The sequence below is a fragment of the Ranitomeya variabilis genome, chromosome 2 (assembly GCF_051348905.1).
Source record: "Ranitomeya variabilis isolate aRanVar5 chromosome 2, aRanVar5.hap1, whole genome shotgun sequence".
In the NCBI taxonomy this organism is placed as follows: domain Eukaryota; kingdom Metazoa; phylum Chordata; class Amphibia; order Anura; family Dendrobatidae; genus Ranitomeya; species Ranitomeya variabilis.
The window spans coordinates 769,939,288-770,227,645 of NC_135233.1; the positions used below are offsets into that span (position 1 = coordinate 769,939,288).

Below are 288,358 nucleotides of genomic sequence, written 5' to 3' on the forward strand. Positions count from 1 at the left end.
CCAATATCTAACATTATAAACCTGTAGTTACTGTCAACTACAGCTAACAGAACTACAGAGAAAAACTGCTTATAATTGTAGAATTGGGAGCCCGAGTTCGGCAGCTTACGCACCCTGATGTTTCCCATCCAGGGTTCCAATACAGTGAGGAAAATCACAAGAGTCTTTAAATCAATGGGCTATTTTCAGCCAATCCTCCCTTTTGGGCTCCGGCATCACAAGTTTGTGAAGTTTTTCCCATATTTGAATACATGTATCACGCACTATGCCGGAAATAGTGGACCTCCCTATTAGAAATTCCAGATGTATTCCGGCATAAGACAATCCAGTTGACAGGAAGCTGAAAGGACACACACACAAAAAAATATATTAGTAATGTAACAATGCTTGAAAAAAAGCATAGTAAAGACAAGTAATATGAGGATATAAAAAGGCAGGATACCAGTGAATCTACCAATATGTACACTGGCTACTTACATTTTACATTAACTACATATTTGTATCTGATTTGGTTAAAATGTATTAATATAATTTAAATCAGATGCTAGGAAAGTCAAAATAGGACAAAAAACATCATCAACATACTGTATGTGAGTATGGTTAATACATACTGTAAGGTAATTAGAAGATGCTCCTCTGCGGATATGCATTTCCGCATCCTGGTATCCTGATACGTTATTACTGGACGTACTGTCTCCAACAAGATACCAAAGGTGGGTATTGTCATGCGACAGTACTGGAAGAATTTGCCCGGATGTACTTGCAGAGCTGAATACAGCCTGTTAAAATGCCCTTTAGTGAGGCGTTGCCGCAAAAGTAGATGCACCCACATTCTTCTTCTCCTCCTTCGCGGATCCACTATCAGGGGGTATGGCTGCCCAAAGCGGCGTGACAAGACCCAATTAAATAACACCCGCTGAGTTGGTGTGAAATGCAGGAGGTCACATGTTGCCCAAGTACCACCAAAACACCTAAACAAGCACAGCAACAAAATGGCCAGATGGGAGGGTGCCACCTGTTGAAGAGGCCTTAACCCCTTTCTGACCTCGGATGGGATAGTACGTCCGAGGTCAGAACCCCCGCTTTGATGCGGGCTCTGGCGGTGCCCGCAATAGCGGCGGGTGAATCGCGATTTCGCTGCTGAAAGACTGTGGGAAGCGTCACCATCTTTGCTGCAGCACCATCGCCCCCAGAGGACCCCTTTAAGCAGCGTCGGTCACCTCTGACCGAGAACCACAGGTGGCGTCACGAACTTTCCTTATTTCCACAACCCCTTTAAAAACCATCCCTTTTACTTGGGCGCCCAGGGCCATGGACCGGGTCGCTGCCGCGTGACCACCCCTTTAATTGAGACCGGACCCGGTACCGAGTACCCCACAGCCCTGATGGGCGACTCACTTCCATAACACCTCAGCAGTGCCACAGACTGATCGCCAACATGCCACGCCGCATTGATGCAGTAATTGATGCAAAAGGAGCCCCGACCAAGTATTGAGTGCATTTACTGAACATACATTTCAGTAGGCCAACATTTCGGATTTCAAAATCATTTTTCAAGCTGGTGTTATAAAGTATTCTAATTCACTGAGATAATGACTTTTGGGTTTTCATTGGCTGTAAGCCATAATCATCAACATTAACAGAAATAAACACTTGAAATAGATCACTGTTATGACTCTGTATAATATGAGTTTGACTTTTTGTATTGAAGAACTTAAATAAATTAACTTTTTGATGAAATTCTAATTTTGTGAGAAGCACCTGTATATTATATTATATATATATATATATATATATATATATATACATACATATACATATATATATATATATATATATATATATATATATATATATATATATATATATACACATACATATACATACATACAGTATATATATGTGGCACCCCAGGAGTTCGGGTACCTCAGTGGTGCTGCCTTCCTCTCGGGGTGGGTAGTGCCATGCCTGGAGACAGGAGGGATCCCTTTGGCAGGTAATCTTACATTCAACGCCTTCTGACTCCAGGCCAGAAGGGTGAGCTCAAAACATTGTTTTGGGGAGCTTCCCTCAATTGACATGCTGGGCTGGAGGAGGAGTTAGGCAGTCTGGTGCAGGAAAGAGACAGGGAAAGAGCAGAGGAGTGATCAGGAGCTACAGGAGGGCTGTGACTGGGCCCCTCAAAGCAGAGCGAAGAGGGTGGGCACCAGGAGCCCGAGGTTGTGGGCAACTGCAAGTCCCACAGCAGACTTGGAGGGCAGAGAGCTGAAAGTAATATGCCTCATTAAACCTGAGGTACAGCAGCATTCCAGAGCCTGGCGTCACCGTATGCAGAGATGCCAGAGAAACGGCTCAAGTTGCCTACCATACAGGTACTGTCCCAGGACAGGAGAGAACTAGGACCTTGTTAGGACACTTCAGGCAGCAAGGGACTAATAGTCAGTGCAAAGTGGAAGGCTCCCAACCTGACCTGCAAAGGACTCCATCTACACCTGTTGCTGGTATCCTGGACTGTGGCCTGCTACCATCAGTAAACCCTGCAACCCTGTGTTCTCCGTTTATTTACCAGCAACCCACCATCCTTGCCCACTCACTGGGAGCCCTGGGGACCCCGCTTCACCTGTGGGAAGCGTCAACATCTATGCTGCAGTAACATCACCCCAGAGGACCCCTTTAAGCAGTGTCGGTCCCCTCTGACCGAGAACCACAGGTGGCGTCACGAATACAAACTTTATTACAAAGCCCCTTAAAAGACTGTTCCCTGTTAATTGAGTGTCCAGGGCCACGGACCAGGTCGCAGCCACCCTGACATCCCATTTAACCCCTTCATGACCCAGCCTATTTTGGCCTTAATGACCTTGCCGTTTTTTGAAATTCTGACCAGTGTCCCTTTATGAGGTAATAACTCAGGAACGCTTCAACGGATCCTAGCGATTCTGAGATTGTTTTTTCGTGACATATTGGGCTTCATGTTAGTGGTAAATTTAGGTCGATAATTTCTGAGTTTATTTGTGAAAAAAACGGAAATTTGGCAAAAAATTTGAAAATTTCTCAATTTTCACATTTTGAATTTTTATTCTGTTAAACCAGAGAGTTATGTGACACAAAATAGTTAATAAATAACGTTTCCCACATGTCTACTTTACATCAGCACAATTTTGGAAACAACTTTTTTTTTTGCTAGGAAGTTATAAGGGTTAAAATTTGACCAGTGATTTCTCATTTTTACAACAAAATTTACAAAACCATTTTTTTTAGGGACCACCTCACATTTGAAGTCATTTTGAGGGTTCTATATGGCTGAAAATACCCAAAAGTGACACCATTCTAAAAACTGCACCCCTCAAGGTGCTCAAAACCACATTCAATAAGTTTATTAACCCTTCAGGTGTTTCACAGCAGCAGAAGCAACATGGAAGTAAAAAATGAACATTTAACTTTTTAGTCACAAAAATGATCTTTTAGCAACAATTTTTTTATTTTCCCAGCGGTAAAAGGAGAAACTGGACCACGGACGTTGTTGTCCAATTTGTCCTGAGTACGCTGATACCTCATATGTGGGGGTAAACCACTGTTTGGGCGCACGGCAGGGCTCGGAAGGGAAGGAGCGCCATTTGACTTTTTGAATGAAAAATTGGCTCCAATCTTTAGCGGACACCATGTCACGTTTGGAGAGCCCCCGTGTGCCTAAACATTGGAGCTCCCCCACAAGTGACCCCATTTTGGAAACTAGACCCCCCAAGGAACTTATCTAGAAGCATAGTGAGCACTTTAAACCCCCAGGTGCTTCACAAATTGATCCGTAAAAATGAAAAAGTACTTTTTTTTCACAAAAAAATTATTTTAGCCTCAATTTTTTCGTTTTCACATGGGCAACAGGATAAAATGGATCCTAAATTTTGTTGGGCAATTTCTCCTGAGTACACCAATACCTCACATGTGGGGGTAAACCACTGTTTGGGCACATGGTAAGGCTCGGAAGGGAAGGAGCGCCATTTGACTTTTTGAATGAAAAATTATCTCCATCGTTAGCGGACACCATGTCTCGTTTGGAAAGCCCCTGTGTGCCTAAACATTGGAGCTCCTCCACAAGTGACCCCATTTTGGAAACTAGACCCCCCAAGGAACTCATCTAGAGGCATAGTGAGCACTTTAAACCCCCAGGTGCTTCACAAATTGATCCGCAAAAATGAAAAAGTACTTTTTTTTCACACAAAATTTCTTTTAGCCTCAATTCTTTCATTTTCACATGGGCAACAGGATAAAATGGATCCTAAAATTTGTTGGGCAATTTCTCCTGAGTATGCCGATACCTCATATGTGGGGGTAAACCACTGTTTGGGTGCACGGCAAGGCTCGGAAGGGGAGGCGTGCCATTTGACTTTTTGAATGGAAAATTAGCTCCAATCGTTAGCGGATACCATGTCGCGTTTGGAGAGCCCCTGTGTGCCTAAACATTGGAGCTCCCCTACAAGTGACCCCATTTTGGAAACTAGACCCCCCAAGGAACTTATCTAGATGCATAGTGAGCACTTATAACCCCCAGGTGCTTCACAGAAGTTTATAACGCAGAGCCGTGAAAATAAAAAAATAATTTTTCTTTCCTCAAAAATGATTTTTAGCCCAGAATTTTTTATTTTCCCAAGGGTAATAGGAGAAATTGGACCCCAAATTTTGTTGTCCAGTTTGTCCTGAGTACGGTGATACCCCATATGTGGGGGTAAACCACTGTTTGGGCGCACGGCAGGGCTCGGAAGGGAAGGCACGCCATTTGGCTTTTTGAATGGAAAATTAGCTCCAATCATTAGCGGACACCATGTCGCGTTTGGAGAGCCCCTGTGTGCCTAAACATTGGAGCTCCCGCACAAGTGACCCCATTTTGGAAACTAGACCTCCCAAGGAACTAATCTAGATGTGTGGTGAGCACTTTGAACCCCCAAGTGCTTCACAGAAGTTTATAACGCAGAGCCGTGAAAATAAAAAATGTTTCCTTTCCTCAAAAATATTTTTTAGCCCAGAATTTTTTTATTTTTGCAAGAGTAACAGGAGAAATTGGACCCCAAAAGTTGTTGTCCAGTTTCTCCTGAGTACGCTGATACCCCATATGTGGGGGTAAACCACTGTTTTGGCACACGTCGGGGTTCGGAAGGGAAGTAGTGACGTTTTGAAATGCAGACTTTGATGGAATGCTCTGCGGGCATCAGGTTGCGTTTGCAGAGCCCCTGATGTGCCTAAACAGTAGGAACTCCCCACAAGTGACTCCATTTTGGAAACTAGACCCCCAAGGGAACTTATCTAGATGTGTGGTGAGCACTTTGAACCCCCAAATGCTTCACAGAAGTTTATAACGCAGAGCCGTGAAAATAATAAATGTGTTTCCTTTCCTCAAAAATATTTTTTTAGCCCAGAATTTTTTATTTTTGCAAGAGTAACAGGAGAAATTGGACCCCAAAAGTTGTTGTCCAGTTTCTCCTGAGTACGCTGATACCCCATATGTGGGGGTAAACCACTGTTTGGGCACATGCCGGGGCTCGGAAGGGAAGTAGTGACGTTTTGGAATGCAGACTTTGATGGAATGGTCTGCGGGCATCATGTTACGTTTGCAGAGCCCCTGATATGCCTAAACAGTAGAAACCCCCCACAAGTGACCCCATTTTGGAAACTAGACCCCCCAAGGAACTTATCTAGATGTGTGGTGAGCACGTTCAACCCCCAAGTGCTTCACAGAAGTTTACAACGCAGAGCCGTGAAAATAAAAAATCATTTTTCTTTCCTCAAAAAAGATGTTTTAGCAAGCAATTTTTTATTTTCACAAGGGTAACAGGAGAATTTGGACCCCAATATTTGTTGCCCAGTTTGTTGTGAGTATGCTGATACCCAATATGTGGGGGTAAACCACTGTTTGGGCGCACGTCAGGGCTCGGAAGGGAAGTAGTGACATTTGAAATGCAGACTTTGATGGAATGGTCTGCGGGCGTCACATTGCATTTGCAGAGCCCCTGATGTGCCTAAACAGTAGAAACACCCCACAAGTGACCCCATTTTGGAAACTAGACCCCCGAAGGAACTTATCTAGATGTGTGGTGAGCACTTTCAACCCCCAAGTGCTTCACAGAAGTTTATAACGCAGAGCCGTGAAAATAAAAAATAATTGTTCTTTCCTCAAAAATTATGTTTTAGCAAGTAATTTTTTATTTTTGCAAGGGTAACAGGAGAAATTGGACCCCAACAGTTGTTGCCCAGTTTGTCCTGAGTACGCTGGTACCCCAAATGTGGGGGTAAACCACTGTTTGGGCGCACGTCGAGGCTTGGAAGGGAGGGAGCACCATTTGACTTTTTGAATGCAAGATTGGCTGGAATCAATGGTGGCGCCATGTTGCGTTTGGAGACCCCTGATGTGCCTAAACAGTGGAAACCCCTCAATTCTAACTTCAACACTAACCCCAACACACCCCTAATCCTAATCCCAACTGTAGCCATAACCCTAATCACAACCCTAACCCCAACACACCCCTAACCACAACCCTAACCGCAACACACCCGTAACCTTAATTCCAACCCTAATCCTAACCCTAATCCCAACCGTAGCCCTAATCCCAACCCTAACCACAACTGTAACCCCAACACACCCCTAACCCTATCCGTAACCCTAACCACAAGCCTAATTTTAACCCTATTTCAAACCCTAGCCCTAATTCCAACCCTAACTCTAATTCCAACCCTAACCCTAAGGCTATGTGCCCACGTTGCGGATTCGTGTGAGATTTTTCCGCACGATTTTTGAAAAATCTGCAGGTAAAAGGCACTGCGTTTTACCTGCGGATTTACAGCAGATTTCCAGTGTTTTTTTGTGCGGATTTCACCTGCGGATTCCTATTGAGGAACAGGTGTAAAACGCTGCGGAATCCGCACAAAGAATTGACATGCTGCGGAAAATACAACGCAGCGTTTCTGCACGGAATTTTCCGCACCATGGGCACAGCGGATTTGGTTTTCCTTAGGTGTACATGGTACTGTAAACCTGATGGAAAACTGCTTCGAATTCGCAGCGGCCAATCCGCTGCGGATCCGCGGCCAATCCGCTGCGGATCCGCGGCCAATCCGCTGCGGATCCGCGGCCAATCCGCCGCCAATCCGCTGCGGATCCGCGGCCAATCCGCTGCGGATCCGCGGCCAATCCGCTGCCCATCCGCTGCGGATCCGCGGCCAATCCGCTGCGGATCCGCTGTCAATCCGCTGCGGATCCGCGGCCAATCCGCTGCGGATCCGCTGCCAATCCGCTGCGGATCCGCTGCGGATCCGCGGCCGATCCGCTGCGGATCCGCTGTGGATCCGCTGCCGATCCGCGGCCGATCCGCTGCGGATCCGCGGCCGATCCGCTGCGGATCCGCGGCCGATCCGCGGCCGATCCGCTGCCGATCCGCTGCGGATCCGCGGCCGATCCGCTGCGGATCCGCGGCCGATCCGCTCTGTGTGCACATGCCATAACCCTACCCCTAACCCTACCCGTAACCCTAACCCTACCCCTAACCCTACCCCTAGTTCTAACCCTAGTTCTAACCCTAACCCTAGTGGAAAAAAAAAAAAAAATTTCTTTATTTTATTATTGTCCCTATGGGGGTGATAAAGGGGGGGGGGTTATTTATTATTTTTTTTATTTTGATCGCTGTGATAGAACCTACCACAGCGATCAAAATGTACCTGTAAGGAATCTGCCGACTGGCAGATTCGGCGGGCGCACTGAGCATGCGCCCGCCATTTTCCAAGATGGCGGCGCCCAGCGAGGAGACGGCCGGACACCGGGAGGATCGGTAAGTATGAAGGGGTGGTGGGGGGGTGGATCGGAGCACGGGGGGGGGGGAACGGAGCACAGGGGGGGTGGGTCTGAGCAAGGAGGGAGCGGACAGGAGGACGGGGGAGCCGGCAGGCAGACGGAGGGGACCGGACCCCATAACGGAGGACGGGGGGGGCGATCGGTGGGCGTGGGGGGGGGCACTTCAGTATTTCCAGCCATGGCCGATGATATTGCAGCATCGGCCATGGCTGGATTGTAATATTTCACCAGTTTTTTAGGTGAAATATTACAAATCGCTCTGATTGGCAGTTTCACTTTCAACAGCCAATCAGAGCGATCGTAGCCACGGGGGGGTGAAGCCACCCCCCCTGGGCTGAAGTACCACTCCCCCTCTCCCTGCAGATCGGGTAAAATAGGAGTTAACCCCTTCACCCGATCTGCAGGGACGCGATCATTCCATGACTCCACATAGGCGTCATGGGTCGGATTGGCACGGGTTTTCATGACGCCTACGTGGCGTCATGGGTCGGGAAGGGGTTAAGTGCGTCCGGACCTGATACCGAGTATCCCCATTGCCCTGGTGGACATCTATATCTATCTATCTATATATATAGAGATCTGCAATGTCAAGTGCTCTCCTAGTTACTCTGAAAAGTGTACATCACCTGTACGCAATCCACAATAGAAGGAAAATTTGGGGGTATGTATCCAGAATCTCTTCAACTTTTCAAAATACTTTACCTATATTAGCATTCACCATGACAAATTTTCTAAAAAAATCTTCATATATCAGTTAAGATTCTATAAATACACCATGTTCCAAATTATTATGCAAATTACATTTTTCTTGGATTTTCCTAAATGGTCGGTGCAAATGACAGTCAGTCTAATAAAAGTCATCACCCGTTAGAGTATACATCGAATTTTATTGAAGAAACCTCCCAATGATAACAGTATCATCTCCAAAATGAATAAAAACTTAAAATACACTGTTCCAAATTATTAGGCACAGTAGAATTTCTAAACATTTGATATGTTTTAAAGAACTGAAAATGCTCATTTGTGGAATTAGCAGCATTAGGAGGTCACATCACATTCACTGAACAAAAAGCTATTTAACTCCAAAACATCCTAACAGGCCAAGTTACATGTTAACATAGGACCCTTCTTTGACATCACCTTCACAATTCTTGCATCCATTGAACTTATGAGTTTTTGGAGAGTTTCTGCTTGTATTTCTTTGCATGAAGTCAGAATAGCCTCCCAGAGCTGCTGTTTTGATGTGAACTGCCCCCCACCCTCATAGATCTTTTGCTTTATGATGCTCCAAAGGTTATCTATAGGGTTGAACACAGGGGAAGATGGTGGCCACACCATGAGTTTATCTCCTTTTATGCCCATAGCAGCCAATGACTCAGAGGTATTCTTTGCAGCATGAGATGGTGCATTGTCATGCATGAAGATGATTTTGCTCCTGAAGGCACGTTTCTGCTTTTTATACCATGGAAGAAAGTTGTTAGTCAGAAACTCTATATACTTTGCAGAGGTCATTTTCACACTTTCAGGAACCTTAAAGGGCCCTACCAGCTGTTTCTCCATGATTTCGGCCCAAAACATGACTCCTCCACATCCTTGCTGACGTCGCATGTTGTGAATTTGCTTTTTGCTCCCTCTAGTGGTTACTAGTTTTTTGACTCTGGTTTTTCTGTCTTTCCTTTTATCCGCACCTGGGTCGTTAGTTAGGGGTGTTGCTATATAAGCTCCCTGGACCTTCAGTTCAATGCCTGGCAACGTAGTTATCAGAGCTAGTCTGCTGTGCTCTTGTCTACTGATCCTGGTTCCAGTTATATCAGCTAAGTCTGCCTTTTGCTTTTTGCTATTTGTTTTGGTTTTGTATTTTTGTCCAGCTTGTTCCAAATCTATATCCTGACCTTTGCTGGAAGCTCTAGGGGGCTGGTGTTCTCCCCCCGGACCGTTAGACGGTTCGGGGGTTCTTGAATTTCCAGTGTGGATTTTGATAGGGTTTTTGTTGACCATATAAGTTACCTTTCTTTATTCTGCTATCAGTAAGCGGGCCTCTCTGTGCTAAACCTGGTTCATTTCTGTGTTTGTCATTTCCTCTTACCTCACCGTCATTATTTGTGGGGGGCTTCTATCCAGCTTTGGGGTCCCCTTCTCTGGAGGCAAGAAAGGTCTTTGTTTTCCTCTACTAGGGGTAGCTAGATTCTCCGGCTGGCGCGTGTCATCTAGAATCAACGTAGGAATGATCCCCGGCTACTTCTAGTGTTGGCGTTAGGAGTAGATTTATGGTCAACCCAGTTACCACTGCCCTATGAGCTGGATTTTTGTATTCTGCAGACTTCCACGTTCCTCTGAGACCCTCGCCATTGGGGTCATAACAGTTTGCCAGGCCAGTATTAAATGTTTAATGCATTGCAGAAGAGGGATTATAAGAAAGAAGATTCTGAGTTTTTTTTTTTCTCCTTCCCCTTTACCTCAGAGTGGCTATGCTTGCTGCAGACATGAATGTCCAGACCTTGATTACAAGTGTGGACCAGCTGGCTACTCGTGTGCAGGGCATACAAGACTATGTTATCAGAAATCCTAGGTCAGAACCTAAAATACCGATTCCTGAACTGTTTTCCGGAGACAGGTTTAAGTTTAGGAATTTCGTGAATAATTGTAAATTGTTTTTGTCCCTGAGACCCTGTTCATCAGGAGATTCTGCTCAGCAAGTAAAGATTGTTATTTCGTTCTTACGGGGCGACCCTCAGGATTGGGCTTTTTCGCTGGCGCCAGGAGATCCGGCATTGGCTGATCTTGATGCGTTTTTTCTGGCGCTCGGTTTACTTTATGAGGAACCCAATCTTGAGATTCAGGCAGAAAAGGCCTTGCTGTCTATGTCTCAGGGGCAGGACGAGGCTGAAGTGTATTGCCAAAAATTTCGGAAATGGTCCGTGCTGACACATTGGAACGAGTGTGCACTGGCCGCTAATTTTAGAAATGGCCTTTCTGAAGCCATTAAGAATGTTATGGTGGGTTTTCCCATTCCCACAGGTCTGAATGATACTATGGCACTGGCTATTCAAATTGACCGGCGGTTGCGGGAGCGCAAAACCGCAAATTCCCTCATGGTGTTGTCTGAACAGACACCTAATTCGGTGCAATGTGATAGAAAAACCGCAAATTCCCTCATGGTGTTGTCTGAACAGACACCTGATTTAATGCAATGTGATAGAATCCTGACTAGAAATGAGCGGAAAATTCATAGACGCCGGAATGGCTTGTGCTACTACTGTGGTGATTCTACACATGTTATCTCAGCATGCTCTAAACGTATAGCTAAGGTTGTTAGTCCTGTCACCGTTGGTAATTTGCAACCTAAATTTATTCTGTCTGTAACTTTGATTTGCTCACTGTCATCTTATCCTGTCATGGCGTTTGTAGATTCAGGTGCTGCCCTGAGTCTCATGGATCTCTCATTTGCTAAGCGCTGTGGATTTACTCTTGAACCATTAGAAAATCCTATTCCTCTTAGGGGTATTGATGCTACACCATTGGCAGCAAATAAACCGCAGTATTGGACTCAGGTTACCATGTGCATGACTCCTGAACACCGCGAGGTGATACGTTTCCTGGTTTTACATAAAATGCATGATTTGGTCGTTTTAGGGCTGCCATGGTTACAGAGCCATGGTTACAGACCCATAATCCAGTCCTGGACTGGAAGGTTATGTCAGTCTCAAGTTGGGGCTGTCGTGGTATTCATGAGGATTCCCTGCCTGTGTCTATTGCTTCTTCTACGCCTTCGGAAGTTCCGGAGTATTTGTCTGATTATCAGGATGTCTTCAGTGAGTCTGAGTCCAGTGCACTGCCTCCTCATAGGGACTGTGACTGTACTATAGATTTGATCCCAGGCAGTAAATTTCCTAAGGGAAGACTGTTTAATCTGTCGGTACCTGAACATACCGCTATGCGTTCATATATCAAGGAGTCTCTGGAAAAAGGACATATTCGTCCGTCTTCTTCCCCTCTTGGTGCGGGATTCTTTTTTGTGGCAAAAAAGGACGGATCTTTGAGACCTTGTATTGATTATCGGCTTTTAAATAAGATCACTGTCAAATTTCAGTATCCTTTACCGCTGTTGTCTGACTTGTTTGCCCGGATTAAGGGTGCCAAGTGGTTCACCAAGATAGACCTTCGTGGTGCGTACAACCTTGTGCGCATTAAGCAAGGTGATGAATGGAAAACCGCATTCAATACGCCCGAAGGTCATTTTGAGTACTTGGTGATGCCTTTTGGGCTCTCCAATGCGCCTTCAGTTTTTCAGTCCTTTATGCATGACATTTTCCGGAAGTATCTGGATAAATTTTTGATTGTTTATCTGGATGATATTTTGGTTTTTTCTGATAATTGGGATTCGCATGTGGAGCAGGTCAGGTTGGTCTTTAAAATTTTGCGTGAAAATTCTTTGTTTGTCAAGGGCTCAAAGTGTCTCTTTGGTGTACAGAAGGTTCCCTTTTTGGGGTTCATTTTTTCCCCTTCTGCTGTGGAGATGGACCCAGTCAAGGTCCGAGCTATTCTTGATTGGACTCAGCCCTCGTCAGTTAAGAGTCTTCAGAAGTTCTTGGGCTTCGCTAACTTCTACCGTCGTTTTATCGCTAATTTTTCTAGCATTGTGAAACCTTTGACGGATATGACCAAGAAGGGCTCCGATGTAGCTAACTGGGCTCCTGCTGCCGTGGAGGCTTTCCAGGAGTTGAAACGCCGGTTTACTTCGGCGCCTGTTTTGTGCCAGCCTGACGTCTCACTTCCCTTTCAGGTTGAGGTGGATGCTTCGGAGATTGGGGCAGGGGCCATTTTGTCGCAGAGAGGCCCTGGTTGCTCTGTTATGAAACCTTGTGCCTTTTTCTCTAGGAAGTTTTCGCCTGCCGAGCGAAATTATGATGTGGGCAATCGGGAGTTGTTGGCCATGAAATGGGCATTTGAGGAGTGGCGTCATTGGCTCGAGGGTGCTAAGCATCGTGTGGTGGTCTTGACTGATCACAAAAATCTGATGTATCTCGAGTCTGCTAAACGCCTTAATCCGAGACAGGCCCGCTGGTCATTGTTTTTCTCCCGCTTTGATTTTGTTGTCTCGTATTTACCAGGTTCAAAGAATGTGAAGGCCGATGCTCTTTCTAGGAGCTTTGTGCCTGATGCTCCTGGAGTCGCTGATCCTGTTGGTATTCTTAAAGATGGAGTTATCTTGTCAGCTATTTCTCCGGATCTGCGACGTGTGTTGCAGAGATTTCAGGCTGATAGGCCTGAGTCTTGTCCACCTGACAGACTGTTTGTTCCGGATAAGTGGACCAGCAGAGTCATTTCCGAGGTTCATTCCTCGGTGTTGGCAGGTCACCCGGGAATTTTTGGCACCAGAGATCTGGTGGCCAGGTCCTTTTGGTGGCCTTCCTTGTCAAGAGATGTGCGGTCATTTGTGCAGTCCTGTGGGACTTGTGCTCGAGCTAAGCCTTGCTGTTCTCGTGCCAGCGGTTTGCTCTTGCCCTTGCCTGTCCCGAAGAGACCTTGGACACATATCTCCATGGATTTCATTTCTGATCTTCCGCTATCTCAGGGCATGTCCGTTATCTGGGTGATATGTGATCGCTTCTCCAAGATGGTCCATTTGGTTCCTTTGCCTAAGCTGCCTTCCTCTTCCGATCTGGTTCCTGTGTTTTTCCAGAACGTGGTTCGTTTGCACGGCATCCCTGAGAATATTGTGTCAGACAGAGGATCCCAGTTCGTTTCCAGGTTCTGGCGATCCTTTTGTAGTAGGATGGGCATTGATTTGTCGTTTTCGTCTGCTTTCCATCCTCAGACTAATGGACAGACGGAGCGAACCAATCAGACTTTGGAGGCTTATTTGAGGTGTTTTGTCTCTGCTGATCAGGACGATTGGGTGACATTCTTGCCGTTGGCTGAGTTTGCCCTTAATAATCGGGCTAGTTCCGCCACCTTGGTTTCGCCTTTTTTCTGCAACTCTGGTTTCCATCCTCGCTTTTCTTCGGGTCATGTGGAGCCTTCTGACTGTCCTGGGGTGGATTCTGTGGTGGATAGGTTGCAGCAGATCTGGAATCATGTGGTGGACAACTTGAAGTTGTCACAGGAGAAGGCTCAGCGCTTTGCCAACCGCCGCCGCGGTGTGGGTCCCCGACTACGCGTTGGGGATTTGGTGTGGCTTTCTTCCCGCTTTGTTCCTATGAAGGTCTCCTCTCCCAAATTTAAACCTCGTTTTATTGGGCCTTACAAGATATTGGAAATCCTTAATCCTGTATCTTTTCGTCTGGATCTTCCTGTGTCGTTTGCTATTCACAATGTATTTCATAGGTCCTTGTTGCGGCGGTACATTGTGCCTGTAGTTCCTTCTGCTGAGCCTCCTGCTCCGGTGTTGGTTGAGGGCGAGTTGGAGTACGTGGTGGAGAAGATCTTGGATTCTCGCCTCTCCAGGCGGAGGCTTCAGTACCTGGTCAAGTGGAAGGGCTATGGTCAGGAGGATAATTCCTGGGTGGTCGCCTCTGATGTTCATGCGGCCGATTTAGTTCGTGCCTTTCATGCCGCTCATCCTGATCGCCCTGGTGGTCGTGGTGAGGGTTCGGTGACCCCTCACTAAGGGGGGGGTACTGTTGTGAATTTGCTTTTTGCTCCCTCTAGTGGTTACTAGTTTTTTGACTCTGGTTTTTCTGTCTTTCCTTTTATCCGCACCTGGGTCGTTAGTTAGGGGTGTTGCTATATAAGCTCCCTGGACCTTCAGTTCAATGCCTGGCAACGTAGTTATCAGAGCTAGTCTGCTGTGCTCTTGTCTACTGATCCTGGTTCCAGTTATATCAGCTAAGTCTGCCTTTTGCTTTTTGCTATTTGTTTTGGTTTTGTATTTTTGTCCAGCTTGTTCCAAATCTATATCCTGACCTTTGCTGGAAGCTCTAGGGGGCTGGTGTTCTCCCCCCGGACCGTTAGACGGTTCGGGGGTTCTTGAATTTCCAGTGTGGATTTTGATAGGGTTTTTGTTGACCATATAAGTTACCTTTCTTTATTCTGCTATCAGTAAGCGGGCCTCTCTGTGCTAAACCTGGTTCATTTCTGTGTTTGTCATTTCCTCTTACCTCACCGTCATTATTTGTGGGGGGCTTCTATCCAGCTTTGGGGTCCCCTTCTCTGGAGGCAAGAAAGGTCTTTGTTTTCCTCTACTAGGGGTAGCTAGATTCTCCGGCTGGCGCGTGTCATCTAGAATCAACGTAGGAATGATCCCCGGCTACTTCTAGTGTTGGCGTTAGGAGTAGATTTATGGTCAACCCAGTTACCACTGCCCTATGAGCTGGATTTTTGTATTCTGCAGACTTCCACGTTCCTCTGAGACCCTCGCCATTGGGGTCATAACAGTCGCAGCCTTGTTGGGACATGGTGGCCATCCACCAACCATCCACTACTCCATCCATCTGGACAATCCAGGGTTGCTCGACACTCATCGGTAAACAAGACTGTTTGAAAATTAGTCTTCATGTATGTCTGGGCCCACTGCAACCGTTTCTGCTTGTGAACACTGTTTAGGGGTGGCCGAATAGTAGGTTAATGCACCACAGCAAGCCTTTGAAGGATCCTACACCTTGAGGTTCGAGGGACTCCAGAGGCAACAGCAGCTTCAAATAACCGTTTGCTGCTTTGTAATGGTATTTTGGCGTCTGCTCTCTTAATCCAATGAATTTGTCTGGCAGAAACCTTCCTCATTATGCCTTTATCTGCATGAACTCTGTCTGTGCTCTGTTTCAGTCACAATTTCTTCACAGTATGATGATTACTCCTAAGTTTTCGTGAAATATCTAATGTTTTCATTCCTTGTCCAAGGCATAGCACTATTTAACGCTTTTCAGCAGCAGAGATATCCTTTTTATTTCCCATATTGCTTGAAATCTGTGGCCTGTTTAATGATGTGGAACATCATTTTTAAGTGGTATTCCTTTAATTAGAATCACCTGGAAAACTAATTATCACATACTGTATGTTTAAGATTGATTTCAGTGATCCATTGAGCCCTGAGACACAATACCATCCACGAGTTTATTTGAAAAACAAAATTAAATCTTTATGACACTTAAATCCAATTTGCATAATAATTTGGAATATGGTGTAGTATGTGATTATCAAATTTTCATATTTTGAGCCAGGAGTGCGTTTAAAATTATTACTTTCACAAGATGTTTGGTGAAATTATATTGTGACTCACTGCTTTTAGGCTAGCTTCGCACTAGCGTTCGGCAGGCTGTGGATGGCAGCTTTCGTCTTCCATGAAGCCCCGCCCACTGCCATGCCTCTTCCTTCAGCTCCGCCTTCGTCTGCATGTGTTCTGCGTACCCTATCTTTAACATTGGGTACGCAGGCCATGTGGATGCATGCGTGGATGCCTCTGCATGCCTCATTTTGAAGCTGCGCTGACCGCAGCAAAATCCTAACATTTTAATGATATTCTGACTGAGTCATGTGAGTGACTCCAATCACGAATTAGGCTTGATAAAGAGTGTTATTGTCTGAAATGCGTCATCCATGGGACACAAAGTTGCATTTTTGATGATTTTTTTTTTAATTCTGTCGTAGTAAATACTAATAAAGGTAACGTTTTAAAGACTTCAGATAGATGTGCAGGATTTTCCAATTGTGTGTATATACGGTACATATATATATATATACACACACATGGAATGCAAACTAGTGTCTTTCCTGTTTCTGTCCAAATTTATGTGATTAAAAGATGTTTCTGGAAACCAGGCAGTGAACTTGGCAGGGGCAGGCTATTACAAATTTGTACTGCCAACACTTCTGTCTTACGGCTGTGCCCTTTCAGCGCCATTGCCAATAGGCATCCCTTGCTTATAGGTCAATATTTCCCTGTTTACAATTGCCTCCTGTGCTCTACTTAACCCCTTAAAGGGATATTCCCATCTCCAAGATCCTATCCCAATATGTAGTAGGTGTAATAATAAAAATATTACCAAATACCTCCAATTAGAAATGTAGTAAATTTCTTTCTTTCACTATGTCTATTTCCTCATGTGCAGGCATTGCAGGACCTTAGGTATGCATGGTTATGACCACTGATATAGTGAAAGTTAGCTAGTTGCTAGTGGTTGTAACCATGGATATCTAGGGTCCTGAAATGCCTGCACATGAGGAAAGAGACATAGCGAATAAAAAAAAGCTATATTACATTTTTAATTGGAGGTATTTACTATTATTCGTACACCTACTACATATTGGGATAGGATCTTGAAGATGGGACTATTCCTTTAAGGACCGAGCAATTTTGTAGGTTAACGACCAGGCCTCATTTTGTAAATCTGACCAGTGTCACTTTATGAGGTAATAACTCTAAAAAACTTCAACTGATCCCAGTGATTCTGAAAATGTTTTTTCACGACATATTGTACTTCATGACAGTGGTAAAATTTCTTCGGTATACAATAACTCTTGTCAATGGCTGGACACAAAGGTTCTTGGTTCATTAGAACATCTCTGAAATCAGCACAGTAAAGCGTAAGGCCAGACATGCTGGATATTTTGAGACACAACTATAAAACTACCTGCCAAATAATTTCTAGGTTTCTCTTATGCTGCCAAAAACATGGTCTCCACAAGACCTCTGTGTTGTCTGGCACTAAGATGTTAGCAGATACTTTAACCCTTTAGCGCCCGAGTCTATTTTTGCCTTCATGACCGGGCTAATTTTTACAATACTGACCACTGTCACCAGGGCCGGACTGGGACTAAAATTCAGCCCTGGCATTTGAAGTTACACAGGCCCACTTGTCACACGGTGACTGTATAATATCTTTGTACACTTTTAGGCAGGACCGGTTTTAGGCAAAGTGGGGCCCTAGGCAAAGTTTAAAGGGAACCTGTCACCCCGTTTTTTTCGTATGAGATAAAAATACTGTTAAATAGGGCCTGAGCTGTGCATTGCAATAGTGTAGTTTGTGTACCCCGATTTCCCACCTATGCTGCCGAAATACGTTACCAAAGTAGTCGTTTTCGCCTGTCAATCAGGCTGGTCTGGTCAAAAGGGCGTGGTGTCTTCCCCCAGATCTTGCTTAGTTTTCCGTTGGTGGCGTAGTGGTGTGCGCATGTCCAAGGTCCCGAATCCACTGCACAGGGGAGTGGAAAGAGCGCGATGTGCACGATTTCATTGGTGATGGGTGGGCGTGGCCATCTTCCTTTGGCCGCGCGTGCGCAGAAGCGGCGCTCTGCTGGCCGCGGCTTCAGGAAAATGGCCGCGGGATGCCGCGCGTGCGCAGATGGAGATCGCGGCGGCCATTTTCCTGAAGCAGAGTTCGCATCTCTGCTTCAGGAAAATGGCCGCCGCCCACACAGGGGTATATACAGCAGAGCCCACACGGGTATATACAGCAGAGCCCACACAGGGGTATATACAGCAGAGCCCACAGGGGTATATACAGCAGAGCCCACAGGGGTATATACAGCAGAGCCCACACAGTATACAGCAGAGCCCACACAGGGGTGTATACAGCAGAGCCCACACAGGGGTGTATACAGCAGAGCCCACACAGGGGTAACACTCTCCTCACCTTTCCTTTTGCCCGCGCTGCTCCTGGCTCCTGTCTCCTGTCTCCTGTCTCGGCGGCTGCAGTCTGCCCGGGACACAGCAGGTGCGCGATGATATGACGTCATCGCGCACCCCGCAGTGTCAGAGGCATAGCGGGGAATGATGGGAGAGGGGGCGTCAGCGCGGACGCTCTCTCCTCCATCATTGCATTCAACTATACCGGCATCATAGACACCGGTATAGTTAAATGCGGCGGCGGCGGCACTGGCGGGGGAGGGAGGGGGAGGAACAGTGCAGCGGCCCACTACTGGCACCGGCCCTTCTGGCATTTGCCAGAAGTGCCCGATGGCCAGTCCGGCCCTGACTGTCACTTTATGAGGTAATAACTCTAAAAAAGCTTCAACGAATCCCAGTGATTCTGAAAATGTTTTTTCATGACATATTGTACTTCATGACAGTGGTAAAATTTCTTTGGTATAACTTGTGTTTATTTGTGAAAATCGCAGAAATTTGCTGAAAATTTGGAAAATTTCACAATTTTCAAACTTTTAATTCTTATGCCCTTAAACCAGAGAGTTGTGTCACACAAAATAGTTAACAATTAACATTTACCACATGTCTACTTTACATCAGCACAATTTTTGAAACATGATTTTTTTTTTGTTAGGAAGTTAGAAGGATTAAAAGTTTTCTAACAAAATTTACAAAACAATATTTTTAGGGACAACATCACATTTGAAGTGACTTTTGGGGGACTATATGACAAAAAAAATACCCAATAATGACACCATTCTAAAAATTGAACCCCTCAAGGTGCTTAAAACCACATTCAAGAAGCTTATTAACCTTTCAAGTACTTCACAGGAATTAATGCAATGTGGAAGGAAATAATGAACATTTTACTTTTTTTCATAAAATTTTAAATCAGCCCCAATTTTTTTATTTTCACATGAGTAACAGAAAAAAATGGACACCAAGATTTGTTGTACAATTTCTGCTGAATATATCGCTACCCCATATCTGGGGCAAAACTACTGTTTCAGCACATGAGTTAGAGCCACAGGACCACTCAAATTATCTAATAAATCAGATGTACAGCAAAATTCTATAAATTAAAGTATATAGATAAGAGAAGAGTGCTCTGTGAAAAGCGGGCGAGTACTCCCCAGACCAAGAGAACAGCCCAACAACTAGACAATGGATCCCCAGAGAGACACCATACAGGGGATAGATTTTAAAAAAATTCCTTTATTAAGTTTATATGACAATATGAGTATATAAAAACAAACAATGGTGCGCATAATAGGACTTGGGATCAACCCATATAATTGCTCAAATGCCTCATAGTGGCAGACCCTTCCATATATATATATATCAGGTTTGCTCAGGATATATAAAAAACATGTGCAGTAAAAAGAAAGTGCAACAGTGCAGAAAAATATATTATTTTAAAACACACCTGAAATGCACATACCATGTGCTATGCATATATATCTATATAGATGGCAAAAAAAGTGCCAAGTGCTTTATATCAAAATAATCCGATGTATCAACACCCTTTATGTAACAACACAGCAGATCAAAATTAAGGTGCACAGTGCAAAGGGAAAAATAACAATGAACAATGATAATAATCCTGAGTATTACCTTAAAAAAGGGGAAGGGTCGCCACGTCCTATATTCTGCACCCCTACGCACGTTTCGGACTTATGTCCTTCATCAGGGGGGTGCAGGACATACGTTTTTCTGCACTGTTGCACTTTCTTTTTACTGCACATGTTTTTTATATATCCTGAGCAAACCTGATATATATATGGAAGGGTCTGCCACTATGAGGCATTTGAGCAATTACACTATGTTCCAAATTATTATGCAACTGACATTTTTATCGGATTTTCCTAAATGGTTGGTGCAAATGACAGTCAGTCTAATAAAAGTCATCACCTGTTAGAGTATACATCGAATTTTATTGAAGAAACCTCCCAATGATAACACTATAATCTCCAAAATGAATAAAAACTTAAAATGCACTGTTCCAAATTATTATGCACAGTAGAATTTCTAAACATTTGATATGTTTTAAAGAACTGAAAATGCTCATTTGTGGAATTTGCATCATTATGAGGTCACATTCACTGAACAAAAAAGCTATTTAACTCCAAAACATCCTAGCGGGCCAAGTTTCATGTTAACATAGGAGCCCTTCTTTGATATCACCTTCAGAATTCTTGCATCCATTGAACTTGTGAGTTTTTGGAGAGTTTCTGCTTGTATTTCTTCCCTCCCTGAGCTGCTGTTTTGATGTGAACTGCCTCCCACCCTCATAGATCTTTTGCTTGATGATACTCCAAAGGTTCTCTATAGGGTTGAGGTCAGGGGAAGATGGTGGCCACACCATGAGTTTATCTCCTTTTATGCCCATAGCAGCCAATGAGGTATTCTTTGCAGCATGAGATGGTGCATTGTCATGCATGAAGATGATTTTGCTCCTGAAGGCACATTTCTGCTTTTTATACCATGGAGGAAAGTTGTCAGTCAGAAACTCTATACAGTATACTTTGCAGAGGTCATTTTCACACCTTCAGGAACCTTAAAGGGCCCTACCAGTTGTTTCTCCATGATTCCGGCCCAAAACATGACTCCTCCACCTCCTTGCTGATGTTGCAGCCTTGTTGGGACATGGTGGCCATCCACCAACCATCCACTACTCCATCCATTTGGACCATCCAGGGTTGCTCAACGCTTATCAGTAAACAAGACTGTTTGGAAATTAGTCTTCATGTATGTGTGGGCCCAATGCAACCATTTCTGCCTGTGAACACTGTTTAAGGGTGGCCAAATAGTAGGTTTACGTACCACAGCAAACCTTTGAAGGAGCCTACACCTTGAGGTTCGAGGGACTCCAGAGGCACCAGCAGCTTCAAATATCTGTTTGCTGCTTTGTAATGGCTTTTTAGCAGCTGCTCTCTTAATCCGATGAACTTGCCTGGCAGAAATTTTCCTCATTATGCCTTTATCAGCATAAACACATCTGTGCTCTGATACAGCCATAAATCTCTTAACACTATGATGATCACTCTTAAGTTTTCGGGAAATTTTTAATGTTTTCATCCCTTCACCAAGGCATTGCACTATTTGATGCTTTTCGGCAGCAGAGAGATCCTTTTTCTTTCCCATGTTACTTGAAAACTGTGACCTGCTTAATAATGTGGAACATCATTTTTAAGTAGTTTTCCTTTAATTAGAATTACCTGGAAAACTAATTATCACATGTGTTTAAGATTGATTTCAGTGATCCATTGAGCCCTGAGACACAATACCAACCACGAGTTTATTTGAAAAACAAAACAATTAAATCTTTATGACACTTAAATCCAATTTGCATAATAATTTGGAACACAGTGTATATGGGTTGATCCCAAGTCCTATTATGTGCACCATTGTTTGTTTTTATATACTCATATTGTCATATAAACTTAATAAAGGAATTTTTTTTTAATCTATCCCCTGTATGGTGTCTCTCTGGGGATCCATTGTCTAGTTGTTGGGCTGTTCTCTCTTTTTCAGCACATGCAGGGCTCGGAAGGAAAGGAGCACCGTTTTACTTTTGAACTCAAAAATAGGTGGACAGCGGATGCCATGTCACATTTGGATAATAGAGTTGAGCGAATTTGATCAGGTCCCTGCTTATTTGGCAAGCTATAGCGCTTGCCGAATAAGCTGCAGAGGGAACCCAGACACCTGGAAAGCGCCAGCTGATCAGCTGTCCGACGCCACAGCTGCATGTGTCCCGGCTGTGTCACAGTCATGACTGTTGTGTATCCGTTTTTTGGGCTCCCCTGGTGGTTGCTGGTGGTATTGGTGACTTGTTTGCACTTTGCTGCTTCTGTTCACCTGCTTCCATCAGCGTTTGGGAGTTTCCTATTTAGCCTTGCTCTCCAGTCATTTCCTTGCCGGTCATCATTGTAACCAGAGCCTTCGGTTGCATGTTCCTGCTACTAGTCTGCTGATCAGCTAAGTGGACTTTGTCCTTTTGTTTTGTATCTTTTGTCCAGTTTGCAGTTTTGTAATTCTCTGTAGCTGGAAGCTCTTGCGGGCTGAAATTGCCACTCCTGTGTCATGAGTTGACACAGGAGTCTTAAAGTAATTTCAGGATGGTTTTTGAAAGGGTTTTCAGTTGACCGTGAAGTCCTCTTTTGTATCCTTCTGCTATCTAGTAAGTGGACCTCTCTTTGCTAAATCTACTTTCATACTGTGTATGTCTTTTCCTCTTAACTCACCGTTATTACATGTGGGGGGCTGCTATCATCTTTTGGGGTATTTCCCTAGAGGTAAGCCAGGTCTGTTTCTTCCTCTACCAGGCGTAGTTAGTCCTCCGGCTGGCGCGTGGCATTTAGGAAGCCGTAGGTATGCTCCCTGGCTACTATTAGTTGTGTGGTAGATTTAGCTCACGGTCAACTCGAGTTTCCATCACCCGAGAGCTCGTTCGTTATTTATATGTTTCTTACGTTCCCTTGCCATTGGGAACCATGACAGTATGACCGGCCAGTGTTAAACTTATTGGCAGAAGAAAGGAGAGAAAAAAGAAGTCTGTAAATTTTTTTTTTTCTTTTTCCCTATGCTTGCTCCATAGTTGGATCAGTTGTATTTCAGCTCTAATTACTGCCTTTGCCTTTCTCTCCTTATAATCCTTGAATGGCTCTGAGCTCACCTGTTTAATGATGGATCCTCAGAGTTTGGCTGCAGGTTTAAATAATCTTGCTACGAAGGTTCAAAATTTACAAGATTTTGTTATGCATACTCCTATTTCTGAACCTAAAATCCCTACACCAGAGGTGTTTTCCGGAGATAGATCTCGGTTTCTGAATTTCAAATATAATTGTAAATTGTTCCTTTCTCTCAGACCTCACTCCTCAGGAGATCCTGTCCAGCAGGTTAAGATTGTAATTTCTTTGCTGCGAGGTGACCCTCAAAATTGGGCATTTTCATTGGCACCAGGGGATCCTGCGTTGCTCAATGTGGATGCGTTTTTCCTGGCTTTAGGGTTGCTTTATGAGGAACCTAATTTGGAGATTCAAGCTGAAAAAGCTTTGATAGCCCTATCTCAAGGGCAAGATGAAGCTGAGATATACTGCCAAAAATTTCGTAAATGGTCTGTGCTTACTCAGTGGAATGAGTGCGCCTTAGCGGCAAAATTCAGAGAGGGCCTTTCTGATGCCGTTAAAGATGTTATGGTCGGGTTCCCTGCGCCTACAGGTCTGAATGAGTCCATGACAATGGCAATTCAGATTGATCGGCGTTTGTGGGAGCGCAAACCCGTGCACCATTTGGCGGTATCTTCTGAAGAGACGCCAGAGAAAATGCAATGTGACAGAATTATGTCCAGAAGCGAGCGGCAGAATTATAGGCGTAAAAATGGGTTATGCTTCTATTGTGGTGATTCTGCTCATGTTATATCGGCATGCTCTAAACGTACTAGGAAGGTTGACAAGTCTATTTCAATTGGCACTTTACAGTCCAAATTTATTTTGTCTGTAACCTTGATTTGTTCATTATCAGTTATTACCGTGGATGCCTATGTGGACTCTGGCGCCGCTCTGAGTCTTATGGACTGGTCCTTTGCCAGGCGCTGTGGGTTTGATTTAGAGCCTCTGGAAGTCCCTATACCTCTGAAGGGTATTGATTCTACACCTTTGGCTTGTAATAAACCACAGTTCTGGACGCAAGTGACTATGCGTATGACTCCAGACCATCAGGAGGTGATTCGCTTCCTTGTGTTGTACAATTTACATGATGTTTTGGTGCTTGGATTACCATGGTTACAGTCTCATAACCCAGTCCATGACTGGAAAGCTATGTCTGTGTTAAGCTGGGGATGTCGGGGGGCTCATGGGGACACTCCTTTGGTGTCCATTTCGTCATCTATTCCATCTGAGATTCCGGCATTTTTGTCTGATTATCGTGATATTTTTGAAGAGCCTAAAATTGGTTTACTCCCTCCTCACAGGGATTGTGATTGCGCCATAGATCTGATTCCTGGCAGTAAATTTCCAAAGGGTCGTTTGTTTAACCTATCTGTACCTGAACATGCTGCTATGCGCGAGTATATTAAGGAGTCCCTGGAAAAGGGACATATTCGTCCTTCTTCATCACCTTTAGGAGCCGGTTTTTTCTTTGTCTCTAAAAAGGATGGCTCTCTGAGGCCTTGTATTGATTATCGACTCCTGAATAAAATTACAGTCAAATATCAGTATCCGTTGCCTTTGCTGACTGATTTGTTTGCTCGCATAAGGGGGGCTAAGTGGTTCTCTAAGATTGATCTTCGTGGGGCGTATAATTTGGTGCGAATTAAGCAGGGGGATGAGTGGAAAACCGCATTTAATACGCCTGAGGGCCATTTTGAGTATTTGGTAATGCCTTTCGGCCTTTCTAATGCACCTTCTGTCTTTCAGTCCTTAATGCATGATATTTTCCGTGAATATTTGGATAAATTTATGATAGTGTACTTGGATGATATTTTGATTTTTTCTGATGACTCGGAGTCTCATGTTCAGCAGGTCAGGAGGGTTTTTCAGGTTTTGCGGGAGAATTCTTTGTGTGTAAAGGGTTCAAAGTGTGTTTTTGGGGTTCAAAAAATTTCCTTTTTGGGGTACATTTTTTCCCCTTCTTCTATTGAGATGGACCCTGTCAAGGTTCGGGCTATTTACGACTGGACGCAGCCTACTTCTCTGAAGAGTCTCCAGAAATTCTTGGGCTTTGCTAATTTTTATCGTCGATTTATAGCTGGTTTTTCTGGCGTTGCTAAACCTCTGACGGATTTGACTAAAAAGGGTGCTTATGTTGCCAATTGGTCCCCTGCTGCCGTGGAGGCCTTTCGGGAGCTTAAGCGCCGCTTTTTGTCTGCCCCTGTGTTGCGCCAGCCTGATGTTTCTCTTCCCTTTCAGGTTGAGGTCGATGCTTCCGAGATCGGAGCGGGGGCGGTTTTGTCGCAGAAAAGTTCCGACTGCTCAGTGATGAGACCTTGTGCGTTCTTTTCGCGAAAATTTTCGGCCGCCGAGCGAAACTATGATGTTGGTAATCGGGAGCTTTTGGCCATGAAGTGGGCATTTGAGGAGTGGCGTCATTGGCTTGAGGGTGCCAAACATCAGGTGGTAGTTTTGACTGATCACAAGAATTTAATTTATTTGGAGTCTGCCAGGCGCCTGAATCCTAGACAGGCACGTTGGTCGTTGTTCTTTTCCCGGTTTAATTTTGTGGTCTCGTACTTACCGGGTTCTAGGAATGTGAAGGCAGATGCTCTTTCTAGGAGTTTTGAGCCTGACTCTCCTGGGAATTCTGAACCTGCTGGTGTACTTAAGGATGGAGTGGTTTTGTCTGCTGTCTCTCCAGATTTGCGACGTGCTTTGCAAGAATTTCAGATAGACCTGATCGTTGTCCGTCTGGTAGACTGTTTGTTCCTGACGAGTGGACCACTAGAGTCATCTCGGAAGTTCATTCTTCTACTCTGGCAGGTCATCCGGGAATTTTTGGCACCAGAGATTTGGTGGCTAGATCCTTCTGGTGGCCTTCCCTGTCTCGAGATGTGCGTGTTTTTGTGCAGTCTTGTGATGTGTGTGCTCAGGCCAAGCCTTGTTGTTCTAGGGCTAGTGGGTTGTTGTTGCCCTTGCCTATTCCGAAGAGGCCTTGGACGCACATCTCTATGGACTTTATCTCGGACCTCCCTGTTTCTCAGAAGATGTCTGTCATCTGGGTGGTGTGTGACCGTTTTTCTAAAATGGTTCATTTGGTGCCATTGCCTAAGTTGCCTTCCTCATCTGAGTTGGTCCCTCTGTTTTTTCAAAATGTGGTTCGCTTGCATGGTATTCCGGAAAACATCGTTTCTGACAGGGGTACCCAGTTCGTGTCTAGATTTTGGCGGGCAGTCTGTGCCAGGTTGGGCATTGATTTGTCTTTTTCGTCTGCATTCCATCCTCAGACCAATGGCCAGACGGAACAAACTAATCAAACTTTGGAGACTTATTTGAGGTGTTTTGTGTCTGCGGATCAGGATGATTGGGTTGCCTTTCTGCCGTTGGCGGAGTTTGCTCTTAATAATCGGGCTAGTTCTGCCACTTTGGTTTCTCCTTTCTTTTGCAATTCAGGGTTTCATCCGCGTTTTTCATCTGGTCAGGTTGAATCTTCGGATTGTCCTGGAGTGGATGCGGTAGTGGATCGGTTGCATCAGATTTGGGGACAAGTGGTGGATAATTTGGAATTGTCCCAGGAGAGGACTCAGCAGTTTGCTAACCGCCGTCGTCGTGTTGGCCCCCACCTTCGTGTTGGGGACTTGGTGTGGTTGTCTTCCCGTTTTGTCCCTATGAGGGTTTCTTCTCCTAAATTTAAGCCTCGGTTCATCGGTCCTTATAGGATTTTGGAGATTCTTAACCCTGTCTCCTTTCGTTTGGACCTCCCGGCATCTTTCGCTATCCATAATGTGTTCCATCGGTCGCTGTTGCGGAGATATGAGGTACCGGTGGTTCCTTCTACTGAACCTCCTGCTCCTGTGCTGGTGGAGGGTGAATTGGAATACGTGGTAGAAAAGATCTTGGACTCCCGTATTTCCAGACGGAGACTTCAATATTTGGTTAAATGGAAGGGCTATGGTCAGGAAGATAATTCTTGGGTAACTGCCTCTGATGTTCATGCCTCGGATTTGGTTCGTGCCTTTCATAGGGCTCATCCAGATCGCCCTGGCGGTTCTTGTGAGGGTTCGGTGCCCCCTCCTTAAGGGGAGGGTACTGTTGTGTATCCGTTTTTTGGGCTCCCCTGGTGGTTGCTGGTGGTATTGGTGACTTGTTTGCACTTTGCTGCTTCTGTTCACCTGCTTCCATCAGCGTTTGGGAGTTTCCTATTTAGCCTTGCTCTCCAGTCATTTCCTTGCCGGTCATCATTGTAACCAGAGCCTTCGGTTGCATGTTCCTGCTACTAGTCTGCTGATCAGCTAAGTGGACTTTGTCCTTTTGTTTTGTATCTTTTGTCCAGTTTGCAGTTTTGTAATTCTCTGTAGCTGGAAGCTCTTGCAGGCTGAAATTGCCACTCCTGTGTCATGAGTTGACACAGGAGTCTTAAAGTAATTTCAGGATGGTTTTTGAAAGGGTTTTCAGTTGACCGTGAAGTCCTCTTTTGTATCCTTCTGCTATCTAGTAAGTGGACCTCTCTTTGCTAAATCTACTTTCATACTGTGTATGTATTTTCCTCTTAACTCACCGTTATTACATGTGGGGGGCTGCTATCATCTTTTGGGGTATTTCCCTAGAGGTAAGCCAGGTCTGTTTCTTCCTCTACCAGGCGTAGTTAGTCCTCCGGCTGGCGCGTGGCATTTAGGAAGCCGTAGGTATGCTCCCTGGCTACTATTAGTTGTGTGGTAGATTTAGCTCACGGTCAACTCGAGTTTCCATCACCCGAGAGCTCGTTCGTTATTTATATGTTTCTTACGTTCCCTTGCCATTGGGAACCATGACAGTATGACCGGCCAGTGTTAAACTTATTGGCAGAAGAAAGGAGAGAAAAAAGAAGTCTGTAAATTTTTTTTTTTTCTTTTTCCCTATGCTTGCTCCATAGTTGGATCAGTTGTATTTCAGCTCTAATTACTGCCTTTGCCTTTCTCTCCTTATAATCCTTGAATGGCTCTGAGCTCACCTGTTTAATGATGGATCCTCAGAGTTTGGCTGCAGGTTTAAATAATCTTGCTACGAAGGTTCAAAATTTACAAGATTTTGTTATGCATACTCCTATTTCTGAACCTAAAATCCCTACACCAGAGGTGTTTTCCGGAGATAGATCTCGGTTTCTGAATTTCAAATATAATTGTAAATTGTTCCTTTCTCTCAGACCTCACTCCTCAGGAGATCCTGTCCAGCAGGTTAAGATTGTAATTTCTTTGCTGCGAGGTGACCCTCAAAATTGGGCATTTTCATTGGCACCAGGGGATCCTGCGTTGCTCAATGTGGATGCGTTTTTCCTGGCTTTAGGGTTGCTTTATGAGGAACCTAATTTGGAGATTCAAGCTGAAAAAGCTTTGATAGCCCTATCTCAAGGGCAAGATGAAGCTGAGATATACTGCCAAAAATTTCGTAAATGGTCTGTGCTTACTCAGTGGAATGAGTGCGCCTTAGCGGCAAAATTCAGAGAGGGCCTTTCTGATGCCGTTAAAGATGTTATGGTCGGGTTCCCTGCGCCTACAGGTCTGAATGAGTCCATGACAATGGCAATTCAGATTGATCGGCGTTTGTGGGAGCGCAAACCCGTGCACCATTTGGCGGTATCTTCTGAAGAGACGCCAGAGAAAATGCAATGTGACAGAATTATGTCCAGAAGCGAGCGGCAGAATTATAGGCGTAAAAATGGGTTATGCTTCTATTGTGGTGATTCTGCTCATGTTATATCGGCATGCTCTAAACGTACTAGGAAGGTTGACAAGTCTATTTCAATTGGCACTTTACAGTCCAAATTTATTTTGTCTGTAACCTTGATTTGTTCATTATCAGTTATTACCGTGGATGCCTATGTGGACTCTGGCGCCGCTCTGAGTCTTATGGACTGGTCCTTTGCCAGGCGCTGTGGGTTTGATTTAGAGCCTCTGGAAGTCCCTATACCTCTGAAGGGTATTGATTCTACACCTTTGGCTTGTAATAAACCACAGTTCTGGACGCAAGTGACTATGCGTATGACTCCAGACCATCAGGAGGTGATTCGCTTCCTTGTGTTGTACAATTTACATGATGTTTTGGTGCTTGGATTACCATGGTTACAGTCTCATAACCCAGTCCATGACTGGAAAGCTATGTCTGTGTTAAGCTGGGGATGTCGGGGGGCTCATGGGGACACTCCTTTGGTGTCCATTTCGTCATCTATTCCATCTGAGATTCCGGCATTTTTGTCTGATTATCGTGATATTTTTGAAGAGCCTAAAATTGGTTTACTCCCTCCTCACAGGGATTGTGATTGCGCCATAGATCTGATTCCTGGCAGTAAATTTCCAAAGGGTCGTTTGTTTAACCTATCTGTACCTGAACATGCTGCTATGCGCGAGTATATTAAGGAGTCCCTGGAAAAGGGACATATTCGTCCTTCTTCATCACCTTTAGGAGCCGGTTTTTTCTTTGTCTCTAAAAAGGATGGCTCTCTGAGGCCTTGTATTGATTATCGACTCCTGAATAAAATTACAGTCAAATATCAGTATCCGTTGCCTTTGCTGACTGATTTGTTTGCTCGCATAAGGGGGGCTAAGTGGTTCTCTAAGATTGATCTTCGTGGGGCGTATAATTTGGTGCGAATTAAGCAGGGGGATGAGTGGAAAACCGCATTTAATACGCCTGAGGGCCATTTTGAGTATTTGGTAATGCCTTTCGGCCTTTCTAATGCACCTTCTGTCTTTCAGTCCTTAATGCATGATATTTTCCGTGAATATTTGGATAAATTTATGATAGTGTACTTGGATGATATTTTGATTTTTTCTGATGACTCGGAGTCTCATGTTCAGCAGGTCAGGAGGGTTTTTCAGGTTTTGCGGGAGAATTCTTTGTGTGTAAAGGGTTCAAAGTGTGTTTTTGGGGTTCAAAAAATTTCCTTTTTGGGGTACATTTTTTCCCCTTCTTCTATTGAGATGGACCCTGTCAAGGTTCGGGCTATTTACGACTGGACGCAGCCTACTTCTCTGAAGAGTCTCCAGAAATTCTTGGGCTTTGCTAATTTTTATCGTCGATTTATAGCTGGTTTTTCTGGTGTTGCTAAACCTCTGACGGATTTGACTAAAAAGGGTGCTGATGTTGCCAATTGGTCCCCTGCTGCCGTGGAGGCCTTTCGGGAGCTTAAGCGCCGCTTTTTGTCTGCCCCTGTGTTGCGCCAGCCTGATGTTTCTCTTCCCTTTCAGGTTGAGGTCGATGCTTCCGAGATCGGAGCGGGGGCGGTTTTGTCGCAGAAAAGTTCCGACTGCTCAGTGATGAGACCTTGTGCGTTCTTTTCGCGAAAATTTTCGGCCGCCGAGCGAAACTATGATGTTGGTAATCGGGAGCTTTTGGCCATGAAGTGGGCATTTGAGGAGTGGCGTCATTGGCTTGAGGGTGCCAAACATCAGGTGGTAGTTTTGACTGATCACAAGAATTTAATTTATTTGGAGTCTGCCAGGCGCCTGAATCCTAGACAGGCACGTTGGTCGTTGTTCTTTTCCCGGTTTAATTTTGTGGTCTCGTACTTACCGGGTTCTAGGAATGTGAAGGCAGATGCTCTTTCTAGGAGTTTTGAGCCTGACTCTCCTGGGAATTCTGAACCTGCTGGTGTACTTAAGGATGGAGTGGTTTTGTCTGCTGTCTCTCCAGATTTGCGACGTGCTTTGCAAGAATTTCAGGCGGATAGACCTGATCGTTGTCCGTCTGGTAGACTGTTTGTTCCTGACGAGTGGACCACTAGAGTCATCTCGGAAGTTCATTCTTCTACTCTGGCAGGTCATCCGGGAATTTTTGGCACCAGAGATTTGGTGGCTAGATCCTTCTGGTGGCCTTCCCTGTCTCGAGATGTGCGTGTTTTTGTGCAGTCTTGTGATGTGTGTGCTCAGGCCAAGCCTTGTTGTTCTAGGGCTAGTGGGTTGTTGTTGCCCTTGCCTATTCCGAAGAGGCCTTGGACGCACATCTCTATGGACTTTATCTCGGACCTCCCTGTTTCTCAGAAGATGTCTGTCATCTGGGTGGTGTGTGACCGTTTTTCTAAAATGGTTCATTTGGTGCCATTGCCTAAGTTGCCTTCCTCATCTGAGTTGGTCCCTCTGTTTTTTCAAAATGTGGTTCGCTTGCATGGTATTCCGGAAAACATCGTTTCTGACAGGGGTACCCAGTTCGTGTCTAGATTTTGGCGGGCAGTCTGTGCCAGGTTGGGCATTGATTTGTCTTTTTCGTCTGCATTCCATCCTCAGACCAATGGCCAGACGGAACGAACTAATCAAACTTTGGAGACTTATTTGAGGTGTTTTGTGTCTGCGGATCAGGATGATTGGGTTGCCTTTCTGCCGTTGGCGGAGTTTGCTCTTAATAATCGGGCTAGTTCTGCCACTTTGGTTTCTCCTTTCTTTTGCAATTCAGGGTTTCATCCGCGTTTTTCATCTGGTCAGGTTGAATCTTCGGATTGTCCTGGAGTGGATGCGGTAGTGGATCGGTTGCATCAGATTTGGGGACAAGTGGTGGATAATTTGGAATTGTCCCAGGAGAGGACTCAGCAGTTTGCTAACCGCCGTCGTCGTGTTGGCCCCCACCTTCGTGTTGGGGACTTGGTGTGGTTGTCTTCCCGTTTTGTCCCTATGAGGGTTTCTTCTCCTAAATTTAAGCCTCGGTTCATCGGTCCTTATAGGATTTTGGAGATTCTTAACCCTGTCTCCTTTCGTTTGGACCTCCCGGCATCTTTCGCTATCCATAATGTGTTCCATCGGTCGCTGTTGCGGAGATATGAGGTACCGGTGGTTCCTTCTACTGAACCTCCTGCTCCTGTGCTGGTGGAGGGTGAATTGGAATACGTGGTAGAAAAGATCTTGGACTCCCGTATTTCCAGACGGAGACTTCAATATTTGGTTAAATGGAAGGGCTATGGTCAGGAAGATAATTCTTGGGTAACTGCCTCTGATGTTCATGCCTCGGATTTGGTTCGTGCCTTTCATAGGGCTCATCCAGATCGCCCTGGCGGTTCTTGTGAGGGTTCGGTGCCCCCTCCTTAAGGGGAGGGTACTGTTGTGTATCCGTTTTTTGGGCTCCCCTGGTGGTTGCTGGTGGTATTGGTGACTTGTTTGCACTTTGCTGCTTCTGTTCACCTGCTTCCATCAGCGTTTGGGAGTTTCCTATTTAGCCTTGCTCTCCAGTCATTTCCTTGCCGGTCATCATTGTAACCAGAGCCTTCGGTTGCATGTTCCTGCTACTAGTCTGCTGATCAGCTAAGTGGACTTTGTCCTTTTGTTTTGTATCTTTTGTCCAGTTTGCAGTTTTGTAATTCTCTGTAGCTGGAAGCTCTTGCAGGCTGAAATTGCCACTCCTGTGTCATGAGTTGACACAGGAGTCTTAAAGTAATTTCAGGATGGTTTTTGAAAGGGTTTTCAGTTGACCGTGAAGTCCTCTTTTGTATCCTTCTGCTATCTAGTAAGTGGACCTCTCTTTGCTAAATCTACTTTCATACTGTGTATGTCTTTTCCTCTTAACTCACCGTTATTACATGTGGGGGGCTGCTATCATCTTTTGGGGTATTTCCCTAGAGGTAAGCCAGGTCTGTTTCTTCCTCTACCAGGCGTAGTTAGTCCTCCGGCTGGCGCGTGGCATTTAGGAAGCCGTAGGTATGCTCCCTGGCTACTATTAGTTGTGTGGTAGATTTAGCTCACGGTCAACTCGAGTTTCCATCACCCGAGAGCTCGTTCGTTATTTATATGTTTCTTACGTTCCCTTGCCATTGGGAACCATGACACATGACATGCATGGAGAGACCAACACAAAGGCTCTCCATACATGTGCTGTGACAGTGACACAGACACGACAGATGCAGCTTCGGTACCAGACAGCTGATCAACTGGCGCTCTCCAGGTGTCCGGGTTCCCTCTGCAGCTTATTCGGCAAGTGCTATAGCTTGCCGAATAAGCAGGGACCCGATCAAATTCGCTGAACTCTATTGGAGACCATCTGATGTGTCTAGACAGTAGAAACCCCCAACAAATGACCCCATTTTGGAAACTAGACCCCACCAAAAATGTATCTAGATGTTTGGTGAGCACCTTGAATCCCCGGGTTCTTCAGCTTATAATGTAGAGCGGTGAAAATAAAAAAAATATTTTTTTCCCACAAAAAATTTAGTGCAGGTGCTCGGCCACTAGCAGCACTGTGCTCCTGCTTTGATCTGGTGGGAGATGATATTTCAGCACCTCCTGCGTGATCATGCTGTGATCGGGTGTGATGCAGCTGCTGTGCAGTTAAGCGCATCCTCCACCAGGGGGTGCTGGTGAGGGAAGAGAGGTTGCCCACTCACAGCGTAGCAACACTGGGCAGCCGCACAGGTGTCACAGGTAACAAAAGAGTGGTCAGACGAGCAGAGTCAGAAACTGTCAGGAAAAGAAGTACCAGAGGTACTGTCAGAGACAAGCCAGAAGTCAGAGCCAAACGGGAGCGCGATATTCAAAACGTGAGATGTAAGACGAAGTCGGGGTACAAGCCAGAAGTAAAAGCCGGTCAGGGAAGGAGGTATCCGAGACGGAAAGCAAGAGGCGGGTTTAGAGATCAGGCCGAGTCATACACTCTAAGGAAAACCACCAGACGAACACTAAGTAAGGCTAGGGAACGGGTCTCACACAAATACGGGAAGTCAGAGGCAGAAGGATCACCAGGTTATACGGGTCAGCTGCTCTAGCATGGAAGCATGAACTATCACTGATGCTGGCCAGCAGACTGCAGACGTCTGAAAAAGCCCAGCCAGCTCCAAAATGAGGCAGAGGGGGTTAACCCCTGCATGACCAGTTCAGAGAGAAGATAGCAGAAAATAAACTCCAGACTGGATTATGACATCGGGCAGTCAGATTGACTGACCAATCACAGCCCTCTGAGTGCGGAGACCGATTACATGGATTCTCACACCTCTTCTTGTGCTGCTCAGCTATCACTGACCAACGTCTGCTCAGAACTGTCACTACGTGTTTACATGCTGTGACAGTTTAGAGTAATGATGGACACAGCACATCATGATACGGGAACTGAAACCAACTCATGACGTTCTATGATCGCCATTCATCGTTAAGGGGTTAAACTCAGACAGTTATTGTTTAACACCTCAACATAAAATGACTTTCAACAGCTATGTCGGCTTGCTCATCAGTTTTCTGTTTTCCTAACTGTTTAACCTCTTCAACCCCTTTCTGTCTTCGGAAGGAATAGTACATCCGATGGCAGTACACCCGCTTTGATGTGGGCTCCGGCGGTGAGCCCGCATCAAAGCCGGGACATACCAGCTGTTTTGAACAGCTGACATGTGCTTGCAATAGGTACGGGTGGAATCACGATTCACCTACACCTATTAGCTAGTTAAATGTCGCTGTCAAACTCTGACAGCGGCACTTAGCAATCGGTTCCAGCCATCCGGCGGGAAATGAGCGCATCGCTGACCCCCATCATGTGATCGGGGGTCATCAGCGCATCAGCATGACAACCAGAGGTCTCCTTGAGACCTCTATGGTTGTTGAAGTCAGATTGCTGTGAGCGTCACCCTGTGGTCGTCGCTCATAGCAATGCTGTAATTCTACTACATAGAGGCGATCTGAGCATCGCCTCTATGTAGCAGAGCCAATCAAGTTGTGCCAGCTTCTAGCCTCTGTAGCATTTCACCCGCTACGGGTCTTGGGGATACTCGCTTGGCAGCAGGATAAACACTTCAGGCACATATCAGTCCATATGGTTTATTCAAACTCCGCATAAACCAGACAGGGTACAGTCCGTTTCTTTACAGCCACGAAACATTACAGGACACCAGACAGTTCATGTAGCAGATTGGCTTCTCTGCTGTATACTATGATACCGTTGTCCGGGGTTACCTCTCAGTTTCCACTCCTCACACTGACTTCAGGTCAGTCCCAGGTCCTCAACACAGACCGTCCAGGTCTACGGTCTCCAGGTGCTTCCAGGACGACTCCACTCCCAGGAGTCTCCAACACCAACCGTCCGTGCTATGTCCAGCATGCAGGCTCTCCAGCCTGGAATGGTCTCTGTGTGCTTCCAGGACGTCCCCACTTGGAACCGTCCAACACACAGGCCATTCTGCAGTGTCCTGCCAGGACACACGGAAGTGTGTCCACCCTGACAGACACTCACACACTCAATCTCTCTCTATGTGCTACACACACCTCCTTTACATAGGTGTAACCACACCCAGGTACCTGTCACATGGCTAGTCAGGTGAGCATGACATCACCACAGGTCCTTACACACAAAACCATCTTACATGTTCAGACACGCCTCTTTGGCTGGGTTTGTAGGTGACTGAACCCACCCATCTCTCCAATCACCTGGAAGCCTTCCCAATGTAAACAAACCCCTCAGCAGTAGATCTGCTTGAGCAAAACATACCCAGGCTTCCATCACAGGGCCACCCACCTCTGCGATACATACCATCCATCATTCACATGACCAGTCGCTATGCTACACCTCCCATGGAGGCTATTGAAGCATGGCAAAAGTAAAAAAAAAAAGTTTTTAAAAATATGAGAAAAAAAAATATAAAAGTTCAAATCACCCCCTTTTCGCCCCATTCAAAATAAAACAATAAAAAAATCAAACCTACACATATTTTGTATCACCGAGTTCAGAATTACCCGATCTAGCAATAAAAAAAGGATTAACCTGATCGCTAAACGGCATAGTGATTAAAATATTCAAAACGCCAAAATTACGTTTTTTTTGGTTGCCGCGACATTGCATTAAAATACAGTAACGGGCTATCAAAATAACGTATCGGCACCAAAATGATATACGGTAATTAAAAACATCAGCTCAGCACGCAAAAAATAAGCTCTCACCCAACCCAAGATCACAAAAAATGGGGACGCTACGGGTATCGGAAAATTGCACTATTTATTTTTTAGCAAAGTTTGGAATTTTTTTCCACTACTTAGATAAAAAAGAACCTAGACATGTTTGATGTCTATGAACTCGTAATGACCTGGAGAATCGCAGTGGCGAGTCAGTTTTAGCATTTAGTGAACCTAGCAAAAAAGCCAAACAAAAAACAAGTGTGGGGTTGCACTTTTTATGCAATTTCACCGCAGTTGGAATTTTTTCTTGTTTTCTAGTACACAACATGGTAAAACCAACGGTGTTGTTAAAAAGCACAATTCATCCTGCAAAAAATAAGCCCTCACATGGCCATATTGACGGAAAAATAAAAAAGTTATGGCTCTGGGAAGGAGGGGAGCGAAAAACGAAAAAGCAAAACCGAAAAAAGCTCCGGGGGTTAAGGCGTTAGGCACGAAAGCATAGGTACACAAATATTATATTTTATTGTTTAAAATGTTTTTAAAACAAAAATTTTAGTTATTGAACTTAAAAATTATGTATTAAAAATAAAAATGAATTACAGCACAAAGGAAAGCATGAAATAAATACATTTTTTTTCTCAAATATAAGACATAGGGTAAAAAATGCGCATATTTGGTATGTCCATATGACATGACGTATCTTCCCTCATTGGCAGGTAAGCTGTATATCAAGGCAACTGTCCTTCCCCTGAGACGACCCTGGAAGAAGCAAGGTGAAACACGCGTCGGGTGAGGGGAAACGGTGCTTGGTACTCATTGAGCAGCAGTAATTTCAGTCTACACTAGCATTTGTATTGACTGCAATTGGCATGTGGGGATTTTTAGGTCTTAGCAAGCATATACTCAGGATGAAGGTAAGTGATTTTTTTCACATTTACACATTTGTGTTTCTTACTTGTCACCCCTTTTTGCTATGTTGGTTGTCTATATATCACATTTGTCTATTCAGGCATTTATAGTAACCCTTACAATGAGGCACTCCTGGAATATTTTAATGTTTTGTTTTTTTTCTCCAATAATATTATATCTTTTAATACTACTTCATTGTTCTCTTCTTTTCTTGGGAATGCATATATATCCTGACATTGTGGCTTATCCTTAGTCTACTTGTCTGGCTTTTCTGTGCACCGTTACTATGCACTGGAAATTCAAACCCTGGCATTGGGAGGAACCTTAGGAAAGTGCTTACCCCCCTGCAAGGTGTTCAGTGCAGGTATCCTCCTCTCAGCACCCAGGAGGATCGTGCGTTGGGTCTCTAGCCAGCACAGTACCACTGTCTAATCTCACGAGCCCTGGGAACACCCGTGCTGGAGAAGTTACTGATAGTGACACTTTGCAGGAGACGCATATATAGTAGTGGTTATGCAGGACACAGAGCAATAAGTGATGAGAGGAGGAACGCTTGACCTAATACCTTTGGAGGGCAGCATGGACACTCCTAAGGTGCATCTGCGTCCACTACCTTAGTTTGTACTCCCAGTGCATGACATTGGAGTGCAGAAAAGCCAGACAAGTACACAAAGGAGTAAGCAGGGGTTTGCAGGCCACTCAGATGTAAAGTTTTTACAGGACTGAAATATAATTCCTTAATAAAGTGATTTAAAAGTTAAATAACTTTCAATGCTGTGTTGTTAAGTGATTATGTAAATTAGTAATTTAGCAGCACACGTCATTATTCTGAAAAAAAACTAAGAAAAATAAATTTTAGTTTTAACACTTTTTGGAATATGCTGCCGTTATTAAAATATAAAAATGATTTGACCGGTACCGTCCGGCTCCTATCTCTATAACGGCGGTACTGTTTCTCTTTAGATACGTCTTCGTAAAGCTTTAGATGATACGATACTTAAATCTGCATTATTAGCTAAAATGACCAAATCTAAACCTTAAAACTGCATTTTAAAATGTTTGGAAAGATTCTGCGGTTTATGAAAATCTAACCCAGATTAGTGCTCTGATGAATCATCCAGTGTGCCCATAATTGCATTGTGAACCACATGCCTATTATGTAAGGGGTTTAGTGAAATCTCTGTTCTAGGACCCCAGGGGATATGGAGTAAAGCACAGCCAAGTTGTGCTAACCCTCAGAAATGGCCAGTGCCGATCATTCATGTATGGAGAGCCTGTGATCTCAGGAGCACTTTATAGGAACCTGGAGCGCAGTGAGCACACTGATCTGTCCTGCCAGTATGTTTGCTGGGACCAACAGCTGACTCAATGTGTGCACCAGTAGGCACTGCCACTGCTGGGAGAAACTACAGTGCAGATCCTTTTCTGGTCACTATTCTGAAGATGCCTCATTCATTTAAACTCCTTCTGCTCATCTTCTGCCTCATCCTCCTCACAGAAAGCAGAAAGCATAGGAGGAGAAGATGGACAAATCAGATGGATGTGCAAAAACAAATAGGGTAAGCATCCGGAGAACTGGACATAATGTCATCTGTGAGATTGTTCCACATCTGTGCCTTCACATCCATAATCTTTGCTTACAGTAATTTTACTGATATGGTTTACCATGGGAAGCCTATTGTATGATGTAATTTAGGGATACAGAATGCAGATTGATTTATGTGTTTCTTACTTTAACAGAACCTTGGAAAGAGGATTTGTACACATTGTGCATGGTGAATTATAGATATACTGTATAAATAAATATATATATATATATATATATATATATATACACATATATAGGATTATGCATTTAACAACACAAATATAGGGTTTTTAATATTCTGATTGTAGTGTGATTTTTTTAAGCTCCTTAGTTAATGTCATACAAGAACTTTTATGTATATACATTATTCTTTTTTGGGTTTACACAAGGGCAGCATTATCGCAGGTAAAAAGAAATTCGGTACTACGTCATCATCTAGAAACAGAATGCCGGACAATGGGCAAAGTGTTCTTATAAGAATATTATATGATCTTATTAATTTAAGAACTGTAAGGGTAATGATGATGCCATGTCATAACTCATTCATGTTGCCTAGAATAAACTGATTTGGACGTACAACCTTACAGTGCTGTGGAAGGATAACAGTGTATATGTTTAGAATACAAAATGTTAATGGACATATCTTGGGTATGTTAGGAGAGCACGAAGACGGGTTGTGATTTATAGGTTTAATAATTCTATAGGACGTCTATGGAAATTTTGAGAAATGTGAAAAGCGTAGACCACAGCTTGATAGCGTGTCAGGCAGACATTGGTATAATGATGTCATAATACGATAAATCTGGATTATTGCATGAAGTTCGTAATTGAATTTATCTTGTATGTAACTGGCAAATAATAAGATGAACATTGTAGCTATATATATATATATATATATATATATATATATATATGCTTTCAATAACTTCATTATCACATAGTATATATTTTCCTTTATTGATGGTAGGATGGTATAATCTTAAAATATTATCCGGCTCGGTGTACTCAGGGTTACATCAGAAACTAAAACTTGTAAACCATTCCTCCAATCTGTTAGGGGTCTCCATGTGCCCTGTGGTTATGTCATGATATAAAAAGTGTCCCTGATCTACACAAGCACAAATGGATTATGCAATATATTAGCCTCGAAAAGAAACATTTGCATTTTCTTCCCTAAGGATGCTCTTGTGCGCGTCTCCGGCCGTCATGTTATACTTAGCCTGATGTCTGACATAGGGATTTGGTAGAGTTTGAAAGTTCATTAATAGCAGCATCTAGGAATAATTTAAAGCTTCCCTAATGCTTTGTAGCAAGCCAAGTTTATAATTCTCTGCCGATTAAATAACGCGGTGTAAGCACAAAGACTCTAAAATATGGGCTTTATGTACTGCGCAAGCAAGAGTTAAGTGGAAAGTCCTGCATGACATTTATTGACATTTATAGCCGAAACAGGAAATTATTAGTGAAAAAAAAACAAACTATGCACACTGTTTAGAAATGACGGTAAAACCCCAAATGGAGTGGGCACCCCCTGTATATTGATGAAGTACTGAGCAAAATACATGTAAAACATAAGCAATTCAAGAGAGAGGAAAGACACTTAAACAAGATTAGTTCTACTTCCTATATTTTACCCATTTAAATCTTTATTACCGTACATAGCAAACACATAACAAAAACAATTAAAAATGCACATATTGTGCCAGAACCTGTTTCCTAGGCAAATATCTGGGACTGTGATATAACTCGTATGATAGAAATATAATGAATATCTCAAATAGATATAAATAGACATTACCCCTAAAATGACGTCAGGCACTTTTTTAATAATGAAGAGACTTGCGACACACATAATACCAGAGGAATGCTCCTGAGGAAGCGTTCTCCTGTGGCGGTACACGTGGAGTCCTCTTCCCACATGAAGCTTTTCCTATAAGTCTATTCACCAGGATGACTGCACGTGGCATTTTATTGCACCCCGTCACTGCTTACCTCTTTACTGCATTATTTATGTATTATTATTTGTACCTGTGTGTTGCACCTTCATTATTTAATACTAGTTGACATCATTTCAGAGTGTAGTGTCTTTTTATACATTTTCCATTATATTTCTCCATTATGTATCATGCAGACCATGTGTTTTGCATCCCAGTGCCAGATTTTAGCCAAGAAATTAGGTTCTGACACAATTTATGTATTTTTAAATTTTTTTTTTTTTTTCCTGGCTTTTTTTTCCTGTATAATAGAGATTTACATTGTTAAAATGTAGAAAGTTCAACTAATCTTTTGTATGTGTCTTTCCTCTTTTTTCAAATGGATATTAGTAGGCTACGTGCCCACGTATCAGGAATAGTAGCGTTTTTGATGCAGAGCATTTTCGCTGCTTCCAAAATGCCACATATTACATTACGCACTTGTTTTTTGGAACTATGCGGATTTACAGCATCTAATGACAGTCTATTGGGGAGAATCCGCAGAGAAAGCTAAGTGTTTCCGAAACATAAATTTACATGATGCGGCTCGGAAACCTCCACAACAGGTGAGTTTACGCAGCGTTAAAAAGAAGGGCAGTAGGAATGGGATTTCTATAAATCTCACCCACTGTGCTTGTGATGAAGAACATTAGATACAACACTTTCCCATGCAGAGTCCTATTATTAGTATGGTCAGAAACTCGAATACATAGCCAACACTAAATCACAGGCAAAATTAAGCCATAGATAATAAAGAGTATATTAAACCATATTTATTCTTTATTAAATAGTGTAAAAAAACACACAAAACATCAGGGTGCTACTTAAAAGTGTAGGAGACTATAACCTAATACCAATCCAAAAAAATCAAATGTATATAATTATTATAGAAAATTATAACATTCTATTTCTGCAGTTGTATTTACATACCCCCGCAGAATTTATGCTTTCTTGGCCTTTTTTCAGAGAATATGAATGATAACACCAAAACTTTTTCTCCAGTCATGGTTAGTGGTTGGGTGAAGCCATTTATTGACAAACTACTGTGTTTTCTCCTTTTAAATCATAATGACAAGCCAAAACATCCAAATGACCTTGATCAAAAGTTCACGTACTCTGGGGATTTTGGCCTGATAACATGCATAGAAGTTGACACAAATGGATTTGAATGGCTACTAAAGGTAACACCCTCACCTGTCACCTGTTTGCTTGTAATCAGTGTGTGTGCATAAAAGCTGAGTGAGTTTCTGGGATCCAGACAGACTCATGCTTCTTTCATACAGCCACTGATGTTTCTGGATTGAGAGTCATGGGAAAAGCAAAAAAATTGTCAACGGATCTATGGGAAAAGGTAGTTGAACTGTATAAAACAGGAAAAGGATACAAAAAGATATCCAAGGAACTGATAATGACAGTCAGCAGCGATTAAACTATGATTAACAAATGGAAAATCAGGGGCTCTGTAAAAATCTGAATACTAGCGGTGTGGCTGTTTCAAGATACACAATAAGGAGGAACTTGAAGAAAAATGGGCTGCATGGTTGAGTCGCCAGAAGAAAGCCATTACTGCACCAATGCCACAAAGTATCTTGCCTACAATACGCAAAACAGCACAGAGACAAGCCTCAAAAATTCTGGAACAAGGTAATTTGGAGTGATGAGACCAAAATTGAACTTTTTGGCCACGGCCATAAACGTTACATTCAACAAGGTTTATGATGAAAGGAACACCATTCCTACTGTAAAGCACGGAGGAGGATTGCTGATGTTTTAGGGATGTGTGAGCTCCAAAGGCACATCAAACTTGGTCAAAGTTGAAGGAAAAATGAATGTAGCATGTTATCAGCAAATACTGGAGGCAAATTTGCACTCATCAGCCCGGAAGCTGCGCATGGGACGTACTTAGGCGTTCCAACATGACAACGATCCAAAACACAAGGCCAAGTCAACCTGTCATTGGCTACAGCAGAACAAAGTGAAGGTTCTGGAGTGGCCATCTCAGTCTCCTGACCTCAATATGATTGAGCCACTCTGGGGAAATCTCAAGCACGCAGTTCATGGTAGACAGCCCAGGAATTTACAGGAACTGGAGGTTTTCTGCCAAGAAGAGAGGACAGCTTTACCATCTGAGAAAATAAAGAACCTCATCCACAAGTACCACAAAAGTCTTCAAGCTGTCATTGATGTTAGAGGGGGCAATGCACGGTATTAAGAAATGGGGTATGTAAACTTTTGATCTCGGCCATTTGGATGTTTTGAGTTGTCATTATGATTTAGAAAGAGAAAACACAATAGTTTGACAATAAATGGCTTCACCCAGCCACTAACCATGAGTGGAGAAAAAGTTTTGGTTTTATTATTCATATTCTCTGAAAAAGGCCAAGAAAGCAAAAATTCTGCTGGGGTATGTAAACTTTTGAGCTCAACTGTTTATATAAAGACCATAATATAGTGATTAATATAGATAGTTGTACTCTAAACCCTTGACAGTAAAAAGCCTAAGATGTATTAATGCTGCACAGCACCAACAGTCTACACTATTTCTATGTAGATTGTTGTCATGCTATGTGCATTGTTTAGTCTGACAGCCTGACAGTGCATAGGAGCTGCATATATAGTGCACGACACTGTGTACATGCAGTGTCAAATAATGGTTGGTGCTACAAATAGAGATGACCCAGGTGTAAGTCATATACAAAACAATCAACTGACAGCACTCAGGCTTTAACCTGATAAAGGCTATGTTTTGCCGAAACGTTGTATGATGTGATGGCAGAATAAAGATCTTCCTACGTTTTTCACCTGGAATGGATGCTGCTCTTTCTTCTATTTTTCAGGTGTAAGTCATGTCAGGAAAAAGAATGTATAGGCATGAGAGTAAAATAATTATATACATTTGATTTTTTGGAGTGGTATTATGCTATATACTCCTGCATTTTTAGTAGCTTTCTGATCTACTTGTATGTGTGTTTTATACACTATTTAATAAAGAACATGGTTTAATATACTCTTTATTATCTGTGGCTTAACTGTGCCTGTGATTTAGTGTTAGTTGTAATGTAGAACGCTGCATTTTGGATGCAGCGAAAATACGCTGCGTTCAAAACGCTACTGTTCCGGATCGTGGGCACATAGCCTAAGGATTCATTCAGAGGCGACCATTGCTATTTACAACATTGTAACCTGACACCATAATTCTATGAAAAAAATCGAGTAATTGGTCCTAAATCTCCAAAATGTCATCCAAAAATGAGAAAAAAATAAAACAAGTAAGTAAGTCTTTACAGATAAAAGATAAAAAGAGCTGTTCTAAATAACAACATAGGAGAAGGACCGGAATATCTGTGTCCACTACACACAATATACCAGAAAAATAAAATTGAGCTGCCCTCACCTTAGGAGCAGCTCCTCATGGCACAGGCAGAGAGCAGTACACTGTACTGTTGAGAGATTCCACCAGCCAATCAGTGCATGCAGGTGTTTTACCAGTGAAACGACAATTTTGATTGGTTGGACATTCTGGCTAAGAGTCATTGCAATTTGAGAGACCACTGTAGTCAATATATATGTTGATGACCACCAAGCCACCAAGAGGATACGACTTATTACACAAGTAAGGATATCTTTGCCAGCTGATGAATTTAGCATTTTTATTTTTCAGCCATGTATATAAAAAGAATCAAGATCTCACCAAACTTCGAAAACAGAAAAATGATCAACTGATCAGAGTTGATGAGCATGATTTTACTATGAGGCCAGCATTTGGAGGTAGGTTCTCATAGATTTCTAATACTATTAAAAAGATAATTAGAAAAGAATTATGACAATGTGTCGTATGTATGATTAATGTATAAATTGCTTTGGTACGTTATCATTATTTTATGTGCCAGTATCATCTGTATCTTTCTAAAATTGTTAAAAAAAACCAATGGTCACTGAAATAAAGGTAATTACAAAGTTCTCTCCGGTGGCTATAGAGTACAGTGCCAATTCTCCGTTTATACCCACTAAGTGAAAAGGTCCGATAATAATTGCAAGCCATGGTTCAGTGCTGCAAACTGATGTTTACCTTCTTCTTCTGTGGGCTAGATAGAGAGGTGCTAGTGGCACAGCATTAATATACAGTACCAAGGACAGTGATAGACTCGTCTCCAGGGAGTGTTAATGCCACTTAAGAAGTTTGGCATCTGATCATACATCAGGCATGCTAACTGGCAAAGAACAAACACAAACTTTTCTAAGATGTAGTAAATGAGCTGTTAATTCCCTAATAATATACTCTTACACCACAACCGCCAACACCCCACTGTATTGGTTGGCATTTGAGATAACTTAAACCCTTCGGTATGGTTGTCAATGCCAGCTGCGACATCTATGTAGCTAGATCACCATCTATGACCCCATAGATGCCCGTGTTATGCCAATTGGTTGTCAGGAAAGAAAGGAGAGGTTTTTGGATAATTTCAGTGCTTGCTGATCAATGATGAGACGTATACCCCAGATTCACAAATGGATAGTGGTTTATTCTTCGCGTTTCAAAGTACAAAAGACTTCTTCATCCGGAAAGACCACACTTGTGGGTCAGACCAGCAGTCTAATATATATGGGGGCATTCCAACTGTCCCCCAATAGATGATGTTAGGGGAGATAAGGATCAGGCATATCCAGTTTCATATTACGAATCCTATTGTGCTTTAAAAGATGTCACCGCCAGAGAAGTCTGGCAGCAGCTCTCTACTTGAGAACACAGGAGAACTTGGCCAGTTGAGCGTTCCTGTGATTGAGTGGAGTCTGGGGAGATAGCTGTTGGTGGCAATGATGAGCCAAACAATATAACACATATCTAATGTTTATGGGAGGCTCTAAGGGGATAATAAAGTACCCTAAATATGATATTATTGAATTTGTATTGGGGGCTAATAAAACACCTGTCATTTTTATATTGACGGGCAAAATATGCTACAATACTGTGGTACGAAAGTGTATTATATCAAAGATAGCATGGTCCTTTAGTCAGACTACCACAAAATGTAAATAAAAAATTAAAAATGCATTCCACCTCCCCCAAAATTGTTTTATTATGTAAAAAAAAAAGAAAAATACAAATATTTTAGTATTGCTGCTCTTTTAAAGGGAACCTTTCATGTGAAAAAAAGGGCTATTAACCTGCAGATATGGAGTTAATCTACAGGTTAATAGTGCTTGAAAGCCATGCGGACATCGCACTTTAAGATTGGTTGCTGGCAAGAAATGAGCTGCATTCCTCCCAGCAGCCTTAGGCTTTCAGTCATCGAGGCATGGCTTCCGGATGTAATCACACTACGGAACTGACTGACAGCTGGCTCAGCAATGATGCTCTGTAAAGCCTGGAAGACACGTTTGAGTTTGATTTTTACTTTCCTACGCAGTAATAGCAAGATGACGCTAAAGCTTCCCAGATGGTCTCTTTAAGATGGCACAGTCAAGTCCCAGAGTAGGACATTTCTTTTTGTTTTTTTTGTTTTTTTATAATATTAAAGTTTATTAAAAAAAGAAATAAAAAATATTTAAAGGAAAAAAATAAAATTCATACAATATATGAATGATAATGATATGTAACTTCTTCCCCTGACTATATTCAATGAATGGGACACCTAGACCAAAACTGCCCTCTCGGCCAACAGAGGGCATACCTCTAAGCCAAAACATATAAACCTATATATAACCTATATAAGCAGGCTCCCTCCTGCTCACACCACGCTGGTGCCCGGTTTCCACCATGTCCCAAGGTAATGTTTTTGTAACATCTATAGCATGCACACATTCCCCCTAGGACTTGGAGGCGCCGGTGTTAGGTACATCTTCATGCCCTGCTCTGATTGAGCGCAGTGATATGGATATTTGACATTTTATATGTGGTTTCACGTTATTTCCGATGTATCCACTCCATGGATTTATTAGTTATTCTAACTTTTTCTATCATCTCATCTTTTTGGAGTTTTTATTGACTGTGTAATACCACTGTCCGTTACCATTCTTATTTATGGGCATTTCCCAGCGTGGTTGTGTAACCAGGAAGCCTTTATTTGCTGTGTCTTTTTCCAGCTATTAATTAACATCTTTTTTTGCTGGCGTTGTTGTTGGCACGCCTTCCCTTTCACCGTTTTTGTCCATATGTAATTATTGCATTGCTGTGTATTTGATACTTTAATAAAATTATCTGTTTTTTGATACCTCTTCTGCTTGGTTGCGAATATTTGCATATATCTGCTTTCTCACTCTGCAACCCAGTGGGTCTTTTTTAGGTTTATATATTCAATGAATTATGGGTAATTGACCAATGGCTAAAAACTCTCTTAAAGGGAGTCTGTAAACCCAAACTGACAGTATAAACTAAGCGCATAACCTTGTAGGAGATATAGAAACAATAAAAATCTCACTTTTACTGTTAGCTGGCGCCATTCTGCAGAAACTGAAGTTTAATCAGATGCGCTAATTAGGGTGCTTGGTTCAACTGTGACTGCACTGTGACTTCACAACCACTAGTTTCACATGTCCTCGCCTCCTTCTCTGGTGATTGACAGCTCTGGTTTGCCTGAGCTTCCTTTGCAGACATTGCTCAGTCCAGGCAATCACTTCTGAGTGAGGCCAAGATATATAAAATTAGTGGATGGATTAGTGCTCTGAGCCTCTTAATCATTCCCTGGGTGCCCCTAAGTTCTCTAATTATCATTAGACTTTAGTTATGGCCTATAAGTCTCCTATAGTGACTTATGCTCTTCTAAAGGAGAAACTTTACCTTTGAAACCCCTGTCAGAGGCTTCTCACCCAATCAAATCAGTTCTCCTGCTTTGCACTGATGAGGAGCAAACAACCCAAAAGACGAGTCTGCAAATAGAGTTTTTAGTTAGGCTTCCCATTGCAAGTCATGTGTCTAGTCCATATAACCCAATAATCACGAGTGCTATATAGGTAAAGGGGGGTTGGCCGGGAATGGGTGTATCGAGCTGGCTCATGAGATGCGTCTGCTCCCATTCCCGCCATATGATGACTATGTTATTCAGCCATCATCTGCCTTTAAACAAGCAAGTAGAACCAAGCATTGCTCACTGCTGTTTACCTGTTAAATGCCGTCGTCAATCTGTGACAATGTCATTTATGTATACAAGCATAGGACATGCCATTCTAAGTTCCCATTCACCCCCCCATCATGCAATTACAGGGTGCTGATGGTTTGCCATGGTAGCCATAAGGCTACTGAATTCCCCCATGCTTGCATGATGGTGCTTCTATGAAGACCAGTGTGTATCTGGGCTTTATAGAAGACAGAGATTTGTGCTATTTACTGTATTAAAATAAAAAGTACTGTATCACAAAAAAGTCAAAAGTAAAAAAAGTTTTAATATTTAATCAATTTAAAAATCATAAAAATTTTAATAATTTCCTTTTCCCCTATTAAAAATAAAGATGTAAAAAATACCACATTTGGTACCGTAAAGTTCGATCTAGCAAGATATAAAATGAAGTACAGTAACCTGACCAGTATAAAGAGAAAAGGGAAAAAAATGGAAAAAGCAAAATTGCAGTTTTGTCAGTCATCGCAACTCCACATAAAAATGCAATACAAAACAGCTTTTATTGATATAATTTGGGGGTTGTATCTACCCCAAAATAATATCAATAAAAAAATCAGCTTGCCACACAAAAAAGCTCTCATAAAGCTCCATGGACAAAACACACAAAAGTTAGGAGTCTTGGAAAATCGTGGCCAAGCAAAAGATTTTTGTTTTTAATACAGATTTCAGATTGCATGCTTGATATTGCCGTAATTTTACTGACCCAGAGAAAAAAGCTGCCAGGTCATTTCGCTGCACAATGAACACTATAAATACAAAACTTCAAAAAAAACATTGCGGAATTGTATTTTTTCACAATTTCATCACACTTGCAATTATTTTCATGTTTTCTATTACATTGCGCGTTAGAATAGATGTGTCATTCAACAGTACAACTCATTCATAAAAAAGCAAGACTTTATACAGCTATGGGGATGGGAAATTAAAAAAGATATGGCTCTTAGAAGGAAAGGAAAAAAAACAAAAGCGCAAAAATGTAAATTGCTTTGTCCTTAAGAGGTTGAAGGATCAATACTCACTTTTGCTACCTCCAATAGGTAGATTACACTGTCCTCTTCCTCTCTGAAGAGGCTATTTGCATATTTAAATTCATAGAGGAGCATTGAATGGCTTATAAGCCTCCCTATACTAACTTGGTGTTCTCCACAACAAAAAACTTTACTCTTAGACCAGCAGTTAGAGGCCTCTCACCTAGATAAAATCAGTTCTCTTGATTTGCACTGATGAAGAGCAAAGACCCAAAAACATGTTTCTGAAAATTGCCTTTTCGGTTTGGCTTCTTATATTAAATCACATGGTAAGGCCCTATTAAGGATTTACATTGACATTTTAGATTGATATTTCCAGTAAGTGGAACTAGAGTTCTAGTTCTCTTCCTCTTTGAAGAGACTATTTTCAATTTTCATAGTGGCTATATCCTAACAAGGTCATGTGCTTAGTTTATACTGGTAGACTCCCTTTAAAGTGAAAATTAACTCAATTCTAGGCTAAGTGACTTCATATTCCTGGCTCAATTTTTTAGTTACCAATAAACTCTGTGTATAGTGTACATGCCTTCTTTGCAAATACATTTTGACTGGAATGCTTTCCATATGATGCTACAGTAGTAGTTACAAGCAGTAGCACCTTCAGATGTGACACATCAAACCAAAGTCCTAACCAGGCAATGTGTACGACTCACCGCCCATTAACCCCTTCATGACCTTGGGATTTTCCGTTTTCTTTTTTCGCTTCCCTCCTTCCTAGAGCCATAACTTTTTTATTTTTCCATCAATATGGCCATGTGAGGGCTTAGTTTTTGCGAAACAAGTTGTACTTTTGAATGACATCATTGATTTTAGCATGTCGTGTACTAGAAAATGGGAAAAAAATTCCAAGTGCGGTGAATTTGCAAAGAAAGTGCAATCCCACACTTATTTTTTGTTTGGCTTTTTTACTAGGTTCACTAAATGCTAACACTGACCTGCCATTATGATTATCCAGGTCATTACGAGACACCTAACATGTCTAGGTTCTGTTTTATCTAAGTGGTAAAAGAAAAAAAAAATTGCGCCATTTTCCGATACCCGTAGCATCTCCATTTTTCATGATCTGGGGTCAGGTGACGGCTTATTTTTTGCATGCCGAGCTGGCGTTTTTAATGATACCATTTTGGTGCAGATACGTTCTTTTGATCGCCCGTTATTACATTTTAATGCAATGTCTAAACGTCCAAAAAAACGTAGTTCTGGCGTTTCTAATTTTTTTCTCGCTACGCCATTTAACGATCAGGTTAATCCTTTTTTTATTGATAGATCGGGTGATTCTGAATGCGGTGATACCAAATATGTGTAGGTTTGATTTTTTTTATTGATTTATTTTGAATGGGGCGAAAGGGGGGTGACTTAAACTTTTATATTTTTTTTATTTCTTTCACATTTTTTTTAACTTTTGCCATGCTTCAATAGCCTCCATTGGAGGCTAGAAGCCGGCACAACTCGATCGGCTCTGCTACATAGCAGCGATCATCAGATCGCTGCTATGTAGCTAAATAACAGGCTTGCTATGAGCGCCGACCACAGGGGGGCGCTCACAGCTAGCCTGGATCAGTAACCATAGAGGTCTCAAGGACCTCTATGGTTACCATTCTGATGCATCGCTGACCCCCGATCATGTGACGGGGGTTGGCAATGCGATAATTTCCAGCCGGATGGCTGGAAGCGCCGGTTAAATGCCGCTGTCAGCATTTGACAGCGGCATTTAACTAGTTAATAGTAGCTGACATGTCCCGGCTTTGATGCGGGCTCACCACCGGAGCCCTGCATCAAAGCGGGGGATCTGACCTCGGACGTACTATCCCGTCCGAGGTCAGAAAGGGGTTAAACCTGAGTGGAGTTATTTTACCATTCTCGACTCTTGTCACTTCTTAAAGCACCACTCCAGCTTTTTTTTTATTTTACCTCTGAAGTAGTGCTTCAAATTTAAGTCCCTTACCCCATTTTTCATACTCGCCTTCCGAGTCTTCAACTGTTATCCCTGCTGCTTCCGTCTCCAGCAGGGATAACAGTTTGTGACCTGCGGGAGGCTCTAGTGTTTCATGGAGCGAGATGGAGGTCATAGCTCAATATAAGTCTATGAGAGTCTTGTTCTGGCTCTCATTGATTTGTATTAAGAGCTTAGATCGCAATACCTGGCCTGGCCAGCAGGTCTCATGACTTGAGCCAACTACTTATTATGCACATGTAAGGCTATAGCCTAGGTCACAAGATGCGTCAGTTATGCCAGGTATTGCAAACCAACCACGGTCTGAATATGACCTGTAATTTTTGTAACTTTTTAAGCTCTTGTCCCCTTTTAGCAAACTTGTGCCCATAGGCTCAGTTATGTTTAAAAAAAATCAGACTGAGCTTTACTTACCCTCCCTGGATCCATCAATGTGTCTTCTCCACTACTCCAATCTTTGTTGCTTGGCTGCAGCGGTGATGTCAAGTTAACAGTGCTGCAGCCAAATACATAATTGGATGGGTTAAAACATTGCTCCTGTGCTGAGATAATCTTATAAAAGTGCACCTGCTTTGTACTGTGTAATGGCAGTGTGTAAACATGCAGTGCTCACTGGAACCTTCTGTAGTTTAGAAATTCTTCTTTAACCAATGCCATCTGTATATTTTGTAACAATAATGTTGCGAAGGTCTTGAGAGAGCTCACTAGTTTTACCCATCATTAGATGTTTATCATGTGGCATCTTGATAATGAGACACCTTTTTAAAGTTCTCCAGTTGAACCAGCTGATATTATTTGTCACTAATTGGCTGGATTGCTTTCTAATTACTAATAGATTTCAGCTGTCATGACTTTCCATGGCTTTTTGCAACTGTCTTTTTTCACGTGATCAATACTTTTTGCCTGTGTCATTTCTTATTATTACACATAATTTATGGACATCTATGGATTTATTTTTTTTGCCTGTGTTGATTGGATGGGTCGTTACTAGGGATGAGTGAATAGCTTTGGATAACTCCTTATCCGAATAGCTAGAGCGCTTACCGAATAGCTGTCACTGAATACAGATTTTACCAACGACTTGTGAGTGACAGATCCATACAGTATATGAAAAAAATATTCCTGCGGTTTACAGTCAGTCAATCACCCAAAACCACAAATGAGTTGAAACAGTTGCTGTTTTTTTGAGTGTTCAGCTAATAAATTCAGTAATATTTTTGGGGATTTGCAACAACTTGTAATGTGCAACTCAATTAAATCCTCACCATAATATTTTTAACTAGTTTAGGACTATGAAAATCAAAGGCATTAGCGTTTTAGAGGGCTCTGTGCTCTGAACCCCTTAGGAAGTTGTGCATTTATTTTTCACGTAACTTGTGCATTTATTTTTCACGTAACTTGTTTTTTTTCCTGAATATCTATTCCTTGTAGCATAAGAGCCTTATAATTAATATCTAGAATTTGTGCCATAGTTTAGGTATACGCAGCAGCATATGGAACGATGTAAATGTCATCTGTTTCTGTATATAGGTTTCTGTATAGTCATATATGAATCTGTCGGTTTGGGTCAGGAGCTCGGTGGACAGTCTCGGCATTGAGATCTATACTTGACCCGTGAAGCAACAATGTGTAAAATCAGTTTTATCCGTTCAGTCTTGAGTGGTCAGTACAGTGGGCACTTTCAGAGCCCCCCTAGGTTAACCCTGCTTAAAGCACATCTGTCATATGACAAATGTATTTTATATTTAGAAGGCTAGGTCTGTGGCTACGCCTGAGTGAAATTAACCAGTTCAGAACCAGGCCATTTCCCCCCATTGCTGACCAGGCACATTTTGGGATTTTACCATATATGCGCTTTTTTTTTGTTCTGATATTCAAATATTTTTGCTCCTTTTTTTGCTAATTTGCTTTTTTTTCTTTTGATAATACTGGAAAATGTAAAGAAAAATTGGAAATGCTTGTCTATTTTTCCATGTTTTTACTTTTTTAAGTTTTTCAAAGACCACAAAGAATCACAAAAAAAATATTTTAAATTGAAATTCACTATTTCTTAGAAAATAATTTTATATATACAACACATTTTTCTAAACGGGATTGGGGCTATAAAACAACTATTCAGAATTGTGGTGTCTCTTTTTTTATTTTCTTACTTTTTTTTATATTTATTTCCCACACCGTATCCCACCTTAAACCTTGGGGGCCATTTTTACATATTAATACATAATTTTTATTGCTGGCTTCTATGTAACTATTAGCCCCAGTTACACTGGAAGTTTGTCCTCCTGCATGCATAGCAGAGCTGACTGAGTCTCTTAGAACCCAGCAATCACATAATCACTGTATCCGTATACACAAGCAAGGATCCAGTATTTTCATGATCACTGGGTTCATAGGAGGGAGCACTATCATGTTTAGGTCTGACAGCTGGCTTCCTGCCCCACAGCTGTACAATCTTGTGCAAGCTGGTTACTCTGCATTGACGTTTTAGAATGTCAGTGCAGAATAAAGAGTGGACTTCTCAAAAGTTTATAGCCTACGGGTGGTCCAGAAGTAGTTAAAGAGTTATTCTAAACTTGTTCTGCAGGAGACTGCAATTTGGCAATGAGCAGTAAGCAATAAAATGAGAAATCACTCAGTTCTTCAGAATGGAGGGGATTCTGAATAACAATTAAATGAAAAGTTGCTTATTTTTGCAAGCATTTTCAATTCTAATCATTAAAGAAATGAGACAACCCCTTTAACAAACATTCAATTTTTTTTCATATGGTTTTATTGTATGTGAATGTTTAAGTAAATTAGGCTGTATAGTTCTCATACCATTGTTGCCTCCTCTGGATTAACGCATCAACAGTGCTGTTACTTTTGTGTAATTCTGCCCTTCACCTCATTAAAAGGGGCATCAAATGCTTAAACCCTTATTCCTACATCCAGTGCTATGAAACGTAAGCTGCAGAGGATACAGATAAAATACCTATGGTAGTTTATTGACTGGCAGTCTTTTTGTGCACCTTATGGCAATATGATTTGTACACAGTAAAATTGCTTTATTTGTATGGTATGTTGTTCTAAGGGTTGTCTAATGAAGAATACCCTATTTATGTTTACCTATTATGACAAATGGACTTCAAAGATGGGGGTCGATGACAGAGAAAGAACTGAAAAATGCTTTCTACGAAAGGAAATAGATGTTATGTAATACTACAATTACTACATTTTCCCGGCAGAGAAATGCTCGACTGGTTGTGACTTCCTTGGGCTAAATCAGCTGAGGCACCATGAGTGGTACTTGTGGTGATCAGCTTGTCTACTGGATTTTGCCACAACTTCTCCACAGGGATTTTCTATCCAAGTTACATACTTTCAGCAAGAAGTGCAGTTTGACGATCACTAAGTGTGTATATGGCTTGTTGAAAGTTTACCCTATGGTGGAAAACTCCTTTAATCTACAAAAAGTACAATTTATTTAGTAATAATCAGCGATATTGCATAGATAATACTATTATTTGGAAACAATTACATCATTTTACCAGATTACCTTATTTTCGACATTTACATTTAGTGGCTCAAACTATTATCTGTGGGTTCTGCAATAAATCTACATAATAAAAATCGTAGCCAAAATGTCACAGTATTGTTTAGACTAGAAGAAATTTCCCAGAGGTCAGTATCTCTATCTTTTCAGATGACTTTGATGCTTCACGTGGGCAATAAACATCTGGAGGCGTACAGCATGTGTGGGTGTCTTTGCAGGGCATCGGGATTAACTAGAGAAGCTTCCTAATGATCAGGAGGATTATTGAGCCAAACACAGCAGGGCAGCTCTGTGCGAGTGATCAACAGCTGCTTAACCCCTTTCTGCCCTGCCCCCTCATGCATTATTTTATGGAATTCCCCATTTAAAATCTTACTACTACATTATTTGACTTTCTACAAAGCAGTGGATAATGCTACTGTGGCGGTCACTGTCCGTCCTGCCAATAATGTATATTTCATATTCTGTGCATAGGACGCGCTGTAGGGTGATAAATACCTATTATTATGTTTGATGACATAAATAAGAAAAGTAATTAACAATCTAAAATCAGCAGTCAGGAAAAAGATGATACATATTAGGATGTAAAGAGAGGTGGATTATATAGATGTTTCCCAGCAGGGTAAGTCGATTTAGCATGAGAATCAAAGGCGATTGGCCAAAGGCGATTCTCAAAGTCTGCTTAGTAACCCGCCGTCATTTCGTGTTAACTGTTGGATATCCATGTGCTTTGCCTTACAGAACCTCTAGGTTCGTTACTGCGTGCAGATACTGTATATGTTATGTTTGCATTTATAACAGAAGGAGCAAAAGGGTAGTTCTGCGCAGCTGTGAATGAATGGAGGATGCCAATCCAATAGTAAATGGTTTATTTGTCAACACGTTTCGAATCATACAGATTCTTCATTAGGACAACCACGATCTGATGAAGAAGCTGTATGCTTTGAAATGCGTTGATTAATAAACCACTAACTGTTGGATTGGCATCCTCCATTCTTTCACGGCAGCGCAGAACTACCCATTTGATCCTACTTTTATGCTTTCATCTTCTCGTGGGTCTGTAGCAGCCTTAAGCACTATAAGTGGTTGTGTGCATGTAGAACTCGCAGGAACGCGGGATGTCGCCACGGACAGGAGGCAGATCAAGAGCTAAAGTATTTAACAATAAATGTACTCCACGCAGGAAGTAGTGGGTTGCAGGGTGGTGGCAGGAAATAGGGCAGAACTGGGAGAGTGGCAGGGTAGGACAGGGACGAATGTTCGTTCAGAATTAAAGGGGTGAAAACTTATTGGACTGTAGTCTTCGTACACTGGTCCTGGGTGACAGGGCTCAGGCCTAGTCACCTGCCTTTCTCAGCGTCGCACACCTGATACAGTCCCCAAGTCAAGTCTGCGTCTTCTCCAGTGGCGGAGGATAGCAGGGGTCTGTCGCCTAGTAGTACATCAGCGGTGGTCCTATGTGAGGGAGTACTGTCGGGTGGGCTATATGCACGGCACGCTCTGCCCTTTCAGCAGACACTGCACCCGACTCACCACTCGTCTTTCCTGTACCGGCTCTGCTCTGTGCACATATCTCTGCACGGCTCCACTGGTACAGTAATCCCCCAGCACTACAGCTCCTTTCCTCCTGGATGGTAGCAGCATGGCCTGTCCCAGGCCTGGTACTCTCAGGTGGAGGAAGGGACAGCCCAGCATGCCGCTGACCGCTCTCCTCCGCGCTGCTCTGACTGACTCGCTTTGCGCGCTTTTTTCTTTTTGTCTCCGATGCTGCGTGCTCTTCAATGGCTCTCCCCGCCCCCCTTCTGTCAGCAGGAAGCTCCGTCTTGCAAGTCCTTCCCCTCGGCTGCAGAGGAAGGTCTGCCTCCTTAAAGCTTCCCCCCGGGAACAGAGGATGCAGCCCTTTCAGTTCCGGACCCGGCATGCAGGTACCCACGGTCCGGTTTATCTCCTTACATGCACACAACTAAAGCAGATGAGCACATTTTGTGCATTTCTGTTCAATTTATTTTACCCAGATAAGACCTTATTTGAGCTTTGTCTTTTTCCAGTGTTTTTCCTTTTCTCGTGTTTGCATTTAGGCATTACTCTAGAATTTGGTTGACTGCTCTAGTGACGAAGGTTGCAACTAATCTCCTATTGCTTGTTTAAATTAAATACTGGGTTCTTGTACTCATATACATGGATGTGTATATCTGACGAAGGTCGGTGAGACCGAAATGTCACAATTTGCTTATGAACAATCCTTGGAGTTAATAAAATGCAATTAACAGCGTGCCGGATTCTATTCTTTTTCCATATTGAATTTGGTTGGTTCGCTGGTACATTGACCAATATGCTATATGGACAAAAGCATTTGGACATGTCCAAGTTACACCTAAAGGAGCTTTTAAAACATCCCATTCTAAGTCTATAGGTATTAATATGGAGTTGGTTCTCTTTATGGACCTTGCTTTGGGCACTGTGACACAGCCATGCTAGAACAGAAAAAGACTTTCCCCAAATTATTCACACAAAGTTAGAAATGTACAATTGTCCCAACTGTCTTGTGATACTGAAGTATTTTAAGACTTCCTAGATTATCCGGATGGGTGGTCCTTAACATTATTTACCTGAAGAGCCACATTTAGCTCTAGCAGAGGGTCGCGAGCCACATACAGAATCCCCCGTAGGAGTAGCGTTCTGCTCTTACCCCCCCTCAAAGCAGCTTCAAGCACCTCTTCTGACTGGCAATATACTGTGGCTAGATTACTAACATAATTTATCTTTAAACACCCAAGGTCAGTATATGCTTTTTCATAGCTGCTCTTCTGTATGGTGCTGCTCAAAGAATCACCATCTGTACATCCACTTTTCATAGCTGATTGCTAGACCTCTAGCTAATGAACCACAAGGAATAAACCCATGTGACTCTCAAACCACAAGTCAAGAACCCCTGCACAAGATGAACCGCTGAAAAAAAAACAGCCAGCGACAAGGGGTGCCTTACAGGCAGCTTACAGGCTGCTTGTTATCAATATCTTGGGTTGGCCAGGAACAGATGCTGAACAGTTTAGTGAGGGAAACCACCAGTCAAAAATAAACTTTTGACTGAATTATAACTTGGTGTGGATTATATACAGTAGGTAGCGGGTACACAACTTTGTGAATGGAGCATTTTCCACACACAATTCCAATTCCTTTCTCGTTTGCTTGTCCATTCTCTATCTCCACTGTTTCACATTCTTTCGCCACAGCCCAGCTCAGTACTACAGTCTAGTTAGCAAGAGTCCTAGTCTCAACCCGTGGTCCTGTGTCTTCCTTCCCCTCCAAAGGAACTATGTTGCCATTATGGCCTATACTTTACTTCTCTGTCACTGATGCTCCGGAACTCCCGCCCAGGGCACTCTCTTCATCTCAAGTACTCTGTCCCATCGTGGCCCGTCACCTCTTGTACTGCTAGACGTCCTCTCCTGGGACCCATCTCCAATTAACCACTCTGTCGATCTGTTGGTTCTCCTATTTGCTTCAGTTCACACTAACCACCATGTTGGTTTCCCCTCACTTCAGGACACCCACGTCATATGTTACTGCTACTGTCTAGACCAGTGTTTCCCAAACTCCAGTCCTCATGGACCCCAACAGATCATGTTTTCAGGATTTCCTTAGTATTGCACAGGTGATGGAAGTATCAGGAGTTCTCTCACTTGTGCAGCACTATGAAAATCCTGAAAACATGACCTGTTGGGGTCCGTGAGGACTGGAGTTTGGGAAATATTGGTCTAGACCTTAAGTCTACTTCAAACACACAATGGGCTCTATCTGACATTGCGCCCAGAAACTGTCTCTGTCTCTTCAGGTTATCCCCTCCCACTCTGGGCTAGTCCCAATAATTTAATCTAACTCTCCTACGGTTGAGCATAACACAATGACAACACCATTAACGCATGCCTCAGTTCACATTACACAGCACATCAATAAACTTGTTCTTTAAGGGGGAACGTGGCCAGTATGTCCATCTCCTTACACTTCAAAAAACAAGCCCTTCATACGGCTACGTCGATGGAAAAATAAATATTATGGTACTTGAATAAGGGGAGAAATTAAGAAAGTATAAAAATGAAAATTGCCTGCACAGGCAAGGGATTAAAGATTATGGTCACAAAGTAAAAATATTTTAGGACCTCTATGAATAAAGGATGAGCCACCATGTAACATTCCCCTCACTATAAACGCTGTGGCGATTTATCAGTACAATGATACAATATTATATAAAGGAGTTAACTTCTATTTGTTTTTCTTTTGCAAATGTTGTATAAAAGTGACAATAGCAGCCCCGTGTTATGCTCTCACCATTACACTTATGCCAGTAGTACTCCATATACCGTAATTGCTGAGGCCAATTATTGGCTGCAGTGGGCATGTGCCAAACCCTGTGAAAATAAATAATTGGAGGGCAGCAAGAGTGTAAGTCCTGGATCTGCAGGAAAAAGAGGAGGCAAATATAGTTTAATTTTTTTGTTTTGCAACATTTTCAACTGTTTATTTTTTAACTAAAAGTTGCATAATCTCTAATAGAATCTCCAAAATGCCATACACTGAGATATACTGCACTTGCATAGAAAACCCTTATTCCCTGTCCTCAGTTCTAGTTCCCCTGTTTCCCCAAGATCTGGTGCGTCCATAGCGATTCAAATGGTGGCGTGCTGGTGTTAATGGTGGTTTTTTACCTACTTGACTTCTACCTTGACGGTGTCTTTTTTTTTGCAAAACTCTCAGTACATGCACAGATATGAGAAGTGAGAATCTCCTATATCTGAATATGTGCTAAATGAATTCAGCATCGGTACAGTAAAACACACAAGTGATCATGTGAGCAGTCCAAATGACCACCATTATCCTGAGTGCCACAGACGTGTCGGCTGTGCTAGCCACTATTTTCAAACAAGATTGTTGGCTGCAGGAGGCGTAGAACTAGGGCACAGATGTAAATATTTAGAGGATTAGCCCTTTTTATTCACATGCCAGTTTATGGGGTTTCAGAGACACATTAATGCCAAATTTGTCTCTGTCATTTTGAGGATAATGACAAGAGTTTGGCACAGTACACACTAACAACCAAAGAATTTCATATCCAGGGCCATATTTGGCCTTCATGCTGCCCTAGGCACTTTTCGTGGTCGCGCCCCTTACTGATGTCACACACTGAGTCTGAGCACACGACATCTATTTAGGGCTAGTTTCACATTTGTGGGTAAGTCCGTAGCGTATCGTCCGCAACCACAAACGCATGCAAAAGTCTGATAACGCAGCGTTTTTTGTAAGCATCAACTTACACATGATGGTAAAAAAAGCAGTGTTTGCATGCGTTTTTACATGCGTTTGATATTTCCAGGATGGTGTGTCTTTAATGGGCATGTCTAACCAGTTCCTGGACATGCACAGTCCGAAGTACGCAAGCGCATCAAACGCATGCGTACGCAAAGACATGTGTACGCATGCGTTCCCATAGACAGTAAGGCGTTTTTTTGCCGCATTCCTTGCGCTAACCACCGCATACGTTTCTAGGCAGCAAATTGACGCCTCTAAAAATACTACATGTTGCGTTTACCGCGCCAAACCGCAGACAACGAAACGACGCATGCGTCGTCAAACTCGGCAAAACGCAACCGATCGCAGACACATGTGTCCCTAATGTTAAATATAGGAAAACACAACACATGCGGATAATTGCGGAAGAAACGCTGCGGACACTACCGCAAATGTGAAACCGGCCTAAGGCAGATCTACTCTGTAAAACTCTTTAAAAAGCGCTAATTAAACACTAAAAGAATGATCGTCTGCACTAGCTGTGCACAGGTTCAGTCTTTTGAGCATTTTTTTTAAGACCTTCAGCTTTTCAAAGTCATCAAGAGATTAAAATAGGTGACCTAACTATTGCTTCAGTGAGGAGAGGCCTAGTGATATAGAGACATGCTGTCTGCTCATTCACCCCTCCTCTTTACTGAAGGTGTTCAAAGGGAAGCCAAGAGCAGACAGGTAGCAGGCGTCAGAGCAAGCCTGCAGCCACATTCTGTGCACCCACACTGACACGTGGAGCGCGCTGCTGCACCCATCCAGTGTCGCTGGTTTCACACGTGCGTTTTTTGTTTCAAATCAGGCAAAAATCAGTTTTTTCAGCCAAATCCTGATCTTTTCAGGATCCAGTTTTTGCTGATTCACTTTAATGGTGTCAGGTAGAATCCAGTTACTTCAGGTTGCTCCCTGACACCATTAAAGTGAATGGACAAAAAAATGGATCCTGAAAGGATCAGGATTTGGCTGAAAAACCTGATTTTGCCTGACTTGAAAAAAACACAAGTGTGAAACCAGCCTCAGTGAGTAAGTGCAGACCTGCAAGCTGATTTTAGACAGCACTCACTTTTACTAACGGAGCGCTGACAATAAAGACAAGTTTAGTATACAAATATGGATTTTTTAAATGTTTTTAATATTTTTGTGTGGTTTACATATAGTCTTATAAAATATGATTTTTTTTTTATGGTGATCCCTCCCTGAATGCATGACGGTCTATTCTCTCCCTTTCTCACGGTCAGTATCAGGTAGCGCTTTGGACGCAGCACATGTCTGCTCTGTCCAAAGTGCTGCCGGCTTTTGAACGTAGGTGATTACTCATGTGTTCATTGAACCGTGCGGAATCACCGCGCCCAAAATATTGTACGGGTGACATTTATCTTGCAGAGACGGAGCGTCTACGCAAAATAAATAGACATGCTGCGGTCTGGAAAGACGCGTCGCATGTGTGCATGTGTCACATTCTATGCAGCTGAACGCTTCGATCCGAGTGGCGGTGGCAGTGCCGGGTATTGATGTGTGAGGCTTGTCCGAGTTTCTCGCATGTGAGTGAGTCGCCCATCAGGGCCATGGGGTACTCGGTACCGGGTCCGGTCGCAATCAAAGGGGTGGTCACGGTGGCAGTGACCTGGTCCGTGGCCCTGGGCGCCCAAGTAAAAGGGACGGTCTTTAAAGGGGTTGTGGAAATAAGGAAAGTTTGTGATGCCACCTGTGGTTCTCGGTCAGAGGTGACCGACGCTGCTTAAAGGGGTCCTCTGGGGGCGATGGTGCTGCAGCAAAGATGGTGTCGCTTCCCACAGGTGAAGCGGTGTCCTCAGGGCTCCCGGTGTATTTGGCAGGGATGGTGAATGCCGCAAATAATTGGAGGACACGGGGTTGCAGTCTTTATCTGGTTTACTGAGATGGTATTCAGCCTCAGTCCAGGGTACCGGTAACAGGTGTAGCTGGAGTCCAGGCAGCCTGAAGACAGGTGGAAATCCCCTTGACAGGTCAGTTTGGGAGCCTTCCACTGTGCACTGGTCTGTGGTCCTTTGCTGCCTGTAGCTCTCTAACAAGGCCCTCTTTCTTCCCTGTCCAGGGACAGTACCTGCACGGTAGGCAACTTGAGCCGTCTCTTTTGGGTCTCTGTTCACGGTGACTCTGGACTCTGATTGCTGCTGTACCTCAGGTATAATGTGGGCAAGTACCTTTTAGTTTCCTGCCCTCCGGTTCTGCCGTGGGGCTTGCAGTCCCCCTCAGCCTCAGGCTCTCGGTACCTGGTTTCTGCGCTCAGCTTAGAGAGGCCCAGTAGCCATCTTTCTCTAGTTCCTAAGTCCCTCTGTGCGCCTTCACTGTCTGCTACCAACTGTCAACTGTCTGCTTGTCTGCCTAGCAACTGACTCATCCTCCCAACCAGAGAGAGCAGCTCCCCGCAAGTCGGGTGTAGAGCTCCCCCTTCTGGCCTGGAGTCAGAATGTGTTGCATGTAAGGTTACCTGCCAAAGAGATTCCTCCTGTCTCCAGGCATGGCATTACCCTCCCGAGAGGAAGACAATATCACTGTGGTACCTAAACTCCTGGGGTCCCACATGAGTATGAGCCCTTACACACTCATACACACACACACACACTCATACACACACACGCGCTCATACACACACACATGATGCCATGCGGCTGCCCTCGTGGACTACTAGCACCATGGCCCATTCCCTATACACAGCAAATGACAGATCTCTAATCTTCAGCAGCTCAGCTTCTGCTCCTCATCGGAGCGCTGCTCACCATTCTTCACGCCGGCCACTGTGCCCCCGCCTCTTCTGCCCCACTCTGCGCTGCTAGCAGCAGCAGTATGACGAGGTCGCAGCATGATGACTTCACCACTCTGCTGCATGCTAGGCCACGGTGCGGGAAAAAATGTAATGCTCTGCTCTGTGCTGGATATCATGCATTCAAATGTATTGGCATCTCAAAGAGGCGAATACATGTGGATGCATCATGCAAGATCAGTAAGGAGTCTGCCAGCCAGGCTGCAAATTAAGTTTTGGCAGTCACAATCAAAAGTACAGTGCCAATCCTCCGGCGGGCCTGAACAGCTGCCTGGGGACCGGCCCAGGGGGAAAATGTATCCTCTGCCACCTGGCCCAGCCCGCCACTGCCAGCCTCCCCTGTTCCCCAGTATATAGAAGCTCCAGCCTCCCCTGTTCCCCAGTATACAATAGCGTCAGCCTCCTCTGTTCCCCAGTATACAATAGCTCCAGCCTCCCCTGTTCACCAGTATATAGCATCTCCAGCCTCCCCTGTCACCAGTATATAGCAGCTCCAGCCTCCCCTGTCACCAGTATATAGCAGCTCCAGCCTCCCCTGTCACCAGTATATTGCAGCTCCAGCCTCCCCTGTCACCAGTATATAGCAGCTCCATCCTCCCCTGTTCACCAGTATACAGCAACTCCAGCCTCCCATCACCAGTATACAGCAGCTCCAGCCTCCCCTGTCACCAGCCTCCCCCCATCTTCAGCTCTATGAGCGCTCACCTGCTCCTGTGTCCTCCCATGTCGTCTTCCTCGGACCTCCTCTGCTGTGAGTGTACAGTGAGAGAGATGATCTCATCCTCTTCTCATGCACACACAGACTTTGCAGCACCTCAGATGCAGGGACCTCTCTGACCCCAGAAGTTGTGGCGCCACTACTTCCTGGGTCAGTCAGCTCCCTGCATAGAAGTGAACATGGAGGAGCGCTCTTGACCTCGACCCTCCCCCTCCGAAAAGACAACAGATTTCATGGGTTTTCTAATGGAGGGGAGGGGAGGTTTAAAAAAAACAAAAAAAAACAACTTCTCTGTCTTGGTGCCGCCCCCTGCAGCCCGGCGCCCTTAGGCACGTGCCCTCCAGTGCCTAGTGGCAAATACGACCCTGTTCATATCTACATATCTCTATATATATACACATACAAGAGGCATCGTGATTACTCGCTAATCCCGCCCTCTTCACAGTAGCTCTGCCCCCCACACATCACCACACACAATCCCGCCCCCCCACCACATTACCACACAATCCCACCCCCCACCACATTACCACACATAATCCCCCCACCACATTACCACACATAATCCTGCCCCCACCACATTACCACACATAATCCCGCCCCCCCACCACATTACCACACATAATCCCACCCCCCACCACATTACCACACATAATCCTGTCCCCTCACCACATTACCACCCAAAATCCCGCCCCCACCACATTACCACACATAATCCCGTCCCCCACCACATTACCACACAATCCCACCCCCCACCACATTACCACAGATAATCCCGCCCCCTGCACAGTAGCTCCGCCCCACCCCATCAGCACACATAATCCCGCCCCCCACCACATTACCACACATAATCCCGCCCCCATCACATTACCACACATAATCCCGCCCCCCACCACATTACCACACAAAATCATGCCCCCACCACATTACCACACAAAATCACACCCCCACCACATTACCACACATAATCCCGCCCCCACCACATTATCACACAAAATCACGCCCCCACTACTTTATCACACATAATCCCGCCCCCCACCACATTACCACACATAATCCCGCCCCCACCACATTACCACACATAATCCTGCCCCCCACCACATTACCACACATAATCCCGCCCCCCCACCACATTAGCACACATAATCCCGCCCCCCACCACATTACCACACGAGGCTCCGTCCCCACACATTACCACATGAGGCTCCATCCTCACACATTACCACACGAGGCTCCGTCCCCACACATTACCATACGAGGCTCCATCCCCACACATTACCATACAAGGCTCCGTCCCTCCACATTACCACACGAGGCTCTGTCCCCACACATTACCACACGAGGCTCTGTCCTCACACATTACCACACGAGGCTCTGTCCCCACACATTACCACACGAGGCTCCGTCCTCACACATTACCACACGAGGCTCCGTCCTCACACATTACCACACGAGGCTCCATCCTCACACATTACCACACGAGGCTCCGTCCTCACACATTACCACACGAGGCTCCGTCCTCACACATTACCACACGAGGCTCCGTCCTCACACATTACCACACGAGGCTCCATCCTCACACATTACCACACGAGGCTCCGTCCTCACACATTACCACACAAATCCAGGTTGCTTTTGATTTTACACTGTGAATAAAATGTATTAGTATTATTCTGATTTTTAATTATTATTATTGTTATTAACTTCATTTTAAGTTAATTTACCACCTGCGTAAGCGCTATTGAATGTTGTCATTATTTACTTTAGTTTAATCACTAGCAGCGTTAATTAGATAGCAATGAGCATGCCGAGCGTTAGCTGGCTGGAAACAGCTAGTTTAATTATAAGATTAATGTACTATGTTGGGCTACATTCACATTTTCAATTCTGTTTGTTCCTTTCTAAGGAACAGAATAATAAAACAGTATAAAAAACAAATCTGTTGCATAATTTATGGTAACATAACCACGGGGGTCCATTGATCATTATGGGGTCTGTCAGAGTTTCATTATGTGTCAGTATTAGGAATGAGAAATGCATCATGTAGGACTGTTCTTTCCATTCTACAAACTGACACATAAAAGAACCCAGTCACCCACCGAAACAATCAGTGGGCCCCCTCTGCGTCCGTTTGCATCAATTATTCAGTGAAACCATTTTTTACATTATTCTGTGTCTTTTCTAAAAACGTAACAAACGTAACATCAAAAGTGTGAACATAGCCTGAGCTGTTAGTCGTTATTTGTAGATCGAGAAAAAGTAATGATATCACCCATTTTTTAGCATGCAGAGTTTTGAGACAGCATTGGCTTTACCCATGTATGATTAGCTAGAAATGACAGTACATTTTATAACCTTTCTTATATCTTTCATACAACAGCTCTAATGGAGCGGTTGCTTGGGCATTTAAAGACTCACCTCAGCATGGAAGACTAATTACTAATCCAAATAGTAGAAAGCGAGTTATTTTGTTACCTAGCTAATTACTTAGCGAGCATCCCATGCTTTATTTCTGCACCATTTGTCTGGGCTCTAAATTACAGTTCCAATGATGAGCGGAGACCAATCTGCACTGCTCTTTACTACCCTCCTGGTACATCCCTCATTGCTTTCCCACTAAGCCTTGCCATCCACTTCACGCTCGGTAGCTTTTTGCCATGGTACAAATATAATACAAAAGCAAGCCAAACTATACGGTGTATCCGGTACAGATACCCCAAACCAAATCCTCTGATATAAATATCAAAAATAGCCAAGAGAATATCTTACATACAATTTAAAACATAACTTTTACTAATATTAATATAAAATAGTTTTATGGATAATAGACGACATAAAGTGCAAGCAGTGCTCCAATTACCAGTGCTCAATAAAAAAATGGTTTTATCTCACCAAATCAGTCGTTTTTTTTCTCTCTTTCAAGGAGCTCTATTACAAAAAAGGGGATTTAGTTACTGTACTACCCCGGTCGTGCCCCTGTATTGCTCCTGCCCTGACAAGGGCAGTCCCCAAGTCAGGCTAAATAATTGTCCCCACTCTGAAATGGATGAATATCCCTACGCGTTTCCTCTCCCATAGGGGAGATTCATCAGGGGAATATATGAATATAAATTGTGGGATATGCAATTCTTTAGAAAAAGAGCCCCTCCATCGGGAGGTGGCTCCTATGTGTCCAGTGCACCTGTTTTTGGGTATGGACTAATGGTAAGGTGAGATCAGGAACGGAAATAATCCCCCTTAAGTAGTTTTCCACATTTTCTGTCTAATTACATGGCGTCCTACCTCATTTCCTGCCGGGCGCATGTTCCATGTGCGCACTGATGTTTTCATTTGGTGATACAAACCCCATGCCGCCATTATACTTCCACATATGTGTACTTCCGGTATCGGAAAACACTGGGCTACTGCGCTTGCGCTATGTAGCGCAGCACACGAGGTTGCCGGACAAAACATCCGGTTCACATTACCTGGCTTGCCTGCTACTGCGCATGCGATACTCCGGGAAGTGAAAAGAAACGTCCCACCAGTAGCGTACCTGTTTCCCTGGTAACCGCCCGGCTCTCAGGATTATATGTTGCTGCGCAGGCGTGATTAAATAAGGCAGCCAGCTAATCTATTGACCCCATAATGTGTAGCTTGTACCTGTGGCGTACCTGTAGCGTACCTGTTTCCCTGGTAACCGCCCGGCTCCCAGGATTATATGTTGCTGCGCAGGCGTGATTAAATAAGGCAGCCAGCTAGTCTATTGACCCCATAATGTGTAGCTTGTATCAAACAAATAAATATTTACAGTTTAGATATTAATTATTACTGCCCAAAGATAAATTATAGATACATCATTTATTTTGTCCAATGTATTGATATTTTTATTTTTTATATATAAGAAAAGGCCCATTCCTGCAGATATTTCACAGCATGGCCAGATATTTCACAGCATGGCCAGATTTTAGCAGCTAGTAAAACAGCTACTCTCCCAGTAATAGAATCCATGAATCTATATGTAAATATACCTGTAGAGGCATATGTGCTGATATCACAGATCCATGAAGATCTTATATCCCAAAGGATTAATGAACCCATAGGGTACCAATATTATTACTGTAAATTTATATTGGACTTACACCCATATCATGATAATGTAAAACATGAGCTTACTGGCCGGTAGTTACCCGACACTATATAAAGAGGCGATGTCCTACCTATTCAAAATGTATCTGTAGCGCCCCCACTGCCGCAGGGCCGAGGGGTACCCGGTACCGGGCCTCTGAGTCTCTGCTTCTGGGGTTGTCACGGCGGCTAGGCCCCGGCCCGTGACCCTGCCGTGGGGCGCACAGTGAATGATAGGTGTGGATGTTGGTGGTGCAGTTGTGGGGTGCAGGTCGCGGTAAATAACGAGGACACCAGGTTGCAGTCTCTTTACCTCTTTACTGGAGATCTCTGAGTCCTCAGTCCAGAATACGGTTCACCAGGCTGCGCAGGTCCGGCCGGTCCAATGGCACCTCCAGAGTTCACTTCACAGGTGGAAATCGGTGCCTTCCTTCTTAGCGCTATGTGTTGTAGTCCTTCCCTGCTATGCTTACGGAAAGTACCCCACAACCGTTGTGTCTGTTTCTCGTGTTCCCTCACAACTCGATTAACTGATCTTCTGCTAATCTTCCGTCCCTTCCTGATGTTACAGTTAGAACGGCACCCGTTTGTCGGGTAGGCCTGGAGTTCTTCCGGGACCCTAGAGACGCCCCTCTCCCGCAATTGCCTCCCAAGACTTCATAGGTGATTTAGGTGAGACAGCCCGCCTGAGACTGACTGTCCTGCCGCTGTTTAGAGTATTGCTTGAAGCTGGTTATTGTAATACTCCCTCGGCGTTCCGGCCACCGGTAGTGCGCCTCAGTAGGATGTTGCTCCGGTCTTACAGCACGACCCCTACTGGTATTCTCCTATCGCTTGATCTCGTTTCTCACTCAGCACAATCTATCTCGCTTCTAATCCTTTCCTGGGTCCCGCCGCTTCCCGGAGCTGGCGCGGACCCGTTACGTTCTTTTCAATGCCAAGCCTCTGTCAGGATCCCACCCCTGACAGAGACCCTACTGTCTCTTCCTCCACAACACCCTCTGCCACTAGGTGTTGCTTCGTCCAATCCAGTCAGCTTTCTCCTCTAACTTCCTGCCTGACCCCCAGTTTACCCACTAAGGTGGGGAGTGGCCTAATGAATAGAACCCTTAGCTCCCCCCGGAGGCCCAGCTGTGAAATGTCTTGGTGTCTGTGATACCTGATCAGATGAACTCCTTCAGTGCCATCGGACGCACCATGGCTCCCCATAGTGGCGGAGCCACAGTACTGCAACGACCAGGACTCTGGGGCGCTGCACTCCCCCCTGGTTAAACACAGTACTCCAGGACTGGGAAGAAAACAACAATACAAGTTAGCAAAAAGACATACAGTTTCATTGAGTGTAATAACAATAAGTATACTTGAACAGGCTTCCCTTTATGGGAGGTGAGGACACTTGAACGTTACAAACATGGTTAACATTATAAATTACAGGATATAAATAACTCCTGTTACCCAACCGGGCATTCTACTTAAGTGCAAAATTGTTGAACAATAATTTAACATTGCCTTTAAGGACTCACACTCTAAATCCACTAAAGACCTTCCTATAATCACATTATAAGGCACTTTAACTTTTTCATTCTCCTTCTTTAAATCTGCAGGACCGCCTGTCCTATCGGCACCAGACCTACTGCCTCTCCTTTCTGTTACAGGACCGCCCCGTTCAGCCAGGGCCTACTGCCTTTTCAACTACTATACACAGTATAGAACATAACATTACTTTCAGTTTAAGAGCACTAAGTCATCTCTACATGACTCCTATGAGGACTCAGGGTTTACCTTCTATCCTAACTATCTATCAACATTATCTAAACATTTTCTATCGAACATTAAGCCTTCTCATTATCTTTCTTCCTTTCTTGCATGCTGGACACCACATCTATCTCTACGGGCCCACTGCATCCTTCTTCTATCTTTCACCTTTTAATTCTCAGAGCACATCATCAGTATTTCTTCACATTTAACTAATTAAACACATATAACTTTTCTCGTACAACATTATCATCACTTTTCTCTTCATCAACGTTATTGCTACTTGTCTTAAGCAATATTACTATCAAAATGCGGCAAATGAACATCCCCTTTAAGAGGGGATCAAGTCTTTCTGAGGTAGTTCGTCTTCTCAGACTACCAGTCCATGCTCAGCAAAGGTTCCAGTACGGTATCTTCGCAAAGAGTCTCTTTCCAAGTAAGACCAGTAGGAAGCGCCTTTAAGAAGGTGCAAACTATATACAGGAAGTTTGTATCATGCATTGTTCATGATTCAGCAGTTTTTATAACATTGTGGAACAAAAGGCAAAAATGAAAGTGAAAGCAAAAATAAAAAGCAATAGGGATCCCGGGTAAACAAAGGGATCCCTTTAAGAGTTAACCCAGGACGGGTTTTAGCAGCAAAACAGCAAGGAAATAAACAGTTAATTATGTACAGTTTCAGGTTTCCGAGGTTTAGTTGAACGGCTTCCAGGGCTGCACCTGGCACTTAACCCTTCTCGGCCTGGGAAAAGTGAGGTCCAGGGTTGCACCCAGTGCTGGACAAACGCCGTTAATCCGTCTCTCATGTACGGTTAGGTCATGCACAGCGATGGAGGTCTGCGCAGCTTGAGTTGGGGCATTTGCGGCAGCAGAGGCAGCGGCTGCTGCAAGATCAGTCACTGGAACGGAGTCAGCAGCTATGGCACTAGCAGTCACTGGAGTGGTGTCGGTCGTCAGGGCAGGGTCGTCTTTCATACCTGCTTCAGATGTGGTCCCTCCGGTGCCGGTCTGCTCTGCCTCCGCTGGGGTCTGGAACGCTGGTTGCAGGGCCTTGTGCTGCGACATTGTCATCTCTGCTTGCAGCATACCCCTTTCCGGCAGGGCCTTGCTTTCCAGCTTTGGAGCGCTGGGACTTCTTCCCTGCCCCGGACCAGATGAGGCTGCCGACAGATGTCCGGTGAGGCTCCTGATGATGGCCTTCTTCCACCCGGCCTCAGTGCTCAGCTGCGTCCGCCGGGGTCGGTCGCTGAGCTCGTCCACTCCGGCCTGCAGGAATTCAGCATCAGCGGTGGAGGCCTGGTTGCGGTGCCCCTCCGGATGGCTGGGGGAGTCCTCTGCTCCGACCCCACGCTCCGGCTCCGGGCGGCTCGCCATGGCGTCCTCCATGTCGCTCGCTCCTTCTTCCTGGTCCTTTTCCCGCTCTCTTCTTCGTGGGCGGTTTCGTTTTCGTTGTCTCTGCCCACCATTAAGGATCAGGAGGCGGATCTCGGCTGCTGACGGACACGTCCTCAAGGGGCCGGAATGTTTAGACTGGACGGCCATTGTCTTTCGCGCTCTTCAACTTGTTCACGCCCACTTCCACGCCCTTCTTCTTCTCCTGCGCTCTCCTTAGCGCTGTAATGGCGGCGGTTTTGGCGGGAACTTTTGGCGGCAAGTGGCAATCCACAGTCTTTGCAATAAAGTACAGTCCAAGCACAGTAAATCACAGTTCCAAGGCACACATGACCTGATTCTTCAGGCTTAAGTAGATCCTGTTCGTGACGCCAAGTTGTAGCGCCCCCACTGCCGCAGGGCCGAGGGGTACCCGGTACCGGGCCTCTGAGTCTCTGCTTCTGGGGTTGTCACGGCGGCTAGGCCCCGGCCCGTGACCCTGCCGTGGGGCGCACAGTGAATGATAGGTGTGGATGTTGGTGGTGCAGTTGTGGGGTGCAGGTCGCGGTAAATAACGAGGACACCAGGTTGCAGTCTCTTTACCTCTTTACTGGAGATCTCTGAGTCCTCAGTCCAGAATACGGTTCACCAGGCTGCGCAGGTCCGGCCGGTCCAATGGCACCTCCAGAGTTCACTTCACAGGTGGAAATCGGTGCCTTCCTTCTTAGCGCTATGTGTTGTAGTCCTTCCCTGCTATGCTTACGGAAAGTACCCCACAACCGTTGTGTGTTTCTCGTGTTCCCTCACAACTCGATTAACTGATCTTCTGCTAATCTTCCGTCCCTTCCTGATGTTACAGTTAGAACGGCACCCGTTTGTCGGGTAGGCCTGGAGTTCTTCCGGGACCCTAGAGACGCCCCTCTCCCGCAATTGCCTCCCAAGACTTCATAGGTGATTTAGGTGAGACAGCCCGCCTGAGACTGACTGTCCTGCCGCTGTTTAGAGTATTGCTTGAAGCTGGTTATTGTAATACTCCCTCGGCGTTCCGGCCACCGGTAGTGCGCCTCAGTAGGATGTTGCTCCGGTCTTACAGCACGACCCCTACTGGTATTCTCCTATCGCTTGATCTCGTTTCTCACTCAGCACAATCTATCTCGCTTCTAATCCTTTCCTGGGTCCCGCCGCTTCCCGGAGCTGGCGCGGACCCGTTACGTTCTTTTCAATGCCAAGCCTCTGTCAGGATCCCACCCCTGACAGAGACCCTACTGTCTCTTCCTCCACAACACCCTCTGCCACTAGGTGTTGCTTCGTCCAATCCAGTCAGCTTTCTCCTCTAACTTCCTGCCTGACCCCCAGTTTACCCACTAAGGTGGGGAGTGGCCTAATGAATAGAACCCTTAGCTCCCCCCGGAGGCCCAGCTGTGAAATGTCTTGGTGTCTGTGATACCTGATCAGATGAACTCCTTCAGTGCCATCGGACGCACCATGGCTCCCCATAGTGGCGGAGCCACAGTACTGCAACGACCAGGACTCTGGGGCGCTGCATATCTAGAGTGGGCTAATAATTATCTGCAAAGAAAATTGCTTGATATAGACATATGCAGGGGTATGATGTAACCACCATTCACTAAGTGTATAGTAAAGTTGAATAAACCGACCCGCAGGGCACAACCTATCGGAATAATATTTAGGCAACCAAAGTGGGCTGTCATACTATACAGTCTTAAAGTGGGCTACCATATTGTACGATTCTAAATGTGGGCTAACATGTTATACGGTCTTAATCATAAACAGTTATACATTCTGCAGGAAATGTTGTATATACTATGGGGGGATAAGGAACCGTCCAAACATAAAAATCCATAAAAACGACAATCTCAGTTTTTTGCCCCATGAGTCGGGGCCGGAGATAAAGATACGTAAAATACAGCAGTGGCTAGTATTTTCTTCTTAGATCATACTAGATCATGTTACATTCTGTTTTATTGACTCAATATTCCTAGAAGGCAAGCCACTACACCCCAACCTATCAATATATAACTGTACACGTCTCCAAATCTTGGGATTCATATCAATTCACAGAAAGCAACTATAACTTAATTGTTCGTTCAGACCGTGTGGAAAACAAGTATTTAGACGAAATATACACCTCGATTCCCTTTGGAGCAGAATTTTATCAAAGTCCCCACCCCTTCCTGGTGGTTTGACCTTCTCAATACCCATGAACTGGATGGCCTTCAGATCCCCATTGTGCAGTCCATTCACATGTCTAGCCACAGATGTGTCTCTTTTGTTGCGAATATCGCCCAAATGCTCTCCTATCCTCCTCCTAAGTTCTCTTCCAGTTTTACCCACATAGGCCTTGCCACATCTGCAGGTCATGCGGTAGATTACACCCTTAGTCTTGCAATTTATAAAGTCTCTGATCTCAAAAGACTCCCTAATGCCATCAAATCTTTTTCCCACATGTATGTGTTCGCAAGCTATACATGTACCACAACGGTAACATCCCTTGATTCTGGCAGATAACCAGGTTTCTTTAGCCACAGGTGTAACAAAGTGGCTATGGACTAGACAGTTTCCTATTGTGCGGCTCTTTCTGTAGGTTATATGTGGTCTTTCACCCACAAAATCTCTTATATCCTCATCCATCTGGAGGATACCCCAATGTTCTTGAATTACCTGCCTAACCATCTGAGCCCCATTATCAAAGGTGCAAATAAGTCGAGCTTTCCTGTCTGAGTTCTCGGTTCTCCTTCTGGGTATCATCAATCCCCTCCTATCTTGTTCATTTGCATATTTAAAGGCCTCTCTGAGTATAGAATCGGGGTACCCTTTCGTAAGGAATCTTTGGCGCAGATCATCCGCCTTGCTTTTGAAATCTTTCACATTTGAACAATTCCTTTTTAACCGCAGGTATTGACCCTTGGGTATGCCCTTTTTTAAGGAATAGGGGTGATGACTCTCCCACTTCAGTAAGGAATTAGTAGAGGTCGGTTTGCGAAATATAGTAGTTTCTAAGGTGTCCCCGTTCTTAGATTTCGTGATTAGGACGTCGAGGAAGGCCAGTTTGCTAGGATCAATCTCATATGTAAACCTTAGACCCATCTCATTGTGATTCAATGAGTCAACAAACTCTTGGAACTCAGCCATAGTGCCCCGCCACAAAATAAAAACATCATCTATGAACCTGACCCAGAGGTCAATCTTACTTGTCAGGTGCACAGATTTCTCAGAGAATACGATGGTGTCCTCCCACCAGCCCAGGAACAGGTTGGCGTAACTTGGCGCACAGGGGTTACCCATGGCCGTGCCCCTGAGCTGGTGGAGGACTTTACCATCAAATGTGAAATAATTGTTATGCAAAACAAACTCAAGGAGGGAGATTACAAGCTCATTGTGAGGGATACACTGACGGCCTCTTGTAGCCAGAAAATGTTTTACACCACCAATCCCAAAATTGTGTGGGATGGACGAATAAAGTGCCTCAATATCAATGCTGGCCAAGAGTATTTCTGGTTCCACGTTGATATTGTCAAGTTTACTAAGGAGGTCGGCTGTATCTCTGACATATGACGGCAGACAACTCACAAAGGGTCTGAGTATCTCATCAAGATATGTGCCCACATTGTGGCCCACACTACCAATGCCTGATACGATAGGTCTGCCCTTGAGGGCAAACGTTGCTGCCACTACATGTTTCGGAAGGAGATAGTCATATTCTTCCTGATTAATTAGTTTATTACTCTTGGCCCCATCGAGAATAATTTTTAATTCTTGTTTTATTCTTTCCACCGGGTTGCTCGGGACTCGGGTATATGTTGTTAAATCATTCAACAAGGAGAGGCACATGTCTCTGTACCCATCTACATTCATAATGACTATGTTTCCCCCTTTATCAGAGGGTTTCACTACTATAGATGTGTCCCTTTCTAAACTATGGAGTGTTTCCATCTGTTCCTTTGTTAGATTATGTCGAGTGTGTACCCCCTCCCTTTGTTTAATCTCATTGGTTGTTAAGTTGAGGAACACGTCTATGGCAGAAATGTCGCCCCCAGCCGGCGGCATCTTGGTGCTAGTTTTTTTCAAGGATGTAAATGGGCCCTGACCCGTTACGGATGACGGAGGTTGGTCAAGATTCGCCAGGAGTTGTACCTCCTGGAACATATCCACTGGAATATCCAGGCCGACACATGTCTTTCTATTTTGTTGTTTAAAGAATTTGTGCCATCTAAGTTTTCTAACAAATAAATTTATATCTTTGATACAATCAAAGATGGAAAAGTCCGTAGTAGGGATAAATGATAGCCCCTTACTTAATACCGTCATCTCTGGATCACTAATTATTCTATCAGAAAGATTGACTACCTGTAGTTCTAATCCTTGTTGAAGGGGTTTCTGCTCCTTAGAGAATACGTGTTGTCTAAAAAACCTGGCCTGGTGTATGAGTGAAAGTTACCTCCCCTTGAATGACCCCTGTTTTTTCCCCTCTGTCGACCACGTATTGACCTCTGCCTAGTCTCTGTATCTGAGATATCAGTTTCTGTTGAGGATAAATCTGTTTCTCTTTCCCCTCTCTCAAAGCGATCTCCCAGGACCTGATAAATTTTATTTTCTTTAAAGTCCTGGAGATCCCTCAGATACTGTTTGTGTTTCCTCTCTTTTAATTTATACTGAAATTTTTCAATAGAATTTTGTAATTGTGTTTCCTTGATGCTGAAATCACTTTCTCCTTTAAATTTTGTTACAATTTCTATCTGTTCTTTAAGTTTGATGTCTAATTTTTCAAAATTGTTTTTTTCCTCCGTAACCAACAAGTTCATAAATCTCAGAGAGCTGCTAGTTGCCTCCTTCTCCCAACAGCTTAATAACTGTGGGTTACGACACCGAGGTGCTGGCAGCAGAGTAATACGTAGTCCTCTAGGGACTATATTATTTTTTATATATGTTTCTAAGCTCTGGATTTCCCACCAAGAGCTTGTGTGCTCTTTATAAAGTTTATTAAGATCTTTGAAAGCTGCTGTGTACGTTGGAGTATATTTTTTCTGAGCAAACGTTTTCTCCGAGAAAATATTTATTTGTTTGATACAAGCTACACATTATGGGGTCAATAGACTAGCTGGCTGCCTTATTTAATCACGCCTGCGCAGCAACATATAATCCTGGGAGCCGGGCGGTTACCAGGGAAACAGGTACGCTACAGGTACGCCACAGGTACAAGCTACACATTATGGGGTCAATAGATTAGCTGGCTGCCTTATTTAATCATGCCTGCGCAGCAGCATATAATCCTGAGAGCCGGGCGGTTACCAGGGAAACAGGTACGCTACTGGTGGGACGTTTCTTTTCACTTCCCGGAGTATCGCATGCGCAGTAGCAGGCAAGCCAGGTAATGTGAACCGGATGTTTTGTCCGGCAACCTCGTGTGCTGCGCTACATAGCGCAAGCGCAGTAGCCCAGTGTTTTCCGATACCGGAAGTACACATATGTGGAAGTATAATGGCGGCATGGGGTTTGTATCACCAAATGAAAACATCAGTGCGCACATGGAACATGCGCCCGGCAGGAAATGAGGTAGGACGCCATGTAATTAGACAGAAAATGTGGAAAACTACTTAAGGGGGATTATTTCCGTTCCTGATCTCACCTTACCATTAGTCCATACCCAAAAACAGGTGCACTGGACACATAGGAGCCACCTCCCGATGGAGGGGCTCTTTTTCTAAAGAATTGCATATCCCACAATTTATATTCATATATTCCCCTGATGAATCTCCCCTATGGGAGAGGAAACGCGTAGGGATATTCATCCATTTCAGAGTGGGGACAATTATTTAGCCTGACTTGGGGACTGCCCTTGTCAGGGCAGGAGCAATACAGGGGCACGACCGGGGTAGTACAGTAACTAAATCCCCCCCTTTTTTGTAATAGAGCTCCTTGAAAGAGAGAAAAAAACGACTGATTTGGTGAGATAAAACCATTTTTTTATTGAGCACTGGTAATTGGAGCACTGCTTGCACTTTATGTCGTCTATTATCCATAAAACTATTTTATATTAATATTAGTAAAAGTTATGTTTTAAATTGTATGTAAGATATTCTCTTGGCTATTTTTGATGGTACAAATATACAGTCTAAATACAGTGCATGCTCTGGGTCCCTACCAAGCACTAGAAAGGGGTATGTAAATCCCCATTTCTCCTCATCACATGAGCAGGAGTACAAATGTAGGGGCTGATGAGCATGTTCCCTACCATTGTATGTGGCTGATGGAAACAGCTTTATAGATCAATGACTGTGTGTTGATGATGTTCAGGGACTTTTGTTGAGAAATAATAGCAGCTGCTACAACCAAACACAATTTGTCAGTAACTCATACATTCAGTTCCATTTATGTGTTTCCTTAAATTGGCTATCCATGTTATCTTTGTTTTATTATGATAGACACAATGGGGTCTACATTGAGCCATTTGTTACCTATTTAATAGCACTGTTGCCGCAAAATTGGGGCTGTAGGCACATATGCTTTACTTAGGTGCTCTTTATGCAAAAGGCCAAGCTCTCAGCTGCTACCAATGTTAAATCTATCAATACGCCACTCTTTCACTAAATAAAGGAACACACTAATTACTTAATATCTGAAACAGGGAAAATGTTCATATTAAAAAAGCATTTTCCTTGAACTGGTTAAACTGGTGAAGGATAACTTCAGGCATTGAGAGTCATTTGGCTTAGTGGTCTTCAGTCCATTGCGATCATCATATAATTCCATTTAATTGGCATTAAATATCTGAAAGCTCAAACAAGAGGGATTTATCCTTCATCCCCAATCCCTCCTCTCATCCTTACATTTCCACATATAGGATTGTTGGAATCAATGTGTATGTCCATCATATTATATAACAAATCTCTACTTGCTTCCAATTATGTGGTTATCCTCATCGTCTAATGCTGCAACTGTGCAAATGCAATGAAAACTGGAAGTACAGCATAAGAAAGAAGACCACATAGAGTGACTACACACTATTCAGCTTGTCTGTCAGTGCTATTGACATGAAATTCTCACCAGATGTCAGTAACATCCCATCCAATCCACACAGGCAAAGAAATCAAACCACAGACGTCCATAAATTAAGTTATGTAGCTGATGATGTGGGCACATCACCAAATCATATGTACACAAGATAAAACATATCATAGTCTATTGTACAATCCAGTTGGTCTTGAGCTATGTTAAACGGGGTTTTGTTGAATATGCTGTAGTATTGACCCCATCATCTGCAAAAAATATAATAAAATCAGCGACACTCACTGACCCATGCTCTAGTACCGGTTCTCTGCCGCTCACAAAGTGTTTGTTTACAGGCTGCTGTGGTGATGGCATAACATGAATATGTAACGTGGCGTGGGGTGGTATCTGTGGGTGAAGTTCTGGTCTCTTTTGCCCCAGCATGTTTCATGAAGGAGGAGGCCCTGGCTTGGTTTATGGACTTGTGCTATGAGGGAGGTATGCCCTGATGAATTTGGTTGGCCAGGATCAGATGTCTTACAATTCAATGAAGGAGACCACCAGTCAAAAATAAACTTTTGACAGAATGATAACTTGCCGGGGATTATATACAGTAGATAGAGAGTACATAGCTTGATGATTGTTTCCTTCACAATACTTAGGATTTGCCACACACAGTTTCAATTCTTTTCTCTTTACTCGCCTGTCCTCTATCTTCACCTTTCCTCACTACCTCACCACAACCCAGCTCTGTACTGCAGTCCTGTTTGCAAGAGTCATTTACTCAACCCGCAGGTATGCTTCTTCTTTCCCGTCAAGACAACTATCTTGCTAGTATAACTGGCACTTAACTTCTCTGTCCGTGACGCCCTGGAACTCCTGCCCGGGGCACTCTTTTCATTTCATATACTCTGTCCCATTTTGGTCCATTACCTCTTGAAATTATAAACCCTGGGCCATACTGCTGGGCATCCTTTCCCTACTTCTCTCCTACTTCCCAGTAGGATCTTGCTATATTCTGTCTCGGTCTCCTCTCATGTTAGAGACACCCACATCATGTGGCATTGCTTACATCAGACCTTAGGTTTGCACTGGGCCCTCTACAGGAAACTGACAGGAAACTGTCTCTATCCCTTCAGCTCATCCCCTCCCACTCTGGGCTAGTTGCAAACTTAATTCTAACAGTCCCTGTTAACGACCTGTTGCTGGGAAGAATACAGATTTGTCACTAACAATACAGATTACTACACATACAAACATCATTAGCACATATCACTATTCACATTACATAATACAACATTACACTTGTTCTTCAAAAGGTAACGTGGGCAATATGTTCATCTACTTACAAATACATTGCTTGTGACTGCTGCAGCTAATTACAGGTTCAGCTGTGATGGTGATGTAAACAATGGGGACCCCTAAACCCAGGGATTGAAAAGGAAGTCTGGGCTTCAGCTGATCCCTGGCTTCTTCTTCATGTTCATTTCGTATGTAGGCGGGGACAGTGACGCCAGTGCTGATTGTGTGTCCCCCCTTAAAAGGCCCAGTCTCTATACTGTGCCCCCTCATAACACTCCCCCTCTTTGGCATACTGTCCCCTCTGGCTGTACTCTTACACTGCACCCCCATGTTACCACCCCACTCTACTCAGTCTCTATTCTGTGATCACTTACACTTTTCTCCACTCATACTGTCTCCTCGCACTATTTCCATGAATAGTATCCTCCCATATTTCCTCCTTCTCATACTGTCTTTTCTCCCATCCCCGTTAAACATACTGTGTCCTCATATATTTATCCCATCACTCTCCATATTGCCTTCTCACACATGCCCCCGACTCCCCATACTGTATCCTCACCCATCCAGTCACCCTCACTCCCCATACTGTGTACGCATACATTTTTATCTTGCTATTCATACTGTGTCTGCACCCATCCCCCTCCCCATACTATGTCCGCAATAATTCCCCACTCACTTCCCATACTGTGTCCACATACATTCGCTTCCTTCGCTCCCCATACTGCGTTTGTACCCATCTTCACATTTTGTGTTGGCACCAATTCCCACGCTCACCATACTGTGTCCACACCCACCCACTCACTCACCATACTGTGTCCACACCCATCCCCCACTCACCATACTGCATCCACACCCACCCCCTACTCACCATACTGTGTCCACACCCATTCTCCACTCACCATACTGCATCCACACCCACCCCTCTACTCACCATACTGTGTCCACACCCATCCTCCATTCACCATACCATGTGTGCACCCATCTCCCCCACTCGTCATGCTGTGTCTGCATCCATCTTCCTCATACGTTCCCTTTTCACTCCTCATACTGTGTCTGCACCCATCCTCTCACTCACCATACTGTGTCCACACCCATCCCCCACTCACCATACTGTGTCTGAACCCATCTCCCCGCTCACCATACTGTGTCTGTACTCATCCCCCCTAATCTCTCCCACGCGCTAAATCTCCCCACACTAAATCTCCCACTCACACACTAAATCTCACCGTTACAATAAATCTTTGGGTTCTTCATCTCCACTGGTCTGGAACACTTACCACCAATATTCTTGATCACCTGATCTGATCACGCTGCTGACGTAGGAAAGACGTGAGTACAATTGTTCTCTGAGTCAGCTTGACAGCTGGCTCAGAGAATTTCCACTCCCAGTGACCTCGAAACTGCCACATTAGGCAGCCCAGAGGTGCCCCCTGCCAGTTTTGCCCGGGGCATATGCCCCACCTGCCTGTAAATAAGCCTCTACTGTACAGGTTGGGTGTGACAGCACTGAAATGAAAAACAGTTAAACTAAAAAAAATCTGCACTTGTGCTTCCATCTAAAATGTATGTTTTTTTTTACTAACTAATCTTTATAAGTACACATAACAAAAGGTATTAATTAACCCCTTAGTGACTGAGCCAATTTGGTACTTAATGACCAGGCCAATTTTTACAATTCTGACCACTGTCACTTTATATGGTTATAAGTCTGGAACGCTTCAGCGGATCCCACTGATTCTGAGACTGTTTTTTACATGACATATTGTACTTCATGTTAGCAGTAAAACTTATTCGATATGACTTTTTGCGTTTGTTTATGAATAAAATGGAAATATGGTGAAAATGTTGAAAATGATGCAATTGTCAAACTTTGAATTTTTGTGCCCTTAAATCAGAGAGAGGTGTCACACAAAATACTTAATAAATAACATTTCCCACATGTGTACTTTACATCAGCATAATTTTGGAAACAACATTTTTTTTGTTAGGAAATTATAAGGGTTAAAAGTTGACCAGCGATTTCTCATTTTTACAACACCTTTTTTTTTTTTAGGGACCACATCACATTTGAAGTCACTTTGAGGGGTCTATATGATTGAAAATACCAAAAGCGACACCACTCTAAAACCTGCACCCCTCAATGTGCTCAAAACCACATTCAAGAAGTTTATTAACCCTTTACGTGCGTCACAGGAACTGAAGCAATGTTTAAGGAAAAAATTAACACTTAACTTTTTCACAAACATTTTAATTCAGAACCAATTTTTTTATTTTCACAAGTGTAAAAAGAGAAAATGAACCAGAAAAGTTGTCGTGCAATTTCTCCTGAATACGATTATACCTGATATGTGGGGGGTAAACCACTGTTTGGGCGCACGGCAGAGCTCGGAAGGGAAGGAGCGCCATTTGACTTTTTCAACGCAGAATTGGCTGGAATTGAGATCAGATGTCATGTCGCGTTTGGAGATCCCTGATGTGCCTAAACAGTGAAAAACCTCCAAATGACACCAGTTTGGAAACTAGACCCCCAAAGGAACTTATCTAGATGTGTGGTGAGCACTTTGAACCCCCCAAGTGCGTCACAGAAGTTTATAACATAGAGCCGTGAAAATAAAAATCATATTTTTTCCACAAAAATGATATTTTGCCCCAAATTTTTATTTTCCAGAGTAACAGGAAAAGTTAGACCCTCAATGTTGTTGTGCAATTTGTCCTAAGTATACTGATACCACATATGTGGGGGTAAACCACAGAGTGGGTGCATGGCTGGGCTCAGAAGGGAGCACCATTTGACTTTTTGAACGAAAAATTGGCTGGAATCAATAGTGACGCCATGTCGTGTTTAGGGACCCCTGATGTACCTAAACAGTGGAAACCCCCCAATTCTAACTCCAACCCTAATCCCAACATACCCCTAACCCTAATCCCAACCCTAACCATAACCCTAACCACAACCCTAACCCCAACACAACCCTAACCCTAATCCCAACCCTAACCATAACCCTAACCACAAACCTAACCCTAACACATCACTAATCCCAACCCTAACCATAAGCCTAACCACAACCCTTACCCCAACACACCCCTTACCCTAATCCCAACCCTAACCACAACCATAACTCCAACACACCCCTATCCCTAATCCCAACCCTAACCGTAATCCCAACCGTAACCGTAATCCCAACCCTAACCCTAATGCTAACCCTAACATTAACCCTAACCCTAACTTTAGCCCAACTCACTTTGGAAAAATTGAAATACATTTATTTTGTTATTTTTCCCCTAACTAAGGGGGTGATAAAAGGGGGTTTTATTTACTATTTTTATTTACTATTTTTTTATTTTGATCACTGTGATAGGGTCTATCACAGTGATCAAAATGAACCAATAGGAAAAATGTCCTATTGTTGCCGGGTGCTGGCTGGCAGATCTCGGTGGGCGCACTGTACATGCGCCCCCCATTTTCTCTCAGAAGAAGATGCCAGCGGCCCGGGGGATATAACGGGGAAACGGCATGGACTCCTGAGGTACCAGGGGGTGATTGGAGGATCGGGGGACCCTATTCCTTTCTCCTCTGATGTGCGATCTGACTTTTTTTGTGGTCGCCATTATAACATTAACCCCTTTACTCCCAAGGGTGGTTTGCATGTTAATGACCAGGCCAATTTTTACAATTCTGACCACTGTCCCTTTATGAGGTAATAACTCTGGAATGCTTTAATGGATCCCGGTGATTCTGACATTATTTTCTTGTGACTTATTGTACTTCATGATAGTGGTAAAATTTCTTTGATATTACTTGCGTTTATTTGTAAAAAAAATGGAAATTTGGAAAAAAATTCGCAATTTTCCAACTTTGAATTTTCATGCCCTTAAATCACAGACATGTCACATAAAATACTTAATATAATCATTATACTTAATATAAAGATTTCCCACATGTCTACTTTACATCAGCACAATTTTGTAACAAATTTTTTTTTGTTAGGAAGTTATAAGGATTAAAAGTTGGCCAGCCTTTTCTCATGTTTACAACACCAATTTTTTTTTAGGGAGCATATCACATTTGAAGTCACTTTGAGGGGTCTATATGATAGAAAATACCCAAAAGTGACACCATTCTAAAAACTGAACCCCTCAAGGTGCTCAAAGCCACATTCAAGAAGTTTATTAACCTGTTGTGTATCCGCTTTTTGGGCTCCCCTGGTGGTTGCTGGTGGTACTGGTGACTTGTTTGCACTTTGCTTCTTCTGTTCACCTGCTTCCATCAGTGTTTGGGAGTTTCCTATTTAGCCTTGCTCTCCAGTCATTTCCTTGCCGGTCATCATTGTAACCAGAGCCTTCGGTTGCATGTTCCTGCTACTAGTCTGCTGATCAGCTAAGTGGACTTTGTCCTTTTGTTTTGTACCTTTTGTCCAGTTTGCAGTTTTTGTAATTCTCTGTAGCTGGAAGCTCTTGCGGGCTGAAATTGCCACTCCTGTGTCATGAGTTGACACAGGAGTCTTAAAGTAATTTCAGGATGGTTTTTTGAAAGGGTTTTCAGTTGACCGTGAAGTCCTCTTTTGTATCCTTCTGCTATCTAGAAAGTGGACCTCTCTTTGCTAAATCTACTTTCATACTGTGTATGTCTTTTCCTCTTAATTCACCGTTATTACATGTGGGGGGCTGCTATCATCTTTTGGGGTATTTCCCTAGAGGTAAGCCAGGTCTGTTTCTTCCTCTACCAGGTGTAGTTAGTCCTCCGGCTGGCGCGTGGCATATAGGAAGCCGTAGGTATGCTCCCTGGCTACTGTTAGTTGTGTGGTAGATTTAGCTCACGGTCAACTCGAGTTTCCATCACCCGAGAGCTCGTTCGTTACTTATGTGTTTTTTACGTTCCCTTGCCATTGGGAACCATGACAGTATGACCGGCCAACAAAGTGTTAATTGTTTGGGCTGAAGCAGGAGAAAAAGAAGTGTTGAAGGGAAATTTTTTTTTTTTTCTTTCCCTCAGAGTTTTGCTGCCTAGCCCTTAATTGCTGTCTAGCTGCTTCTTACCTCCTCTTAACCCTTGAATGGCTCTGACCTTAGCTGTTTAACATGGATGTCCAGAGTTTGGCTGCAGGTTTAAATAATCTTGCTACGAAGGTTCAAAATTTACAAGATTTTGTTATACATGCTCCTATTTCTGAACCTAAAATCCCTACACCAGAGGTGTTTTCCGGAGATAGATCTCGGTTTTTGAATTTCAAATATAATTGTAAATTATTCCTTTCTCTCAGACCTCACTCCTCAGGAGATCCTGTCCAGCAGGTTAAGATTGTAATCTCTTTGCTGCGAGGTGACCCTCAAAATTGGGCATTTTCATTGGCACCAGGGGATCCTGCGTTGCTCAATGTGGATGCGTTTTTCCTGGCTTTAGGGTTGCTTTATGAGGAACCTAATTTGGAGATTCAAGCTGAAAAAGCTTTGATAGCCCTATCTCAAGGGCAAGATGAAGCGGAGATATACTGCCAAAAATTTCGTAGGTGGTCTGTGCTTACTCAGTGGAATGAGTGCGCCTTAGCGGCAAGTTTCAGAGAGGGCCTTTCTGATGCCGTTAAAGATGTTATGGTCGGGTTCCCTGCGCCTACAGGTCTAAATGAGTCCATGACAATGGCAATTCAGATTGATCGGCGTTTGCGGGAGCGTAAACCCGTGCACCATTTGGCGGTATCTTCTGAAGAGACGCCAGAGAAAATGCAATGTGACAGAGTTATGTCCAGAAGCGAGCGGCAGAATTATAGGCGTAAAAATGGGTTATGCTTCTATTGTGGTGATTCTGCTCATGTTATATCGGCATGCTCTAAGCGTACTAGGAAGGTTGACAAGTCCATTTCAATTGGCACTTTACAGTCCAAATTTATTTTGTCTGTAACCTTGATTTGTTCATTATCAGTTATTACCGTGGATGCCTATGTGGACTCGGGCGCCGCTCTGAGTCTTATGGACTGGTCCTTTGCCAGGCGCTGTGGGTTTGATTTAGAGCCTCTGGAAGTCCATATACCTCTGAAGGGTATTGATTCTACACCTTTGGCTTGTAATAAACCACAGTTCTGGACGCGTGACTATGCGTATGACTCCAGACCATCAGGAGGTGATTCGCTTCCTTGTGTTGTACAATTTACATGATGTTTTGGTGCTTGGATTACCATGGTTACAGTCTCATAACCCAGTCCTTGACTGGAAGGCTATGTCTGTGTTAAGCTGGGGATGTCGGGGGGCTCATGGGGACACTCCTATGGTGTCCATTTCGTCATCTATTCCATCTGAGATTCCGGCATTTTTGTCTGATTATCGTGATATTTTTGAAGAGCCTAAGATTGGTTCACTCCCTCCTCACAGGGATTGTGATTGCGCCATAGATCTGATTCCTGGCAGTAAATTTCCAAAGGGTCGTTTGTTTAACCTATCTGTACCTGAACATGCTGCTATGCGCGAGTATATTAAGGAGTCCCTGGAAAAGGGACATATTCGTCCTTCTTCATCACCTTTAGGAGCCGGTTTTTTCTTTGTCTCTAAAAAGGATGGCTCTCTGAGGCCTTGTATTGATTATCGTCTCCTGAATAAAATTACAGTCAAATATCAGTATCCGTTGCCTTTGCTGACTGATTTGTTTGCTCGCATAAGGGGGGCTAAGTGGTTCTCTAAGATTGATCTTCGTGGGGCGCATAATTTGGTGCGAATTAAGCAGGGGGATGAGTGGAAGACCGCATTTAATACGCCTGAGGGCCATTTTGAGTATTTGGTAATGCCTTTCGGCCTTTCTAATGCACCTTCTGTCTTTCAGTCCTTAATGCATGATATTTTCCGGGAATATTTGGATAAATTTATGATTGTGTACTTGGATGATATTTTGATTTTTTCTGATGACTGGGAGTCTCATGTTCAGCAGGTCAGGAGGGTTTTTCAGGTTTTGCGGGATAATTCTTTGTGTGTAAAGGGTTCAAAGTGTGTTTTTGGGGTTCAAAAAATTTCATTTTTGGGGTATATTTTTTCCCCTTCTTCTATTGAGATGGACCCTGTCAAGGTTCGGGCTATTTACGACTGGACGCAGCCTACTTCTCTGAAGAGTCTCCAGAAATTCTTGGGCTTTGCTAATTTTTATCGTCGATTTATAGCTGGTTTTTCTGGCGTTGCTAAACCTCTGACGGATTTGACTAAAAAGGGTGCTGATGTTGCCAATTGGTCCCCTGCTGCCGTGGAGGCCTTTCGGGAGCTTAAGCGCCGCTTTTTGTCTGCCCCTGTGTTGCGCCAGCCTGATGTTTCTCTTCCCTTTCAGGTTGAGGTCGATGCTTCCGAGATCGGAGCGGGGGCGGTTTTGTCGCAGAAAAGTTCCGACTGCTCAGTGATGAGACCTTGTGCGTTCTTTTCGCGAAAATTTTCGGCCGCCGAGCGAAACTATGATGTTGGTAATCGGGAGCTTTTGGCCATGAAGTGGGCATTTGAGGAGTGGCGTAATTGGCTTGAGGGTGCCAGACATCAGGTGGTAGTTTTGACTGATCACAAGAATTTAATTTATTTGGAGTCTGCCAGGCGCCTGAATCCTAGACAGGCACGTTGGTCGTTGTTCTTTTCCCGGTTTAATTTTGTGGTCTCGTACTTACCGGGTTCTAGGAATGTGAAAGCAGATGCTCTTTCTAGGAGTTTTGAGCCTGACTCTCCTGGGAATTCTGAACCTGCTGGTGTCCTTAAGGATGGAGTGGTTTTGTCTGCTGTCTCTCCAGATTTGCGACGTGCTTTGCAAGAATTTCAGGCGGATAGACCTGATCGTTGTCCGTCTGGTAGACTGTTTGTTCCTGACGAGTGGACCACTAGAGTCATCTCGGAAGTTCATTCTTCTACTCTGGCAGGTCATCCGGGAATTTTTGGCACCAGAGATTTGGTGGCTAGATCCTTCTGGTGGCCTTCCCTGTCTCGAGATGTGCGTGTTTTTGTGCAATCTTGCGATGTGTGTGCTCGGGCCAAGCCTTGTTGTTCTAGGGCTAGTGGGTTGTTGTTGCCCTTGCCTATTCCGAAGAGGCCTTGGACGCACATCTCTATGGACTTTATCTCGGATCTCCCTGTTTCTCAGAAGATGTCTGTCATCTGGGTGGTGTGTGACCGTTTTTCTAAAATGGTTCATTTGGTGCCATTGCCTAAGTTGCCTTCCTCATCTGAGTTGGTCCCTCTGTTTTTTCAAAATGTGGTTCGCTTGCATGGTATTCCGGAAAACATCGTTTCTGACAGGGGTACCCAGTTCGTGTCTAGATTTTGGCGGGCAGTCTGTGCCAGGTTGGGCATTGATTTGTCCTTTTCGTCTGCATTCCATCCTCAGACCAATGGCCAGACGGAGCGAACTAATCAAACTTTGGAGACTTATTTGAGGTGTTTTGTGTCTGCGGATCAGGATGATTGGGTTGCCTTTCTGCCGTTGGCGGAGTTTGCTCTTAATAATCGGGCTAGTTCTGCCACTTTGGTTTCTCCTTTCTTTTGCAATGCAGGGTTTCATCCGCGTTTTTCATCTGGTCAGGTTGAATCTTCGGATTGTCCTGGAGTGGATGCGGTGGTGGATCGGTTGCATCGGATTTGGGGACAAGTGGTGGATAATTTGGAATTGTCCCAGGAGAGGACTCAGCAGTTTGCTAACCGTCGTCGTCGTGTTGGTCCCCACCTTCACGTTGGGGACTTGGTGTGGTTGTCTTCCCGTTTTGTCCCTATGAGGGTTTCTTCTCCCAAATTTAAGCCTCGGTTCATCGGTCCTTATGGGATTTTGGAGATTCTTAACCCTGTTTCCTTTCGTTTGGACCTCCCGGCATCTTTCGCTATCCATAATGTGTTCCATCGGTCGTTGTTGCGGAGATATGAGGTACCGGTGGTTCCTTCTACTGAACCTCCTGCTCCTGTGCTGGTGGAGGGTGAATTGGAGTACGTCGTGGAGAAGATCTTGGACTCCCGTATTTCCAGACGGAGACTTCAATATCTGGTTAAATGGAAAGGCTATGTTCAGGAAGATAATTCTTGGGTAACTGCCTCTGATGTTCATGCCTCGGATTTGGTTCGTGCCTTTCATAGGGCTCATCCAGATCGCCCTGGCGGTTCTTGTGAGGGTTCGGTGCCCCCTCCTTAAGGGGAGGGTACTGTTGTGTATCCGCTTTTTGGGCTCCCCTGGTGGTTGCTGGTGGTACTGGTGACTTGTTTGCACTTTGCTTCTTCTGTTCACCTGCTTCCATCAGTGTTTGGGAGTTTCCTATTTAGCCTTGCTCTCCAGTCATTTCCTTGCCGGTCATCATTGTAACCAGAGCCTTCGGTTGCATGTTCCTGCTACTAGTCTGCTGATCAGCTAAGTGGACTTTGTCCTTTTGTTTTGTACCTTTTGTCCAGTTTGCAGTTTTTGTGATTCTCTGTAGCTGGAAGCTCTTGCGGGCTGAAATTGCCACTCCTGTGTCATGAGTTGACACAGGAGTCTTAAAGTAATTTCAGGATGGTTTTTTGAAAGGGTTTTCAGTTGACCGTGAAGTCCTCTTTTGTATCCTTCTGCTATCTAGAAAGTGGACCTCTCTTTGCTAAATCTACTTTCATACTGTGTATGTCTTTTCCTCTTAATTCACCGTTATTACATGTGGGGGGCTGCTATCATCTTTTGGGGTATTTCCCTAGAGGTAAGCCAGGTCTGTTTCTTCCTCTACCAGGCGTAGTTAGTCCTCCGGCTGGCGCGTGGCATATAGGAAGCCGTAGGTATGCTCCCTGGCTACTGTTAGTTGTGTGGTAGATTTAGCTCACGGTCAACTCGAGTTTCCATCACCCGAGAGCTCGTTCATTACTTATGTGTTTTTTACGTTCCCTTGCCATTGGGAACCATGACATTAACCCTTCAGGTGCTTCACAGGAATTTTTGGAATGTTTAAAAAAAAATTACTTCAGATCCAATTTTTTTTATTTTACCAAGAGTAACAGGGGAAATTGGACCACAAAAGTTGTTGGGAAATTTGTCCTGAGTACGCTGATACCCAATGTGTGGGGGTAAACCACTGTTTGGGTGCATAGCAGAGCACGGAATTGGCTGGAATTAAGATTGGACGTCATGTCGCATTCGGAGATCCCCTGATGTGCCTAAACAGTGGAAACCCCCCCAAAGCGACACCATTTTAGAAACTAGACCCTCTAAGGAACTTATCTAGATGTGTGGTGAGCATTTTGAACCCCCAAATGCTTCACAGAAGTTTATAACGTAGAGCCGTAAAAATAAAAAATCATATTTTTCCACAAAAATGATATTTTCGCCCCCAATTTTTTATTTTTCCAAGAGTAACAGAAGAATTTGGACCCCACGAGTTATTGTGCAATTTGTCCTGAGTACGCTGATACCCCATATGTAGGGGTAAACCACTGTTTAGGCACATGGCAGAGCTCAGACGGGAATAAGCACCATAAGCACTGTTATGGTTTGCAGGTGTCATGACCCACTGGAAGAGCCTATGAGGTGCGAAAACAGCAGAACCCCCCATAAGTGACCCCATTTTACGGACTATACCTCTCAATGAATTCATCTAGGGGTGCAGTGATCATATTGACACCATGGGTGTGTCACAGAATTTTATACCATTGGGCACGCAGCCATGCGGTGAGACACGGGAGGAATGGAGCTCTATTTGCCTATTCAAATGAATGAGTCTGTGCACATGTCAGTGTGTTTCCATCGACCGTGTGTCTGTAGGCAGAACACGCTGACATGTCCATTTTTTAATGTCAGCACTGGCCACAAAACATCCAGCACACGTGCATACGCATAACACATATGGACGTCATGGGTGCTGATCATGGCTCTCATCATTCTCCCCTGCTTGTGCCAATCGCTGGCAGAGCAGGGGAGAATGATGAGAGCTGTGTTCAGCACCGGGGAACAGTGCTTACTGTAACGCTTCTTCCCTGGCGCCCGTCCTTGTGGTACTGATGCGACACACGCATGCCACAAGTGTGCCGCAAGTATTACACACACGGACACTGACATCTCCTGTACCGGAAATATCAGGATGTGTGAAAGAGGCGTTATAGCAGGTTTATATGTTTGGCTGCTGTCACACACTAAAAGACGCTTTTTATTGCAAAAAATAGTTTTTGTATCACCACATTTTGAGAGCTATAATTTTTCCATATTTTGGTCCACAGAGTCATTTGAGGTCTTGTTTTTTGCTGGAAGAGTTGACGTTTTTACTGGTACCATTTTGGGGCACATGACATTTTTTAATCGCCTTTTATTCTTATTTTTGGGAGGCAGAAATGAACAAAAACCAGCATTTCATGAATTTCTTTTTTTTTTTGGGGGGGGGGGGGGCGTTTTCATCGTTCTGCATGTGGTAAAATTGGTAAGGCAGTTTTATTCTTCAGGTCGGTACGATTACAGCGATACCTCATTTATATCTTTTTTTATGTTTTGATGCTTTTATACAATGAAAACTATTTCATATAAAAAATAATTATTTTTGCATCGCTTTATTCTGAGAGCTATAACTTTTTTATTTTTCCGGTGATGGAGCTGTATGGGGGCTTGTTTTTTGCGGGACAAGATGATGTTTTCACCATGTTTATTTATATCCGCCTTTTTGATCGCGTGTTATTCCACTTTTTGTTCAGCGGTATGATGATAAAGCATTGTTTTTTGCCTTGTTTTTTTTTTTATGGTGTTCACTAAAGGGGTTAACTAGTGGGACAGTTTTATAGGTCGGGTTATACGGGCGCGATGATACCAAATATGTGTACTTTTATTGTTTAGATTTTTTTATTCAAATATTTATTTAATGATAGAATATATATTAATTTTTTTATTATTATTATTTGAAAAAAATTTTTTTTTACTTCATTCTATCTTTTACACTTTGTCCCACTATGGGACACTCATTTTTTTGCAGGCTGATCACTTTTATAGCATGCAGATGAAGCAGCATCTGCATGCTATTTAAGTTGTCAGCGCTGAGGAAGTTTCTTAGCTCTGGTAACCCAGATGTCATCATGACAACATCAGGTTACCATAGCAGCGATCGGGACCCCGCGTCACGCAGCGGGGTCTCTGATCCAGAGGTGGAGGGGCTGTCAGCCCTCTGCCTGGTCCTGGAATGCTGCGATTGTGGTCGATTGCAGTGTTCCAGGCGTTAAAGTGCCGGGAGTGGTCTGTGACCGCTCCTGATACTTAGTGCCGGGTGTCAGCTGTGAGAATCAGCTGAAACCCAGCCGTGATCCCCCCGTGTGTGCCGCCAATCGCTGAGACACACTATTCCATCCATGGTCATATGGACCCAAGGGCACATGGACGGAATAGTATGTCTGATGTCAGAGAGGGGTTAATAACGGCGATTGCAACACCAGGATCCGTAAAACCTGACCCGAATCATGTTCTCCGGGGTCCCAGCTTCCCCGGGTAGCTGAAACTCCGGAGAAAATCCGACTCTGGGGGCGCTATACTCTTAAACTTCAGCGCCGTTAAAAAGCGGTACTGTGGTTTAAGTACCCTTAATTGGCGCCGTTAAAAGACGTATCGGCGGTTGTTAAGGGGTTAAAAACAAACAATGAATGCAAAAAATGAAGAATGCAGAAGGGTTAAAATAACCTACAATAAAGATATCTTTATTCTCCCAACCAGCATTTGGTTTCATTCATGGAAGCATGGGTGGTGCCGGTCCAGTCTGAGAACACAGAAAGGCCATTGTAATGCACCCCCGACCCTGACTGACAGCCAGCTTTAATGTAGAGCCAGTGTCAGTCAGGGCCGGGGGCGCATTACAGCAGCCACTCTGTATTCTCAGAGCGGTGACTGAACCCTCGCCACCCCCACACCCCCATGACTGAATGCTGGCGGGATAATAAAGTTCATTTTCTCGCCACTGTATTGAGTGTGGCGTCGGACAGCATAATAACGCTGTTAACTTGTAGATTAACTGCATATCTGCAGGTTAACGCATTATTTCTGGTGACAGGTTCCCTTTAATTCTGTAGTACAATACTTCAATGAAATGGTGCCGGACTCAGCGGGTGCGCATATCGTGCCTATGTTGACGTCATAGCAGAATCTATATATATAACTAGATTGTGGCCCGATTCTAACGCATCGGGTATTCTAGAATATGCATGTCCCCGTAGTATATGGACAATGATGATTCCAGAATTCGCGGCAGACTGTGCCCGTCGCTGATTGGTCGAGGCAACCTTTATGACATCATCGTCGCCATGGCAACCATTATGACATCTACGGCGATACTGTGCCCGTCGCTGATTGGTCGAGGCCTCTATCGACATAGATGTCATAATGGTTGCCATGGCAACGATGATGTCATAAAGGTTGCCTTGACCAATCAGCGACGGGCACAGTCTGCCGCGAATTCTGGAATCATCATTGTCCAGCGCATGATGCGGGTGCGCATATCGTGCCTATGTTGACGTCATAGCAGAATCTACTATATAATTGTCTAAGGGTCACTTCCGTCTGTCTGTCCTTCTGTCACGGCTATTCATTGGTCGCGGCCTCTGTCTGTCATGGAAATCCAAGTCGCTGATTGGTCGCGGCAAAACAGCCACGACCAATCAGCGACGGGCACAGTCCGGAAGAAAATGGCCGCTCCTTACTCCCCGCAGTCAGTGCCCGGCGCCCGCATACTCCCCTCCAGTCACCGCTAACACAGGGTTAATGCCGGCGGTAATGGACCGCGTTATGCCGCCGGTAACGCACTCCGTTACCGCTGCTATTAACCCTGTTTGTCCCCAACTTTTTACTATTGACGCTGCCTATACGGCATCAATAGTAAAAAATGTCATGTTAAAAATAATAATAAAAAAAAAAAAACTGCTATACTCACCCTCCGTAGCTCGCACCGGCCGCCATCTTCCGTTCCCGGCAATGCATTGTGAAATTACCCAGAAGACTTGGCGGTCTCGCGAGGACTTGGCGGTCTCGCGAGACCGCTAAGTCATCTGGATAATTTCGCAATGCATCCTGGGAATGGAAGATGGCGTCAGCCGCGCTCCCATTGCCAGAGCTCCGTTGGATCCCAGGGGGTGAGTATGTAACTATTTTTTATTTTAATTCTTTTTTTAACAGGGATTTGGTGCCCACACTGCTAAATACTGCGTGGGCTGCGTTATATACTACATGGCTGCTATATAGTACGTGGGCAGTACTATATACTACATGGCTGCTATAAACTATGTGGGCAGTACTATATACTACATGGCTGCTATATACTACGTGGACAGTACTATATACTACATGGCTGCTATATACTACGTGGGCTGCGTTATATACTACATGGCTGCTATATACTACGTGGGCAGTGCTATATACTACATGGCTGCTATATACTACGTGGCCAGTGCTACATACTATGTGGCCTGTGTTTTGTACTGCGTGGGCTGTGCTATATACTACTTGGCTGCTATATACTGCGTGGGCTGTGTTATATAGTATGTGGGCTGTGTTATATACTGTTCGGGCTGTGTTATATATTGCGTGGCCTCTATTAACGCATCGGGTATTCTACAATATGTATGTATGTACAGTATATAGCAGCCACATACTATATAGCACAGGCCACGTACTATTTGTATGCTATATACTACATGGCTCCTATATACTACGTGGCCTGTGCTATATACTATGTGGCTGCTATATACATACATATTCTAGAATACCCGATGCGTTAGAATCGGGCCACCATCTAGTTCTTCAATAAAATTTCCCTGGAGTCAGCTCATGTGCATACTGCGATCTCCGGTGTCATTTTATTGAAGACATTGTATATGCGATTTCGCATAGACAGTGTCTTTAATGAACTGGCACCAAAGTGCATACTGCATGCGCAGAGTGAGGCTTAGGACAGAAGGACACAAACATCCCTCATTATACTGTATATATAAGATCTTCATCTACAGTATGCACAAATTAAATCACACTAGAGGCTCTGAGTTATTAAAATATTCAGTACTTTTGTAGAGCCTCTTTTTCTGGCAATTACAGATGCAATTCGCTTTTGATAAGTCTCTATGATTTTCCACATCTTGCCACTGGGAATTTTGCCCATTCTTCAAGGCAAAACTGCTCCAGCTCCTTCAAGTTAGATGATTTCCTCTGGTGAACAGCAATCTTCAAGTCTGACCACAGATTCTCAATTGGATTAAGGTCTTGACATTAGGGTATCCGTGAGTCAAAAGTAGCTTTGATGTTAGTTAACCTACTCCCCATCCATCCACCATACCCACCTCTTTCACCAAACCCTTGCCCAAATACCTGATGCGGTGACCATTGCCGAATAACAACTTTACACTGAAATTGGATTAAATGGCCACAGCAGCCTTTTATTAACATTTAATAAAACGATTTAACAATAAAGTCCAAAAGAGGGGGTGTGGTCCTCGAAGCCCCAAAACCTAATCTTAAGGATCCACAGCCCACTGTGGCCCCAGGTCAAGTCTTACCCCCAGCTGCTATGCACCAGCTCGGGGGCAGATGATAACCAACCTGTCCGAACCACTAAACAATTGATGGGTCCCTTGATTAACCCTTCCATAGGATTGAACAGACCCCGTCCAACCGAAATTCCTTAGGGGAGTCCAGGACCTCGTGAGATCCCCCCCCTACCAATCCACCATTTCCATTTCCACCAACTTCGAGGACCTTCCCCCCCCACGCCACGCTGCCATGACATTAAAATTTACAAGCAAAAAGTAAACAACCACCCCAATAATCTTTGACATCTCGACCCCATATAAGCATGACATAAACACCGACTAAATTACAGGGAGGGAGCTCCTTCTAACAGGTGGGTACCTGACTGTTTGTCCCACCAATATGGCTGCACTATTTATAAACCTGCCTTTTTTGAATCGCTCTGCCCCTCCCAAACAGTGATCTCATCACCTCAGCATTCCCATTAACCCTTTATTTACTTTTAAAACCAAAACGCTCCTTATCATCCCACGTCTCCTTATCATGCCGGCCTCCCTTTAAAGGGCCAGTGGCCCAGTACGGCCTCACTTGACATTAGGGTATCCGTGAGTCAAAAGTAGCTTTGATGTTAGTTAACCTACTCCCCATCCATCCACCATACCCACCTCTTTCACCAAACCCTTGCCCAAATACCTGATGCGGTGACCATTGCCGAATAACAACTTTACACTGAAATTGGATTAAATGGCCACAGCAGCCTTTTATTAACATTTAATAAAACGATTTAACAATAAAGTCCAAAAGAGGGGGGTGTGGTCCTCGAAGCCCCAAAACCTAATCTTAAGAATCCACAGCCCACCGTTGCCCCAGGTCAAGTCTTACCTCCAGCCGCTATGCACCAGCTCGGGGGCAGATGATAACCAACCTGTCCGAACCACTAAACAATTGATGGGTCCCTTGATTAACCCTTCCATAGGATTGAACAGACCCCGTCCAACCGAAATTCCTTAGGGGAGTCCAGGACCTCGTGAGATCACCCCCCCTACCAATCCACCATTTCCACCAACTTCGAGGACCTTCCCCCCGACGCCACCAACATGAATGTTCTGACCACTCAAACATTCATGTCCCCCACACTTTCAAAGCTGTCTTGCTACCTTCCTGTATGGCCAAGCACCACATATCCGTGCCCACTGCGTTTAAATGGACGCCATCCTCTCTCCAATAGCTTCCTTCACCGGATTCCAAATCCACGTGCCTAACTACCACCGCGCCATTCCTTCCCATAAAATGAGAGACTGCTTTATTCAACTTAATCCTCGCTTTATTAACCCCCGCCACTGATCTTGCTCCTCACCATACCTTCCTCGGGATAATATCGGACCAAACTACCACCACTTTTGGAATCATCGCCCACAGCCTTAGCATGTCAAACTTAATGTCTTTTATCAACTCTCTGCAAGGCCTCTTAGCCAGATCATTCCCTCCTAAATGTATTACAACTATGTCAGGAACACGGTCCAACCGGACGAAACGATGAAATTCAGACAAAAACTGACCCCAAACCATCCCTCTTTTACCAATCCACCGTAGGGTTGCCGATTCCTGAGGAAAGCCCAATTGACGCCCCGACGGGCGCACCGCAGCCCTCAACGCTGCCCAGAAGACAAATGAGTGTCCCATAATCCAAATTAACCGATGATGATGATCTGCAACAGAAAAAGGAGGGGAGACAAACATCTCAGATCAGGTTTGGCCGAACATAAGACCGGAATCTCTCGGATTCCCAGCGACCAATTTTCTTTATCACATCCTCATGCAAACTCAATCTAGCAGCTTCCATTGCTGCCCCAATCCTGAACGAATGACCATTATATTCCGCGGCTGGTAAACCCCCTTTCTCCAAACAACGTCTAAAAACAGCTATAAATTGGAACCGGGACAAAAAGGAGCCATCAGCATGAACCAACAACGGTTCCCTAAGGACCCCCCGTGTTGCATAAAATTCCTCAAACAAAACACCGGACACAAGGGAGAACCCCGAACCTCAAACAGTACAACTTTACAACCTCTCCCATTCACGTCTGTTTTTGAGGAGCGAAGGAACACCACCACTCTATCGTCATAGACGTCCACGTCTTCCCTCAGCAAGCCCCCACTCATAAATCTGGATGGGCTAATGAGTTCCCCTAGGCGGTACGCGCCAAAAAACGCCAAAGAAAACGTGGCACTAAACAAATCAATTTCCCATGCAGAAGAGCATATGACTGATAATTTTCTTCCAATTACCAGCAACACTTCATATGAAACAGGCCGCCTGCCGTCAACTGACTTCCTCCCTCTCTTCATACCTCTTACCACTTGCAGCACCAAAAATGATTTGGTTTCATCCATCACTCCTCTGACTTTAAAGCCAAATGATAACCCCGCCACAAACTTACCCAGTTTTGACACTGACCAGTCTGACTCCCAGCCATGGCCCAACAATAACAACAATTTACTCTCGTCCTCAACCTCAGTGCTGATTGATGCCCTCCAAGCCTCCCAAATACTCCATGCTTAGCCGTACTGCCTCCAAGACCTGTCTGCTAATGACCTAAAAAAAAGATGCCTCACGACCCGCAAGGCAGGTTCCATAGTTCCGCTGGACACTCCGTGCCCTGCGAGTCCGACTCCGAGGGACGCTCCCACTGTGAACTAAAAAGAGAATCAGCAACAGAGTTAAAAGAGCCGAAACCAACTTCCGCTACAATCCATGAATTAAATTTCAAACCTACAAACACCAAGTGCTGCAGTACTTTCACGACTGCCGGTGATGCCGATGATAGAGTATTTATCGCCACCACTGCACCTGCATGTTCACAAAGAAAACGGATTTTTCTGTTTTGAACCATCTCCCCCCACCGAGCCAGCGCTACCACCCTGGGTACCACCCGCAAAGTGCGGTTTGACACCAAACCCGAATCACTCCATGACTGAGGCCACATCGACACCATCGAGTCGCCGCAAAAATACAGACTGAAAACGCTGCTTTTATGTACCTTGATGAACAAACCCAAAACGTCAGCATCCACGATTGGGCGAATCCAAATTGAACGACCATTATAATTCTCCAAAAACCGTTCCCACACTTTCAAATCATCTCTCATCTCCTTTTTTAATCTGATAAAATGCAGAGGGGATTTTACCCCCGACGTCGCCAACAATAGCCGCCGACAAAAAACACGACCCATCGGCAAGATCCTGCACGCAAAATTCAGTTTGCCTAATAAAGACTGTACCTCCTTCAAAGTTAATTTACGTGCACTCGCTGCTCTCCCTTCCTCAGCCTTCAAAGCCGTCACTTTTTCTTCTGGCAATCTGCACTCCATAGCCATTGTATCGATCTCGATCCCTAAAAAACTGAGTGAAACCACCGGCCCAACTGTCTTGTCAGCCGCTAAAGGAATCCCAAATTTTTGAGCCATTCTCTCCATGGTATGCAATAAAATTGAACAGTCGGCTGCCTGTGCTGGACCAATAAATAAGAAGTCGTCAAGATAATGGATACAGGAGTTTAAACAAGAAACATCCTTAACCACCCATTCTAAAAACGTACTAAAAGTTTCAAAGTATGCACACGAAAGCAAACAACCCATCGGAAGACAACGATCCACAAAGTATCCCTTATCCCAAAAACACCCTAACAAATGCATGCTCTCTGGGTCCACTGGTAATAAACGAAATGCTGCTTTAATATCTGTTTTTGCTAGCAGTGCCCCTTTTCCACATAATCTCACCCAGTCTACAGCCGCATCAAATGACGTATATAAAACCGAACACAACTGAGAATCAATCCCGTCATTCACTGATGAACCTTTTGGGAATAATAAATGATGAATAAGTCTAAATTTATGGGGCTCTTTTTTCGGAACTACCCCAAGTGGTGAAACTCTCAGGTTACTGAAAGGGGCCGATTCGAAGGGACTGGCCATCCTGCCCAAGGTGACCTCCTTTTTCAACTTTTCCGAGACCACGTCTGGAAACTGCAAAGCCAATTTTAAATTCTTTTTTGACAACCTAATCTCTTGTTCAATAAATGGGATCCCAAAACCTTCCCTAAAACAGTCTCTCAACAACAATGCCGCCGCTACGTCAGGGTACCTATTTAGATAAGCTTCCATCTCTTCTAGTCGAACTGGAGTCACCCCTTTTTTCAATTGCATCACTTCCCTTCTGCCTGCTTCCCCGAAAACATTTTGCGGCCCTGTGCGTTCCCCCACAAAATGAGCATTCGTGCCTAAACTTACATTTTCCCCCGAATCTACAGTTCCCTTCATTAAAGGAGAAACACAGTCCTTCTTGCATAGCCACTGAGTGTCCAGACTGCCCTGAACCCCCAGTGCCCCCCTGAAAAGGCTGACCCGACCTAGAAGGAATCATCACCTTCATCCATAATGCAATATCCTTGTGGTCCCATCTAATACTAGGTCGAACTGCTTTACGCTGGCGAAAATGTTCGTCGTATCTTAACCAGCCTTGTCCCCCATAGACCCTATACGCCTCACCTATTGCATCCATGTAACAAAATAGGCCTGAACAATTCTCTGGTGCCTTCTCCTCAATTACACTTGCCAAAATGGCGAACGCTTGTAACCAATTCGAGAAAGTTCTAGGGATTGACCGGTACCTCCTCCTTTCTTCGTCCTCTTTTTTAGTATCCTCCTTCCTAACCCTATCCAAGTTGAAACGTTCTAACGGGAACAGAGAAAAAATCTCTATATATTCCCCTTTCCATATCTTGTCTCTCACCTCGCTTTTTAAGTGAGCCCCCAAAGGGCCTTCGAAACATACATATACCTCTCCTTTCGCCACATCATCCAGGCGCACCGTGTCATCCTTCTCTTTCTCACCACCCGCCCCTGTGCTAAAACTAGTACTAGCCGAGTCATCCATAACTGTGTTGCCTCCAGACGCCCTACACCGTCCTGTTACGGACTGAGTACTACTAGCATCAGCGACCACTGTATTTGAAATTCCCCCATTGTCAGCAAAACCTCTAGTGCCTAATACGGAATTTCCATCCCCCAACCAAGCTGCCGATGGAGATGCTCCTCTCTCACCTCCTCCAGACCCCAGTAACAAGGCTAAATCCCTAAGTCCGTGAAACAATAAACCCATGCCCCCGCTCACCCCACCAGGCAATAAATCCTGCCCCATATTCTCAATAAGCGGTAAGCAGGGATTAACAGGAAAAATACGCTCACTCTCACCTGGCTGCCTGGGTGCTGTGGCCCCACCAGCCGTAGATCCTGCATGCTGATGAAAACGTCCTGTAGCACTCATAGATAGATCCTCTGCTCCAGTTGTAGCCGCTGGGTCGACCTGTAGGCTCGGCTGCTGGACAATTTCAGCTGGTGCTGTAGCTGCCAGGCCAGGGACCCCTGAGGCTGATGCTGTGCTGTAAGTGACTCCTGTCACGTTTTGTGCTGCCGCACATGAGCTTCCCTGCGCTTGTGCAGGGAATCCAGAATCGCCGCCCGAGGCTGCTGATCGCTGCCCGCCTCCCAGGAAGGCCATGGGAATCGAACCCCCAACTCGGCCTGAGCTGCTCCTCTGCCTACCGTGTGGCGCCGTCGCTGACCACGCGCCGCTGCCTGGGCCGGCCGGCTGCCGCCCACTATGACTCTCATGCTGAGGGGCTGAAAGGTAAGGCCCCTGCCTCCTGGTCTCCCGCTCTTGACCTTGCAGAGTAGGCCTTGCTACCACGCAAGCGCCCGCCGTCCCTGGTCCCGACTCCCGCTGGGGGACACTCACCGCCGCAAGGGAAGCAGACCCCTCTCCCTGCTGCAGGTCCCGCCATCTGCTCGGATTCCTCCCGGTTCTCTGACGAGGCGCGGGCTGCCTGCGGCCAGTGTCAGGAACCAGAGGGTCCCTGGAGGGGCTCCTTACTCAGCGCCGGACCCTGGGGGTGGCATCTGGGCTAAGGCGCGCCGGAGGCCTAGCTCTCCGCGGCCATCTGCCGACAGATGGGGTTTGTGAGCCTCCTGCTGCCGCCCCCTGCAATAGGCTGCTGATGGAAGTCTGCAGCCATGCTGTTCCTTGTGTGCCCGCAGCCTCCCTCAAGCTTTGAAGCAGGGCTTCCACCTCCATATCTGCCATGTGATAGGGAGCTTCTTCTAACAGGTGGGTATCTGACTGTTTGTCCCACCAATATGGCTGCACTATTTATAATCCCGCCTTTTTTGAATCCCTCTGCCCCGCCCAAACAGTGATCTCATCACCTCAGCATTCCCATTAACCCTTTATTTACTTTTAAAACCAAAACGCTCCTTATCATCCCACGTCTCCTTGTCATGCCGGCCTCCCTTTAAAGGGCCAGTGGCCCAGTACGGCCTCACTGGACTTTGATTAGACCATTCCAAACACTTGCACATTTCCCCTTAAACCACTCTCTAGTGTTGGTTTAGCAGTATGCTTTGGGTCACTGTCTTGTTAGAAGGTGAATCCTGCATTTTGCACCATCCACCTTCCCCTCGACTAGGACCATTTTCCATATTCCTGCTGCCGAAAAACATCCCCACAGCATGATGCTGCTACCACTATGTTCTACAGCATGATGTTGTGACCACCATGTTTCACTGCGAGGATGGGGATGATGAGCTGTGTTGCTTTGACGTCAGATGTAGTGTTTACCTTGGTGACAAATTTGGTCTCATCTGACCACAGCACCTTCCTCCATACATTTGGGGAGCCTCTCACATGTCTTTTGGCAAACTCACAATTTTTGTGTGTAACTAAGCGCTTTTTTCTGCCAAGCTTTCCATAAAGGTAAGTCTGTGGAATGTACGGCTTATTGTGGTCGTCTGTACTGATACTTCAGTTTCTGTTTTGAAACTCTGCAGCTCCTTCAGGGTTACCTTTGGTGTCTATGCTGCCTCTCTAGTTAATGCCCTCTTGGAAGGGTTGTTGTGGTACCATGTTCTTTCCATTTGATGATAATGGAGTTGATGGTGCTCTGGGGGATGGCCTTGGTCTTCATGCTATTGTTTGGTTAGTGGTGCCTCGTGCTTAATGATGTCCCAGCCTATGTTTCCTTTCAGAAAATGTGTGTATATACTGACAGACCATGTGACACTTAGATTGCACACAGGTGGTCTTCCTTTCACTAAGCATGTGAGATATGAAGGGCATTGCTTGCGCTAGAGACTTATAGGGGCATCATAGCAAAAGGGGTGAATACATATGCACATGCCAATTTTTGGTTATTTGATCCTATAAATTTAATTTATGCCTATATTTTTAACACTGAACTTCACCAACATAGACTATTTAGTACTGATGTATCACACACAAGTCAGATTGCAAAAATATTTAAACACAGGCTGTAATGTAACAAAATAGGTGAAAAGCCAAGGGGGTGAATGCTTTCACAACCCACAGACCCTTTAGATAAAGCAAACAAGCAATACGTACGTCAGGGGTTGCGAGAAGGCTGTTCAGTTTCCGGAGTTGTTTATAACCCACGGTATGTTACATTTAATGTCCCTTTGATTTGTACACGTGCTTGCAGTACCAAATAAAAGATTTGGCACTCCGACTTCTCACCATACTGTAAATTACTCCAGCATCATCTTTGATCTCTATGTGCTAGGGTCTGTATTCAGCATTTGTTGTGCAGTCAAATAACACTGAATTTTTCCTTCGGCGTTCTTCCAGAGAAAAACTCCGATCCAAGGTACTAGAGTAACTACAGAATGATGAGATGCTCTTTCGACAAATCTTTTACTTACAAATTAGTGGGACATTAAATACAACATATATCGCCAACTATGGTATATATTCTTTATGTTGTACAATCTATTACATTGTTTTGACAAAACGTGGAATTAATTCTTCAACATCAGATTTATGGTGCATTAGTATTAGTATCATTATTACATGTTTTAATTTTGCAATTTCAAAGTTTTTTATTTGTTTTTTAGGTATACCTTATTACTATTAATATTTATGAAGATTAGGTAACAAAAATTGCACATTTTAGATGGAAGTGCCAGTGCCGTTTATTTTAGTTTGATAATTCATGGGACTCTCTGTGGATGTGAGAGCACCCCAGAGAAATGTAATTCATATAATTTGTGTAAGATCTCTCTAGTAACTCCTGTACTATTGCTAGTGAATAACTATCCCTTTTTGCATAGCCTTATATGTTGATGTCACTTTGAAATAGTTAAGTCCGTGTTTGCGTTAAAGAACCTGAAATTGGTTGGCTACAGTCATAGGGTTGTCATGCGTGTCTTTTCAGGTCAATTGAAGTACTTGTGTTTCAATGCAAATTGAGTCTCTGCAAATCAAATTTTTGCAAAACTTTTTTGAAGCTGGTGAATAAAAAATTCTAAAGGTTTGCTCCTCTCTAGTGAAAGCCTCTTCCTTTCGCCATGCTAAATTTCATATGAATGTGCAATAAGGCATAGCATAGAATGTAAAGAGAGGCGTGGGGCACGTTTCTACCATGCAGCGCTGTGCATTTGCTTGAAATAAACTTCAGGCATGTGAACAATGTACCATAGGGAGCTGTACAAATTTGTTTATTTTAGGATGCTGCCTTTGACAGCATATGGCCAACATATTCTGCTACAGCTGATAGACATTATTATCACTATCCTCTTTGGGTCTCAGAATCTAAATCGATATTAGTATTTCTTTGTATTGTTAGATGAAATGTTGTACAGCCTGTGGACCCGCTATAAAACTGATGTGTCGGAGAGGTGGGAATAATCTGATTGCAAACAATGTACTCAGAGTGACCCTGAATCATTTCTCAATGACAAGCTGTGAGGTGGGGAAATCAAGGAGTTCGAGGTCAAAAGCAAGGAGGGTTAGTCAAAATCAAGGGGATAAGACAAATGGGTAGACAGAGGCAAAGTCTGAGGTCAGGTAACTAGGGTCAGAGTGCGTCAAAGGTAAAAGAGGTAATACAAACGAGTACTCATAAGGCAAATCTGTTATGATCCTAGTGGCAAGGATCGCAGGTCGGACTAGCTAAGTAACTGAACAGACTACTAGCTCTGGGGAAGTGGTAACTAGATTGACCGCAACCTGATCCTATCCGCAAACAACTATAGGCAGCCGTGGAACGTTACCTAAAAATCCTAGACGTCTCGTCACGGCCTGAGAAACTGACTATTCCTGGAGGGAAAGTAAGTCCTCACTTGCCTCAGTGGAAGACCCCAAAGATATAGAATAGCCCCCCACAAATATTAACGGTGAGTTAAGGGGAAAGCACAAACGCAGAGATGAAATCAGATTTAGCAAATGAGGCCCGCTAATACTAGATAGCAGAAAATAGGAAGGAAACTGTGCGGTCAATAAAAAACCCTATTCAAAATATCCACGCAGAGATTGCTCGAGCCCCCGCACCAACTAACGGTGCGGGGGAAGCAACTCCGTACCCCAGAGCTTACCAGCAAAAAGAAATCACATGTTAGCAACCTGGACTAGACTCATCATACACAGAAATCATATTGCAGGCAGATGAGCAAAAAATATTCAAACAGAACTTAGCTTATCCTGAAGAGGCAGAAAACGAGATAATCAGGAGTAATCAGAATAGCACTGAATACATTGACAGCCGGCAACAAGTGGAAGTGAAGCAGGGCTAAATAGGAGCCTCCCTGGTGAATAACGAGGCTGCTGATCCAGCAGACCCGCAGGATAATAAACCAAACCACCAGGGGGAGCCAAAAAACCAAAGTCACACAATACCATCTGTGACCACAAGAGGGAGCCTGAAAACGGAGTTCACAACAGTACCCCCCCCTTGAGGAGGGGTCACCGAACCCTCATCAAAACCCCCAGGGCGATCAGGGTGAGCCACATGGAAGGCACGAACCAAATCGGCCGCATGAACATCAGAGGCGACAACCCAGGAATTATCCTCCTGACCATAGCCTTTCCACTTAACCAAATACTGAAGCCTCCGTCTAGAAATACGAGAATCCAAGATCTTCTCCACCACGTATTCCAATTCTCCCTCAACCAGCACAGGGGCAGGAGGCTCAACCGAAGGAACCACAGGCACCACATACCTCCGCAACAACGACCGATGGAACACATTATGAATAGCAAACGATGCCGGGAGGTCCAAACGAAATGACACAGGGTTAAGGACTTCCAAAATCTTATAAGGACCGATAAACCGAGGCTTAAACTTAGGAGAGGAGACCTTCATAGGAACAAAGCGAGAAGACAACCACACCAAATCCCCAACGCGAAGTCGGGGACCCACACAGCGACGGCGGTTGGCAAAGCGCTGAGCCTTCTCTTGTGACAGCTTCAAATTGTCCACCACATGATTCCAAATCTGATGCAACCTATCCACCACAACATCCACTCCAGGACAGTCAGAAGACTCCACCTGACCCGAGGAAAAACGAGGATGAAACCCTGAATTACAAAAAAAAGGCGAAACCAAAGTAGCAGAACTAGCCCGATTATTAAGGGCAAACTCGCCAATGGCAAAAAAGTCACCCAGTCGTCCTGATCAGCAGAAACAAAACATCTTAAATAGGTTTCCAAAGTCTGATTAGTGCGCTCGGTTTGGCCATTCATCTGAGGATGGAAGGCCGACGAAAAAGACAAATTAATGCCCATCTTAGCACAAAAGGTCCGCCAAAATCTAGACACAAACTGAGATCCTCTGTCGGAAACAATATTTTCAGGGATCCCGTGCAAACGAACCACATTTTGAAAAAACAGAGGAACCAACTCGGAGGAGGAAGGCAACTTAGGCAAGGGCACCAAATGGACCATTTTAGAAAAACGATCACACACCACCCAAATGACCGACATTCTCTGAGAGACAGGGAGATCTGAAATAAAATCCATGGAAATGTGCATCCAAGGCCTCTTCGGGACAGGCAAAGGCAACAACAAGCCACTGGCACGAGAACAGCAAGGCTTAGCCCGAGCACAAATTCCACAAGACTGCACAAAGGAACGCACATCCCGCGACAAGGAAGGCCACCAGAAGGACCTAGCCACCAAATCTCTGGTACTAAAAATCCCAGGATGGCCTGCCAACACCGAAGAATGAACCTCGGAAATAACTCTGCTGGTCCATCTATCTGGGACAAACAGTCTCTCCGGTGGACAACGGTCAGGTCTATCCGCCTGAAACTCCTGCAGCACTCATCGCAAATCTGGGGAGATGGCAGACAAAATCACCCCTTCTCTGAGGATACCAGCTGGCTCTGAATCACCAGGAGAGTCAGGCACAAAACTCCTAGAAAGAGCATCAGCCTTCACATTCTTCGAACCAGGCAGGTATGAGACCATGAAATCAAAACGAGAGAAAAACAACGACCAACGAGCCTGTCTAGGATTCAGCCGCTTGGCCGACTCGAGATAAATCAAATTCTTGTGATCAGTCAAGACCACCACACGATGCTTAGCTCCCTCGAGCCAATGTCGCCACTCCTCAAATGCCCACTTCATAGCCAACAACTCCCGATTACCAACATCATAATTCCGCTCGGCAGGCGAAAACTTTCTTGAAAAGAAAGCACATGGCTTCATCACAGAGCCATCAGAGCTTCTCTGCGACAAAACAGCCCCCGCTCCAATCTCAGAAGCATCAACCTCGACCTGGAAAGGAAGGGAGACGTCTGGCTGACATAAGACCGGAGCCGAAGAAAACCGGCGCTTCAGCTCCCGAAAGGCCTCCACAGCCGCAGGAGACCAATTAGTAACATCAGAACCCTTCTTGGTCAAATCCGTCAATGGCTTAACAACACCAGAAAAATTAGCAATGAAGCGACGGTAAAAATTAGCAAAACCCAAGAACTTCTGAAGACTCTTAACAGATGTAGGCTGAGTCCAGTCATGAATAGCCTGAACCTTGACTGGGTCCATCTCAATAGCAGAAGGAGAAAAAATGAAACCCAAAAAAGAGACCTTCTGGACTCCAAAAAGACATTTTGAGCCCTTCACAAATAAAGCATTGGCACGCAGGACCTGAAACACCATCCTGACCTGCTTAACATGGGACTCCCAATCATCCGAAAAAAAACAGAATATCATCCAGATACACAATCATAAATTTATCCAGATATTCGCGGAAGATGTCGTGCATAAAGGACTGAAAGACAGAAGGAGCGTTAGAAAGTCCAAAAGGCATCACCAAGTACTCAAAATGGCCTTCGGGCGTATTAAATGAAGTTTTCCATTCATCACCCTGCTTAATACGCACAAGGTTATATGCACCACGAAGATCTATCTTGGTGAACCAACTAGACCCCCTAATGCGAGCAAACAGATCAGATAACAATGGCAAAGGATACTGAAATTTGACCTTGATTTTGTTTAGAAGGCGATAATCAATACAAGGTCTCAAGGAACCATCCTTCTTAGCCACAAAAAAGAACCCCGCATCAAGAGGGGAGGAGGAGGGGCGAACAAGTCCTTTCTCCAAAGACTCCTTTATATAACTCCGCATAGCAGCATGCTCCGGCACTGACAAATTGAAAAGTCGTCCCTTAGGAAACTTACTACCAGGAATCAAATTTATAGCACAATCACAATCCCTATGAGGAGGTAGAGAACTGAGTTTGGGCTCATCAAATACATCCTGGTAATCTGACAAAAACGCAGGGACCTCAGAAGGAGTGGATGAAGCAATTGACACCACAGGAGCGTCGCCATGAATTCCCTGACAACCCCAACTTGACACAGACATTGCTTTCCAATCCAGGACTGGATTATGAGTCTGCAACCATGGCAGGCCCAACACGACAACATCATGCAAATTATGCAATACAAGAAAGCGAATCACCTCCTGATGAACAGGAGTCATGCACATGGTCACTTGTGTCCAGTGCTGAGGTTTATTCGTAGCCAATGGTGTAGCATCATTTCCCCTTAGTGGAATAGGGAATTTTAAAGGCTCCAAAACAAAACCACAGCGCCTGGCAAATGACAAATCCATCAGACTCAGGGCAGCACCTGAATCCACAAAAGCCATAACCGGGTAAGATGACAGGGAACAAATCAGGGTAACAGACAAAATAAACTTAGGCTGTAAAGTACCGATGGTGACAGATTTATCAATCTTTTTTGTGCGCTTAGAGCATGCTGAGATAACATGAGCTGAGTCACCACAGTAAAAGCACAACCCATTTTGCCGTCTATAATTTTGCCGTTCACTTCTGGTCAGAATTCTATCACATTGCATAGACTCAGGTGTCTGTTCAGAAGACACCGCCAAATGGTGCGCAGGTTTGCGCTCCCGCAAACGCCGATCAATCTGAATGGCCAGAGTCATTGACTCATTCAGACCTGCAGGCGTAGGGAACCCCACCATGACATTCTTAATGGCTTCAGAAAGACCTTTTCTGAAATTTGCAGCCAGGGCACACTCATTCAATTGAGTAAGCACCGACCATTTCCGAAATTTCTGGCAGTACACCTCTGCATCATCTTGCCCCTGAGAGAGGGCCAACAACGCTTTTTCAGCCTGGTTCTCAAGATTAGGTTCCTCATAGAGCAATCCAAGGGCCAGAAAAAACGCATCCACACTGAGCAATGCAGGATCCCCTGGCGCCAATGCGAAGGCCCAATCTTGAGGGTCGCCACGCAAGAAAGAAATAATAATCTTAACTTGCTGAACAGAATCCCCAGAGGAACGAGGTTTCAAAGAAAGAAACAACTTGCAATTGTTCTTAAAATTCAGGAACCTAGATCTATCTCCAGAAAACAACTCCGGAATAGGTATTCTAGGCTCTGACATAGGACTGTGCACAACAAAATCCTGAATACTTTGTACCCTTGCAGCAAGATGATCTACACTGGAGGCTAAACTCTGGATATCCATATCAGCAGCTGAACTCAGAGCCACACCAAGATTAAGAGGAGGAGAGAAGCCAGACACACAGCAGCTAGACACACGGCAGAAAAAAAAAAAAAATCTCCAAGCTTCTTTTCTCCTGCTTCTGCCATGCAATTAACACTTTACTGGCCGGCTGTACTGTTATGATCCTAGTGGCAAGGATCGCAGGTCGGACTAGCTAAGTAACTGAACAGACTACTAGCTCTGGGGAAGTGGTAACTAGATTGACCGCAACCTGATCCTATCCGCAAACAACTATAGGCAGCCGTGGAACGTTACCTAAAAATCCTAGACGTCTCGTCACGGCCTGAGAAACTGACTATTCCTGGAGGGAAAGTAAGTCCTCACTTGCCTCAGTGGAAGACCCCAAAGATATAGAATAGCCCCCCACAAATATTAACGGTGAGTTAAGGGGAAAGCACAAACGCAGAGATGAAATCAGATTTAGCAAATGAGGCCCGCTAATACTAGATAGCAGTAAATAGGAAGGAAACTGTGCGGTCAATAAAAAACCCTATTCAAAATATCCACGCAGAGATTGCTCGAGCCCCCGCACCAACTAACGGTGCGGGGGAAGCAACTCCGTACCCCATAGGTTACCAGCAAAAAGAAATCACATGTTAGCAACCTGGACTAGACTCATCATACACAGAAATCATATTGCAGGCAGATGAGCAAAAAATATTCAAAGAGAACTTAGCTTATCCTGAAGAGGCAGAAAACGAGATAATCAGGAGTAATCAGAATAGCACTGAATACATTGACAGCCGGCAACAAGTGGAAGTGAAGCAGGGCTAAATAGGAGCCTCCCTGGTGAATAACGAGGCAGCTGATCCAGCAGACCCGCAGGATAATAAACCAAACCACCAGGGGGAGCCAAAAAACCAAAGTCACACAATACCATCTGTGACCACAAGAGGGAGCTTGAAAACGGAGTTCACAACACAAATCCAAATCAGAAAATTAGAACACAGAGCAAAGCTACAACTGGCAATGTTTTGATCATTGTCAGCAAACTAAATAGCCAGGTAATCTCCCTGAATGGGTGATATCTGGAGGATACCCCACAGGCCTGGCCAGATTGGACAGCTGAACTGTCATTCAGAATACTGACAGTCCAGCACACCCCTGCCTCAGATTGGATGACTGGGCTGTCACTCACAATACTGACAGCCCAGCACACCCTGGATCCTATAGGACTGCTAAGCTGCATTCACACTATCCTTAGGACACCGTGAGTGGTGGAATTGGGACATTCATCTCTTCCATTGACCTTCTGAAGTAGAGCTCAGGAAAGACTAACAATTAGATATAAAACTAGGGTGAACAACATGTGGGCCGTGGACAACATGCGGCCAACAGTGCCATTATGTTCGGCCCCCCAACCATCTCCTGATTGACTCCTCTGTGCTCAGTAACTCTCATAAACTATGGTGATACCAGTGCTTAATGTATGGTCATCTTCGATGTTTTTGTGATTTAAAGTTAGATTTTAATATGACAACTTTCATATTGTTTATGTTTTGTCCTGGGTCACAGAAATGTGTTTTGGTTTTTTTTATCTGTAAATGTGTGGCAATGGGACCTCATTCTTGCTCTCAATTTCTGCCCTGTTTCTCCCACATAGAGACCCCCAATATGACATACAGCTCTGGCAAAAAAATAAGAGACCACTGCAAAATGTTCAGTTTGTCTGATCTGATTTTTCTCTTTATAGGTATATTTTTGAGTGAAATGTAAATTGTTCTTTTAGTCTAGAATTGAGAGTCCTCAGTAGTTGATACCTTTTAATGGCTAACTGAAAAGATGGTAACAAATTGCAAGCTTTCGAGACTACACAGGTCTCTTCATCAGGCAAAGGCTAAATGAATGCCTGATGAAGAGACCTGTGTAGTCTCGAAAGCTTGCAATTTGTTACCATCTTTTCAGTTAGCCATTAAAAGGTATCAACCACTGAGGATTCTCAATTCTAAATATTTTCTATCTACTGGCTAAGACGGTACCAAGATATATATCTTTCCTGTATCTTTTAGTCTATAAACTTCTGACAACATGTCTTTGAAGTTCCAAGCAATAAATTTAGTATTTTTTTTCAGACAAAGAAAAATGGTCAAAATTAAAAAAACCCAGTGCTTTCCGACCTCAAATAATGCAAAAAAAACAAGTTCATAATCATTTAGAAACAGTTCATAAATCAATATTTTGTGGAATAACCATGATTTTTAATCACAGCTTTCATGCATCTTGGCATGCTTTCCACCGGTCTTTCACACTGCTTCTGGCCCAAAAATGTAAGCAGTTCTTCTTTGTTTGATGGCTGGTGACTATCCATCATCTTCTTGATTACATTCATGAGGTTTTCAATGAGGTTCAGGTCTGGAGATTAGACTGCCCATGACAGGGTTTTGATGTGGTGGTCTCTTAATTTTTGCCAGAGCTGTATAGGGCACAGAATTAAGTACACCACATTGTAAGAAGAAAATGTGAATGTCTTGGGCATCTTATAGTCCTGTTGTGTGTTTGGAATCTGTAACCTGCCTTTGGTTTCTACATGAGGGCAGGTTTTGTTTTGCAGCTCTTCACATTGCAAGGACAAGTTACTCTTGGTGTATATGAGGGCGTTGAATGTTGAATCATGATGTTTCTTAAATTAGTAGGTTGCCTGTAGCATAGCAAAGGAGGGTCTTTGAATAATGTTTTTAGCCAGTCATCCTTGTGTAGGATATGGTGATGTTTTTTTAGCAGTTTTTCTCAGTATCTCAAGCTGTGGGCTGTAGGTCACCATCAGAGGTGCACGATTATTTTTCTCTTTTTTTCCGTATTGAAGTAAGTGAGTTCTAGGGATCCTTGTGGTTCTAATAATCTGATCATTAATGGAGGTGGGGTGGTAGCCTTGGTTTAAAAATGTATTTTTAAGATTTGTTCATCCCAGTCCGTTGGGCTGGAACAGATATGATTATACCTAAGGGCCTGACTGCAGATGATGGACTTTTTTATGTATTTTGGGTGGAAGCTGTCCCATTTGAGGTAGGATGGTCAATTGGTTTTTGATACATGGATGTCTGGATTGAACCATTTAGAATATTAATGGTGTGATCCAGAAATTTAATTTCTGTTTTGAGTGGTCCAATGTTTAGTTTATGGTGGGATGGGATGAAATGTATTGAATTTGTCATGGAATTTTAGAAGTTCTTGTCCAGATTCAGTCTAGATGATTAAAAAGTAATCGATGTAATGGAAATAGGCCAAGGGTTTGATGGCGCAGGATGCTAAAAAGTCATTTTGTAGTTTAGCAATGAAAAGGCATACTGGAGTGCCATTTTGCTGCCCATAGCAGTTCCAGTGCATTGTAGCTATAGCTTCTCGCCGAAAAAGAAAAAGTTATGTGTGAGGATAAATGTGGTGAGTCTTAATACAGACTCAGAAGGGATCACATTAGCTTCAAGAAACATTTGGCAAGCGGATACTCCATCTCCAGTGGTGTGAGGGGATCTGTGGTGTGCCATTTTGGCTAGTAATTATGGATTTATTTTTTTACATATTTATTGAGTGATTCTCTTTATAGATGGTGATGTGATTGGGATATAGTATAGTTAATATTCTCAGCTAGTTCATGGTTTTCCTTATTATATATAGTTTATATTCTCCACTTGCATACTACATCTGTGTGTATATTTAGAAAAAAACTTCCTTCTCACGCCCAATTGGGGTGGTCTTTGTTGTCCGGAATAAGCGCTGTGGAATATGTTGGCGCAATATAAATAAAGATTATTATTATTGTCCTTTCTCATTCTCGGGTCCTCTACCAGAGACCTGGGAGTTTGAGGGTTCTGCGCAGGATCTTAGTTGTTCCCAGCATTGTGTTTTTCTGGACAGAGAGCTCAGATGTTGCTCCTGGGATCAGGCTATAATAGAACACTGTAGCATTTTAGTTTCATCAACATCCTTGCCACAATCAATGTGTTAGGGTCCTGTTTGGGACAGACGACAAGGAGCGGGGGTGCCATTATCGATTTATCTTTATTAGGGTGCCAACCTCCGCTGTTAGGTAGGGACAGGATAGGGCTTTTGCAGATTATGGCCCGTTATTATCTTCTGATCACCATTAATCCTGTTCCCTCCCTTAAAAATCCCAAGTTTTGATTAGGTGCTTCCACCCTATTCCTAACAGGGTATACAAGGAATAGAAGGGACAGCCGACATGGAGCAGGGGCACCACTGCGCAGGATATAGGGTGCCAACCTCCGCAGTCAGGGAGGGATGTCTGAGGTCTACAGTTAGTGCAAGGCACCATCCTTGGCCTTTCCTATTTTTCTATTTTTTGATTTCTTGGTGATGGTATTGTTTAGTGCACCGGTATTTTGTATTAATAAAGAATATTTTTATAGAATAATTGGGGTTTTCTCTGTGAGCCTGCTCCTGGGATCTGTTGTAGGCATTCTTCCAACTTAGGGGTCACTGCTCCAAGTGCTCCTATCACCACTGGAATCATTGTTGTCTTCACCTTCCACATTTTCTCCAGTTCTCCTTTGAGGCCCTGGTATTTCTCCAGCTTCTTATAAGCCTTCTTTCTGATGTTGCTGTCACTTGGCTTGTGTTGTGACTGTCACATATCAGCAACACATGTAGCTGCGGTGCTGGAGCTCTCCAGGTATCTCACTGCAGCTTCTTCAGTAAGCGCTATTATAGTTTGCCGAATAAGGAGGGAGCTGATGATGTTCCCTTATCTCTACTTACAGCCAATGAAAACCCAAAAGTCTTTATCTCAGCAAATTAGAATTCATTATAACACCAGCTTGAAAAATGATTTTAAAATCCGAAATGTTGGCCTACTGAAATGTATATTCAGTAAATGCACTCAATACTTGATCGGGGCTACTTTTACATCAATTACTGCATCAATGAGGTGTAGCATGGAGGCGATCAACCTGTGGCACTTCTGAGATGTTATGGAAGCCCCGGTTGCTATGATAGCAGCCTTCAGCTCGTCTGCATTGTTGGGTCTGGTGTCTGTCATCTTCCTCTTGACAATACCCCATAGATTCTCTATGGGGTTAAGATCAGGCGAGTTTGCTGGCCAATCAAGCATGATGATACTGGTGTTTTTAAACCAGGTATTGGTACTTTTGGCAGTGTGGACAGGTGCCAAGGCCTGCTAGAGAATTAAATGTCCATCTCTAAAAAGCTTGTCTTGATAAAACACAATGGAACTACACCAGCAGATGACATGGCTCCCCAAACTATCACTGATTGTGGATAGTTCACACTAGATCTCAAGCAGCTTTGATTGTGTGTCTCTCCACTCTTCCTCTAGACTCTATGACCTAGATTTCCAAATGAAATGCAAAGTTTCTTTCATCTGGAAACAACACCTTGGATCACTGAGCAACAGTCCAGTTCTTTTTCTCCTTGGACCAGGTAAGATGCTTCTGGCATTGTCTATGGGTCATGAGTGGCGTGACATAAGGAATGAGACACTTCCAGCCCATGTCCTGGATATGTCTGTGTGTGGTGACTCTTGAAGCAATGATTCCAGCAGAAGTCCACTCCTTGTGAATCTCCAAATTTTTTAATGGCCTTTTCTTAACAATCATTTCAAGGTTTGCAGTTATCCCAGTTGCTTGTGCACCTTTTTCTACCACACTTTTTCCTTCCACTCAACTTTCCATTAATATGCTTGGATACAGCACTCTGTGAACAGCCAGCTTCTTTAGCAATGACCTTTTGTGGCTTACCCTCCTTGTGGCGTGTGTCAATGACTGCCTTCTGGACATCTGTCAAGTAAGTAGTCTTCTCCATGATTGTGGAGCCTACTGAAGCAGACTAAGGGACCTGTTTAAACACTTAGGAAACCTTTGCAGGTGTTTCTTGTTAACTATTCTAATTTACTGAGATAATGACTTTTGGGTTTTCATTGGCTGTAAGCCATAAACATCAACATTGACAGAAATAGACACTTGAAATAGATCACTCTGTTTGTAATGACTCTATATAATATGTGACTTTCACTATTTGTATTGAAGAACTGAAATTAACTTTTTGATGATACTCTAATGTTGTGAGAAGCACCTCTATGTTTTTTTCACAAATATCATGTCATTAATTTTGGATTAATAAAATTATTAATTATATTTCCCTTGTTTGAATACATTTTTTGTAGGATTTATACTTTGTTATACCATGCCTGAAGAAGAGACCTAAGAAGTTTTGAAACGCTTTGTAACATCATTTATTTTCTTTTTCTTTTTGTTAGCCATAAAAACATACAGTTGTGCTCAAAATTTACATACCCCAGGCAAAATTTTGCTTTTTTGGCCTTTTTTCAGAAAATATAAATGATAACACCAAAACTTTTTCTCTACTCATGGTTAATAGTTGGGTGAAAATCACAATGACAACCCAAAACATCCAAATGACCCTGATCAAAAGTTCACATACCCCATTTCTTAATATCGTGTATTGCACCCTCTAACATCAATGACAGCTTGAAGTCTTTTTTGGTAGTTGTGGATGAGGCTCTTTATTTTCTCAGATCGTAAAGCTGCCCACTCTTCTTGGCAAAAAGCCTCCAGTTCCTGTAAATTACTGGGCTGTCTACCATGAACTGTGTACTTGAGCTCTCCCCAGAGTGACTCAATGCTACTGAGGTCAGGAGACTGAGATGGCCACTTCAGAACCTTCACTTTGTCCTGCTGTAGCCAATGACAGGTCGACTTGGTCTTGTGTTTCGGATCGTTGTCATGTTGGAACATCCAAGTATGTCCCATGAGCAGCTTCTGGGCTGATGAGTGCAAATTTGCCTCCGGTACTTGCTGATAACGTGCTGCATTCATCTTTCCTTCAACTTTGACCAAGTTTCATGTGCCTTTGTAAGGTCAGGCAAAAGATTGAGCATACAGAACACAAGGCACAGGAGAACAAACCTCAAAGGCTGAATACATGTCTGCAGTGGTCTGGGAGAAGCTGCTCAGTTAAGTACACCTGGCGATTTTCCGGGATAGTGAACACTTGGAGACAACCGACGCCTCCCAGATAGGATAGTTGAGCTGTCAATCAACACACTGACAGCTCAGCACACCCCTGTACCAGATTGATGGCCGGGCTGTCAGTAACTGCATCCCAGACACCCTGAGGGGCGGAACTGTGACACCAGGCTGATGAGTGATATTTTGCCTCCAGCATTTGCTGATAACGTGCTGCATTCATCTTTCCTTCAACTTTGACCAAGGTTCCTGTGCCTTTGTAGCTCACACATCCCCAAAACATCAGCAGTCCACCTCCGTCCGTTACAGCAGGAATGGTGTTCCTTTCATCATAGGCCTTGTTGACCTCTCTCCAAATGTAGCGTTTATAGTTGTGGTCAAAAAGTTAAATTTTAGTCTCATATCTCCAAATTACCTTGTTCCAGAAGTTTTGAGGCTTGTCTCTGTGCTGTTTTGCATATTATAGGCGAGATACTTTGAGTTATTAGCGCAGTAAAGGTTTTCTTCTGGCGACTCAACCATGCAGCCCATTTTTCTTCAAGTGCCTCCTTATTGTGCATCTTGAAACAGCCACACCGCTAGTTTTCAGAGAGTCCTGTATTTCAGCTGATGTTATTTGTGGGTATTTCTTTTCATCCCAAACAATTTTCCTGGCAATTGTGGATGACGTTTTTGTTGGTCTACCTGTCTGTGGTTTTGTTTTTACAGAGCCCCTGATTTTCTATTTGGTAATCACAGTTTGAACGCTGCTGACTGGCATTATCAATTCCTTGGATATCTTTTTGTATCCCTTTCCTGTTTTATATAGTTCAGCTACCTTTTCCCTTAGATCTGTTGACAATTCTTTTGCATTCCCCATAATTCACAATCCACAAACATCAGTGGCTGGATGAAAGATGCAAGAGTCTGTCTGGATCCCACAAACTCACTCAGCTTTTATGCACACACACTAATTACAAGCAAACAGGTCACAGGTGAGGATGTTACCTTTAGTGTTATGATCTGGTGGCCTAGGAGCAGCATGAGACGCACTCTGGAGAAGGTGGTACCTGTACTGACCGCAGACCCTGAACTTAACACCGCAACTAGAAGTAGCCGTGGAATGTACCTAACACTCCCTAGACATCTCGACACAGCCGGAGGACTAAATACCCCTTGAGATAGAAAAGGGAAAACTATCTTGCCTCAGAGAAAATCCCCAAAGGATAGACAGCCCCCCACAAATATTGACTGTGAGAGGAGAGGGAAATAACATACGCAGACTGAAATCAGGATTTTGCAAAGGAGGCTGCTTCTAGCTAAATAGAAAGGATAGGACAGAGTACTATGCGGTCAGTATTAAAACACTAAAAAATATCCACCACAGAAAATACAAAATCTCCACATCTAACTAAAGATATGGAGGGTATATCTGCATCTCCAGAGATACCAGTTTGGCTGAACAAATCCTTATACAGACCAAGCTGGACAAGACAAAACATGAAAAAGAACTGAACAATAAGGCCCACAGCATGTGGACTGCAAAAAACAAGGCCAGAACTTAACTTTGATGAAATGAACAGCAAAGAAGGAGAGACCAGGCAGGGATGTGAATTCTACAGGAACAATGGACAACTGGCACTGACTAAAGGGTCAAACAAGACTAAATAGCCCAGTCAGACTTGCAATAAGTGGACACACCTGATGAATGCTGCGATCCAAAGACAGCAGCACTACCACTTATAACCACCGGAGGGAGCCCAAGAGCAGAATTCACAACACTTTAGTAGCAATTTAAACCCATTTGTGTCAGCTTCTGTGCATGTTATCAGGCCAAAATCACCAGGGTATATGAACTTTTGATCAGGGTCATTTGGGTGTTTTGGGTTGTCATGATTTAAAAAGAAAAAACAGCAGATTGACAATAAATGGCTTCACCAACCACTAACCATGAGTGGAGAAAAAGTTTTGGTGTTATCATTTAAATTCTCTGGAAAAAGGCCAAGAATGCAAATATTCAGCCTGTGTATGTAAACCTTTGAGCACAACTGTATCGTACATACATGATTATTATCTGGTTTTTCCCACTGAGAGCAAACCCATTTTTTACTTATATAATGTTATATGTCAGTGCAGACGAGCACGCAATTTGGTTGTGGACACTATGATGGTTGATGTGAGTGCACCCTGACGGTTGATGCGAGAAGACATCAGCTGCACATCAGAAGGCCATTTGTGTGCTACACTTGTGGGTGTAGAGAGCAACAGCTGCAGACAGGCAGGAACTATGCGTCAGAGTGCGCCCTCAGCCACGTTGTGTGCGCGCTTGTAATGGTAGTATGAGTATGCCGCCATGCTCAGTCAGTGCCACTATGCAGGCACAGACATCTGAAATGAGCATTTGCTGTCCACTACAGAGACAAGTGAATCACTATAAGGTATCAGCTTTACTATGCAAATAGAAGGGCGTGACTGTGCATCAAGGCATAGACCACTCCCAGGGGTGCATCAAAGCGCCCTCATTTGCATATCAAATCTAAGATGATTTTTAATAAAATATTAAGGTAAACTGTACATAGATAGTATTATTTAACTAGGAGCTGGTCCCCCCACATAGATACTTTAAATAGACAGTTTAATTAACATTTTTGGGGTTACAGACTCCCTTTAAAAATCACCATTGTTGTATGTTTTCTAGAAGTCATTGACTCCATTTTGCAGTGCATTGTTCCGGCATGTGACACCATGCCAGTAATCTGAGGCTGTCAGGTTGGCAGGCAGCTTGGAGACATGTTACAATCTCATAACAAGAACAGAGAGGTCACAGCAGGCTTTTGGCTTAGTCTGCTGTATGGAGAGCTAGAGGCTTTCTCGGCATGTAAGTCAGGGATATATGAAGAGGCTTTATTCTATAGTTTCAGAGATCAAATGCCAAGTAATAGCGCAGGGACAATCAGAACCAGCAGCTCAAATCTGCAGTAAAATACAGTATAAATCTTATTTCAAAAACATATGTTGGATGTACGGATAGCGCAAATGTTACATAATGGCAACAAAGAAAATACTGTCATGTAGATTTTCTAAGTGCAACTTACAGTATTGTAAAGAATCTACAAGTCTGAGATAGATACCACTATAGATGACTATACACAAGTGACTATTATAATACAAAGCAAGTGCAAAACTGCACGTAACTCCTTCTCACCATAGCCATTGTTCTTTTCTTAGCTTTCATATTTTTAGCTGTGTGACTGAGGTGACTGGTCTGAGGCAGGTTTCCAGTTGGCTTTTACCCACCCAATTCCACATGAATGAAAGGTCGGTACCTATGTAAATATAAGTAGAGACCCGTCAGTGAACAGGAGTAGGAGGGCAGAAGCCTTCAGGGACCACATTGTACTAGTCATCTGAGACATGTAGTCCCGTTTGGCTTTTTAAATTATGTTTTCACTGAAACGCTTCAGTTTTTCAGAGTAAAACATACCTGGCTGCAACCACGCAACGTAGCTCTAGTATGAGCAAATTTTTTAGACTTTGATAGACTTGTTGCTTTCTTAGAATGTCTAGTTCAAGTTTACAATGTCTAAAAATTAGACAGGAAATCTATATCTACTCCATTATTCCAATTCCAGAGATACATAAAGGTTTTTATTTGCATTAACCCGTTAACGACCTGTGACGTACATTTTCGTCACAGGTTGCTGCGGGGTGCATGTAGTTGGCTTCATATGCAGGAGATGCTGGCATCTCAGTGTAACAGCAGCAGCCGGAGCAAGTTCCGATTGCTGCTGTTAACCATTAAAGAGGTTGTCCACTACTTTTGCAATGATAACCTATCCTTAGGATAGGTTACCAATGTCTGATCGGCCTGGGTCCGACACTCAGCACCCCAGCCAATCAGCTGTTAACGGTTTTGGCGTATGCTGGCTGGAAGTACACACTTGCTGAGCTGCCCTATCTTCTGGTAGTTACTGAGGCTTGGTACTGCACATCCACCTCCTATTGAAATCAATATGGCGCAGATGTGTAGTACCCTGTGTAGGCCATTACCAGGAAATGGAGCAGCTTGGTAAGTGAGGATTGGTCATCAATATAAAAGTAGCGGACAACCTCTTTAACATGCCGCTATCAATTACTGACAGGTACATTTAAATAACACAGTTACCAGTGCAATTGTGAATCGGTTCCCATTGGCTTTCCTGAACTCTATCATGGGGAGCCAACTGGTCGCTATAGCAGTTGGGGGCCTTCTGAAAGCCTCCTGACTACATAGGAGAATATAATTACACTAAATACTGCATAACACTAGTATTGCAAGTTCAAGTCCCCTATGGCGACTTAAAAAATAAATGAAAAAATTTAAAAATATATAATTTTTTTAATTAATTTAATTTAGTTTTAACCATCCTCTTTTACTCCCCTAAAAATAAAGAAATTAAAAAAATACAAAAATAGAACATATTTGGTAACATCATTTACTAAAAAGTCTGAGGTATTAAAATATAAAGTTATTAAAACTACATATTGAACGCTAAGATGAAAAACAATATCGAAAGGCCGAAATTGCCAGTTTTTTGGTTGTCGCATTTCCTCCCAAAAATACAATAAAATGAGATTAAAATGTCTAAAGTATACCAGCATCGTATCAATAAAAACATCAGTTCAGAGCACAAAAATAAAAGCCCACATTTGGCTGGATTGAAAGATAAAAAATATGCGGGAATCAAACATGTTATTTTTTACAAGGTTCCAAATTTTTTAACAGTTGAAAAAAAAATAAATAAATATATATATATATAACCCAAAAGTCAGTTGGTGAATACGGTTATTTACGCAATTTACCCACACTTGAAATTTTTTGCCCTGTTTTTCCAATACATTGATTGCTAAAATGAATTTCAGTTTTGCAGTACTGTTAGCTCTGCTGTACTGTTAGCTCCGCTGTACTGTGTTAGCTTTAATGTCACTGAAGAGCTATGTGTGATTATAAGACAAAAGTGTCAGTCATTGCATGTCTCACACTGGTAATGCCCCCTTTTATTTAAAATAAGCGCTGGCCGCAGATTCTCTTTGAGATCTATGGCCTGCTTATAGTCCTGAAGATCTCATTTACATATAAGAAAAATGTAGGTTTCTACGGAATAAGACATCGAATCCCAGATATCAAGATGTAATTTTATCCAGCTTTCTATGACCTACATGCTCATATACACAGCTTAGGAGGGTTGATTCTACGGACACATTCCTTTTAAAGGATTTTTTTGGCAGTGATTATTTTTTGCGTGCATAAAAAATGGACCATTTTTCATCAGCGTGTTGGATTCTTTTCACATTTTCTTGTTCCTTATGGAAACAAAAACGATGGACGTTTCTATATGCAAATTGCCTCTTCAGAGAAAAAGAGGACTTAAACTCTATAGCGCCACCTGTTGGAAGTAGCAATCCTGCAAGTCACAATCAACCCTTTAACGAGTCGTGCAATATGACTTAGGATAAAAGACAAATCAGTATCTCAATTTGCAGACACGGTGTTTCGGGCTGTTGGCCCTCGTCAGTGCGAAGCATGAGAACTGATTTGGCTAGGTGAGAGGCTCTGGACTGAGGTCTAAGGTGTAAGGTTTCTCCATGAATGCCTGCAATGCTCCTCTGGGAAATTTAATATGAAAATTGCCTCTTCAGAGAACTTTTAAAAAGTTTTTCCTAAATGACAACATTATTTCCCCTGTGCTTGAATTTTCAGTGAGCTGGTAAATTATATGAGCACATTTGGAGACATTTTTTTACTTGCATTCTCAGCTATACAAAGCATTTTCAATATTAAAATTAATTAAATAATATTGAACTAAAATTAATATTTCATTACAAATGTAGCACAGTTTGGCTTTTACATCCTGTTTTTTTCATTGACCGTTTGTCCTGATGGGGAGTTTGTGACTCTATTATCTGTCATTTTCTGAGTTCCACTACGTTAATTAATGACCTTATCAAGGTAAGCTCAACTTTGATGTGTTTTGTGGTCATAAATCTGTTGACAGAAGATCAAAAAAAGAATAAGAGTCATAAACTCCCCGTCAGGACAAGTTGACTGCTGGATTCTGCAGCCAGCAATAGATTGTGCAGAGCAGAAACAATGTAGAAGGCATACTGTGCAAAATGTTTAATATAAGCAAAAAATGAATTTTATCTCAAAATACAAACATTTCAGTGAAAAAAGTCCATATCATATAAACACTTTAATTTTGAAGGGAGTCTTTTGCAATGTTAAAATACAGAGACGTATATTTCTCAATCTATTTTAACATTTTCCTTGTTTAGTTTCCTGAAATATATTTGTTTTAGAACGCTCTATGTCACATTGTCCCCAATGTCATATCGTCATGCATAATACCAGGAGCTGTGACTGTGGGCTATCTTTCTTATGTATTCAGCATAAAATACGGCAATGTATTGTGTTGGGGAAGGCCGGGATTAAAGCAGATATCAAATCAGTTTGTTGAGATACAAAAAGAGATTAAGAGTTTGAAATAATTTTCAAAATGAGAATGAAGGGTAAGTATATCTCATTACCAAGCAGTTATTGGAAAGCTTAGAAACAGGAGCAGGCAACAGTGGGGAACGGTACTCTGATTACTTGAATGAACAAATCCTCTTTGATGCTGGCAATATAAAAAACATGTCATGAGAAGCCTCTAAATCACAGATTAGCTCAAAACTATATATCAAAAGAAGATTCGGTCCTTCAGCAGTACTGTGTTATGATATTTTGCAAAAATGAAATAGTAAATGTATTATGAATAGGGATGAGGGAACGTGCTTGGTGATCTCGAATATTACTCGAGTATTTGGGTGTAAGGCACTTGGAGAGGATTAGCCGGAGCTCGATTTCAAACTTGAATCCCCGCCCAGTATGTTGGCGCCTGTTACACAGCCAATAAGCATGCAGGGATTGCCAGTGCAACACTGTAATGGCATAGCAATCTTGGTAGTGGCATTACTGTGATTGGCTGGCTGTATGACATCATCACAAGAGCAGCGTCTGATTGCTCCTACTCCTGCGCTGTGAAAAAGCATTTCCCCTTCTTTTTGATGGTGTTTATTTCTTTTGACAGAACAATGGTTAATCAGCCATGTTGGAAGCTATGAGCTTTCAGCTGAGTTCAATTAGCCACTTCTATCCCCTTTATAATCTGAGTCCTGATTCAAACCCACATGAGAGCTAGCATTTGCTGCATGGCTTAGGAGGAGAGGTGTACATATGAGAAGGAGTTTTGGGGAAGTTATCTGTGACTGTTGTGTGGTTTGTGAGGTAATTCCCTTCCCTCCTCTCCTTTGTTTTTCCCCATCCTCCACTCCCCGGTGCATTCCTCTGTTATATGCCTGATGTTTTTAGTTTACCCTTGTTTGTGAAGCCTTGTTTGTTGGGTTGGTATACTGCGGTGCACAGTAGCGCCCCTCTTCACTGGGTGGGGGAAGAGAACAGACGGAGGGATAACTCAGGAGATAAGACAAGGATAGCCGTCCCAGCATCTTCACCTTCAGAAGTATCCCAGGGAATAGGACGAGCTAGGATGCCCCTAGTCCCTTAGTGTTAGAGACAGGGAGGGATCCACTGGTCTCGGGTCACCCAACAGCTGAGTCATGACAGGTACATTGCGGTGTTATATAACACTTCAAAAAATCTTAGACTTTTTTCTGGATTCAATTACTCACCCATAGAGTATTGCGTTTTTTTGTGACACCACTGCCTCTTCCGCTGTTCTAGGTGCTTCCCAGTCCCCTGTCCATAACACTGGCATAGTTGCCTCCTGCCCTGCACACGTTCTTGCACATTGTGATGCACCTTCATCAGGCACTTTCAATTCTCTGTCTCAGCACAGCATTCAGCTGTCCCTACCCAAGGCCTTTGAAAGAAAGAGAAAGTTTCCAGCCACCCGCAGGCCCACTTCGAGGTGTGTGTGACTGTCTCTTCTTCTTCTGTGTGGATTGTTGCCATCCAAAATTTTCTTGTTCATAGCGATTGGGGAGCTTGCCAGCTGTTGTTCGTATGGAGCATCTCAGATCAGGAAAAGTAGTGGAGTTCTCTTCTGAGGCAGAATCCGGCTGTGATGGCAGAGCCATGAGTGAGGCTGTATTCTCTGGTTCTAACCTCTCAAAGCCCTCAGAGCTCAACTCTTCACCACCTTCTTCATCCTCTTCTGCTACTGGAGTCTGGATCATTTCAGATGCCTCGGGCTCCTCTTCCACCTGTACAGGGTGTTTAGATAAGCAGAGGTGGAGCATATTCCGGTGGAGAGTTTGAGTGGGGGCATCCTCTTTTCCCTCAGCTGGACTTTGTACATGGGTCCCTCAGGACTAACGCTTCTCTTTATCCGATATGGGTCTTTCTCCCAATGTTTTTCCAGCTTGTCCTGAGGACGCTTCTCCCGCACTAAGACACGGTCTCCAACTTGAAACTCTATTGCTCCGGATGGGGTCTTCTCTGCATATTCTAGCTCCTGCAGTCTAGTCTGAACCAATCAATGTAAGGTTTGTAGACGATGTCGATGTTCCCGAACCCAAGAGGACACCCCCGTCCGCAGGTAGTCCTCTTCTGGGTCCAAAGCCACCTCAGAAATTCCCTTTCCATCTCGACCAAACAGGAGGACGGAAGGTGCATAACCTGTGGTTCAATATACTCGATTATTGTATATCCACACCAGTCCAGGAACATATTTCGCTCTTCTTCTAAAGTTCTTAGCATCTGAATTAGCGTACGATTAAATCGTTCACAGGCGCCATTACCCTGAGGGTGGTATGGAGTAGTACAAGAGTTGTCGATTCAGTATAGGTGATGGAGCTCATCCATGACTCTTCCTAAAAAACAGGCTCCCTGATCAGAGTGAATCCTCTTTGGACAGCCATAGGATTGGATGAAGTACTTACAGATTGAATATGCAGCGGACTCTGCAGTCTGGTCTCGAGTTGGAGTCACCATGGCAAATTTTGTAACGTGATCCACCATCACTAAGCAATGTTCATAGCCCTGATGGGCTGGGCCAATGGTCAGATAGTCTATTGTCAAGAGTTCTAGAGGAGCGGAGGTTATGATGGGCTGGATGGGAGCTCTCTGCTCCGGCGGCTTAGTCAGTTCACATGTTCGACACGTTCGACAGGCCTCTTCCACTTTTGCTTTCAACTGGGGGTGGTAAATAAACTGTTGTAACCATTTGAAGGTTTTTTTCTGGACCAAAGGGGGCTCCTTGCTCGTGTGCAGAAACGACAATCTCGGGTAATTACAATGTCGGGATTATGACTTGCCAGGTCGCACTCAGCTCAGTCCGGAATTGTGCTTTCCGATACAGTAGGCTGTTTTTCATCCAAAGCTGTTCCCACTGCCGAAGAATTCGTAACACCTCTGGAGACAGAGTGCTTCTTTCTGCCGAGCTGGGGAGTCTTTGAGCAGCCACACACTGTCTCAACAATGCCAGTTCACCATCTTCCTGTTGTAGTTGAACCCACTTATCCTGAGATCGTCCCAGTATGCCTTCCTGGGCCGAGGTGTGTATTTGCTCCTGTGTTGCCACCACCATCCTGGCGGGTCTCAGAAGCTTTGGGATTTCTTCATCTTCCAGCTCCGCGTCTCTGTCCTGCTCTGAATTAGTACTTCTCCTCCTATACAGGGCATCGGCATGAGTGTTTTCTGCTCCCCTCTTGTAGGCAATCTTATAGCGAAACTTCACCATCACTGCTCCAGAGCCCCCAGTCTCGCATTCTCCAGATGCGCTAGCGGGTCGTCAGTGTGCACTAATACTTCAGAGCCAGATAGATATTCTGCGAATTTCTCTGTCATAGCCCACACCAACGCCAGCAGCTCCAACTTAAAGGAGCTGTAGTTGTCTGGATTGCGTTCAGAATAGTGAAGGGACTGGCTAGCGTATGCAATCACCCTCTCTCTCCCGTCCTGCATCTGTGACAACACAGCTTCAAGTCCCAGCAGACTTCCGTCGGTGTGGAGAATAAACTTTTGTGAGTGCTCTCTTTAGATCCTGAAAGGCCTCTTCTTGGGACTCCTTCCACCAGATTTTCCAGTTTTTTGCATCAGAAGGTACCTTTTTCAACAGCTCCAGCAAAGGCTTTGCCCGTCGAGCGAAGTACTTCACAAAGTGCCTGTAATATCCAGTCAGTCCCTGGAATGCTCGGACATCCTTTACAGTCTCTGGAGTAAGCCAGTCTTGAATCACAGCAATCTTTTCTCTGGAGGGCTCTACTCCTTCAGCGGAAACGACATGACCCAAGTACGCAATCTGTGTATGAAACAAATGGCATTTTTGGGGCTGCACTTTTAGTCCATGTCTCTGAAGGTGAGCCAACACTTGTTCTAAGCTAAGCAGGTGTTCCTCGAATGAAGCCGTATAGACTATAATGTTATCTGACGCCCCCGGAAGAAGCCAGGGCGAAACGCGCGTCGGGGCGCTGGAAAGGAGATGTGGGAGGACGCACATTATCCAGACCTTTACTTGGTAATGATTTTTGTATACTGTTCCTCTCTCTACTTCATGCTGATACGGGCATTATTATAGGCTTATGGAGAGAAGGTAGGGTAGTAGGATTTTTTGGCTGCCTATATACATGGGACTTAGATAGTTGGGAAAGGATGCGGTTTGCACCTATACTTGTGTTTGTCCATATAGGATTATAGGCGGTCAGTTTCTTTAACCACACATGTACCCTATTTTTTGGAGGATATTTCTGTGATGTGCTTCTCACGGCTTTCCCATGGGGTATCACCCAGATGATATGCTGTAGCTTTTTTAGATATATGTCATTTTTTCTGATTTATTCTGATATATTTTTTTGTAATAAAATTGATTTGAATTTTTATCTGTGGTCGGCTTCTTTACAGATGACAGGGACCTTACTGCCATGTTGTGGTTGTTTTATAATGTTATCCAGGTAGATGAGCGTGGATTTAAAATTCAGGTCTCCTAGGCACCTTTCCATGAGATATTGAAAAGTCCCAGGAGCGTTGGCTAAGCCGAATGGCATTCGATTAAATTTGTACAAACCCATAGGAACGATAAAGGCTGTCTTTGCTCGATCTTGTTCAGACATGGGTACTTGCCAGTAGCCACTGGCGAGGTCCAATATAGAGAAGAGCATGGCTTTTCCCAGAGGAGATAGGGACTCTTCAATCCTGGGCAATGGGTATGAGTCTCTCACGGTACAGGTGTTGAGTTTTCAGTAATCCACACAGAAACGTATGGTACCATCCTTCTTCTGCACTAACACAATTGGGGCAGCCCATGGACTCTGGCTCTCCCTAATGACGCCTGTCTGCAACATCTGGTTCAGCATGCTCTTCACCTCCTGGCATAACTGTGGGGGAATTTGTCGGTAACGCTCTCTTATATGTGCAGTGCTTCCAGTTGGTATCTCGTGCGTAATGGCCGTGATGCAGCCAAAATCATCTTCGTGGAGAGCAAAAACATCTTTATACCTCCACAGCATGGCTTCTATCTGTTGTACCTGGATTCGCTCCAGTATGGGTCGGTCCTCTTTGATGTAATGAGGTTCTGGTACTGAGATGGAGTTCACTGCCACAGTCTAAGAGTCTCCGGGTTGCATTTCCAGTTGTACTGCTTGGGAGGATACTACTTCTTCAGGTGGATACAGTACTTGGGCCACCACACTTCTGGGAACAATGGTGATGTCCTTAACTTCAAAATTAATACACCATACAGGAACTGTCCCATCTCAAACAATGGCTAGCATATGCGCCACTAGGAGTCCCGTGGGTAATTATTCTGAAGAAGATGATTCAATTTGGACCTCAAATCCCTCCAAGGGGACACAGGCACGGACGGGAAGAGATAGCACTGTTTGTCCTGGTGGAAGAACGAGTTTAGTGGAGGTGGCACTATCACTTTTCCCAACACTCCTCCCTCACAGCTTGACTCTTGCACTTGTGCAACCCAGGCCAGTTGTTGGAAAATTCTCCTTTGGGGGGGTATGTGGGCCCCACTGTTTTAGAATCTCATTAGAGGGCTCCCTGATTAGAAGACTTCTGAACTCTTACAGCACAGTTATTCCCAAGGTGAGGTCCATTGCTTACTTCTTCCTGGATCAGTATCACACCTTTCAGTCCCAGGTCCCTCCCGCAGGTAGACATTTGTATCAATACCACCCCTGCGACCGGGATGGGCAGTTGGTTGGCCACCATTAACTTTATTACAGGGCCCCATTCAGGCCGCAAGGCTTGTTTTGTCAGCACGTCCCGCAAACCAGTCACTAAGAGGTCTCGTAGCATTATGTCTGTGGGTCCTACTCCCATGCCATCTTTTTTAATAATTGCAGCGTATAGCTCTTGCAATGCATTCATATATTGGGTTATGGTCTCCTCCTCCCTTTACATTCTACTAAAAAGACATGTTCTCAGTTCCCCTACGTCTTTGGGGTCTCCGTGAGACTCCTCCTAGATCTGCAACACCTTATTAAAGGTATCCTGGTCTCGGTTGTCCATAACATCACTGAATCCCTAGCTTCTCCATCAGTGCCATAATAGCCACCTCAGCTTCCAGCACAGGGGTCATGGGCTGCATTCTCATCATTCCTAAAGGCGTTCAGTCCAGCTCCACAGCATAGTGTTACTCCCTGTGAGTTTGGGCAAATTGCTCAGCATGGCCCCCAGGGAAAGGCTAGTCCTGGGGCCACCCCCAACTGCTTGGTCTGCCGCCTGCATGCTATTGGACTGCATCCTGCGGACAACGCCAAGTGTAGGATGCTAGTAGGTGCGTAGGATGCAGTGACACACAGGAGGCAGAGCAAGGGTTAACAGGGATTTTTATATAACACAACAATAGGTCAAGCATGGGGGTTTTATAATAAAGAAAACAACAGTTCAACTTATCAGACTCAGGGCCTTGGTAGAAGGTGGCTGGAAGATCCCTCGGTGGTGCCGCAGGCGGCGCTAGAAGTCTCCAATCTGGTCCCGCAGAAAGGTGATGCACTGGCTCCTTGCAGTGGTGAATCCTCCGGGTCCTTCGGCACGTGGTCTCCTGGTACAGGCACAAAATGTTATAGAGCTGTGGGTCTGCGGCACAGCGGACATAGCAAACATTTCCGCAGACAAGGCCACAGAAGTAGTATGCAGTCCAGCGGTTACAGCCACAGGAGCAGGCCGACACTCGGTAGGGCACCGCAGGGATAGGATTCAGCGGAGCCTTTGCGGTGGGGAACGGAACGATACTCTGAAGTCTGTACTGGTCACTGTGCAGTGCGGGGATCTCTCTGAGCTCGGTGTCATCAGTCGGGATAGTGCTGCTAACAAAGTGGGAAGGCATGGAAAGCTGGCGTGGGTAAGTCAAGAGGGAGTCAATCGCCTCTGTGCTCTCGCGCTGGTTCCCCGCCAAAAGCCCCATCTTCCCTCGCACACCGCTATTTAAGTCGGACCGGCCCCCATCAGTCAGGTGTCCTGAACTACTGCAGTCAGAAATCTCTTCCCCCCGGAATAATGGTGACAGCCCCAATAGTTCCAGCTCAGACACGCAAGAGAGACCGTTTGACTGGCTCTCCTCCCTACAACATCTCGCTACAGCGGTTTTGATGCTGCATAAGTACTCAACGTCCAACCTGCAGCAACTTCAGATCAAGGATACATACCCTTAGGATTAGGGAAACAGCTCTGCCCCAGTTCTGGTGTTTGTTATTACAGCTTTTACTTTTATTGTAGTGCATAGAGCTGAGCTGCAATACCACGCATGTAACATACACCATACAACCTGTGGACTGACTTGGTGCTATTTTTGGAATAAAGCATGTGTTTTGTTTTTTTTAATTTTAGACTTTTTTTAATTTTATATTTTTTCATATGAATTTTATGTGAATCATAATCTTACTTTTTGTTAGAAATTTAGAAATTCTTCACGACTGTTACAGGTACATGTCATCTGATGACAGTGATTTATCCATTGTTATAGCTTTCGGCATAGGTCATTATCTAATTGCTTCCATATACTGGAGAACAGTGTAATAATCCTGAAACATTGCCCTCCTCCATCTTATATGGTTGACGCAAGGATAGCATTCACAATGTATCACCATGTCTGTTTAGATGTCAAGTATCAACTTGCTTCAAGAGCTTTGGTATCTATGTGTATTCCAGTGTAACTAGCTGTGCAGGATGTACAGGGATGACATGCTTTACAGTAATAAGATAGACCATTAGAACAATTGTCTTTCTGCTTCGGTGACTCCGCTGAAAGAGGAAAATGACCTTAATATTTGTTCCCATTATTTGATGAGTGCACAAAAGTAAATAACATCGAGTCACAGATAGAAGAAGGGCAATGTATCAGTGAAGCTGGGAGATGTCATAAAACGTACCCTCCGATTCTACTACTAGATATTCCGGCTTCTGCCATCCATCCCCTGCAGTAAATTGGCTTTAGTCTTTTGTGCGCATTATTACCATCTACTGTATGATGCAAATACTGTCTATAAACCTGCACGGATGACTACATATAGTTATTTATAAGACATCTCTGTGACTTATAAGAGGAAATATGGGGTATTGTATTTATATAGGACTTAAAAATTTATGGCCAACATGTTTCTATGCAAAGTTCATGGCAATGTTAACATAAATGGAGTGTAAGTAAATATACCGACAAATGTGAATTTTTATTCTACTCATTTTCTGCTTTTTTCTGCCATGACTTGTAGACTTCTTAGATTCTATTTCTCTCCTTGGGCTATAGCATTTTTAGAGCATTTTGACATTGGAGGTTACAGATTGCAGGTTACATTTAATCTTTTTGACGGCAGGTCCAGCGATCCCTGTTGGAGTCGATGTGCAAGTTGAAAGTCTGGACAGCATATCTGAAGTTGATATGGTAAGCTGTAATTCATTTTGCTTTTAGTAAAGAATGTTATATGATATAATAAGATGTTACAGAGATATATCCTTTTGCATTGTGTCCTGACTATAACACTGGGTATTTATACGTATCATTGACTATAACAGCTGAAACCACCCCAATAGGTTGGTGATAATAATAATAATTTGAGACAAAAAAATAAGTGCATGTGCTAGAAAATGGCAGTGCATTCATAGACCCAGATCCACAAAACATATTGAACAATAGGGATCTACCAAACAATCATTGCTCCAAATAAAAAATGTTATGCTAATGCCCAAGTCCAAGAGCAATGAATTGAGACAGAAAAACATTATGTTCATGAGATGACAAACATGGACATATATTTACCTACATACACCCTTTTACGCACGTTTCGCATAAGATGCTTCCACAGAAAGGGTTAGTACACAAAGCAGCAACAGGTTTTTCAGTTTTCAGGCAAATGTAACATTATCCTCAATCACAAATTTATATAAAAATTAACGGGGTTAAATGAATAAGATGCCGCCTTTGTCTGTACATAGTGATTCAAGTATATTGCCAAGTACTGCTCATATAAGAGGGTGGTGGCCACTATTGCACGGGGGCCCACCTGAGGATTCTCCTGTGGGCCAGTCCAAGCCTGACATTGGAGTGTTTCTTTAATAAATCTCCCCTATTTTACAAGACAAAACAAAAAAGGAACTGATCTTATCTGGTGTCCAAAGAAGCAGATGACTGATCCTCTTAGACAGCGGCACATTACATGTAATACTGAGATGGCAGTAGAGTTCAAGCACTTAAGATATGCAGCCAATCAGTGCAATGACCAAGTACAAGTGCTTTACCAGAGAAATGCCAATGCTGATTTGTTGGATCCTCCAGCCTATCACACGTGTTGCTGTTCAGTAGTGTCTGTGGCATTATATGCTGGGTGTGGGTCAGTTACAATGATCTTTCAGAGATCATTGTATGTTAAGGCCATTATCAGCTGATGGACCGCTGTATTGTATCAGGACCTGTATTGGAACTGTATGAGTAACAAACCATAGATTAAAAATGTACAAATTTACTGTTTTCAGAGATAAGTGGATCACTTCATACAACCCCAGTCCACAGTCTTGTTCAGGGTTCTTTGGCCATGGACTACTCACTGTGTTCGCCGCGCTGAGTCCATGCAGCATTTCCATTTCTGCTGCATTTCCCTGATGTCTTGACATGGCTAGACATGTCCTGCAGGGTTTGGATTCCCCAGCCAATCACCTTCTAGCAGGTGCTATAATATGCAACACCACCCTCCAGCCCTTTGCCTGAGCCTAGTTTCCTGGTTCCTCTCAAGTCTTAGCAATCAATCCTGTGTTACTGTGTTATTTTGACTTGTCTTACCTGTTACTGACCCAGCTCGTTTACCCGTTCTGTCTGACCTCTCAGTTCCTGACCTCGGCTTTATATTTTGAACCTGTGCTGCCTGACCCTACCCAACACTGTTTGATTAAACTTCTGTCTCTCCCCTCCTGTACCCCGTATACCTGCTCTAACCTGTGGGTGAGCTGTTGCAGTCCCAGGGAATGTACTGGAGTGGTACCTGGTGTCTACCAGCGGCCCTGCCTATCCACACCATCAGAGGCTCTAGTGAATACCCGGTAGACACTTAGTCACGACCCTCCAAGGTAAGCCAGGCCTACTTCTAATAGCTGGCACTAGAGTTCAAGTCCGCTTCATCTCTGAAGAGGAAATTTGCATATTTAATCCCAGAGGATCATTGCAAGGCTTATAAGCCTCCTTACCCTGGCATATCAGGCATATTACTTTCCAGTAAGAAAAACATTAGACCCTTGTGCAGCATGCGGCACACATGTGACATATTGCCGAACCTGAGGCAATGGGGTAAGGAAATCCATGGCTCTCATGTCCAGAGAGCACTGACCAGGACTGTGGACCGTGGTTGCAAGAAGCGATCTGCTCATCTATACTTCTTTCCTTTTTACATTTACCAAACTACTTAACACCAGAATGTCAAATACTGTAAAGCTCCAGCACTTGGTACAATGGGATGTCCTAGAGAAGATTTCCAGCACAAGTTGTTTCTGTGGCCAAGGCCTATTTAATGTTCAGGAGTGGACCAGTATTATTTTATGTTAACTTATTTTTCTCTCTTCTCTATACAGGACTTTACAATGACTCTGTACCTGAGACATTACTGGAAGGATGAACGCCTGTCATTCCCTAGTACCACAAATAAGAGCATGACCTTTGATAGTCGACTAGTAAAGAAGATCTGGGTTCCTGATGTGTTTTTTGTGCATTCGAAGCGATCCTTTATTCATGATACAACTACAGACAACATCATGCTGCGAGTTTATCCTGATGGCCAAGTACTGTACAGTATGAGGTTAGTCCTTACTGCCAAAGGGAGTTATGGCATGTAAAGTTGTCATTCAGAAGGTTATGAGAGTACCTAAACCATGTGATTCTTAGTATCATCTTTCTATCACTACCTCCTTTCCTGTTGAGCATCTCTACATACTACTCCAGAAGTAATTAGCAAGTGACTTGCATAAAATCATATTATAGCTCCGTACAATCTTGAATTCATGTGGAGCTTTATTAGAGGATCCTTAGGATGCTGTGAGACCTTACTGTACCTTTGTATACAGATTTCTTACATGGCATACCTTATTAGGTGACATAGTCAAAAGTGATTGTTCCTCACGATCTCTGTTATATAGTTAGAATGGAGACACAGTGCTAGAACTCGTATGGCTGACTACTACAGAGACATGAAGTGTTTGTGTGTGGGACTATATGGCTTAAAGGGGTTTTCTGGGTTTTGGTAAACCCCTGTGCTCCAGCTGTAATGTGTTTTAAAGACAAACAAACTGGGCCTCCGTAGGTCAAGGGTTGGGGCTTCATTGCTGCTCCTGGTGTCTATTATTTTCTTATGTCGCGTCAACAGCACTGGAACCAAAGATTGAGCTAATTGGCTCTGCCCGAGTTGACGGCACTAGGTGCTCAGAGCCGCTGATTGGCTGCAGTGCTGTCGATGTGACGTCAGTACTGCATACAATAACAGACCCTAGGAGCAGTGGCAGAGACTCGGTGTTAGACCAGGGGAAGGCGAGTTAAAGAATAGTTTGTGTTTTATACAATTTAGAATTCATGTAATTACTGTATTAATACAGTCCATTACTGTAAATGTACAGTAGAAGAAATGTGCTACCTGATTGATAACATTTAGAAAGACATATCTGCTTTCTGCAGTCATGTTTTTCTAATCCTGAACTACTCACCTTAAAACTCCTCAACACAGTATGAAGAAATTTGGCCATTGAGTATACATACATTTGTATGTACAAATCTAGCAAGTTATCAAGATCGTGCATTGTGAGTAACAACTTTGACTACATCTCTATGCCTGTGTTTAGGACTAAAGGTACCTTCACACTGAACGATATCGCTAGCGATCCGTGACGTTGCAGCGTCCTGGCTAGCGATATCGTTGAGTTTGACACACAGCAGCGATCAGGATCCTGCTGTGCCATCGTTGGTCGGAGCAGAAAGTCCAGAAGTTTATTTCGTCGCTGGACTCCCGCAGACATCGCTGAATCGGTGTATGTGACGCCGATTCAGCGATGTCTTCACTGGTAACCAGGGTAAACATCGGGTTACTAAGCGCAGGGCCGCGCTTAGTAACCCGATGTTTACCCTGGTTACCAGTGTAAATGTAAAAAAAACCAAACACTACATACTTACATTCCGGTGTCTGTCCCCCGGCGCTGTGCTTTCCTGCACTGTCAGCGCTGGCCAGCCGTAAAGCAGAGCAAAGCGGTGACGTCACCGCTGTGCTTTCCGGCCGGCGCTCACAGTCAGTGCAGGAAAGCACAGCGCCGGGGGACAGACACCGGAATGTAAGTATGTAGTGTTTTTTTTTTTTTACATTAGCACTGGTAACCAGGGTAAACATCGGGTTACTAAGCGCGGCCCTGCGCTTAGTAACCCGATGTTTACCCTGGTTACCCGGGGACCGGCATCGTTGGTCGCTGGAGAGCTGTCTGTGTGACAGCTCTCCAGCGACCACACAACGACGAAACAGCGACGCTGCAGCGATCGGCATCGTTGTCTAAATCGCTGCAGCGTCGCTAAATGTGACGGTACCTTAATTACTGCAATATTCTGTATCGTACCTATATCTCGTCTAGGCAAAGAACACAATGATCGTTCCATGGTGGTATTTATCTGGATCATTAGAATGAAAAGTGACAATCGTGTAGCACAAGAAGACAGCCAATAGATTATGACAAAAATATATTTAACACATTTACTACAGTGCCTTCCGAAAGTATTCAGCCCCCTGGAACTTTTCAACCTTTTGCCACATATCATGCTTCAAACATAAAGATACCAAATGTAAATTTTTGGTAAAGAGTCAACAACAAGTAGAACACAATTGTGAAGTTGAACGAAATTTATTGGTTATTTTACATTTTTGTGGAAATTAAAAAACTGAAAAGTGGGGCGTGCAATATTATTTGGCCCCTTTACTTTCAGTGCAGCAAACTCACTCCAGAAGTTCATTGTGGATCTCTGAATGATCCAATGTTGTCCTAAATGCCTAATGATGCTAAATATAATCCACCTGTGTGTAATCAAGTCTTGTCTCCGTATAAATGCACCTGCTCTGTGATAGTCTCAGGGTTCTGTTTGAAGCACATAGAGCATCATGAAGACCAAGGAATACAACAGGCAGGTCCGTGATACTGTTGTGGAGAAGTTTAAAGCCGGATTTGGATACAAAATTATTTCTAAAACTTTAAACATCCCAAGGAGCACTGTGCAAGCGATCATATTGAAATGGAAGGAGCATCATACCACTGCAAATCTACCAAGACCCGGCCGTCCCTCTAAACTTTCATCTCAAACAAGGAGAAGACTGATCAGAGATGCAGCCAAGAGGCCCATGATCACTCTGGATGAACTGCAGAGATCTACAGCTGAGGTGGGACAGTCTGTCCATAGGACAACAATCAGTCGTACACTGCACAAATCTGGCCTTTATGGAAGAGTGGCAAGAAGAAAGCTATTTCTCAAAGATATCCATAAAAAGTGTCGTTTAATAAGTTTGCAACTAGCCACCTGGGAGATACACCAAACATGTGGAAGAAGGTGCTCTGGTCAGATGAAACCAAAATCGAACTTTTTGGCAACAATGCCAAATGATATGTTTGGCGTAAAGGCAACACAGCTCATCACCCTGAACACACCATCCCCACTGTCAAACATGGTGGTGGAAGCATCATGGTTTGGGCATGCTTTTCTACAGCAGGGACAGGGAAGATGGTTAAAATTAATGGGAAGATGGATGGAGCCAAATACAGGACCATTCTTGAAGAAAACATGTTGGAGTGTGCAAAAGACCTGAGACTGGGACAGAGATTTGTCTTCCAACAAGACAATGATCCCAAACATAAAGCAAAATCTACAATGGAATGCTTCACAAATAAATGTATCCAGGTGTTAGAATGGCCAAGTCAAAGTCCAGACCTCAATCCAATCGAGAATCTGTGGAAAGAGCTGAAAACTGCTGTTCACAAACGATCTCCATCAAACCTCACTGAGCTCGAGCTGTTTGCCAAGGAAGAATGGGCAAGAATTTCAGTCTCTCGATGTACAAAACTGATAGAGACATACCCCAAGCAACTTGCAGCTGTAATCGCAGCAAAAGGTGGTGCAACAAAGTATTAAGTTAAAGGGGCTGAATAATATTGCAGGCCCCACTTTTCAGTTTTTGAATTTCCACAAAAATTTAAAATAACCAATACATTTCATTCAACTTCACAATTGTGTTCCACTTGTTGTTGATTCTTCACCAAAAATTAATTTACATTTCGTATCTTTATGTTTGAAGCATAATATGTGAGAAAAGGTTGAAAAGTTCCAGGGGGCCAAATACTTTCGCAAGGCACTGTAAGTACATAAGCATGGTGTTCATCTTTTATTATGAGTTCATAATGCACACAATTAAGCATAGACAAGATTATGAAATATTCTACTTTTTCAATATTGAGGGTTTAAGTTACAATACTAAGTTGGACTATGTCTATTATACTTGAATATTTCATTCTGTTCATACAGAGGCAATCCATAAAGAAAGACATTACACTGTACTTTGTCTTTTATTTCATTATACACTGTATACAGATGCCAAATATGCAAATAAAAGCTTAATTGTTCCACTTCTTTCTAGTCAAAGCGTTTACCAGGTTAGACATTGAACAAAAGTTTTTGTTGTCTTGACCTGTGTATTGTTGGTCTACTCTACATGCAAACCCTGTAAAAGGTCTCCATAGGACATAAGATTTTATAATTAGTGTCTGACTGCACAATCAAGCATAGACCAAACCAGGGTCTGGCTAGCAAGTTTTGGCCTGGGGGCAAGCACAAAGCAGTTGCTCATGATTAGTGGCATATACTTATTGGCCCCAATTCATTAAGACTGGCGTGTATCACACCAGTCTTAATAAAGGTGCGAGTTGGAGTAAGATGTGCCTATTCCTTTAAGAAGTGCATGCCACTTAATGAATTAGGCGCTTCTTACAATTGCTGTGTGCCTCCACTAGGAATGTGCTCCAGTACCTGGCTGGAGTACATTTGTTACAAAATTTAAGCCACTTTTGGCATACATTTTCATAAATCAGAGGTAAAAAGGCTTTAAAGAGAACCTGTCTCCAGATTTTGCCAATATATATTATATCCACCACCTTTAACTGTTTTGTTACCGCACTCCATCAACCTTTATATAAGCCTCCAACTCCCCTGGGAATGTCATTAGGTAGGAGACAGTTCTCAGGATGTTTGTCGATTGATCAAGGACTACTGTCCTGGCCACTGAATCAGTGTCCTGTAGATCAAGTCAATCAATTTTAGTGGTATGATATAATGTTACTACAGATACCAGACATCATATATAGGATAATATGTGATGATATATATTTTAATATCAGCACAGATATCTGATATATCAGCAATATTGTAACATCCCTGCATCACTGCATGACTTCCCATCCCCCACCATGCAGATACATGAACTTACTCACCACTCCTGGCCATGCAGTGAGTTCTGCCCTCTGCTTGCTGTAAACCACATGTCCTCTGTTTGCTGTATGCATACTTCATGGCTGTATGCTTAGACGTCTGCTCTTCCTGATTCTTAAAGAGACAGTGTGCGCATTCCTAATGTGTCCCCACCTGGTACTTAGGACATATCCACCAAAGGGAAGATGCCTGAGCAACATTCTCTCTCAGTCTGTGGCCAAATACTGATTTGCAAGGTCCTGTCCTAGTCCTATTCCTTAACCTGTTGTATCCTAGTCTGGATCATTCCCTACCCTGCTGTGTCTGTTGTTGTTTCTACTCCTTATACTCACAGTATCTGAACCAAAACCTATCTCTATTCTGTTGTCTCTGCACAAGTTAATGACCTTGGTGTTCACTTGCTACTTCACTGTAAGTACCTATATGAATCTGGTCCTCTGCTTCTGCTTTCTCTGCTTCTGCTGTGCACCTGCGTCTCTGCTTCTGCTGTGCACCTGCGGCTCTCCTTGTCTGCACTTGTGGTTCTGCTTCTCTGCACCTGCGGCTCTGCTTTTCCTCTGTAGCTCTGCTCCTGTTCCGCATCTGTGGCTCCTTGTTTGTCAAGTCTGAAGTGGGTCCTATCTGTTCCCATATTCGTGTTGTAACCACCTGTGTCCCAGGCCTTCCTGAAACTGTTCCTAGGCTGAACAGGTTCCTACCTGTTCCTGTATCCAACTCGTACCTCCCTGTGTCCCAGTCCTTCCCAAAACAGTTTCTGTTCTTCCAGTCTGAACTGTACCCACATGCCTGCCTGAGTGTCAGCCATGCTCGCCTGCCTGCCAGAGTGTCAGCCGTGCCCACCTGCACATAACCCATACTTGCCAGTTTTTGCCTGCACCTATTGTTGCAGTGTCCTGTCCCCCTGTGGGATCAGCTGCTACTGCCAGCCACCACCCTCGAGTGGTACCTGGCAGCTACCTGCCGCACAAGCCTGACCTCACCACTAGAGGCACCACTGAACACTAAGGTAGCTGCTTAGTCATGCTCCTCCAGGGTAAGTCTGGTTTGTGGTACAGTGGGGCCACAATCCTCGCTCGCACCAATTAGTATGGGTGCGAGCATTATAGTTTGCTCAGGCCATGGTCTTCTCTGAGTCCCATTGTCCTTTGCTCTCTGACCTATATGAACTGTTGTTTTTCCAGCGTGAGCAACAGGAAAAAAAATTTCAGCTACAAACGCTGGTTACCCGATTGGAAGCCCTGACTTTTGCTGCACCAATCCAAGTCACAGTCCCTGTAGCGGTATGCATTCAATCTGCAACTTGTGCTCCCAGAGTGGAACCCGTTCCAGCTGATCCTCCAATGTACTATGGGGATCTGAAGAAGTGTCGTGGAGCAGTGCAGGAGCACAAAAAACTGAAATGCTTTGAAATGGCTCACCCCCTATGGGAAGCAGGGGATCCTATAATCTCGAACCTTACTGGTGGCCTTCCGAGAGGTGTTCAATATGACTAGTTCAGTGTCTTCTGCAAAGACTTCCCTCCCGAGCTTCCAGAAATGGATGGGGTGACGCCTGTGAGAAAATCGTCACTTCCGTCCAGAGTCCATCTGTTCTTCAGCCTGTAAAAGCAGCTACCTGAGCAGAACCCATGAAGGCCGACAGGAGTGGGTTGGCTGAGCAGCAGCGTGAATCCAGTCGTGAAAAGAGATTGTGGTACCGCTGCGGTTGTGTGGAACATCCTGACGGTCTCTGTCCTAAGAAGCTTAAGAAACTCCAAAACCTTGGCCCAGTAGGAGAGGCTGCCCTTAGCAAGAGTACTTCCTCTCCAGTATAGTCTATGACTGTTTCCATGCCTTGTGGGAGCTTTGGTTCATCAGTTATATTCAAGCTTCAAGCCATGCAGAGTCAGTGTGTGATTACCATTCAACAGCTCCAGAATCCGGTAAGGGTGTTTTCTGGATAATAACGAGCCTTGCTAAAGTTGAAAAATGATAAAGGTTGCAACATTATTTACCAAGAGTGATTACTCTAGAACATTGAAAATGCATTACTGAAATAGAAAATAGGAAAAAAGCGCTATATAATGTACACATGAAATATTTATCTGCAAAAATTGCTATAAAAAAAGGAAGGTACTTCCCGCATAATTTGGCCAATGTATGTGAGCACAATTGCCACGTCAAGGCGTCCTTCGTAATTGGGTCCCTGTCCTGTTTTGTCACCTACCCTGGGCAAAAAAGCCTACAATTTTTGGGTCAGGAGTGGACCAGCTAACTACTTAAAATCACCTGTGGCTATTGGGAGTGCACATGTCCAAAAACGCTTAATACAAATAGAGAACAAGACCAGCACATCCAAGCTAGTGTGAACAGGTGCCAGCCAAAAAAAACATATACGTTCACATACAGTTAGGTCCATATACATTTGGACAGAGACAACATTTTGCTAATTTTGGTTATAGACATTACCACAATGAATTCTAAACAAAACAATTTAGATGCAGTTGAAGTTCAGACTTTCAGCTTTCATTTGAGGGTATCCACATTAAAATTGGATGAAGGGTTTAGGAGTTTCAGCTCCTTAACATGTGCCACCCTGTTTTTAAAGGGACCAAAAGTAATTGGACAATTGACTCCAAGGCTATTTCATGGACAGGTGTGGGCAATCCCTTCGTTATGTCATTCTCAATTAAGCAGATAAAAGGCCTGGAGTTGATTTGAGGTGTGGTGCTTGCATTTGGAAGGTTTTGCTGTGAAGTAAACATGCGGTCCAAGGAGCTCTCCATTCAGGTGAAACAAGCCATCCTTAAGCTGTGAAAACAGAAAAAACCCATCCGAGAAATTGCTACAATATTAGGAGTGGCAAAATCTACAGTTTGGTACATCCTGAGAAAGAAAGAAAGCACTGGTGAACTCATCAATGCAAAAGACAACAGTGTTGGATGATCGCAGAATAATCTCCATGGTGAAGAGAAACCCCTTCACAACAGCCAACCAAGTGAACAACACTCTCCAGGAGGTCGGCGTATCAATATCCAAATCTACCATAAAGAGAAGACTGCATGAAAGTAACTACAGAGGGTTCACTGCACGGTGCAAGCAACTCATAAGCATCAAGAATAAAAAGGCTAGACTGAACTTTGCTAAAAAACGTCTAAAAAAGCCAGCACAGTTCTGGAAGAACATTCTTTGGACAGATGAAACCAAGATCAACCTCTACCAGAATGATGGAAAGAGTAAAGTATGGCAAAGGCGTGGTACAGCTCATGATCCAAAGCATACCACATATCTGTAAAACACGGCGGAGGCAGTGTGATGGCTTGGGCATGCATGGCTGCCAGTGGCACTGGGTCACTAGTGTTTATTGATGATGTGACACAGGACAGAAGCAGCCGAATGAATTCTGAGGTATTCAGAGCCATACTGTGTGCTCAGATCCAGCCAAATGCAGCAAAACTGATTGGCCGTCGTTTCATACTACAGATGGACAATGACCCAAAACATAAAGCCAAAGCAACCCAGGAGTTTATTAAAGCAAAGAAGTGGAATATTCTTGAATGGCCAAGTCAGTCACCTGATCTCAACCCAATTGAGCATGCATTTCACTTGTTAAAGACTAAACTTCAGACAGAAAGGCCCACAAACAAACAGCAACTGAAAACCACCGCAGTGAAGGCCTGGCAGAGCATCAAAAAGGGGGAAACACAGCGTCTGGTGATGTCAACGAGTTCAAGACTTCAGGCAGTCCTTGCCAACAAAGGGTTTTCAACCAAGTACTAGAAATGAACATTTTATTTAAAATTATTGAATCTGTCCAATTACTTTTGGTCCCTTTAAAAACAGGGTGGCACATGTTAAGGAGCTGAAACTCCTAAACCCTTCATCCAATTTTAATGTGGAAACCCTCAAATGAAAGCTGAAAGTCTGAACTTCAACTGCATCTGAATTGTTTTGTTTAAAATTCATTGTGGTAATGTCTATAACCAAAATTAGAAAAATGTTGTCTCTGTCCAAATATATATGGACCTAACTGTACATTGGCCAATTTATGCATAAAGTACCTTCCTTTTTTCACAGCAATTCTTGCAGATAAATATTTCATGTGTACATTATATAGCGCTTTTTTCCTATTTTCTATGGCAGTAATGCATTTTCAATGTTCTAGAGTAATCACTTTTGGTAAATAATGGTGCAAACTTTATCGTTTTTCAAATTATATGTTTTTTTGGTTGGCGCCTGTTCACACTAGCTTGGATATGCTGGTCTTGTTCGTTATTTGTATTAAGCCTTTTTGGACATGTGCACTCCCACTCCCAATAGCCACAGGTGATTTTAATTTGTTAGCTGGTCCACTCCTGTCCCAGAAATTGTAGGCTTTTTTGCCCAGGAGAGGTGACAAAACAGGACAGGGACCCAATTACGAAGGACGCCTTGACATGGCAATTGGGCTCACATACATTGTTCAATTTATGCGCAAAGTACCTTCCTTTTTTCATAGCAATTTTTGCAGATAAACATTTCATGTGTACATTATATAGCGCTTTTTTCCTATTTTCTATGGCAGTAACGCATTTTCAATGTTCTAGAGTAATCACTCTTGGTAAATAATGGTGCAACCTTTATCGTTTTTCAACTTATATTTTTTTTGGTTGGCGCTTGTTCACACTAGTTTGGATGTGCTGGTCTTGTTCTCTATTTGTATTGAGCTCTACTAAAGAACAGTCTAGTTTTTAAGAAACAACTACAGCTCCAAGTCGCAGCATTATTCATGAAAATTGCCTTCTTCATGCTCTCTGGAGTGCCCAAAGGTCATTCCGAGCCGAGAACTCTACTGCCCGTTATGGTCTAGAGACCCAGTGTGGTGCTTCATTTGGAACAACTGAATCACAAGGTGTCTGGTCCCCACACGTCAAGGTCAGTCAGCAGTGTCGCCATCTTCTCCGACTGGTCTGCTAGTCATCTAGTCATGATGTGCTGACATCTCCAAAGAAAGGAAAACAATGACATTTCGCCACAAATCTCAGATTGTACCAATGATCTGTTCCCAGGAACATCCCTGCCTCAAGGATGTTTTTCTCTGGATAATGGGCAGAAGATGAACCCTGCTGGCATCACTGCATGGCTTCCCATCCCCCACCATGTAGGTACACCGACTTACTGCCTTAAAACATTCTCTCTCTCTCTTATTATTGTGGCATTTGACAAATATTAATAATTATGGTAATCCTAGTTGACCTAAAATGGGAAAGGTTTATTCTGATTTCATGTCAGGTGTTGAGAAAAACATGCATATGTATCTTTTTAAACAGTGTATGTAAACATCTGGTTTCAACTGTATATTACATCCAGTGTAAAAGATAATATATCACTGGTGTATGATATACTGTGACTACTACAGACATTAGAAGGTATAGATAGGATAATAGGTGACTGGTATATACTATACTATAAGTGCAGACATCAGATGTTACGTCAATCACATATTACTCTATACATTGAAAAGATGGTGGACTGGACTGTCACGTTCCTACCAGTGAAGACACCAGTCGCGTTATTTGTATTATGTCCTGCATCTTTGTATACATTGTGTCATGTGAATTGTGTTGTAATATATTGTGATATGGTTATGCATTGTGTATAAGATAGGTAATGTAGGGACATATAGATTAGGGTTATATGTTAAAGTTTGGGAGTAGCCCGTAGTTGGAGGGGCTTAGTGTTATGGAAAGAGACTGCTTCCTATAGACAGTCAGATAGGGTTTGCAAAGTGAAGAGAGCAGTGCTACTGTTGGGAGGAGTAACAAAAGGAAAGGAGATTTGCGGACAGGGTTATTGAATAGCAAGAAGCTGAAGTAACCTACAAGACAGGTTGGCCTTCCGGAAAGGGGTCCATGAATAGGACGATGAGACACGATAAACCCTAAGCTTGCAAAATGCCGAAGTTAACGGGCCTAAATAGGACTGAGTTTGTGGGGGTTTCGAGCTGTACATCCTGGGTGCCAGTAGTGCATGAAATAGAATGCAGAACCGCTGAGCGAGTAGAGAGGCTTGCTGATCAGGACTGTGGCGTTAAGTTGGGTCGTGAAAAAGTGTGCTTCACCGGCCCTGAAGTAGACTACAGAGGAAGGATTCTGTGTAGTGAAAATACTTTGTACTGTAAAGGAAACGTCCATAAGACATTGTACCCGCTATCCCTTGTACATAACCCTTACCAAGTTAACGTGGAACCTATAGTACTGTCCAGTCAAAACTACTGGCTACAGGTGACCTACATGGGCTCAAAGTCCTCACACAACGAATACAAACACTCAGCCAGGTCCCACACTTTCATGTAGCACGCCAAGGTGTAAAAGGAGGAGACAAGCACCTTGCCCGTGGCTACTGCCCCACACTGCGCTACAATATAACATTTGAAGGGGTTGTCCGGTCTAAACCAATATGTCTGAAGTCACTTTGTGTGACTGCAGACTTACGAATTCTCCCAGTGCACGTACTGCGTTACGGGGATACGCCCGTTTCAGACCCGGGACCGAAGAGTATGTATGAGTCATACATACTCCCGGTTAATATATGACTAGTGTATAATATACTGTGACTACAGACACCAGATGTCATTTATAGGATAATATGTGACTGGTATATGTTATACTATGAGTAGAGAACATCAGATATTATACCTGTCACATATGCTGTTGTAGACAAGTATCTGGAAGAATCCTGAATAGAAGGTGCTGAGAGGGTTAATAGGACTAGAATATGGCCTCAAGGAGGTGCAGCTGGCATAAAAGGCAGCTGAGTTGTTCATTTCTTGTCTGGGAGTACATGTGCAAACACCTTTGGTATTTGGACATGTGGATGCAAGGTGATGGAACTGTGTATGCTGTTTAAACTCTGTAAGAGGCTCAGTATTGGTCCTTTAATAGTGAGCAGCTGAACCACTCTGTTTTCTCATACTGCTGTGTTAGAGGAGGCAATGATACCCCTGATGAGCCCCTGCATGGTGTGGCATTAGAGTTCATGTGTGTGACCCGGTCAGGTGCCTTGGAGTTCCCTAATATAAAAGTCCTATGTGCCAAACTGGGCTGTAATCTGGCGCCAAGGAGAGTAGTGGTGCGGACGTAGGCCAGAGAAAATGCTGAAGCCAGTGCAACAAGCAGGCCTCAAAGAAGAGCGTGCACCAGCAGGGTTCTGGCCCACATCAGACAGAGCCCGAATGACACCAAGTGTAATTCAAAGACCTGACCTGCATCGGTCAAGACCCGAAGACCCAACCTGCATCGGTGAAGATCAGAATCTTCACACTACGCCGGTCAAGATCCAGAGCCCAGACAATGACCCTGCCCTCTCTTCCTCAGGCCTAGGAGACACCCGCCATCAGTCAAGCACCAAAGACATCTAAAGGAGAAAGTCACCTGTAGTTACAGAAGGATGACATGAGCGACCAGGGCCATCTCTTCCAGCAATAATGTACGGTAAAGAGGTTAGTCTAAGTTAGGACAACAGGTGGGGTGGGGGCTGGTTTCTGCAAATTTCTGTACCTCCCAGTCTCAGAGTGGAGGAATTGTGACACAAGCACTGAGATGGCGGACCAGTCAGGGGAAATATACCCCTCGGAGCTACGCTCAGCAATCTTCCGAAGTTCACAAGAAGCAGTGTATCACTGTGGGTTTGGGTAGAGAAACTGAAGGGCATGTTGTGCATGTACCCCCTGACCCCTGCCATTTAGGCTGAGTTAGCCCTTTAACCCTTGATGGATAGGCCAAATAGGCTGTCACGTACTGCCACCCTAGGACCATGACACTGTGTACAAAGTGATTAGATTCTTAGAAGACATGCACGTGATTCTACGGACTTAAGGTACCTTCACACGAAACGACGCTGCAGCGATAGCGACAACGATGCCGATCGCTGCAGCGTCGCTGTTTGATCGCTGGAGAGCTGTCACACAGACCGCTCTCCAGCGACCAACGATGCCGAGGTCCCCGGGTAACCAGAGTAAACATCGGGTTGCTAAGCGCAGGGCCGCGCTTAGTAACCCGATGTTTACCCTGGTTACCAGCGTAAAATGTAAAAAAAACAAACAGTACATACTTACATTCGCGTCCCCCGGCGTCCGCTTCCTGCACTGACTGAGCGCCGGCCCTAACAGCAGAGCGGTGACGTCACCGCTGTGCTGTGCTTTCACTTTCACTTTGCGGCGCTCAGTCAGTGTGGGAAGCAGACGGCGGGGGATGCGAATGTAAGTATGTACTGTTTGTTTTTTTTACATTTTACACTGGTAACCAGGGTAAACATCGGGTTACTAAGCGCGGCCCTGCGCTTAGTAACCCGATGTTTACCCTGGTTACCAGTGTAAAATATCGCTGGTATCGTTGCTTTTGCTGTCAAACACAACGATACACGGCGATCGGACGACCAAATAAAGTTCTAAACTTTATTCAGTGACCAGCGACATCACAGCAGGATCCTGATCGCTGCTGCGTGTCAAACTAAACGATATCGCTAGCCAGGACGCTGCAACGTCACGGATCGCTAGCGATATCGTTACCAAGTCGTTTCGTGTGAAGGTACCTTTAGGGAACCTCTGCATGCGTTTGTTTTGGCGGGTCCAAGGGGAAAGTGATACTGTAGCTTAATATGTAAACGCACTGCAGGAAGTAATGGCCCATATCACTAACAAGACTCAAGACAGTTACAGAGGGCAGGGGCCATCAAGTGTAGTGCTGTAAGACCAAATGGTTGCCGGACTCACTACCTGAAACAGGCCTGAAAGGTGCGCATATGCTTGTACCACGATCTGAGCTTTCTAGAAGTTGGAGCCAAAGCTTGGGACCAAGGACGAGAAGCCCCTGCCCTGACATTGTGTCAATTCGAAAAAAGATGGTACACTGAGGTTCTGCGATTCCTATCTCTTACCCAGGATTGAAAAATCCCTGTCCGCTTTGGGAAAGGCCAAGTATTTCTACTCCCTTGACCTAGCTAGTGGCTAGAGGAAAGTCCCGGTGACCTTTGAATATCGCCCGAAGATGGCCTTTGTCTTCTTTATGGACCTATTTGAATTTAAAGGGAACCTGTCACTCCCAAAATCGAAGGTGAGCTAAGCCCACAGCATCAGGGGCTTATCTACAGCATTCTGTAATGCTGTAGATAAGCCCCCGATGTAACCAGAAAGATGAGAAAAAGAGGTTAGATTATACTCACCCAGGGGCGGTCCCGGTCCGGTTCTGGTCCGAAGGGCGTCGCGGTCCGGTCCAGGGCCTCCCATCTTCTTACGGTGATGTCCTTTTCTTCTCTTCATGCTGCGGGAAAGGTCAGTGAGGCCCAGCGCCTGCGCACTGCAGTACTTTGCTCTACCCTCAACAGGGCAGACAAAGTGCGCCTGTGTCGGAGCCGCAGTGTGAAGAGAAGAAGAGGACGTCATCGTGAGAAGATGGGAGGCCTTGGACTGGACCGCGACGCCCATCGGACCAGAACCGGACCAGGACCGCCCCTGGGTGAGTACAATCTAACCTCATTTTCTCATCTTTCAGGATACATCGGGGGCTTATCTACAGCATTACAGAATGCTGTAGAGAAGTGCCTGATGCTTTTGGGCTTAGCTCACCTTCTATTTTGGGGGTGACAGGTTCCCTTTAACTGGAAGCCTTTCGGGCTGACAAATGCATCGAGAACATTCCAACGTCTGATGGAGAGATGCTGGGGGATCTAATCTTTGAAGAGACCTTGATATATATTGATATCATCATTTCCTCCTCCATGTTCGAAGATCACCTTATCTAGCTAGAGCAAGTGTTGGCGCTGGTGTGGGCTATGACTGAAAAAAGTTCTTGTCGAGGTCAGAAATAAACGTGCAGACGGATAACAATCCCCTGGCTCACCTGGAGAATGCAAAGCTGGGCACAGTCGAACAAAGGTGTGTCGCGAGAATGTCCATATATCAGTACAAGATTTCCTACCGGTCCAAATTTCAGAACACACATGCAGATGCTCTTTCCCGAGTCACTGAAGAAGGCCCAAAGAGAGATGTGTATGAAGAACTTGAAGATGACGAGATTCCAGACTTCAAACAGTTTGCTGTGGCTGTAATAACCACCCAGGTGTCTAGAGAAAAGTCCAGACTCAGCCACCAACTCACCCAGAGAAATCCCGAGAGTGCTCCCAACTTTTTGCTGAAATTGGATTGCCCTTGGGAAAACCCTCAAGGATCCTACTCGCCGGAGGTCTGGCAAGCTAAAAGGGTGAGGAATGTAAGAGGAGGTGATGGTATCCCTGAAGAGCCCCTGCATGGTGTGGCATTAGTGAGGAAAGACTTACATCTGCTGGCTGGACGAAACCATGCAGAACCAACCGGCACCAGAAGAGTTGCATGGGGATCAAGTTCATGTGAAGAACCCGGTCAGTTGCCTTGGATGAAGGAGTTCCCGAATATAAAAGTCCAGCTTGCCAAACTGTGCCCATTCAAGGAGAGGAGCAGTGCAGACGTGGGCCAGAGATGACACTGTTACCAGTGTGACAGGCCTCATTGAGAACATCTTTGCCCTATGCCGGTCAAGATCCAGAGCCCAAACATCGCCCATCGAGAACGGGACCTAGCCCTCCCTTTCTTTGGCCTAGGAGACACCAGCTGTCATTCAAGCACCGAAGATCCACGATGAGAGGTCGTACAGGAGGACCCCAGCAGCTACAGAAGGACAACACAAGTGAGCTGGGCTGTCACTTCCAGCAATAACATACAGGACAGGGTTTGGCCTGGGTTAGAACAACAGGTGCGATGGGGGCTGGTTGGTACACAGTGTCATGCCGTCAGGTGATGCACGTGGTTCTTGGACCCACTGTGCTACAGGGCCGAACCTGCCTAGGAAGTGACATAGCTAAGTGGCTATCTGGTGTTCGCTGAAGCTCCTGATGGTGGAGACAGACTGTGGTACAGGTAGTCACCAAGTACCACTCTTAGGCAGGTGTCGGTACTGCAGCTGCCTATCACAGTGGTCCGTTTTGGTGACATGGGGATACTTGACCGTGGTCACTAACAAGAAGGTAACAGAGACTGACGGACTGTACGGACAACTTTAATATTGAAGATAGGTTCTTGTTCACACTCTTAGATATCAGGAAACAGTTCTGGAGCTGGATGCACTAGGACCAGGGACAATGGACACAGGACTGACCACATTGGGATTAGGAGATTGGGTATAGGTACCGTAGACGCGGTTTTGAGATTAGGATACTGCCGAAGCGGTCACAGGAACACATACAAACTATACTAGGTTAAGGGGAACACAGTATAGAGGGATAAGTTTAACAGATGGGGACCTGGCAGCATACAGTTGCACACACCAACACCATTAAGATTAAACTATAGGGGTTGCTCAGGCACCTCCCTATTGGGAAGGGTGCCTTTTATACAAGATGACTCCTAGAAATTTGCTGGGAGACACCTTGCAGGGAATCACATTAACGAAATTCCTTTCAGCTCTTAGCATCCTGCCACCCCCTCTTTCACACAAAGAGCAAAGGTCTCCTGCACCCAATACTACCTGTAGCTCATACATACTGATATCCCCTCTATGTCCCGCGTACATCCTCACACTGGCAGGAAGAAGCAGCCAGGTATGCTCCCTCCACTTAAGCCAGAGGCTGCAACATAGTGTGCAGTGAGAGCTTTCCTGCATTACTGTGATACTGCAGGGTCAGCACCAGTGGTGTAACTAGAGTACAATTGTTCTTGGTGCAAAATTTGGATCTGGGATCCCATCAGCATGTTGATCAGATGTATGGGCCCTTGTAGAGTTCTAGACACTATAAAGACATATGTGTTTCCCCTCTGTAATAATCTCCCTCCTTCCTGTAATAATGTGCTCTTACCTGGCCCCCTTCCTGTAATAATGTCCCCATCCTTGACCCTTCCTGGTATATCCATTTACTGTAATAATGTTACCTGTTCTGGGCTCCTTCCTGGAATAATGTCCCCCATCCTGTTCTCTTCTAGTAATAATGTCCTTTGCTCTGGCTACATCTGCAAAAATGTCCCACATACTGGGTCGCGTCCAGTCATGAAGTCCCCCATCCTGGTCACCTTCCAATAATAATGTTGCTCATTCTGGGCCCCTTCCAGTAATTATGTTCCACATCCTGGTTCCCCTCCTGGTATGTTCCCCATCCTGGGCTCCTTCCAGTAATAATATCCACCATCTTGGACCCACAGGGTACTAACATTGCCTACCCTGGGCTCCTTCCAGTAATGTATATCCTTCATCATGGGCCCCTTCCACAAATAATCATTTTGTTTCCAGTACCATCTCTATGCTACTGACACCCAATTGCATACTTCTTCTCCTGACATTACCCCCACCTTAAGACAAGATACCAGAGATTGTTGGTCCCCTGTATGTACCATCATTTCATCACTCTATGTGAAACTGAATCTCTCCAAACTTGAACTTCTCTTGTTTTCTCCCTCTAGTAACCGAACTATACCCGATATTGAAATTGCCATGAGTGGTTCAACCATAACTCCCATGCAGCACGTCGCTGTCTTGGGGGTCATTTTTGACATTATTCCCTATATCCAATCACTCACTTTCTCATGTTACCTGCATCTAAAAAACATCTCCAGAATCATACCCTTTCTCACCTTTAAAACTGCAAAAACTCTTACTGTCACTTCTATTCATTCTTGTCTGGACTACTGCAACTCTACTGATCGGTCTTCCTCTCATCAAACTTTCTCCTCTCCAATATACTTTGAATGCAGGAGCCAGGGTTCGTCTTTTTTTTGGCTGCTACACCAATGCCTCAACTCTGTGTCAGTCATTGGACTGGTTGCCCATTCACTGCAGAATACAATACAAACTTATCTCTCTTGCCCACAAAGCTCACCACAGTTCTGCTCCACCCTATATCTCATCCTTGATCTTTGTCTATCACCCTACCAATTCGCTCTGCTCAAAAACTGATCTACGACTAGCATCTTCTATAATCCGAACCTCCCAATTCTGTTTCCAAGACTTCTCTCATGCTGCACCAGTTTTCTGGAATGCACTACCCCAAACGATCTGACAAATACCTAGCCCCCTGTTTTTAATTGTGCTTTAAAAACACATCTGTTTAGACAGGCCTATCACCTCCGTTCATTAACCTAACTCTTTCCTGTTCCTTCTTTCTAAATGTTACTTAGAATCTGGTCCTTCCTATTCATCTGTCTCCAAATCCTTCATGAACCTAATAGCACTTGGTAACTGTACTTTGAAAGATACTGACTGATGACTGGATGATGCAGCTTTATGTGAATGTGAAAACCTCTATTTATCATAATGATGGCTGGATCATACAGTTGTTTCCAAAAGTATTGACACCCCTGCAATTCTGTCAGATAATACTCAGTTTCTTCCTGAAAATGATTGCAAACACAAATTATTTGGTATTATTATCTTCATTTAATTTGTCTTAAATGAAAAAACACAAAAAGAATTGTCCTAAAGCCAAATTGGATATAATTCCACACCAAACATAAAAAAGGGGGTGGACAAAAGTATTGGCACTGTTCGAAAAATCATGTGATGCTTCTCTAATTTGTGTAATTAACAGCACCTGTAACTTACCTGTGGCACCTAACAGGTGTTGGCAATAACTAAATCACACTTGCAGCCAGTTGACATGGATTAAAGTTGACTCAACCTCTGTCCTGTGTCCTTGTTTGTACCACATTGAGCATGGAGAAAAGAAAGAAGACCAAAGAACTGTCTGAGGACTTGAGAAACCAAATTGTGAGGAAGCATGAGCAATCTCAAGGCTACAAGTCCATCTACAAAGACCTGAATGTTCCTGTGTCTACCGTGCGCAGTGTCATCAAGAAGTTTAAAGCCCATGGCACTGTGGCTAACCTCCCTAGATGTGGACGGAAAAGAAAAATTGACAAGAGATTTCAACGCAAGATTGTGCGAATGTTGAATAAAGAACCTCGACTAACATCCAAACAAGTTCAAGCTGCCCTGCAGTCCGAGGGTACAACAGTGTCAACCCGTACTATCCGTCGGCGTCTGAATGAAAAGGAACTGTATGGTAGGAGACCCAGGAAGACCCCACTTCTTACCCCTAGACATAAAAAAGCCAGGCTGGAGTTTGACAAAACTTACCTGAAAAAGCCTAAAACGTTTTGGAAGAATGTTCTCTGGTCAGATGAGACAAAAGTATAGCTTTTTGGGCAAAGGCATCAACATAGAGTTTACAGGAGAAAAAAAGAGGCATTCAAAGAAAAGAACACGGTCCCTACAGTCAGACATGGCGGAGGTTCCCTGATGTTTTGGGGTTGCTTTGCTGCCTCTGGCACTGGACTGCTTGACCGTGTGCATGGCATTATGAAGTCTGAAGACTACCAACAAATTTTGCAGCATAATGTAGGACCCAGTGTGAGAAAGCTGGGTCTCCCTCAGAGGATCTATGGGATTCATGTCAGAGAAGTGACTAACCTACAAAAGCTTCCAGATGCCAATTTTGCTTGCCATTCTTTTGGATTTGTGGCAGATCTGGTTTGCCTCAGTTAAAGACATTTTTTCCTTTCTGGTCATCTGGGGTTAATATAGTTTTTCCCCCTCTGGTGGCCGCTGGTGTTATTGCATTGCTGCTGGGTCAGCTGATGTTTGTGGTGACCACTCCCTCCATCCTTTAAGAGGTCACCTGGTTCATCAGCTGACTGTCGGTGTTAATTCATTCTTCAGCGACCAAGCTGGGAGTAGGAGCTTGCTGGGAACTGTTGTTCTACTGCTGGGGGAGGGGCCACTGATAGGGCCTGCCCAGGAGACAGGGATTCGCTGGCGGCTCAGGCCTCCTAACCATCATAGGTACCCCTGAGATAAGGGAAAGCCAGGGCCCCATTATAGTGGCAGGGACAGGTGCGGGTCCCAGTACGCCGTCCTGCCCCTTTATTGCCGGTAACGGCGTGACATTAACACCGACCGTCACATTTTTTCTGGTGAGCCATGGCCCAAATGCAGGCCTTTGCCCAATTACTGCAGACTCTCACCGATGAGTGTAAGGTGCTGCGTGGTGAGGTGGTGCAGCAGCTGCAGCAATTGTTGGGGTTTTGGGCCTCGGCTCAGGTACAGGCTCAACCAGAACCCAAGATATCTCTCCCAGATAGGTTCTCTGGAGGGAGAGATACATTTTTGGTTTTTAAGGAGGCCTGCAAGTTATACTTCATGCTCCGGCCTCGTTCATCAGGGAGTGAGGAACAACGGGTGGGAATCATAGTTTCCCTTCTTAAGGGTGATCCCCAATCCTGGGCCTTCTCCCTGCTGACCGGTTCTCCATCTCTACGGTCAGTGGACGAGTTTTTTGCAGCTCTGGCGCTGGTATATGGTGACCCGGACGGTGTCTCCTTGGCAGAATCCCGACTCCGCAAGATCAAGCAGGGGAGTCGGCCGGCAGGGGACTACTGTTCAGAGTTCAGGAGGTGGGCCACTGACACACAGTGGAATGACCCAGCCCTAAGGAGTCATTTTGTGCAGGGTCTGTCCCCTAGGTTGCAAGATACTCTGGTACAGTACGCCGCCCCCAAGTCGTTGGGGGCTGCCATGTCCCTTGCCATCAGGGTGGATAGACGTTTGAGGGAGAGGCATAAACCAAATGTGCCCCCAGTAGTCCTTGCTAGGGAGGAGGACACACCTGACCAGGTGGACGAACCCATGCAGGTGGGGAGAGTTGCTTCCCAAACAGGGTTGTCTGGGGTTCGCTGTAGTGTGGGGGCATGTTTTTACTGTGGGCAGACTGGTCATTTTATCAATGTCTGCCCAGCTCGCACCAAGAAACCTGTTCCATCTAAAAAGCCGCGTCCCCCTGGTTGTGTGGAAGGAAGCGACCAGGGAGTGTATATTTCCTCCATTTTCTCGTCTCAGTGTACCTTACCTGCTGAGGTGGTTGTAGGTGGGGTAACTGAGAATATTCTGGTGCTTGTGGACAGTGGAGCAGGAGTCAATTTGGTGGATGCTCATTTTGTCCAGACCCATGGCCTGATGAGTAGGTTGCTAGCTAGACCCCTAAGCGTTCAGGCCATTGACTGTCCCGCTCAGCCAGGGGAGCATTACCCAAGTCGTAGACAATATACATCTGCGTATAGGGGCTTGTCATGAAGAGTCCCTGTCATGCTATGTCTTGGAGAGCATACCAACTCCCATTGTCTTAGGTCTCCCTTGGTTGAGAAAACACAACCCGGTCATAGACTGGCGGCCCAGAGAAGTAGTCAGTTGGGGTCAGTTGTGTAAGGACTGCTTCCCGGGAGCTACGATCTCTGCCGTCCTTCTACAACCTACCCCTTCTTCTCCAGTGGGGGCAGTAGAGGTGCTTGAAGGGAGTAGGGGCAGGACTCTACCCTCACTACATTCTAACCCGATATTTCAGAGACCTCTTAGGAGGAGGGGTCAGAGGAGGGTGGGGGTTCCCTCGGCGCATTGTGGGGGTGTGAGTTTGGAGACACAGGGGGACGCCTCTGTTGTCGCTTCTGTAAAGAGTTCATCATCTTGTGGCAGACGCATGCGTGAAGATAAACGTTCAGGTCCGGACCTGTGTGTGAGTGATTATGTATGGGTGTCCACCAAAAAGATCAGGTAGAAGTGTGGATCTGGAATCTGGAGTTCGAGGGTAATCGGGCCATATCCGGTGTCAGCCATTGTCGGTCCGAAGACTTACCAGTTGGAGTTACCCTCTGTAATGCCCATACACAACTCATTCCACAGGTCAGCGCTCTGGAAATTTGTGCCGCCTACGTTGTCATCTCCATCGTGCTGTGTCCACCATAACCCTGAGGGTCAGGTGACTGAGGAGGTGAACTCCGGTGAATCGAGACGTTCTCACTGTAGGTTGTTTACTGGTGAGGTCCAGTGTTGAGGGTCCAGAGGCCCCTCATTGAAAGGGGGGTACTGTCACGATCTAATTTTGGATTTGTGGCAGATCTGGTTTGCCTCAGTTTAAGACCTTTTTTCCTTTCTGGTCATCTGGGGTTAATATAGTTTTTCCCCTTCTGGTGGCCACTGGTGTTATTGCATTGCTGCTGGGTCAGCTGATGTTTGTGGTGACCACTCCCTCCATCCTTTAAGAGGTCACCTGGTTCATCAGCTGACTGTCGGTGTTAGTTCATTCTTCAGCGATCAAGCTGGGAGTAGGAGCTTGCTGGGAACTGTTGTTCTACTGCTGTGTCCAGTGAATCTGATGTTTCTTCCTGTTGTGCTGTGTCCTGCAGCATTAAGCTAAGTTTGGTTTTCCTTTACCTTTTCTGTATACCCTGTTAACTGTTGTATTAAAACACTGGTGCAGTCCACCTCCCTTGGGGGGAGAGGGGGCCACTGATAGGGCCTGCACAGGAGACAGGGATACGCTGGCGGCTCAGGCCTCCTAACCATCATAGGTACCCCTGAGATAAGGGAAAGCCAGGGCCCCATTGTAGTGGCAGGGACAGGTGCGGGTCCCAGTACGCCGTCCTGCCCCTTTATTGCCGGTAACTGCGTGACAGCAGCTCACCTGAAAATATTGTACGCCTTGCAGAAAGTAAGCAGTCGGATACCTAAGTTTTAACATGTATGTTTGGCATTCTTGTCAAGAAGATACTGTGAAATAAAAGTTAATGTCTGAAAATCAGAGAGTCAAAATTACTTGTGGGTTGTCTATCTACTGTAACAAGATGAAAGTTGATTCTGCAAATAAAATGTACCGTATTTAAAATTGACCTCTAATTGAATTTTATTATTTACACTGAGTACAAACTCCAACGGGCCCTGCTCTGATTCTGGAAGTTTTTCCATTTATTCTGTGCTCTTTTAATCCAAAAGTATGCACCGTGGTAGTAAAGATGCAGTTTTTCCCTTAAACCAACTAGATGTATACAACAAATCTTTTTTCTGTGGGTTTGGTTATGTTCTGATTGGCCAGGAGAGAAAGCAAATGCCCACGAAAAAGTTCTGTCATATATGCCTAGTTGGTTCAAAGGAAACTGTACACAATTATTAGTGCGGGACCTAATTTTGTAACGGAGAGGACCAAAAAATAAAAGAAAAACTGTTCCAGAATTGAGCAAAACCAATTGGAAGAGGCACTCAGTTTAGATTGAAAAGTCAAGTGAAAGGTGAATATTTGAAAATGTCTTCTGTAAAACTATTATGACGTATTCTTTTTGTTAAATTGTGTAATTTCTTTATTATTCCTATTCAGAATTACTGTGACTGCAATGTGCAACATGGACTTCAGTCGTTTCCCTTTGGATACGCAAACTTGTTCCTTGGAGCTTGAGAGCTGTGAGTAATCCAGGGCAATGTACAGTTCGTTTCTAAATTCTTCTACCTTCCATTCTGTTTGCTGGTCTTTTATTGGTCATTTGAAGAAAATCAAGATAAGTCCTAATAACACTAAACTATCCAGTATAATTACACCTACTAAATGCTAAACAAAACTGATGAATAACAAATGCTGTCCATACATTAATATTTCTACCAATAACAACTCCCAGATAATTGTCCTAAAAAATCTGCTTTCTCTTAATGTGTGTGGATGAGCAGTTACAAGGTTTGTTCATTGTGTATTACATAGCCAGTTATTCTAAATTCTGCTGGAAAAATAAGAGTCCTTAGCAAAAGGAACCCCCATGACCAACCCCTGGTTGGGGCTCTAGCATTGCACTTAACTGGACAACTTTTTTAAGATAATAACCTAAAAGGAAATATCCACATTTGAATAACATTTTGTTCTGAATCTTTAAATAATGTAAATAAATTCAACATCACTCAAATTTACGTAATAGACAGTAGTGGGAACTTAGGAGTTAATTCATACTAATATACAGTTGTACAGGGTGAATTACTCCTTTCTTGGCCTTTTTTCAGAGAATATGAATAATAACATCAAAACTTTTCCTCCACTCATGGTTAATGGGTGCGTGAAGCCATTTTTTGCCAAACTACTGTTTTCTCTTCTTAAAAAAAATGACAACCCAAAACATCCAATAGACCCCGATCAAAAGTTTACATACCACATTTCTTAATACCGTGTATTGCCCTCTCTAACATTAATGACAAGTATTTTGTAGTAGTTGTGGATGAGGTTCTATATTTTCTCAGATAATAAAGCTGCCTACTCTTCTAGGCAAAAAGTCTCCAGTTCCTGTAAATTCCTGAGCATGAACTACATGCTTGAGATCTCCCCAGAGTGGCTCAATGACATTGAGGTCATGAGACTGTGATGGCCACTCCAGAACCTTCACTTTTGTCTGCTGTAGCCAATGACAGGTCGACATGGCCTTGTGTTTTGGATTGTTATCATGTTGGAACGTCCAAGTACTTCCCATGCGCACCTTCCGGGCTGATGAGTGCAAATTTGCCTCCAGTGTTTGCTGATAACGTGCTGCATTCATCTTTCCTTCTTTTGACCAAGTTTCCTGTACCTTTGTAGCTCACACATCCCCAAAACATCAGCGATCCACCGCCGATCCACCGCCAATTCACCCCCGATCTAGCATCAGTCAAACATCCCTTCGGCGGATAATAGCTGCTCACAAATGGCACCCTTACAAAATCCAGTTGCTGCAGCATCTCAACGAGGATGACCCAGATTGGCATGCTGAATTTGCAGAATGGGCAAAAGAAAAATTGGATCAGGACCCTCAGTTTACACAGAACATTATGTTCACAGATGAGGCAAACTTTCTTTTGGGTGGGCCATTTATATGGACACAATAACATGGGAATGGTGACAGTTTTCTTGTGTAGGGTGTCTTGCATTGAAATCTGCTGCAATGATCCAGGTACTGCGTTCACCAGACATCAACACAATTTCTATTTGCTCCTAACATGTTAATCTCTGCAATGTTGTGAATTCCGTTCTTGGGCTCCCTCTGGTGGTTGTAAATGGCACTTTTGTGAATTCTGCCCTTGGGCTCCCTCCGGTGGTTTTGAGTGGAACTGCTGCTCCTTGGGTTTAGCTTTAGCAGCTGCTTCCACTGATCGTCTCTCCTGGCTCTGCTATTTAGCCTGGCTCTAGTCTTCAGCCAGTGCCAGCTGTCAATGTTTCTTGGTTGGATTCAGATCTCTCCTTGGATTTCTCTGATAGCCTGCTTCAGCAAAGATAAGTCATTGCTTGTTCTTTTGGTTGTCCACTTTCTGTGGACTTAATCGTTCAGCTCATGTTATGTTTTTTCTTGTCCAGCTTGTCAGTATGATATATTCAGCTTAGCTGGAAGCTCTGGGGAAAGCAGATTTGCCCCTCCACACCGTGAGTCGGTGTGGAGATTATTTTTGTAAACTCTGCGTGGATTTTTTAGCTTTTAATACTGACCGCACAGTATCCTTTCCTGCTTTGTCTATCTAGGTACTTTTGGCCTCCTTTGCTAAATCCTGCTTTCATTCTGTGTATGTCATTTCCCTCTCCACTCACAGTCAATATTTGTGGGGGGCTATCTTTCCTTTGGGGATATTCTCTGAGGCAAGATAGCTTTCTGTTTCCATTTTTAGGGGTAGTTAGTTCTCAGGCTGTGACGAGGTGTCTAGGGAGTGACAGGAACATCCCACGGCTACTTCTAGTGTTGGTGTTAGGATCAGGAACTGCGGTCAGTACAGATTCCACCTCCTCAGAGCTTGTCCCATGTTGCTCCTTAACCACCAGGTCATAACACTGCGAGATGTCAATGGCTGTAAACCAAGATAAACTTGTAAATATCTCATGAAAGAATAATGTTATGCTAAAACCAAGCACACCATTGTTTTTCTTGTGAAATTCTTAATAAGTTTGATGTGTCACATGACCCTCTTCCCATTGGAAAAAAAGTTGGATCCAAAATGGCCGACTTCAAAATGGCCGCAATGGTCACCACCCATCTTGAAAAGTTTTCCCCCTCCCATATACTAATGTGCCACAAACAGGAAGTTGATATCACCAACCATTCTCATTTTATTTAGGTGTATCCATATACATGGCCCACCTTGTATTGCAGTCATCATATTTTATAGTACTGTGCACTTACAATTGCTCATTTTGCCCTTCTACCAAGTTAATTCTTCTGTTCTCTTTAGTTCTATGACATCAGTGATTGAAACTATCTGAATCCTTGTAAACTCTATGTAGAAACAGGAAGTCTCTTTTCCATGCATGAGTCATCATTAGAACTACAATTCTATCTCACTGCAAACTCCTTGGCAAGGGGGAGGAGCGGAGCAGCTGAGTCAGGAGTTGAAGAGGAGGATTAATCATGAAAGGGAAAAGAGATTGTTCTGTACTGGTTACAATTATTGTCTTTTTTTAATAGATGCCTATACTGATGAAGATTTGATGCTTTACTGGAAAAAGGGAAATGAGTCCTTAAAAACAGATGAGAAGATTTCATTATCTCAGTTCTTGATTCAGAAATTCCACACCACATCTAGACTCGCATTCTACAGCAGTACAGGTAACAAAAATGTAAATGAAGAATTGAACGAGACCATTTTATTTATTTCAACATTAATCAACAATAAGGGATTCTTTTAATTTAAAAAGGTCAATGTCAATTCACAAACTATAGTGGAAGCAATGTAAGAAACTTTGTAATTTATTAGAGAAATATGCTTCTTTCTCCATCTATGAATAACTTCTCCCACTGCTCCCCGAACTGACCGTTCACTCAGAAATAAAGCTGCAATAAATCTTGCTCAAGACAAGGGCTGCCTGCTCAATGAGGGATCAGATTACAGCTGCCTATAGCTCACTCTAGTGCTGAATTCACAGCTATGCTGCTCAGTACTGCAGTAAGCGTTTTACCTCACTTTAGTGCTAAATTCTCAGCTATGCTGCTCAGTGCTACTGTGTTTTACCTCACGCTAGTGCTGAATTCAGTTATACTGCTCAGTACTGCCTCACTCTGGTGCTGAATTCAGTTATGCTGCTCAGTACTGCAGTAAGTGTTTTACCTCACTCTAGTGCTAAATTCTCAGCTATGCTGCTGTGTTACTGTGTTTTACCTCACACTAGTGCTGAATTCACATTTATACTGCTCAGTACTGCTGTATAATGTCCTCTTAGCTGTTGCTTCTTCTAAACATGTGCCATATTGACACAATAAAGCAGGAACCCCTCATGTTTCTGTGAACTGTGTGTGGGAGACTTCATAGAAGCTAATCTTGGCCAGCTAGTTCACATACAAATAAGAGAAATTAGAGATACAGACTGCAGAAAGGAAAACTAGTTAAAATGCAGCATAAACATCATACAATTGCGAGAAGTAGTGTTATTTTTCATGTACATGCACGCGACAGTCATAGGAAATGACAGGTATGCTTTAATGTAATGCTTACTTTTTATCACCATATCTGTCCAAAATTCTTAATAGCAATCAGAATTTTTTTTTTTCCCGATACAGATGTCAGAATTCCCTGCAGTGCTTGTTTCCTTTTTTAAGTGATTTCTCAAGTGATATTTTTGATTCCTTTTCCAAATATGCCACCATGTAAAATAGATCGATTCTTTACAAGCGCTGTCCCTCTGTGCACTCCAAATGTTATGCTATGGTGTGACAGCGATAACTAGCGACCTCACCCTTTCCTAATAAAATATTGCTTTTCTTTCTCACAGGATGGTACAATCGCTTGTACATTAACTTCACATTGAGACGGCACATCTTTTTCTTCCTCCTGCAAACGTATTTTCCGGCGACTCTAATGGTCATGCTTTCCTGGGTCTCCTTCTGGATAGATCGCAGAGCAGTCCCTGCCAGGGTCTCTTTGGGTAAGGCACATTAGAAACAGAATTGCTGACAATTGTGGCATTATCATTAAAAAAACCCCAAAACATTAAATCTATAAAGTGTTAAAAGATTGGTTTACTTTTGATCAACCTTCATAAATATATTAGAAAGTTGCTTTAATAGACATTCTGCAGTGTAATGTTATTAACTGAATTGCTTCCTATAGCAATAGCAACATTTCATTAACCCCTTCATGACATATGACCTACATTTACAACATATGTCATGTCCCTAAGTTTTAAAAATTATGAAAAATAATACCCCCCTTTTGCCCCATGAAATCTAAAACAATAAAATATAATACGGATGTGCTCTTCTCTGCAGCGGGGGCTGTCTCATTTCTACTGTAGGCTTCACTGCCCTTACAGTATACAGCATTTATTATTCACCTTTGATCCAACATATGTTCTGAAGAAGGCCAATTAGGCCGAAACGTCAACGCTTTTTTTTTATGTGGATCCTTCTGTTGTTTTCTATTTGTGCAATAAATATATTATTTCAGCATTGAAAAGGAGTGCCAAGTGTTATTTTCTTCTTGGAGTCTTAAGGATGTACGAAAATTTTGCCAGTATGGGGCCCTAAAATTCTTGGTGGTAACCCTGGTGGTAATGAATAGCTAGATAATCAAATACTATCACACTAGGCTGCTATAGTGGAGGCTATAAGGAGGGACTAGACTTATGGGGACCATTAATAGCATTACTTACCTACTGCACTTTTTATTGCCCTATCTGTAAAGGTGTTTATTGTATACATTAATACAATCATCTACCTCACTGTAGGTGGCACAATTGCCTCCTTGTTCATATTTCAAGGTATTAAGCAAACCTTTTATTCATTTATTTCTTTATGCTAATATTTTATTATATATTCTATCATGCATTCCTATTTTATTCTATTTTATTTTATGTAGGTCGTAAGTCTATTATACTCTCCTTATATCCCCCTCCTTCACTGTCTAGCGCGATAGTAATTGATTAATTTACTACATGTCCACTTTACATCAGCAGAATTTTTTAAGCAGGATTTTTTTGCTAGGAAGTTAGAAGGGTTAAAAGTTGATCAGCAATTTCTAATTTTTGCAGCAAAATTTAAAAAACATTTTTTTAGGGACGACATCATATTTGAAGTGACTTTGTGAGGCCTATATCACAGAAAATACCCAAAAGTGACACCATTCTAAAAACTGTCTCCCTGAAGTCCTCAAATCCACATTCAAAAAGTTTATTAACCATTCATGTGCGTCACAGGAATTAATGGAATGTGGAAGGAAAAAAATTAACATTTTACTTTTTTTCACAAAATTTTACTTTAGCCTCAAACTTTTTACTTTCACATGGGTAACAGGAGAAAATGCACAGTACAATTTGTTGATCAGTTTCTCCTGAGTACGCCAATACCCAACCTATGGAGGAAAGCTACTGTTTGGGTGCACAGCAGGGCTCCTAAGAGAAGGAGCGCCATTTGGCTTTTTAAACGCAAAATTTGCTGGAATCATTAACGGACGCCATGTCGTGTTTGGAGAGCCCCTGATGTGCCTAAATAGTAGAAACCCCCACAAGTGACCCCATTTTGGAAACTAGACCCCTCAAGAACTGTATCTAGATGTGTAGTGTGCACCTTGAACCCCCTGGTGCTTCACAGAAGTTTATAACGTCGAGCCGTGAAAATAAAAAATCTATTTTTCCTACAAAAATGTTCATTTAACCCCAATTTTTTATTTTCACAAGGGTAATAGGAGAAAATGCACCATACAATTTGTTGTGCAATTTCTCCCGAGTACGTCGATACCCCATATGTGATCGAAACTGTTGAGGCATAGTATAAAGCTCAGTAGGGAAGAAGCGCCATATTGGAGTTCAGATTCAGCTGGAATGGTTTGTGGGTGCCACGTCATAATGGCAGAGCCCCAGTGGTGCCAGAACAGCAGAAACCCCCAATAAGTTATGTCATTTTACAAACTACACCTCTCAATGAATTCATCTAGGGGTGCAGTGAGCATGTTAATCTATGAGCCTCACGGGAATTTATAGCATTGAGTGGTGAAGAAAGAATAATTACATGTTTACTGCTAAAATGTTGTTTTAGGCCCCAAATACTCCTGATTGTGTCACTACCCTACATGTAATTGGGAACTACTTTTGAGGCACAATGCAAAGCTCAGAAGGGAAGGAGCGGCACATTATAGTGCAGATTTTACTGTAGTGGTTTGAGGGAGCCATGACCCCTGAGGTGGGACCACCAATAAGTGACCCCATTCATCTCTCAATGATTTCATCTAGGAGTGCAGTAATCATATTGGCACAACGGGTGTGTCACAGAACGTTACACAATTGGACAGTGATGACAAATTTATTCCATTTGTACCACAAAAATTTAGTTTTAGCCCCAGAATCTACATTTTCACATGGGGAAATGAGCAAAAATGTCATAACAATGTGTCACACAATTTCTGCTGAATGTGACAATACCCATATGTGGCTGTACAGTACTGATTAACCACACGGAGAGACTCTGGAGTCTCGGAGCTTTATTTGCCTTCTGGTGTACAGATTTTCCTAGAATAGTTTGCAGACTCCAAATACAGAGACCCTAAGTGCTTGAAGAGCAGAATACCCCCCTCAAGTGACTTCATTTTTAAAATTATACCTCTGACAATTTATCTACAGGTTTTGTGATGATGTTACTCCCTGGCTGTTTTCCAGAAACAAGCAGCAGTGTATGTTGCAGAGTGAAAATTTCAAATCTGCTATTGTGGTGCCAGTGTCCAGTACATTGTAGTGCGAAGTACGTTATTCCCAGCTTGTGCTTCTGGAGACACGCACCCATAATTTAGGCAGACTCTGATCGTTACAGACATGCCAAACATGTGGATGATAAATGTGGTTTAGACACACTGTGGAGCTCAGAAGGGAAAGGAGCATTTGGATTTGGGAGTGCAGAGTTTGCTGGATTTCTTTTGGCAGGTGAGGAGTCATAGCATTTTTTCAGAGCCTTTGTACTACCAGTAATGTGAAAGCCCCCTATATTTCCGTTAACAGATGACAGACCTGAGTGGAAACTTGCTTTTTTTGTGGATTGAGTTGTGACTTTTATTGGGAAAATTTTACATAATATTTTTGATCACATTTATCCTGTGCTTTATGCTGAGCACTTACATCTGGGTTTCCAGCCAAATCTGTGAGTGACGTGATTCGGATGAAACCCCTGAGGGATCCATTCACTATAGTGAGGCAGGAGACTTACTTTGGACTCTGCCTGGCCTCTGTTTAGCAGTGTCCTTATTTTCAGAAATGCACAAAACTCTGACCGTCCGCGCTTTTATGGATGCCTAAAAAGATGGATCCTGCCGGATCATATGTCAGACAGCGTCCACAGTGCCTCCATCTGCCTCATTATAGGGAATATTTCACCAGGGGCTTCCATCTGGATCACGTATTTCAGAGATACACACAGAAATCCTGGTGTAAGCGCTCAGCGTAGAGAGCCTTACTGCACTCTTTGGGAGGCAGAATTTACAAATCAACAGCAGATGAAAAATTGGTTTAATTTATTTTTTACGCTGTTCCTCATGCTGTATAAATCACTGGATGATTTTATTCTTAGGATCAGTTCTATTACAGCGATACCAGATTTATATCAGTTTTATTTGTTTCTGTGCTGCCACACACTAAAAGACGTTTTTTTTTATGCAAAAACTAGTTTTTGCGTCACCATATTTTGAGAGCAATAATTTTTCCATATTTCTGCTGACAGAGTCATATCATGGCTTGGCTTTTGCTGGCCAAGTTGATGTTTTTATTGGTACTATTTTCGGGCACATGACTTTTTTTTTTTATCACTTTCTATTTTGATTTTTGGGAATCAGAATGAACAAAAATTAAAAAAACCTGCAACTTAGGAATGCAGAGTGTTAGATCAGCAAGCAATCAGTGGAAAGTTGATATCTCATCCTGGGACAATGAAAAAAAGTTAAAACAAAAAAATGATAAAAAATATAGATTTTTAAAAATCACAAAATAAAGAACAAGAAAAATAAAAAAATATGAATCCAAGAAATATATTTATGTAAAAACAAAAAAAGTATACTTTTGGAATTGCCACATCCAGAATGACTATAAAACTATCCCACTAGTTAACCCCTTCAGTGAACACCGTTAAAAAAAAAAAACGAAGGCAAAAAATTATGCTTTATCATCATACAGCCAAACAAAAAGTGGAATAAAACGCGATCAAATAGACAAATGAAAAAAAAATGGTATCCGCAGAAAACAAGCTGCCATACAACTCAGTCAGCAGAAAATACAAAAGTTATAGCTCTTAAAATAAAGCGATGAAAAAATATATATTTTCTATAAAATAGTTTTCATCGTGTAAAAGCGCCAAACCAAAGAAAAAATATATAAATGTAGTATTGCTGTAACTGTACTGACCGGAACAATAAAGCTGCCTTATCAATTTTACCACATGTGGACTGTCATAAACCCCCCAAAAAAACAATTACTGAATTGCTGTTTTTGTTCATTCTGCCTTCCAAAAATTGGAATAGAAAGTAATAAAAAATGTCAAGTGCCCAAAAATGGTAGCAATAAAAAACATCAACTCGGCATGCAAAAAACAGGCCCATGCATTACTCTGTCAGCTGAAAAATGGAAAATGTATAGCTGTATAAATATGGGTAAAATAAATAAAACCAATTCTTCACCTGCTGTTGATTTGTTCTTTCTGCATCCCAAAAATCGCAGTAAGGCGTAGCTTACGTATATCCTTCACTCTGCGCTGAGCGGTTACGCTGTGGTTTCTGTGTAAATCTCTGAAATGATTCAGACAGAACCCACAATGGAACATTCCCTATAATGAGGAAGATGGAGACACTGTGGATGCCATCTGATCTGTGATCTAGTGGTGTCTGTCTTTTTAGGCATGCATAAAAGCACCGGTCCACCACTGAATAGAGGCCAGACGGAGTCCAGAGTAAGGCTATGTGCACACGTATAATGGTACACTGCGGATTTTTCCGCAGCGGATTTGATAAATCTGCAGGGCAAAAACGCTGCGTTTTTGCTGCAAATTTATTGCTAATTTACCGCAGATTTACCGCATTTTTTCTGCAGATTTCACTGCGGTTTTACAACTGCGATTTTCTATAGGAGCAGCTATAAAACCGCTGCGGAATCCGCAGAAAGAAGTGACATGCTGCGGAATGTAAACCGCTGCGTTTCCGCACGTTTTTTTCCGCAGCATGTGCACAGTGTTTTTTGTTTCCCATAGGTTTACATTGTAATGTAAACTCATGGGAAACTACTGCGGACCGCAGCGTTTTCCGCATCGTGTGCACATACCCTAACTCTGCTGCCTCATTATATTGAGTGGCTCCCTCGTGGGTTTCATCTGAATCACATCACTTGGAGATTTAGATCTAAGTGCTCAGCGTAGAGCGCCACAAATACATATCTGGCAAAAATTAAGAGACCACTGCAAAATGTTCAGTTTGTCTGAATTTTCTCTTTATAGGTATATTTTTGAGTAAAATGTAAATTGTTCATTTATTCTATAAACTTCTGACAGCATGTCTCCTATTTTCCAAGCAATACATTTTTTATTTTTTTTCTGAAAAGGAGTAATGGCCAAACTTTAAAAAAAAACATACAGTGCTTTCAGACCTCAAATAATAAAGAAAAGTTTATAATCATTTAGAAACAACAATAGTAATGTTTTAACTCAGGAAGAGTTCACAAATCAATATTTTGTGGAACAACCATGATTTTTAATCACAGCTTTCATGCGTCTTGGCATGCTTTCCACCAGTCTTTCACACTGCTTCTGGCACAAAAATTTAAGCAGTTCTTCTATGTTTGATGGCTTGTGAATATCCATCATCCTCCTGATTACATTCCAGAGGTTTTCAATGGGGTTCAGGTCTGGAGATTGGGCTGCCTATGACACGGTTTGATGTGGTGGTCTCTTAATTTTTGCCAGAGCTGGCTGTATGTGATCCCAAATGTTATGTAAAATGTTGCCAACAAAAGCTTCAACTTAAACCACAAAAAAAGCAAGTCTCCATTCAGGTCCGTCATCTGTTAATGGAAATATAGGGGGTTTTCCTCGTTACTGGTAGAACACAGGCTCTGGAAAAGCTAAATGGATCCATGACCCCCAAAGAAATTCAGCAACTTCTGCACTCCCAAATCCAGCACCCCAACACCCCTCCCTTCTGAGCCCCTCAGTGTGCCTAAACCACATTTATCGTCCACGTTTGGCATTTCTGTAACGATGACAGTTTGCCTAATTTACAGGTGCTTGTCTCCAAAGGCATGAGTTGGGCTCCACAACATATTGGTGACTACAACTTATTGGGCACTACAATGGCAGTTTGCAATTTTCACTCAGCAAAATACACTGCTGCTTGTTTCTGGATAACACCCATGGAGTAAAAATTGCCACTACACCTGTAGATAAATTCCCAAAGGGGTATAATTTCCAAAATGGTGTCACTTGAAAGGGGATTCTGCTCTTCTAGCACTTAGGGGCTCTGCATCTGGAGTCCGCATATTTTAGGAAAATCTGTGCTCCAGGAGTTTCCCCCTATTACAGTCAGAGACAATTTACACCATACCTTTAATTTGGATGTAAATCTAGTTAGGGGTTTATGGTTAATGCAATATAGTTTTTAGATTTGGACCAACCACCACATGGAGATATTTAAACTGTTTTACCACTTGTATCCGAGCTAGTACAATTGTTTCCATGTGTGGGAGAGGATCCAGTGGTAATATAGATGACTTATCCCAATAGATTTTTAGGCCCGATCTCTGACCAAACTCCTTTATATCTGTCATGATTGGGTCAAAAGATGACTCTATATCACCCACATACAGTAGCATGCCATCGGCATACAGACTCACCTTTTCTATTATGTTATTAAACTTAATTAAAACCAAATACCGTATTTTCTGGTATATAAGACGACTGGGCGTATAAGACGACCCCCAACTTTTCCATATAAAATATGGAATTTGGGATATACCCGCCGTGTAAGACGGGGGTCATCTTATACGCCCAGTCATCTTATACGGCATGTGGTTCCCAGGGTCTGGAGGAGAGGAGACTCACCTTCAGGCCCTGGGATCCATATTCATGTAAAAAATAAAGAATAAAAATAAAAAATATGGATATACTCACCCCTCCGACGGACCCTGGCTCTCAGCGGTGCAAGCGTCTGCCTCCGTTCCTAAGAATGCAGTGAGTGAAGGACCTTCGATGACGTCGCGGTCACGCGACCGCTCACGTGACCGCTCATGTGACCGCGACGTCACCGAAGGTCCTTCACTCACTGCATTCTTAGGAACGGAGGCAGACGCTTGCACCGCTGAGAGCCAGGGTCCGTCGGAGGGGTGAGTATATCCATATTTTGTATTTTTATTCTTTATTTTTTACATGAATATGGATCCCAGGGCCTGAAGGAGAGTCTCCTCTCCTTCAGACCCTGGGAACCATACAGGACCGCTCCCTGCACACGCTGTACCCGGCATATAAGACGACCCCCGACTTTTGGGACAATTTTTAGGGGTTAAAAAGTCATCTTATACGCTGGAAAATACGGTAAGTCCTTTGAATGTCTCAGTTTACATGTTAGCGGCTCAAGTGTTAATGCAAATAGGAGAGGTTAGAGAGGGCACCCCTGTCTTGTACCCCTGCCCAACTCAACCCTTCTTACTTCCTAACAAAAAAATTATGTTTCAAAAATTGTTGTGATGTAAAGTAGACATGTGGGAAATGTTATTTATTAACTATTTTGCATGACATAACTCTTTTATTTAAGGGCATAAAAATTTCCAATATTTTCACAAATAAAGTCCTATCAAACAAATGTTACCACTATCATGAAGAACAATATGTCATGATAAAACAGTCTCAAAATCAGTGGGATCTGTTGAAACGTTCCAGAGTTATTACCGTATAAAGTAACACTGCTCAGAATTAAAAAATAGGCCTGTTAGGAAGGTGAAAACAGGCTTCTATGTGAAAAGGTTAAATCAGCAAAAATAGGTTTATACAGTGCAAAGCAGATTAATATTCTATGTATCCCTTTGTCACATAAATGGAACAATATTCATAGTATAGGCTAAGGGTTTAGGTCATTTTTGTCACAAATTTAGTTATTGTACACGTATTTGTGTCACGGGAAATGTACACGTATTTGTGTCACGGGAAGCAACTGCCCCTCATACTAGGGGAATCCTGTCTTTCCTTAACTCGGGGATACCCTTGATGGTAGGGAGGCCCGAGTCATCGACCTATCCCTATCTGCTGTCCAGCCCTGAGCTAAACCCCCAACCCCCACCCCAGGAGGTGAACAGTAATGGAAACCACAGATAAAAAAGCGACAGGAAATAAAGTAAACTGCACCACAAAGCAAACTATCAGGATGACACCATGTGTGTGAGGGGAACACAATACCAATAGGGAAATGAACAAACAACAAAGTATACTTCATCAAACTCCAAGATAAAGGCTTGAGTATCAACAGCTACTCCATCACAGGACCGGTATGCAAGAGACACGCAAATGCTATAGTCGGCGTCCAGGAATATTCTGAACCATACTAAAAGGGAGAAGGCGTTCCCAGCAGCCTCAGCCACTAATCGAAAGTTAACTCCTGCTAAGCTGAACATCAGTGAACAAACCACTGCCGATGCCCAAACTCAGGCTGAGCAACAGGAAGGTCTAAGACTGCATAACAATCTCCCCAGTGTGAACAGAGTCTGAAGCCGGCATGACAATTTGTTTCCAAAGACAATACCCTCTTACATTTGGTTACACATTTATTTCATTTTAACAAATTCTTGATGTAAACATAACACCATCTATAAAAAAAGCTGAAGTTGAAAAGAGGATGGCTTCTACAAATGCATAATGATCCTAAACACAAGTCAAATTCCACAATAGACTATCTCAAAAGGTGCAAGCTGAAGGTTTCATAATGGCCCTCACAGTCTCCTGATCTGAACATCATTGAAAATATGTGGCTAGATCTCAAAATAGCAGTGCATGCAAGACGACCCAGAAATCTCACAGACCTGGAAGACTTTTCCAATGAAGAATGGATGAACATACCTCAAACAAATATTGAAAGACTATTGGCTGGATACAAAAAGCATTTATAAGCTGTGATACTTTTAAAAGGGGGTGCTAGTAGCTACTAACCATGCAGGGTGTCCAAACTTTTGCATCATCTCACTTTTTTGTAATTTTTAAAATGTAAAAGATGGGTTTTTTTGTTTGTTTTTGTTTTTACCTAAAAATACAAAGGAAATGTGCCAACTTTAACTTTAGGTCTTGTAGAAATAATTCAATCTTCAATTTGCTTAACTGTTCACAATAACAGTAATTTTGACCAGTGGTGCCCAAACGTTTACATGCCACTGTTCAAAATATTGATTTGGCTATGTACACACATGTATCTGTAGTAGATTTTCCTGCAGCAGAAAACAAAACAAGGGTGCTGGCAGAAACAACTCTGCGTAAAATGCCCGTTTTGTTAAGCATTTTTGCGTTTTTGATGCATTTTTACTTGTGTTTTTTCTCATGCATATGAATGGGTGAAAAGCGCTGTAAAAATGCTTAATGAATTGACATTTCTGAGATCTGAAACAACACATTGATGCTTCAAATCTGCAAGGAAAAAATAAGAAACATGTGCATGAGATTTGTGAAATTTCATTCAGTTTGCTCGTAACTCGGCATTTTTTACCATGACAAAAACACACAGAAAAAAAAGTGAACAAAAATTCAACGTGTGAACAAGCATTGTCATATTGAGTCATTGCAGAGGGTGATTATACAGTAACTGAACTTTGCCCTGTTTGGTTTTACCTAGGAATAACCACAGTGCTGACTATGTCCACCATCATTACTGGAGTCAATGCCTCTATGCCTCGCGTGTCATACATCAAAGCTGTGGACATTTATTTGTGGGTCAGTTTTGTGTTCGTTTTTCTATCGGTGCTGGAGTATGCTGCGGTGAATTACCTGACTACAGTGGCAGAGCGGAAGGAAAGGAAACTAAGGGAAAAGGTAGGCCATTTATTACTTGTCCTGAGGGCTCATCCAGGGTCACAGCTTTCCTTCAGATTTAATTTGCTGCCTTTTGCCTTAATACGTTGGTCATGGCAGATCAGCTTGTTGGTGGTCCCCTGTCACCAGCAGGAAGCAATATAATTTGTTTTTGTGTAACCATTTTCCTTTTTTTTGTGAATGGAGCTGTGCGAGGGTTTCAACTTTTATCCTTATTATTGCAGAATGAGCTGCAATATTTTATGGCTCTATTAATTACAAACAATTGTATCCCTTAGTTCTTTTTTGGTAAGTAGAATTATGTACAATTATGACAATATCTAATTATACTTTATATGCTTTACTTATTTTGAAAAATAAAATATCTATTTATCTATCATTAGCGTATGCGTACTTGCTGAAAGCTCAGATGACAGGTAAAATAAATACTAGTGACCCAAAATTAAGGTAATGATTGAAATTCTGTAGGTCACTTTTTTATATGTTGGTTTTTTTTTTACTGTGCATTAGCAGATTATGCTTTAAGCAATAGACATTTTTCATTGAAGTGCAATGACCTGTGTAAAGGAATTTCTAGCTAATATACCCACATTAAGGATGAAATTAACCAGAATATTCCCTTTTTGAGGAAATTAATGGATTTATTTTAACTGTCCATGAGCATTAGCAATATAAATCTGGACTTCATAATAACATGCAAACAAAGGCAAAGCGCAAGGCAAGAGACATTGATCACTAGTGTACAAGGCCCAGACTCCTCTCTCTAATATAAATATATACATAATAAGTGATATAACATAGAATCATAGAATGTTAGCTTTGGAATGGACCTCCAGCCTGTTCCACTCATTGATCACGCTGTCAAAAAGTTTTTTCTAATATCTAATCTGTATCTTCTCCCTTTCAGTTTAATTCCATTGCTTCTGGTGTTTCCATGTGCAAATGAGAATAAGTATGATCCCTCTACACTGTGGCATACCTTCAGACATTTGTAGACTGTTATTAAAGGGAACCTGTCACCCCGTTTTTTCAGTATGAGCTAAAAATACCGCTAAATAGGGCCTGAGCTGTGTGTTACAATAGTGTATTTTGTGTACCCTGATAACCCACCTATGCTGCCGAAATACGTTACCAAAGTTGCCGTTTTCGCCTGTCAATCCAGGTGGTCTGGTCAAAGGGGCGTGGTGACATTGCTGTTTCTTCCCCCAGATCTTGCTTATTTTTCCGTTGGTGGCGTAGTGGTTTGCGCATGTCCAACTGGCGAATCCACATCACAGGTGAAGATAAAGAGCGCGATCTGCGCTATTTCCCTGGTGATCGGTGGGGCGGCCATCTGTTGTGAATTCTGCTCTTGGGCTCCCTCCGGTGGTTGTAAGTGGTAGCGCTGCTGTCTCTGAATCGCAGCATTTATCAGGTGTGTTCACTTTTTGCAATTTTGACTGGGCTATTTAGTCTTGCTTCACCCTTTAGTGAGTGCCAGTTGTCCATTGTTCCTGGAGGATTCACATCCCTGCCTGGTCTCTTCTGCTTTGCAGTTCATTTCAACAAAGATAAGTTCTGGCCTTGATTTTTGCTGTCCACATGCTGTGGCCTTATTGTTCAGTTCTTTTCCATGTTTTTGTCTTGTCCAGCTTGGTCTGTATAAGGATTTGTTTAGCCAAGCTGGTATCTCTGGAGATGCAGATATACCCTCCATATCTTTAGTTAGCTGTGGAGATTTTCGTATTTTCTGTGGTGGATATTTTCTAGTGTTTTAATACTGACCGCATAGTACTCTGTCCTATCCTTTCTATTTAGCTAGAAGTGGCCTCCTTTGCTAAATTCTCATTTCAGTCTGTGTATGTTTTTTCCCTCTCCTCTCACAGTCAATATTTGTGGGGGGCTGTCTATCCTTTGGGGATTTTCTATGAGGCAAGATAGTTTTCCCTTTTCTATCTCTAGGGGTAATTAGTCCTCCGGCTGTGTCGAGATGTCTAGGGAGCGCTAGGTACATTCCACGGCTACTTCTAGTTGCGGTGTTAAGTTCAGGGTCTGCGGTCAGTACAGTTACCACCTTCTCCAGAGTATGTCTCATGCTGCTCTTAGGCCACCAGATAACAGCCATCTTCCTGAGGCCGCGCGTGCGCAGATGGAGCACTCTGCTACCCGGGGCTTCAGGAAAATGGCCGCGGGATGCCACGCATGCGCAGATGGAGATCGCAGTGGCCATTTTTCTGAAGCCGAGATGCGAACTCGGCTTCAGAAAAATGGCTGCCGCGATCTCCATCTGCGCATGCGCGGCATCCCGCGGCCATTTTCCTGAAGCCCGTGGCAGCAGAGCGCTCCATCTGCGCATGCGCGGCCTCAGGAAGATGGCCGCCCCCACCGATCACCAGGGAAATAGCGCAGATCGCGCTCTTTATCTTCACCTGTGATGTGGATTCGCCAGTTGGGCATGCGCAAACCACTACGCCACCAACGGAAAAATAAGCAAGATCTGGGGGAAGAAACAGCGATGTCACCACGCCCCTTTGACCAGACCACCTGGATTGACAGGCGAAAACGGCGACTTTGGTAACGTATTTCGGCAGCATAGGTGGGTTATCAGGGTACACAAAATACACTATTGTAACACACAGCTCAGGCCCTATTTAGCGGTATTTTTAGCTCATACTGAAAAAACGGGGTGACAGGTTCCCTTTAAGTTTCTTCTTAGCCTTCTTTTTTTGCAAGCTAAACATTCCCAGATCCTTTACAAATGTTGAACAACACTGAGGCCAGGGCAGAGCCTTGTGGTACGCCACTTGAAACACTCTTCCAATGGGATGTGCAACCATTTATTACCACTCTTTGGCCGGCGTCACACTCAGCGTATGAAAATACGGTCCGTATTTTAAGGCCGTAATACGCAGAAATGTTCCAAAAATAGTGATCCGTAAGTCATCCGTAGGCAGGGTGTGTCAGCGTATTTTGCGCATGGCATCCTCCGTATGTAATCCGTATGGCATCCGTACTGCGATATTTTCTCGCAGGCTTGCAAAACCGACATCTAATGGATTTATGTGCTCAAATGTCTGTTAAAACATATATACAGTATGTATATATATACTGTATATGTCATTGAGACACACACATTTATATATATATTCTGTATTTATATTTAATTCAGCGCGAAATATGTGAAAAGCCGGTAATTCAATTGCCGGCTTTTCATTTCTCCTTCACAAACCCGATAGGATATGAGACATGGTTTACATACAGTAAACCATCTCATATCCCTTTTTTTTTTGCATATTCCACACTACTGTTAGTAGTGTGTATGTGCAAAATGTGGGCACTCTAGCTTGTAAAATAAAGGGTTAAATGGTGGAAAAATTGGCGTGGGCTCCCGCGCAATTTTCTCCACCAGAGTGGTAAAGCCAGTGACTGAGGGCAGATATTAATAGCCTAGAGAGGGTCCATGGTTATTGGCCCCCCTGGCTACAAACATCTGCCCCCAGCCACCCCAGAAAAGGCACATCTGGAAGATGCGCCTATTCTGGCACTTGGCCTCTCTCTTCCCACTCCCGTGTAGCGGTGGGATATGGGGTAATAAAGGGTTAATGTCACCTTGCTATTGTAAGGTGACATTAAGCCAGATTAATAATGGAGAGGCGTCAATTATGACACCCATCCATTATTAATCCAATAGTACAAAATGGTTAATAAAACACACTGTCATGATCTCTGCAGGCAGAGATCATAGCAAGCCTATAGAGGGACAAGCTCTCGGAAGATGGAACTATACTGACCATGAACTAAGCCTGCCGCGCAACTAGAAATAGCCAGGTAGCATTTCCTATTTATCGCTAGATGCCCAGCTCTGGCCTAAGACCTAAATAGCTAGCAGAGGGAAATATAAGACCTGGCTCACCTCTAGAGAAATATTCCAAAGAAGACAGTAGCCCCCCACATATAATGACGGTGAGTTCAGATGAAACAACAAACGCAGCAGGAAAATAGTCTTAGCAAATTTGAGGTCCGCTTACTAGATAGCAGAAGACAGATAGTATACTTTCATGGTCAGCAGAAAAAACACTAACAAAACACCATCCAGAGATTACCTTAAACTCTGGCATTAACTCATAACGCCAGAGTAGCAATCCCTGATCAACGAGAGCTTTCCAGACACAGTAACAAAACTTCAGCTGTGAACTGGAACAAATAGGCAAAACAAAACATGGACAAAAGTCCAACTTAACTAGTAGTTGTCTAGAAGCAGGAACAAGCACTGAGAGGCATCAGATAACATTGTTGACCGGCAAGAAACCACCAGAGAAATGAGCTTAAATAGCGACACCCACTACTGATGGAACCAGGTGAAACAGGAAAGAGGATGACAAGTCCAATTCCACAAGCGGCCACCGGGGGAGCCCAGAATCCAAATTCACAACAGTACCCCCCCCTCAAGGAGGGGGCACCGAACCCTCACCAGATCCACCAGGGCGACCAGGATGAGCCCTATGGAAGGCACGAACAAGATCAGAAGCATGAACATCAGATGCATTGACCCAAGAATTATCCTCCTGGCCGTAACCCTTCCAGTTGACCAGATACTGGAGTTTCCGTCTGGAAACACGAGAGTCCAAAATTTTCTCCACAACGTACTCCAACTCACCCTCAACCAACACCGGAGCAGGAGGCTCAACTGAAGGTACAACAGGTACCTCATACCTGCGCAATAACGACCGATGAAAAACGTTATGAATGGAAAAGGACGCAGGGAGGTCCAAACGGAAAGAAACAGGATTAAGGATCTCCAATATTCTATAAGGGCCGATGAACCGAGGTTTAAACTTAGGAGAAGAGACCCTCATAGGGACAAAACGAGAAGACAACCACACTAAATCTCCAACACAAAGCCGAGAACCAACACGACGATGACGGTTGGCAAAACGCTGAGTCTTCTCCTGGGACAACTTCAAATTGTCCATAACCTGCCCCCAGATGTGATGCAATCTCTCCACCACCGCATCCACTCCAGGACAATCCGAGGACTCCACCTGACCGGAGGAAAATCGAGGGTGAAACCCCGAATTACAGAAAAACGGGGACACCAAGGTGGAAGAACTGGCCCGATTATTGAGGGCGAACTCTGCCAATGGCAAAAAAGCAACCCAATCATCCTGGTCAGCAGAGACAAAACACCTCAGATATGTCTCAAGGGTCTGATTAGTCCGCTCGGTCTGGCCATTAGTCTGAGGGTGAAAAGCAGACGAAAAAGACAAATCTATGCCCATCCTAGCACAGAATGCCCGCCAAAATCTAGACACAAATTGGGTACCTCTGTCAGAAACAATATTCTCAGGAATACCGTGCAATCGGACAACATTCTGAAAAAACAGAGGAACCAACTCAGACGAAGAAGGCAACTTGGGCAGAGGAACCAAATGGACCATTTTAGAGAAACGGTCACAGACCACCCAGATGACAGACATCTTCTGGGAAACAGGCAGATCTGAAATAAAATCCATCGAGATGTGTGTCCAAGGACTCTTAGGAATAGGCAAGGGCAACAGCAGTCCGCTAGCCCGAGAACTACAAGACTTGGCCCGAGCACAAACGTCACATGACTGCACAAAGACTCGCACATCTCGTGACAGGGAAGGCCACCAGAAGGATCTTGCCACCAAATCCCTGGTACCAAAAATTCCGGGATGACCTGCCAATGCAGAAGAATGTACCTCAGAGATGACTCTGCTGGTCCAATCATCCGGAACAAACAGTCTATCAGGCGGACAACGATCCGGTCTATCCGCCTGAAACTCCTGCAAGGACCGCCGCAGATCAGGAGAAACGGCCGACAAAATTACTCCCTCCCTAAGGATACCTGTGGGTTCAGAATTACCAGGAGAGTCCGGGTCAAAACTCCTAGAAAGGGCATCTGCCTTAACATTCTTAGAACCCGGTAGGTATGACACCACAAAATTAAAGCGAGAAAAAAATAAAGACCAGCGCGCCTGTCTAGGATTCAGGCGTCTGGCAGTCTCAAGATAAATCAAATTTTTGTGGTCAGTCAATACCACCACCTGATGCCTAGCCCCCTCGAGCCAATGGCGCCACTCCTCAAACGCCCACTTCATGGCCAAAAGCTCCCGATTCCCAACATCATAATTCCGCTCTGCGGGCGAAAATTTGCGAGAAAAGAAGGCACAAGGCCTAATGACGGAGCAGTCGGAACCTTTCTGCGACAACACTGCCCCAGCTCCGATCTCCGAAGCGTCAACCTCAACCTGAAAAGGCAGATTCACATCAGGCTGACGCAACACAGGGGCAGAGGCAAAACGGCGCTTAAGCTCCTGAAAGGCCTCTACAGCATGAGGGGACCAATTAGCAACATCAGCGCCTTGTCTGGTCAAATCAGTCAGTGGTTTAACGACATCCGAAAAACCAGCAATAAATCGGCGGTAAAAGTTGGCAAAGCCCAAAAATCTCTGAAGACCCTTAAGAGAGGAGGGCTGAGTCCAGTCACAAATAGCTTGCACCTTGACGGGATCCATCTCAATGGAAGAGGGAGAAAAAATATACCCCAAAAAGGAAATTTTCTGGACCCCAAAAACGCACTTAGACCCCTTCACACATAAAGAATTAGACCGCAGAACCTGAAAAACTCTCCTGACCTGCTGGACATGAGAGTCCCAGTCATCAGAAAAAATCAGAATATCATCCAGATATATTATCATAAATTTATCCAGAAAATCGCGGAAAATATCATGCATAAAAGACTGGAAAACTGAAGGGGCATTAGAAAGACCAAAAGGCATGACCAAATACTCAAAGTGGCCCTCGGGCGTATTAAATGCGGTCTTCCACTCATCCCCCTGCCTGATCCGCACCAAATTATACGCCCCACGAAGATCAATTTTAGAGAACCACTTAGCACCCTCTATACGAGCAAACAAATCAGTAAGCAATGGCAATGGGTATTGATACTTAACAGTGATCTTATTCAGAAGCCGATAATCAATACATGGTCTCAAAGAGCCGTCTTTTTTTGAGACAAAGAAAAACCCAGCTCCCAAGGGAGAAGAAGATGGACGAATATGTCCCTTTTCCAAAGACTCCTTTATATATTCCCGCATAGCAGCATGTTCCGGCACAGACAAATTAAACAAACGACCCTTTGGATATTTACAACCCGGTATCAAATCTATGGCACAATCGCACTCACGGTGCGGAGGTAACGACCCAAGCTTGGGTTCGTCAAAGACGTCTTGATAATCAGAGAGGAACTCAGGGACTTCAGAGGGAATGGACGACGAAATAGAAACCAAAGGTACATCCCCATGAATACCCTTACATCCCCAGCTCAACACAGACATTGCTCTCCAGTCCAAGACTGGGTTGTGAGACTGCAACCATGGCAATCCCAGTACCAAATCGTCATGTAAATTATACAGCACCAGGAAACGAATAATCTCCTGGTGATCCGGATTGATACGCATGGTTACTTGTGTCCAGTATTGTGGTTTATTATTAGCCAATGGGGTGGAGTCAATCCCCTTCAGAGGAATAAGAGTCTCCAAAGGCTCTAAATCAAAACCACAACGATTGGCAAAGGACCAATCCATAAGACTCAGAGCGGCGCCAGAGTCAACATAGGCGTCCGTGGCAATGGATGACAAAGAGCAAATCAGGGTTACAGACAAAATAAACTTAGACTGAATGGTGCCAATGGAAACAGACTTATCAAGCTTCTTTGTACGCCTAGAGCATGCTGATATAACATGAGTAGAATCCCCACAATAGAAACACAATCCATTCTTCCGTCTAAAATTCTGTCGCTCGCTCCTGGACAGAATTCTATCACACTGCATACTTTCTGGCGTCTTTTCCATAGACACCGCCAGATGGTGCACCGGTTTGCGCTCCCGCAGACGCCTATCAATCAGAATAGCCATTGTCATGGACTCATTCAGACCTGCAGGCAAAGGGAACCCCACCATAACATCCTTAACGGCATCAGAGAGACCTTCTCTGAAAGTTGCCGCCAAGGCGCACTCATTCCACTGAGTAAGCACAGACCATTTACGGAATTTTTGGCAGAAAACTTCAGCTTCGTCTTGCCCCTGAGATTGTGCCATCAAAGTTTTTTCTGCCTGAAGTTCCAAATGAGGTTCCTCATAAAGCAAGCCCAAGGCCAGAAAAAACGCATCCACATCGCGTAACGCAGGATCCCCTGCTGGCAATGAGAAAGCCCAATCTTGAGGGTCACCCCTGAGCAAGGAAATCACAATCCTAACCTGCAGAGCAGGGTCTCCAGCTGAACGAGACTTCAGGGACAAATAAAGCTTACAATTATTTCGGAAATTCTGGAAGCTAGCTCTATTCCCTGTGAAGAACTCCGGCAAAGGAATTCTCGGCTCAGATACCGGAGCATGTACCACAAAATCTTGTAAATTTTGTACTTTCGTGGTGAGATTATTCAAACCCGCAGTTACACTCTGGAGATCCATTATTGTCAGGTGCACACAGAGCATACAGAGATTAGGAGGAGAGAGAGAAAAAAGACTGCAGCAAGGCAGACTGGAGGAAGAAAAAAAAAAAAAAAAATTCCAGCAGACTTCTTATAACTCTCCTTTCTCAACCTGGGTCTTTAACACTTTATTGGGCCGGTCAAACTGTCATGATCTCTGCAGGCAGAGATCATAGCAAGCCTATAGAGGGACAAGCTCTCGGAAGATGGAACTATACTGACCATGAACTAAGCCTGCCGCGCAACTAGAAATAGCCAGGTAGCATTTCCTATTTATCGCTAGATGCCCAGCTCTGGCCTAAGACCTAAATAGCTAGCAGAGGGAAATATAAGACCTGGCTCACCTCTAGAGAAATATTCCAAAGAAGACAGTAGCCCCCCACATATAATGACGGTGAGTTCAGATGAAACAACAAACGCAGCAGGAAAATAGTCTTAGCAAATTTGAGGTCCGCTTACTAGATAGCAGAAGACAGATAGTATACTTTCATGGTCAGCAGAAAAAACACTAACAAAACACCATCCAGAGATTACCTTAAACTCTGGCATTAACTCATAACGCCAGAGTAGCAATCCCTGATCAACGAGAGCTTTCCAGACACAGTAACAAAACTTCAGCTGTGAACTGGAACAAATAGGCAAAACAAAACATGGACAAAAGTCCAACTTAACTAGTAGTTGTCTAGAAGCAGGAACAAGCACTGAGAGGCATCAGATAACATTGTTGACCGGCAAGAAACCACCAGAGAAATGAGCTTAAATAGCGACACCCACTACTGATGGAACCAGGTGAAACAGGAAAGAGGATGACAAGTCCAATTCCACAAGCGGCCACCGGGGGAGCCCAGAATCCAAATTCACAACAACACACACACGTTATTTACAAGTATTTTAATGAAATAAAGACACAGGTTGTTGTAATATTTTATTATACTGGTAATCCACCTGAAGACCCTCGTCCTGTAACAAAGGAAAAATAAAAAAACAACAATATCTCATACCTTCCGACGCTCAGGTCAAGTCCTAAAATCATAAATAATTTTACAGCCAGGAGCTGTGCTAAAGCAGTGCTCGTGCCTGTAAAACCCCCGGGAATTAATGGATTTCAGGGGAATGACCTGTAGTTACCTTGAGTTGCGGTGAGGCGCCCTCTGCTGGATGTCCTCATGAACTGGGGCCTGGTAAAAGTTCCCACGCTCGAGTTCATATGAGGACATCCATCAGAGGGCGCCTCACTGCAACTCAAGGTAACTACAGGTCATTCCCCTGCAATCCATTCATTCCCGGGGGTTTTACAGGCACGAGCACTGCTTTAGCACAGCTCCTGGCTGTAAAATGATTTAACCCCTTCAGATGGATTTACTTCGTGGGACTTGACCTGAGCGTCGGAAGGTATGAGATATTGTTTTTTTTTATTTTTCCTTTGTTACAGAACAAGGGTCATCAGGTGGATTACCAGTATAATAAAATATTACAACAACCTGTGTCTTTATTTCATTAAAATACTTGTAAATAATGTGTGTGTGTTTTATTAACCATTTCGTACTATTGGATTAATAATGGATAGGTGTCATAATTGATGCCTCTCCATTATTAACCTGGCTTAATGTCACCTTACAATAGCAAAGTGACATTAACCCTTCATTACCCCATATCCCACCGCTACACGGGAATGGGAAGAGAGTGGCCAAGTGCCAGAATAGGCGCATCTTCCAGATGTGCCTTTTCTGGGGTGGCTGGGGGCAGTTGTTTGTAGCCAGGGGGGGCCAATAACCATGGTCCCTCTCTAGGCTATTAATATCTGCCCTCAGTCACTGGCTTTACCACTCTGGCGGAGAAAATTGCGCGGGAGCCCACGCCAATTTTTTCCGCGATTTAACCCTTTATTTTACAAGCTACAGTGCCCAAATTTTGCACATGCACACTACTAACATTAGTAGTGTGGAATATGCAAAAAAAAAGGGATATGAGATGGTTTACTGTATGCAAACCATGTCTCATATCATGTCGGGTTTGGGAAGGAGAAATGAAAAGCCGGCAATTGAATTACCGGCTTTTCTATTGAACACTGCTGCGTATTTCTCGCAAGTCACACTGCTGGTCCGTGTGTAATCCGTATTTTTCTCGCCCCCATAGACTTTCATTGGCAATTTTTTTGCGCAATACGGTGACAAACGCAGCATGGTGCGATTTTGTATGGCCGTAGAAGACCGTATAATACGGATCCGTAAAATACGGCTGATAGGAGCTGGGCCGTGTGTTATGCGTATTTTACGGGTGTATTTTCTGCGCTCATACATCCGTAAAACTCGCCAGTGTGACGCCGGCCTTTGAGTACAATCACTCAGCCACTTATGAATCCACCCAACCATAGCCTTGTCAATCCCATACTTGGTCATTTTTTTTCAAGAACGATAGTATAACATACTTTTTTAAATGCTTTGCTGAAGTCAAGATATACTATATCTACTGAATTTCCCTGATCCACCCAGATAGTGACTCCATTATAGAAGGAAATTAGATTAGTCTGGCATGACTTATTTGCTACAAACCCATGGTGGCTCTAGTTAGTTACCATATTCTTATTCAAGTACTTACATATATGCTGTTTAATAATTTGCTCAAAGATCTTTCCTGGTATAGAAGTAAGGCTCGTTGGTCTGTAATTTAACCCCTTCACAACCTTGCCCTTTTCCGTTTTTGCATTCTTGTTTTTCACTCCCCTCCTTCCCAGAGCCATAACTTTTTTATTTTTCCGTCAATATGGCTATGTGAGGGCTTGTTTTTTGTGAGACAAGTTGCACTTTTGAACGACATCATTGGTTTTAGCATGTCGTGTACTAGAAAACAGGAAAAAAATTCCAAGTGCGGTGAAATTGCAAAAAAAGTGCAATCCCACACTTTTTTCTGTTTGGCTTTTTTGCTAGGTTCACTAAATGCTAAAACTGACCTGCCATTTTGATTCTACAGGTCATTACGAGTTCATAGACACCAAACATGTCTAGGTTACGTTTTAAGTGGTAAAAAAAATTCCAAACTTTGCTAAAAAAAAAAAAATTGTGCAATTTTCCAATACCCGTAGCGTCTCCATTTTTTGTGATCTGGGGTCAGGTGAGGGCTTATTTTTTGCGTGCCAAGCTGGCGTTTTTAATTATACCATTTTGGTGCAGATATGTTCTTTTGATCGCCCGTTATTGCATTTTAATGCAATGTCGCAGCGACCAAAAAAAACTTAATTCTGGCTTTTCGAATTCTTTCCTCGCTACGCTGTTTGGCGATCAGGTTAATCCTTTTTTTTATTGATAGATGGGGCGATTCTGAACATGGTGATACCAAATATGTGTTGGTTTGATTTTTTTTTTATTGTTTTATTTTGAATGGGGAGAAAGGGGATGATTTAAACTTATATTTATTTTTTATTTTTTTCATATTTTTTTCATATTTTTTTAAACTTTTGCCATGCTTCAATAGCCTACATGGGAGGCTAGAAGCTGGCACAACTCGATCGGCTCAGCTACATGGGAGCGATCATCAGATCGCTCTTATGTAGTTGAATTCCTGCATTGCTATAAGCGCCGACCACAGGGTGGTGCTCATAGCAATCCGGCATCAGCAACCATAGAGTTCTCAATCACCTCTATTGTTACTATGCAGATGCATCGCTGACCCCCGATCATGTGACGGGGTCGGCGATGCGCTCATTTCCGGCTCGATGGCCGGAAGCGCCGGTTAAATGCCGCTGTCAGCATTTGACAGCGGCATTTAACTAGTTAATAGAGGTGGGTGAATCGCGATTTCACCCTCCGCTATTGCAGGCACATGTCAGCTGTTCATAACAGCTGACATGTCCCGGCTTTGAGGTGGGCTCAGCACCGGAGCCCACATCAAAGCAGGGGATCCGACCTCCACAGTAATAGTACGGCGGAGGTCGTGAAGGGGTTAATGGTTTCACCTTCTTTCCCTTTTTTTTGAAGATAGGGACAACATTTGCCCTTCTCCAATCTTCTGAGACTTCTGCTGTTCTCCAGGGATTTCCAAATATTCAAGCTAGCTTTTTTGCAATTTTCTCCACTATATCTTTTAGTACCCAAGGATGTAATTCATCTGGACCAGGACATGTAAATTTATTTAAATTAACTAAGTGTTCCCCCACCATCTCTCTGTTTACAGATAGTGTGGATTCTTTTATTTCTTAGATAGCACAGTGAAGATCATTTGATGTTACATTTGCTGTCTTAGAGAACACAGATTCAAAATAAGAATTTAAAAGTCTGGCCTTCTCAACATAATTTTTGACCACTTCACCCTTTCAATCCTGTAAAAATCTTATTGCGCCCTTGATTTTTCTTTTGCTATTGACATACCCCCAAAATTCTATTTTATTCCTTTTGTTCTCCCTTGCAAGCTTCACTTCATGCTTGCTCTGCATTCCCTGCAGACATTATTGTATTCTTCTTTAGATATGCTGCCATCTTTCCATTTGATATACATTTATTTTTTCCTTTTTAGAAAGTGTTTAAATTCTGTGTTCATTCATCCTGGTTTCTTTAAATGCTTCCAATTCTTTCCAATTCCTTCACCATAAATCTCCCATTTAAGAAAGATCCAAAAGTTCAAAATAGGGTTTAAGTCAATGGAGGAAAGAACAATGTCATTCATTATTCTTTCATCTTTAAGTCCTTTACTGGCTAACCAAACAGTGGAGTACTTAGAGCATTGTCCTGCATAAAAACCATGGTTTCCTTGAAAGCTGTAGACTTTTTCCCGTACCACTGCTTGAAGAATGTGTCTTCTAAAAACAGGCAATAGGTTTGGGAATTGATTTTGATTCGATCTTCAATCTGAAAAGATCTATCTAGCTCATCTTTAATAGTACCAGCCGATAGCAGTATATCACCTTTACCTTGCTGACTTTTGAGTCGAAGTGGAAGTCTGTGCCTGTTACTGATCTAGCCAGAGGCCCATCCATCTGGTCTGTCAAGAGTCACTCTCATTTCATCAGTCCAGTTGACAGGCTTCAGCCTTCCCTAGCTTGGCCATGTCTCTGAGCACTGAACACTTTGTACTTCTGGGCACTGCACGGAGGTTGCAGTTCTGGAATATGACAGCACTGGAAGATAATGGCTTCCTGGTCACAGTTAATTTGCTTTTTCTGTTGACTATTTGCAACAAAACATTTGATGTTTCTTTGATCACACCCCAATGTTTGTACAATTGTAGTAGTGCTGCATCCCTCTGTAACATTTCAAAATCAGTTAAATCTCTTTTTTGGCCCATTTTGCTTCAGGAAAATAAGTTGTCTAATAATTCTGCACAGCTTGATAATGGGCATTGATATGCTAAGGCCGCACCCTCCCTCATTACACAAATATACATCACCTGATCTGCTTCATCAAGAATAAGCATTCAAGTTTATAAAGCTTGGTGTTGGAAAATATGCATAAAAATGATGATTTGGTCAAAATACTCACTTGCCTAATAATTGCGCACCTAATGTAAGCACTGACAGATATTTTATCTATACCTATTAAAGGGAACCTGTCACCCTGTTTTTTCAATATGAGCTAAAAATAGCATTCAATAGGGCCTGAGCTGTGCTTTACAATAGTGCCTTTATTATCCCCTGATTCCCTACCTTTGCTGCCAAAATACCTTAGTAAACTCGCCATTTTCGTCTGTCAATCACCCCGGTCCGGTCCGATGGGCGTTGCCAAATCGCTGTCTCTCTCCCCGCTCCTCGGCGTGTCAGACGTAACTCGATCTGTGAATAGCACAGATCACGCTCATTTTTTGTGGTTGCGCAGTGCATTAGGCTCCAGCGCATGCGCAGTATGTATTTCCCAACTGTTGGCAAAGTATACAATACATCATTGCGCATGCGCGGGTTTTCTCTGTAACCTCTGTGCCCCAGAAGTCTGGATATGCAAATTGTGTTGTCCTGGACGCTGGTAAACTTTTCCGGGGCACACAGGTTACAGTGAAAACCCGCGCATGCGCAATGATGTGCTGTATGCTATTCCCACAGTTGGGCAAAGCATAATGCGCAGGCGCGAGATGACACTTTAATGCGCAGGCGTGAAATACAACGCCGACGCCGGGAAGAAGTTTCTTAGTGAAAAGCCGGAGGTGGGGAGAAACAGTGATTTGGCAACGCCCATCGGACTGGACCGGGGTGATTGACAGACGAAAACGGCGATTTTAGTAAGGTATTTTGGCAGCAAAGGTGGGGAATCAGAAGATAATAAAGGCACTATTGTAAAGCACAGCTCAGGCCCTATTGAACGCTATTTTTAGCCCATATTGAAAAAATGGGGTGACAAGTTCCCTTTAAGCTATTTATATACCAGCATATTAGTTGCTGTATACATGGCCCTATTCTTAGTATTGTTTCTAGGGTTAGGCTGGGTTCACATTGCTTTATGGCAGTCTGTTAGACGGGCTGCGTTACACCGCGGCATAATGCTGCACGACGCAGTCCGTTAACGCTGCCATTAATCCCTATTATCGGGCGCATCGCCAACGCATGCCATAATCGGCATGCGCTAGCAATGTGCCGTCATTCAGTGACGGAGCCTCGGAAGCGGGCTGCAGCTTTTGAGGCTCCGTCACCGCTAGCACAGATGAATCATCTGTTCTAGCGGTATAGCATAACGCGATGGTGTGTATGCTATAGCGTTAACGCAGCCAGTCAACGCTATGGGTTGAACGGGCTGCTTTAACACAGTATGAACCTGGCCTTAGGATGGTGGATACTAAGTAACTAAGTGAATATTGCAAAAATGCACAATTCAATAGCAGAATTACTCTTTTTTCTTCTCTCCAAAAAGTAACAAAAGTTAATGTTACAATTGCTTTGTAAGGTACCATTCTAATATGTTGTTGTTGATGCAAAAATATGGTTTGTATGGCACCATTGTAATTGTTATACTGATGGAAAAATAAAAAAAAGTTTTAATCTCTGAATGTGGTGACACAAAATTAAAATCATTCTGGGCTTGTCCATCTTCAAGGACAATTTTAATTATTTTTTTAACTTAAGTGCATATATTTAGGGCAAAAATCATTTTTGCAACTTAGATGCATTAAATATTTTGTACCTTTTGGCTTTTACAGACTATTAATCTTCATGCTCATTCAACCAATGTGGTTTGTGGTTATAGATCAGCTGAGAGGAGCTCAGAAAGAGAGGTATAAAAGAGTTACAATCCCTCCATTAGACCTTCATAGTGGGCTGACTAATGGATTCTCAGTTAGCTCATTCTGTAGCCAGTAATTCACAATGCAACACTGAAGCTTCAGAAGGGAAACAATGAAAAGGTTTAAATGAAACCCAATTGCAAAAATTTGTTTAGCCCCAAATACATGTATTCAAAGGGAATCTGTGAGCAGGTTTTTGCTATGGAATCTCTCACCACCATGTGGTAGGGTCAAAGACCCCAATTCCAGCGATGTATCACAGTTATGATAGAGACACAGTTTTATCTGCTTAAGATCTGAAGGGGCTCAGTTGTTGAGCTATGTATAACCCCACCCACACCACAGCTTTCTGAGAAACTTTGTATAGTGACAGGGCTGCTAATCGGTACTGACGGTGGGGTTGGACTACTACCCTGCACGTGCCAAGTTGCCCTGTAATGATAATCTCCTGCTGATAAAATGCTGATTGTGCTGAAACAACAAAACACATCCCAGTAAGTGACACATCCCTGTACATAATGCTGCTCTCATGTTACATAGCAAAAACCTGCTGACAGATTCCCTTTAAGTAAAAAAAAATGTCACCAAATGTGGACAACCCATTTAACGTCAAAATGGCTTGATACTTAAGGAATTAACCCATTTTTGAAAGACACAAAAATAATCTAATATAACTAAAAAGTGACAAGAAGCGCACAACAGGGCATAACCCGGGCAGTAAGCTTTGTAGATTGCATAGTATTGCTCACTCATCTGGGTTGTGTCAGGCAGATCTGAAGATATACATAGCAGCTGATGCTACTCCATGTGCTGGAATAAACCAGCAGAAAATGTACTAGTAGAAAGGGATAGAAGAAGACATCCAATGGCCAAGAGCTCATTGTGATTGTGTCTTTTCCTGATGAAGGAGTTTATTCTGCTCTGAAATGCGGAGATTAATAAAACTGCTCATTGTTCAACACCATCATCTCCATTGGATGTCTTCTTGACCATCAGTGCAGTGGATTTATCCATATATCCCCTTCTACTATTGTAAAAATACTCTAATATTAGAGATTACCCTTAATTGTTACTCTTTAACAGCTCGATGTTCTTCCTCTATATTATGTCTAGCAGGGCAGTTATTATCTTTAAAACATTGGAATTTAATGTTAAAATATCAAATCTGATATTAGAAATTGTCTATAGTATACCATCTCTTTTTTTTTTCAGTTTCCCTGTACATGTGGAATGTCGCACACAAAAACAATGATGATGGATGGAATTTATGGTGATCCCGATTCCAACAGTTTGGCTGGATACACCAAAACCCACATTGTAGCAGAAGATGTAGAGAAGCAGGTGGTACAGCCGGCCATGAGCCCAAATTCTAGTGCCTCTCGCAAGAAAGGAGCAAAGGGTCACGTTGGTTCACGCTTGATGCTGCATACTCATGCAATAGATACATATTCCCGGCTGATTTTTCCAGCTTCATTTATTTTTTTTAACTTGATATACTGGTCTGTATTCTGCTAGAGTCCTATACTGAAGCTTCTTGTCTTCTAGATTTTTCACAATGTGAATAATGGAGATATAAGGTTGGCTCGTCATTTGCCTTTACCACAGGGTGTGTTTGAAATACAAAAAGCTCCATAAATAGGCAAGATAATGATGTATTAAATGTAATAAGCCAACATATAGGCTGAATTGCAGGAGCACCAATTCTTGTATATATACTGCATATATATCAACTACCGTATATTAATTTACATAGATTTATACAAATATAACTAACCATAGAGGAACAAAATGTACACTACTGGAACACAAGACTGGGGGTAATATATACAGGACCTACCAATTAGTCATGTACTGTGTATAATTTTTTATATTAATTTAACAAAGTTCAAATCAGCATTACTTTAGTACGGCACACCATTCTTCAGGTACCCCACAAAGACAAAATATAGCTTCTTCCTTCATTACGACCTTAATAAATACAAATTTGGCACATTATCCAACACCAGCCACCATACAAAGCCTCCAGGTCTTCGCGTGGTGCAGAATCCTTCCACATCCTGGCACATTAGAACGTTTCCGAATGCCATGATGATGGTCAGTGGGGAAAAACTTGCAAGAAATTGTAGGATCAGATACAATTTTTAATCCCATAGACTAGTACTACTTTTAACACTTGCATGTATTCTGGCATATACTTGGGAAACCCAAATCAGTGTTTATCATTGTTCTAAAAGCTTTAAAAAGAAATAATTTTCTCCAATAGTATGTGCACAATGTAAGTATTTGTTCGAGACAGTTCTGCATAAAAATGTGTCTCTTAGTAGGAAAAATGCTGAGCATAAAAATGTGCGTTTTTCCATGCGTTTTTTTTTCTCCAGTCATTAGACTAGGTGGAAAATGCTACAACACTGAAAGAACTGACATGATGGAGATTTGAAAGTGTTTCAAATCTGCAAAGAAAAAATCAGGAACGTGTGAATAAGAGTTCAGGAATCTCATCCACTTTACTGGGACATTTTACCATTTAAAAGGGTTGTCTTAAAGGGTTATTCCCATCTTCACAGATGGAAATTGTGATGTAAAAACAAGCAATGTGTAAAGTGAATAGTAAGGAAGATACACCAGCTCACCAGTTGTCAAACATTAATTATTAGGTCAGGTGCACGAGTACTACAATGAATGTAGTAAATGAATAAATGTTTTCAGCATCTGCAATAAAAAGTCTTTAACATTTCACTTCATTAGATGGCTCCTAACTAGTCATAGCATGTCTAAGACTATGAGCAAGAATCCATCGTAGGCTCGACACACACAAGCCATGTTTTTTATCTTTCCCTTTTACATTTATTTTAAGGAATTGTGTAATATCATGATGACTTAAGCACCACTATAGGTTTTTTTATTTCGTGGCTGGAGTGGTGCTACTAATCTAAGTTCCCTGAGCCGAGTCTTATACTTAACAGTCACTGTCTTTAGCTCTTCCCGGTATTACTCCAGTCCAGCGCCACCATCTTGCGACCGCAACTTCTGACTGACTGGAATTCAGTGATAACAGTCGCAGGCTCTCAGTGTAAGTCTATGAGACCCTCGTTTTGGCCTCTTTCTGACTCTCATAGACTTGCAGATCGCCCGGGAAACACTGGAGCGGTGCGGCAGGTCACCACCTCGTGGAGACCGAGAGGAGCGGCACTGGGAAAAGCTGAAGATGGCAGCTGGTAAGGATGAGACTAAGTGCAGGGAACTTACATTAGTACAACTACTCCAGCACTGCAATAAAGAAAACACTGGAGTAGTGCTTTAAAGACTATCTTTTGCAGATGCTGGAAACCATTGTTCATCTATTTATTTCTGCAATTTCTTTCTTAGTAAAATTTGCAGCCGTTCTTAAGATATTGACATTATATTGTTTTCAGATTGTTGCCCGAGGAGACCGATCACCAATGTTTTCTAGCTTTAAGCACTGCGCTGAAATTGGCAGAGATTGGGAAACAGCAGCACGCTCTAGCGATCCTGGCCAGATTCAAAGCAGTGCTTACAAGCTTCATAGAAAAGAGCTTGCATGCACTGCACATGTTCTGCTGTCTAAAAGAGGTGGTTGGCCTTCAAGGCAATGAGTAAATCTTAATATTTCAAGAACGGCTGAAAATGTTAATGTATTGTAAATTGCAAAATTGCTTGTATTTCCAAGCACTGTCCGACAATACCCATGAATGACCCACTTTTTAAACTGGAAGTTTGTGCAGCAATATGTTTTAACTACATGCTTCATCTAGTGAGAGATTTCCCAGCAGCCGGAAACATATACAGTACCATGACATGGCAGAAGAGATCTCTGTCCTGTCTCATAAATAGCTGGATAATTGGAGAGCTACAACTGAAAAGGGCTGCTCAAAAGCTATGAAAATATGTGGTGATTAGTGATGAGCGAGTATACTCGTTGCTCGTGTTTTCCCAAGCACACTCGGGTGGTCTCCGAGTATTTGTAACTGCTCGGAGATTTAGTTTTCCTTGCCTCAGCTGCATGATTTATGGCTGCTAGCCAGCCTGAGTACATGAGGGGGTTGCCTGGTTGCTAGGGAATCCTCCCATGTATTCAAGCTGGCTAACGGATGTAAATCATGCAGCTGAGGCAACGAAAACTAAATCTCCGAGCAGTTACAAATAATCGGAGACAACCCGAGCGTGCTTGGGAAAACCTGAGCAACAAGTATCTCATCACTAGTGGTGATCTTATGGACACAAATCTAGCATGGGGTTAAAAGGCGGAGATTCACATAGTTCAGAGACTGAAATAATATTATAATTAATAATATAAAATATAATTATTCACTGAATTCATTATTTTTATATATGAAACCAAGCCTTTATTGCATAAGTATTTTATTATCAAGAGCTACAGTTTCCGTTAAGATAAAAAAAGAATGTGCCGTACAGAGATTTTGTATTTAAATGCACAGCTCTTTTATACACCTTTACATACAACGTACTTCATAGGGCAAATCTGAAAAGAAGTAACACTTAGAAAATATTTTTTACTTATTATGAATATGTAAAATGTTCTGTATATATATATATATATATATGTAAATAAAATGTATAGACTTTTTAATGTTTACATCATTGGGCGCAGAGTGTTTGCAGTACAATGACTTGTGCATTGATTAATGAATAAAGCTGGATGATAAAACATGTATATGTATTAATAAAGTGTATTGGAGTCTTTCCTCTGGACATGATAATTATAATAATAAGTAATCAATCATTAGTTATATGTGTAACATTATGATCTTACTTTATCAACAACTCAACCAGGATGATATCTGGAGACTCCTTCATCCTAGATAGTAGCACTTGTCAATGAGTCACTAGTGCTGTTGGACAGCTCCGTAGTAAATGCATTGTGTGCGACAAGAGTTACAGTGGGGGAAATAAGTATTTGATCTCATTTTGCAGGTTTGCCCACTGACAGACACGAACAGTCTATAATTTTAAGGGTAGATTAATTTTAACATTGAGAGATAGAATATCAAAAATAAAATCCAGAAAATTGCATTGTATAAATTATATAAATTTATTAGCATTTTGCAGTGAGAAATAAGTATTTGATCCCCTACCTAAGAGTTCTGGCTCCTACAGACCAGTTAGACTCTCCTACTCAACTCGTTACCTGCATTAAAGTCAGCTGTCTTACATGGTCACCTTTTTAAAAGACTCCTGTCCACAGACTCAATTAATCAGTCAGACTCTAACCTCTACAACATGGGCAAGACCAAAGAGCTTTCTAAGGATGTGTCAGGGAAATATCATAAACCTGCACAAAGCTGGAATGGGCTACAAAACCATAAGTAAGACACTGGGTGAGAAGGAGAGTTGGTGCAATAGTAACAAAATGGAAGAAATACAAAATGACTGTCAATCGACATCGATCTGGGGCACCATGCAAAATCTTATCTTGTGGGGGGTTTCCTTGATCATGAGGGAGGTGAGAGATCAGCCTAAAACTACACGGGGGGGCTAGCTAATGATCTCAAGGCAGCTGGGACCACAGTAACGAAGAAAACCATTGGTAACACATTACGCCGTAAAGGTTTAAAATCCTGCAGTGCTAACAAGATCCCCCTGCTGAAGAAGACACATGTGCAGGCCCACCTGAAGTTTGCCAATGAATACCTGGATGATTCTGTGAGTGATTGGGAGAAGGTGCTGTGGTCAGATGAGACAAAAATTGAGGTCTTTGGCATTAACTCAAGTTGCCGTGTTTGGAGGAAGAGAAATGCTGCCTATGACCCAAAGAACACTGTCCCCACTGTCAAGCATGGAAGTGGAAACATTATGTTTTGGGGGTGTTTCTCTGCTAAGGGCACAGGATTACTTTACTGCATCAATGGGAGAATGGATGGAGCCATGTACCGTAAAATCCTGACTGACAACCTCCTTCCCTCCACCAAGACATTAAAAATGGGTCGTGGCTGGGTGTTCCAGCAAGACAATGACCCAAAACATACAGCCAAGGCAACAAAGGAGTGGCTCAAAAAGAAGCACATTAAGGTCATGGAGTAGCCTAGCCAGTCTCCAGACCTTAATCCCATAGAAAACTTATGGAGGGAGCAGAAGCTCCAAGTTGCCAAGCAAGAGCCTCAAAATCGTAATGATTTAGAGATGATCTGCAAAGAGGAGTGGACCAAAATTCCCCCTGACATGTGCGCAAACCTCATCATCAACTACAAAAAACGTCTGCTGTGCTTTCCAACAAGGGTTTTGCCGCCAAGTATTAATTCTTGTTTGCCAGAGGGATCAAATACTTATTTCTCACTGCAAAAAGCAAATAAATTTATATAATTTATACAATGTGATTTTCTGAATTTTATTTCTGATATTCTATATCTCAATGTTAAAATGAACCTACCCTTAAAATTATAGTCTGTTGGGGTCTTTGTCAGTGGGCAAACTTACAAAATCAGCAAGGGATCAAACACTTATTTCCCCCAATGTAGCAACTTTTGGCTCCTGTGCCACAGTTGACATGTGGGTCACATTTACCTGGCACATCAGGCAGTGTATTCATGAAATGTGTAGTCATTGGCACTACTGCAGGTAGTCCGCGTGGCTGTATATCTCGCTGTTATTAGACAACCGCAACACTTGCAGGGATTGCCTAACAGGAAATCTCTACATGTGTTGTGGCTGTCGAACAACCACGAGATATACAGCCGCGAGACATACAGCCACAGGGACATGAACATAATATTCGAGCACACAGATGACACTCGATTAAAGGGAACCTGTCACCTGAATTTGGCGGGACCTGTTTTGGGTCATATGGGCGGGGTTTTGTTTTTTGTTTTTGCCAGTTTTCTGGCCTAAAACACCTTGAAATATATGAAGGTGGAAGAAATTATGCCAAAAATGTACTCCAGTCCCTGACTAGAGTAACTCTTCTGGCACTAGTGTATGGCTGTTAAAAGATGCAACAAATTCATTAAAAATACACACGCCTCTTAATGAATTATGGGCTTTTTACGCAGTGCACACGTGATCAAGAATACCATAGAAAATGCCAGTCCCGATGAATTGGGCCCATAATGTACATCTTCCATGCAAAGAAATCCAAGGCACCAGGTTTTTCACCAATAAACGTCTTGATTAGTTACAGCATAGAAAAATGAAAACACGCCGCACTCAGCACAGCTGTCCGCACTCAGCACAGCCACGCACAGCCGCCCGCACTCAGCACAGCCACACACAGCCGCCCGCACTCAGCACAGCCGCGCACAGCCGCCCGCACTCAGCACAGCCGCCCGCACTCAGCACAGCCGCCCGCACTCAGCACAGCCACGCACAGCCGCCTGCACTCAGCACAGCCGCCCGCACTCAGCACAGCCACGCACAGCCGCCCGCACTCAGCACAGCCGCCCGCACTCAGCACCGCCACACACAGCCGCCCGCTCTCAGCACAGCCACGCACAGCTGCCCACACTCAGCACAGCCGCGCACAGCCGCCCGCACTCAGCACAGCTGTCCGCACTCAGCACAGCCGCGCACAGCCGCCCGCACTCAGCACAGCCGCCCGCACTCAGCATCGCCACGCACAGCCGCCCGCACTCAGCACAGCCGCGCACAGCCGCCCGCACTCAGCACAGCCGCCCGCACTCAGCACAGCCACGCACAGCCGCCTGCACTCAGCACAGCCGCCCGCACTCAGCACAGCCGCCCGCACTCAGCACAGCCACGCACAGCTGCCCGCACTCAGCACAGCCGCCCGCACTCAGCACCGCCACACACAGCCGCCCGCTCTCAGCACAGCCACGCACAGCTGCCCGCACTCAGCACAGCCGCGCACAGCCGCCCGCACTCAGCACAGCTGTCCGCACTCAGCACAGCCGTGCACAGCCGCCCGCACTCAGCACAGCCGCCCGCACTCAGCATCGCCACGCACAGCCGCCCGCACTCAGCACAGCCGCACACAGCCGCCCGCACTCAGCACAGCTGCCCGCACTCAGCACAGCCGCCCACACTCAGCACAGCCACGCACAGCCGCCCGCACTCAGCACAGCCGCCCGCACTCGGCACCGCCACGCACAGCCGCCCGCTCTCAGCACAGCCACGCACAGCTGCCCGCACTCAGCACAGCCGCGCACAGCCGCCCGCACTCAGCAAAGCTGCCCGCACTCAGCACAGCCGCCCGCACTCGGCACAGCCACGCACAGCCGCCTGCACTCAGCACAGCCGCCCACACTCAGCACAGCCGCCCACACTCAGCACAGCCACGCTGTTGTGAATTCCGTTCTTGGGTTCCATCCTGTGGTTACGAATGGTATTTTTGGGAGTTCTGCTCTTGGGCTCCCTCTGGTGGTTTCGAGTGGAACTTAGCAGCTGCTTTCACTAATCGGTTCCCTGGCCTTGTTATTTAACTGGGCTTTTGGCTGTAGTTGATGCCAGCTGTCAATGTTTTTCCTGTGGATTCAGTTCTTTCCTGGAAGTTCTCTGTTGGCCAGTTCATTTCAGCTTAAGATAAGTTCTGCTAGTTTTTGGGTGTTTCCCTGCTTATGACCTTCTGTTCAGTTTAAGTTATGTCTCTTTTGTCCAGCTTGTCATTATGAAATATTCCGGCTAGTTGGAAGCTCTGGGGTCGCAGATTTGCCCCTCCACACCGTGAGTCGGTGTGGAGGTTATTTTTGTAAACTCTGCGTGGACATTTAGTTTTTATACTGACCGCACAGTAGCCTTTTCTATCTCTGTCTATTTAGATAGTTTTGGCCTCCTTTGCTAAAATCTAGTTTCATTTCTTAGTTTGTCATTTTCCTCTCCACTCACGGTCAATATTTGTGGGGGGCTATCTTCCTTTGGGGGTTTCTCTGAGGCGAGATAGGTTTCCGTTTCCATCTTCAGGGGTAGCTAGTTCTTAGGCTGTGAAGAGGCGTCTAGGCAGAGATAGGAACGCTCCACGGCTATTTCTAGTGTTGGTGTTAGGAGTAGGGATTGCGGTCAGTAAAGCTACCACCTCCTCAGAGCTTGTACATTATTTGTTTACCCACCAGGTCATTTCTGTGCTGCTTCGTAATCACTAGGTCATATCAGTGATTTCTGTCTGTGGAGCTGCCACCTCCTCTGAGCTTGTCCATGATTGGTTTTACCCACCAGGTCATCTCAGTACCGCTCCGTAACCACCAGGTCATAACAGTACAGCTGGCCCACAATGTGTTAAATGCATCTCAAAAGAGGGAAGAGAAAGTTCTGAGTCAGTGTTTTTTTTTTCTTGTTGCTTGCTTCATCTTTTTTTTTCCCCTTGATTTTTGGATGGTGCAGGAGCTTGGTACTGATATGGAGGTTCAGGGTCTGTCTGCGCGTGTTGATCATCTCGCTGCAAGGGTACAGAGTATCCAAGACTATGTTGTTCAAACTCCTGTTTCTGAGCCTAGAATTCCTATCCCTGATTTGTTTTCTGGGGATAGATCTAAGTTCTTGAACTTTAAAAATAATTGCAGATTGTTTTTTGCTCTGAGACCCCGTTCCTCTGGTGACCCCATTCAGCAGGTGAAGATTGTTATTTCTCTGCTGCGTGGCGACCCGCAGGATTGGGCATTCTCCCTTGAGCCAGGGAATCCTGCATTGCTCAATGTAGATTCATTTTTTCAAGCACTTGGATTGCTTTATGACGAACCCAATTCTGTGGATCAGGCAGAAAAAATTTTGCTGGCTCTGTGTCAGGGTCAGGAAGCGGCAGAGATATATTGCCAGAAATTTAGAAAGTGGTCTGTGCTTACAAAATGGAATGAGGATGCCCTGGCGGCTATTTTCAGAAAGGGTCTTTCTGAAGCCCTTAAAGATGTTATGGTGGGGTTTCCCACGCCTGCTGGTTTGAACGAATCAATGTCTCTGGCCATTCAGATTGATCGGCGCCTACGTGATCGTAAGGTAGTGCACCATATGGCGGTGTCCTCTGGGCAGAGTTCTGAGCCTATGCAATGTGATAGAATTTTGACAAGAGCAGAACGGCAGGAGTTCAGACGTCAGAATGGGCTGTGTTTTTACTGTGGTGACGCTACTCATGCTATCTCTGACTGCCCGAAGCGAACTAAGAGGTTGCTAGGTCGGTTACCATCAGTACTGTACAGCCTAAATTTCTCTTGTCTATTACCCTGATTTGCTCATTGTCATCCTTTTCTGTAATGGCATTTGTGGATTCTGTCGCTGCCCTGAACTTAATGGACTTAGAATTTGCCAAGCGCTGTGGTTTTTCCTTGGAGCCTTTGCAGAGTCCGATTCCCTTGAGGGGGATTGATGCTACGCCATTGGCCAAGAATAAACCTCAGTACTGGACACAGTTAGCCATGAACATGGCTCCAGCACATCAGGAAAATATTCGCTTTTTGGTGTTGCATAATCTGCATGATGTGGTTGTGCTGAGGTTTCCATGGTTACAGGTACATAATCCAGTGCTGGATTGGAAATCTATGTCTGTGACTAGTTGGGGTTGTCAGGAGATACATAGTGACATTCCTCTGATGTCAATTTCCTCGTCCCCTTCTTCTGAAGTTCCTGAGTTTTTGTTGGATTTCCAGGATATATTTGAGGAGCCTAAATCCAGTCCTCTGCCTCCTCTTAGGGACTGTGATTGCGCTATTAATTTGATTCCTGGCTGTAAGTTCCCTAAGGGTCGACTTTTCAATCTGTCAGTGCCAGAGCATGCCGCTATGCGGACTTATGTAAAGGAGTCCTTGGAGAAGGGGCATATTCGCCCGTCTTCGTCACCGTTAGGAGCGGGGTTCTTTTTTGTTGCCAAGAAGGATGGCTCCTTGAGGCCCTGTATAGATTATCGCCTTCTCAATAAGATCACGGTCAAATTCCAGTACCCTTTGCCTTTGCTCTCTGATTTGTTTGCTTGAATTAAAGGGGCTAGCTGGTTTACCAAGATTGACCTTCGTGGGGCGTATAATCTGGTCCGCATCAAACAGGGTGATGAATGGAAAACAGCATTTAATACGCCCGAAGGCCATTTTTAATATCTTGTGATGCCTTTCGGGCTCTCTAATACTCCATCTGTGTTTCAGTCCTTTATGCATGATATTTTCCGGGAGTATCTGGATAAATTTATGATTGTATATTTGGATGATATTTTGGTTTTTTCCGATGATTGGGAGTCTCATGTGAAGCAGGTCAGGATGGTATTTCAGATTCTTCGTACTAATACTCTGTTTGTGAAGGGGTCTAAGTGCCTTTTTGGAGTTCAGAAGGTTTCTTTTCTGGGGTTCATTTTTTCTCCCTCGACTATTGAAATGGACCCTGTTAAGGTCCAGGCTATTTATGATTGGACTCAACCCACATCTGTGAAGAGCCTTTAGAAATTTTTGGGCTTTGCTAATTTTTATCGCCGCTTCATTGCTAATTTTTCTACTGTGGTTAAACCTCTGACCGATTTGACCAAGAAAGGTGCAGATGTGGTGAATTGGTCCTCTGTGGCTGTGGAGGCCTTTCAGGAGCTTAAGCGTCGTTTTACTTCTGCCCCTGTGTTGCGTCAGCCGGATGTTTCTCTCCCTTTTCAGGTTGTGGTTGACGCTTCTGAGATTGGGGCAGGAGCTGTTCTGTCTCAGAGAAGTTCTCATGGCTCTGTGTTGAAGCCGTGTGCTTTCTTCTCCAGAAAGTTTTCGCCTGCTGAGCGTAATTATGATGTCGGCAATCGGGAGTTGTTGGCTATGAAGTGGGCATTCGAGGAGTGGCGACATTGGCTTGAGGGAGCCAAGCATCGTGCTGTGGTCTTGACCGATCATAAGAATTTGATTTACCTTGAGTCGGCCAAGCGGTTGAATCCTACACAGGCTCGGTGGTCTTTATTTTTCTCCCGTTTTGATTTTGTGGTCTCGTATCTTCCGGGATCTAAGAATGTGAAAGCTGATGCCCTGTCTAGGAGTTTTTTGCCTGATTCTCCGGGAGTCCGTGAGCCGGCTGGTATTCTCAAGGAGGAGGTGATTCTTTCTGCTATCTCTCCTGATTTGCGGCGGGTGCTTCAGGAGTTTCAGGCTGATAGACCCGATCGCTGTCCTGTGGGGAAATTGATTGTTCCTGATAGATGGACTAGTAAGGTGATTTCTGAGATTCATTGTTCGGTGTTGGCTGGTCATCCTGGGATCTTTGGTACCAGAGATTTGGTTGCCAGGTCCTTTTGGTGGCCTTCTTTGTCACGGGATGTGCGTTCCTTCGTGCAGTCCTGTGGGATCTGTGCCCGGGCTAAGCCCTGCTGTTCTCGTGCTAGTGGGTTGCTTTTGCCTTTGCCTATCCCTGAGAGGCCCTGGACGCATATTTCCATGGATTTTATTTCTGATCTTCCTGTTTCTCAGAAGATGTCTGTCATCTGGGTGGTTTGTGACCGGTTTTCTAAAATGGTCCATTTGGTACCTTTGCCTAAGTTGCCTTCCTCCTCTGATTTGGTTCCTTTGTTTTTCCAGCATGTGGTTCGTTTGCATGGTATTCCGGAGAATATTGTGTCTGACAGAGGTACCCAGTTTGTTTCTAGGTTTTGGCGGTCCTTTTGTGTTAGAAAGGGCATTAATTTGTCTTTTTCTTCGGCGTTTCACCCTCAGACAAATGGACAGACTGAGCGAACCAATCAGACCTTGGAAACCTATTTGAGATGCTTTGTGCCTGCTGATCAGGATGATTGGGTTACCTTCTTGCCGTTGGCCGAGTTTGCCCTTAATAATCGGGCTAGTTCGGCTACTTTGGTTTCGCCTTTTTTTTGTAACTTCGGTTTTCATCCTCGCTTTTCTTCAGGACAGGTTGAGCCTTCGGACTGTCCTGGGGTAGATTCTGTGGTGGACAGGTTGCAGCGGATTTGGACTCATGTGGTGGACAATTTAACATTGTCTCAGGAAAAGGCTCAACGTTTTGCTAACCGCCGTCGGTGCGTTGGTCACCGGCTTCGGGTTGGGGATTTGGTCTGTTTGTCTTCTCGTCATGTTCCTATGAAGGTCTCTTCCCCTAAGTTCAAACCTCGTTTTATTGGTCCTTATAGGATTTCGGAAATTATCAATCCGGTGTCTTTTCTTTTGGCCCTTCCAGCTTCTTTTTCCATTCATAATGTGTTCCATAGATCTTTGTTGCGGAGATATGTGGTGCCCATGGTTCCCTCCGTTGACCCTCCCGCTCCGGTGTTGGTTGAGAGGGAGCTGGAATATGTGGTGGAGAAGATTTTGGATTCTCGTCTTTCAAGGCTTAAACTTCAGTATCTGGTCAAGTGGAAGGGTTATGGCCAGGAGGATAACTCTTGAGTTTTTGCCTCCGATGTCCATGCTGCCGATTTGGTACGTGCTTTTCATTTGGCTTGTCCCGATCGGCCTGGGGGCTCTGGTGAGGGTTCGGTGACCCCTCCTGAAGGGGGGGGTACTGTTGTGAATTCCGTTCTTGGGATCCATCCTGTGGTTACGAATGGTATTTTTGGGAGTTCTGCTCTTGGGCTCCCTCTGGTGGTTTCGAGTGGAACTTAGCAGCTGCTTTCACTAATCGGTTCCCTGGCCTTGTTATTTAACTGGGCTTTTGGCTGTAGTTGATGCCAGCTGTCAATGTTTTTCCTGTGGATTCAGTTCTTTCCTGGAAGTTCTCTGTTGGCCAGTTCATTTCAGCTTAAGATAAGTTCTGCTAGTTTTTGGGTGTTTCCCTGCTTATGACCTTCTGTTCAGTTTAAGTTATGTCTCTTTTGTCCAGATTGTCATTATGAAATATTCCGGCTAGTTGGAAGCTCTGGGGTCGCAGATTTGTCCCTCCACACCGTGAGTCGGTGTGGAGGTTATTTTTGTAAACTCTGCGTGGACATTTAGTTTTTATACTGACCGCACAGTAGCCTTTTCTATCTCTGTCTATTTAGATAGTTTTGGCCTCCTTTGCTAAAATCTAGTTTCATTTCTTAGTTTGTCATTTTCCTCTCCACTCATCGTCAATATTTGTGGGGGGCTATCTTCCTTTGGGGGTTTCTCTGAGGCGAGATAGGTTTCCGTTTCCATCTTCAGGGGTAGCTAGTTCTTAGGCTGTGAAGAGGCGTCTAGGCAGAGATAGGAACGCTCCACGGCTATTTCTAGTGTTGGTGTTAGGAGTAGGGATTGCGGTCAGTAAAGCTACCACCTCCTCAGAGCTTGTACATTATTTGTTTACCCACCAGGTCATTTCTGTGCTGCTTCGTAATCACTAGGTCATATCAGTGATTTCTGTCTGTGGAGCTGCCACCTCCTCTGAGTTTCTCCATGATTGGTTTTACCCACCAGGTCATCTCAGTACCGCTCCGTAACCACCAGGTCATAACACCACGCACAGCCGCCCGCACTCGGCACCGCCACGCACAGCCGCCCGCACTCAGCATAGCCACGCACAGCCGCCCGCACTCAGCACAACCACGCACAGCCACCCGCACTCAGCACAGCCGCGCACAGGCGCCCGCACTCAGCACAGCCACGCACAGCCGCCCGCACTCAGCACAGCCACGCACAGCCACCCTCACTCAGCACAGCCACACACAGCCACCCGCACTCAGCACAGCCACGCTCAGCCGCGCGCACTCAGCACAGCTGTGGCATTCAGCACAGCCACGCACAGCCGCCCGCACTCAGCACAGCCGCCTGCACTCTGCACAGCCATGCACAGCCGACCGCACTCAGCACAGCCACCCGCACTCAGCACAGCCACGCACAGCCGCCCGCACTCAGCACAGCCGCCCGCACTCTGCACAGCCGCCCGCACTCTGCACAGCCACGCACAGCCGCCCACACTCAGCACAGCCACGCACAGCCGCCCGCACACAACACAGCCGCCCACACTCAGCACAGCCGCCCGCACTCAGCACAGGCGCCCGCACTCAGCACAGCCACGCACAGCCGCCCGCACTCAGCACAGCCGCCCGCACTCAGCATAGCCACGCACAGACGCCCGCACTCAGCACAGCCGCCCGCACTCAGCACAGCCGACCTCACTCAGCACAGCTGTCTGCACTCAGCACAGCCACGCACAGCCACCCGCACTCAGCACAGCCGCGCACAGCCGCCCGCACTCAGCACAGCCACGCACAGCCGCCCGCACTCAGCACAGCCACGCACAGCCGCCCGCACTCAGCACAGCCGCCCGCACTCAGCACCGCCACGCACAGCCGCCCGCTCTAAGCAAAGTCACGCCCGCACTCAGCACAGCCACCTGCACTCAGCACAACCACGAACAGCCACCCGCACTCAGCACAGCCACGCACAGCCGCCCGCACTCAGCACAGCCACGCACAGCCGCCCGCACTCAGCACAGCCACGCACAGCCACCCGCCCTCAGCACAGCCACGCACAGCCGCCCGCACTCAGCATAGCCGCCCGCACTCAGCACAGCCGCCCGCACTCAGCACAGCCACCCGCACTCAGCACAGCCACGCACAGCCGCCCGCACTCAGCACAGCCGTGCACAGCCGCCCGCACTCAGCACAGCCACCCGCACTCAGCACAGCCACGCACAGCCGCCCGCACTCAGCACAGCCGCCCGCACTCAGCACAGCCGCCTGCACTCAGCACAGCCGCCCGCACTCAGCACAGCCGCCCGCACTCAGCACAGCCACGCACAGCCGCCCGCACTCAGCACAGCCACGCACAGCCGCCCGAACTCAGCACAGCTGCCCGCACTCAGCACAGCCACGCACAGCCGCCCGCACTCATCACAGCCACGCACAGCGGCCCGCACTCAGCACAGCCACCCGCACTCAGCACAGCCATGCACAGCCGCCCGCACTCAGCACAGCCACGCACAGCCGCGCGCACTCAGCACAGCTGCCGCACTCAGCACAGCCACGCACAGCCGCCCGCACTCAGCACAGCCGCCTGCACTCAGCACAGCCACGCACAGCCGACCGCACTCAGCACAGCCACCCGCACTCAGCACAGCCACGCACAGCCGCTTGCACTCAGCACAGCCGCCCGCACTCTGCACAGCCGCCCGCACTCAGCACAGCCACGCACAGCCGCCCACACTCAGCACAGCCACGCACAGCCGCCCGCACTCAACACAGCCGCCCGCACTCAGCACAGCCGCCCGCACTCAGCATAGCCGCCCGCACTCAGCACAGCCACGCACAGCCGCCCGCACTCAGCACAGCCGCCCGCACTCAGCACAGCCGCCCGCACTCAGCACAGCCACGCACAGCCGCCCGCACTCAGCACAGCCGCCCGCACTCAGCATAGCCACGCACAGACGCCCGCACTCAGCACAGCCGCCCGCACTCAGCACAGCCGACCTCACTCAGCACAGCTGTCTGCACTCAGCACAGCCACGCACAGCCACCCGCACTCAGCACAGCCGCGCACAGCCGCCCGCACTCAGCACAGCCGCGCACAGCCGCCCGCACTCAGCACAGCCACGGACAGCTGCCCACACTCAGCACAGCCCCCCACTCTCATCACAGCCGCCCGCACTGGGCACCGCCACGCACAACCGCCCGCACTCACCATAGCTACCCACAGCCGCCTGTTGTGAATTCCGCTCTCGGGCTCCCTCCGGTGGTTATAAGTAGCATTTTTGTGGGTTCTGCTCTTGGGCTCCCTCCTGTGGTTTTGAGTGGTATGGCTGCTTCTTGGATTTAGCAGCAGCAGCTGTTTTCACTGATCGTCTTTTTGGCTCGGCTATATTAGTCTGGCCTTTTCCCTAATTCAATGCCAGTTGTCAATTGTTGAGCTTGGAGTCATGGCTCTCTGAGGATTTCCCTGTCACTCTGACCATTTCAGCAAATCTAAGTCCTTGCTTGTCTTTTTGCAGTTCACTTGTTGTGGACTTTGTTGTTTAGCTCTTTCTGTGTTTTGCTCATTTGTCCAGCTTATTAGTAGGTATCTAGTCAGCTAAGCTGGAAGCTCTGGGCAGCAGAGTTTGCCCTCCACACCTTTAGTCAGGTGTGGAGATTTTTGCATTTCTCTGCGGTGGACTTTTTCTAGTTTTTATTACTGACCGCACAGTGTTCTGTCCTGTACTAATTCTTTCTAGCTAGTACTGGCCTCCTTTGCTAAATCTTGTTTCATACTACGTATGTCATTTCCTTCTCCTCTCACAGTCATTATTTGTGGGGGGCTGTCCTATCCTTTGGGGATTTTCTCTGAGGCAAGATAGCTTTCCTATTTCTACCTTTAGGGGTAGCTAGATCTCCGGTTGTGACGAGGTGTCTAGGGAGTGACAGGAACATCCCACGGCTACTGCTAGTGTCTGTGTTAAGATTAGGAACTGCGGTCAGTATAGTTATCACCTGCTCAGAGCTAGTCGCATGTCGCTCCTTAATCACCAGACCATAACAGCCGCCCGCACTCAGCATAGCCACGCACAGCCACCCGCACTCAGCTCAACCACAGACAGCTGCTCGCACTCAGCACAGCCGCGCACAGCCGCCTGCACTCAGCACAGCCGCGCACAGCCGCCCGCACTCAGCACAGCCGCGCACAGCTGCCCGCACTCAGCACAGCCACGCACAGCCGCCCGCACTCAGCACAGCCATGCACAGCCGCCCGCTCTCAGCACAGCCGCCCGCACTCAGCACCGCCACGCACAGCCGCCCGCACTCAGCACATCCGCCCGCACTCAGCACAGCCACGCACAGCCGCCCACACTCAGCACAGCCACGCACAGCCACCCGCACTCAGCACAGCCGCCCGCACTCAGCACAGCCGCCCGCACTCAGCACAGCCACGCACAGCCGCCTGCACTCAGCACAGCCGCCCGCACTCAGCACAGCCACGCACAGACGCCTGCACTCAGCACAGCCGCGCACAGCCGCCCGCACACAGCACAGCCGCGCACAGCCGCCCGCAGCCGCCCGCACTCAGCACAGCCATGCACAGTCGCCCGCACTCAGCAGAGCCGCCCGCACTCAGCACAGCCACGCACAGCCACCCGCACTCAGCACAGCTGCCCGCACTCAGCACAGCTACCCGCACTCAGCACAGCCGCCCGCACTCAGCACAGCCTCACACAGCCGCCCGCACTCAGCACAGCCGCCCGCACTCAGCACAGCCACGCACAGCCTCCCGCACTCAGCACAGCCGCCCACACTCAGCACAGCCACGCACAGCCGCCCACACTCGGCACAGCCACGCACAGCCGCCCGCACTCGGCACAGCCATGCATAGCCGCCCACACTCAGCACCGCCATGCACAGCCGCCCGCACTCGGCACTGCCATGCACAGCCGCCCGCACTCGGCACCGCCACACACAGCCGCCCGCACTCAGCATAGCCACGCAATCTCAGCACAGCCACCCGCACTCAGCACAGCCACGCACAGCGGCCCGCACTCAGCACAGCCACGCACAGCGGCCCGCACTCAGCACAGCCACGTACAGCCACCTGCACTCAGCACAGCCATGCACAGCCGCCCGCACTCAGCACAGCCACGCACAGCCGCGCGCACTCAGCACAGCCGCCGCACTCAGCACAGCCACGCACAGCCGCCCGCACTCAGCACAGCCACGCACAGCCACCCGCACTTAGCACAGCCGCCTGCACTCAGCACAGCCACGCACAGCCGACCGCACTCAGCACAGCCGCCCGCACTCAGCACAGCCACGCACAGCCGCCCGCACTCAGCACAGCCGCCCGCACGCAGCACAGCCGCCTGCACTCAGCACAGCCACCCGCACTCAGCACAGCCGCCCGCACTCAGCACAGCCACGCACAGCCGCCCGCACTCAGCACAGCCACGCACAGCCGCGCGCACTCAGCACAGCCGCCGCACTCAGCACAGCCACGCACAGCCGCCCGCACTCAGCACAGCCACCCGCACTTAGCACAGCCGCCTGCACTCAGCACAGCCACGCACAGCCGACCGCACTCAGCACAGCCGCCCGCACTCAGCACAGCCACGCACAGCCGCCCGCACTCAGGAAAGCCGCCCGCACGCAGCACAGCCGCCTGCACTCAGCACAGCCACGCACAGCCGCCCGCACTCAGCACAGCCGCCCGCACTCAGCACAGCCACGCACAGCCGCCCGCATTCAGCACAGCCGCCCGCACTCAGCACAGCCGCCCGCACTCAGCACAGCCGCCCGCACTCAGCACAGCCACGCACAGCCGCCCGCACTCAGCACAGCCGCCTGCACTCTGCATAGCCACGCACAGACGCCCGCACTCAGCACAGCCGCCCGCACTCAGCACAGCCGACCTCACTCAGCACAGCTGTCTGCACTCAGCACAGCCACGCACAGCCACCCGCACTCAGCACAGCCGCGCACAGCCGCCCGCACTCAGCACAGCCGCGCACAGCCGCCCGCACTCAGCACAGCCACGCACAGCCGCCCGCACTCAGCACAGCCCCCCCACTCTCAGCACAGCCGCCCGCACTGGGCACCGCCACGCACAGCCACCCGCACTCAGCATAGCCATGCACAGCCATCCGCACTCAGCATAGCCACGCACAGCCGCCCGCACTCAGCTCAACCACACACAGCTGCTCACACTCAGCACAGCCGCGCACAGCCGCCCGCACTCAGCACAGCCGCGCACAGCCGCCCGCACTCAGCACAGCCGCGCACAGCCGCCCGCACTCAGCACAGCCACGCACAGCCGCCCGCACTCAGCACAGCCACGCACAGCCGCCTGCACTCAGCACAGCCACGCACAGCCGCCCGCACTCAACACAGCCGCCCGCACTCAGCACAGCCACGCACAGCCGCCCACACTCAGCACAGCCACGCACAGCCGCCTGCACTCAGCACAGCCATGCACAGCCGCCCGCACTCAGCACAGCCACGCACAGCCGCCCGCACTCAGCACAGACACGCACAGTTGCCCGCACTCAGCAGAGCCGCCCGCACTCAGCACAGCCACGCACAGCCGCCCGCACTCAGCACAGCTGCCCGCACTCAGCACAGCTACCCGCACTCAGCACAGCCGCCCGCACTCAGCACAGCCTCACACAGCCGCCCGCACTCAGCACAGCCGCCCGCACTCAGCACAGCCACGCACAACCTCCCGCACTCAGCACAGCCTCCCGCACTGAGCACAGCCACGCACAGCCACCCACACTCGGCACAGCCACGCACAGCCGCCCGCACTCGGCACAGCCATGCATAGCCGCCCACACTCGGCACCGCCATGCACAGCCGCCCGCACTCGGCACCGCCACGCACAGCCGCCCGCACTCGGCACCGCCACACACAGCCACCCGCACTCAGCACAGCCACGCACAGCCGCCCGCACTCAGCACAGCCACGCACAGCCGCCCGCACTCAGCACAGCCACGCACAGCGGCCCGCACTCAGCACAGCCACGTACAGCCACCTGCACTCAGCACAGCCACGCACAGCCGCCCGCACTCAGCACAGCCACGCACAGCCGCGCGCACTCAGCACAGCCGCCGCACTCAGCACAGCCACGCACAGCCGCTCGCACTCAGCACAGCCACGCACAGCCACCCGCACTTAGCACAGCCGCCTGCACTCAGCACAGCCACGCACAGCCGACCGCACTCAGCACAGCCACGCACAGCCGCCCGCACTCAGCACAGCCGCCCGCACTCAGCACAGCCGCCTGCACTCAGCACAGCCACACACAGCCGCCCGCACTCAGCACAGCCGCCCGCACTCAGCACAGCCACGCACAGCCGCCCGCACTCAGCACAGCCGCCCGCACTCAGCACAGCCGCCCGCACTCAGCACAGCCACGCACAGCCGCCCGCACTCAGCACAGCCGCCCGCACTCAGCACAGCCAAGCACAGCCGCCCGCACTCAGCACAGCCGCCCGCACTCTGCATAGCCACGCACAGCCGCCCGCACTCAGCACAGCCGACCTCACTCAGCACAGCTGTCTGCACTCAGCACAGTCACGCACAGCCACCCGCACTCAGCACATCCGCGCACAGCCGCCCGCACTCAGCACAGCCGCGCACAGCCGCCCGCACTCAGCACAGCCCCCCCACTCTCAGCACAGCCGCCCGCACTGGGCACCGCCACGCACAGCCACCCGCACTCAGCATAGCCATGCACAGCCGTCCACACTCAGCATAGCCACGCACAGACGCCCGCACTCAGCTCAACCACACACAGCTGCTGACATTCAGCACAGCCGCGCACAGCCGCCCGCACTCAGCACAGCCGCCCGCACTCAGCACAGCCGCGCACAGCCGCCCGCACTCAGCACAGCCACGCACAGCCGCCCGCACTCAGCACAGCCATGCACAGCCGCGCACACTCAGCACAGCCGCCGCACTCAGCACAGCCACGCACAGCCGCCCGCACTCAGCACAGCCACGCACAGCCACCCGCACTTAACACAGCCGCCTGCACTCAGCACAGCCACGCACAGCCGACCGCACTCAGCACAGCCGCCCGCACTCAGCACAGCCACGCACAGCCGCCTGCACTCAGCACAGCCGCCCGCACTCAGCACAGCCGCCTGCACTCAGCACAGCCACGCACAGCCACCCGAACTTAGCACAGCCGCCCGCACTCAGCACAGCCACGCACAGCCGCCCACACTCAGCACAGCCGCCCGCACTCTGCATAGCCACGCACAGATGCCCGCACTCAGCACAGCCGCGCACAGCCGCCCGCACTCAGCACAGCCGACCTCACTCAGCACAGCTGTCTGCACTCAGCACAGCCACGCACAGCCACCCGCACTCAGCACAGCCGCGCACAGCCGCCCACACTCAGCACAGCCGCGCACAGCCGCCCGCACTCAGCACAGCCACGCACAGCCGCCCGCACTCAGCACAGCCCCCCCACTCTCAGCACAGCCGCCCGCACTGGGCACCGCCACGCACAGCCACCCGCACTCAGCATAGCCATGCACAGCCGTCCGCACTCAGCATAGCCACGCACAGCCGCAGGCACTCAGCTCAACCACACACAGCTGCTCACACTCAGCACAGCCGCGCACAGCCGCCCGCACTCAGCACAGCCGCGCACAGCCGCCCGCACTCAGCACAGCCGCGCACAGCCGCCCGCACTCAGCACAGCCACGCACAGCCGCCCGCACTCAGCACAGCCATGCACAGCCGCCTGCACTCAGCACAGCCACGCACAGCCGCCCGCACTCAGCACAGCCACGCACAGCCACCTGCACTCAGCACAGCCACGCACAGCCGCCCGCACTCAGCACATCTGCCTGCACTCAGCACAGCCATGCACAGCCGCCCGCACTCAGCACAGCCACGCACAGCTGCCCGCACTCAGCACAGACACGCACAGCCACCCGCACTCAACACAGCCACGCACAGCCACCCGCACTCAGCACAGCCACGCACAGCTGCCCGCACTCAGCACAGCCGCCCGCACTCAGCACAGCCACGCACATCCGCCCGCACTCAGCACAGCCACGCACAGCCACCCACACTCAGCACAGCCACGCACAGCCACCCGCACTCAGCACAGCCACGCACAGCCGCCCGCACTCAGCACAGCCACGCACAGCCGCCCACACTCAGCACAGCCACGCACAGCCGTCCGCACTCAGCACAGCCACGCACAGCCACCCGCACTCAGCACAGCCACGCACAGCCGCCCGCACTCAGCACAGCCGCCCGCACTCAGCACAGCCGCCCGCACTCAGCACAGCCACGCACAGCCGCCCGCACTTAGCACAGCCACCCGCACTCAGCACAGCCACCCGCACTCAGCACAGCCACGCACAGCTGCCCGCACTCAGCACAGCCGCCCGCACTCAGCACCGCCACGCACAGCCGCCCGCACTCAGCACATCCGCCCGCACTCAGCACAGCCACGCACATCCGCCCGCACTCAGCACAGCCACGCACAGCCACCCACACTCAGCACAGCCACGCACAGCCACCCGCACTCAGCACAGCCACGCACAGCCGCCCGCACTCAGCACAGCCACGCACAGCCGCCCACACTCAGCACAGCCACGCACAGCTGTCCGCACTCAGCACAGCCACGCACAGCCACCCGCACTCATCACAGCCACGCACAGCCGCCCGCACTCAGCACAGCCGCCCGCACTCAGCACAGCCACGCACAGCCACCCGCACTCAGCACAGCCACGCACAGCCACCCGCACTCAGCACAGCCACCCGCACTCAGCACAGCCACGCACAGCTGCCCGCACTCAGCACAGCCGCCCGCACTCAGCACAGCCACGCACATCCGCCCGCACTCAGCACAGCCACGCACAGCCACCCACACTCAGCACAGCCACGCACAGCCACCCGCACTCATCACAGCCACGCACAGCCGCCCGCACTCAGCACAGCCGCCCGCACTCAGCACAGCCACGCACAGCCACCCGCACTCAGCACAGCCACGCACAGCCACCCGCACTCAGCACAGCCACCCGCACTCAGCACAGCCACGCACAGCTGCCCGCACTCAGCACAGCCGCCCGCACTCAGCACAGCCACGCACATCCGCCCGCACTCAGCACAGCCACGCACAGCCACCCACACTCAGCACAGCCACGCACAGCCACCCGCACTCAGCACAGCCACGCACAGCCGCCCGCACTCAGCACAGCCACGCACAGCCGCCCACACTCAGCACAGCCACGCACAGCCGTCCGCACTCAGCACAGCCACGCACAGCCACCCGCACTCAGCACAGCCACGCACAGCCGCCCGCACTCAGCACAGCCGCCCGCACTCAGCACAGCCGCCCGCACTCAGCACAGCCACGCACAGCCGCCCGCACTTAGCACAGCCACCCGCACTCAGCACAGCCACCCGCACTCAGCACAGCCACGCACAGCTGCCCGCACTCAGCACAGCCGCCCGCACTCAGCACCGCCACGCACAGCCGCCCGCACTCAGCACATCCGCCCGCACTCAGCACAGCCACGCACATCCGCCCGCACTCAGCACAGCCACGCACAGCCACCCACACTCAGCACAGCCACGCACAGCCACCCGCACTCAGCACAGCCACGCACAGCCGCCCGCACTCAGCACAGCCACGCACAGCCGCCCACACTCAGCACAGCCACGCACAGCTGTCCGCACTCAGCACAGCCACGCACAGCCACCCGCACTCATCACAGCCACGCACAGCCGCCCGCACTCAGCACAGCCGCCCGCACTCAGCACAGCCACGCACAGCCACCCGCACTCAGCACAGCCACGCACAGCCACCCGCACTCAGCACAGCCACCCGCACTCAGCACAGCCACGCACAGCTGCCCGCACTCAGCATAGCCGCCCGCACTCAGCACCGCCACGCACAGCCGCCCGCACTCAGCACATCCACCCGCACTCAGCACAGCCACGCACATCCGCCCGCACTCATCACAGCCACGCACAGCCACCCACACTCAGCACAGCCACGCACAGCCACCCGCACTCAGCACAGCCACGCACAGCCGCCCGCACTCAGCACATCCACGCACAGCCGCCCACACTCAGCACAGCCACGCACAGCCGTCCGCACTCAGCACAGCCACGCACAGCCACCCGCACTCAGCACAGCCACGCACAGCCGCCCGCACTCAGCACAGCCGCCCGCACTCAGCACAGCCGCCCGCACTCAGCACAGCCACGCACAGCCGCCCACACTCAGCACAGCCACGCACAGCCGCCCGCACTCAGCACAGCCACGCACAGCCGCCCGCACTCAGCACAGCTGCCCGCACTCAGCGCAGCTACCCGCACTCAGCACAGCCGCCCGCATTCAGCACAGCCTCACACAGCCGCCCGCACTCAGCACAGCCGCCCGCACTCAGCACAGCCACGCACAGCCGCCCACACTCGGCACAGCCACGCACAGCCGCCCGCACTCGGCACAGCCATGCATAGCCGCCCACACTCGGCACCGCCATGCAGAGCCGCCCTCACTCGGCACCGCCACGCACAGCCGCCCGCACTCGGCACCGCCACACACAGCCGCCCGCACTCAGCATAGCCACGCACACTCAGCACAGCCACCCGCACTCAGCACAGCCACGCACAGCCGCCCGCACTCAGCACAGCCGCCCGCACTCAGCACAGCCACGCACAGCCGCCCGCACTCAGCACAGCCACGCACAGCCCCCCCACTCTCAGCACAGCCACCCGCACTGGGCACCGCCACGCACAGCCGCCCGCACTCAGCATAGCCATGCACAGCCGTCCCCACTCAGCATAGCCACGCACAGCCGCCCGTACTCAGCTCAACCACACACAGCTGCTCGCACTCAGCACAGCCGCGCACAGCCGCCTGCACTCAGCACAGCCGCGCACAGCCGCCCGCACTCAGCACAGCCGCGCACAGCCGCCCGCACTCAGCACAGCCACGCACAGCCGTCCGCACTCAGCACAGCCATGCACAGCCACGCACACTCAGCACAGCCGCGCACAGCCGCCCGCACTCAGCACAGCCGCGCACAGCCGCCCGCACTCAGCACAGCCACGCACAGCCGCCCGCACTCAGCACAGCCGCCCGCACTCAGCACCGCCACGCACAGCCGCCCTCACTCAGCACCGCCACGCACAGCCGCCCGCACTCAGCACATCCGCCCGCACTCAGCACAGCCACGCACATCTGCCCGCACTCAGCATAGCCACGCACAGCCACCCGCACTCAGCACAGCCATGCACAGCCGCCCGCACTCTGCACAGCCACGCACAGCCGCCCGCACTCAGCACAGCCACGCACAGCCACCCACACTCAGCACAGCCACGCACAGCCGTCCGCACTCAGCACAGCCACGCACAGCCACCCGCACTCAGCACAGCCACGCACAGCCGCCCGCACTCAGCACAGCCGCCCGCACTCAGCACAGCCACGCACAGCCGCCCGCACTCAGCACAGCCACGCACAGCCACCCGCACTCAGCACAGCCACGCACAGCCGCCCGCACTCAGCACAGCCACGCACAGCCGCCCGCACTCAGCACAGCCGCCCACACTCAGCACAGCCGCCCGCACTCAGCACAGCCACGCACAGCCGCCCGCACTTAGCACAGCCACCCGCACTCAGCACAGCCACCCGCACTCAGCACAGCCACGCACAGCTGCCCGCACTCAGCACAGCCGCCCGCACTCAGCACCGCCACGCACAGCCGCCCGCACTCAGCACATCCGCCCGCACTCAGCACAGCCACGCACATCCGCCCGCACTCAGCACAGCCATGCACAGCCGCCTGCACTCAGCACAGCCACGCACAGCCGCCCGCACTCAGCACAGCCACGCACAGCCACCTGCACTCAGCACAGCCACGCACAGCCGCCCGCACTCAGCACATCTGCCCGCACTCAGCACAGCCACGCACAGCCGCCCACACTCAGCACAGCCACGCACAGCCGCCCGCACTCAGCACAGCCACGCACAGCCGCCCGCACTCAGCACAGCCGCCCGCACTCAGCACAGCCGCCCGCACTCAGCACAGCCACGCACAGCCGCCCGCACTCAGCACAGCCACGCACAGCCGCCTGCACTCAGCACAGCTGCCCGCACTCAGCACAGCTACCCGCACTCAGCACAGCCGCCCGCACTCAGGACAGCCTCACACAGCCGCCCGCACTCAGCACAGCCGCCCGCACTCAGCACAACCACGCACAGCCTACCGCACTCAGCACAGCCGCCCGCACTCAGCACAGCCACGCACAGCCGCCCACACTTGGCACAGCGACGCACAGCCGCCCGGACTCGGCACAGCCATGCATAGCCACCCACACTCAGCACCGCCATGCACAGCTGCCTGCACTCGGCACCGCCATGCACAGCCGCCCGCACTCGGCACCGCCACACACAGCCGCCCGCACTCAGCATAGCCACGCACACTCAGCACAGCCACCCGCACTCAGCACAGCCACCCGCACTCAGCACAGCCACGCACAGCCGCCCGCACTCAGCACAGCTGCCCGCACTCAGCACAGCTACCCGCACTCAGCACAGCCGCCCACACTCAGCACAGCCTCACACAGCCGCCCGCACTCAGCACAGCTGCCCGCACTCAGCACAGCCACGCACAGCCTCCCGCACTCAGCACAGCCGCCCGCACTCAGCACAGCCACGCACAGCCGCCCACACTCGGCACAGCCACGCACAGCCACCCACACTCGGCACAGCCACGCACAGCTGCCCGCACTCAGCACAGCCACGCACAGCCGCCCGCACTCTGCACAGCCATGCACAGCCGCCTGCACTCAGCACAGCCACGCACAGCCGCCCGCACTCAGCACAGCCACGCACAGCCAACTGCACTCAGCACAGCCACGCACAGCCGCCCGCACTCAGCACATCTGCCCGCACTCAGCACAGCCACGCACAGCCGCCCACACTCAGCACAGCCACGCACAGCCGCCCGCACTCAGCACAGACACGCACAGCCGCCCGCACTCAGCACATCTGCCTGCACTCAGCACAGCCATGCACAGCCGCCCGCACTCAGCACAGCCACGCACAGCTGCCCGCACTCAGCACAGACACGCACAGCCACCCGCATTCAACACAGCCACGCACAGCCGCCCGCACTCAGCACAGCCACGCACAGCTGCCCGCACTCAGCACAGCCGCCCGCACTCAGCACCGCCACGCACAGCCGCCCGCACTCAGCACATCCGCCCGTACTCAGCACAGCCACGCACATCCGCCCGCACTCAGCACAGCCACGCACAGCCACCCACACTCAGCACAGCCACGCACAGCCACCCGCACTCAGCACAGCCACGCACAGCCGCCCGCACTCAGCACAGCCACGCACAGCCACCCGCACTCAGCACAGCCACGCACAGCCGCCCGCACTCAGCACAGCCACGCACAGCCGCCCGCACTCAGCACAGCCGCCCACACTCAGCACAGCCGCCCGCACTCAGCACAGCCACGCACAGCCGCCCGCACTTAGCACAGCCACCCGCACTCAGCACAGCCACCCGCACTCAGCACAGCCACGCACAGCTGCCCGCACTCAGCACAGCCGCCCGCACTCAGCACCGCCACGCACAGCCGCCCGCACTCAGCACATCCGCCCGCACTCAGCACAGCCACGCACATCCGCCCGCACTCAGCACAGCCATGCACAGCCGCCTGCACTCAGCACAGCCACGCACAGCCGCCCGCACTCAGCACAGCCACGCACAGCCACCTGCACTCAGCACAGCCACGCACAGCCGCCCGCACTCAGCACATCTGCCCGCAATCAGCACAGCCACGCACAGCCGCCCACACTCAGCACAGCCACGCACAGCCGCCCGCACTCAGCACAGACACGCACAGCCGCCCGCACTCAGCACATCTGCCTGCACTCAGCACAGCCATGCACAGCCGCCCGCACTCAGCACAGCCACGCACAGCTGCCCGCACTCAGCACAGACACGCACAGCCACCCGCACTCAACACAGCCATGCACAGCCGCCCGCACTCAGCACAGCCACGCACAGCTGCCCGCACTCAGCACAGCCGCCCGCACTCAGCACCGCCACGCACAGCCGCCCGCACTCAGCACATCCGCCCGCACTCAGCACAGCCACGCACATCCGCCCGCACTCAGCACAGCCACGCACAGCCACCCACACTCAGCACAGCCACGCACAGCCACCCGCACTCAGCACAGCCACGCACAGCCGCCCGCACTCAGCACAGCCACGCACAGCCGCCCACACTCAGCACAGCCACGCACAGCCGTCCGCACTCAGCACAGCCACGCACAGCCACCCGCACTCAGCACAGCCACGCACAGCCGCCCGCACTCAGCACAGCCGCCCGCACTCAGCACAGCCGCCCGCACTCAGCACAGCCACGCACAGCCGCCCGCACTTAGCACAGCCACCCGCACTCAGCACAGCCACCCGCACTCAGCACAGCCACGCACAGCCGCCCGCACTCAGCACAGCTGCCCGCACTCAGCACAGCTACCCGCACTCAGCACAGCCGCCCGCATTCAGCACAGCCTCACACAGCCGCCCGCACTCAGCACAGCCGCCCGCACTCAGCACAGCCACGCACAGCCGCCCACACTCGGCACAGCCACGCACAGCCGCCCGCACTCGGCACAGCCATGCATAGCCGCCCACACTCGGCACCGCCATGCACAGCCGCCCTCACTCGGCACCGCCACGCACAGCCGCCTGCACTCGGCACCGCCACACACAGCCGCCCGCACTCAGCATAGCCACGCACACTCAGCACAGCCACCCGCACTCAGCACAGCCACGCACAGCCGCCCGCACTCAGCACAGCCGCCCGCACTCAGCACAGCCACGCACAGCCGCCCGCACTCAGCACAGCCACGCACAGCCGCCCGCACTCAGCACAGCCCCCCCACTCTCAGCACAGCCACCCGCACTGGGCACCGCCACGCACAGCCGCCCGCACTCAGCATAGCCATGCACAGCCGTCCGCACTCAGCATAGCCACGCACAGCCGCCCGCACTCAGCTCACCAACACACAGCTGCTCGCACTCAGCACAGCCGTGCACAGCCGCCTGCACTCAGCACAGCCACGCACAGCCGCCCGCACTCAGCACAGCCACGCACAGCCACCTGCACTCAGCACAGCCACGCACAGCCGCCCGCACTCAGCACATCTGCCTGCACTCAGCACAGCCATGCACAGCCGCCCGCACTCAGCACAGCCACGCACAGCTGCCCGCACTCAGCACAGACACGCACAGCCACCCGCACTCAGCACAGCCACGCACAGCTGCCCGCACTCAGCACAGCCGCCCGCACTCAGCACAGCCGCCCGCACTCAGCACAGCCACGCACAGCTGCCCGCACTCAGCACAGCCACGCACAGCCACCCGCACTCAGCACAGCCACGCACAGCTGCCCGCACTCAGCACAGCCGCCCGCACTCAGCACAGCCACGCACATCCGCCCGCACTCAGCACAGCCACGCACAGCCACCCACACTCAGCACAGCCACGCACAGCCACCCGCACTCAGCACAGCCACGCACAGCCGCCCGCACTCAGCACAGCCACGCACAGCCGCCCACACTCAGCACAGCCACGCACAGCCGTCCGCACTCAGCACAGCCACGCACAGCCACCCGCACTCAGCACAGCCACGCACAGCCGCCCGCACTCAGCACAGCCGCCCGCACTCAGCACAGCCGCCCGCACTCAGCACAGCCACGCACAGCCGCCCGCACTTAGCACAGCCACCCGCACTCAGCACAGCCACCCGCACTCAGCACAGCCACGCACAGCTGCCCGCACTCAGCACAGCCGCCCGCACTCAGCACCGCCACGCACAGCCGCCCGCACTCAGCACATCCGCCCGCACTCAGCACAGCCACGCACATCCGCCCGCACTCAGCACAGCCACGCACAGCCACCCACACTCAGCACAGCCACGCACAGCCACCCGCACTCAGCACAGCCACGCACAGCCGCCCGCACTCAGCACAGCCACGCACAGCCGCCCACACTCAGCACAGCCACGCACAGCTGTCCGCACTCAGCACAGCCACGCAGAGCCACCCGCACTCAGCACAGCCACGCACAGCCGCCCGCACTCAGCACAGCCGCCCGCACTCAGCACAGCCACGCACAGCCACCCGCACTCAGCACAGCCACGCACAGCCACCCGCACTCAGCACAGCCACCCGCACTCAGCACAGCCACGCACAGCTGCCCGCACTCAGCATAGCCGCCCGCACTCAGCACCGCCACGCACAGCCGCCCGCACTCAGCACATCCACCCGCACTCAGCACAGCCACGCACATCCGCCCGCACTCATCACAGCCACGCACAGCCACCCACACTCAGCACAGCCACGCACAGCCACCCGCACTCAGCACAGCCACGCACAGCCGCCCGCACTCAGCACATCCACGCACAGCCGCCCACACTCAGCACAGCCACGCACAGCCGTCCGCACTCAGCACAGCCACGCACAGCCACCCGCACTCAGCACAGCCACGCACAGCCGCCCGCACTCAGCACAGCCGCCCGCACTCAGCACAGCCGCCCGCACTCAGCACAGCCACGCACAGCCGCCCACACTCAGCACAGCCACGCACAGCCGCCCGCACTCAGCACAGCCACGCACAGCCGCCCGCACTCAGCACAGCTGCCCGCACTCAGCACAGCTACCCGCACTCAGCACAGCCGCCCGCATTCAGCACAGCCTCACACAGCCGCCCGCACTCAGCACAGCCGCCCGCACTCAGCACAGCCACGCACAGCCGCCCACACTCGGCACAGCCACGCACAGCCGCCCGCACTCGGCACAGCCATGCATAGCCGCCCACACTCGGCACCGCCATGCACAGCCGCCCTCACTCGGCACCGCCACGCACAGCCGCCCGCACTCGGCACCGCCACACACAGCCGCCCGCACTCAGCATAGCCACGCACACTCAGCACAGCCACCCGCACTCAGCACAGCCACGCACAGCCGCCCACACTCAGCACAGCCGCCCGCACTCAGCACAGCCACGCACAGCCGCCCGCACTCAGAACAGCCACGCACAGCCCCCCCACTCTCAGCACAGCCACCCGCACTGGGCACCGCCACGCACAGCCGCCCGCACTCAGCATAGCCATGCACAGCCGTCCCCACTCAGCATAGCCACGCACAGCCGCCCGTACTCAGCTCAACCACACACAGCTGCTCGCACTCAGCACAGCCGCGCACAGCCGCCTGCACTCAGCACAGCCGCGCACAGCCGCCCGCACTCAGCACAGCCGCGCACAGCCGCCCGCACTCAGCACAGCCACGCACAGCCGTCCGCACTCAGCACAGCCATGCACAGCCACGCACACTCAGCACAGCCGCGCACAGCCGCCCGCACTCAGCACAGCCGCGCACAGCCGCCCGCACTCAGCACAGCCACGCACAGCCGCCCGCACTCAGCACAGCCGGCCGCACTCAGCACCGCCACGCACAGCCGCCCTCACTCAGCACCGCCACGCACAGCCGCCCGCACTCAGCACATCCGCCCGCACTCAGCACAGCCACGCACATCTGCCCGCACTCAGCATAGCCACGCACAGCCACCCGCACTCAGCACAGCCATGCACAGCCGCCCGCACTCTGCACAGCCACGCACAGCCGCCCGCACTCAGCACAGCCACGCACAGCCACCCACACTCAGCACAGCCACGCACAGCCGTCAGCACTCAGCACAGCCACGCGCAGCCACCCGCACTCAGCACAGCCACGCACAGCCGCCCGCACTCAGCACAGCCGCCCGCACTCAGCACAGCCACGCACAGCCGCCCGCACTCAGCACAGCCACGCACAGCCACCCGCACTCAGCACAGCCACGCACAGCCGCCCGCACTCAGCACAGCCACGCACAGCCGCCCGCACTCAGCACAGCCGCCCACACTCAGCACAGCCGCCCGCACTCAGCACAGCCACGCACAGCCGCCCGCACTTAGCACAGCCACCCGCACTCAGCACAGCCACCCGCACTCAGCACAGCCACGCACAGCTGCCCGCACTCAGCACAGCCGCCCGCACTCAGCACCGCCACGCACAGCCGCCCGCACTCAGCACATCCGCCCGCACTCAGCACAGCCACGCACATCCGCCCGCACTCAGCACAGCCATGCACAGCCGCCTGCACTCAGCACAGCCACGCACAGCCGCCCGCACTCAGCACAGCCACGCACAGCCACCTGCACTCAGCACAGCCACGCACAGCCGCCCGCACTCAGCACATCTGCCCGCACTCAGCACAGCCACGCACAGCCGCCCACACTCAGCACAGCCACGCACAGCCGCCCGCACTCAGCACAGCCACGCACAGCCGCCCGCACTCAGCACAGCCGCCCGCACTCAGCACAGCCGCCCGCACTCAGCACAGCCACGCACAGCCGCCCGCACTCAGCACAGCCACGCACAGCCGCCTGCACTCAGCACAGCTGCCCGCACTCAGCACAGCTACCCGCACTCAGCACAGCCGCCCGCACTCAGGACAGCCTCACACAGCCGCCCGCACTCAGCACAGCCGCCCGCACTCAGCACAACCACGCACAGCCTACCGCACTCAGCACAGCCGCCCGCACTCAGCACAGCCACGCACAGCCGCCCACACTTGGCACAGCGACGCACAGCCGCCCGGACTCGGCACAGCCATGCATAGCCACCCACACTCAGCACCGCCATGCACAGCCGCCTGCACTCGGCACCGCCATGCACAGCCGCCCGCACTCGGCACCGCCACACACAGCCGCCCGCACTCAGCATAGCCACGCACACTCAGCACAGCCACCCGCACTCAGCACAGCCACCCGCACTCAGCACAGCCACGCACAGCCGCCCGCACTCAGCACAGCTGCCCGCACTCAGCACAGCTACCCGCACTCAGCACAGCCGCCCACACTCAGCACAGCCTCACACAGCCGCCCGCACTCAGCACAGCTGCCCGCACTCAGCACAGCCACGCACAGCCTCCCGCACTCAGCACAGCCGCCCGCACTCAACACAGCCACGCACAGCCGCCCACACTCGGCACAGCCACGCACAGCCGCCCACACTCGGCACAGCCACGCACAGCTGCCCGCACTCAGCACAGCCACGCACAGCCGCCCGCACTCAGCACAGCCATGCACAGCCGCCTGCACTCAGCACAGCCACGCACAGCCGCCCGCACTCAGCACAGCCACGCACAGCCACCTGCACTCAGCACAGCCACGCACAGCCGCCCGCACTCAGCACATCTGCCCGCACTCAGCACAGCCACGCACAGCCGCCCACACTCAGCACAGCCACGCACAGCCGCCCGCACTCAGCACAGACACGCACAGCCGCCCGCACTCAGCACATCTGCCTGCACTCAGCACAGCCATGCACAGCCGCCCGCACTCAGCACAGCCACGCACAGCTGCCCGCACTCAGCACAGACACGCACAGCCACCCGCATTCAACACAGCCACGCACAGCCGCCCGCACTCAGCACAGCCACGCACAGCTGCCCGCACTCAGCACAGCCGCCCGCACTCAGCACCGCCACGCACAGCCGCCCGCACTCAGCACATCCGCCCGCACTCAGCACAGCCACGCACATCCGCCCGCACTCAGCACAGCCACGCACAGCCACCCACACTCAGCACAGCCACGCACAGCCACCCGCACTCAGCACAGCCACGCACAGCCGCCCGCACTCAGCACAGCCACGCACAGCCACCCGCACTCAGCACAGCCACGCACAGCCGCCCGCACTCAGCACAGCCACGCACAGCCGCCCGCACTCAGCACAGCCGCCCACACTCAGCACAGCCGCCCGCACTCAGCACAGCCACGCACAGCCGCCCGCACTTAGCACAGCCACCCGCACTCAGCACAGCCACCCGCACTCAGCACAGCCACGCACAGCTGCCCGCACTCAGCACAGCCGCCCGCACTCAGCACCGCCACGCTCAGCCGCCCGCACTCAGCACATCCGCCCGCACTCAGCACAGCCACGCACATCCGCCCGCACTCAGCACAGCCATGCACAGCCGCCTGCACTCAGCACAGCCACGCACAGCCGCCCGCACTCAGCACAGCCACGCACAGCCACCTGCACTCAGCACAGCCACGCACAGCCGCCCGCACTCAGCACATCTGCCCGCACTCAGCACAGCCACGCACAGCCGCCCACACTCAGCACAGCCACGCACAGCCGCCCGCACTCAGCACAGACACGCACAGCCGCCCGCACTCAGCACATCTGCCTGCACTCAGCACAGCCATGCACAGCCGCCCGCACTCAGCACAGCCACGCACAGCTGCCCGCACTCAGCACAGACACGCACAGCCACCCGCACTCAACACAGCCATGCACAGCCGCCCGCACTCAGCACAGCCACGCACAGCTGCCCGCACTCAGCACAGCCGCCCGCACTCAGCACCGCCACGCACAGCCGCCCGCACTCAGCACATCCGCCCGCACTCAGCACAGCCACGCACATCCGCCCGCACTCAGCACAGCCACGCACAGCCACCCACACTCAGCACAGCCACGCACAGCCACCCGCACTCAGCACAGCCACGCACAGCCGCCCGCACTCAGCACAGCCACGCACAGCCGCCCACACTCAGCACAGCCACGCACAGCCGTCCGCACTCAGCACAGCCACGCACAGCCACCCGCACTCAGCACAGCCACGCACAGCCGCCCGCACTCAGCACAGCCGCCCGCACTCAGCACAGCCGCCCGCACTCAGCACAGCCACGCACAGCCGCCCGCACTTAGCACAGCCACCCGCACTCAGCACAGCCACCCGCACTCAGCACAGCCACGCACAGCCGCCCGCACTCAGCACAGCTGCCCGCACTCAGCACAGCTACCCGCATTCAGCACAGCCTCACACAGCCGCCCGCACTCAGCACAGCCGCCCGCACTCAGCACAGCCACGCACAGCCGCCCACACTCGGCACAGCCACGCACAGCCGCCCGCACTCGGCACAGCCATGCATAGCCGCCCACACTCGGCACCGCCATGCACAGCCGCCCTCACTCGGCACCGCCACGCACAGCCGCCTGCACTCGGCACCGCCACACACAGCCGCCCGCACTCAGCATAGCCACGCACACTCAGCACAGCCACCCGCACTCAGCACAGCCACGCACAGCCGCCCGCACTCAGCACAGCCGCCCGCACTCAGCACAGCCACGCACAGCCGCCCGCACTCAGCACAGCCACGCACAGCCGCCCGCACTCAGCACAGCCCCCCCACTCTCAGCACAGCCACCCGCACTGGGCACCGCCACGCACAGCCGCCCGCACTCAGCATAGCCATGCACAGCCGTCCGCACTCAGCATAGCCACGCACAGCCGCCCGCACTCAGCTCACCAACACACAGCTGCTCGCACTCAGCACAGCCGTGCACAGCCGCCTGCACTCAGCACAGCCGCGCACAGCCGCCCGCACTCAGCACAGCCGCGCACAGCCGCCCGCACTCAGCACAGCCACGCACAGCCGTCCGCACTCAGCACAGCCATGCACAGCCACGCACACTCAGCACAGCCGCGCACAGCCGCCCGCACTCAGCACAGCCGCGCACAGCCGCCCGCACTCAGCACAGCCACGCACAGCCGCCCGCACTGAGCACAGCCGCCCGCACTCAGCACCGCCACGCACAGCCGCCTGCACTCAGCAACGCCACGCACAGCCGCCCACACTCAGCACATCCGCCCGCACTCAGCACAGCCACGCACATCTGCCCGCACTCAGCATAGCCACGCACAGCCACCCGCACTCAGCACAGCCATGCACAGCCGCCCGCACTCTGCACAGCCACGCACAGCCGCCCGCACTCAGCACAGCCATGCACAGCCGCCCACACTCAGCACAGCCACGCACAGCCGTCCGCACTCAGCACAGCCACGCACAGCCGCCCGCACTCAGCACAGCCGCCCGCACTCAGCACAGCCGCCCGCACTCAGCACAGCCACGCACAGCCGCCCGCACTCAGCACAGCCACTCGCACTCAGCACAGCCACCCGCACTCAGCACAGCCACGCACAGCCGCCTGCACTCAGCACAGCTGCCCGCACTCAGCACAGCTACCCGCACTCAGCACAGCCGCCCGCACTCAGGACAGCCTCACACAGCCGCCCGCACTCAGCACAGCCGCCCGCACTCAGCACAACCACGCACAGCCTCCCGCACTCAGCACAGCCGCCCGCACTCAGCACAGCCACGCACAGCCGCCCACACTTGGCACAGCGACGCACAGCCGCCCGGACTCGGCACAGCCATGCATAGCCACCCACACTCAGCACCGCCATGCACAGCCGCCTGCACTCGGCACCGCCATGCACAGCCGCCCGCACTCGGCACCGCCACACACAGCCGCCCGCACTCAGCATAGCCACGCACACTCAGCACAGCCACCCGCACTCAGCACAGCCACCCGCACTCAGCACAGCCACGCACAGCCGCCCGCACTCAGCACAGCTGCCCGCACTCAGCACAGCTACCCGCACTCAGCACAGCCGCCCACACTCAGCACAGCCTCACACAGCCGCCCGCACTCAGCACAGCTGCCCGCACTCAGCACAGCCATGCACAGCCTCCCGCACTCAGCACAGCCGCCCGCACTCAGCACAGCCACGCACAGCCGCCCACACTCGGCACAGCCACGCACAGCCGCCCGCACTCGGCACAGCCATGCATAGCCGCCCACATTCAGCACCGCCATGCACAGCCGCCCGCACTCGGCACCGCCACGCACAGCCGCCCGCACTCGGCACCACCACACACAGCCGCCCGCACTCAGCATAGCCACACACACTCAGCACAGCCACCCGCACTCAGCACAGCCACGCACAGCCGCCCGCACTCAGCACAGCCGCCCGCACTCAGCACAGCCACGCACAGCCGCCTGCACTCAGCACAGCCGCCCACTGTCAGGAACCCCTGACCGCTGCCACCAATTTGCACGAACCCCTGACCGCTTCCACCAATATGTCAGGGATCCACACCGTGACCGTCACCCCTACGTCACGGATCGGGGTGAATTTAGGCCAACAGACGGCTTTTACATGGGCAGGGGGGCTTATCTTAGTTATCCCTCCACTCCACGATGTGATGAAGAAACACACACAAGGCTATTGACCTCTTAGTTTACAGCAGGGGCTTATTCTAGGTATCCCACTGCTCTTCAATATACCACGAACTGCAGGGATTTATGTGTATCCCGCTTACAGTTCCACTTAACACTTGCAGCTCTCTGGCGCCCCCCTTACTCTCAGGTCAGATGAGGTACTGCACCCTGGGTAATTAGTCGCCAGAAAGGCTGCCTTCTATGTACTGGCTATTGCGCACGCTGCAGCGACGCGATAAACTACTCCCACTCAGGCAGGAACAATAATTATCAACGCCGCAGTCGCTACAACACCCCAAAAGCCTGCATGGTATTGCTGCCACCAGTTCCGATTAAACGGGTCCGAAGCTAACCCAACACAGTAGCGTAATTCCCTTCAGGAGACTTAGGGTACGTTTTAGAGCATGGAAAAAGAACTAGTATTAAATATTATACCCCACAAAATTTAGGCAGTGCTTTATCAAAAATATAATATATTGGGCCTGCTCCCACCACACCCTTGGTATTGCCTCCGGCTATTCTGCCGCCTCCTTCACTTGCCACATGGAGACCTAATTTTGATTGACCACCCTCGCACCATCCACGTTGCCCTTGTTTCTCCAGCCTGATGTATATGCTCATGATCATTGACAGGTCGTATATACTTGGATGACCTTGTACCAGTGTTATTGTTATTATTGTTACCACGTGGTATATATATATGGGCAGTAAGGGCATGGGCCCTGCACGGATGGTTGGTTTATACACACCAGACGTGGTGTGTGATAGACATGGTATTAGGGTCGGCCTCTAGGGTCTCGCTCTGTGGTTTCCCACATATAGAGAATACACAGATCCATCTGGGGGTATCCATCATTATGGACATTTTCTACCAGGTTTTCTATTTACCTTGGGTTATGGTGTTTGTTTAGATATATACCTTTTTAAATGTTTTTATGTCTTTTTTGAGGTGTAATAAAGGCTTGATGATATTTATACACATATATATGTGTTCTGTTTTGATTTTGTGTGGTTGTGCATACCATATGAGTCTGTCTTTTTCTTGGTTCGCTGTTGGTTATGATACAGACTCGGTATTGCACCCCTCTAAGCTTATATGTGCATGTAGGATATTAGTGCGCCCCCATTTTTGTCTCTATACTTATCAAAAATATTTTACAAAGATGTTACAAATTAGACAATTGCAACTATGTACAAGGTAATTATAACATACAAGGGATTAAAGGAGAAAAGATAACACTCACATGTTCTCAGTTCATTGCTGGAAACCAGGCTAGTGGAGCTCCCATACGTCCCAGTGCATTGGACTTGCTCAGGGGTCTCCAGGAAAAAGACAAGATCTGACTCCTGGAAGCCTGCCAGAAACTTAAAACCTGCAGGCTGTGACATCACAGAAAGGGTTGAGTTACGATCGCCCTCCTGTCACGATTCACACCGTGACTGTCAAGATCCCTTAGCCGCGGCCAGCAGTGTGTCACGAAATCCACAGGGATCTTTGACCACTGCCACCAATATGTCACGGATTGGGGTGACTTTAGACCAACAGACGGCTATCACATGTGCAGGGGGCTTATCTTAGTTATCCCTCCACTGCCACAATGTGATAAAAAAACACATACAAGTTTAATGACCTCTTAGGTTACAGCAGGGGCTTATTTTAGGTATCCCACTGCTCTTCAATATACCATGAACTGCAGGGATTTGTGTATCCCGCTTACAGTTCCACTTAAACCTTGCAGCTCTCTGGTGCCCCCCGTCAGGTCAGATTAGGTACTGCACCTAGGGTAATTAGTCGCCAGAAAGGCTGCCTGCTATGTACTGGCTATTGGGCACGTTGCAGCAAGGCGATAACTACTCCCGCTCGGGCAGGAACGATAATTATCAAGCCGCAGTTGCTGCAGTGACACCCAACGGCCTGTACACGGTATTGCTGCCACCAGCTCTGATTAAATGGGTCCGGAGCTAACCCAAAGCAGTAGCGTAATTTCCCTTCAAGAGACAGGGTACGTGTTTAGAGCAGGGAGAAATAACTGGCATGAAATACTATACCCCACAAGGTGTAGGCAGTGCTTTATAAAAATATTTTACAAAGATGTTACAAATGAGACAATTGCAAATATGTACAAGGTAATTATAAAAATAAAAGGATTAAATGAAGAAAAGGTAATGCTCACATATTCTCAGATCATGGCATTGCAGGCAACAGGCTAGGAGAACTTTCCATCTATCCCAGTGCATTTGCACTCGCAGTCTGGTCGCTTCAGGTAAAAACTCACAGCTCCCCCCTGGAAGCCTGCCAGCAACTTTATAACCTACAGCCTGTGACCTCACAGAAAGGGCTGGCTTTTCCAACCCCTCCTACCTCGTCAGGGTTACTCACTGTGCATTAAATATATCTGATGCCCGTAACTTCGCTCCAGAACATGTCAGAATCATATCATACCCATCATTCATCTCAGATTACCGTGGGCTTTCTAATGAGATCAAATATGTCCTATTATTTACAGAGCAATCCCTACTTCTTCACCCGATGGAGTTAGACGCCCGTGTTTAGAGTGATGTGTAGATCCACCGAGGGAGAATAAGAAAATATATCTACCATTTTCCTATCTTACATCGTCTGCCTAATATCTTACAAAAATGGAACAAAAGACTTGCATGATTCCGGAATCTTCTCTAACAGTTCCAGCTACAGCAGTTGGGAGGGGGCGAGTAACTTCCTTCAGAGCCTGGAATTTATGGCATGGCCATAAAACCCCCTACTGCCTCAGATTCAGAAACTCACAGGGAAGCAAAGAGAACCAGAGAGAGGGGGGTTTAGCCCCCGCATGCTAGCAAGGAAACTAACTTATGATATTTCATACCATATCGTGACACCTCCCCCTTTTAGCGTGCGCTATGGCGGCAGAACCTCTCGGTATGCCTCCATGCGCACCTCCGTGGGTTCACCCTGGCGGGAGAGTCCATCTGCATTCCCATGCTCTTTGCCCGCTTTGTGTTTAATGGTGAAGTCAAATTGCTGAAGGGCAAGGCTCCAGCGTAGCAACCTGCCGTTGGTTCCACACATGGTGCTTAGCCAGCGCAGAGGGTCGTGGTTGGTCACCACAGTGAAGGTGCGACCGTACAAATAGGGCTGCAAGCGCTGCAGGGCCCAGACTATGGCCAGGCACTCCTTCTCGCTGGTGGAGTAGGCCACTTCCCTCGGCAAAAGTTTCCGGCTCAGGTACAACACGGGGTGCTCTTGGTCCTCCGAGTCAACCTGGCTGAGCACAGCACCGAGGCCAAACTCGCTGGCATTAGTCTGTACCAAGAACGGTCGACTGCTGTCGACTGCTTTCAACACAGGGGCGTTGCACAGTGCGGTTTTCAACGCCTGGAAGGCCCCCTCACAGCCATCTGTCCAGTTGACGATGTGGGGTAGCTTCTTCCTGGTGAGGTCCGTCAAAGGTTTTGCCAGGCTACTATAGTGCTGCACAAAGCGCCTATAGTACCCTGCAGTGCCCAGGAAGGACATCACCTGTTTCTTGGTCCCAGGAGTGGGCCAGTTCACGATCGCACCCACTTTGTCAGGCTCTGGATTCAGGGTGCCTCCGCCTACCCGGTGCCCCAGGTAGTGGACCTCACTCATGCCCATCTGGCACTTTCCCGGCTTGATAGTCAGTCCTGCTCGATGGATTCGCCTGAGCACCTCCTCGAGATGCTGCAGGTGTTCCCCCCAGGAGGGACTGAAGATGGCAATGTCATCCAAGTACGCCACTGCGTACTTCTCTAGTCCCTGAAGCAGGACGTTGACCATCCGCTGGAAAGTGGCAGGGGCATTCTTCATGCCGAAGGGCATGACCGTGGACTTGTACAGTCCAAAGGGTGTGATAAAGGCGGACTTCTCCTGCACCTCGGGGCTCAGGGGAATCTGCCAGTATCCTCGACTCAGATCCATTATTGTCAGGTATTTTGCGCCAGCTAACTTCTCAAGCAGGTCCTCGATGCGCGGCATTGGGTGCGCGTCAGAGGCTGTAACGGCGTTGAGCCCCCTGTAGTCCACGCAGAACCGGGTGGTCCGGTCCTTCTTTGGCACGAGAACTACAGGTGAGGCCCACGCGCTCTTTGACCGTCGAATCACCCCCAGCTGTAACATCTCATCGATCTCCTGGTGCATAATCTGCTGCACCTGGTCAGAGATTCGATAGGGTGTTCGCCGTAGTGGGGCGTGATTCCCGGTGTCCACCTCGTGGACGGCTAACTCAGTCCTCCCAGGTCGGTTGGAGAACACGACCCAGAAGGGTTCTAGTGTGGTTTGCAACTGCAACCGCTGTGGTTCATCCAGCGAGGCGCTTACCTCCACGTCCTCAATGGACCCACCGGCCTTGGTTTGGGCCAGCATGTCCAGGAGTGCGTCTTCCTCCCCGTCTTCGGGTGCGCTGCAGACCGGTAGGACGAAAGGTTCACGTTCGTGATGAGCCTTCATCATGTTGACGTGAAAGGCCTTTCGCCTACCCCGAGCGTGGTCAAGCGTGACCACGTAGGTGACCGGGTTCAGCTGTTGGTTGACGACGTACGGGCCCTCCCAGGCTGCCTGAAACTTATCCGTTGGTATGGGGACCAGCACCCACACCTTTTGACCCACGTGGTAGGTCCGCTCCCGGGCGTTCTGGTCGTACCAGTGCTTCTGATCAGCCTGAGCCTGCGTCATGTTGTCATGCACCAACTGCGTCAAGGTCTGCATCTTGTCACGGAAGCGCATGACATACTCTGTCATGAATCCCCAATGGCTAGGGATAGCACAGGATGAGCAAAGTATAATAAATATCGGACGAGCTCTAGGGTGATGGAACTTGGGCTGACCGCTGCCCTAAGCCTGACAAACGCAACTAGAGATAGCCAGGGAGCGTGCCTACGTTGGTTCTAGACGCCACGCACCAGCCTAAGAGCTAACTAGTACTGCAGAGAAAACAAAGACCTCACTTGCCTCCAGAGGAATTAACCCCAAAGATATAGTTGCCCCCCACATGTATTGACGGTGAAATGAGAGGAAGGCACACACATAGAGATGATGTATATAGCTTTAGCAAATAGAGGCCCGCTGAAAACTAGAAAGCAGAATGACACAAAAGGGGACTGAGCGGTCAGCAAAAAACCCTAATCAAAAAAACCATCCTGAGATTACAAGAACCCATGTGCCAACTCATGGCACATGGGGAGAACCTCAGTCCACTAGAGCAACCAGCTAACAAAGAGACATTCAAAGCAAGCTGGACAAAAAACCAAACAACTGAAAATCAGCACTTAGCTTATCCTGAAAGATCTGGGAGCAGGTAGGCAGGAACCAAACAGAGCACATCTGAACACATTGATAGCCGGCAAGGGAAATGACAGAGAGGCCAGGTAAAATAGGAAACACCCAGCCTCTGATGGACAGATGGAAACCAAAGGCCGCAACCCACCAAAGTCACCCAGTACCAGCAGTAACCACCAGAGGGAGCCCGCAAACAGAATCCACAACAGTACCCCCCCCTTGAGGAGGGGTCACCGAACCCTCACGAGAACCCCCAGGGCGATCAGGGTGAGCTCTATGGAAGGCGCGGACCAAATCAGTCGCATGAACATCGGAGGCGACCACTCAGGAATCGTCCTCCTGACCATAACCCTTCCACTTAACCAAATACTGGAGTTTGCATCTGGAAACGCGAGAATCCAAGATCTTTTCAACAACATACTCCAATTCTCCCTCCACCAGCACCGGAGCAGGAGGCTCGACCGAAGGAACAACAGGCACCTCATACCTCCGCAACAACGACCGATGGAACACATTATGAATAGCGAACGATGCTGGGAGATCCAAACGGAAAGACACAGGGTTAAGCATCTCCGAGATCCTATAAGGACCGATGAACTGAGGCTTGAACTTAGGAGAAGAAACCTTCATAGGGACAAAACGAGAAGACAACCACACCAAGTCCCCAACAAGAAGTCGGGGACCCACGCGGCGACGGCGATTAGCAAACTGCTGAGTCTTCTCCTGAGATAACTTCAAATTGTCCACCACCTGATTCCAAATGTGATGTAGCCTGTCCACCACCACGTCCACTCCAGGACAATCCGAAGACTCCACCTGACCAGAGGAAAAACGAGGATGAAACCCCGAATTACAAAAAAAAGGAGAGACCAACGTGGCCGAACTAGCCCGATTATTAAGAGCAAATTCGGCCAGTGGCAAAAAAGCAACCCAGTCATCCTGATCAGCAGAAACAAAACACCTCAAATAAGTTTCCAAGGTCTGATTAGTTCGCTCCGTCTGGCCATTCGTCTGAGGATGGAATGCAGACGAGAAAGACAAATCAATGCCCATCTTGGCACAAAACGTCCGCCAAAATCTAGACACAAACTGGGATCCCCTGTCAGAAACGATATTCTCCGGAATCCCATGCAAACGAACCACGTTCTGAAAAAACAAAGGAACCAACTCAGAGGAGGAGGGCAACTTAGGCAAGGGCACCAAATGAACCATCTTAGAAAAGCGGTCACACACAACCCAGATAACGGACATTTTCTGTGAAACCGGGAGATCAGAAATAAAATCCATGGAAATGTGCGTCCAAGGCCTCTTCGGGATGGGCAAGGATAACAACAACCCACTAGCCCGTGAACAGCAAGGCTTAGCTCGAGCACACACTTCACAAGACTGCACAAAGGTACGCACATCCCTAGACAAGGAAGGCCACCAAAAAGACCTGGCCACCAAGTCTCTTGTACCAAATATTCCAGGATGACCAGCCAACACAGAAGAATGGACCTCGGAGATGACTCTACTGGTCCAATCATCCGGAACAAACAGTCTTTCTGGTGGACATCGATCCGGTTTATCCACCTGAAACTCCTGCAATGCGCGTCGCAAGTCTGGGGATACGGCGGACAATATTACCCCATCCCTAAGGATACCAGCAGGCCCAGTGTCTCCAGGAGAATCAGGCACAAAACTCCTGGAAAGAGCATCTGCCTTCACATTCTTTGAACCTGGCAGGTATGAAACCACAAAATTGAAACGAGAAAAAAATAACGACCAACGAGCCTGTCTAGGATTCAAACGCCTGGCAGACTCAAGGTAAATGAGATTCTTGTGATCAGTCAAGACCACCACGCGATGTTTAGCACCCTCAAGCCAATGACGCCACTCCTCAAATGCCCACTTCATGGCCAAGAGCTCCCGATTACCCACATCATAATTGCGCTCGGCGGGCGAGAATTTTCTAGAGAAGAAAGCACATGGCTTCATCACCGAGCCATTAGAACTTCTCTGTGACAAAACCGCCCCCGCTCCAATCTCGGAAGCATCAACCTCCACCTGGAAAGGAAGTGAAACATCTGGTTGACACAACACAGGAGCAGAAGAAAACCGGCGCTTAAGTTCCCGAAAGGCCTCCACGGCCGCAGGAGACCAATCAGCAACATCAGCACCCTTTTTAGTCAAATCAGTCAAAGGTTTAACAATACTGGAAAAATTAGCAATGAACCGACGATAAAAATTAGCAAACCCCAAGAACTTCTGAAGGCTCTTAACAGATGTAGGTTGTGTCCAGTCACAAATAGCCTGAACCTTAACGGGATCCATCTCAATAGTAGAAGGAGAAAAAATGTACCCCAAAAAAGAAATTCTCTGGACTCCGAAGAGACACTTTGAGCCCTTCACAAACAGAGAATTGGCCCGCAAAACTTGAAACACCTTCCTGACCTGTAGAACATGAGACTCCCAGTCATCAGAAAACACCAAAATATCATCCAAATACACAATCATAAACTTATCCAGATATTCACGGAAAATATTGTGCATAAAGGACTGAAAGACTGACGGAGCATTGGAGAGTCCAAAAGGCATCACTAAATACTCAAAATGGCCCTCAGGCGTATTAAATGCGGTTTTCCACTCATCACCCTGTTTTATCCGCACCAGATTATACGCACCACGAAGATCTATTTTAGTGAACCACCTAGCCCCCTTAATGCGAGCAAACAAATCAGTAAATAATGGCAATGGATACTGGTATTTGACTGTAATCTTATTCAGAAGGCGATAATCTATACAAGGCCTCAGGGAACCATCTTTTTTTGCCACGAAAAAAAAACCTGCTCCCAGAGGGGACGAAGATGGACGAATATGTCCCTTTTCCAAGGACTCCTTAATATAATTCCGCATAGCAGTATGCTCTGGCAGTGACAGATTAAATAAACGACCCTTAGGGAACTTACTGCCAGGAATCAATTCTATAGCACAGTCACACTCTCTATGGGGAGGGAGCGAATTGAGCTTAGGCTCCTCAAAAACATCCCTATAATCCGACAAAAACGCAGGGATCTCCGAAGGAGTAGATGAAGCTATAGAAATCGGAGGTGCATCATCATGAACCCCGTGACATCCCCAGCTTAGCACAGACATTGTTTTCCAGTCCAGGACAGGATTATGAGTTTGTAACCATGGCAGACCAAGCACTAGTACATCATGTAAATTATACAGTACAAGGAAGCGAATCACCTCCTGATGAACGGGAGTCATGCGCATGGTCACTTGTGTCCAATACTGCGGTTTATTCATAGCCAATGGTGTAGAATCAATTCCTTTCAGAGGAATAGGAACTTCCAGAGGCTCTAGACAAAAACCGCAGCGTTTAGCAAATGACCAATCCATAAGACTCAGGGCAGCGCCTGAATCCACATAGGCATCGACGGAAATGGAAGACAGTGAAAAAATCAGAGTCACAGACAAAATGAACTTAGACTGCAGAGTATCAATGGCAAAAGATTTATCAACCCTTTTTGTGCGTTTAGAGCATGCTGATATAACATGAGCTGAATCACCACAATAAAAACACAATCCATTTTTCCGCCTATAATTTTGCCGTTCACTTCTGGACTGAATTCTATCACATTGCATAGTCTCAGGTGCCTGTTCAGAAGACACCGCCAACTGGTGCACGGGTTTGCGCTCCCGTAAACGCCGATCAATCTGAATGGCCATAGCCATAGACTCATTCAGACCTGTAGGCGCAGGGAACCCCACCATAACATCCTTAATGGCCTCAGAAAGACCATTTCTAAAGTTTGCAGCCAGGGCGCACTCATTCCACTGAGTAAGCACCGACCATTTCCGTAATTTCTGACAATACATCTCCGCTTCATCATGCCCCTGAGAGAGGGCTAATAAAGCCTTTTCAGCCTGAATCTCTAGGTTAGGTTCCTCATAGAGCAATCCCAATGCCAGAAAAAACGCATCCACACTGAGCAATGCAGGATCCCCTGGTGCCAATGCAAATGCCCAATTCTGAGGGTCGCCCCATAGGAACGATATAACAATCTTGACCTGTTGAGCAGGGTCTCCAGAGGAGCGAGATTTCAAAGAGAGAAACAATTTACAATTGTTCCTGAAATTCAGAAAGGTAGATCTATCCCCAGAAAAGAACTCTGGAATAGGAATTCTAGGTTCAGACATGGGAGTATGAACCACGAAATCCTGTATGTTTTGAACCTTTGCCGCGAGATTACTCAGGCTGGAAGCCAAACTCTGGACATCCATGATAAACAGCTAAGATCAGAGCCATTCAATGGTTAAGAGGAGGTAAGAAGCAGCTAGACAGCAATTAAGGGCTAGGCAGCAAAACTCTGAAGGAAAAAAAAAAAAAAATTTTCCTTGAACACTTCTTTTCCTCCTGCTTCAGCCCAAACAATTAACACTTTGTGGGCCGGCTATACTGTCATGAATCCCCAATGGCTAGGGATAGCACAGGATGAGCAAAGTATAATAAATATCGGACGAGCTCTGGGGTGATGGAACCTGGGCTGACCGCTGCCCTAAGCCTGACAAACGCAACTAGAGATAGCCAGGGAGCGTGCCTACGTTGGTTCTAGACGCCACGCACCAGCCTAAGAGCTAACTAGTACTGCAGAGAAAACAAAGACCTCACTTGCCTCCAGAGGAATTAACCCCAAAGATATAGTTGCCCCCCACATGTATTGACGGTGAAATGAGAGGAAGGCACACACATAGAGATGATGTATATAGCTTTAGCAAATAGAGGCCCGCTGAAAACTAGAAAGCAGAATGACACAAAAGGGGACTGAGCGGTCAGCAAAAAACCCTAATCAAAAAAACCATCCTGAGATTACAAGAACCCATGTGCCAACTCATGGCACATGGGGAGAACCTCAGTCCACTAGAGCAACCAGCTAACAAAGAGACATTCAAAGCATGCTGGACAAAAAACCAAACAACTGAAAATCAGCACTTAGCTTATCCTGAAAGATCTGGGAGCAGGTAGGCAGGAACCAAACAGAGCACATCTGAACACATTGATAGCCGGCAAGGGAAATGACAGAGAGGCCAGGTAAAATAGGAAACACCCAGCCTCTGATGGACAGATGGAAACCAAAGGCCGCAACCCACCAAAGTCACCCAGTACCAGCAGTAACCACCAGAGGGAGCCCGCAAACAGAATCCACAACAATACTCCACTATGGACACTTCAGAAGGGTTCGGCTCCTCTTCCCAGGATTCTCTTACCATCCCAAGGGGTCCCCGGACTCGACTGCCGTACAGGAGCTCGAAGGGGGAGAACCCCGTCGAGGCCTGCGGAACCTCTTGGTAAGCGAACAGCAGGTGTGGGAGGTACCGCTCCCAGTCGCGCCCTTGTGTCTCAACCAGCATGCGTAGGATCTGTTTGAGGGTACCATTGAAGCGTTCACACAAGCCATTGGTCTGTGGGTGATACGCACTCGATACCAGGTGCTTCACCTGCATTTTCTTACAGAGAGCCTCCATTAGGCGAGACATAAATTGGGTCCCTTGATCAGTAAGCATTTCCCTGGGAAATCCTACACGTGAAAAGATAGCCAACAGGGCATCCGCCACCTTATCTGCCCTAGTTGACGACAGAGCTACTGCCTCTGGGTACCGGGTAGCGTAGTCTACCACAGTAAGAATATATCGCTTTCCAGAGCTGCTGGAGACGGCCAGCGGGCCCACAATGTCCACCGCGATCCTCTGGAAAGGCTCCTCTATCACTGGCAAAGGGATCAGGGGAGCCTTAAGAGCAGGCCCCGCCTTCCCCACTCTTTGACAGGTGACACAGGAGCGGCTGTAGTTTGATACATCTGTCCCCATCTTAGGCCAATAGAAGTGTTGAGACAGCCGGGCCTTTGTTTTGCTGATCCCCAAGTGTCCAGCTAGCGGGATCTCATGGGCAATCCGCAACAACTCACCCCGGAATTGCTGCGGGACGACCAGCTGTCTTTCCCTCAACCACTCCTTTTGTGATTCTCCGGGTACTGTCTCCCGGTACAACCTTCCTCCTTCCCAGAACACCTTCTCCTTATCAGCCTCGGAGAAGCGCGTCCCGGCGAGTTGTCTCAAACTCTCTAGGCTCGCATCTGTGTGCAGAGCAGCCTGAAACTCCTGGCTAGGGGAAGCCAGAAGCGACGTCAGGGTCCCTTCCCCACGGGAACCCTCTGGGACCTGCTCTGAGTCCACCTCTGGTTCAGTCACAATGATGACTGAGGAGGGTCCGGAAGGCAAACAGGTATCTGCGTTCCGGGCACTCTGACTGCGGGTGACAGCAGCTACGTAGGCTGTCTCCCCAGGGATTTCTACAGACCCATCAGCTGACGCTGCTATGGGCTCTACCTCCCCATCCACCCCCATTACCTCAGGAGCATTGCTACTTATGGGCCAGTTACCTTCCTCGGTGGCACTGGTCAATTGCATGGCATCACCTTCCTCACAGTTCCCATGAATCTCCCCATTTCCTGTAGCACCGACACTTGCACCTGCTAGGGGTTCCTCAGCCGTCTCACTCCACAGAGCGACGTGGCTGAGTACTCCTGTACCTATGGACACATCAACTTTCACAGAAACATCATTATCAGGTTCAGTTGGCACAGGTACCACATTTTCACCATCAATCCTAGGGAAAAAATGGTTATCCGATGCATCATTACAAGATAAAGCATGGTCAGGTAATACATGCGATTTCCCATCATCATCATCATCATCATAATCATCAGGGTTAACGATACCCTCATTAGTAGATTGGGGAGGGGTGTCAACGACGTAGTATGCCACCAACCTCCCCAAATCAGTCCCCAACAAAACATCAGTGGGCAAATTATCAGACAGCCCCACTTCCTTCACCCCGCTCCCAGCACCCCAATCAATATAAACCCGGGCCATCGGTAAGGGACAGCTGATGCCCCCAATCCCAGTGACAGTTAGGGTTTTTCCCGGAATGATTTCTTCAGGGGCCGCCAGTTCGGGTCGGATGAGGGTTCGTTCAGCCCCGGTGTCTTTGAGGCCTGTAGCAACATGGCCTCCCACAGTGACGTGCTGTACGTTGTCACACACCCTCCCAACCACACCACCCACCAAAAGAACTGCTGCATTAGGCCCTGGGGCCTTGGCTGGGAGGTTCTTCTGCTTGTTTGGACAGAAGGTACTGATATGACCAGGCTGCCTGCAGTGGTAACACTGGCGAAGTTCGGTGGTAGGTCTGGTGCTGTTGGCCATGGGGACAGGACCTCTGGTGTGTTGGCTGGCAGGGGTACTGGCGTTGGTTGCAGGCTTACCCCCTCTCCAGCTGGTGGTGACTGGCTTCCACACTTCCGATCTACGGTTGGCCTCATAGGCATCGGCAATCTGCGCTGCTTTCGTCACGTCTTTGGGTTCTCTGTCCATCACGAACTGTCGCACCTCAGCTGGGCAAAGATGGAAGAACTGGTCTTTGATCATCAGGTCTCGCAGCTGTGCAAAGGTGGTCACTGACAGTCCTTGGGTCCACTGGTCAAAGTGGGTCCCCAGTCCATGCACCACATCACTGTAACTGTCATGTGGGCCACGTTGGAGGGTCCGGAACTTCTTACGGTACACCTCGGGTGTAAGCTGGTACTTGGTTATGAGGGCCTGCTTGATGGCCTCATAGTCACCATCTTGTTCTTGAGGGAGTGCAGCAAACGCCTCCAGAGCTTTGCCTCTCAGCCCAGGGGTCAGGTATCGTGCCCATTCTTGTGTAGGCAGCTGGTACTGCCTGCAGGCTTTCTCAAAGGCCCACAGAAAAGTGTCCAAGTCCCCATCCTTTTCCATAACAGGAAAGTGGTCAGGCCGGGGCTTCGGTATCTGAGTGCTGCTGGGCTCACGGCTCTGGGTGGTGGAAGGCATCCCCCCCTGTCGGAGCATCTCCAGTTCATGTTCTCGCTGGGCTTGGCACTCGGCTCGCTGGGCCTGGGCCTCTCGCTCGGCTCTCTCCTGGTATTGCTGGATCAGCTGCTGACGTCCATCACGGTCATCGGCGGGGAGTAGCTCCAAGACTGCCAGCAGGTGGGGGTCCAATCCACCCTGGTTGCTAATCGGGCTGGCATTCAGTGGTTGGACCTCTGCTGCAGCACCATGTTCGCTGGTGCTGGCTTCTGCGGCTTCTGGGCTTTGTGAGTGGTCTAGAGAGGCTTCCCATTGCACCAGTTCAGCGACCATTTGAGTCTTGGTCTTGCTCTGGGGGTTCAGGCCATGGTACGTGCATATCCCAGCAAGAGCGTCCTTCTTCTGCTGGGTGTACCAGGCTTCTCCTTTCGCAGCCATGGTTGCCAAATAAAAGATAGGATAGAAAAACGAAGAGAAGGGAGGGGATAATTGACAGTACACAATTGTCTCAAGACTAATAAACACTGAGTTCATTCTCCAAACTTATTTGCGCAGAGTCCTCGCAAGAACTTTCTGCAAGTTTTTAGTGAGAGGAATGATTGCTCAAACCAAATCACTAATGCTCTAATATCCCACCGCCTTGCCACCAATTGTCACGATCCCTTAGCCGCGGCCAGCAGTTTGTCACGAAATCCACAGGGATTCCTGACCACTGCCACCAATATGTCACGGATTGGGGTGACTTTAGACCAACAGACGGCTATCACATGTGCAGGGGGGCTTATCTTAGTTATCCCTCCACTGCCACAATGTGATGAAAAAAACACATACACGGCTATTGACCTCTTAGTTTACAGCAGGGGCTTATTTTAGGTATCTCACCGCTCTTCAATATACCATGAACTGCCGGGATTTGTGTATATCCCGCTTACAGTTCCACTTAACACTTGCAGCTCTCTGGCGCCCCCCTTTCTGTCAGGTCAGATTAGGTACTGCACCTAGGGTAATTAGTCGCCAGAAAGGCTGCCTGCTTTGTACTGGCTATTGGGCACACTGCAGCGACGCGATAAACTACTCCCACTCAGGCAGGAACAATAATTATCAATGCCGCAGTCGCTACAACACCCAAAGGCCTGCACAGTACATGGTATTACTGCCACCAGCTTCGATTAAACGGGTCCGAAGCTAACCCAAAACAGTGGCGTAAATTCCCTTCAGAAGACTTAGGGTACGTTTTTAGAGCATGGAGAAAGAACTGGCATGAAATAATATACCCCACAAAATGTAGGCAGTGCTTTATCAAAATATTTTACAAAGATGTTACAAATGAGACAATTGCAAATATGTACAAGGTAATTATAACATAAAGGGGATTAAAGGAGAAAAGATAACACTCACATATTCTCAGTTCATTGCATTGCAGGCAACCATACGTCCCAGCTCCTAGTGATGGGCGCCGCAATCTTTTTCCGGGGAAAAAACGGCGGGCGCATGCGCAGTGCGCCCGCCGCCCGGAAGATCTTTGGGGTCTCGGCTGCCGGGGGTAGCCGAGACCCCAAAGAACATGATCGGGGTCGGTTTTTACCGACCCCTGTTTTGCAATCGCCGGTAATTAACTGTTTACTGGCGACCTAAAAAAAAAAGCGATGTCATTCTCTGTCCTCTGATGTGATTGCACATCAGAGGACAGAGAAATAGGGGGATTCGGGGACCCTGTTATACTTACCGATGTCCCTGGGTCCTCCTGCTTCTTCTGCTGGCCGCCGGCTTCTTGCTCCGGTAAGAAAATGGTGGGAGCATGCACAGTGCGCCCGCCATGATCTGCCGGCCGGCAGAGGAAGATTCTTCCACTTGTTTTATTTTGGTCACTGTGAGATCCTATCACAGTGATCAAAATAAAAAAAATTGTAAATATCCCCCCCCCTTTATCACCCCCTTAGTAAGGAAAAAATAATAAAATTAAAAAAATGTATGAATTTCTACTTTCCAATTAGGGTTAGGGTTAGGGGTAGGGGTAGGGTTAGGGGTAGGGTTAGGATATGTGCACACGTAGAATGGTTCTCTGCGGATCTTTCCGCAGCAGATTTGATAAATCCGCAGGGCCAAAACGCTGCGTTTTTCCTGTGGATTTATCGTGGATGTACCACGGTTTTTGTGCGGATTCCCCTGCGGATTTACACCTGCGGTTTTCTATTATGGAGCAGGTGTAAAACCGCTGCGGAATCCGCAGAAAGAATTGACATGCTGCGGAATGTAAACTGTTATGATCTGGTGGCCTAGGAGCAGCAAGAGACGCACTCTGGAGAAGGTGGTACCTGTACTGACTGCAGACCCTGAACTTAACACCGCAACTAGAAGTAGCCGTGGAATGTACCTAACACTCCCTAGACATCTTGACACAGCCGGAGGACTAAATACCCCTAGAGATAGAAAAGGGAAAACTATCTTGCCTCAGAGAAAATCCCCAAAGGATAGACAGCCCCCCACAAATATTGACTGAGAGGAGAGGGAAATAACATACGCAGACTGAAATCAGGATTTAGCAAAGGAGGCCGCTTCTAGCTAAATAGAAAGGATAGGACAGAGTACTATGCGGTCAGTATTAACACACTAAAAATATCCACCACAGAAAATACAAAATCTCCACATCTAACTAAAGATATGGAGGGTATATCTGCATCTCCATAGATACCAGCTTGGCTGAACAAATCCTTATACAGACCAAGCTGGACAAGTCAAAACATGAAAAAGAACTGAACAATAAGGCCCACAGCATGTGGACTGCAAAAAACAAGGCCAGAACTTATCTTTGATGAAATGAACAGCAAAGAAGGAGAGACCAGGCAGGGATGTGAATCCTCCAGGAACAATGGACAACTGGCACTGACTAAAGGGTCAAACAAGACTAAATAGCCCAGTCAGACTTGCAATAAGTGGACACACCTGATGAATGCTGCGATCCAAAGACAGCAGCACTACCACTTATAACCACCCGAGGGAGCCCAAGAGCAGAATTCACAACAGTAAACCGCTGCGTTTCCGCGTGTTTTTTTCCGCAGCATGGGCACAGCGTTTTATGTTTCCCATAGGTTTACATTGTACTGTAAACTCATGGGAAACTGCTGCGGACCCGCAGCTACGGAAACGCTGCAGATCCGCAGCAAAATCCACAACGTGTGCACATAGCCTTAGGGTTAGGGCTAGGGATAGGGCTTGGGTTAGGGTTAGGGTTAGAGCTAGGATTAGGGTTAGAGCTAGGGTTAGGGCTAGGGTTAGGGTTGGGGCTAAAGTTAGGGTTAGGGTTGGGGCTAGGTTTAGGGCTAAAGTTAGGGTTTGGGCTAAAGTTAGGGTTAGGGCTAGGGTTGGGGCTAAAGTTAGGGTTAGAGTTGGGATTAGGGTTACATTTGGGATTAGGGTTAGGTTTGGGATTAGGGTTAAGGCTAGGGTTGGGATTAGGGATAGGGGTGTATTGGGATTAGGGTTAGGTTTTGAGGTTAGGGTTGAGATTAGGATTAGGGGTGTGTTGGGTTTAGGGTTTTGATAAGGGTTATGCTTATCTTTGGGATTAGGGTTAGGGGTGTTTTGGGGGTTAGGGTTGTGATTAGGATTATGGATCGGGTTGGGATTAGGGTTAGGGGTGTGTTGGGGTTAGGGTGGGAGTTAGAATTGGGGGGTTTCCACTGTTTATGTACATCAGGGGGTCTCTAAATGCCACAGCCAATTTTGCGCTCAAAAAGTCAAATGGTGTTCCCTCCCTTCTGAGCTCTGCCGTGCGCCCAAACAGTGGTTTACCCCCACATATGGGGCATCAGCGTACTCAGGATAAATTGGACAACAACTTTTGGGGTCCAATTTCTCCTGTTACCCTTGTGAAAATAAAAACTTGGGGGCTAAAAATCTTTTTTGTGGAAAAAAAATATTTTTTATTTTCACGACTCTGCATTATAACCTTCTGGGAAGCACTTGGGCATTCAAAGTTCTCACAACACATCTAGATAAGTTCCTTGGGGGGTCTAGTTTCCAAAATGGGGTCACTTGTGGGGGGTTTCCACTGTTTAGGCACATCAGGGGCTCTGCAAATGCAACATAATGCCCGCAGACCATTCTATCAAAGTCTGCATTCCAAAACGGCGCTCCTTCCCTTCCGAGCTCTGCCATGCGCCCAAACAGTGGTCCCCCCCACAAATGGGGTATCAGTGTACTCACGACAAATTGGACAACAACTTTTGAGGTCCAATTTCTCTTGTTACCCTTGTTACCCTTGTGAAAATAAAAATTTGGGGGCTAAAAAAATCTTTTTTGTGGAAAAAATATATATTTTTTTATTTTCACGACTCTGCATTATAAACTTCTGTGAAGCACTTGGGCATTCAAAGTTCTCACAACACATCTAGATAAGTTCCTTGGGGGGTCTAGTTTCCAAAATGAGGTCACTTGTGGGGGGTTTCTACTGTTTAGGTACATCAGGGGCTCTGCAAACGCAACATAACGCCCGCAGACCATTCTATCAAAGTCTGCATTCCAAAACGGCGCTCCTTCCCTTCCGAGCTCTGCCATGCGCCCAAACAGTGGTTTATCCCCCACATATGGGGTATCAGCCTACTCAGCATAAATTGCACAATAAATTTTGGGGTCCAATTTCTCCTGTTACCCTTGTGAAAGTAAAAATTTGGTGGTGAAAAATCATTTTTGTGGAAAAAATATGATTTTTTTTATTTTCATGGCTCTACATTATAAACTTTTGTGAAGCACTTGGGGGTTCATAGTGCTCACCACACATCTAGATAAGCTCTTTGGGGGGTCTAGTTTCCAAAATGGGGTCACTTGTGTGGGGTTTCTACTGTTTAGGTACATCAGGAGCTCTGTAAATGCAACATGACACCCGCAGACCATCCCATCAAAGTCTGCATTCCAAGCGGCGCTCCTTCCCTTCCGAGCCCTGATGGGTACCCAAAAAGTGCCCTCCCCCACATATGGGGTATCAGCGTACTCAGGACAAACTGGTCAACAGATTTTGGGGTCCAATGTCTCCTGTTACCCTTGAGAAAATAAAAAATTGCAGGCTAAAAAATAATTTTTGAGGAAAAAAAAAGGATTTTATATTTTCACGGCTCTACGTTATAAATTTCTGTGAAGCACTTGGGGGTTTGAAGTGCTTACCACACATCTAGATAAGTTCCTTAAGAGGTCTAGTTTCCAAAATGGGGTCACTTGTTGGGAGTTTTTACTGTTTAGGCACATCAGGGGCTCTCCAAACGCGACATGGTGTCCAATCTCAATTCCTGCCAATTCTACATTGAAAAGTAAAACGGCACTCCTTCTCTTCCAAGCTCTGCGGTGCGCCCAAACAGTGGTTTACCCCCACATATTGGGTATCGACGTACTCATGAGAAATTGCACAACAAATATTGTGGTCTAATTTCTCCTGTTACCCTTGTCAAAATAAAAATTTTGGGGCAAAAAGATCATTTTTGTAGAAAAAATGCGATTTTTTATTTTCACGGCTCTACGTTATAAACTTCCGTGAAGCACCTGGGGGTTTAAGGTGCTCATCACACATCTAGATAAGTTCCTTAAGGGGTCTAGTTTCCAAAATGGTGTCATTTGTGGGGGGTTTCCACTGTTTAGGCACATCAGGGGCTCTCCAAACGCAACATGGCGTCCGATCTCAATTCCAGCCAATTCTACATTGAAAAAGTAAAATGGCACTCCTTCTCTTCCAAGCTCTGCGGTGCGCCCAAACAGTGGTTTACCCCCACATATGGGGTATCGACGTACTCAGGAGAAATTGCACAACAACTTTTGTGGTCTAATTTCTCCTGTTACCCTCGTGAAAATAAGAATTTGTGGGCGAAAATATCATTTTTGTGTAAACAAATGCGATTTTTTATTTTCACGACTCTACTTTATAAACGTCTGTGAAGCACTTGGGGGTTTAAAGTGCTCACCACACATCTAGTTAAGTTCCTTAAGGGGTCTAGTTTCCAAAATGGTGTCACTTGTGGAGCGTTTCCACTGTTTAGGCACATCAGGGGCTCTCTAAACATGACATGGCATCCGATCTCAATTCCAGCCAATTCTGCATTGAAAAAGTCAAACGGCGCTCCTTCTCTTCCAAGCTCTGCGGTGCGCCCAAACAGTGGTTTATCTCCACATATTGGGTATCGGCATACTTAGGAGAAATTGCACAACAAAATGTATGGTTAAATTTCTGTTTTTACCCTTGTGAAAATAAAAAAATATGGTTCTGAATTAAAATGTTTGCAAAAAAAGTTAAATGTTCATTTTTTCCTTCCACATTGCTTCAGTTCCTGTGAAGCACGTAAAGGGTTAATAAACTTCTTGAATGTGGTTTTGAGCACCTTGAGGGGTGCAGTTTTTAGAATGGTGTCACACTTGGTTATTTTCTATCATATAGACCCCTCAAAATGTTTTCAAATGTGATGTGGTCCCTAAAAAAAAATGGTGTTGTAAAAATGAGAAATTGCTGGTCAACTTTTAACCCTTATAACTCCCTAACAAAAAAAAATGTTGTTTCCAAAATTGTGCTGATGTAAAGTAGACATGTGGGAAATGTTATTTATTAACTATTTTGTGTGACATATCTCTCTGATTTAAGGGCATAAAAATACAAAGTTTGAAAATTGCAAAATTTTAAAAATTTTCGCCATATTTCCATTTTTTTCATAAATAATCGCAAGCAATATCGAAGAAATGTTACCACTAATATGAAGTACAATATGTCACGAAAAAACAGTCTCAGAATCAGCGTGTCACGGGGAGACTAGGTGAGTGAGAGCTAATAACCCGGGCCCCTGCAATTTCCCTCAGACTAGGGAAATCCTGACTGACCCTCTACCTGGAGTTTACACTGATGGTGTGCATGTCCAGGCCTCGAACCTCACCCTGTCTCCTGTTTCAACCCTAGGCTGAAACCTCTGCCCACCACCCAGTGAAGAGGTAATACACCAATACCCACAGTTAGCACAGACAAAGATAAAGGAAAATATACACCACGCCGCAGTCACTCAGGAATACACTATAAATGTGCAGGGCTAAATAAATACAAATATAGGAAGGAGTAAATAAGACAAAGGAAAATACACAACCAGCAACGAATCTCCAAAAACCAGCTCTCCACTCCAGACCGAGATAACAACGCACAAGACAGAAGCTATAATCGGCGACGCCCAATGATCAGGAGAACTATTTAAAGGCAATGGGCATGGCCCAGCTTCCAATCCGAGGATCAGGTAAATTAACCCCGGAACAGCTAGATAAAATCTAGCCGACGCCAATGAGCACATAGTGGTCAAAAGCGGAATTACCGCTGTCTGTCGAACGACCTGGTCTGAACAGCGTCCGACATGACAAAGCGGGATCCGTCAAAGCGTTCCATAGTTATAACCTCATAAAGTGACAGTGGTCAGAATTTTAAAAATTGGCCCGGTCATTAAGTACCAAATTGGCTCTGTCACTAAGGGGTTAAATTCATCCCTGCCTTCCAAACAAAATGCAACATGTGTAGCACTAAACTACTGCAACAAGATAGTTATATGCACAGTCCGGAACTAATTCGCAGCAATAGCTAACAAGATCCTCACTGATAGTAATAAATCACTTGGCACTCAAATGGTTTCTTTCAGATGAAAAAAGACCTTCATCAGAAATATCTTTAACAAAACTGGAAGCATAGGACAATGAGGTATATGAGCCTAGGCAACCCGGGATGGAAAGCGCACCTGGAGCGTCTCACAGATCCTTGAAGGGAGAAGGAGGGCGTGTGTCACGATCCCTTAGCCGCGGCCAGCAGTTTGTCACAAAATCCCCAGGGATTCCTGACCACTGCCACCAATATGTCACGGATTGGGGTGACTTTAGACCAACAGACGGCTATCACATGTGCAGGGGGGCTTATCTTAGTTATCCCTCCACTGCCACAATGTGATAAAAAAACACACACACAAGGCTATTGACCTCTTAGTTTACAGCAGGGGCTTATTTTAGGTATCCCACTGCTCTTCCATATACCATGAACTGCAGGGATTTGTGTATATCCCGCTTACAGTTCCACTTAAACCTTGCAGCTCTCTGGCGCCCCCCTTTCTCTCAGGTCAGATTAGGTACTGCACCTAGGGTAATTAGTCGCCAGAAAGGCTGCCTGCTATGTACTGGCTATTGGGCACGCTGCAGCGACGCGATGAACTACTCCCACTCAGGCAGGAACAATAATTATCAATGCCGCAGTCGCTACAACACCCAAAGGCCTGCACAGTACACGGTATTACTGCCACCAGCTTCGATTAAACGGGTCTGAAGCTAACCCAACACAGTAGCGTAAATTCCCTTCAGAAGACTTAGGGTATGTTTTTAGAGCATGGAGAAAGAACTGGCATGAAATAATATACCCCACAAAATGTAGGCAGTGCTTTATCAAAATATTTTACAAAGATGTTACAAATGAGACAATTGCAAATATGTACAAGGTGATTATAACATAAAGGGGATTAAAGGAGAAAAGATAATACTCACATATTCTCAGTTCATTGCATTGCAGGCAACCATACATCCCAGCTCATTGGACGTGCTCAGGGCTCTCCAGGTAAAGACAAGAAGACTGAGCTGGGGATCTGGGCAGACAGTTATAGCTGGAGCCTGTAACATCCCAGGAAGGGGTTGGATCACCTCGTCCCTCCTACCTCTTCAGTTAACTAACTTTTCCCTAACCTATATCTAATTTCTATAACTCCGCTGCAAAACATGTCATCGTCATATCACACCCAGCATTCATCTCGGATTATCGTTGGCAGTCTAATGAGATCAAATATGTCCTGTCTGGGATACATATTTACCGAGAAATCCCTACTTCTTTACTTGATGGAGTTAGACGCTCAGGTTTAGTGTGGCGGATAGATCCATCGAGGGGGATTAAGAATATATATTCTCGTATTCTTAACTTAAATGGTTTGCCTAATATCTTACAAAAACAGAACAAAAGAACTTTCATGGATTCTGGAAGTTTCTCATCCAGTTAAAGCTGGTCACTTTCCACTACAGGAAATGCCGGTCGTAAATACCTTGGCTCTCAGAGCTAGAGGCCATAAAATCTCTACACTCATTGACAAGACAAGCTAAAACACAGTGAAAGGGGGGGTCAGCACCCACAATATGTGTGCTGGCAGAGAAACTAAACTTATATGATATTTCATACCATATCGTGACACCTCCCCCTTTTGGCGTGCGTTAGGGAGGTAGAACCCCACGGTATGCCTCCATGCGCACCTCAGTGGGTTCACCCTGGTGGGACAGTCCATCTGCATTCCCATGCTCTTTGCCTGCTTTGTGTTTAATGGTGAAGTCAAATTGCTGAAGGGCAAGGCTCCAGCGCAGCAACCTGCCGTTGGTTCCACACATGGCATTTAGCCAGCGCAGAGGGTTGTGGTCGGTCACCACAGTGAAGGTGCAACCATTCAAGTAGGGCTGCAAGCGCTGCAGGGCCCAGACTATGGCCAGGCACTCCTTCTCAATGGTGGAGTAGGCCACTTCCCTCGGCAAAAGTTTCCGGCTCAGGTACAACACGGGGTGCTCTTGGTCCTCCGAGTCAACCTGGCTGAGCACAGCACCGAGGCCAAACTCGCTGGCATCAGTCTGTACCAGGAACGGTCGACTGATGTCGACTGCTTTCAACACAGGGGCGTTGCACAGTGCGGTTTTCAACGCCTGGAAGGCCCCCTCACAGCCATCTGTCCAGTTGACGATGTGGGGTAGCTTCTTCCTGGTGAGGTCCATCAAAGGTTTTTTCCAGGCTACTATAGTGCTGCACAAAGCGCCTATAGTACCCTGCAGTGCCCAGGAAGGACATCACCTGTTTCTTGGTCCCAGGAGTGGGCCAGTTCACGATCGCACCCACTTTCTCAGGCTCTGGCTTCAGGGTGCCTCCGCCTACCCGGTGCCCCAGGTAGTGGACCTCACTCATGCCCATCTGGCACTTTCCCGGCTTGATAGTCAGTCCTGCTTGATGAATTCACCTTAGCACCTCCTCGAGATGCTGCAGGTGTTCATCCCAGGAGGGACTGAAGATGGCAATGTCATCCAAGTACGCCACTGCTTACTTCTCCGGTCCCTGAAGCAGGAGGTTGACCATCCGCTGAAAAGTGGCAGGGGCATTCTTCATGCCGAAGGGCATGACCGTGGACTCGTACAGTCCAAAGGGTGTGATAAAGGCGGACTTCTCCTGTGCCTCAGGGCTCAGGGGAATCTGCCAGTAACCGCGACTCAGATCCATTATTGTCAGGTATTTTGCGCCAGCTAACTTCTCAAGCAGCTCCTCGATGTGTGGCACTGGGTGCGCGTCAGAGGCTGTAATGGCGTTGAGCCCCCTGTAGTCCACGCAGAACCGGGTGGTCCGGTCCTTTTTTGGCACGAGAACTACAGGTGAGGCCCACGTGCGCTTTGACCGTCGAATCACCCCCAGCTGTAACATCTCATCTATCTCCTGGCGCATAATCCGCTGCACCAGGTCAGAGATTCGATAGGGTGTTCGCCGTAGTGGGGCGTGATTCCCGGTGTCCACCTCGTGGACGGCTAACTCAGTCCTTCCAGGCCGGTTGGAGAACACGACCCGGAAGGGTTCCAGTGTGGTTTGCAACTGCAACCGCTGTGGTTCATCCAGCGAGGCGCTTACCTCCACGTCCTCAATGGACCCACCGGCCTTGGCTTGGGCCAGCATGTCCAGGAGGGTGTCTTCCTCCCCGTCTTCGGGTGCGCTGCAGACCGGTAGGACGAAAGATTCACGTTCGTGATGAGCCTTCATCATGTTGACGTGAAAGGCCTTTCGCCTACCCCGAGCGTGGTCAAGCGTGACCACGTAGGTGACCGGGTTGAGCTGTTGGTAGACGACGTACGGGCCCTCCCAGGCTGCCTGAAGCTTATCCGTTGGTACGGGGACCAGCACCCACACCTTTTGACCCACGTGGTAGGTCCGCTCCCGGGCGTTCTGGTCGTACCAGTGCTTCTGATCAGCCTGAGCCTGCGTCATGTTGTCATGCACCAACTGCGTCAAGGTCTGCATCTTGTCACGGAAGCGCATGACATACTCCACTGTTATGATCCTAGTGGCTGAGGATCGCAAAACGGACTAGCTAAGTAAATGAACTTAGACACGAGCTCTAGGGAGGTGGTAACTGGACTGACCGCAAATCTGATCCTAACCAACACACTAAAGGTAGCCGGTGAACGTACCTAAATTCCTGGACGTCTCGACGCAGCCTGAGAAACTATCTACTCCTGGAGGGAAAGTAAGACCTCACTTGCCTCAAGAGAAATCACCACAAAGATATAGAAAAGCCCCCAACAAATAATAACGGTGAGGTAAGGGGAAAGCACAAACGTAGAATGAAAACAGATTCAGCAAATGAGGCCCTCTAATACTAGATAGCAGAAGACAGATAGGGAACTGTGCGGTCAGTTAAAAAACCCTATACAAAATATCCACGCTGAGAATACAAGAACCCCCACACCAACTAACGGTGTGAGGGGAGAAACTCAGCCCCCTAGAGCTACCAGCAAGCAAGGAAATCACATATTAGCAAGCTGGAAAAGAAACAAAAATAAAGCAAGAAACATATGACCACTGATGGTCAAAAATGAACCAAGCAAAACTTAGCTTCTATTGAAGAGACTGATAACGAACGACTGCAGGAGAGCTCCAAAATGGCACTGAAGACATTGACAGCAGGCAAGGAATAATGGTCCAGGTGAGCTAAATAGCAAACCTGAATAGCAAGTAACGAAACAGCTGATTCCAGCCAAAGAGCCGCAGTAAAACAAAAAGGCCACTAGAGGGAGACAAAACAGAGAACTCACACAGTGTTCACAACAGTACCCCCCCCCCCCTTGAGGAGGGGTCACCGAACCCTCACCGGAGCCCCCAGGGCGATCAGGATGAGCCAAATGGAAGGCAAGAACCAAATCGGCCGCATGAACATCAGAGGCGACAACCCAGGAATTATCCTTCTGACCATAGCCCTTCCACTTAACCAAGTACTGAAGCCTCCGTCTCGAAATACGAGAATCCAAGATCTTCTCCACCACATACTCCAATTCTCCCTCAACCAGCACCTGAGCAGGAGGATCAACAGAAGGAACCGCAGGCACCACATACCTCCGCAACAAAGACCTATGAAATACATTATGAATGGCAAACGATGTTGGGAGGTCCAAACGAAATGACACAGGGTTGAGGATTTCCAAAATCTTATACGGACTGATAAAACGAGGCTTGAACTTAGGAGAGGAAACCTTCATAGGAACATACCGAGAAGACAGCCATACCAAATCCCCAACAAGAAGTCGGGGACCCACACCCCGACGGCGGTTGGCAAAGCGCCGAGCCTTCTCCTGTGACAACTTCAAATTGTCCACCACATGGTTCCAAATCTGTTGCAACCTATCCACCACAGAATCCACCCCAGGACAGTCAGAAGGCTCAACCTGACCCGAGGAAAAACGAGGATGGAAACCAGAATTGCAGAAAAAAGGCGAAACCAAAGTAGCAGAACTAGCCCGATTATTAAGGGCAAACTCGGCCAATGGCAAAAAAGTCACCCAATCATCCTGATCAGCAGAAACAAAACATCTTAAATAAGTTTCCAAGGTCTGATTAGTTCTCTCGGTTTGGCCATTCGTCTGAGGATGGAAGGCCGACGAAAAAGACAAATCAATGCCCATCTTCGCACAAAAGATCCACCAAAATCTGGACACAAACTGGGATCCTCTGTCAGACACAATATTTTCAGGGATGCCGTGCAAGCGAACAACATTCTGAAAAAATAGAGGAACCAAATCGGAGGAGGAAGGCAACTTAGGCAAGGGCACCAAATGGACCATTTTGGAAAAACGATCACACACCACCCAGATGACAGACATTCTCTGAGAGACTGGAAGATCCGAAATAACATCCATGGAAATGTGCGTCCAAGGCCTCTTCGGGACAGGCAAAGGCAAAAGCAAACCGCTGGCACGAGAACAGCAAGGCTTAGCCCGAGCACAAATCCCACAGGACTGCACAAAGGAACGCACATCCCGCGACAAGGAAGGCCACCAGAAGGACCTAGCCACCAAATCTCTGGTACCAAAAATCCCAGGATGGCCTGCCAACACTGAAGAATGAACCTCGGAAATAACTCTGCTGGTCTATCTATCTGGGACAAACAGTCTCTCTGGTGGGCAACGGTCAGGTCTATCCGCCTGAAATTTCTGCAGTACTCGTCGCAAATCTGGGGAAATGGCAGACAAAATCACTCCCTCTCTGAGGATACCAGCCGGCTCTGAAACTCCCGGAGAGTCAGGCACAAAACTCCTAGAAAGAGCATCAGCCTTCACGTTCTTCGAACCAGGCAGGTACGAGACCACAAAATCGAAATGGGAGAAAAACAACGACCAACGAGCCTGTCTAGGATTCAGCCGCTTGGCAGACTCGAGATAAATCAGATTTTTGTGATCGGTTAAGACCACTACACGATGCTTAGCTCCCTCGAGCCAATGTCGCCACTCCTCAAATGCCCACTTCATAGCCAACAACTCCCGATTACCAACATCATAATTCCGCTCGGCAGGCGAAAATTTTCTTGAAAAGAAAGCACAAGGCTTCATCACAGAGCAATCAGAGCTTCTCTGCGACAAAACAGCCCCTGCTCCAATCTCAGAAGCATCAACCTCGACCTGAAAAGGAAGAGAGACATCAGGCTGACACAAAACTGGAGCCGAAGAAAACCGGCACTTCAGCTCCCAAAAGGCTTCCACGGCCGCAGGAGACCAATTAGTCACATCAGAACCCTTCTTGGTCAAATCCGTCAAGGGTTTAACCACGCCAGAATAATTAGCAATGAAGCGACGGTAAAAATTAGCAAAACCCAAGAACTTCTGAAGACTCTTAACAGATGTAGGCTGAGTCCAGTCATGAATAGCCTGGACCTTGACTGGGTCCATCTCAATAGTAGAAGGAGAAAAAATAAAACCCAAAAAGGAAACCTTCTGTACTCCGAAGAGACATTTTGAGCCCTTCACAAATAAGGCATTAGCACGCAGGACCTGAAATACCATCCTGACCTGCTTCACATGGGACTCCCAGTCCTCAGAAAAGACCAAAATGTCATCCAGATACACAATCATAAATTTATCCAGATATTCTCGGAAGATGTCATGCATGAAGGACTGGAACACAGAAGGAGCATTAGAGAGTCCAAAAGGCATCACCAAGTACTCAAAATGGCCTTCGGGCGTATTAAATGCTGTTTTCCATTCATCCCCCTGCTTAATGCGCACAAGGTTATACGCACCACGAAGATCTATCTTGGTGAACCAACTGGACCCCTTAATCCGAGCAAACAGATCAGACAACAATGGCAAAGGATACTGAAATTTGACCGTGATTTTATTTAGAAGACGATAATCTATACAAGGTCTCAGAGAACCATCCTTCTTGGCCACAAAAAAGAATCCTGCACCAAGAGGGGAGGAGGACGGACGAATATGTCCCTTCTCCAAAGACTCCTTTATATAGCTCCGCATTGCGGCATGTTCTGGTACAGACAAATTAAAAAGTCGTCCCTTAGGGAACTTACTACCAGGAATCAAATTTATAGCACAATCACAATCCCTGTGAGGAGGCAGGGCACCGGATCTGGGCTCATCAAATACATCCTGGTAGTCCGACAAAAACTCAGGGACCTCAGAAGGAGTGGAAGAAGCAATTGATACCAAAGGAGCTTCGCCATGAATCCCCTGGCAACCCCAACTTGACACAGACATAGCTTTCCAATCCAGAACTGGATTATGGGCCTGCAGCCATGGCAGACCCAACACGACAACATCATGCAAATTATGCAGCACAAGAAAGCGAATCACCTCCTGATGCACAGGAGTCATGCACATGGTCACTTGAGTCCAATATTGAGGCTTATTCTCAGCCAATGGTGTAGCATCAATTCCCCTCAGTGGAATAGGAAATTCCAAAGGCTCCAGGACAAAACCACAGTGCCTGGCAAACGACAAATCCATCAGATTCAGGGCGGCACCTGAATCCACAAAAGCCATAACCGAGTAGGATGACAAAGAACAAATTAAAGTAACAGACAAAATGAATTTAGGCTGTATAGTACCAATGGTGACAGGTTTAGCGATTTTTTTAACGCGCTTAGAGCATGCTGAGATAACATGAGTAGAATCACCACAGTAAAAACACAACCCATTTTGACGTCTATGATTGTGCCGCTCAATTCTGGTCAGAACTCGGTCACATTGCATAGACTCATGTCTCTGTTCAGAAAACACCGCCAGATGGTGCGCAGATTTGCGCTCCCGCAAACGCCGATCAATCTGAATGGCCAAAGCCATTGAGTCATTCAGACTTGCAGGCATGGGGAACCCCACCATAACATTCTTAATGGTTTCAGAAAGACCTTTTCTGAAATTTGCAGCCAGGGCACACTCATTCCATTGAGTAAGCACCGACCATTTCCGAAATATTTGACAATACACCTCAGCTTCATCCTGGCCCTGAGAAAGAGCCAGCAAGGCCTTTTCTGCCTGGTTCTCAAGATTAGGTTCCTCATAAAGCAGTCCAAGCGCCAGAAAAAACGCATCCACATTCAGCAATGCAGGATCTCCTGGCACCAGAGAGAAAGCCCAATCTTGAGGGTCGCCACGTAACAAGGAGATAATAATTCTAACTTGCTGAGCGGAATCACCAGAGGAACGAGGTCTCAAAGATAGAAATAATTTACAATTATTCTTAAAATTCAGAAACATAGATCTATCTCCAGAAAACAACTCAGGAATAGGTATTTTTGGCTCTGACATAGGGTTATGAACAACAAAATCCTGAATGCTTTGCACCCTTGCAGCAAGATGATCCACACTAGAAGTCAGACTCTGAATATCCATGTCTGCAGCTGAACACAAAACCACCCAGAGATTAAGGGGATGAGAGAAGCTGGCAGACTGCAGCAAAGATAGAGAGAGGAAAAAAAAAAAAAATTGTACTCAGGGCTTCTCTTATCCCACTTCTGTGATGCATTAAACACTTTTCGGCCTGCTGTACTGTTATGATCCTAGTGGCTGAGGATCGCAAAACGGACTAGCTAAGTAAATGAACTTAGACACAAGCTCTAGGGAGGTGATAACTGGACTGACCGCAAATCTGATCCTAACCAACACACTAAAGGTAGCCGGTGAACGTACCTAAATTTCTGGACGTCTCGACGCAGCCTGAGAAACTATCTACTCCTGGAGGGAAAGTAAGACCTCACTTGCCTCAAGAGAAATCACCCCAAAGATATAGAAAAGCCCCCAACAAATAATAACGGTGAGGTAAGGGGAAAACACAAACGTAGAATGAAAACAGATTCAGCAAATGAGGCCCTCTAATACTAGATAGCAGAAGACAGATAGGGAACTGTGCGGTCAGTTAAAAAACCCTATACAAAATATCCACGCTGAGAATACAAGAACCCCCACACCAACTAACGGTGTGAGGGGAGAAACTCAGCCCCCTAGAGCTACCAGCAAGCAAGGAAATCACATATTAGCAAGCTGGAAAAGAAACAAAAATAAAGCAAGAAACATATGACCACTGATGGTCAAAAATGAACCAAGCAAAACTGCAAGCGCTGCAGGGCCCAGACTATGGCCAGGCACTCCTTCTCAATGGTGGAGTAGGCCACTTCCCTCGGCAAAAGTTTCCGGCTCAGGTACAACACGGGGTGCTCTTGGTCCTCCGAGTCAACCTGGCTGAGCACAGCACCGAGGCCAAACTCGCTGGCATCAGTCTGTACCAGGAACGGTCGACTGATGTCGACTGCTTTCAACACAGGGGCGTTGCACAGTGCGGTTTTCAACGCCTGGAAGGCCCCCTCACAGCCATCTGTCCAGTTGACGATGTGGGGTAGCTTCTTCCTGGTGAGGTCCATCAAAGGTTTTTCCAGGCTACTATAGTGCTGCACAAAGCGCCTATAGTACCCTGCAGTGCCCAGGAAGGACATCACCTGTTTCTTGGTCCCAGGAGTGGGCCAGTTCACGATCGCGCCCACTTTCTCAGGCTCTGGCTTCAGGGTGCCTCCGCCTACCCGGTGCCCCAGGTAGTGGACCTCACTCATGCCCATCTGGCACTTTCCCGGCTTGATAGTCAGTCCTGCTTGATGAATTCGCCTTAGCACCTCCTCGAGATGCTGCAGGTGTTCATCCCAGGAGGGACTGAAGATGGCAATGTCATCCAAGTACGCCACTGCTTACTTCTCCGGTCCCTGAAGCAGGAGGTTGACCATCCGCTGGAAAGTGGCAGGGGCATTCTTCATGCCGAAGGGCATGACCGTGGACTCGTACAGTCCAAAGGGTGTGATAAAGGCGGACTTCTCCTGTGCCTCAGGGCTCAGGGGAATCTGCCAGTAACCGCGACTCAGATCCATTATTGTCAGGTATTTTGCGCCAGCTAACTTCTCAAGCAGCTCCTCGATGCGTGGCATTGGGTGCGCGTCAGAGGCTGTAATAGCGTTGAGCCCCCTGTAGTCCACGCAGAACCGGGTGGTCCGGTCCTTTTTTGGCACGAGAACTACAGGTGAGGCCCACGCGCTCTTTGACCGTCGAATCACCCCCAGCTGTAACATCTCATCTATCTCCTGGCGCATAATCCGCTGCACCAGGTCAGAGATTTGATAGGGTGTTCGCCGTAGTGGGGCGTGATTCCCGGTGTCCACCTCGTGGACGGCTAACTCAGGCCTTCCAGGCCGGTTGGAGAACACGACCCGGAAGGGTTCCAGTGTGGTTTGCAACTGCAACCGCTGTGGTTCATCCAGCGAGGCGCTTACCTCCACGTCCTCAATGGACCCACCGGCCTTGGCTTGGGCCAGCATGTCCAGGAGGGTGTCTTCCTCCCCGTCTTCGGGTGCGCTGCAGACCGGTAGGACGAAAGGTTCACGTTCATGATGAGCCTTCATCATGTTGATGTGAAAGGCCTTTCGCCTACCCCGAGCGTGGTCAAGCGTGACCACGTAGGTGACCGGGTTGAGCTGTTGGTGGACGACGTACGGGCCCTCCCAGGCTGCCTGAAGCTTATCCGTTGGTACGGGGACCAGCACCCACACCTTTTGACCCACGTGGTAGGTCCGCTCCCGGGCATTCTGGTCGTACCAGTGCTTCTGATCAGCCTGACCCTGCGTCATGTTGTCATGCACCAACTGCGTCAAGGTCTGCATCTTGTCACGGAAGCGCATGACATACTCCACTGTTATGATCCTAGTGGCTGAGGATCGCAAAACGGACTAGCTAAGTAAATGAACTTAGACACGAGCTCTAGGGAGGTGGTAACTGGACTGACCGCAAATCTGATCCTAACCAACACACTAAAGGTAGCCGGTGAACATACCTAAATTCCTGGACGTCTCGACGCAGCCTGAGAAACTATCTACTCCTGGAGGGAAAGTAAGACCTCACTTGCCTCAAGAGAAATCACCCCAAAGATATAGAAAAGCCCCCAACAAATAATAACGGTGAGGTAAGGGGAAAACACAAACGTAGAATGAAAACAGATTCAGCAAATGAGGCCCTCTAATACTAGATAGCAGAAAGATAGGGAACTGTGCGGTCAGTTAAAAAACCCTATACAAAATATCCATGCTGAGAATACAAAAACCCCCACACCAACTAACGGTGTGAGGGGAGAAACTCAGCCCCCTAGAGCTACCAGCAAGCAAGGAAATCACATATTAGCAAGCTGGAAAAGAAACAAAAATAAAGCAAGAAACATATGACCACTGATGGTCAAAAATGAAACAAGCAAAACTTAGCTTCTCTTGAAGAGACTGATAACGAAAGACTGCAGGAGAGCTCCAAAATGGCACTGAAGACATTGACAGCAGGCAAGGAATAATGGTCCAGGTGAGCTAAATAGCAAACCTGAATAGCAAGTAACGAAACAGCTGATTCCAGCCAAAGAGCCGCAGTAAAACAAAAAGGGAGACAAAACAGAGAACTCACACAGTGTTCACAACACTCCACTAGGGACACTCCAGAAGGGTTCGGCTCCTCTTCCCAGGATTCTCTTACCAACCCAAGGGGTCCCCGGACTCGCCTGCCGTACAGGAGCTCGAAGGGGGAGAACCCCGTCGAGGCCTGCGGAACCTCTCGGTAAGCGAACAGCAGGTGTGGGAGGTACCGCTCCCAGTCGCGCCCTTGAGTCTCAACCAGCATGCGTAGCATCTGTTTGAGGGTACCATTGAAGTGTTCACACAAGCCATTGGTCTGTGGGCGATACGCACTCGATACCAGGTGCTTCACCTGCATTCTCTTACAGAGAGCCTCCATTAGACGAGACATAAATTGGGTCCCTTGATCAGTAAGCATTTCCCTGGGAAATCCTACACGTGAAAAGATGGCCAACAGGGCATCCGCCACCTTATCTGCCCTAGTTGACGACAGAGCTACTGCCTCTGGGTACCGGGTAGCGTAGTCTACCACAGTAAGAATATATCTTTTTCCAGAGCTGCTGGAGACGGCCAGCGGGCCCACAATGTCCACCGCGATCCTCTGGAAAGGCTCCTCTATCACTGGCAAAGCAATCAGGGGAGCCTTAAGAGCAGGCCCCGCCTTCCCCACTCTTTGACAGGTGACACAGGAGCGGCAGTAGTTTGACACATCTGTCCCCATCTTAGGCCAATAGAAGTGTTGAGACAGCCGGGCCTTTGTTTTGCTGATCCCCAAGTGTCCAGCTAGCGGGATCTCATGGGCAATCCACAACAACTCACCCCGGAATTGCTGCGGGACGACCAGCTGTCTTTCCCTCAACCACTCCTTTTGTGATTCTCCGGGTACTGTCTCCCGGTACAACCTTCCTCCTTCCCAGAACACCTTCTCCTTATCAGCCTCGGAGAAGCGCGTCCCGGCGAGTTGTCTCAAACTCTCTAGGCTCGCATCTGTGTGCAGAGCAGCCTGAAACTCCTGGCTAGGGGAAGCCAGAAGCGACGTCAGGGTCCCTTCCCCACAGGAACCTTCTTGGACCTGCTCTGGGTCCACCTCTGGTTCAGTCACAGTGATGACTGAGGAGGGTCCGGAAGGCAGATAGTTATCTGCGTTCCAGGCACTCTGACTGCGGGTGACAGCAGCTACGTAGGCTGTCTCCCCGGGGATTTCTACAGACCCATCAGCCGACGCTGCTATGGGCTCTACCTCCCCATCCACCCCCATTACCTCAGGAGCATTGCTACTTATGGGCCAGTTACCTTCCTCGGGGGCACTGGTCAATTGCATGGCATCACCTTCCTCACGGTTCCCATGTATCTCCCCATTTCCGGTAGCACCGACACTTGCCCCTGCTAGGGGTTCCTCAGCCGTCTCACTCCGCAGAGCGACGTGGCTGAGCACTCCTGTACCTATGGACACATCAACTTTCACAGAAACATCATTATCAGGTTCAGTTGGCACAGGTACAACATTTTCACCATCAATCCTAGGGAAAAAATGGTTATCAGATGCATCATTACAAGATAAAGCATGGTCAGGTAACACATGCGATCTCCCATCATCATCATCATCAACATCGGGGTTACCGTTACCATTATTAGCAGATTGGGGAGGGGTGTCAACGACGTAGTATGCCACCAACCTCCCCAAATCAGTCCCCAACAAAACATTAGTGGGCAAATTATCGGACAGCCCCACTTCCTTCACCCCGCTCCCAGCACCCCAATCAATATAAACCCGGGCCATCGGTAAGGGACAGCTGATGCCCCCCATCCTAGTGACAGTTAGGGTTTTCCCCGGAATGATTTCTTCAGGGGCCGCCAGTTCGGGTCGGATGAGGGTTCGTTCAGCCCCGGTGTCTTTGAGGCCTGTAGCAACATGGCCTCCCACAGTGATGTGCTGTACGTTGTCACACACCCTCCCAACCACACCACCCACCAAAAGAACTGCTGCATTAGGCCCTGGGGCCTTGGCTGGGGGGTTCTTCTGCTTGCCTGGACAGTTGGGACTGATATGACCAGGCTGCCTGCAGTGGTAACAGTGGCGAAGTTCGGTGGTAGGTCTGGGGTTGTTGGCCACGGGGACAGGACCTCTGGTGTGCTGGCTGGCAGGGGTATTGGCGTTGGTTCAGGGCCGGCGTTTGGCACAGGCAGACCAGGCAGACGCCTGGGGCCCCCACCTAGAAAGGGGGCCACCTGCCTCTGCAGCCCCTGTATGAAGTGCCCAGAGGGTGTACAGCAGTGCTGTGCATTGCTCTGTTGTTCTGGAATGCCTCTCCCAAACCCCCCTTGAGACCCCCACAGTGCTGTGATTTACTCATGTGGTCCGGAGCTCTGTGCTGATTGCTGTAGGATCAGGTTTCACAGTCACATACAGCAAGGATCAGCATAGGCTCTGACCAGTCACTAAATAATTGCTTGTAATCTGACAGGGCGACCTGCTGTCACTACTGTCTGGATGACACAAGACAGGAATATTGTCTGCTGAATCAGGGTATTAATTATATAGAAATAAATGAATTCCCAGGTGAAATAATAAGGGTAAACTATACACATATATAGTACAGGTGAACATAGGAATCAGCATTTTTGGTGCATTTTTTTTTTTTTTGCAGCCAAAGCCTGCTCTCTTGGCAGTAAAAACACTGCTTTCAAAACACCCATTTTTTATGGTATGTGCAGAGGATCCGGAAATGGCAGCCCTTTGGACGCAGTGGACATGTGCTGCGTCCAAAGTGCTGTCATCTTTTGAACACAGGTGATTCCGCATGTGTTCATTGATCTGTGCGGAATCCCTGCGTCCTATACATTGCAGGGGTGAGATTTCCCTTGTGGAGACTCGCGTCTATGCCATATAAATTGACATGCTGGGGTCTGGAGAGACGCGCAACATGTCCGTCTCCGCAGGTGAGGTGCAGGTGATAGTGCACGCATAGTAGAGATGGAATTTCTTGAAATCCCATCCACTACACTGTAACATCTGGCCGCTGCGGGTTGGACGCTGCACAAGTACACAGCAGCCGACCCGCAGTATTTACCGATTGTGGGCACATACCCTTAGAGCTTTTGCTGTTTGTTTTTTACAGTATCCATTTTGTCTACAGTACATGTTTAATAAAGTTAGTGTTATTCACAAAAAACTCAGCGAAAAACAACGTTGCAACATTTGCAGCATTGTTTAAACTTGTTCATTGCCTTCTACGGGTGAAAAAAATTGCTGAAAGAAGTGACATGCTGCAGATTTAAAAAACGCTGCAGTTGTGAAATTCAGTCAGGGGAAAATAAAAGGGTGTGCAGGAGATTTCTGAAAATCTCAGTTTTTGCTTGTGCTGTAAACTTCTTATTTGCAGAAGAAAGAGCTGCAAAAATTCTGCATATGAAAATGGCAAAGTGGCAGCAGTGACCCTGCATACAGCTAATAGAGGCAGACCCGTTGGCCGATATAAGGCCGCTAAATATGGGGGCCACAGTGCAATGTTATCATTTGGGGCCCCCACTTAAAATTTTTGCCTAGGGCCCCACTTTGCCTAAAACCGGCCCTGCGTTGGTTGCAGGCTTACCCCCTCTAAAGCTGGTGGTGACTGGCTTCTGCACTTCCGATCTACGGTTGGCCGCATCGGCAATCTGCGCTGCTTTCGTCACGTCTTTGGGTTCTCTGTCCATCACGAACTGTCGCACCTTTAAATGTTTATTTTATTTTCAAAGTTAACACATAACAACACAAACATAAAATACTTCAATACAAATTATAATTACAACAACACGCACAAAAATAAATAAATAAATAAATAAATAAAAAAAAATATATATATATATATATATATATATATATATATATTATATATATATATATATATATTATATATATATATATATATATATATATATATATATATATATTGTAACAACTGTTTTAGGACAAATGGTATTTACTCGCTATCCAGGTTTGCCGAATCTTTGCTACCTTTTTTCTCCTAGTGCGAGACTGAGACAACATTAATTCATATTTACAATTCACATTCAGCTTTTCGGTCAGCTCTTTTAGGGTTGGAGGAAAGGTCTCCTTCCATTTTCTAGCCAACAGTATTCGAGCTGCTATCAATATATGAGATATCAACCCTCTAATTTGCTTAGGAAATATTTCCAAACCAATATGTAAAATCGCCATTGAGGGTGTAATTTGTGCCATTACCCCTGAAATCTCCATAATCAGCTTCAACACACCGCCCCAAAAGGATAGAAGCCTCGGGCACGAGTACCAGATATACCTCTGGTTGCCTACTTGTCCACATCCTCGCCAACATAAATGGGAGGCTTGCGGATTAAATTTTGCAATTCTCTCTGGGCATAGATACCATCTCATTTGAGTCTTCTTTAATTGTTCCACGTGATTTATGCACGATGACACTCTCTTAACCTCCTTTATGCTATTTCCCCATAGTTCTAATTCCAATACCTCCCCTAACTCTAGCTCCCATTTTTTCATATAAGGCAATTTAATCTCTTCAACTGGGTTAATTAAAGCTCTATAAAACACTGATATTCCTTTTATAGTTGGACCTGATGTTACTATGAGTTTTCCCAACTTTCCCTCTCCCGTAGTGCCAGAATATCTCGCTATTACAATTTTATTTAGAAAATTCCTAATTTGTAAATACTGATAAAAATATTTTTGTATTCCGGTATATTTATTGGCTAATTGATCAAAAGGAATAACTCCAGTGATTTCCATTATATGTACTAAATTTTGTATACCCGCCCCTCGCCAATGTTGGAGGTTTAAATAAGGAATATGGGGCTCAATGGCATATATTGACAATGTTTCACATGGTATCCCCAACAGCGAGGGCATTAACAATCTCCATAACCGGATTGCCGCCTGCATTGTTGGCAATAAGGGGGAGGTAGGTCCCATTTGAATTAACTCTGTCTCTAGCGCCAGACGCGTGGAACCCCGTCTAGAATAAAATTTTTCTATCTGCATCCATCTGTGGTTTCCATTCATCTGCCACCATTCTTTTAAACCCACTAATATTGAGGCTCTATGATATGCCATTAAATCCGGGACTCCCATCCCCCCTTCTTCCATAGGTAGATATAGTGACGCCCTTGCTACGCGTGGTTTCTTATATGCCCATATGTATTTACTAACTAATAGTTGTAAATCATGAATATATTTTTTTGGTATGTTTAGGGGGAGGGTCCTGAAATAATACAAAATCTTTGGTAAGGCTATCATTTTGAAAGCATTAATACGGGCTATCCAAGAAGTGGTGATTTTATGCATATCTTCTAGTAAAATTTTTATTTGTGTATGTAGATTTGTAAAGTTTACTTTTATTATCTGATCTGTAGTTGTCAACATTATCCCTAAGTACGGAATTCCTTCTTTTAACCACTGAAATGAAAATAATTTCTTCATATCTTGTATGGACTCTATTGACATTGCCACCGGGAGAATTGATGATTTATTCAGGTTTAATTTATACAACGATATCTCACTGAATTCCTTCAGCTCCTCTAAAACTGTCGATAAGGACTGTTTAATATTCAAACAAGAGATAATAATATCATCCACATAAAGACTTATTTTATGAGCCTCCTTCCCTACCACTACCCCTGAAATTAAAGGCGAGATCCTAATCCTTTCCGCCAGTGGTTCCATACATAGGACAAAGATTATTGGGGACAGGGGGCAGCCCTGTCGCGTCCCGTTTGTTATAGAAAAAGGTTCCGATAGAGCACCTGCCGTCCACACCCTCGCCGAAGGGGCCGCATATATGGCTAAAATAGCTGCGAGAATTGATCCTCCCAACCCAAATTTTTCCAGAACTGCCCGGACATATCCCCAGTGCACCCTGTCAAAGGCCTTCTCTGCGTCCAATGACAGGAATGCACTGGGGAGGCCAGACAGCTCCGCAATCCGAACTAAATCTATCATTCGGCGTATTCCATCTTTCGCCTCTCTACCCCTCACAAACCCTACCTGGTCTGGTGAGACCAGATCTGGAATGATCTGATTTAAACGAGAGGCTAACATTTTAGTAAAAATTTTTATATCGGTGTTCAAGAGAGCTATAGGTCTAAAATTTTCTGGGGTTATGGGTGTTTTACCGGGTTTCGGTATAGTAACAATGGTAGCCTCCAAGTTGACTTTCGCGATTGACCCCTTGTCCTTCCACCTCGAAAATATTCTCAACATGAAAGGAACTAGCTCCTCCTGAAAAGTTTGATAATAATAATTAGGAAATCCATCCGGCCCAGGAGCGCTAGCCCTCTTAGATTGTTTTATGATCAAAATAATCTCTTCTTTTGTAAAGGGGGCATTCAGATAGCTCAATTGCTCATCTGAAATCTTAGGGAGATTCACGGGTCCGAGATAGTTTTTTATTCCCTGCGCCGAGGGTTGTGGGATCCCCGGGTCACTCCCCAGATTATACAGCTTTGTGTAATATTTAACAAATTCCTCAGCTATTCCCATAGGGTTTCTCACATGAGACCCATCTGACTTCAAAATATATTCAATCCTATTCTTTATCTCTCTTTTTTTTATTCTTCGAGCAAGAAGGGCCCCCCCCTTTGTCCCCAGCGGAATACCACTTCATTTTTAATTTACGCATGTTATGCGCATGTGCGGACAGCATTGAATCTCGCAATTTAAATCTGATTGAAAATATTTCAGTAGTGATTAAAGGGGTAACCACCTTCTTATTGATAGATTCTAAGGTTTGCAATCTGCCCAAAAGTTCTCTTTTTTCCTTCTCCTTTCCTTGTTTCAGGATAGAAGCTTGTTGTAATAACACCCCCCTTATAACCGCTTTATGTGCCATCCACAAGGTTTCATCATTGATCTCCCCATTGTCATTTTTGTCAAAATATTCCCTTACTGCAGAACCTACTGTCAGTGAAACCTTTTCATTCAGGAGTATTTCCTCATTCATGCGCCACCTGAATACGGGCGTATGTTGATAAGACAATGAAATCTTAAGATATATGGGGGCGTGATCCGACCATGTTATCAGACCAATCTTTGCTTCCATACTCCTTAATAAAATGTTATCATCCACCAGGAAATAGTCTATTCTACTATATGTGTGGTGTCGGTGAGAGAAAAAAGTATAATCTCTTTCTGATGCTTGGACATATCTCCAATAATCATGATAATGAAATTCGAGAGCTAATGATCTCAACTCCCCTCGACTCCGCACTCCCCCTCGGGAACTATCCATCTCTCTACTCATAGGAAGATTAAAATCCCCACACACTATTTTACCTCCTTTTCCAGCTGCCTGTATTTTTTTAAATACCTTTCTAATGAATTTTCCTTGGCCTCTGTTCGGTGCATATATTGTCGCTAGTGTATGTAATATCCCATTTAAAGTACAGGACAAAATCAAAAATCTCCCTTCTGAGTCTACATATGTCTGTAACACTTCACATGCCACTGTGTGTTTAATTATAATACAGACCCCACATTTTTTAACCGTATTATTAGAAAAAAAAATGTGTGGAAACTGATTATGATGAAATCTCCCATTATCTATTTCAAGCAGATGTGTCTCCTGTAAACAAATTATTTCTGCTTGTGATTTTAACACCTCTGACCAGACCATGCTCCTTTTACTAGGGGAATTCACACCGAAGTTCGGTGGTAGGTCTGGGGTTGTTGGCCACGGGGACAGGACCTCTGGTGTGCTGGCTGGCAGGGGTATTGGCGTTGGTTGCAGGCTTACCCCCTCTCCAGCTGGTGGTGACTGGCTTCTGCACTTCCAATCTACGGTTGGCCGCATCGGCAATCTGCGCTGCTTTCGTCACGTCTTTGGGTTCTCTGTCCATCACGAACTGTCGCACCTCAGCTGGGCAAAGATGGAAGAACTGGTCTTTGATCATCAGGTCTCGCAGCTGTGCAAAGGTGGTCACTGACAGTCCTTGGGTCCACTGGTCAAAGTGGGTCCCCAGTCCATGCACCACATCACTGTAACTGTCGTGTGGGCCACGTTGGAGGGTCCGGAACTTTTTACGGTACGCCTCGGGTGTAAGCTGGTACTTGGCTATGAGGGCGTGCTTGATAGCCTCATAGTCACCATCTTGTTCTTGAGGGAGTGCAGCAAACGCCTCCAGAGCTTTGCCTCTCAGCCCTGGTTGTTATGGACCTGGTGGTTAGAAGCACCCGGAATGACCTGATGAGTAAACTAGTAATCGGAACAAGCTCTGGGAAAGTGAGAACTCTGCTGACCGCAAACCCTACTCCTATCACACAAACTAGAAATAGCCGTGGAGCGTACCTAACTCTCCCTAGACGCCTCTTCACAGCCTAAGAGCTAACTACCCCTAAAGATAGAAATAGAAGCCTAACCTTGCCTCAGAGAAATTCCCCAAAGGTAAAGGCAGCCCCCCACATATATTGACTGTGAGTTAAGAGGAAAGTCACAAACACAGGAATGAAACAGGTTTCAGCAAAGGAGGCCAGACTTAACTAAAATAGTCAGAGGATAGAAAAGGGAACTTTGCGGTCAGCACAAAAGACTACAAAAACCACGCAGAGTAAGCAAAAAGACTCCCTACACCGACTCACGGTGTGGAGGTGCCACTCTGCACCCCAGAGCTTCCAGCTAGCAAGGGAATATCATGATAGCAAGCCGGACTAGAAATTAGCAGTACTAAGAAATATATTCAGGAAGCAGTAACAACAAATGAACTAGCAAAGACTTAGCTTCTGCTGGAGTAGACAGGTCCTCAGAGAAGTCCAAGAGAGATCTGAACCAATACTGAAACATTGACAGCTGGCATCAAGTAACGATCTGAGTGGAGTTAAATAGGGAAGCCAGCAAGCAATAAACGAGAGCAGCTGACAAAGCCAACCTCAGTGACCAGCAGTTCCACTCAAAGCCACCAGAGGGAGTCCAAGAGCAGAACTAACCAAAGTACCATTCATGACCACAGGAGGGAGTCCGAGAACGGAATTCACAACAGTACCCCCCCTTGAGGAGGGGTCACCGAACCCTCACCAGGGCCCCCAGGCCGATCAGGACGAGCCAAATGAAAGGCACGAACTAAATCGGCAGCGTGGACATCGGAGGCAACAACCCAGGAATTATCCTCCTGACCATAGCCCTTCCACTTAACCAGGTACTGAAGCTTCCGTCTCGAAATACGAGAATTCAAAATTTTTTCCACCACATACTCCAACTCCCCCTCAACCAACACCGGAGCAGGAGGATCAACGGAGGGAACCATAGGCGCCACGTACCTCCGCAACAACGACCTATGGAACACATTATGGATGGCAAAAGAAGCTGGAAGGACCAAACAAAATGACACAGGGTTGAGAATTTCAGAAATCTTATAAGGACCAATGAAACGAGACTTAAACTTAGGAGAAGAAACCTTCATAGGAACATAACGAGAAGACAACCAAACCAAATCCCCAACACGAAGTCGAGAACCAACACAACGACGGCGGTTAGCGAAACGTTGAGCCTTCTCCTGGGACAACGTCAGATTGTCCACTACGTGAGTCCAAATTTGCTGCAACCTGTCCACCACAGAATCCACACCAGGACAGTCAGAAGGCTCAACCTGCCCCGAAGAAAAACGAGGATGAAAACCAGAATTGCAGAAAAAAGGCGAAACCAAAGTAGCCGAACTAGCCCGATTATTAAGGGCGAACTCAGCCAATGGCAAGAAGGTCACCCAATCATCCTGATCAGCAGAAACAAAGCATCTCAGATAGGTTTCCAAAGTCTGGTTGGTTCGTTCAGTTTGGCCATTTGTTTGAGGATGGAAAGCCGAAGAAAAAGACAAATCAATGCCCATCTTAGCACAAAAGGACCGCCAAAACCTAGAGACAAACTGGGAACCTCTGTCTGACACAATGTTCTCCGGAATGCCATGCAAACGAACCACATGTTGAAAAAACAATGGCACCAAATCAGAGGAGGAAGGTAATTTATGCAAGGGTACCAAATGGACCATCTTAAATAAGCGATCACAAACCACCCAGATGACAGACATCCTTTGAGAGACAGAAAGATCTGAAATAAAATCCATGGAAACATGCGTCCAAGGCCTCTTCGGGACTGGCAAGGGCAAAAGCAACCCACTGGCACGAGAACAGCAGGGCTTAGCCCGAGCACAAGTCCCACAGGACTGCACAAAAGAACGCACATCCCGTGACAAGGAAGGCCACCAAAAGGACCTACCACCAAATCTCTGGTCCCAAAAATCCCAGGATGACCAGCCAACACTGAGCAATGAACCTCAGAAATAACTCTGCTAGTCCATCTATCAGGGACAAACAGTTTCTCCGCTGGACAACGGTCAGGTCTATCAGCCTGAAACTCCTGCAGCACCCGCCGCAAATCAGGGGAGATGGCAGACAGAATTACCCCCTCTTTGAGGATACCAGCCGGCTCAGGGACTCCCGGAGAATCAGGCACAAAACTCCTAGAAAGGGCATCCGCCTTCACATTCTTAGAACCTGGAAGGTATGAGACCACAAAATCGAAACGGAAGAAAAACAGCGACCATCGAGCCTGTCTAGGATTCAACCGCTTGGCAGACTCGAGATAAGTCAGATTTTTGTGATCCGTCAAGACCACCACGTGGTGCTTGGCTCCCTCAAGCCAATGTCGCCACTCCTCGAATGCCCACTTCATAGCCAGCAGCTCCCGATTGCCAACATCATAATTACGCTCAGCAGGCGAAAACTTTCTAGAAAAGAAGGCACATGGCTTCATCACAGAGCCATCAGAACTTCTTTGAGAAAAAACAGCCCCTGCTCCAATCTCAGAAGCATCAACCTCGACCTGAAAAGGGAGCGAAACATCTGGCTGACGCAACACAAGGGCCGAAGAAAAACGGCGTTTCAGCTCCTGAAAAGCCTCAATGGCCGCAGAGGACCAATTCACCACATCAGCACCTTTCTTTGTCAAATCAGTCAAAGGTTTAACCACACTAGAAAAATTAGCGATGAAGCGACGGTAAAAATTAGCAAAGCCCAGGAATTTCTGGAGGCTCTTCACAGATGTAGGTTGAGTCCAATCATAAATGGCCTGAACTTTAACAGGGTCCATCTCGATAGTAGAAGGGGAAAAAATGAAGCCTAAAAAGGAAACCTTCTGAACTCCGAAGAGACATTTAGACCCCTTCACAAACAAGGAATTAGCACGAAGGACCTGGAACACCATTCTGACCTGCTTCACATGAGACTCCCAATCATCCGAAAAGACCAAAATATCATCCAAATATACAATCATGAATCTATCCAGATACTTTCGGAAGATGTCATGCATAAAGGACTGAAACACAGATGGAGCATTTGAAAGCCCGAATGGCATTACCAGGTACTCAAAATGGCCCTCGGGCGTATTAAATGCTGTTTTCCATTCATCGCCCTGTTTAAAACGCACAAAGTTATACGCCCCTCGAAGATCTATCTTGGTGAACCAACTAGCCCCCTTAATCCGAGCAAACAAATCAGACAGCAGAGGCAAAGGGTACTGAAATTTGACCGTGATTTTATTGAGAAGGCGGTAATCTATACAGGGTCTCAGAGAACCATCCTTCTTGGCCAAAAAAAAGAACCCTGCTCCCAACGGTGATGAAGACGGGCGAATATGCCCTTTCTCCAAGGACTCCTTTATATAACTCCGCATAGCGGCGTGCTCTGGCACAGATAAATTGAAAAGTCGGCCCTTAGGAAACTTACTACCAGGAATCAAATTTATAGCACAATCACAATCCCTATGAGGGGGTAGGACACTGGATTTGGGCTCATCAAATACATCCTGGTAATCCGACAGAAACTCAGGGACTTCAGAAGGAGTGGAAGCAGAAATTGACACCAATGGAACATCGCCATGTACCCCTTGACAACCCCAACTAGACACAGACATTGATTTCCAATCCAATACTGGATTATGAACCTGTAGCCATGGCAAACCCAACACGACCACATCATGCAAATTATGCAACACCAAAAAGCGAATATCTTCCTGATGTGCAGGAGCCATGCACATGGTCAACTGAGTCCAGTACTGAGGTTTATTCTTGGCCAACGGCGTGGCATCAATTCCCCTTAATGGAATAGGATACTGCAAAGGCTCCAAGAAAAAACCACAGCGCCTGGCAAACTCCAAGTCCATCAAATTCAGGGCAGCGCCTGAATCCACAAATGCCATAACTGAGTAGGATGACAAAGAGCAAATCAGAGTAACAGACAAAAGAAATTTAGGCTGTACAGTACCAATGGTGACAGACCTAGCGAACCACTTAGTGCGCTTAGGACAATCAGAGATAGCATGAGTGGGGTCACCACAGTAAAAACACAGCCTATTCTGAGGTCTGTGTTCTTGCCGTTCAGTTCTGGTCAAAGTTCTATCACATTGCATAAGCTCAGGCCTCTGCTCAGAGGACACCGCCAAATGGTGCACAAACGCCGATCAATTTGAAAGGCCAAGGACATTGATTCATTCAGACCAGCAGGCGTGGGGAATCCCACCATAACATCCTTAAGGGCTTCAGAAAGACCCTTTCTAAAAATTGCTGCCAGGGCACACTCATTCCATTGAGTAAGCACAGACCATTTTCTAAACTTCTGACAATATATCTCCGCTTCATCCTGACCCTGAAACAAAGCTAGCAAGATTTTCTCTGCCTGATCCACTGAATTCGGTTCGTCATAAAGCAATCCAAGCGCCAGAAAAAACGCATCTACATTAAGCAATGCAGGATCTCCTGGCGCAAGGGAGAATGCCCAGTCTTGAGGGTCGCCACGCAACAAAGAAATAATAATTTTTACTTGCTGAATGGGGTCACCAGAGGAGCGGGGTCTCAAAGCAAGAAACAGTTTACAATTATATTTGAAATTCAGAAACCTACATCTATCCCCAGAAAACAAATCAGGAATTGGAATTCTAGGCTCTAACATCGGATTCTGAACTACATAATCTTGAATGCTTTGTACTCTTGCAGTGAGATGATCCACACAAGAGGACAGACCTTGAATATCCATATCTACACCTGAGTCATGAACCACCCAGAGATTAAGGGGAAAAGAGAGACAAAACACACTGCAAAGAAAAAAAAAATGGGTTCAGAACTTCTCTTATCCCTCTTTTGAGATGCATTAACACTTTGTAGGCCAGCTGTACTGTTATGGACCTGGTGGTTAGGAGCACCCGGAATGACCTGATGAGTAAACTAGTAATCGGAACAAGCTCTGGGAAAGTGGGAACTCTGCTGACCGCAAACCCTACTCCTATCACACAAACTAGAAATAGCCGTGGAGCGTACCTAACTCTCCCTAGACGCCTCTTCACAGCCTAAGAGCTAACTACCCCTAAAGATAGAAATAGAAGCCTAACCTTGCCTCAGAGAAATTCCCCAAAGGTAAAGGCAGCCCCCCACATATATTGACTGTGAGTTAAGAGGAAAGTCACAAACACAGGAATGAAACAGGTTTCAGCAAAGGAGGCCAGACTTAACTAAAATAGTCAGAGGATAGAAAAGGGAACTTTGCGGTCAGCACAAAAGACTACAAAAAACCACGCAGAGTAAGCAAAAAGACTTCCCACACCGACTCACGGTGTGGAGGTGCCACTCTGCACCCCAGAGCTTCCAGCTAGCAAGGGAATATCATGATAGCAAGCCGGACTAGAAATTAGCAGTACTAAGAAATATATTCAGGAAGCAGTAACAACAAATGAACTAGCAAAGACTTAGCTTCTGCTGGAGTAGACAGGTCCTCAGAGAAGTCCAAGAGAGATCTGAACCAATACTGAAACATTGACAGCTGGCATCAAGTAACGATCTGAGTGGAGTTAAATAGGGAAGCCAGCAAGCAATAAACGAGAGCAGCTGACAAAGCCAACCTCAGTGACCAGCAGTTCCGCTCAAAGCCACCAGAGGGAGTCCAAGAGCAGAACTAACCAAAGTACCATTCATGACCACAGGAGGGAGTCCGAGAACGGAATTCACAACACCTGGTGTCAGGTATCGTGCCCATTCTTGTGTAGGCAGTGGGTACTGTCTGCAGGCTTTCTCAAAGGCCCGCAGAAAAGTGTCCAGGTCCCCGTCCTTTTCCATAACAGGGAAGTGATCGGGCCGGGGCTTCGGTATCTGAGTGCTGCTGGGCTCACGGCTGGACTGGGACGACCCCTGCATTTGCAGTCGGGCCATCTGCAGCTGGTACTCCCGCTGCGCTTGGGCCTCTCGCTCGGCTCGCTCTGCCTCTCGCTCGGCTCGGTCTTGGTATTGCTGGATCAGCTGCAGACGTCTCTCTAGGTCATCTGCGGGGCATTGTTGCAGAGCCAGCTGCAGGAGGAGGTCTGCACCCCCTTGGTTGCCAGTAGGGCCCGTATTCAGTGGTTGGACCTCTGCTGCAGCACCATGTTCGCTTGAGCCGGCTTCTGCGGCCTCTGGGCTCTGTGGCCTGGCTTGGTCTGCTTCAAATTGCACCAGTTCAGCGACCATTTGAGTCTTGGTCTTGCCCTGGGAGTTCAGGCCATGGTACGTGCATATCCCAGCAAGAACGTCCTTCTTCTGCTGGGTGTACCAGGCCTCTCCTTTCGCAGCCATGGTTGCCAAATAAAAGATAGGATAGAAAAATGAAGAGAAAGGGAGGAGATAATTACCAGTACACAATTGTCTCACAACTAATAAACACTGAGTTCGTTCTCCAAACTTATTTGCGCAGAGTTCTCGCAAGAACTTTCTGGAAGTTTTCAGTGAGAGGAATGATTGCTCAAACCAAATCACTAATGCTCTAATATCCCACCGCCTTGCCACCAATTGTCACGATCCCTTAGCCACGGCCAGCAGTTTGTCACAAAATCCCCAGGGATTCCTGACCACTGCCACCAGTATGTCACGGATTGGGGTGACTTTAGACCAACAGACGGCTATCACATGTGCAGGGGGGCTTATCTTAGTTATCCCTCCACTGCCACAATGTGATAAAAAAAAACACACACAAGGCTATTGACCTCTTAGTTTACAGCAGGGGCTTATTTTAGGTATCCCACTGCTCTTCCATATACCATGAACTGCAGGGATTTGTGTATATCCTGCTTACAGTTCCACTTAAACCTTGCAGCTCTCTGGTGCCCCCCTTTCTCTCAGGTCAGATTAGGTACTGCACCTAGGGTAATTAGTCGCCAGAAAGGCTGCCTGCTATGTACTGGCTATTGGGCACGCTGCAGCTACGCGATGAACTACTCCCACTCAGGCAGGAACAATAATTATCAATGCCGCAGTCGCTACAACACCCAAAGGCCTGCACAGTACACGGTATTACTGCCACCAGCTTCGATTAAACGGGTCCGAAGCTAACCCAACACAGTAGCGTAAATTCCCTTCAGAAGACTTAGGGTACGTTTTTAGAGCATGGAGAAATAATATACCCCACAAAATGTAGGCAGTGCTTTATCAAAATATTTTACAAAGATGTTACAAATGAGACAATTGCAAATATGTACAAGGTAATTATAACATAAAGGGGATTAAAGGAGAAAAGATAACACTCACATATTCTCAGTTCATTGCATTGCAGGCAACCATACATCCCAGCTCATTGGACGTGCTCAGGGCTCTCCAGGAAAAGACAAGAAGACTGAGCTGGGGATCTGGGCAGACAGTTATAGCTGGAGCCTGTAACATCCCAGAAAGGGGTTGGATCACCTCGTCTCTCCTACCTCTTCAGTTAACTAACTTTTCCCTAACCTATATCTAATTTCTATAACTCCGCTGCAAAATATGTCATCGTCATATCACACCCAGCATTCATCTCGGATTATCGCTGGCAGTCTAATGAGATCAAATATGTCCTGTCTGGGATACATATTTACCGAGAAATCCCTACTTCTTTACCTGATGGAGTTAGACGCTCAGGTTTAGTGTGGCGGACAGATCCATCGAGGGGGATTAAGAATATATATTCTCGTATTCTTAACTTAAATGGTTTGCCTAATATCTTACAAAAACAGAACAAAAGAACTTTCATGGATTCTGGAAGTTTCTCATCCAGTTAAAGCTGGTCACTTTCCACTACAGGAAATGCCGGTCGTAAATACCTTGGCTCTCAGAGCTAGAGGCCATAAAATCTCTACACTCATTGACAAGACAAGCTAAAACACAGTGAAGGGGGGGTCAGCGCCCACCCTATGTGTGCTGGCAGAGAAACTAAACTTATATGATATTTCATACCATATCGTGACAGCGTGTATCCGCCGCTGCATATAGCACTCATAGACGTCCGGTCCGTCACGCTGTGTGGAGTAATCCCGGGGGCCGCTCCACACAGCATGACGGACCGGACGTCTATGAGTGCCATATGCAGCGGCGGATACACGCCCTCCTTCTCCCTTCAAGGATCTGTGAGACGCTCCAGGTGCGCTTTCCATCCCGGGTTGCCTAGGCTCATATACCTCATTGTCCTATGCTTCCAGTTTTGTTAAAGATATTTCTGATGAAGGTCTTGTGATTTGACCGAAAACGTTTAAATAATCTTTGAACTGGATGCACAAATAAATGGGATGTTCACTTTTTTCATCTGAAAGAAACCATTTGAGTGCCAAGTGATTTATTACTATTGGATTGACGGGCTGGAAACCTGACTTGGGCACCACACAGGATCCTTGAGTGCCGTGTGTTTTGTCTTTATCAAGATCCTCACTGAGATTTCTAGAACGTGGCAGAGTCAGTATCCGAGCTCTGAACAGGTCAAAAGAATACCTTTGGTGAGCTGGAATTGTTATTACATTATAGCCATATCTATCCTTCCTTCCTTCATACATATTTCCCATCTGTGGCATTGATTCATGTTTTAGAGGATTGCAGGCTGCTGTGGTAAGTGGGCTATTCCTTCTTTCGCTGTGCTCTGACTCCAGTATATCACAGATCAGTGAATTCACAGTCACACCGACTATGCAGGTACAGCACTTTCCCATCTCACTTCAATCTTTGGATATTATTTACAGATTAACTTCCACTCCCATTTAAACCTATGTGGACTGAACTCCTATCCCTAAGTAAATGTGTAGCGCCCCCACTGCCGCAGGGCCGAGGGGTACCCGGTACCGGGCCTCTGAGTCTCTGCTCTGGGGTTGTCACGGTGGCTAGACCCAGCCCGTGACCCTGCTGAGGGGCGTACAGTAATAGATGTGGATAGTGGTGATGGTGCGGTGCAGTAAATAACGAGGACACCAGGTTGCAGTCTCTTTACCTCTTTACTGAAGGTCTCTGGGTCCTCAGTCCGGAATACGGTTCACCAGGCTGCGCAAGTCCGGCCGGTCCGATGGCACCTCCAGAGTTCTCCTCGCAGGTGGAAATCTGTGCCTTCCTGCTAGCGCTATGTGTTGTGGTCCTCCCCTGCTGTGCTTACGGGATAGTCCCCACAACTATTGTGTCTATTTCTCGTGTTCCCTCACAACTCGATTAGATGATGTTCTGCTAATCCTCCGTCCCTCCCTGATGTTACGGTTGGGACGCACCCGTATGACGGGTAGGCTCGGAGCTCTTCCGGGACCCTAGAGTCGCCCCTCTCCACAGGTTCCCCCTATGTCTTCTTAGGTGATTTAGGTGAGACAGCCCGCCTGTGACTGACTGTCCTGCCGTTGGTTTGAAGTATTGCTTGGAGCTAGATATATAAATACTTCCTCGGCGTTCCGGCCGCCGGTTGTTTACGCCTCAGTAGGATGTTGCCTCGATCTTACAGCACGACTCCTACTGGTATTCTCCTTCTTGCTTTGATCTCGTTTCTCACTCAGCACAATAAATCTCGCTTCTTGTCCTTTCTTAGAGCACCGCCGCTATGAAGTGCAGGCGCGGTCCCGTAGCTTTCTCTCTCGTTGCCAGGCCTCTGTCAGGGTCCCAAACCTGACAGGGACCCTACCGAATCTTCCCCCACAACACCCTCTGCCACAAGTTGTTGCCTGGTTCCAACCCAGTCAGCTTTCTCCCTAACTTCCTGCCTGACCCCCAGTTCTACCAGTATGTGAGGAGTGGCCTAATGAATAGTACCCTTAGCTCCCCCTGGAGGCCTGACTGTGAAATGAATTGGTGTATGTGATACCTGGTCAGATGAACTCCTTCAGTGCCATCAGACGTACCATAGCCCCCTATAGTGGCGGAGCTACAGTACTGCAACGACCAGGACTCTGGGGCGCTGCACTTGCGTAAAATGGTGCTGGTTGGCTGTCCCTCATCTTTTATTCTGGGTGTGATAGTCGCCCTGGATTGGCTGTGCCTGACCATGTGATGGGATAGCTGCAGAGCATTATGGGGAGGCCCTTTTATTCACGCCTGATGTCATTAGACCATGACGTAATTCTGGGGTGTGTAAAATGGAGTTGGACTTTTTTTTGTGGAAAGCGGAATTACCGCTGTCTGTCGAAGGCCTGGTCTGAACAGCGTCCGACATGACAGTACCCCGCCTTCTACGAGGGACCCCAGGGCCCTCACGGCTTATAGGACCCAGCTTGTCTGGATGGCGACGATGAAAAAACCTGACCAGCCGATCCGCATGAATGTCCGAGGCTGGACAAGTACTGTAAAGTGCGGCGCACTACGCGAGAGTCAACCACCTTGGAGACTTCAAATTCCAAATTACCATCCACCAAGACTGGAGGTGGCATAGGCGCTGCATCCACAGAACCCACCACCTTCTTTAGAAGAGACCTGTGGAACACGTTGTGTATCTTATACACCATAGGGAGCTCCAATCGGTACGCTACTGGGTTAATGACGGCGGTGACCTTAAATGGACCAATAAACCGTGGACCCAATTTAAGGGACGGTATTTTGAGTCTTATGTTTTTTGTGGATAAACACACCCAGTCATCCACACTCAGGTCCGGACCTGGCACACGCCTACTGTCAGCCACACGTTTGTACCTAGCTCCCACACTCAACAGGCGCTGTTTAACTCTCCTCCAGACTGACAACAATTGTGCTCCTAACTGGTCCTCCTCCGGAACACCGGAAGAGCCCCTCTGACTCAAGGTACAAAATTGAGGATGTAGCCCGTAAACACAAAAAAACAGAGACTCCCCAGACGACTCCTGGCGGTGATTATTGATGGCAAACTCAGCCAAAGGAAGGAACGTAGGCCACTCCTCCTGGTTATCAGAGACAAAGCAGCGTAAGTACTGTTCCAAATTTTGGTTCATACGCTCAGTCTGACCATTTGACTGAGGATGAAACGCCGAAGAATGAGACAACTTGATCCCCAGCCGTGAGCAAAATGCTTTCCAAAATTTTGCCACAAACTGAGACCCCCTATCAGACACGATGTCTGACGGAACCCCATGAAGTCTGACCACCTCCTGCACAAATACCTGAGCCAGAGTCTTAGCATTAGGCAACGAAGGCAAAGACACAAAGTGCGACATTTTTGAAAACCGATCAACTATCACCAAGATGACCGTGTTCCCAGCTGATGCGGACAAATCAGTGATGAAATCCATGGAGATTTCCGTCCATGGCTTACTAGGTACCTCAAGAGGAAGTAGTGTGCCAACAGGACGGGAGCGGGGCGTCTTAGCCCTAGTGCACGTGGTACAAGCTGACACGTGTGAGACCACGTCCTGTCGGATCTTGGGCCACCAAAACTGACGTGACACCAACTCCAAGGTACCTCTAACCCCTGGATGGCCAGCCAGGACAGCATCATGATGCTCCGCCAAAACCTTTAAGCGGAGATGAAGCGGTACAAAAGATTTGTTGATGGGAAGCTCAGATGGTACCTCCTCCTGAGCCTTGGCAATCTCAGCCTCAACCTCGGTAGTGAGAGCCGAAACCACAACACCCTTTTGAAGGATGGGTACTGGATCCTCCCGAGGTTCTCCCCCCGGAAAACACCTGGACAGAGCATCCGCCTTAGTGTTTTTAGACCCCGGTCTGTAAGTGACAACAAAATTGAACCGCATGAAAAACAATGCCCAGCGAGCCTGCCTGGGGGACAGATGCTTGGCTGACTCCAAATACAGCAGATTCTTATGATCGGTAATAACAGTAACCTGATGTACCGACCCCTCCAAGAAGTGTCGCCATTCCTCAAAGGCCAACTTAATAGCCAACAACTCCCTGTTGCCGATATCGTAGTTACGTTCGGCGGACGACAGTTTCTTGGAGAAATAGGCGCACGGACGCAAACCACTCAAAGATGAGCCTTGAGATAGTACCGCCCCCACACCAACCTCAGACGCATCGACTTCCACAACAAAGGGTTTAGATACGTCTGGCTGCACAAGAATGGGGGCTGAAACAAAACTGTTCTTAAGAAATTCAAATGTCGCCCTGGATTGGCTGTGCCTGACCATGTGATGGGATAGCTGCAGAGCATTATGGGGAGGCCCTTTTATTCGCGCCTGATGTCATTAGACCATGACGTAATTCTGGGGTGTGTAAAATGGAGTTGGACTTTTTTTTGTGGGTTAATCCGCATGCTGTTCATATTCACAGGGACATGCGAATATGAGCAAATTTGACTTGAATTAGATTCTCCTTGCATAAGTCCAATTGTCTCTACTGTTTAATATATTTGGGTTTGCTTCATTCATGTTTCTTTACTGCTTGCTTGCGTGTGTGTTCTTTCATAGTTTTGCTGCCTTCAGTCTGAATCTACAATGTGAATATTCCAATAAGCAGAAAGAAAATCGTGGATTGAATAGGTGTGTCCAAATTTTTGACTCTATCAAAATTGTCTGCATGTCTTGCAAATAATAAGCCTATTAGCTACAGTATGTTGATGGAAAAATAAAAGTTGGGTTTTTGTTGATGTAGAGATGAAAGCATGAAAAAAAAAATTGCTAAATCGCTAAGGACAGTTGATGGATGATTTTTGTTTGGTAGCTGAAATTTGATAGTAGATATGTCAGTAAATGTTAAATCTGTGTATATTACTGATGATGTAAGTTCTGCTCAGCAATAACTGTTCGCCTAGAGCAACACATACAATTAAGGACACAGTGGGAAATCAACAATAGAAGAAAATATGCTTTCGGACATTTTCTCTTACTGGCCGAAGAATAAAAAAATCAGGCCATCACCATGTGCAATATATATTATTATATTCATGTGTGTACAGTATATACATATATACACTATATCATCAGAAATATGAATATATATATATATACACACACTATATATTCATAAATATGAAGAGTTCAATAAGAAGCGAAAAGGAGAGGGGTAATTGCTAAGTATAGGTTGAAAGTGGTTTGCAACAGGTTTAAGGGTATGTGCACACGTTGCGGATTTTGCTGCGGATCGGCCGCTGTGGATTTGCAGCACTTTTCCTTGAGTTTACACTACCATGTAAACCTATGGAAAACAAAATCCGCAGTCCACATGCTGCGGAAAATACCACGCGGAAACACTGCGTTGTTTATTCAGCAGCATGTTGATTCTTTTATGCGGATTCCACAGCGGTTTACACCTGCTCCATAATAGGAATCCGCAGGTGTTAAACCGCAGGTGCAATCCGCACAAAATCCGTAAACAAATCGCGGTAATTCCGCAGTCAGGTTTACCTGCGGATTTACCAAAATCAGTGCGGAAAAATCCGCACCACTTTCCGTAGCATGTGCACATAGCCTAAAACCTTAACGATCACCTTTCCATGGCAGATGTTAATGGACCTCATTCCTCAGCGCCAATTTTTCACAGTGAGAAATAAGAGTGTAGTATCCCCAGTGGGTGAAAATCCTGCAGGTGTCAGCTGGAAATGACATTCTGCGGCATCGTCCCAACCATTTTTGGAACCCATCAGGGCCAATTAAGCCCTCAGATGCTGCTGTCAATTGTGATAGCGGCGTCTAAGGGGTTAAAAGAGGGAGGAGACACTTTTTTAAAACTCTCAGCTACCTCCGATTGTAATCATGGCTGTCGACAGCTGGCCTTGCACCCCAACATCATCTGATGACATCAGGGTACGATTGCCTGTTAGACCCTGCTGTAGGCAGGGTTTGACAGGTTTAGTCAGTACAGAACTGACAGGTCTCAAGCATTCCAAGATATGAGTACTTGGAAAGATAGTGAAAATCCAGTACTTGATTTCTAGTGTGAATAAAAGCAAAAAAAATTATTGGAACGCCCCAATGAAAATCGTAGAAACATTTTTTAAAAATTGAACACAATGGAGATAGTAGCAAAAAGCTAAGCGTTTCGAACCCACATTTGTGTGCAGTTCTTATGCATGCCATGAATGAGAATCACACAGAAATGTCGGTTGAAAACGCTTACATTTTTGGTACTATTTTCAGAATGTCCTGTTTTTTTTTAATGTTTCTTTGATTTTAATTTGGGTGTTTCAATAATTTTTTTTGTTTTTATTCACACTGAAAATCAAGTGCTGAATTTTCACACATTTTCCAAGTCTCATACATTCCTTCCCAACTGAAATTTTTCAACTGAGTACTTCCCATGAATCCAACTAAGCATTTGAGAGATGAGCTGAAAGCACACATTTTTTCTACATGTGAATAGTACACAAGTACTGCATGAGATCAGTGATCAAAGTGAAACTTATTCATGCCCCACAGTGGGTCTAAGTAAAAAAACTAAATAAAATGTGTAAAAAATAGTATAAAAACACAAAATAAAAAAATAAATCACAGAAAGCTGTTTTGCCACTAAAACTGCAGCTTTTCTGTAAAAAAAAAAAAAGCCCCAGAACAAAAACACTTAGGCCGGCGTCACACTCAGCGTAGGGAAATACGGTCCGTATTTTACAGCCGTAATACGCAGTAATTTTCACAAAACACTGTTCCGTATTCAATGCGAGGATGCGATTTTTACAGACAAATGTATCCGTGTGTCATCCGTATGGCATCCGTATGGCTTCCGTACAGCGATTTTTTTGCACAGGCTTGCAAAATGGACAAATCATGGATCCATCGGCTACAATATTCCTAAAAACAGTCTATATATCTACTATATAATTGTCTAAGGGTCACTTCTGTCTGTCTGTCTGTCTGTAACGGATATTCATTGGTCGCGGCCTCTGTCTGTCATGGAATCCAAGTCGCTGATTGGTCTCGCCAGCGCCCGCTCCATACTCCCCGCAGTCACCGCTCACACAGGGTTAATGCCAGCGGTAACGGACCGCGTTATGCCACGGGTAACTCACTCCGTTACCGCCGCTATTAACCCTGTGTGACCACGTTTTTACTATTGATGCTGCCTATGCAGCGTCAATAGTAAAAACATCTAATGTTAAAAAAAATAAAAAAAATTAAAAATCATTATATACTCACCATCCGCCGCCTTTACCGCTCCTCGCGACGCTCCGTTGACCGCTCCATGCAAGCGGCAGGTTCCGGTGGCAAGGATGGTCTGCGAGAAGGACCTGCCATGACGTCACGGTCATGTGACCGCGACGTCATCACAAGTCCTGCGCGCCTGCACGAGAAGGACCTGCCATGATGTAACGGTCATGTGACCGCGACATCATCACACCCTGGGACCGGAAGCTGCCGCCTGCACCGCACACAGTCGACAGAACTACTACAAGGCACCCTTGGAAGGTGAGTATATGCTTATTTTTTATTTTTTAACCTGTGACATACGTGGCTGGGCAATATACTACGTAGCTGGGCAATATACTACGTGACTGGCCAATATACTACATGGCTGGGCAATATACTAGTTGGCTCTGTGCTGTATACTACATTGCTGTGCAATATACTACGTGGCTCTGTGCTGTATACTACATCGCTGTGCAATATACTACGTGGCTCTGTGCTGTATACTACGTAACTGGGCAATATACTACGTGGCTGAGCAATATACTACGTCACTTGGCAATATACTACGTAACTGGGCAATATCCTACTTAACTGGGCAATATACTACGTGGCTCTGCGCTGTTTACTACGTCACTGGGCAATATACTACGTAACTGGGCAATATACTAAGTGGCTGGGCAATATACTACGTCACTGGGCAATATACTATGTAACTGGGCAATATACTACGTGGACATGCATATTCTAGAATACCCGATGTGTTAGAATCGGGCCACCATCTAGTACATATATATATATATGTCAGTGAGACACATATATATTTATATTTCAGCGCAAGATAGCATAAAAGCCGGTAATTCAATTGCCGGCTTTTGCTATCTCCTTCCCAAACCCAATAGGATATGAGACATGGTTTACATATAGTAAACCATCTCATATCCTTCTTTTATTACATATTCCTCTTTACTAATGTAACAAGTGTCTGTGTGTAAAATTTTGAAGCTCTAGCTATTAAATTAAAGGGTTAAATCCCGGAAAAAATTGGCATGGGCTCCCGCGTAATTTTCTACGCCAGAGTGGGAAAGCCAGTGACTGAGGGCAGATATTAATAGCCTAGGGAGGTACTATGGTTATAGGATCCCCCCTGGCTAAAAACATCTGCCCCCAGCCACCCCAGAAAAGGCACATCTGTAAGATGCGCCTATTCTGGCACTTAGCCTCTCTCTTCCCACTCCCGTGTAGCAGTGGGATATGGGGTAATGAAGGGTTAATGTCACCTTGCTATTGTAAGGTGACATTAAGCCAGGTTAATAATGGAGAGGCGTCAATTATGACACCTATCCATTATTAATCCAATAGTACGAAATGGTTAATAAAACACACACACATTATTAAAAAGTATTTTAATGAAATAAAGACACAGGGTGTTTTAATATTTTATTATACTCTCAATCCACCTTAAGACCCTTGTCACCTGAAATAAAGTTAAACAAAACAAACAACAATATTCCATACCTTCCGTCGATCAGTCTTGTCCCACACTGTAAATCCATCTGAAGGGGTTAAATCATTTTACACCCAGGAGCTCTGCTAATGCAGCTGTGCTCCTGTCTGTAAAATTTGGTGAATGAATGGAATGCAGGGGAATGTCCTATAGTAGAGGTGTCAAACTGCATTCCTCGAGGGCCGCCAACAGGTCATGTTTTCAGGATTTCCTTGTATTGCACAGGTGATTATTTAATCACCTGCACAGAATGATTCCAGCACCTTGTGGAATGCTAAGGAAATCCTGAAAACATGACCTGTTAGCGGCCCTCGAGGAATGCAGTTTGACACCTCTGTCCTATAGTTACCTGTTATGATCCGGTGACCTTGGAGCCGCATGAGACTTTCTCAGGAGTAGGTGGAACCTGTACTGACCGAAAACCCTAAACTGTCACCGCAACTAGAAGTAGCCGTGGGGTGTACCTAACACATCCTAGACACCTCGACACAGCCGGAGGACTAAATACCCCTATAGATGGAAATGGGAATTCTATCTTGCCTCAGAGCAGAACCCCTGGCAGCGAATTTCAGAGAGGGTCTCTCTGATGCCATTAAAGATGTTATGGTGGGGTTCCCTGCACCTACAGGTCTGAATGAGTCCATGACAATGGCTATTCAGATTGATCGGCGTTTGCGGGAGCGCAAACCTGTGCACCATTTGGCGGTGTCTTCTGAGAAGGCTCCAGAAAATATGCAATGTGATAGAATTCTGTCCAGAAGCGAACGGCAGAATTTTAGGCGAAAAAATGGGTTGTGCTTCTATTGTGGTGATTCAACTCATGTTATATCAGCATGCTCTAAACGTACAAAAAAGGTTGATAAGTCTATTTCAATTGGCACTTTACAGTCTAAGTTTATTCTGTCTGTGACCTTGATTTGTTCATTATCGTCAATTACCGCGGATGCCTATGTCGACTCTGGCGCCGCTTTGAGTCTAATGGATTGGTCCTTTGCCAGGCGCTGTGGGTTTGATCTAGAGCCTCTGGAAGTTCCTATACCTCTGAAGGGTATTGACTCTACACCATTGGCTAGTAATAAACCACAATACTGGACACAAGTGACTATGCGTATGAATCCAGACCATCAGGAGATGATTCGCTTCCTTGTGTTGTACAATCTACATGACGTTTTGGTGCTCGGATTACCATGGTTACAATCTCATAACCCAGTCCTTGACTGGAAAGCAATGTCTGTGTTAAGCTGGGGATGTCAGGGGGCTCATGGGGACGTACCTTTGGTTTCCATTTCGTCATCTATTCCCTCTGAGATTCCGGAATTTTTATCTGATTATCGTGATGTTTTTGAGGAGCCTAAGCTTGGTTCACTACCTCCTCACAGAGATTGCGATTGTGCCATAGATCATAGGCAGTAAATTTCCAAAGGGTCGTTTATTTAATCTATCTGTACCTGAACATGCTGCTATGCGAGAATATATTAAGGAGTCCCTGGAAAAGGGACATATTCGTCCTTCTTCATCTCCCTTAGGAGCCGGTTTTTTCTTTGTATCTAAAAAAGATGGCTCTTTGAGGCCGTGTATTGATTATCGACTCTTGAATAAAATTACAGTCAAATATCAGTATCCTCTGCCACTGCTTACTGATTTGTTTGCTCGAATAAAAGGGGCTAAGTGGTTCTCTAAGATTGATCTCCGTGGGGCGTATAATTTGGTGCGAATTAAGCAGGGGGATGAGTGGAAAACCGCATTTAATACGCCCGAGGGCCATTTTGAGTATTTAGTAATGCCTTTTGGTCTTTCAAATGCCCCTTCAGTCTTTCAGTCCTTTATGCATGACATTTTCCGTGAATATTTGGATAAATTTATGATCGTGTATCTGGATGATATTTTGATTTTTTCGGATGACTGGGATTCTCATGTCCAACAGGTCAGGAGGGTTTTTCAGGTTTTGCGGGCTAATTCCTTGTGTGTGAAGGGTTCTAAGTGTATTTTTGGGGTTCAAAAGATTTCTTTTTTGGGGTACATTTTTTCCCCCTCTTCCATTGAGATGGATCCTGTCAAGGTTCGGGCTATTTGTGATTGGACGCAACCTTCTTCTCTTAAGAGCCTTCAGAAATTTTTGGGCTTTGCTAATTTTTATCGTCGATTTATAACTGGTTTTTCTGATGTTGCTAAACCTTTGACTGATTTGACCAAAAAGGGTGCTGATGTTGCTGATTGGTCCCCTGCTGCTGTGGAGGCCTTTCGGGAGCTTAAGCGCCGCTTTTCTTCCGCCCCTGTGTTGCGTCAGCCTGATGTTACTCTTCCTTTTCAGGTTGAGGTCGATGCTTCCGAGATCGGAGCTGGGGCGGTCTTGTCGCAGAAAAGTTCCGACTGCTCCGTGATGAGACCTTGTGCGTTCTTTTCTCGAAAATTTTCGCCCGCCGAGCGAAATTATGATATTGGTAATCGGGAGCTTTTGGCTATGAAGTGGGCTTTTGAGGAGTGGCGTCATTGGCTTGAGGGGGCTAGACATCAGGTGGTGGTATTGACCGATCACAAGAATTTGATTTATCTTGAGTCTGCCAGGCGCTTGAATCCTAGACAGGTGCGCTGGTCGTTGTTTTTCTCTCGGTTTAATTTTGTGGTCTCATACTTACCGGGTTCTAAAAATGTGAAGGCGGATGCCCTTTCTAGGAGTTTTGAGCCTGATTCCCCTGGTGATTCTGAACCTACAGGTATCCTTAAGGATGGGGTGATATTATCTGCTGTTTCCCCAGACCTGCGACGGGCTTTGCAGGAGTTTCAGGCGGATAGACCTGATCGTTGCCCGCCTGGTAGACTGTTTGTTCCTGATGATTGGACCAGTAGAGTCATCTCGGAGGTTCATTCTTCTGTGTTGGCAGGTCATCCCGGGATCTTTGGTACCAGGGATTTGGTGGCTAGGTCCTTCTGGTGGCCTTCCCTGTCTCGAGATGTACGAGTTTTTGTGCAGTCTTGTGATGTTTGTGCTCGGGCCAAACCTTGTTGTTCTCGGGCTAGCGGATTGTTGTTATCTTTGCCTATTCCGAAGAGGCCTTGGACTCACATCTCTATGGATTTTATTTCTGATCTCCCTGTTTCTCAGAAAATGTCTGTCATCTGGGTGGTGTGTGACCGTTTTTCAAAGATGGTTCATTTGGTGCCCTTGCCTAAGTTGCCTTCCTCATCCGAGTTGGTTCCTCTGTTTTTTCAAAATGTGGTTCGCTTGCATGGTATTCCGGAGAATATCGTTTCTGACAGGGGGACCCAGTTCGTGTCTAGATTTTGGCGGGCGTTCTGTGCTAGGATGGGCATTGATTTGTCTTTTTCGTCTGCGTTCCATCCTCAGACTAATGGCCAGACTGAGCGAACTAATCAGACCTTGGAGACTTATTTGAGGTGTTTTGTGTCTGCAGATCAGGATGACTGGGTTGCCTTTTTGCCGTTGGCGGAGTTTGCCCTCAATAATCGGGCTAGTTCTGCCACTTTGGTTTCTCCTTTCTTTTGCAATTCGGGGTTTCATCCTCGTTTTTCTTCCGGTCAGGTGGAGTCTTCGGATTGTCCTGGAGTGGATACTGTGGTGGATAGGTTGCATCGGATTTGGGGACAGGTGGTGGACAATTTGGAGTTGTCCCAGGAAAAGACTCGGCATTTTGCTAACCGCCGTCGTCGTGTTGGTCCTCGTCTTCGTGTTGGGGACTTGGTGTGGTTGTCTTCTCGTTTTGTCCCTATGAGGGTTTCTTCTCCTAAGTTTAAGCCTCGGTTCATCGGCCCGTATAAGATTTTGGAGATTCTTAACCCCGTGTCCTTTCGATTGGACCTCCCAGCATCTTTTTCTATCCATAATGTCTTCCATCGGTCATTATTGCGCAGGTATGAGGTACCGGTTGTGCCTTCCGTTGAGCCTCCCACTCCGGTGTTGGTTGAGGGTGAATTGGAGTACGTTGTGGAGAAGATCTTGGACTCCCGTGTTTCCAGACGGAAACTTCAGTATCTGGTCAAGTGGAAGGGCTACGGTCAGGAGGATAATTCTTGGGTGACAGCCTCTGATGTTCATGCCTCTGATTTGGTCCGTGCCTTTCATAGGGCTCATCCTGATCGCCCTGGTGGTTCTTGTGAGGGTTCGGTGCCCCCTCCTTGAGGGGGGGGTACTGTTGTGAATTTGGTTTTTGGGCTCCCCCGGTGGTCACTGGTGGTACTGGACTTGTGTGCTTCACTTTCTCTGTTCACCTGTTTCCATCAGGATATGGGAGTATCCTATTTAGCCTTGCTGCTCAGTTATTCTAGTGCCGGCCATCAATGTAACCAGAGCCTTTCTGTTGCATGTTCCTGCTTCTAGACTACTATCAGCTAAGTTGGACTCTTGTCCTAAGTTTGTTTTGCATTTTTGTTCCAGTTCACAGTTATGTTATTTTTCTCTAGCTGGAAGCTCTTGTGGGCCGAAATTGCCACTCCAGTGTCATGAGTTGACACATGAGTCTTAAAGTAATTTCGGGATGGTATTTTATTAGGGTTTTCAGCTGACCGTGAAGTTCCCTATTGTATCTTCTTGCTATCTAGTAAGCGGACCTCGCTTTGCTGAACCTACCTTCATACTACGTATGTCTTTTCCTCTGAACTCACCGTCAATATATGTGGGGGCTTCTGTCTCCTTTTTGGGGGAATTTCCCTAGAGGTAAGCCAGGTCTGTCTTTTCCTCTATTAGGGTTAGTTAGTTCTCCGGCTGGCGCTGGGCGTCTAGGGATAAAACGTAGGCACGTCACCCGGCCACTGTTAGTTGTGTGATAGGTTTAGCTCATGGTCAGCTCGAGATTCCATCACCCAAGAGCTGTTCTGTTATTTATGTTCTCTGACTTTCCCTTGCCATTGGGAACCATGACAGCCCCCCCCACAAATATTGACTGTGAGTATTAGAGGAAAGACACACGCAGGCAGAAATCAGGATTTAGCAAAAGAGGCCACGCTAGCTAAATAGGAAAGGATAGGACAGAATACTAAGGGGTCAGTATTAAAACCCTAAAAATATCCACAGCAGATAATACAAAAATTCCACCTTCTAACTAAAGACATGGAATGTATATCTGCATCTCCTGAGAATCCAACTTGACTGAAATATCCAAACACAGTCTAAGCTGGACAAGAAAAAACATTGAATAGTACTGAATTGTAAAGCACACAGCATGTGTGCTGTAGAAACAAAACCAGACACTTATCTTTGCTGATTTGGCAGCAGGGCAGGAGGAACCAGACAGAGATGCAAAACCTCCAAGAACAATGGACAACTGGCAAGGGCTAATGAATCCTGCACACCTAAATATCCCAGTCAGAGCTGCAATCAGCAGGGACACCTGCCCAGGATTGCAACCCAGGGACAACTGCATTACTACCAACAACCACCGGAGGGAACCCAAGGGCAGAATTCACTACAGTTACCTCGAGTCGCGGTGATGCGCCCTCTGCTGGATGAACTCATATGAACTCGAGCCTGGGAACTTTTCACAAAAACTTTTACAGACAGGAGCACAGCTGCATTAGCAGAGCTCCTGGTTTTGGCTTACAAAAAACTTGTAAATTAGTAGTGTGGAATATGCAAAAAAAAAAGGGATATGAGATGGTTTACTGTATGTAACCATGTCTCATATCATGTCGGGTTTGTGAACGAGAAATGAAAGGCCGGCAATTGAATTACCGGCTTTTCTCTAACACCGGTGCGTATTTCTCGCAAGTCACACTGTGTGTAATCTGTATTTTTCTCACCCCCATAGACTTTCATTGGCGATATTTTGCGCAATACGGTGACAAACGCAGCATGCTGCGATTTTCTACGGCCGTACAAGACCGTATATTACAGATGCGTAATATACGGCAGATAGGAGCTGGGACATAGAGATTCATTGGGCCGTGTGCAATGCGTATTTTGCGGACGTAGTTTATGCGCTCATACGTCCGTAAAACTCGCTAGTGTGATGCCGGCCTTAGCGCTCTTTACTTTCCAAGCCCTGCCTTATGCCCAAACAGCAGTTTTTGACCACATATCATTGCATTTGGGTGAAATTGTGTAACAACTTTTGGGGTCCATTTTCTCCTATTAACCCTTGTGAAATTTCAAACATGGGGCTAAAACATGTTAGCGGAAAAAATGTAATTTTTGTTTTTACATCCAAATTTTTAAAAGTTCTATGAAGCACCTGTGAGTTCCAAATGATCAACACTCCCATAAATGAATGCATTGAGGGGTTTTGTTTAAAAAATGGGGTTACTTGTGGGGACTTCAGATTTTTTTTGTACCTCGGGAGCTCTACAAATGAGACATGGTGTCTGCAGTCTACTCCAGCCAAATTTATACTTCATATACAAAATGGCACTTCTTCCCTTCCGAGTCTTGGCATGTACTCAAACAGCAGTTTTTGACCCAATATCAAATGTTGCTATGCTCGGGAGACATTGCATAACAAATTATGGAGTCCATTTTTTTCTGTTACCCCTTGTGAAAATTACAAACTAGGGGCTAAAATTACATTTTACTGGACAAAATGTAACTTTTTATTATCACACTCTAAAAGTATGAAGTTAGAAAGTACTGTGAAGCACCCCTGGGTTCTAAATGCTCAACACATCCCTAGATGAATTTGTGAAGGGGTTTAGTTTCCAAAATGGAGTCACTTGGGGGTTTCTGCTGTTTTGGTAATTCTAGGGCTCTCCCAACAAAACTTGGTGTCAGCAATCTATACTAGCCAAATTTACATTCCAAATCGTACACTCCTTCTCAGCCACGATGTGTGCCCAAACAGCAGTTTTTGACCACTTATGAGATAAAGTTGGATCGCCCCCATGGGGCCGTGGGGTACTCGGTACTGGGTCCTTCAGTTCACAGGGGGATGTCACGGTGGCTGACCCGGTCTGTGGCCCTGGGACGTCCATGTAAAAAGGAAAGGTCTTTAAAGAGGAAATGTTCGTGATGCCACCTGTGGTATTCGGTCAGGGTGACTGACTCTGCTTTAAGGGGTCCAGTGGGGTGATGTTATGACAGCTAGATTGTATACCTTCCCACAGGTGAAGTATGTCCCCAGGGCTTCCCGGTGTGTAGGTGGTGGATGGTTAGAGGCGCAGAAAAGAACGAGGACACAAAGTTGCAGTCTCTTTACCTTTACTCAAGACTTCAGCATCCACAGTCTAGGGCACCAGATCACAGGGCAGGCAGAGTCCATCCGATTTGGAGGCAAGTCCAGAGTCCCCTTTATCCAGGTGGAAATCAGTAGCCTTCCCTTGCGCTGCAGTGGTGTAGTCCCTTACTGCCTATGGCTTCACATAAGGTCCTCACAGATGTAATGTCTCTCTCTCTGTCCCCCATATAGGATAGGACAAACCCGTATGACTGGTGGCTTGAGGCAGTTTATAGGGACTCTAGCATGCCCCAGCCTCTAAGGGGTGCCACCGTGCCTCCTGGGTGTAGGACAGACAGGTAGCATGAAATTAGCTGTCCAGCCTCTCTGGAGCAAAGCATAAAGGTCCTTACTCCCTCGGTGTTCCGGCTACCGGGATTCTGAAGGAGGCAGCCTGTGTAGGGCTGGTCCCCTTCTGATATCCTCTCCTTTGCAACGACTTCCTTCACGCTCGCTGCAATACAGTTCTGCCTTCTGAATGTCTCTTCCTAGGAGCTGCAGCTCTGAGGGCATGCACAGCTCCGTGTCCTTCTCCTTCGTTCTCTGACAGGATCCCACCCCTGTCAGGGACCAACTAACTGAGCTGAGCTCAGCCAGCAACTAACTAACTTTCCCTACAGGTGACCACTTTTACCTATGGAGGAGTGACCTAATAAATAGGAGCAAGAGCTTCCCCTGGTGGCCTGGAGTGGGAAATGTGTTGCATGTGTTGTTTGTGATACCTGGATGCAGTTATCCTTCTTTGGCTCCAAACGTAGCATCACTCTCCCCGAGAGGAAAGCAATACCACTGCGACGACCAGGACCCTGGGGCGCCGCATTGCCATGTTTGGGTGAAATTGCATAATACATTTTAGGGTCCATTTTTTCCTATTTCACCTTGTGAAAATGAAAAATTTGTACCTAAAGCCATATTTTAGTGAAAAAATGTAATTTTTAATCTTTTCATTCCACTCTGCATTAATTCCTGTGTAGCACCATGTAATGACCTATCTAGTTTACTGGCATTAACCTGATGCTAGTACCCATATCCTCTCCTCAGTACTATAGCCCTTCCATGGTACCAAGAATTGTAAAAAGTGGCAAACCATATGTGAATCCACAATTCTTGCCACCTGGAACTCTAAATTACTATCAACAGTAACCGATGGTGGTTGTGTAGGAGGGTGGTGCTGTTATGGACAGTAAGGAACATGCTGTTACTTTAAGAGACTGCACCCCCTTGTCTGGCAGGATGGAATGTTCTGTTTCTCCCCTGGGATATAATGTGTGAATGAACTGGACTGTGCAGATGGCAGGGGTGGAGCCTGAACAGTGTGTGAGAGCTGAGGCTGCTGCAGAGAGAACTTTGTGCTTATAGCTGCAAGAGAGGAGAACTGTGTCCTGATATAGCTGCAAGAGAGGACCCCCAGCCTGTAACAGAGTGGACTTATGAGATTTCACAGACTTTTCCGGGTGCAGCGATGGTGGCTGTCCTGTGTTAGTTCGAGGAGCCACGAAGATACCGAGAAAGGGATATACAGTTTCCAGGAGCACCTCCAGGACCCCAAGCAAGGAGAAGACCACGTTTCATGGAGCTGGCAGAAAGCCGTGTGCACCACCGTACTAGACTGTAGGGGGCCCCCCGGGACTACATCTGAGTCCCCAACATCACCGTGAGTTTGTTCCTGTTTTGTGCACATGTCAGGGCCTAGTGTAGGCTTCAATAGTCAGAACACGGCAGCAGGGAGGCC

The 288,358-nt window shown here is 46.5% G+C and overlaps 1 protein-coding gene across 1 annotated transcript; it reads left to right on the forward strand.

The window, feature by feature from the left end:
- Positions 1-38,069: 38,069 nt before the first annotated feature.
- On the forward strand, positions 38,070-189,079 carry LOC143807800 (gamma-aminobutyric acid receptor subunit rho-2-like). The gene is made up of 9 exons (XM_077289737.1): positions 38,070-38,369; positions 44,033-44,139; positions 129,454-129,521; positions 131,696-131,919; positions 154,796-154,878; positions 157,878-158,018; positions 159,179-159,331; positions 169,231-169,427; positions 186,331-189,079. Exons 1-9 carry the CDS (start codon positions 38,179-38,181, stop codon positions 186,631-186,633), a joined length of 1,467 nt encoding a protein of 488 aa, XP_077145852.1. The 5' UTR covers positions 38,070-38,178; the 3' UTR covers positions 186,634-189,079.
- Positions 189,080-288,358: the final 99,279 nt, after the last annotated feature.

Excerpts from the sequence above, each read along its gene's own strand:
- LOC143807800 (XM_077289737.1), top strand. The coding sequence starts at position 38,179 with ATGTGTGCACCAGTAGGCACTGCCACTGCTGGGAGAAACTACAGTGCA. Across the intron at positions 158,019-159,178 it reads CGCATTCTACAGCAGTACAG|GATGGTACAATCGCTTGTAC; the intron begins GTAACAAAAATG and ends TCTTTCTCACAG. Across the intron at positions 169,428-186,330 it reads AAAGGAAACTAAGGGAAAAG|TTTCCCTGTACATGTGGAAT; the intron begins GTAGGCCATTTA and ends TTTTTTTTTCAG.